This window comes from Chelmon rostratus, chromosome 18 (assembly GCF_017976325.1).
Source record: "Chelmon rostratus isolate fCheRos1 chromosome 18, fCheRos1.pri, whole genome shotgun sequence".
Lineage (NCBI taxonomy): Eukaryota > Metazoa > Chordata > Actinopteri > Chaetodontiformes > Chaetodontidae > Chelmon > Chelmon rostratus.
The window spans coordinates 19,247,191-19,458,896 of NC_055675.1; the positions used below are offsets into that span (position 1 = coordinate 19,247,191).

Consider the following 211,706-nt stretch of genomic DNA (forward strand, 5'->3'; position numbering starts at 1 on the left):
CAATGCAGCGCTAATAAAATGCCTCATTTAGATGATGCCTGTGTCTCTCCTCTTGTTCTAAAGTTGAGAAAAAATGACATTTTTAAAATTGAAGGAAAAGGAAATCATTTTCATCCTGTTCAGAAAAAAATATTGACATGCACGCTCCCCTGGGGTTGTTTCTCATATTTTTAGCTACTGTCAAAAATTATTACTTTAGATTTCGGTGTTGTGTTTTGGGTAGATGAGCTTCCAGTGAGGGTCCCTGGAGAAAAAGTTTGAATCCCACTGCGCCGGCTCTTTGGCTGCTGGCTGCTGAGCGAATGGAAACACAGTCAGACGTTCCCACCAGAGAAAAAGTGCTGTTTACAGACTGTTTTAAAGCAATTCTAGTTTTACTAAGCGATACACAGCGGAGCGTGACAGCAAAGATGGCAGAGAGCGGAGATGGCATAAACAAAAAGATCCAAGTGGATGTGAACCAACAGCATCATGTAGCTGACAAGCACCCTTAGATCAGTTATTCAGTCCAACAAGTCCTCATACTGAAACGACAAAGTCTATCACTTGTCAGCGCATTTGAAAAACACAAGCGCACCAAAAGTGACACTTTGTGATCTGCTGCACCTGTGGTTAAGTTAAGGTAAAGTTTAGCCAACTTAAAGCACTCGGTTAAGGTTAAGGAGACATCACCCTCATCATTAATAGAAACAGTGACTGTTAGGAGACAGGACACAAGTATAAATGAAGGAATCTGTCTGTGCGTCCTTCGATTTTCTCAACACCCGTTCATCTGATCGACTTCCCACGCGGCAGGCGTGTCGCTGAGGACGCGAGGATGTGCACAGTCCAGTGTGAAGAAGACTGGATGAGCGATTCTCGAACAACGTAAAAAGACGCGCGATTTAAATAGCAAGTAGTGATTCAGAGGTGTCACTCTCTCAAAGGTGCTGCTAACAGCTAACTGCTAATTTGAGCTTTAGTGTTAATGTGTTGTTAGCCCTACGCTGTGGTTAACTTCATGTTATTGAGCTAATGCTACCTAGCTACCTTCAGTGCATCATGTTAGCTTATCCTTTGTAACTCCTTGGAAACCAGCAATAACCTAGGGCATCTGGCTCGCTTCAGCATGAATTCATGTATTTTCTCAACAGCAATGATGCAGCAGGGCTTTTCTTCCACAATGTTAGTCTATCATTCAACTTTTTAACTGCGCTTTTTAACATTTTTTAAGGATTTTGTAAGGATTGTACATTTAGCGTTTCATGTGTGCAGAATGTCTTTGTTCTAAATTTAGTGTTTTTTAATTTGTGGTGTATTGTAAAATTATTGTGACGCCTACTAACACAAATTCTACATTTAAGTTTGCCATACATCGTTGGATAGCGAAAGTTCATGTGATTATACAATCAATACCAACAACAAACAAACCACTGATTATAAATTGAGGCAACTCAACGCTGAAGTCTCAGTAACTGTGCAGATGATTGGTGTGTTGTTAGCCAATGAAATTCTGAAAACGAGGCTTTAGTGGGTAACTTACAGCCAAATCGAGAGTTTAGTATCAATAGGGATATTTCACAGGATTTAAAATGATAAATATAGCAAATGACCTCAATATAGATGTACAGCTATAAATACAGAAGGCCTAAATATAGATTTCCTGAATATACATAAATGTAGATAAATAGTCCAGATAAATGCAGTAAAAGGCCTATTTATGGGAGAATGCATACCATTAGAAAAACATACCTAAAATATTCATTTTCTCTTGCATTGTTATCAGTTTCTATTGAATTTGGGGGAGGGTAAGGGATCATGCTGTGGTTCCATTGTGTTTTCCAGCTAATAAGGCCCAGATATTGTCATCTGCAGGGATCTATTGGTTAAAAAAAAAAAAAAAAAAAAAAGAATCAGACAGAAATGAAAACTTTCTACTTCAGTGTGTTCAAACTTCTATTATTCACTGCAGCACAGTGATTCTGACTGCTGGGGATAAAACTTCAGAGTGCTACATTTCAAAAGAGACCAAAACCATGCCTGTACTCCAAATGGTTCAAGAGCAGCTTTCAATTTACTTTGACTATGTCTTGGATGAGCTTTTTTTATGGCAAACTGTTGTAATAAAGTTGTTACAGAAGTGGTTTGAGATGTTTCTTTGGATGTTTGGACCACCATTTGACTACTGTTGCGGCTCTATGCCGACTGCAGCTGCTTTCCTGCCCCCAAACTTAGGAGGGGTTCTTATCAAGGTGAAAAGTGTTTGATCTTTAAAACATAGTATTCTGCCTAAGAAAAACATGGCATTATTGTTAGAGTTAAGATAATGTTTTAGCCATCTGGCAATTTAAAAAACCTTCTGAGTCTCTTTAATGGTTTACTTTTACAGAAAATACATTATTTTACTTGCACAGAATGCATCGTCTCTGTGTGTCAGATGTCTCTTTCATGACTTCTTTCGGTGTGAAAAGGGAAATAAAAATATATCCGGACTCTTTGTATTTCGCAGTGTGTGAGGAGAAATCCTGCAGCGCTAATGGACAGACGAGAAACTTTCCTACTGCCTCCTGCTAAAGCTGGTTTTAGGTTACTCATAAAAGTCAATACACACACACCCCCACCCAGACTGGGTGTGATGGACAGCTCTGACCTGAATGTGCACATGGCTCCTTACCCTCAAGCTACAAGCGAGCGTGCACACTGCTGTGCACAGTGATATACATATATTCTTGCGTGTATGCATTCATATGCCAAATGACAAACATGAACATTTCCATCTGTGTGTGCATGTATGTATATACTGTGCATATATGTATACATGTATGTACACATGTATCTATGCATACATGCATGTAATGAATATTTATTCATCTGTACAAAAGGTTTTGACACCTGGGGTCGTTGCATTTACAGCTCTGACTACACTCTGCAGGGGCTGTCTGTTACTGTTTGCAGTTTTCGCCGCTTCCTCTTGGTCGCATGCTGCTTACGCTGTGGCCTGGTCGCTACCTTTTTATAAAGTCCCGACCTCACCTGCATGCTGTTATCGGCCCGGGGGCTACATACCTTCTCTAACAAAGGTTGCAGGCCAGAAACATCTCGAACACGGCAAAATAAGACGAAAATACAGGCAGGTGTCTGCAGATAAATACACCACCACACAGTTCTAGGGGGTCAAAAGTGATGCTTGAGAGGGATAAGTTTTGTATGAGTCTATACATTGATTTTTGGAAAATCCTGCATGGTGCAGTTTTAAAGGAAAGGGCTTCTAAATACTTCTAATTGTCGACAAATCCTGCGAAAAGACCAAAATAAGGTGTTACTCCATGTCCAATTACTGTCTAACTTCCCTAATCTCTCGGTAGCATGATTGATTTTTAAAAAATTCATTTTTAAAACAGCTGGGAACTGTAGTTTTTAGCAAACATCACTCAAACTGGAGGAAATAGTGCATTTGTTGGGGAATATTTCCAGCATGCACATTTTGGTATTTACAGCAGCAGAGCAAGTGCAGTGTGCATGTGTGTGTGCTAACATGTCACCCAGTGCAACAGTGTGGCTCATTGATCGATGGCACCAGAGATAAGCTGTTATAAGGCTTTGGCTGCTTTCACTGACGGTCTTAGTCTTTTCATAGGCAATAAGAAAAACGTACATCATCATCAGATCCATCCTGTATTCACGTTTATCCATACTGCGTATGGCCAAACTGTGTCAGGAGTGAGGGTTGTTGTGCAGTTAGAGCTTTGTTTCTCTCAGATCTTCCCTAAAATGAGCCACAGGCGAGTCAAAGTGAGTGTGAACAAGAGGGATACCAGACGCTTCCAGCACCGAGCCTCAACTCGCCCGCCGGAGCCAACAGTGGGCGAATATTCATCCCTGCTCACGAAATCATTCTGACTTCGGCGTGGTGGATCCGAGGGGTTGTTCTTATGACCTGCAGGGCTTCAGAGGAACTACAGTGGCTTGTTTGGATCATGTGCGCTGCAGGGATGAGGAAGTATATATATATTTTAAACGTGTTCTTTCCAGTGGAGAGAATATCGGCTCTGTCCTTGATGACTTCATGGTTTAACTTCAAGTTGTTGAGGAAAATGCCTCAATTTTTTATTTTTTAAATTAGCACTTTTATTACCACATACAAGTTTAGGGGATTAGAAGGGGAACAGATGCAAACATTCACTCCGTGTGTCCCTGTTATTTTAGGGAAAAAAAACTGAGAAAATTACTGCCTCATTATCCTGAAATCACTTTTTAATTTGAATGAATTGACTTAGGCACAAAAATATTACATACTATGTTGCGACTGTGTCATGCAAAGTAGTGATAAAGTGTAATAAAGCAGACGTGCCCTATTTCTAACTTTTACAAAACAGTTTAGTGTAGTTCTGCAAGCTCACACACACACACAAACACACACTCTGATAGCAAAGGCGGAGCAGAGAGTAGCAAAGCAGAAAGCGAGAGGAGGGCTCACCATCTTCTCCGTTAAGCCTGGCTGACTAATTCTTGCTGCTAATTTGCGTTTGGTTAATTAACTAATTACTGAGGATGTCTGAGGGCGAGGCTGTCTGTCAGCCTGTATCAGTAATTATTTTCATCGTTTTAATTAGACTCACACACTCCTAGACTCTGTTTCTTTATACACACACACACACACACACACACACACACACACACACACACACACACAGTGCACAGCCTGGCAACACTATGGAAACACTTTAACGTCCATATCTGCAGATTTTTAAGATACAGGTTCGAGATGATCTGCATTTACGACTCAGTGTGATCATTTATGGAGAAAGGGGAGGGATTTTTACTGATCTGCTGATGGGATATTATTATTTCTCTCTCATTGAGAAGCATTTTAGGTTTATGCTACTGACATAGTTGCCTGTTTGAGTTTATTTCAGGGTTAAAGGAATAATTCAACATTTGGGGATGCAAGTCAGTTCTCTTTCTTGCAGGAAGTTAGATGAGAAGATTGATAAAACAACTCTCATATGTGCCCATTCAATATGAAGCCAGAAGCTGGTTAGCTTAGCATAAAGACTGGAAACGGGGGGAAACAGCTAGCCTGTCTGATGGTAAGAAAATCCACCTGCAACCTCTGAGGCTCACAAAATCAGACATTTCTCGTTTGTTTAATCTGTACAAAAAGTGACAATTTATAGAGTTAACGGGGGGCTACGTGATTTCCTGGACTCTTCACTGGTTGCCTGGCAACCTCACAGGGACACTAAGACTCCAGGAAGTAATTGCATCCTGAAAATAGAAAACAGTCCAGCACATAACTCCCCCATAACACCACAAGTCGCTGGCTGCAGCATCATGTTTAACAGCACAAACGGAGCGTGGTGCAATCAAACAAACACATTTTCCAAAATGTCAAATTATTCCTTTAAATTGTTGGTTAAGGAGCTACTTAACCATCAAAAATTATTTCTTTAGTCAACAACAGCAAAACTCTGCACAGCAATACTTTGACAGAGGATTTTATAACTCTTAATATATCAAGTTATCATTTTATTCTCCATTTAAAGGATTGTAAGATTAAAAGAATTATACCGTCACATTAGAGCATTTTAATCTAACAGGAATCTGCTTGCACATATTTGACTGGCTAAAGCAGTTCTAAATGACTTCGCACTGACTGATGAGTTGGGCCAGGTTCAACCCTAGGTTTCTTATGGGAGCCTTCTGCAGGACTCATGCACTGCAGTGGCCTCGGTGAAATGGATGAGGAGGCTGCATTTTTTTATTTTTAGTGGCAGTGTCAGTCTGAACACAGCCTAAGGAGGATTTCAGTTTCCCATGATGGTCTAAATGCTTTTTCAGCAGCTTGTCCTCCAGTCTGCACGAGAAAATAGGATGTCAGTGACTACGTTTACATGCACAAAGCATTCTGGGTTTTGCCCTTATTCTAAAAAAAGACAATATTCCTGCTAAGCTGTTGACATGGCTAATAAAAATGAATATCCCACTAATATTCCTGCTCACTTGCAGCCGTGCATGCTCTGATTAACATAATGAAACACGTCATTATTTGTTTCGATATTTGCACTTAATCAAAAGCCTGTTGATATCCAGGTCCAGAAATGTGGGCTTTTCTGCTGGTTAGTTGAGCTGACCATAAACAGGAGGGTAAAAAACCCAACTAGCTGTGCTGTATGCATGTATACAATCCAAATAATATCAGCACTTCCCACATGTCTCCATCAGAAAACTCCATCCAAGCAGAATATGCTGTTTACATGACCTGTATCAAATTCAGAATAACAGTGGAAAATTAGTGTGCATGTCAGTGCCAGAAACCATGGGGGAAACACAGCACAGGGTTTCCTCAAATCAATTAACAATCAGTGAAAAGTGAAGCAGGGCTTGATGTGAATGTGCAGCGATCTATCACAGGTGGAACATGTATTAAACATAGATAATTTCTAACTGTGCAGCAATGGAAGATCAATGCAATATCAATGCAATGAAAATCCTGCAGAAGAAAAATCCTTTTCTCTTTGCTTTGCTGCTGAAATCAAAGTGCGTCTTGTTTTTTCATCTTACTGTCGTTCAGATGTTTCGTGGCCAGAATAAGATGCCTCATCAGCGCTCTGCCAGGTCAGACCCTGGCAGGGAGGGGGGCGCTCGTAAATAGTGAGCAGATCTCTGGCAGAGCGGCCGCACAGCAGATTTCATCCCAAGAAGCCAACTTTAGTAAACAGGCAGAACTAATGAGGACACTGAACGCACACACACACACAGACATCCACACCCACACACACACACACACACACATACACACACAACTCAGTGTCTGAGCATTTGGAGGCCCCGAGGCCCCGAGGCCAGAGCAGCCCAGATACCTGATGGGAGCAGGGACATCAAAGCTGCAGGATTAGAGAGAGGAGAGAGGAGAGAGCGCCGCAGGGAGGAAATGCTAACTTATTATCCGCTTCCCAGCTAATCCTGTTATCTACAGAATATAGCTGTGTTTAACCCCCCAACACACCTCCCTCTGACAACACACACACATACGGTGTACACACACAGAATTCAGTGTTCGGGGGTTCAACAGCCTCCCAAAGTACCCCCTGGTTCCACACCGAACCCCCCCAAAACCATCTGGATGTGCATCTTGGTTTAAGATAATGTAGATGTAGTTGAACCTTCACCACTTGCTCAAGTCCCAGTCCTCCCCCTAACGCCTTCCCTAGTTCGGCTCATAACTCGGACCTGAAGTCCACTTCAGTTTTTGTGGGCTTTCGGGTGATGTAATGCAGCCTCTGGCAGACATACTGGAGGTCCACAGATCCTGGTTGCCCCAGGCTGAGCGAGGCACCAAAGCTGAATATGATTTAGTTCCCCCAATCCATTTTCATTTGTGCACCTTCACTCGCAAATACAGAATTGTCCTTTAAAGCACACACGAGTGAGTGAATGTGTTTTGCTGAAAAAAGTCACTTTCTAGCTAAAATGCTGCTCTACAAATTTAGCTCAAACTACTGTAAACAACCCATAATTAAAGCAAAACACTGCTTCGCTTTTCTGATCCAATGAAAATGAGAAATAGAAGAAAAGTAATCTGGATTAAGATCAGAAATGCTCATGTTTTTTAAACAGCTGTATGTTAGACAAACACTAAAAGCTGCAAATGTGCATATTATATGTTTAGGTTTTCAGCTTTGATCAACATGTGATTTATACTTCCTGAAAGTATAAAGTATATAAAATATAAAGGCATTGATAAAACAGAAATGGTTCATTAGTAAAGCGTTTTAGGCTCCTCTAGAGTACAAGTAATGCTGCGGTTAATGCTACCGACTAGTCGTTCCCATCAGTTAGCCTGCTGGCTAGTTAGCCATCGTTTGTATGCAGGATTAACTGAACTGAGTCACCTTAAACTAAGATTTCAGATCTGCAAAAATGGTCAAATACCTGTTAAATAATTAAAAAAAAACTTTAGCTTTTGCTTTTTATTGGGCTACAACTAGCTTTCACTTATCAGCTATTCAATGCCATGAGCTCTATGTCCAATATTATGCTGCCTTCAAATGTTCTTTATAAGCTCGGCCATTTGAGTTCAGCTGCAAAAATGACTTGTTGCACAGTCAGCTGTCTCTATGCAGAGATAAAAAATCCCAACACAATGTACCTGCTTATTATTTGGTTTGAAAAATGAAAACGCACAGAGCTACTCTGCATTGCAGTAACTGAATGTAGAGGACAAATATAAGTTAGTTTAATATGTAAATGATATAATCTAATAATAATCTAAATTGATGAAACTATTAGTCCAGAAGAGTACACCTGTTTGACAGCAGGCTCTCCTCACTCTAAATATCACGTATGTGCAAACAGTCTGTGCTATAGAGTCACTTTATACTGCTGCAATCACATCTTACTTTTGAGTAATAGGCAACCAATTCGTTAAATGTGTGACAGCATGTAGGCAGCATATGAACCACTAATTCCCCCGGATTAAGCTGCAGTATAATGTGGTATGACAGATGATTAGCAGGAAAGTAAACAAACTTGCGATTAAAGATCTTTAATGGCCTTGACGTAAAACCAAGATGAAATAATTACATAAGGGAACGTCTTTTAATGCTATAACATGGCTGCATGAAGCTATAATGCTCCTGCACATTCATTTACCGCAGGTACGAGAGTTTACTTCTAGCCATAATTAGCTCATTGTCCTCTCTGACCATAACACCTGTAAAATAAAGACAGGGAGAAAAAGAGAGAGAGGGGGAGAAGTTGAAAGAGAAAATTCCTTGCAGATAATGTTTATGTGAACAGGAAGAATATGGCGCGCTAATACATGTAGATGAAGTGAAATTGTCATTAGGCTAATCAGCACTAAACTAATTGGGAGTCATGGACCCTCCTATCTGCTAATTCTAACCCTAAACCCCAGCCCATATCTGCAAGCAAATGGAGGAAGAGAGAGAGGAGGAAAAGTGGAGGGAAAGAGCTGAAAATGCAAGTGAGGTAAAGAGAGGAAGAGAGAGATGAAGCCTAATTAAGAGTGCTGGGATTTATGCAAATGAGACGGTGCTGATATGGTAATCAGAGCCTGCAGGGCCGTAACAGGCTGTGCACTGTGTGTGTGTGTGTGTGTGTGTGTGTGTGTGTGTGTGTGTGTGTATCTAAGAAGCTGACAGCTGGCTGTGAGGAAGGTCAGAGCCAATCAGGCTCTTACTCTAATGCACACTGCCCTCTGGCCACTCTACCATCTCTCTCTCTCTCTCTCTCTCATGCGCTCGCTCTCTGTTTCTCAGTGTCTCTCTACCCTTCGCTGTTATCCTAACCCCTTTCCACTCGTTCTCTCTCTCTCTCTTTTTCTTTACATTTCACTGGTTGTGTGTCATGATGCATCTCGACACCGCACACAAACTCAAACCTACACACAACTGTTTTCACACATTTACTGATAATTGGACTTCAATACAACATTTGTCACGTCCATCCCACCTTATCCTAAATGATAAATTCCCATATGCATGTTAATGGTTGCTGGTTGTCGTCATCATTCCTCCTGTCCACACTGGCTGTGATTGGATCCCTGCAGCAGTCTGATTGAGACAAACCATCATTCAACGTTTCTTTGAATAAAATCCCCTTGTTGTGTTTCACAGACTGCAGCTGTCGCTCAAAAACATGAAGTTTGAACAAATTCTAACAAGTCGTAATCAGTTCAAATGAATTTGTACACAACCCACACCTTGTCGTGCACATGTAGGGTTTTCCATTCACAGCCTCCGCTGCTTGAGCTCGAGCATCATCACTGTAAGGCAGCAGCGTTTTACAAACTCAGCAAACACAAAATTTCTTGCACACTCTACTCCTCAGGTTTGGTGATTAGTCGTTCAGCACAGATTCCTGGTTTTCTGCGCTTTGTGTTATTTGTGTCAGCAAAGAGCTGTAGGGCAACAGGGCATGCAATTTGCCAATGGTCAGCGCACACCCGCTGGAGAACAAGGATCAGGCTGCACACTACACTGCTAATCTGAACAAATAATTACAGATCGAGCATTTAATTTTTAGCATGAAACATCAGTTTTCATACGTGGATAAATCTTAATTACTCAGTGTTCGCTAAACAGAACCACAGCCAATGATCGACCCGACGCCAGACTGCTGAATCAATGCAAGCATCCCTGATTTGTTCACTGATGGTGTTAATTGTCAATAATGGCCATTTCCACCTGTTGTTAACAGTCGACCAGAGTGATGAAGACGGAGCATCATCTTCCTACTAAGCTAGCTGGTTAGCTACATCCGTGAGAAATAGCAACGGAAAAATAGCCACAAAAATGCTATCAAATCACATTTGATTTGATGCATTTATGGAAGTTCAAGATGAGTGAACAAAAATATTCTTACATTTTAGAGGAAGACAATGTAACGAGATAGAAATTAACAATTGAAACAAGGTTTGAAAGACAGGATTAGAACCTGGAGAACGTATTTTTCAATCAAGTTTATCTTTAACTGCTCCTTAAAGCTGCTGCTGACACCACAAAACAAAACACAATGTCAGACTGAATCAATGCTTCTGTATTTGTTCTGAACATCAGGCTACCTGAGACACAGGTAAGGCCGTCTCACCACAGAACAGGTGAGTCAATTAACAGAAGAACCTCATCAAGTGCTGTGACTTTAAAGCTGCTCCCTCCCTCATCAGTCAGCGTCTTCATATGTCAGTGACAGCTCTCTGGACCTCACAAGTGGAATGAAACACAGAGCGTCTTGATAATATTCACACACACACACACACACACACACACACACACACACACACACACACACACACACACACACACACACACACACACACACACACACACACACACACACACACACACACACACACACACACACACACACACAGAGAACCCAGGGCCATGTGGCCATATCAACACATCTGAGTGTAATCCAGTTAACAGAGTATCCCAAATGACTAAATTAATCAGAGAAACAGTATCTGGCTCATCTCTCTGTACTGCTTTGATGTGTGCACACACAAAACACACACACACACGTATACACACATGGACACACATATCGAGGAGGAATTATTGTGGAACATTTGGTCTAACTGAGAAATTACTTTACCTGCTCTGATAATAAGGCCTCAAACCCACGGAGGGGCCTGTGAGATCCTATCATTATAGCGGCCACCCCGGGGGCATTCAAACACACACACACATACACAAACACACACACACCTCTGTTGTATACATGAGAGTGAGAGAGATCAAAAAGATGCATTGATTCACGACTCCAGATAGAGAACACAATAGCACAAAAAAAGATCATTACTGTGGTTCTGCTGCTGCTGTGAAGTACAAGTATTCACCAGTGACATCAGTGTTAATTGACGATTTTGCTTTGTAGATACAGTAGAGGTTATTGTGCTGTTAACACAGCTCGCGCTTCCTTATCATCTCTCCTCCAGATGCTACAGCTGCCAACAGCACAACAAAAGGGGGTCTTGACTCTGAGGCTGAAAAATGTGCCATTTCAGGTGTATAATAGCTAATAATTTGACATTTTAGCACTAAAATCTATAGTTTGAAGAATTTGAAACAGCATCAATCAAGGTGTTTCTGAGTAAAGGTTTTGACGGAAGTTTGGTCTCCGTTCTTTTAATATTTTCCTAATTGATTTTCAAAATAATGGTGCAATCAAAATATGACCAGAGGTGGTTTTGGTTTATTCCTTCATAATAATTTATTGTTCCACCTGGTCTTGCTGTGGCTGCCGTTGCTCTGAAGATTACCAACATGGCAGCATCTTTGGGTTTGATTGAGAGACGTGAACATACAAGGAGGATATTCATGAAGGCTGTTCTTTCACTCAGACGTCAACACAATCATCCTCAATCATCAGACATCCGACACCTGATCTGACATGTGCGTCACTTACTAGATCCTTAAACTGCAAAGATATGACAGCTGGTCTGAAAATGCGGAATTTCTCCTCAACTATCCACCAAAACAGTTTCTGGTGATTTCTGAGGAAAGAAAGACGACATTTATTTCCAAAATCACGCATTTTATAAGACTTAAGATGTTTTAATTTGTTGCTTGGGAGGTTCGGTGGTTCCATGCACCATGCCAAGTCATTTTCTACTGGTGCAAAAAGTGAGTTTGTGACACGAGGTGTGGCTTTGCAAAGATAGTGCTGCAGGTTAGATTAACAATGATAATAATAATGAATCAGCACTCGAGCAAAATCCAAAAAACATGGGTTCTTCACCTCTTGTACGAAGTTTAAGCAGATTTTCTTAGACCAGTCAAGACGAGGAGAGAAGATGAGACACAAATGATACTTGAAAATTATATGAAAGATAGAAATAATTTGATTTGTTTGAAAAGGAGAATCTCAGTTTCTCACACGCTTCGAATGTTGCTTTTAGAGGTGTTTCCCATCTGGCCAGGAAACATTTCAGGCATCTACAGCATGACTGTGTAGCGTCATTAGCATGTAGCCACGATCCGGCATCTCTGGACCATTTTTGGTGGTTTTTCTGCGTTGATTAAAAAGGAGCATGTTAGCAGAACCTGGTGGCTTTGAGCTAAAGCAATGCTCACGAGCAGAACCCCTCCATTAAAATAATGAAAGCAATAAAGGCAACAACAACAACAACAACAACAATAATAAAACCTTTGGAAAACATTTCATAAACCATCAGCAGCCAATTAGAGGAGCCAGCACAGGCTGTGCAGTGCTTTGTGTGTGTGTGTGTGTGTGTGTGTGTGTTGGGTATTAGAGCGTTACAGCGCCCAGCCCGGCTGTGCCCTGCAGGCCCGACCTTCTAATCATTATCTGTCTGTCTTATTACGCTCCAAACCGGGCCACTCTTAAATAAAATATGCAAAGGTTTCTTAAATGATGACCCGAGGCTGCGCGCGCCGCCGCTGCTCTACATGCTGTTAATCTGAGAAATGCAAATTCCCTTCATCTCGCACTCGCCTTTATTAACTTTTTTGAATTTAAAATTCCACGAACAATGAGTTCTGTCAGCTTCTGAAATGATATTTTCTCTCCTCTTTTTATGTGCGCACGGAAGCGAGTTTAGAGCATGAAATTACCAGGGGAAATATGAGCGGTTTCATCTCTCCCGCACAATTTAATTGGCTGCTTTGCAATTATTAGTTTTTGCTGCTAAAGTTTTTTTTTTTTTTTACTTTACTGTTACTGTTTCCTTAAAGTGGAAGCTCACAACAGTGTTTTATTTTTCCATGTGTACGAGTGTCTGTGTGTGTGTGTGTGTGTGTGTGTGTCTGCAATTCCTCCGCCAACCATTAGCCTGCCGCTCTGATTGGATGGCTGATTCCATGTGATTTTCACACTGATTTGACATTCAGATTTTCAAATTCAGAGATGGGAGAGAAGCAGGAAGTAGAAATCTCAGACATGAGAATGGGCGGGTACAGCAGATAGACAGATAGGATGCTTTACAGCATCTGTGTTTTGTCCTAAATTCAACTAAAACACATTTTGGCGTTCTCGACCTGCACATTTCACACACAGGAGGATGTCCAATTCTCTACTTTTTCATCATGCACCTCTTTTCTCCTTCCTGCTCTGCATCCATATTTTTCCTCTTTCTCTGTAACATTACTCGCCCTGCTTCCATCCCTCTGTCATTCAGCCCTCCTCCTCCTCCTCCCCGCGTCTCTTTCCTCCTCTCGGAGGATCAAACACAGCTCCAGGTGAGCGGGTATTTCTGGATTCACCTCTTCAGACTGTCAGAGCGACGTCTTGATCTGTTCATCACTGGAGTTTCGTGTTTACGAGGACAAGTGAGGGTAGATCATTTTACAAAGAGGGAAAATGAAAAAACTGACCTACGTTTAATATGTGAATTATAGCTCTTGTGTCGGGAGCTAAGGCAGAAGCAGCGTGATGCTAAAGCACTTTTTGGCTAAGTTGTGGTGAACAGATGAGTCAACAAAGTGAGATTTTGACGCTTCGGTTTGTTTCCTGCCCGACCGCCTCTTTCCTAACAGTAACTTTTACTCCTAAATCAAACCTTGAACCTGCATTAACTGATTTTTTGGCCACTTGGGGGCAGCGCAACAAGCTGTAAATGCAACAGTTTTATGCAATAGTTCAGTGTATTCGAAATATAATTGAATTATAGAAAAGTCTTTACAAGTACACTTTTTGTGCTTAATTTAAAACCTGTTTGACATATACTTTCAAAAAGTGTACTTCTAACTTGATGTCATGAAGTTTTACTTTTACATTTTTACTATTACTATACTACTTAAATTTCAATGTAAAAAGTGGACTTTATTGTAACTGTACCTAAGTGTACCTTTAAAAAGTGTACTTAATTACAAATACTTTTTAAAGTAATAAAGTATACTTATTTTCTACTTCTTTGTAACACACTATTAGCATGCTTAATTAAAGTGTGCTTTAATTTCACTTCATTTTAAGTATATTTAAGTATATTTACAACTCATTGGTGATGTAATACAATTGTTCTGCAAGTGTTTTGAATTTATAAAAAGTTGTGCCAATTTAGCAACTATTTACACTTCAAGTATAGTCAAGTATTACTCAAGTGGTACTCAAGGACTACTTGAGTACACTTAAGTACTTGAACGCAACAAAAACAGTATTCATGTTTCTGCCCACTGGATGGTTTTCAGTCTCTTTTAGCTCTGTTTTGGTCTCCTCCAGCTACGGAGGGAAACATCTGAATCATTAGCTGTTAATGTTCAGCAGCTAGTTGCTAACTTAGCTTTTTCACTGGAAACAACTGTCCTTTCTGTTGGAAATGAGGCAGACTATGAGGTAGATTATGAGATAGCTAGATAGATAGATAGTATCTGTAGCTGTTTTGGAAGGCAGCGATAAATGATGTTGCTTCATTTGGAGGATTTTGGAGGATAAAATATGAGATAATAACATCAATTAGCAGAAGGGAACAGCAACGGTCCCATTGTTTTCCACGTTCAAGAACAAACAACTGCCTCAGCTTTTCAAAACTTGCGAAACCTGTTGACAAGCATAGAAACATTATATAAACTGAACCTTTGCTCCTGCACTTTATTTTTTTGTGTCCACAAAACATGACTGTTTCACATTAATTGTACTTTTTTCTCTCTCTTCTGGTCGCTTCCCTCCTGCTTGGCGGCAGAGAGTAATGGACGAGGTTATGAGTGTGTGGAGGCTTCAATTGCTCCGGAGGAATAATGACTCTGAACTAATGTTGATTAGAAAGAAAGAGGACGCAAACATAACGAGGGCTTGCGCTTCATTCCCCTTAATCACCCTCCTTATTTACCTCTCAGCCGGAGTGCTCAATCTCAGCTCAGCTTCGAGGAGGAAGCCGGGATGTGATCAGGAACACAGAAATCCACAAATATGGAAATATATAAAGTTTACGGTGCTGTGTTGAATTTTTAAGAAAGAAAACGTGTACCCTTTTTTTTTTTTTCATCAGTTTCTGGGGTTAACTTTTGGTGGAAATCAGGGTTTTGTCATAGCTTCACTTTAAAGGTCTGGTTGCATCCAAAGGGTGCAAACAGGAAAAAATTTGCTGTCACACCAGATTCACATTTTAAATCAGCTGTACTGCCAGTAGAAATATTTTTTAAAAGATCAATGCATTGCTTGTTGAATATGTTTTTATAATCTTCAGTCTCCATATTTATGCTTAAACTGTGTTTTCATGGGAAAAACACAGAGTCTGACTGTTCTGCTCATCATCTTGATGTTTATGGTAGTTACAATATTTAAAGGGGCACTCCACCAGTTTTCACTTCCATGACGTTGGCTGATGCCTGAGTGACAGATTTTAATAAGCATGGTGTAATTTAAAGCAGCAGAGGCTAAGATATCCTGACTTTTTGTCTGTTTATGAGTGAAGAAAAAGAAAACACTGGATCCTACACTGCCCAAAATGCAATTCATAATTTTGTCGATTTTGTAACACAGCGATGTCCAGGCTGAGGCGATCCTGACATTTATGTTCTCAGATTTTAGAAACCTCCACAAGAGCCACATATGACATCCCATATGAAGCTACAGGCAGGGGATGATTAGCTTAGCTTAGCATAAAGACTGGAAGCGGAGGCAAACAGCTAGCCTGGCTCCTTCCATGCACAGACGTAAGAGTCGTCTAATTCTCAGAAAGAAAGCAAATAAGTGCATTTATGAAAATGTCATGTACATGCAAGTGTCCAGCCCACACACACTTTATCAAACTTCATCAACATAATTTCTTACATTACATTGCAAACAAGGAGCTTTGTCTGCGGCTCTGCAAGTAAAATCAGCCCCACAAAAGGTTTGTTTCCTAAAACACAGCTCAAGTTTCTTATCGTGAAGAAGAACTCATCTAAAATGTGATTTTACTAAAAGTGAAACCCTTGATCACATTTTAATAAGCAACAAAACATGAAACAGACTTTCCGATGTAATTTAGGTGAAACTGAAGCCAAACTAAATCTCTCAAGGCAGACGAGTAAACCTGCACGTTTGAAAAGATAATGGTTACACCTGCATGTAACAGACCTTTGACCTATAGAAAAAGGACGTTTCTGTGGTCTAATCCTCTTAGCAGCATACTACATGTTTAGTCTGCAGTACATAAAGCATCACATACACTGTACTGCAGGATACGCAGACGATTATTACACTATCAGGAGCTTTTTTAATACACTTCCTCTAACTTCAAAGAGTTGTGTGTCTTGTGGTGTGAATACCGCCTCATACATCGCTTTGTTTGCTTCACCTCATTACGATCTTGACATTCTGGCTCTGAAATTGATTAAGAAAATGAATATGAGAGATTTGTTTGCTAAGAAAACCTGGAATTTGCATCTCGAAGTAAAAAAAAAAAAAGGAGCCGAAAGGTTGATTGTGTTTGATTTGAATTCTAGCAAATCACAAACCCGGAGTCGGACTCAACCTTCAGCAACAAACTAAAACGGCAGCGATCGCGCCACCTGAAGATGATGAACAGAGGAAGATGATGAAAATGGTTTGAACTTGAGCTCAGAGGGCTGTTCGGTTCAGTCTCATTCCATGTTCCCAAACGACGTGTACACAAAGCCCACACCTCGTCTGCACCCAGCTGTAATTTCACTCCACCGACATTGTTTCATTTTCACCGTAACACCCTGCACCCCCACAGTTACAGCATTGCTCCACTCTCATCAAACTCTTCCTATTGTCCTTGGCACACAACTCCTGTACTTCAAAGTACTTTTACCACCACCCTCCTCCTCCTCCTCCGTTTCCCCCACAATCCATTTTGTTTTGCTGCCAGTGTTCAGTAAAAGAACACTCTGGCTGCTCTCAGACATGCGGAAGATGCTGACGCTAATTCATCGCAGCAACACACAGCGATGCTCGTTTCTTTGTTTTCATATATGGCAGAAGAATATAGAAACAATAAGATGAGCGTGATAATTCCACATTTTAGACGTCGCAGCGGTGTTGCAACATCTGCAGTGTCGCCGCCATGGAAACAAATTAATGGCTGTGTGTTTGTGATGGATTGTTGTGATGCTGGGTGCAGGAGCAATTGATTAGGCCCGCCGGATCATTGCCAGAAGCGCGGTGCATTGTGGGTGATGGAGAGGAGGTGTTGGGATGCGTAGTGACACCTGCACACACATGCAAACAAACATTCCCCCCCGCACACACACACAGATTTATCTATCCTGTGATATTGTTGGTATTGAATAATTCAATGATTTTATCTGCCCCAAACACAACAAATGACTTAATTATGCTAATCTGAACCAGAAACTTACAGAGATGCGTGTGTGTGTGTGTGTGTGTGTCAGCGGGATTGACAGGAGCCTACGGGCTGCAGCACCGAAACGCTGATCTGGAATTTCACATCCTTATCCCGAAAGCCTGAGGACACACACACACACACACACAAAAATGCAATAAGTGTGTATTGTGTGTGTGCCCAAAAAGCCACCGGGCAATTAGCACTACCCCACCTGGAGTCTTTTGATTTGCATACCAAGTCAGACGGAATTCATATCAGTGTGCAGCAAGTGTGACACACACTCACGCAAACACACATATATACATACAGAAGAGTACGCACAAGTAAAAACACCCTCACACGCACACACGGGGAGTGTGTAAAGTGAACACAAAGCAGTTGAAGGTGTGTCGCTGGCTCCTTAATGAGGTTATAATTCAGCATGATGGACTGTGTGTCCGCAGTGTACACACACACACACACACCCTGAATTTGATACGGGTTGTGTAAACAGCATGTTCTGTTTGGATGTTCTGAAATAGGTCTTATTCCACATGCAGCATTATCTGATCAGGACACGAGGGATATACAATATTCAGGTTTTAGCAGCATTCTTTGGACACATGCATTAAGATGTTCTCTACCCACAGCCTCCTGCCTGTTTACGGTCAGTTTGCAAACAGCTTGCAAGACTGAGGCAGAGATGCACACACAGAAGAAGAGCCCACATTTCTCGTTTGCAGGAGAAACTTCTAAAAAAAATGTTATAAAAGACCTGAATATCAACAGGTTTATGAATATATGCAAATATTGCTGACCTTTCCAAGCAGGTGGTTGAAGGAATGAAAGAGGGAGGCTGTATTTGTTAATCAGAGCATGTAAACAGGAACATTAGTGTTCATTTTCATCAGCCATGTAAACAGTTAAGTTGGATTATTTTCAGAATAAGGGGGAAAAAGCTTCAAATTTTGACTTGTCCATCCAGAACTCCAGCCAGGTGGAAAAAGTGACCTTCATAGGGCTCTAAAACACTCTGGAAACAAATGATTTTAGGTTTAGCTCTACAAGATGCACCTGCCTATGAAACAGCAGAGACGATCTGTGCTTATACCCAACTGTTTCACCTTTACCGGGGAAGTTTTGTCCAAACGTGAAGTCTCCAAGGTTCAAAATGCAATCAATTACTTTTTATAACAAAAGCATATTAAGAGAGTTGCGCAGTCTTGCGAGAGTTGCATACTCTCTTACAGATATCTGTCAAAATACAGGGAATTCTATAAGTGGACTAATATTTAATTAGCAGGATAATAGAGTGAGCACATGGTACGGGGAGTGTCATGTCATCTAGGATTCATTATTCCCACTTTTAATTTTTCCAAAAAAATAAAAAGAAAACTGTGTTTGTGTAAAAATCCACCTGAAAGTGTGCATCTCGAACAGTTTGCAGTTCAACCATGTGTTTTATGACTTCGCTTTTGCATTTTCTCATCATTTCTCCCACTTTATTTTACAAAATGACATTTCCTCTAAACTAGGACGTCCTCTTGCAACAGCAAACACAACATGAGTGTGTGGGGACATTAAATCTGCGTACAAACCAGTTCTGACGAATCTGCCTTTCACACCTCTCAAATACAAACTGAAATTCTTGTTTCTTTAATTGTCATATTTAGTCATGAGATCTGGCATGTTTCGTCTTCCTCTACACATCTGAAAGTTGCACCCTGACAATAAAAAACAAGCCGGTGTGCTCTCCGCCTGTTCGTATTGTTCTCCTGTCAAAGATCCAGCATTCCCTCAGTCCGGCAGCGCAGCCCAGACAGAAACAGCACATTTGATGGAGGCCATGAACAGTTTTATGGAAAACAGCTGTGTTGAATCTGTTCCAGCTCTTTTTTTTTTTCTTCTCCCTCCTTCCACCTCATGAATGAAATTTCCCATGCTGCACTGCTCCAGGCTCTGGCACATCTCGGAGGTAGAGCGCTCTCTCTTTGTCTCTTCCTTTAATGCCTTCAAACACCTTCTTGCCATTCGTCAATTACTGACACACATTTTGGCAACAAACACACCATTAATTGAAACATTTAATTAGCATTAAAACCAGCAGTAATTAACACCTTTTCTCCAGCGCTCTCTGAGCCCGGCTCAAATTCTATTAAGGCTTTAAGCGGCTCACTATTTCCCTGCTCTGCTCTGACTTTTTGTAGCATCCACAGATGAGTGTGTGTGGGTGTGTGCTGATGTGTGTGCACACTCAAGGCCCCCAGGTAAGGAGCCTCCGTGAGGAGTCGAGCACCAAGGCCAGGCCTGCTGGGTGCCCACGGGAGAAGAAGAAAGGCGGTTGAGGAGGGAGGCGAAGACGGAGAGGAAAAAAAATGAGGGAGGAGGTCAAGATGGAAAGGGAGGGGAGCGCTTGAAAGAGGGAGAAATAAGGTGGGAGGCAAAGGAAAGGCATGAATGAGGGAGGGGGGGCGAGGGAGGAGAGAAGGAGCGACAGAAGGATTAAAAGGAGGAGGAGGACTAGTGAGCGAGTGAAGAGGAGGAGGCGGCGTGTGAAAAGACCGCAAGAAATAATGCAGACTGTTTGACCACATACACACCACGAGGATTAAACAACACTCTTGTGTGCGTGTGGCTGTGTGTTTTACATACAGTACGTGTTTGCACATACTTGTGTGTGTGTGTGTGTGTGTGTGTTTGTGTGTGTGAGGCCTACTTGGAGCCGAAGCAGGGGCCTGGATTAGTTGCGTTTGCCAGGGCTGGAGGGCAGGATTAGCAGGCCGGGCTGCTGTCTGACGCCGCTCTGCCACCACTAATGGCATTATTAATAGGCAGCTAAAAAATTCATTAAAAAATCTATTAAAAATAAATGTGTTTTACATAAGACTTTGCCCCAGGTAGAAGGGAGGCAGGGGGTGAGGCGGGCGCGGGAGGGGGAGACGAGGGGAAAGACAGAATGGACGATTGTTAGTTTTGAGGTCAGCTGAATATCACAGTTCAGGCGGTGGAGAGAGGAGCAGCGAGGAGTAAACACGCCGACGCTCGTCTGACTGGAAACACGTTGGATAATGAGGCTAAACCAACAGGGCCGACGTCGACAGGGCTGACGAGCCTCAAAGCGCCTGTTAAACACACGCCGTCTGTCTTCCTGTCAAACACCGACAACACGGATTGCAAAAAGACGTGAGAAGAGAGAGTTTGTGTGTCCAGAAATCTATAATCTATAGAAATAAATGCATCTCTTTCTCATAGGAGCATGAAAACAACCAGAATTCATCCTCACGTTTCCTCATCATTTACAACCACGTATTTATATTAGTGTAGTTAGTAATAACCGTCCTCACACAGTGATGCTACAGCCATGATCTCTGCACTCTGCAGCAGAGCAGACAGGAAAAGCAAACACTTGACTTATTTAATCACAAACCCTAAAAATTATAATTACATGCTGCTAATCTACAACAGCAAACACATTCTCAAAGTGTTTACTTCCTCTAGATTTAACCAAACCGGCTCATGTTGCAGCAAAATTGGGCTAAATTCCACATGCATACAAACTCCAATGCAAAAAAAAAGTGAGAAAAAGAATTATTGGCCTGCCGAGTTCACATTCACACACTGCGTTATTATCTGTATCAAAGTATTTAAACTGATTAGCCTCTTCAAATGAGTGAAACGGTCGGGGATTATTATCTGTGAGGGAGAGGGAGAGAGGATGAGGAGGAGGAGGTTAAAGGTGAGGAGGTTCTGCTTTGTGTGCGCCCTCAGGACGTTTCACCACATCAGATTAACAATAGCTGCATCCATCCACACACACACACATTTATATATATATAAAAGAGTGGGCGTAGGGGCCCGTCAACACATCGCAGCTGCTCGCATCTTTGCATTACACGTTTCTTCAGCAATTTATTTCCTTTGCGATCACAACAAGCTGTGAGTGTAAGAAGAACAGAGAAATCTCCTCTTGCAGGAGGCTGAACAGTCATTATTATGCGTTTCATGTTTTTTTCTCCCTGCAATTGTGCAATTTTCATCACTCTTCATTGATTTGATGTTGATATGAGAGCCTGTACCGACCTTGACAACCCTTGAAATATGCATGTGTTGCACATTTTCTTTTTAGGATAGCCAGGGCTACTTGAAAACGAAGAAACATGGAAGTAGCACCGTGCTACAGAGTGCATAGTTCAACTAATAAGTGGAATCTTCGAGGTTTTTGGTGCAACTGACAGCAGCTACACACTTACAATATCAACAGAACCAGACATGTATCTGCACATTGGATTAAAGCTCCTAAAACTTTAGTGAAGCGAAAATAAATGGAAATGTTCCTGTTCTACGTGGTTTTCATCAGGAAAACGTTAGAGAATGCAACATAATCCTGCAGACGCATCATAAAAAAGACTAAAAACAGTTATAGAAACCACAAAAATAATACAATTAAAAGAAGAAAAGCAACATAGCATAGCATGACAACACTGCACAACATTCAACAGACCCCCCAGACCACAAGCAATGATCAAGGGAGGCAAAAAAAAAAAAAAAAAAAAATCTAAGCTTTTTTTCCCAAGACAATTTAAGTTTTGAAAGCTTTGATTGGTTTTGTGGATTTTTTCTTCATTGAATCTATCATAATGCAACCGGACTAAATAAAGGATGGGATGCACACAACTGGGTTTCTGCAAGCGCAAGAACAAACCTTTGGACAAAGTAGCCATTGCACAACTTTTAAGCTTGTGTTCCCTCTGGTCAAGTGTCAACACCTAAAATACGGAACAATTTAGATACGAGAGCATCATAAACAATGAATAACTATGGCAATGATCACTGCAAAAGCAATGATGAACTCCTCTGAACAGCCTCTTCAAGAGAGCAGCGCACAACCAAACTTTCAGAAAGTGGTGTAAGCTTTAAAGGACCAGTGTGGAGGATTTAGTGGCTTCTAGCAGTGAGGTTGCAAACAGCTGAACACCCCTCGCCTGACCCTCCCGACAGTGGACGCTAAAAACATGAAAGGCGCTCTGTAGAGCCAGTGTTTGGTTTGTCCATTTCAGGTAATTAAACTATTAGTACTATATTCTGCCATTTCTGCCAATAGATCCCCCTAAATCTTACACACTGGACCTTTGAGAAAACAGTGAGGGGAACACCAGCGTTATGGAGGCTTAACATGAAAGTCTGCAGCTCTCCAGCATCTAGCCTGAATCCAGACCTCTGAATCACCGTCCATACATTAAATTTAGATATTCAAAAGGGCAAAATAACCTTCCATTCCAAACAGACACACAAAAGCGTCAGACTCAGTAATCAAGCGAAAACTAAGCAGCAATTAAGTCTCATTATCAGGATAACAGCATCATTATATGAAGTCAGAGCCTAAATATCTCTGATGTTAGTTCAGAAGTTCTGAAGCTGCATTTTTACTGAACCCCGATGTAAAATTTAAAGATTTCGTGCTTCTTTGGGCTACAATTGAACTTGGCCTCCTGCCCCCACATCATCCATCAAATGCTTGTTGGGTAGATATGAGGTGATTAAGAATATGTCAGCAAAGGGAATCTGAATCAGAGCCGGAAAAAAGTAAAACGCAACTTACCGAATTTGGGCGAGGAAGGGCAGAAAGTAAAAGGCAGGAAAGAGCACCTCCCGCTGTGCCGAGAAAAAGACAGCAGAAAGTCAGCAACATTCACACTCAAAGCAAACATCAAACATCATCAAACACACAGAATGAGGCACTTTGATCTCCCTGGCTCCACAGGAAGCCAGCATCTTTAGAAAATCCTCCAAATGTAAATTAATTTACTACAGAAAGAGATCCTGAGGCGCTGGTGTGCAACCGAACAGCAGACATCAGAGGGTTAAAACCCAAACTCTGCAGCTCAGCCCACAGAGACAGTTTAGCCCTGGTGAGTTTCTCTCAACTCCGAGCCATGCATGTAGTTCCCCCGCCAACAGCCCAAACTAACACGCATGACAGAATTTTACATTACTCCCGAGTCGATTACCGAACACACGGGGAATCTGTCTGTGTTGGCATCTCGGCTCATCGTTACTGGCATTGTAAAAATCTGTTTTTCCTCAGCAGGCCTCGTTTCCAGCAGGGGTCTTTTTCTGAGCGCTGAATGCCGGATGAGAATTTAGGATGTGTGAGCAAACAGAGGACTTTTTCTGCAGGCTTTTAGCTGACACGTGGTTGCACACTGATGGAGATTCTTATCCATCTAATGGTGTTACTGTTTTGTAATGCTGGTGCAACAAAAGACCTGTTTGCACGGGACTAGTATTACTGCGTCAGTGTCTGTTGATGTGTAAATATATAATGTACATACATATATAGATATAGATATATATATACACACACATACATATATACACACAGATATACAGTACATATATACTCACATATATATACATATTTATGTGTGTGTACTGTATATATATGTACATATGTGTGTAGATATGTATATACGCACATATATACTGTATATACATAAATATGCATATACACACACATACATATATGTGCAGCTATATACACATGTATAGACAGATGCATATATACACACATATAAACATACACACATCTGCAGCTCATTTTGATTAACAGATGCTTCATGGCTGACAACCTCCTCTGTCATCACTCATTTTTATCAATATGCTGATCTCACAGCGCAGATGTCGACTGCTGTTCAACATATTGGGAGCTGCAGTCACATTTCATACTTGTTCAGTTGTATAACAGAAAACAGATGTTTTTTGTTTTTTGTTTTTTTTTTTAAATACAACCCGTAAAATGACTGAGATGCACTGAGGATTTTTGCAGCCATGAAAGAGTCCAACATGGCAGCATGAACATGAATGAGCAGTTGGGCCTGTACCTCGAGCAGACATGCTAAAGACTGAGCACTCTGCTAACCAACCAACATTAAACTTGTATACATTGACTTTTTGCCTGTTAGCAAACATTTGCTAATTGACACATCCAGCAGACACTGAGCAACATAGATAGATAGATATACTTTATTTATCCCAAGCTGGGAAATTGCAGTAACATTAGCATGAATCATGTTGTTGGCCACCTAATGAACATCATACATTCTTTTTAGCTATGTGTTGGCCTCCACTCTTTAATATCTGGCTTGTTAGCCACTGAGCTCCACTAGCTAGCAGCTTATCCTGCAGTTTGGCACTGAAGCCTCCCCCTGCTGTAAACATTAATGTGTAATGTTGCTATGCTAAGCACTGCTATCATATTAGCAACATAGATCGTTCTCACTTTGTTACTCACCTGTTGTCTTGTGGTCAAGCAAAAGGGTTTGCATTGGATGCTGTGTGTTATATATACTTCCTGGTTCCACCATGTTTGAAGTGCAGTGGGGGAAGTTTTGAGACCAAAATGTATTCTCTTGAAGTTGGTGGTTACTTCGATGTTTGGTTGTGTAATTAGTTGATTATTTGTATCAAAATTGTTTTAATTGCAAATGTTACAAATGCGCAAAATTGTCTTTTTCTCTGTCTGTACATGGTGACCACCCCCACTAGTGGTTTAGTCCACTTAAGTGTGTAGTGTGTAGGGTGTCCTTTAATAGCTGTTCTGTCATCAGAGGAAGGAAATTAATTAAGAGTTGGTTTTCTTTCAAACTGAATTCCAACTTGGAAGATAAAATTTTAATTGTTTGTACTCTCGTGGCCTTTAAACAAAAAATAAGAATAAAAAAGAGCTAATCTTTGCTTGGGGCTCCTCAGCACAGGTCAACATGACACACAGCGGAGCGGAGAAGAAATCCACCTGAAGTCAGTGGAACCACCTCTGGGTCTCCTGTCTAAATACATAACATAGATAGATGACATGTTTTTAAAAGAAATAAATCTTGTCTATACTAAAGTTGCAGTATTTCACCAATGACTGCAACATGTTGTTTTGATGTCAAGATGTGATTTTGTGACAAACTAAGCAGAAATATGAGGATGAGCACAGAACATTTTATTTGAGGACTGAGCTTCCTGCACAGGGAGAAATGATACTGTCATTGCTTTTTATTTGAGTTTGGGGGGGGGGGGTTGCCTGTGTGTATGTGTGCGTGCACGCACCTGGAAGGGTGACATGTGGTAGAAAAACCGAGGAAATGTGTGTGTAAACTGCTGAATCATGGTTAAGGCCTCTGCTTTTTTCCCCCAAAGGGTGATGATAAGAAGAGGCTTGGGTGTCTCAGCTTCCTGTCGTATGCTGTATGGAGACTGGATTCTGTTGCTTAGACCAGATAATGCACGACCCTGTTTTCTTGAGTGTATCTAGTCTATTGGAAGCGTTTTCATCAAGTAAAACCTATACAACCGCAATTTCAGATTGCTGGACTGGTTTGGCCACACTTGGGATGATCAAAATCTGTTATACAATTCAGGAACATAGTGCTATAAAAAAAATGGGTGAAAAAAGAAGAGAGATCAGAGTTTCAGACAAAACAGCATCACTTCACGGCACATCACCTCCAGCAGGATCCCACCTGAGATCAGCTCGGCATGCTGTCTAAACATCTGTCCTTCAGGTCGCGGTCACGCGTGAGCTTATCCTCTGCTGACTGACATGCTTGTCTTTGGCCTGTCAGTGTAGAATAGCTGGTAAATGTGAGAGCAGGACTCTGTCACTCTCCCTCCTATACCTCTCCTTCACACCGAGAGACACGTCGCGGCGCCTCGGTCCCTCCAACCTGCCTCGAGGTCCTATAATCTTTTTACAATGTGTTGAAACAGAGCAATAAATCTGTTAGCTTACAATCTAATTTCCCTGGCCTTTTCCAGAAATCCTCATAAACTTTTGGCGCCCCCATTAACGGCCCTATTGAATCAGAGCGCTTAATCTGCTTCCAGGTGAGGGGTCAGAAAATGAATGCTTTGAGATCCATCACGCTGACGGGAGCAGAGAAAACTGGGCGAGGGAGAGCGCTGGGGAAAAGGGCAGCATCTCTTCCTCATAGGTCAATAGCAGCCAAGAGAGTCAGTCATTCACTTTTTCCCTGAGCTCCGCTCTCATTTTCCATTTAATATGGACATCCAATTAATGTGAGCACGTCTGGGGCGGCCCGGATTCCCGTGAATTATGGCCCATCATCCCCCCAGTTATGGCTCGGGCAAGAGAGAGGAGGACGGAGGAGAGGAGAGAGGAGAGGAAAGGAGAAGAAACCAAAGAGGAGATAAAAAGGAAGGAGGTAAAGAGAAGAAATGAGGACGAGTGAGGAGAGAAGAAAAAAGAGGAAAGGAGAAGAAACAAAGAGAGAAGAAAAAGAGAAGAAACAAGGACAGGTGAGAGGAGAAAAAAGACGAGCGAGAAAAGGAAAGGAAACAAGGACAGGAGTAAAAGAGAAGAAAGTGCAAAAGGTGAGTAGGGAAGAAAAGAGAGGAGAGGAGAGGAGAGGAAATTAAAGGAGAAGAGTAAAAGGAAGAAGGAGAAGAGACAAAATGAGGCTGAGTGACGAGAGAAGAAAAAAGAGAAAAGCAAAGGAAAGGAAACAAGGAGAGAAGAGAAAGGATGGACAAAAAGAGAAGACATGAGGATGAGTGTGGAGAAAAGAAAAGAAAAGAAAAGGGAAAAGAAAGGAAACAAAGAGAGGAGTGAGGAATAAGGAGAGGGGGAGAGGAGAAATAGGGAGATAAGAATAGAGGAAATGGAAAGGAAAGAGAACAAGGAAAGGAAATGAGTAGGGAAGAAGGATGAGGAGAAAGATACACAAGGGGGAGATGAATGAGGAGAAGGCATGATAAGGAAAGTAAGTTAGAGGCAAAGGAGACCAGAAGAGGAGAAGAGGAATGAGGAAAGAAATAATGAAAGAAAATCAAATGAAAAGAGGAGAGGGGAGGAAACCAGGAGAAATACCAAGAGTAGAGGAGAAACAAGAGAAGAGAGGAAAAGAGAGCAATGAAGAAATGATAAAAAAGGAAACAAAGAGAGGCAAGGAATAAGGAGAGGAGGAAATTAAAAAAAACAATGAAGGGAAATGAGGAGAGAAAAGTGCAAAATTAAATGGAAGCAAACAAGGAATGAAGAAGAGGAAAAATTGAAAGAGAAGAAAGTAAGGAGAACAAGAAGAGGAGAAAAAAGGAAAGGAGACCAGAAGTAAATGAGGAATGAGGAGAGAAAGAAGACAAGAAGAGGAGAGAGGAGGACAAGGAAATGACAAAAAACAGGAGAGAACAGGGCCAAGAAAAAGAAAGGACATGAAGAAATGAGGAGAGGAGAGACGAGAGCCTTTCCAGAATTAGAGATAACTGATTGGTTGTTGGGGCAGCAATGGCTTCTTCTGATTGGCTGCTAGGAGGAAGAGCCAGATTAGATTCCAGAGTGGAGCGACGGACACCTGAGCTGTGTGTGCGTGAGTGTGTGTGTGTGTGCGTGTGTGTGTGCGTGTGTGTATTTGTGTGTGTGTGTGTTTGTGTGTGTGTGTCCAAACAGCATTACACCAGGGCCTGTGATATTAAACCTGGACAGCAGCACCTTATTGTCGCAGCAACAGGGATTTGTCATTGTACCTCATTATCCAATTAACACCATGTGGGCCCGCGGCCAAACATACACACACACACACACACACACACACACACACACATGCACTGGACCTTCCTGTGTGTGTGTTTGTGTGTGTGTGTTAATATATGGGTTTCAACAAAGTTAAAATAGGAAATGTTGGAGGAAACTTTTAGCTCTGTTGCCAGCTACTGATGCATTAAATACACTGAACTACTAAAAAGATCATTAGAAGGATTGTTAATTATCTTAAAGCTAGTTTGTTGTTATTATAAGACCTTAATCTGCTTGCCAGCTTCACAATGGGACTGAATCCTCTAGTTTATTTCTTTCTTAATCTACCTCACCAAGCATTTAAAATACTTCCACCTTTAAAAGCCCCTGCAGAGTTAAGGTTGCTGAGTAAAGCCTGGATTCATGTTGCAGATTTGAAAGGACTGCACAGGTTCAAAACACCCAAACATGCATTGATACTGATGAATATGCAACATCTGGTTACACTTTCAAAATAAAGCTTGCTGAGAATTCCTTCAGGTGACGCAGCTTCCTCGAAACAATCAGCACTGACTGTTGGTTCCACTCTGGAATCAAAGTTTTGATCTCTTGAGTTGCATGTTTGGTTCCTCACTTTATCCGAACCTCCAGCCCAGATGGATTTTGTTGCCCTTTATACTACATTTGTCCATCACTTCCATCATTATCGCCCCCTGCTGGTGCTGCACGTGTAGGCGAGGCAAACCGTCACACTGGCACGCTCCTCTGGTGAATCAGTGAGTCTACTGCACACTTGAAGAAGAAGAAGACGCCCGTAGAAATATATTTGGACACTGACTGTGTCTTTCTGTTGGAAAAGCACAGTGATCACAGCTTCACACTTTCTATTAATTAAGCTCAACATTTACACCTGCAGTTGTGGTCACACTTATTGCTATTTTGTGAATTCCATTAGCTGTTCTTGCAGGGTCCCCTCCAGAAAAAAAAAAATCAAGACGTGATGCGTTCTCTGATAGGCTGGAATAAAACCGGGTAATTAACTCCATCACCTACTGTAGAGAAATTAAACTTTCATTAACAAGTCATCTAAACATTAAACCGACAAAGTATCAGGCAGTTTTTCTGTCCGCGTTAAACATTTGCTGAAATATGGCAATAACAGTCTATGGAATTGGGGCACTTAGCCACAAATGGGAAAACGATAACTGTTGAGAACATATAAAGCAGATACAGGAGACAGGATGTTATGCAGCAGGATTGCTTTAAGAAGTTTTAATGGACCTCACCCCATTTGTCTCAGTTGGGATCAGTATTACTGACATTCTTCATGCAGAAAGGAAGTAGAAGCTCTTTATAACCATCTGCAAGCCATCAGGAACGATTTGATATCCAAACTTTAAGCTGGTGAAACAAGAGCAATACTTAATTTCACTGTTGAGGTTTAAGCACCTAGATTTATTTGAGATGGACACTTTCATGGCTTATTTATGCATTTCTTCACTTTAGTCGAGAATTATTTCCCAGAATTGTAAAGAGATCCAGTTGAACTGGTATTACAGGTGTGAGAGGAGCTGACAGAGTGCTCAGCTGATTGTTTTCCAGCTCGATCAGAAGCCGGCAAACACAATTTCAGACAGTAAAAACACGCAGCCCGTCCTCGCAGCGGCTTGGCACGCAGGGCTCAAAGTGGACAGATTGAAACATTAAGTGGAGAGCAGAGAATGAATGAAAAGAAAACAAACTAATAAAGAGCATATCAAAACACGGGTCATCCCGGCATTTCCCCAGATTTGGAAACGTTTCAAACTAGATGAAAAAAATGTGCATTTCATTAAATGCTAATATCTGAGAGGAGCTCTGCAGACTCTCTCTCTCTGATTGCGTCTCTGCTCACCAATGGATCTCTGCCTGATTTTGGAGGAAAACACCGGAGTTATTGCAAAGATACAAAAAGTATTCCGGCACAGAGCCCTCTAAATCCTGATGTCAGATGTTTTATTATTAAAACTCTGAGACATTCAGTCCACTGTTTGCAGTCCTCAGAGGCTCAAAGACTGAGAGGACAAGCGAGTCGGGACAGACTGGAGTCATTCATAATGCCAGATACAGCAGACACACATCTTAACTGATCGCCCAACACCAGGGGATATAAACACCCGACAGACTTTTATGAAAAGACAATCACAAATAAAACTTGTGTCTCTTGAAGTACGTCACATTCTGAAACTCCTTGTCTTTATTTGCTGGTGCGCAGCACAGAGGCAGACAGGAAATAAGGGAAGAGAGCGGGATGAGCTCCCCGCCTTTCCGGACATTGCTGCAATGTGGTATGCATCTTACATCACTGCTGCCTTACACATCATTTTAAAGACCGCCGAATATCAAGCTGCAAAAATTCCAGAAGGCTGGATGTTATTATCCGACTGTTGGAAAGTAGCAGCAGCAGTAAGAGTACTGCAAATGCGATATTATATTACAGCCACTGCTGTCTGTGTAGAAAGTAGAAAATGAGCTGGTCCTACTGGCACATATGTGTGGCTAAAGCATGACGCATTATTCCCATAAAACTTCATTGTTGTCCAAAAACACATGAATGAGCCACGCTGTTGCACTGGAACTCTCTACATGACTTCCCAGGTTTGTGATGAACTAGCGATCCAGTGGCGGCTGGGATCGGTCTCCTAAAAGACGAGCAGGTGTAGCTGATACAGAGGTGCATTCACATTGTTTAAAAGATATCTGAGCTTCTATTTTAAGCTGCTTGCAGCCGAGCTCTCGTAGCTGCAGTCCCTGCAGTGAAGGAGGTGAAAGCAGCGTTGTGCCGACCTAAAGGTTGAGAGAAAACCGGATGTGTCTTTAAGAGAGCCACATGCAACCAGCTGCTCATGAGTTGAGAACCACGGCGTAAAACCCTCCACACTTAAGTGATTTCATAGTTGCCTTTTACTGAAGTTGTGTCATGTTCGTTGCATCAAAAGGTTAATAAAAGGTGGGCCAGCTTGCCTGGGTCCAGACCTTTGAGTCTGCCTGCTCCACCGAGCTGATTCGTCTGGCATCGTGACATGAAGCGGCGGCTTCTTGTCTGAAAAGGATGGCAACCCAATGGGCGTCACGGGGGACTAATGATTAGGCAATCAGCACCAGAACCGAGGAGGAGTAATAACAACAATGGCGACCGCTACAGATAAGACAGAAGCTGCTATCAAGGCTGTAGGCCCAGCATCGGAGTTTGTTTTTTACTTCACTCTGCTCCATCTTTAAAACGCGGCATGTTTTAATGGCTGTGCATCAGCGTGGACTTAAAATAACATTATAATCAATTGGTCTCTGGTGATTGGTTATGGAAAAACCAAATCACCACCCACCGAAATCACTACGTTATGAGCTATGTCAGTTAGCATCATGAAAAATCAATACTTTGAATACATTTAAAGTTCTGTTGTTACTTTAGAAAAGGTCATTAGAAAGGAAAAGATAAAGAATCAATAAATCACAGCCATTTACTCCAAAAAATAACACTAAAAGTTACTTTTCCTGCGCATGAGGATTGCATAAGTCTTCTGGCCTTGGAGGAAACTGGATGGGACTACAGTTTTGTGTGTGTGTGTTGTCAGTGTGTGTCTGCACTGCATCGTAGCTGTGTTTTTAAAGGCCTAATGTTTCCTGACATCTCACAGTTAAAGTATCATAGAGGCAGAATGATCGCCCCTGGCTAGCGGGAAAGAGACTGCCTGGGGCCTTTCGCTCTGGGCAAGAGTGTGTGTGTGTGTGTGTGTGTGTGTGTGTGAGTGTGTGTGTGGTGAAACAGCCTTTCAACGTGCAATATTCTCTGTGTCATCAGCTTAAACAGCTAAACAGGGTGTTCACGGGAGAAAGGGGGAGGAAGACGGGGGGAGGGAGAGTAAAAAAAAAAAAGAAAAGAGACGGAGATGGAGGGAGAAAGCTCTCACGGCCAACACGAACAGCCTGGCTCCGCGCCGGACTCCTCTTTTAATGAAGGGGGAAATGAAGACGAGGGATGAAGGAGGAAGAAGAAAGAGGAGGAAAATCCTCGCGTTAAGTCGACTCCTGTTATCTCGCTCTGCTTCCCTGCTGGTCCCCTCTCACACTCTGGCTTTCTTTGAGTGTGTGTGTGTGTGTGTGTGTGTCGTCGATCTCCATTAGCAGCAAGAGAGCGGTGGTGTTAAAACCTGTTTGTTGTCGTTCCCGCAATAATCAAGCGGGTTTCTAATATTCAGCGCTAAATTATTCAAGTGTTTAAGGCTCAGAAGTTTGAGCAAATTGCTCCTTTTTTTCCTGCATTTCCTCTTGTTTTAAGTGCATGAGGCAGAGTAGTAACGATGTGCACCGCCGGGCCTCAAACTAACCACTGCAGGCCTGGACTTGAGGTTTGATCTCCTCTTATTAGCACACCCATACTCCCCCTTTAGTGTTCTTTAAGGGCTAAGATCTCCAGCTCCTATAAACAGGCAATTAACAGCAGCACTGAGCTCCACTGCTGTTATTCTGCAGATAATCACAGTGCAATCAGTGCTAAAAAGTCAGGTGCTTTAATATTCTTAATGTCAATGTAGGTAAAAGCTGACAGTGTGGCTAATAGAAACACAAAGCAATACCTTACAGATGTATTATTAGGACACAGCTGCAGTGGGTTTTTGGCCCGTAGCTGCCAGCGTGCAGGAGAAAGTGAGAGAGGAAGGGAGGGTCAGGGTACAGTAGTGTATAATGGTGTCTAGTGTGAGTCCACACAACAGATGAAGTCATTTCACACTCGTCTGTGAATGAAATGAGAGCCCGGCGATAGCATCTCCCCTCGCGCCCGCTCTCTGCCAGCAGAGCTTTTGATCTTCCCGAGCGGCGCTGAAATGATCTTCTGTCCGAGTTTTTTACAGCGAATCAGTGCCGGACAATTCTCTCCCTCTGTCCCCATTTTCTGTCTCGTTCTGAAAAGCCGCTGAGCCAAGAGTTCAAAGCTGGAGCCCAGATGAGATGAGCACCACTCGCAAGGAATTACATTAGTGCCTGACTGTCCCATATGCTGGCACGCAATACATCAGAAAGAGAATATTTTCATGTCTTGAAGATGACCATATGGTGCTGTAAAGAGCTGAGACTGACTGTAACACCTAAATTCCTGCAGCGTTAACCTGCATCCTCGCCGAATGGATTATGATCTGTTTCCTCTGCGCACACAGCAACCACAGAAACAGAGAAGGTTTAATAGCAACGGATGAAGTTCAGTCTGTACGTCTGAATTTAATTCTTCTAAAGCACCATGTCCAAGGTATCCTGGAAGCAATTCATCAAGTAATTTGGAGTCAAGAGTGGCCAGATTTTAGTAGAATTAGCTAAAATTGAGGTGTGTTCATGCAGAATGCAAAGAAAATTTTGGCCTCTCTGTGTTTGCACGGCTGGAGTTTCAAACAGCCAACTGTTGTACCAACTGTGCAGACGTTAGCTTAAGCTAGCTAGCACTGTGCATCAGTGAGTGTGTGTGTGTGTGTGTGTGTGAGATACCTCAAACTCTTAATACACCTTGCTTTATCTCAAGAATAATCTTAAACTTTTATTAGCTGGAGGAAGCAGAAGCAAGCTGCGAACACCAAGTCCAACATTCACTCGTTCAGCTCCGCTCCACCAGCTCCTGAGTGAAATATCTGGCTGTTCAACAGCTAAATGCTCCACTGTGTCCACCAGCTAGCTGCTAACTGTCTGTCTGCTGTTTGCGTCAGAGATTTATGGCTTTTCTTTTGTCACAAAACAGCAACAATGAGCGTAAAACAGTGTTAAACTCTGTAGATCTGAGAGGAACTGCAGAGTCCCATCAAATATCTCTGTGGGTTCATCGCATTGTTATAGAAATATTGATTATCACTGCTTTAAATGAAAAAATCTGGTTCATTAAAACTAGATTTAAATGTCATAGTTGTGGTCGTCATTTCTATTTGTTGGTAAGATAAAACGACGCAGCTAAAAAAAAGTTTGACCAGGCAAGAAAACGGCTCAACCAGATTATCATTAACTCTTTATTTGGTCAACGTAAACACATATAAACTGCGATGGATGTTTGCAGACACAGTTCGGTCTATAACCACCTCTGTTTGCTCTTGTTAAGAAGTTTGGTTGGCCTGCAGGTGTGTTTACAACCTGTACGATCACCTGACTGTTTGCGTTTCTTGCACCTGTTGGACTCTTTTTTAGCCATGCTCCCCCAGTCTCAGATCTGTGATTGCAGCGATGGCCAAAACTAAAAAAAAAATATCAGAATACGAACCAGAATTTCTCAGAAAACGTAGGGGTTAGCGAGTCAAAGTAAAGTTTTAACGAGAAGGAGGCGAAAGGAGGAGCTGACGTCTTTTAAAAAGCACAAAAGAAGTACGAGCGTGTCACAACAGATTCACCCCCTCACACTGGCTACGCACACACACACACACACACACACACTTCCTGTGTTCATGTGGAGCGAAAGCAACATGCAGGGAGGGAGAGTTGAGCCATGAATCATGACTATTATCATTAGGTTAAGCACCAACCAACCCCAAAGGCAGTGAAAGCCTCTGTGGAGAAACTGCACTCTAAATGAGCCTGATTATTATTATTGTCCTCCAAATGAGAGTGATTAGTATTGATGTCTAAATGAGCGCTGAGGTTATTATTGCCCTGATTATTATTATTATTGTGGCAGCATTATGAGAAGCGGGCAGCCTCGCTCATCTTCGCTTCATTCACTTTTAATTCCACAGGCTGCCTCTTTTACAGGCGGCAGCGCCACACGGCCGCTGTGACACACACACGCACACGTACACACATGCATGCAAATCTAATAGAAACCTACAGAACCGTTACACACACCTGCACACACTGGTTTGTAGGCGGAAAGTTGCATTCATGGGTACGAACACGCACATACACGTAGACTCCCGTGCATAAAGACAAGCACATTCACATACAGAGACACACACTTTTGTGCATGCATATACACACACGTGCGCCAAAATACAGGCACGAACACATTAACCTGGAGGAAGTTTGCACGTGGCGAAGCGGCGATGTCTGATGGAGCAGATGGAGGCGATTCCCCGCCTTCCCTGAAACAGAATAATAAATAAATCATCATCACATCTGGACAGATAACAGATCTGAGGAACGTCGTATGTTAATTAAGCTAACATGATCGACGTGAGGGGCCCGTCATCCGCACCGTGTTGTTTTTGGAGCTAATCGTTGCTGCTAATCGGTGAGTAAACTATGGTCTGTTTCAAGTTTACTGATATAAAAACATTAAAAAAGATGTTGGAAAGATTAGAAAAATCTAATTCTAGCCAGTTTTTCTGACTAATGATTAATTTTAAATGGTAAATTTAGAATTATGCCTGTCTGTGTGCACACATGTGTGCGATGTGTGTGCGTACGTTGGTGTCAGGACGGCTGTCAGATCACTTCGCTGATTGGCCAGTGTGACAGGCATCAAAAAGCGCCGTGGGAGGAGAAAGGCGGAGGCGGGCTGCCCAGCTGTCAATCACTGCCAGTCACAAGTCCAGCTCAGCCAACAAAGCATCACCTGGGCCCACACACACACACACACACACACACACACACACACGGACAGACACACACATACACACTTTTTAAGCCCACATGTACAAAGATAAGCCATAAATCTCCATGCATACATCCCAAAACACACGACGCATGAAAAAGCCACCTTCCACTGCTTTGCACACACATTCGCTGACTCCATATCATTCTCACACACACACACACACGGTCGTCAGTCTTAACACAGACACGGGCATTCAGTTTGACAGAGTAATTATGACGTCCCACTCTGAGGGAGCCCTGGGCTGAAAGGTGAGAGTTATCGATCCCACACAGGAGGAAATTTATCAATGTCCAAACGCTCAGCTCTGACAGGAACCCAATCCACTTAGAGCGCAATGTTCAAACTGCTCAGGTGCTGCTCAGAAAACACACCTCTGCTCAGATCAGAGGAGCGGCCGGGATGAAGGCCGGGCGGTGGGTTGGAGGGGAGCCTCAGACCGCCAGAGACTGTCAAACAAGAGGTGCAGTCAACAAGTCCGGCAAATGAGTGAACAGAATGCGCTGCTGGTCCTCTAGAACCCCTGTGAAGAGAGGTGCTTAGTGAGGGAGCTTTGTCGTCATGGTTACAAAAATAAACACAAAGGTTAAGGTTATGAAATGATGGTGATGATGATATGCTTAAATATAACTATTTCATGTGTTGGTGGGAGACTCATCCGTCCACCGCGACCTCCGCCACCACGTCACCTGACTTCCTCCTTCGCTCCCATCATGATTACAGCAGCTGCTCGAGTGTGTAACTCAAACCACGTGTCAGCTTCTGCTACTGTCAGCGCGGGATTACTACCACTGAAGAAGAACCGCCGCCTCATCTGGTCTCGTTTTTGCTGGATTTCTCCTCGTATGATGGTTGAATTCTAAAATAGCAGCTTTTAGTTTGACAGAGAATCCTTTGATCTTTGATTTGGAGAAGCAGAAACACCAAAACCATTATCATGAATGTTTCACACACTGATGCTGGCTAAAGTGGGCAGCCATGTGATCAGAATTTGGGCAAAAGCAGCCACATCAGTACTCATCTGCCACAAGCTGCCATGAACTGTCACTGTCTGCCTCAGACACACAAAATACCCACATGCTGCAACCATTTCCTGCCTTTTTTGTGCACATGCCTCCTGATGATCGCCTCCTCAAGCTATGAAAAATCACCGCCGTATAACCCCCCAACCCTAACTTCAGCCTTACTCAACATTAAACTGTTAAAAAATTAATAAGCATAGAAAAACGTATGATGGATTTGAATGAGTGACTTCAGTGCTGGGTGAGAGTACTGGTTCATGTATGTTAGCTGGGTGTTCACGCATCATTTTTTGCCCATTCAAACTGCAGGTTGTGAGTCAGAAGGGCTCCATATTGTGCAGAAACACACTAAACCTGTACCGGCCTGCTAGGAGCTGCAGCATTTGGGCAATAATTCAATTAGGAATGAAAACACAAATCAAAATGTGTCGCGGCCACACTCAGAAAACACAAAATGCATCACAATTATCAGCTTTGTCCCATTCGTACACTCCAGGTCCCACTCAGTTTAAAAACTATGCCTATAATAACTAGAATTTATGTAAGGGTTTTGGATTGTCAGACTGCTCCTGTTATAAATTTAGCGTATGATCCGTCAAACTCAGCTTACCGAGTCGAACTGTGTCAGACTTCGCGATCAGTCCCTTGCGTTTCTGCTCAAAAGGGTGAATTTTTACCATTAAGTTTAGATGAACTATGTTAATTTGCTGAATTTAAAACCATGTATTTCCTTTGTGTGTGTGTGTGTGTGTGTGTTGCCCAGAGTCTGAGCTCTGGCTCTGCTGCAAACTGAAAGCTCGTGTCAAAATATTTAGACTGCTCTCAGAAGCTCTCTGCACTCGTGTTGGTTGGAGTCCGTAACATTTGCCTTTGACTGACAGATCAGGGCTTTAGAGTGTGGCTCACCGCAGCTGGAGAAGCAAAGATTTTCATATCAAGCTTGTAACAGGGTGGGAGTCTTGCAGCGGGATCACTCCCTCCTGTTTCAGTTAAAGATGGCACCAGGCAGGGGTTAAATAACAAATCTCAGCCCAGGCTGCAAATTAAATGTTTGCACTGTATTGCAATGTGTTATTTCTGCAGTAGGTGTCAAAGTGATGTTCAGAGTAGCGGTACATGTGTATGAGATGATAAGGGGATGGTGGTTGCGTGACAGCCTGCATCCTCCAGTAGCAGAGAGAGTGCGGGAGCAGAGGGGTCGTTCAGTTGAATGTGTTGGTCTAGCCTGCCTCCTCACTGATCTTTTATCTGGCTGAGGTCTGTGTAAGTTAGAATCCACGGCCTCGGCCACGGCTGTGTGTTGATGAATCCACGATGCCGTCTGTGGTGCTGAAGCAGCAGACGGGTTTCTCTCAGTCTCGCCCTTCTGTCAGTTCCACCTTGCATCCACAACATCCTCTGAACTCTATACTATAAATGCTCAATTCGATATGGCATCGGAGCCTGTACACGTCGCTCAGATATTACCCGCTGCATTACATTTAAAGCCGTATTCACTCATCATGGTAACATGGCAACAAAAAGACAATTAAAAAACATTAAAAAAAATTGAATTATTATAGAATACGCAGCTATGGTTAAGACATCCTGCAACAGTGTCCTTCAGGAGGTGCACATGGGTGTGTGTGTGTTGCTCCCGTTAAAAATGAACAAACCACCAACTGTGTAGAACTTAATGCAGAAAACTTCCTTATATTAAAGCCAGTTCCTCAAACTGAGGGCCTGCAATGTCGATTCATCTTCATCTTTGCCTACAAAGGGATTAAAACGTGCTGTGATAGCATTATTTATTTGTGCGATGTATTTAATATGACACTCCAAGCTTTAAGCCAGTCGAGGTCTGAACATGGAGGGTCTGAACAGTACAGACTAGACGTTTTAAACTGCAGAGGTTGCAGCTAAGACACATGGGTGGCGATGTCATGGATTAGGGAGCAATAGTTAGCTTTACTGTAAACATGCACTGCATTTTCTGAATGCTGACACATTTCTGATTGCTGCTAAAGCTCATGTGATGTGATTGAACTGCTTCTGTGTGTTAGAATTAAGATAGCAAAGCTCAGGGACACCTCATCGGGTTCTTGCATGCGACAAAATAACTTTATTGATGTGATTACAGTAATTAACACCATTAAATGAGCGCCGTGAAGCAGAATGAGCGTTCGTTTGAACGTTCTGTGCTGAAGGTGAGTGCTGGTGGAAAGGATTTCACCGCAGCGCTCCAGGAAATACTCAAATTTATCATGACAATAAGCTTAAAAGCGTTTCCACCTTTAATGCTGTCTGCATCAGGAAGTAGCCCCTCTGTTTTAGTGATAATTGTCACTGAATTCTAGAATAACCATGATGCACTGAGTGATGCGACCCAGGTGTTTTTATTTCCTATGCTTCAGTACATGCATGCAGATAAGAGATGCTTTTTTTTTCACGCCACCATCAGAAAGCATTCAAAATGGGCTATTTGTTTCCTCGAAACCATTTTTAGCAATTTTCTGCATCATAAAGAAACAGATCGTTCCCTCCATTTATAGCAGTTTGGTCAATATTCCTGTCAGAAGGCCCTCATAATGAGATAGTCACGAGAAAGGCCCGTCGACTGAAACGTCAGCGAAAAAGTGCAGTGAGAAATAAATTAGGGACGTCTGTGTGCGCAAAGCCTCTTTTTAAAGTTTACTGTAAGTCCTCTGCACCACCAGAGAAACCACACACACTGCGCTCTGCATGTGTGTGTTATTTGTCTTCCCACTCATCAACTCCACCATCATACTAACCGAGCACCTGTGGACATCCGCCTGCAGCCTCAGGTGATGTCCACGCCCTCATTTTTCTCAGACAATGAGTGGAATCATTTCCCCTCGCGCAGACCTCTCCATCATTATTGACACAGAATTATTGATCGGGACCTCGGCCGGCAAATTACAACCTATTAGTCAAACTCTTTCCCCCAGTTTTGAAAAGACCAAAGGTTGATAGAGTGAGATCACGCAGAAGGTTTATGCTGCCGACTGGTTTTCTGTACATCCCGGACGTCCCCGTCTTCATCCTGTTGAGGACGTTTATTAGGTGAATGCAGATTGAACAGCAGGCAAACACACACTCACCCGGCCCATTCCTCAAGGTGCTGCGGCCACCCAATCAAAATTAGCCGAAGGAAGCCGGGGTTCCAGGTGAAATCTACAACACTGAAGTTAGAGAGCACGCCAGCTGCCTCACTTAATTTTTTTTCTTTCTCCTCTTTTTTTTTTTTTTTTTTTGATGTTTTGCCCAAGGCCTATCCTACTAAAGAGAAGTAATTTGGCTTATCTTATCCCAGAGACCTAGCAGCTGCTTTTTATTCTTTTTTTGTGAGGTCTTTTTTCTCATTTAGTCCAACAAAGATTGTCCTCATAGATTGACCTTCTCTGTGCCTGCAGGCCGTTGCCCTCATGCCAGTAACTAGATAACACACTCTATCAGAGATTTGAGAAAATCATTGGGAAAGCAGTGGGGCTGATAGTGGCATCAATCCTAACCTGACACCAGGCTGGGTCAACCATTTATCTCTCCACACCGCCTCTGGTCACAACAGCGGCCATCTTGCTCTGCTACATCCTTCTTTAATAACCTTGGCCGCGTCTCTTTGCAGACTGAGAGGATAAGACGCCGCAGCACTCCTGGCGCCTCGCCTGACCGCCGCTGCATTGTTTGCATTTTAGCCGTGGAAATCACATCCACACACGTCCGTTGTGCGTTTTTCAGATCGTCGAGATTCTCCGCAGAAGCGAACATGCGACGCGATGTGTCTAACAAGAGGGCCAAAGCTCACAAACTCGTTAGCGTGGGAGTTAATGGTGACTCCACTGTCATTAATTCCCCATGGTGTTTGACTTAAATGCTTCTATATTGGTGGAGTGGGAGATTCCCAGAGGCCTCCTAGCGCTGAGATCATTGTTTTTCACTTACTAACAATGAACTTATGATCAGAGCGCTGCAAGGCTTTTAGAGAATGCCCTGCAGGATCATTACAGACCCTGTGTGTGTGTGTGTGTGTGTGTGTGTGTTCGATGCCAATGAGGCCAGCAGAGCAGCAGTGTGTCCGAGGCTCATCTCGGTGCTCTGTGGCGCAGCCGGGATGAGAGTGGAGGTTAAATGGGGCGTCATCAATCTCAATGAAGTGCAATTATTTTCTCACTTATTAATCATTGCAGGCTAATAGCTAGTGGCAATGCTGGGCCCGCCATTTGTCAAACTTAGCAGATTTCTGTAATTTTGTTTCCCCGTTTCCCTCTAATGTTTGTGTAGACTTTGGCAGATATCTATGGAGGGCTGCAATAAGTCTGTGCCTCCAAGTATCTATCTCCTACCTGCACGGCAGAACTAACTGAACTTCTCGCTGTTTCTCCATGTGAGTGATTCTCCCCATTTCAGAGCTGAGTGACTATTTCATGGTCTGTGGCAGAGCAGAATGGAAAGCTTTATTTGCAGGGTGCAGCATGGACGGCCTATTGATGGTTAACTACACTCGAGCCCTAACAAACTTCACCCATGACTCCGTACTGTAGGTTGTTTGTGTGCACTTCAACCATAAGATGTGCATGCATTTACATTTCGATTACACGTTGTATACGTTCGGGGGGGAAGAAAAAGTAAATGTCTTCCAGGCTGAGCAACGCAAAGCAGCTGCGCTGCTCTTTGGCTTTTGACATTTATCAGAAAGGTCATTATGTGCACTTTTATCTAAGAAAATCCAGTTGGAACGGTGCCTAATCAGGTCATGATTAAAGAGCGACTCACTGCCAGCATTTCATTGCCCTCCCTGCTTGAAAGCTTCAAATCTGCTGCACCTCTGACTGCACCTACAGCGTACTGACCCCACCTGGGAGCACCACCTGTTTCATCGCTCTTTAAAGCAACACCAATCAATATTTTTATAATAGCGACGGACGCCTGTGTGTAATGTGAAAGAGGTCGTTCATAGTGAAGAACCCACAGAGAATGAGCTCCTCTCAGCCCTGCAGAGCCTTTTAGCGTCTTTCAGCTCATTGTTTTGGATAAACAGAACACAGCTTTACTGTTTTGGTTCACTCTCATCGGGGCTCGTTTTTAGCAGCAGAGGATACCCATCCAAACTCCAAAACAACACTAGGCTCATATTGAATTTATTTAGAACATTTAGTCTTACTATTCACTTTCTGGAAATGCAGGCACTGAAAGTTTATTGTAATTAATAAACATTTAACAGTATGGCAAAATGCACCTATCGAAGGCAGCCATAATCACCTGAAGAATCCACATTTAGCAGCTAAACAGCTTCACATTTTCCTCAGGAGTTGGTAGAGGCCAAAACAGAGCTAAAAAAGCAAGGTGAATATTGCATTCACCAGGTGGCCTGAAAAACTCATCCAACTTAATGCTAATGATGCAGATAAATGATGTGTTTACACCTTGTTTCACTTCCCCTGAGTGACCAGAAAAATGTATTAATACAGCTTTAAAAAAAAAAAAAAAAAAAAGTCCATCTCCAACTAAATAATGAACCAGTGCGGAAAACTGCAGTTCCCCCAATGGCCACTGGAGGCTGGCTCCAAAAGCGAGTCAATCCCCATAGAAAATGGCCAAATTTACAGCAGAAATTAACATGTTTACATCCTGGTACAAAATCGGTTTTGGTCTATATAGCTAATTTCCTCCTTTGGTGACAACTGTACGGGGATATATTTTTATATAACTCAATTATATAAATAAATTATATAAGACTTTCATACAAGCAACCAGGCTTCATTTGTTACGCCTCAACTCCACCTCTTTGCCCATTTTTGCATTAGTTGGGGGTTTAATAGAAGTTAAAGAAAAGGTTAATGAACGAAAAATGTTTAATTTAATGTTTAATGTAATGAGCGTCACTGACACTGTGTGTAGTAAGTTTGTAGTAGTAAAGTTTCTCTTCCAAAGTACTTATGTTGATAAAGTAACACCATGTAACTCAAGTTGCTCATCTCAGTGCTGCCTCCAGATTTTGGTAGTTAAGGGTCTTGAAAACCAGTTTTACTTAGGTCTTACCATGAGAGATGGAGTTTGTCATGAATTTCTACCTACGTCAGACCAGTTTCAGTTATTTCACAGATCAGATCGGTGTATTTGTGTTTTTGTCTGGGCTCTTCTCACTGGGTTGGAGCGGGCGTGTCTCTGTTAGAAACAGGTGATGTCACTTTTTTTCTTGCACCAATCAGAATTTGTTATCATGTGAACAGAATGGAAGCAGCTGCTGACTCGTAAATGTTTTTCCCCATTCTGTGTTCCTGTTTTATTTTTTTCCTTTAAAGCCCCCACTGCCGGTGTTACTTCCTGTTTTTCAGGAAGTAACACTTTCTTTCTCAAACACAGAATGGGGATGTGGTTAAGAATCTGATGTAGTATGTTACCATGGTAACCAGATCCAGCACACATGTCAAGGTCAACATCTTTAGCATGCAAATCAATAGCATGGATATTAGCATGGATAGCAATAGCGATCCATGAGCTAACTGAGTAGCACGGTTGTTGCTAAAGTAATCGCTAACTGATGCTAACTGTAGCTGCCATTAGCCAGTTAGCTCAGTTAGCCATGCAGCTAGCAGTCCATTTAGCTGACCGTGACTACATACAATCATACAGGGAGACCATGCAAACTCCACACAGCCAAGACTCCAACATTCATTCATTCATTCATTCATTGAGGATTTGGATATAGCAAACAAAAATAAGCACCTTTTAATTCAAGCATAGGTCACTGCAAGCACCTTGTTTGGACATTCTGTAACACCCTGAATATGAAAAACTCTGGATCACAGCTTCAGGAGAAACTCTGCCCGCCGGCAGCCAGAAACTTTCTGAGGCCCTGCTGCAGGATGTGGAGGCTCAGCAGCTCAGCAGCTCTGCAGCTCTGCGTGCCAGATGTATCAAGCAGAGGCAAGACCACTGTTAGTGTTTATAGTGGTTATACTCCTGTTGTCATTCTGCTGTTTCTATGTCTTAATTGTGTCTTATTAATGCAATAAAGTCAGTCAGCAGTAGGTGCAGATGTCAGATAGACGTCTGTGTGTGAACGAGAAAGAGCAAATATGAAAGATGTGAATAAAAAGTAGATTTTCATATAAAAATGCAAATGTTCAGTTTATTCAATAATATGTAATTTGACTCACAACAGTGTAACCTCAGCATTCACAGCACTTGATTTGAGTGCCAATAAGAGACACAGCGATGCATAAATAGTTTGGGCGTGATTATCTGTAATTTGCCCACAGCTAAATGATGGAGAGCAGACAGATGTGTTTAAAGGCAGTGAAATAACACAGCCCGCTGGATGTGTTTGGTTTGGCAGCCTTGTCACTGAGAGCTGCTGGAGGAGAGCACTGTTGAGTGGAAATGAATGGGTGAATCTGTGGTCAATGTGGGACATCTAGTGGCAAGAAAGGGACAAGACAGTCATTATTGAATCTGTTGGTTGGCTCATCAGTCTCTTTACCCTTTTTTTAACTATGTTTTCTCTGGAGATAAAAATAACTCTGAATCACTCAGCTGTTTTAAGTCCAGTCTAACTGCTGCCACCAATCAGCTTCAGACCAGCAGAGAGCTCAGAGCTCTGAAAGCAGTTCATGTAACACCAAAGCTGCCAAACTTGAACTTAAATTATCTCAGTTTTTCTGGAAAGGTGAGTAAACATTTGTCAACCAAAGCAGCAAAGACAGAAAAGCAACTGTCAGCCTCCAATATCAGATTTTTTGTCAGCATCACCAACTGTATTTCCCTGCAGCGTGCTCATGTTAAACCCTGTTTTAAGCTTAATATCATCCTTTGCATACAGTAGCTGTATTTTGCAGCAGCTATAGTCAGCATTTTGAACTACTCCCATGCAACCACCAGGTTTTTAAAGAATTCTTCACTGTCAGAGTCTCTATTTGGAACAATATTTTTGGCTTCTGGTTTGCACAGGTGAGCACATGAATGCTGCTTTAATGTGGAAATTTAACTCAAACAATGAGCCTTTTAGCTTTTTTGGTATATTTTTTTGATTGCACAAATATTTCCTTGCTGTTAATCTGTTTTTAGTGTCTTTTTTTATCTAACTTTTTTATATTTTACTTTCTAATTGCTATTATGCAAATAAATGAACAACTAAGTGCAAACTTCATGTGGTCTAAAAAACTTTTTTTTTTAAATTGTGCATGAGTCCTTTTTTATCCTTAAGAGGAAACTAGTTGCAGATTCTTTTATATCAGGTGTAACTTGTGGGTTTATATTGAACTAATATGTAAAGATGTTTTTAAAACAAGACAAAGACACACGAAAGCACAGATGAGATGAGATCTATCTATCTATCTATCTATCTATCTATCTAAAATAATCAGCATTTACAAACAAAGACTACATTTTGGACACATTGATTGATTGATTAATCTAAATCTAATCCCAACCTTTAATAGAAAACACATGAGGCTTGTGTATAAACACGGGATTGTCAGTATGGTGCTCTTTAAAGAAATACTACCTCAAAAAGTGCTTTTTAAAATCCACCCACTGACTCCAGATCTGTTAGATCTAATTAGTCATGGTTTAGCTAATCTGATGAAAAGGGATGAAAGCTGGGAAAAAGAGCTGAAGTTAAGACAAAACAACTGTGACATGTTTCAGGCTCTTGAATCCAAAACCAGAATCAACAGTCTCATCTCACAGAAAAACAAGAAGAAGAAGAAAAGGATTCAGTATAATTAATGTGCACAAGAAGAGAAAATGCTGCTCACATATGGTGTGGAAGCTATAATCATCTTTGTCTTACCTTAAATGTGATGTTTGCTAACAGAAAAGAAAATATTTTTATTCTGATGCAGTGTACTGACTTGTAATATCAAGTCTTCACCACAAGAGGTCCTCCTTTGACAGGAAAGAGAGGGACAACCAGGTTACAACAGGTGACAAACGGTTCATATAAAAGGCAGCAGCTTATTTATGAATTCATTCATTGATTTTTAATTGAAATTAACTGTAATTTGTCAAAGGGAATAAAAAACAGAGTTTGCCACAGAGAAACTTTTCACAAATGAATGATCTCATAAACAATTAGTTTGCTAGTTAGATTAATGTTCAATAAATGCCAGTACTTTCATTTTCTGAAAGTGTTGATCGCATCAGCTGATTCGCTGGTGACCACCGGTTCCTAATGTCTGCCACTGGGAAATATTTTGCTGATGAGCGTCGTTTTCAGCGAACTGCTCCTTTTTCCCGAAGTACACAACTCCACATATGGCCACCGTGTCTCCGCCCAGCTCCACCAGGCTCCCGCTGTTGTCTCTCCGCCCAGTGCTCGAGTGTGGACTGGAAGATAACAGTGGAAACTGGGCAGGGTCCACCCGCACTTGAAAGCCGCCTCGCTGCGTGCGCAGTGCGCTTTCTCCTGTGAGCGCTGACGAGCCGCCGCGCTGCGCCGCGCCGCGCCGCTCCGACGCTTTCCTGCGCGTAACTTCGACACCGTGTGACATTCCTGGCTCCTGTGGGCGTTGCTGCGCTCATTCCGGCGGCGTTGCTTAACTTTGGGAAGTGCATGGATCTGTTGTGAGAGCCGAAGAGGAATGCGCGGATTCGGTGGCTCCTGCACTTGTGTTTCTTTCCTGCTCGGAACATTGTCGTGACTTGAGCCGACCTGCGGTGTCCGCCAGCGTTATCGGGCGTTTGTCTCCAGTAAACATGCAGCATGAGGTGTAGTTGCGCCTCTGCCGCTGACAGACTCTTCACCTGTGTTGATACGGAGCGCGGTTGCACGTCGTTGCCTGTGCAGAGGCTCTATGGGTAACCGCCGTGCGTAACGCTGGCTCTCCATGGAGGACTGGTGGAGACGCCGCTCATCGCAACCCACACTTTAAGGCAGTGAGTGACACTTGAAACGAGATGAGTCAAGACCAGGACGCGATATCCTTACCGGTGCCTTGCTTCGGTGCTTGTCCCGGCAGGGAGAACCTCGGCGGTGAAAGCACAAGCGGCAGCGGCGGTGGAGGCGGAGGTGGCGGCGGCTCGGGTATCCCCGCAGCCGGGACTCTCTGGCAGGACTCGGTGGTCAGCGGCGGGGGGTTCAGCCCGACCCCCGGGAGCTGCCCGATGGACGGCGGGGGCTTGCTCTCCACCGGGAAGTCGTCCAAAAGCAGGCCGGTGACGGTGGCCTATGTGGTGAACGGAGAGGCGAGCCAGCAGAACAACGCGGAGAGCATGGCCCTGCAGTGCCTGAAGGACGCCTGCGATACGGTGGGCAGCAAGCTGGAGACCGTGAACTTTGGTAAACTGGACTTTGGGGAGACCACGGTGCTGGACAGCTTCTACAATGCAGGTGAGTCAAGTGAGGGAAGCGGCATCCTGAAATCGAACCCAAAAAACTTCCTCCATCAGGTGAAACCCAGCTGACTGACAGCCTCTAAATATTCAGTGACAACTCATTCTAGACTTGATCAGTCCTGAACTTAAACGCTGCCTGTTGAGAGTTTTAGCTCAATCATCTAAATGCACTGAATAGGATTTAACTCAATCTTTGCTCTCCATTATAGTGATTAAACTGTAAGATCAATAGGTCTAAGTGAGAGTCAGCCACCCCTGGTGATGGCACGGCACAGGAATGCTTGCCTCTCCTCCAAACCAGTGTCCGGGGTAAAAGGTCGCGGCCTTGCTGCCACCTCTCTTGGACGCTGTCTGCCAGCAGCACAGGTTGCTGTGAGCTCCCCAAACACAACACACAGCTCTGCATGTCAGGGCTTGAGGCCGCAGCCCTCACGTCCCAGTTGTTTCCACACTGCACTGAACAAAGCTGGAAGCCATTGAGCAAGAAAGCATCATTGGGGTTGTTCAAATTGCTGCGCAAATGTGGGGGTGATTGTAATACCTCGCATAGTTTCCCTCTTCCATTGTGCGCCTCCAGTCCTGTGCCGGAGTGTCATGGGTTGCACCATGAGGCTGGACTTTCCACTGGAATCTACGAGCAGAGAAACAACCTTAAACCCTCTCGCTGGCTGAAAGCACTTGTGTGTAGTAGTTGGCTCCTAATCTCTCTGGAAATGTTCAGTTGTGTAATAAACACTGAAAACTATTTGGAGAGCAGGCCTGTCAGGGTGGTGTGGTCAAATAAAAAGCAGCTGTAATGCACCAGGCAGGCCAGGAACAACAGCCAGTGTTTGCATTTCACTCAGATATTTGGGATCAGGATATGTTCAGCAGATAATGCAGGAATGAAACCACATAGCCCACATGCCGATGGCTGCTACTAAGAACCGCAAAGCCTTATAAAGAACAGCACCTGTGCAAAATATCAGCATGTATGGTGATGATGATGGGGCATGCATCAGACTCCAGGCGGCTGCTGTAGTAGCAGAACTACAACCGTATTTGCACGGTGATAAGACACAACAAAGATTTACCTCAGAGGACTTTCATCCAGAGGACAGACATGAATGACAGTGTGAAACCTTTCAGACTAACAGCTGCACAAAGTGTGGCTTTTGTGATGTGGAGGTCAATGATGGCTGAGAATCCAGGTTGTAATCTGATAAATTTAGTTAAAAGTGAAACTATTGTTTCTGCAGCATTTCAACGACCTGCTTTTTCACTGAAATACAACCATCTGTTGAAACAATAGTCGTGTAAGTCAGCCTTTACAAAGGGCTTATAAAATGTAATTAATCTCTCATTAATCAAGGCCAATATATACTTTGCTAATGCTTTACACATCAGTCACGAGCCACTGATAAGAAGAACTTTGGGGTTGCCAGGTCGTACACACTCTGGGGGAAGACGACAAACACCCGCCACAACCTGGCAACCCAAAGGCTCTTCTTATCAATCTAGTTGAAATGTTAGATGTAACCTGGATGTCTAAAAAAGTTTTCAACTTTTCAGGAGCAACAAAAGCCTGGGAAAGTTAAAAAACACCTGTTTGGATCATTCCACAGGTGAACAGGTTGATTGGTAACAGGTGATCGTATCATGATTGGGTATGAACGGAGCATCCTGGAAAGGCTCAGTCGTTCACAAGCGAGGATGGAGCGAGGTTCACCACTTTGTGAACACATGATTGGATAAAGGAGATTAATAGCAGTCCAAGCCCAGTTTTCACCTCGATGCCTTAACATCTTTTAATCTCCAAATAACTAAACCAGTGTTTACCGGGACGTAGCGCTAATGATTTTTTATTAACCAGGAAACGACCTCACTGTGGTCAAAAGCACAGTCCAGGCCAAGACAGAAGCAGCGGATGACGAGAAGCTGAGAAACTGATTGAGTTAAATCGATAGGCGATTGATATTGAAGTGCTCCACATCAGACATTAGAGCCCTTCATAATAAGAGCGTGCCAGTGGGAGCAGACAGTTGTATATCGGTTTGTTTCTTGTCATAACATAATGTTGTTAGTTGTGCAAACACATTTTTTTTTTTCCTCATTTGGTCGTCATCCTCTGAACTACTGTGGAATTTTCTCATAATTCACATGGGAGGGCAGAGGCATTTTCCCAGAAACACTCTGCTGCTCTATCTGTTCAAACACACACTGCTTCATCCTCTTCCTGCAGCAGAGATGAAGGCCAGACAACAAAAACGTTTAAACAATGAGCTCAGAGCCAGACTGAAAGTTTGTGGCTCCCTGTTAATGTGGAAAGATGATTCCCCAGATTCCGACACAACTGCGAGCTGTCCTCAGACGTCCTCCTCACATGACAGTGTGGACAAAGGGGACGTTTGGCTGGGAGATGGCAGAGGCTGATGGTCCGGCCTCTGGGCCGCCATACTCAGGAAATGTTTGGAAAAAATGTAGATGCTTTTGCCAACAGTAATGAGCGACTATATCTTATTATCAGGGGTTTTGTTCCGTGCAGCCCAGCTATTGTTCCTGTGGATAAACTCTGTGCAGTGGAACTTCAACTAACCAGTATTTTCATTATTAGTCAATGTGTTATTTATTTTTTACTCTTGATCTTTATTGATAAATGTCCATCAGAAGTTCCAGAGCCCAGCAGGATGTCTTCTAATGGCGCTTTTTTGTCCCGACAACAGTCAAAAACACAAAGATATTCAATTTAAATTGATATGAAACAAGCAAAAGCAATACATTCTCGTATTTGAGAAGCTGGAAATTGGGAATCTTTGGCATGTTTAACAGTGTGAAGGCCTCTATATGCTGCTGCAGGTTAATAAATGTGTGGATCGAATGCTGTCGTGGATGCAATCTGTGTCCAATGACAGTTTTGAGTCACGTCAGACTGAGCGATGAACGTCTGAGGGAAAAAAAAAACACAGAATATAAGCAGTGATGGCCAGAAACTCGTCCGTCTGCAGCGAAGCAGAAAACAAGCTTTGGCCTGTTACAGTGTGGACTCAGCGAGTCATATTCCAGTTGGCTGGTTGTGCTCGTGGGTCACAGCGGCAGTCATGTGACAATTTGCTTCTAAATTTTTATCTTTGGTTGCTTTTTCTCTAAATTATCTATTGGATCTTGGACTGATGACCAAAGAATACACTGTGTTACCTTCACCTGCATGTGAAGGAAGCATTACATGGCTGGACTCTAAATTAAGATGAGTTTTGTGTGTGTGGCTATGACGAGGTTGCTTCCACTGGTCTCAAAGAGAAGTTTTTTTTCTTCTGGGTCAAAAAAAAAGCAGCAGCTCAGATCGATTCATTTGCAAGCGTCTGTCACACTGGCTGCTGGTTCACTCCTCCATCTGGCCTGACTCGCTGCAAGTCATCCTTTTAATTTATCGAAACCCAGACTGCAAAATCCCAGAGCTGAAGCAGAGTGCTGAGTGCACACGTTCGCTTACTGAGCAAAGTGCACGATGGTTCGGTGTGATTTTAAAGGGGGTCAGGCTGCTTCTGTGCTGCTGACCCCGCACCATTGTTGAACTGCGGAGGGAGAATGAGTTCCTGTGTTGGCTGGATTCTGGATTTCTGGGTCTGCGTCCAGCAGTTGTAAATGGCGGCTGAAGATACAGAGAAATGATGATGGTGATGTAATGTAATGGCGCCAGTCCCAGAATCCAAATAATTAAAACCATCCAAACAAATGTAAATGCTGTCGCAGGTAGCTGAGGATGTTTCAATTTGTCTTACTTAAAACAACAGCCACGCTGTGCATTGAAGGCATTTGCTCAGCGTCTTTGCTGTTGCTTGCCTAGATTTAGAAAAACGGTTATTTAATTGGCCCATCTGGTACTTGAGACAATGAGTCAGGAGGATTCAGTGCTTAGAGTCGTCCCTCCTCCCTTGATCACCTTGATAGGGGAGCAAGCAAAACGAGCTTGATTGATGGACATGTGACTCGGAGTGCACAGCGGCAATTAAGTACTAACAGTAAAGTGGGCTTGCTCCATATGTTTCAAATGACATTACCTCTTAAGTGCCAAGCTAGCTGCTCCAAGCCGCCGCTAATGCAACTTTTGTGTCTGTTGAATTAAAAAGCAGCAGCTCAGAAGTTATGGTGCCTGCACCCCCTGTTTCAAAGCACCTCTGTCAGTGTTAAATATGCAGCGGCTAATATTAGATTTATCAGGGATCAATTGTACAGACTTGTGCTGTTGGGTCATAGCCTTGGTATGCAGAGCTTTATCTCTCCAGTTGATCATTACACTGCATTACTGTGCAATTTACAGAGAGAACAATGGCTTTTTAAACAATTCCTGAGCGCTGAAAGCAGCTTTGCCTCAGCCGCTCGCCGCTCTGCCAGCAACACAGATGCAACTGTGGCAAATTGTTTTCAGGCCGTCCACTTGTGTTTTTACCTTGGTGTTATATCGAGACGGCCGAGGGAGGCACACTGTTGATCTCTGAAGCCGTCGCGAGCTGGAGCGCTGTTGAAAGCAGGTTAGCCGCTACAACGCTAAGTAAACACATTTTCTCACAGGTAGGTTATATCTGCATTGCCTGCAGAGGCCCTTAGCTGTTCAAACATTACATTTATATCATTACAAAGGCAAAAGAGGAGTGTTTTCTGCTGAACACTTTACTCTGTAGGTGCCTGAGCAAGGCCAGAGCTGAAACTAAAGGCTATTTTCATCACCTATTAATTATCAATCATTTATTCGATTAGTCAGTTAATGTTTTAATCTATAAAGTGTTCATGTTATAAATTACCCTTAAATAACAAGTGGCGGAGCGAAATTCATCACAAAATGTCACAAAATAGGCAGCGCTACTCACAGGGCTAGCTGGTCAACTCCTGTAGCCGGCAAGCTAATAGCAAACAAGCTAGCAAGCCAGGAGCATGCTAGCAAGCACTCGTCCAGCCCAAAGTGTTTAGATGAGTTAAGCATAGTTTAGCTTAGCATTGAGTCCCCATGGCATTTTCTTCTCAGGGTTGTTCACTTTTTTATTTAAGGATTATTGAATAGGGGAAAAAAGCTTTCCGTGGTAGCTAGCTTGCTAACTGTCAGTTAACTACTGCAGCTTGGTCACATAAGGCCTGTCTGTAAACCATGGCTATTTTGTGGGGCAGTTCATACTCAGACAGTTAATCTTGATGAGAAATGGGCCTTTATTGGGAAAAAAACATGGTTTACTTTGATGTCCTGCGAAAGTATGCAAATGTTAAAAGTTGCTGACTTTAGCAGTTTCTTTATGAGGCGTTATTTGATGTTTTTTTATTGATCTTTAATGGTGTGGCCTCAGTTTGAAGTATTTTAGTAAGTAAAAAAAACACCTTAACAATAAACCCAAACAGGCCGCAGATGTAGTCCTTGCTCAGCAGGTGAGGCCCCACTAACGTTCAGTGTCAACGGTGCCGGGCGTCAGCTGACAGCCTCTTGCTGAGAGCGTCTCTGGATTCACCAGCATAAGACTGTGCACTCAGCTTCCCGACTCTGAAATCCCATCAGCTGGCACTCCGCTAAGTTGTTTATCCTCCCTCCTGTTTACTCTGCGTGCTTGGCTGCTCGTCAGCGGTTGGAGAGCACAAGGTCAGGAGGAATTAGCCCACAGGTCGCTCGCTGGCGTCCGGGGAAAAGTGGCTTCACCTCGGTGGGCGAGGTAGGCAGAAACACAATGTCAGTGAGGAAAACACATGCTGATATTTCTCAACAGGAAGTGTAGTGCAGACTCTGAATCGGAAGCTACCAGCTAACTGTCACATTACTGCAGATTTTTTTTTCTTCTTTGCATGTTTTGCAGACTGATTTGTGCCCTGCATGCAGCATTACAACATCAAACGGTGGTAAAGACGGTGTTCATCGTACACACTGAACATGTTGTAAGTGCAGTATTCTGCTGGATAAACCCCGGGGTAAATGTCATAAGTGCTCCATAGAAAATGGCAGGAGGTGGAGACGCGGCGTATCAAAGCTCCCTGTCAGGTCTTATCAGGAGTTCATTTGAGGTGAAAGGCACCCGGAGAGGGTAGACAGCGTCTTTAGAAAACAGTGGAGGGTTAGAGAGAATGACTCATATATCATAATGATAAGGCGCTGGTATGCAGTCACTGGCGCTACCAACCCCAAAAGATCAATAGGATTATTGTTGTATGGGCACTCCGCTGAGAAAAGGATAATGGGAGCTGCACAAGATGAGCAAAATTTAAGGACAATCCTTTTGATTTACAGTGGGAATGATGAAATATCAGAGCTGAAAAACAAACTCTGAGGATGCATTTGTGGCGCAATCATAAAAACTATTGTTGGAGAAGCAGGAATAACAGTTTCTCTACCAGCTGACCTTTGTAAAGTACAAAAAAAAAACCCTCTTTCTCACGTAGACCTCTTAATAAATTGATGTTGTTATCTCCACCAGCATAAAAACGCATGCGCTCTCCCGCATCTAATGACGGAGGTGTGTTTCTCATCGCTCTCTACAGTAATCTTCTCACGTATGCAGCTTTAGGCCTGTTTGATTCAGTGTTTTCATTCTACACATGCACCTCTAAAGGTCACGGAGTGAATTGGATGCAAAACTGTGTGTTTGATGAAAGTAAACGAGGGTGGTTGTGGGAAGGTGAGAAACCTTTTTTACGTGGGGGCAGAAAAATAGTTTAATTTTACTAGGCCTATGTAAAATACAAGCCATTGGGTGTTTGTGAAGGTGCGCTGAAAGTTTAGAGTTCCTTCCTTTGCTCTTCTCAAACTTGCACCACTGTTATGCCACACATTTAGGGTATTTGCAGCTTTTTACAACAGATTGATCGCCAGTAGATGAGTTTGCCTTTCTGCTTTTTTTTTTTGCGGTGTTGCATTGATTATGTCGACCCACCGAGAAAAAAGCCAGATGTCAGTCACCTTTTTGCCCAGGGTGAAAGACGCTGTGGTTACTGTAGGCTGCCAACACCCCTCTGCACATTACACTAACTCTCTAACAAATTATGTAAACTCAGGTTATTTCAGGTTTCTGCAAGTCATGTGGTTATTCACTGTGATTAAGTTATCTGTACGTGTAAACACACCGACACTCTGGAAAATCCGCCCCTGAATGTACCAACACGACTAAGACAGGGCCCCATACGAACTAACATACTGCTGAGTTTGCTAAAATAGCATGTGAGATTTTTTTTGTATGTCCTTAACCTTAGTATGAACTAAATAGTACGTGGGCTTCATGCTATTTCTGGTGAATCAATGATGCCGCTTCATAGAAAATTAAGGGGCAACCCATCCAATAGTTGTTTAGACTTTTCAGTTAGAACCACAAATCTCAACCTCATGGTGGCGCTAGAGAAAAAATCACTTAAGTCATTATGATTCATTATGTTGGAACTTTGAATGTGTGGGAAGAAAAATAATGGCAAGTCATCTAATAGAGATATTATGGATGGATCAATCCATCGTCTTCCCTGGAGCCATGCTGGTAGCAAAACTAAAAATCTGAAGGCCAAATGATCCTTCAGAACGCCAGCAAGCAGTTTCACAAGCTGACGTCTGACACAGTTTGCAGTAGTTTTGGGAATATGGGCCAACAGTATGGAGATTTTTATCAACCGTGCTGGCATGTGAAGTTTCTGCTGTTTCAGGTGGAAAAGTCTCATCTGTTCCACTTTCAGGATGTTCAGGTGGATTTTTCAACTACCTCCTGTTCAGTGCAGCTTTATTTCACTGCAGCATGATGCAAATAAGCACAACTGCTCCTCAATCCTATCATGTGAGGTAACTGAGATGAGGTGGGGACATTGTTTACTTGGCATATACACAAATCCCCCTTGTTTCACTGAATTCTTTTTCGGCGAAAAAGAAAGCAGGAAGTAAATCAGGCAGGCAAGTCGGGGCGACTTGCACGGCAGCAGGGGTTTCTCCCTGTGTGTTTGTCAGCCGTGGATGAATTCACATTTTGTTCTCAGCCCCCCCCCTCGGGGGCTGTGCCGCCCCGGTTTGTAAAATCTCTTGTGTGAGAAGGCGACTAAGTAGAGCAGAGGTAAAAAAGGTCAGTCGGCCAGGGGAACGGCGCAACTGGTTGGTCTCATTTCCTGCATCATGGCGCATTAATGTCTGAGCTGGGCAGGGCACCTAAACTACAGAATAACCATTGTCTAGTATTTCCCACAGGACCCTCTGGGAGTAGGGATGTATTTGTAGGCAGAAATGCTCAGTTGAAAGACTTGCATGGTGCTTTTCTTCCATTCCCAGGCTTGTTTTTTTTGGGAGAATGTCACCACTGGCTGTTTACACTTTGTGTGGCTTTTTGGCCTCTCATGTAGCTGAAACTGATTTGGAATTCATTATAGATGTTTGGGCCGCTTCTAGAGACAGTTTCCACGCTGCCTTTCGGCCGACAGCGACGCATGTGCATGAGGATGTGTATTTTGTGCATTTTGTTTGTTCTCCTCTCATCAGTTTGCTGAAAGTGTGGTGAAGGAGCAGTTGGCACGTTCAAGGAGCAAATAAAACAATCCAAACGGCAACAGTAAACGCGTCATCCTGCATGATTAATGGCGTCTCCCAGAGGGGCGAACATGCACCACCTTGTTTTTACTCTGAGCTGTTGCACCGCTAGTTTCTGTGATCTTAAAAAGTTTGCAAAAATCTGATAACCTGTGTCTGACATGCTTTGAACAAAACCTGCTTCCCAAAGAACTCAATAAAAAATTGCAGTATGATTAGATTTTCATCTTGGAGCACCAAGACCCTGCAGAGCCGTTCTAAGTGTCAAAATCACAAGTCTTTTAAAGAGGACGCTGAAGGCAGGTCATGAGCAAACTGAGGTCAGGCTGCAATGCTGTTGCTTGTGGTATTTTAGCAGGTCAAAGCTTGACTTGAAATATGAAAGGAAAAAGATTTAAGTCAACTCTCAAATTCTTATTTTTGTGACAAACTTAAAGAAACCCTGGGGTTTTTTTAAATATTTTGATTAATAGGGCTCTATTTTGTTTGCATCTCATGCTCTACTAGCAGATATTTATGTGTGCATTGATATATGTAGATATATAGACAGATATAGATTATTAATTAAGTAGTAGTAGTCAATGGCAACTGCTTAAAGAACAAAATTCTCTGATGGCAGTGGTAGTAACGGGCCAAGACGAGGCAGGAAGGAAACTAGTCCAAAATACACGCATAGAAACAATGAAAGCATAAAAACGTCTTTGACAGAAATGCATTCAACGCGTTTGCAACGCTTCAAGGACGCGGAACGGCGGATGTAAACATAGCTGTGTTTGTTTACTAGAAAAATCCACAGGGCGCTTTCGAGTCTGTCTTGAGTCCAAGTCTGGAGCAGCTCTGTCATCCTGCACGTCGCTTCAACCTGACAGCAGAAAAACATCATCTGTGGCACGAGTACAGGAGGTGTTCACCAGGAGGAACACAACAACCCCCCGCTGCCTGGGCAATTTGGGCATTGCACTCTCCAAGGTTCCTTTTCGAAGGGGGAGGAAAAAGAGGGGGGGAAACGACTTCCGGTGGAGCTCAGAGACTGTGATTTCACTGTGACTCTGTCCTCTGTGTGGGACGAGCTCCGGGGAAATGCTCTCTGCACTCCCTCCCTCTCCATCAGCGATAAGGGGGCAAACCTCAGCAGCAGCACACTGAGGGATTCACTCGAATCTCTTACAGCCTTGCTGAGTCGCCATGGTTACTACATCTTATGCTTAGCTGTTATGTAATTGATTGTAACGAGTGCTTTATTTACGTGCTGTACCTGTCCTGTTCCTGCCGCCTGAGAGTCAAGCACAATAAAGCTGCAGGACTTCACAGCTGGCCCCCGAGTGACCAGTGTAAACAGTGCCGTCGCAGAGTAATTGCAGCGCTTTTAGCATTCCAGTGCGATGCCATTTGCACAAACATGAAGTGTTATTAGGCCAAAACAGGGCGCATACCTACACATGCAAACATTTTATCTTTCCCTTAACCTGCAAGGGAAAATACATTATATGAAGTATGCCGTGGCCCTGTAAGAATGGTAGAGTAGTAGTACTGAAAAAAAAAAAATATTAGCACACAAGATGCAGCTGCTTTGTTGATAAATATGCAACCTGTTGTAATTTTTTGGACAAACATTCAAGTTGTGCTGTCAATGCTAATTCAATTTTTAAATGCAACATTTTCACCTAAATAATAAGGCGCCAGTAGAAAATGTGCTAACATTGAATTGAACACCTGCTATGGGCATGTCCAGCGTAAATCTGAAAGTAGATATGTGGATAACAGAGCAAGTAAAGTGATTTGGAAACCTCAAAAACCAGCTGGAGGATCTCTGCACCACCACAAAGACACCTCTCACCACCTGTTGGACCAGTCTCAGGTGTTGCTGCTGTGTTTAAAAAGTCCCATTTCTCCAATGCATCTGACAATCACCCAGTCAAAATAAGCATAGTTTGCATTCAGTGATACTTGTAGTATTATACAATTTTGGATTTACTATGTTGCCCTTGTCTCTAATGTAGCGCTGAAATGATTTGTCAATTAACCAATTATTGGATCAACAGAAAAGTACTCCGCAACAATCACGATTATGATTGTGACAATTGATTGTTCCTGTCTTTTATCCAGCTAAAATGCTAAATATTTGGTGTTTTCAGCTTCTCAAATGTGAGGATTTGCTGCTTTTTTTTCTATGTTTTTATATCTTTGTAAATTATTTTAGCTTTATTTCGTTTCACTGCTCTCCTAAAGGTTCACTCATTTGACCACTTCCCACAGTCTTCATGGTGGGACACCTGAGCAATTTCCAGTCTCTGAAGTATCTGTTTTATATCGTGAGGAGCACATTTTGCTCTTTCCTTAAATTCCATTGACTTAAAGTTAACGAAATTAATTGGAAAAATACAGATTTTGCATCATAACTTGCTAAATTCAGGGTTCCATTACCAACTTTACATTACTAGTGGAGTTTTCCACTGTATCTCTGCAGCGAATGGAGTTTGGATCATGTGTCATCACCCAACATATAAGATGAAGCTGACGGAAGCTGTGTGGTGAGGTTGAAAGCCCTTGAGAAGAAGACATCAAGTGATCTTTGAGTTTAGAATATTTAATCACAGATACGCGTTGACAAGGTCAGGAATGAGCCCCCATTCTGGCGTCTACAAATTGATCAATAATGAATATTATTTAGCCGCATTTCCGAACACCGTATCGAGCTTTAAGGATGTATACAGTCTCAGTGTTGTTTATAGCTCAAGGCTGTCGGCGCTGACTGTTTACGTTCCTCAACAGCCCACACTCATTAAAATAGATTTCTTTGTGAACAAATGTATGCTCTCCGTTTGGCTCCGAGCACAGGAGACAAAGACGAAAGACACTTTGAGTTGCTGAAACGATCCATATCCACTCGAACAGCCCCCAGTGCTGCGATTGTGATATGGAGCAGTCCCATCCCCACCTTCTCCACGCTTAGTGTAACCGACGGAGGCACTCAGGGGGAGGGCTGAGGAGGATCTATACCGGAGACGCCAGAACAATTCCCCGTGAATTCATGCAGCTCTTCGCCTTCTTCCCCGCCCTCCCCCTCCGAGGCGCTGCTGGGCTCGGGGAACCTGCAGCAGGCCGAGCACTGCTGAAAGCCAAATAGCGTGCGAGAGTGTTGAAGTACTTTTCCTCCTCTGCTTTGAGCAGTAGGCGAGGGAATCAATTTAGGTTTGGTCAACAGTTGCAGGTCCTGCCGTAGGAGGTGTAGCAGGATTATCAGGGCATCACTATGCATGCCTTGGACCAGTTTGAAGCACCGCTCCCTGGTGTGAATAGCACTGGGTTTACGTCTGGTTTTGGGTGAGAGCAGTGACAGCAACAGCAGCTGAGGTGAGCACATGTGATCAGGTGGCAGGGCCTGCTGAAAACGGTGACTGGATGACTCAAGTTACTCTGCTCCTGCCTTTACGCAGCCTTCTGTCAACACTATGTTGGCAGGTCTGCTGTTACATTGGCACGCGCTCAGTTGTGCTGTTGCATCGGTAAGCAATCACGACATCTGAACGCTCTCCAGAAACGTTCAGATGCTCCGCTGCCGAAGCCTGCAGGAATCACAGTCCACTGTTTGTGTGCTTTTCCCACTTCTGTGCTGTTTGTTTCCGTGAATTTGAGATTATTATCCGTAATATGGCAAGACGCCTATCATGACACAACTGGCAGAGCGCAAAACACATTTTGGATGTAGCCTGTCATTACTGGAGGAGTGTGACATTTTGTTATGGTGTATTCACAACATGTCTACAGTGCTTTGAAGTGGGAAGCGTTTCCTCCTTTGGTTTGTTCAGTCAAATGCTTGTTAGCGTGCAGTGCAGTTCATTGTTACAGTGATACAGTGTTTGTTCTATTAGAGATACGTACATGTAATGCGGGCTTATTGATTCATCAGTTGATTAATCATTTTATCGACAAAATACGGGGAAATAGTGAAAAATGCTCACCACGCATTTCTTTGTTTTGTTAGATCAGCAGTGCAGAAATGCTAAAATATTGAGTTTACACGGTTCAGTGAAAGGGCACAATGGTGCTTTGATGCATGCAAGCATGCTCACAATTGCAATGCCAGCATGCTTGTATTTAGCAGGTTTACTATACATGCTAACAGCAGCTAGTTGTTAATCGTGCTGTGGACGGAGTGCGTCTGGTTGATTTATGATTTGAAATCTTCTGCTGGGTGACATAGATTAGACTTTTAACAAGAGAGAGAGCGGTGCACTGTCAGTTCATGAGCTTGTCTCAACAGAACCCGTCTGTGCTTTCAAGGCATTACAGACAGGTCTGGGCCTGCGTGAAATGCCGTGTTGTGATTGGTCCACACCTCACAGCCAATAGTATCCAAATAAATCCTGTTTTACTTTTCAAGAAAGGGAAACCTTTTTTAGTCTTCGTTGTGGATTTAATGTTAATTTTAGCAATTAAAAATAAACGTTAAGATATTCTCCCAGTTCCTTATTATGGGCCAGTTGTGCAGTTGTACAGTGACTCTCTACATTGGGCACAGATAAGATAAGAACTGCTACAAGTCTATAAAGTCACAAATCTGTCTTAAAGTGGGAAAGGAAATTAAGGATGAAAGTGTTTCTGTATGGCTGCCGCTGCATTCAGCTGGTCGGTCTGGTTTTCTAATGTTACTGTTCAGTGCATGTGCATCCAGATATATACTCCACACTGACGACATCGCAGTCGAGTGTTGTCAACTCTCAGGGGCTTTGTTGTGAGCACAAAGCACTTATGAGAAATGATTGCTCCTCTCGACCCCCCCGACAGAACGAGACTCGCTCGTGTCTCGCCCTTACGTGCACAGAGTCGGCTGCTCTCCTCATTCATCACCCGTAGTAGCCTCGTCCTGTGACAGCAAACAGCTCAGATGTAGTCCCGTGAAGCAGGTGAGGTTTGCAAGCCGAGCGGTGCAAAACTACCCCACCCAAGTCATCGCTGCGTCTTAAAAACACGATTGTCAGAAAATACAGCTGTTTGTAACACTGTTGCCTTTTAATGGCCTGTCTGCATTAAAAGTCTGGTTGAGATGCAATATTTATGGGGTCTCCTTCCGGCAGAGAAATGAGACAAGCTAATCTTTTATTCATCAGCCAACCTGCGCTGTCTGGATGCAGACAATTAGTTGCACCTTATGTGCATAGAGTAAGAGAAGCGAAGAAGCTAAGCAGCCTTTTATTCCATGTTTGTTCCAAATAGTTAAAGTCTGCAGTAGCATGCAAAGTGTTTTTCATCTTAATGTCCAGCAAACTTCAATGAAAAGTGCACTAATCTTTTCCAGTGCGAGCCAGTCAGCATTGGTTTGGACTTTTAATGGCGCAGCAGATGAGTAGATATCAAATGCGTCACAGATATGGAAGTAACAAGTGGTTGTTAAGAAGAGGTCAGCGAGGGTGGATTAAGGTGTACTTTCGCTCTCCGCCGTATACGTCAGAAAGTGAAACCTAGCTTGCCCTCAGTCTCAGACCAGGCATCCTGATGTGAAGTTACCGGCTGCTCATCCAGAGAACAAAACCCTCTTGATATTTCGCATCGCTGCACAGAGCCGCGGAGCTCAAAATCCCTCATATCCTGTCCTCTGCCCACTTGGCTGTGATGAAAATGCGTGGCTGTTTTTTTTCAAAGCTCGTGTTTGGAGGAAGGGGTCGATGATGAGAACCTCTGAGGCCGACAACAAGTGTCTGCTTCCTGCTTGGATTTGCATGTGCTGATGATGAGTGCGAGGAGCTGCGTGGCCCCTCATCACTGACAAAAGCTCTCCAGCGGCGCAGCCAGCCAGCCGCTGATCGGCCTCTCTCTGCAGCATTGTGTTGGCATGCGGCCATGAAGCCACTGAATTAGCGTGACGTCAGCTGTGCGTTCAGATTGTGAGCGTTCGCATGGCTGCTTTGAGTAATTTGTTCTGTAATTTGTTGTGATGGTTGGTGGTACAAGCTTTGATTGCATCAACTGTATCTGGTGATCGGCTGCTTTTACACAGAACGTATTTTTCACTGTTTTTGGTGTTGCATTCCATTGACGTTAAATAGCTTTGATGAGTTCGTGGCGCTATCAGAGCTGCTTTTAAAGCTGTAAACACAAAAGTGACACATTTTCCCGTTATGGTTTTATTTATTATGGAGTGAATCAACACAGTTAAGCTGCAGGCCAAAAAACCAAAACAATGAGACCCTAAAATGCAGCATGGAGCTGAAATGTCAACGTTTTCTGTGGACCGCTTTCACATCATGCGCAGTCATTTCATCCAGTTTGAACACAAAAGTATTGATTAGTGCAGCTTTAAGTATTTTGGGGGAAGTCCAAGCCAAGTCTCGAGTCTTAATGAGTAAACTGCAGGTGAGGACGTGATTCAGAATATCATATAGCGACCATGTTATGTGAACAGCTCCTTTCAGTGTGAAGGCAGAGTCATTAATTATACAACCTTCATTCCAAAGCGGTTTGGACGCTGTGTAAAGCATAAATAAAAAAAAAATCTATGCTAATCTCGCCTGCCATTGTCTTAATTTGTATTATTTTATTCTGGAATTTTTTATTATTTTAAGCCGGTCAAAACTCAGATCTCATTTTTGTGATTTAAGTCAGTCTTAAATAGAGACTTTTTTCCCTCAGTGTCTCTTTTTCTGTATGTTTTCCTTACCTGAATTGAGGATCTAATGATAGAATGTGGGATTTTTAGATAAATAAAACGTATTGGACTTGAGCTCCGAGCATTAAGTGCAGTAAAAAATCCTATTATAGCCATTCTTTTAGACGTCTGTTGGTCAATTTTGCGCTCTTCATGCTTCTTTGTTGCTCTCCTAATGTATTTTTTCACTGTTTGCTCTATCTGTTGAGTGCAAAATAAACCATAAACTGGCAACACCTGATAATAACATGATTCTCCCGTTCAAACCCACCCGAGACCACCACGCAGAGGCACAGCTGCGCCACCAGCATGTGGTCAGAATAGAGCAACCAGTGGTCTGACATGCTTTCAGTGCCTGCATTGCCCCATTGCCTCAAGATGACTGAATATTTTTGTGCTTTCCTCCAGCACTAGCCCACCGACTCTGATGGGCCCTAGCCATTAGGGGTGAAGGCTGCGGTGGGCTGCTGTTAAGCTCATGTGGTGTGTTTGTTGACACAGAGAGGTGGATAGTTGGAAACAGATGAGAAAAGCAGGGTGGGGCGTTATCTCTGCGACTCCCTGAGCTCCTCTGTCATTACTGGAGCGCGGCCACCGGCCTCATTTGTTTCTGTTGTTATCAGTGGTGCGAGGCGTGTACTGCCCCACCTCATGCCTCCATAACACTTAATCTACACCTTTATGAACGTGTTTCCTGCTACGCACCCGCCATAACGGGCTTCAAATGCGAGAGCTGGGGGATTACAGGCTGTTGGCTCGGCAGCACACCTGAATGAGCTCTTTGGTTCCGCAGCAGTCTGTTATGCTCCTATAAGCTCCTGGTTCAATGCTGGGAACTCTCCTCCCCTTCGCCAGAAGCCGTAGTCCCTGCTGGCTTGAGTGACACTTGGCAATATTTACTCCTATTGACCTATTGATCCAGATCATGTGCTCGAGTCCAGCTGGAGTCCGCGTGTTTTGTATTCGTCGGTAGTGTTGAAAAGCTGGCTCAAACCGCCGCCGTCCATGGAAATGTCCTGTTTTTCAGGAGTGCACCTCTGAATCAGCTCCACTTGTCTCTCTGACACTAGAATCTATAGCTAACAACAGACTCATCAGACAGCTACAGCTGCTGTGAACATCACCTCTAACAACACAAGCACACAAACGTGATTGTGATTGATTATCCGCCCATTAACCTTTGACCTCAGCGCTGTGTCTCTGAACAATAAAGAACAATAAAGACCAATCCATGTTTGCTTTACTGAAAGTCCATCTTTGATACGATGCATGATGCCTGATCATTTACAGAAAACCGAGTAGAAGACAACAACAATTACACTTTAATTACCTTCCAGAGCTTAGAGTGGTGTCTTATAATGTCTTCTGATGACTCTCTTTATCAGTTTTAGCATAAAAATGGTCACATTTAAAAGGCCAGACTGTTTATAATATGGCCAAAAGTATGTGGACGTGTCAGCATTCTTAAGCTCTTGGGCTGTTTTTAGTTGAACTCATGGGAAATCTACAGCACACAATGAGAGTACTTCCATCTTTTTTGGGGCGGGTCTTTCCTGTTGCAACATAGCAGGACCCTCTGGCACAAAGAGGTCCAAGAAGTTTGGTTTGGGAGAACTTGAGTAGCCTGCAGACCCCGGGCCAATCCTCCTGTCTTTCAGTGCTTAAAATCCACTTCAGTTTCCTTGCTTGCCATGTGCTGTATCTGTGTCACTGTTGGTCTTCAAATAAACGTGATGTTTTAAAGAATTACACAGTATATAAACATAAAGAGCCTGATGGGATACAAATCACTGACTCTGCAAAGCATCGCTGTTGCTCTTCATTCAGAGGGCTGACGCCTAACACCTGTACCTCTCGCCATCAGACATAGCTGTTGTGGAGATGACAGACGCCTTCCGCCAGCCCTCGCTCTTCTACCACCTGGGAGTCAGAGAGAGCTTCAGCATGGCCAACAACATCATCCTGTACTGCGACACTAACTCCGACTCCCTCCAGTCTCTGCAGGTAAGCCGCGATGAGCGCAAAACCGGGACAGCCCCGCCCTCGTTGCTTTGACGCACGAACCGAACAATCACCTTGGCTATATTTAGGAGGAGGCGGTGAATTGACAGAAATGTAATTTGGTGGCAGCGGCACAGAAGCGTGTCAGTAATTTGATGGGAGGGAATGCCTTTATGAAGCTGTTTGAGACAGGAAGTCAACAGCGGCCTCGTTTCGTTGTGGATAAGCAAAATCATTAGTGTTTAATGTAATTGTGTTATTCAATCAGTGATTTTTAAAGTGGTAATCCATCCTACATCTTTCTGTCCAGTCCTGTTTTTTCATTTGTATGTAATGTTTTATTTGTTTTTATTAAATTTAAGTGTCTTTAGGCGACACTTTTTAACCTCCTCCAAAGAGGTTTAAATTTCAGCCTACAGTTGATTTTATGTCCATAGTTGACTGTATTTTTTATTTTATTTTGTGCCTATTTGTTCCTTTTTTCTTTTTTCTACCTCTCCTTTTTATTCTTGCTGTTGTAAGAAGTAAATTTTCCCGGTGTGGGATCAGTAAAGTCTTATCTTATCTTAAAATATCTGTCACAATAACGGATTTCCATAAAGTCTGCTGAGAAGTTGAACTACTTCATTTATACTCATAGTTTGATGCAAATTCAGATGGAAGTAATCATATGTATTATTTATTAGATAGCGACAGCATAGATACGGTCAAAGACGGGGGAGTGAAAGAACTGTGTGACATGATCAAAGGTCCTCCATCAGCATCAAACCAGGGATGCTGCTCGACCACCAGGACATTTTCCACTAGTAATAATAGATTTTGTGCGTACTTTAGTTGAGGCATGCTTTTTAGTTCTTGTGTTTTGCTAATGCTGACTAGCTAACGGCTAACTGCCGACATATTTCCCCCAGGAAAGAGCTTCTAGACAATGCGATGAAGTTCATACTGTTAACTAAATGTTGAATCAGTACTGCACTGTGAGTCGTCGTAGGACAGCAGTGAGTCTTCTAGCTGCTGTGTAGCAGACCAGACGTAGCTCAGGCGGGCGGAGGCTTAACACATTTAAAACCTCCTGCTGTAGGCGACTTGTAGCAGAGGAACACTGGAGCCTTTATGGTGGGTTGTTTGCACAGTGGGAGGATTTTTATGGCGGCTGGGATCCTCAGGCAGCAGCCACGCTGTATGGTCAACATATAGCACCGTGCAGCCAGCCTGGAGGGTTTATTGTAGCACTCTCTCCTCTGTTATTTCTGCCTTTTAAGCTCTAAAAATACTTTAAGATGCCATTCTTTCCTGCTCGAATGTAAGCTGGTACCTAATAAGAGTTTTCCCTTCCTGTGGTCTGTCGTGGTGCCCGCCCGCCGGGCTCTGCAGTCGGCCTCGTTCTGCCTGAAAAGACCACTTCTCTCCGGTGGTTTCCTCCGATCGCTATCAGGCTGCTAAATTCATTCAAAGGGCTCTGTTTTAATGTCAGGGGCTTTCTTCAAATACTGATACTCCTTTTAAAAAACACACCAGGACCTTAAAGGGGTCTTTGTGTACCTGGTGTGCCCATGCCGGTCATGCTTCTTTTCACAACAGATATATATTTATTTTCCTCTCTTTTCTTTTTTTTTTTTTTTGAAGAATAAAACAAGTCTGTGCAAGCAAGTACACATGGACGTAGTTTTGTCATGAATGAAATGAACCTTGAGAGAAAAGTTCAACCTACTTTCACAGCTCTGCACACCTACAGTTATTAATCACTGCGTGAAGTGGGGGTGATTGTGTTTCGTAAAGTTACAGAGATTATCATCCAAACCGCCACCGCACTCCGCGAAAAGGGGCTTCAGACGCTGTCATCAGCAATTCAAGAAGCGCTGGATGTGAAGCATACTGAGGCCTTAAGCTGCTTTGTGTACAGAGGAAGTGAAGCTAACCCTAACCCAGACAGTAGAGTTTTTGTGCTTTTCTGACTTGAAATGACTCTAAAATGTTTCTGTCACAGGTTTTAAATGCGTAGATGATTAAATAAAGTCAAATTCTACACTTTTTATAACAGAAACGTGTCTCTTTCTTGCCTAATGTAAGTCATCCTCTGTGGAGCTTTCATTGTAAACAAAGCCTTAAGGTTGAACATTGCATTTCCTTCCTCATGAAATATTTGCAGCTTATGTTCTTCTTCTTTTACTTTATCGGAGCATTTCTACTTCTACTATCTATAAGACGGATTACTGCCACCAGCTGTTGATAGTTGCTGATAAAATATTACTGTCTAAGATATGATGTATTGACTTTCATTTTATTTTTTAGATTTTTATTCAGTCACACAGCGTCCAAAGCAAAATTGCTCTGAGGAGAAAGTGTTCTTGTTAAATCTCTAACTGTATTTTTCTCTTCTCGTCTTCCAGGAGATAATTTTTCAGAAGAACACTGTAAGTACACAAAGCAATGTTTTTTTTTTTCCCCTCGCATTTGCCTTTCACACATTACTCACCCATTGCTCACACATCACACATATTATGTGCTGCAAAGAATATGCTTTTTTACAGCGTGCGGAGAGCGCAGTGTCTAACACCTTATGTTTCTCTTCGTGGTGCTACAAAGGTCGTGCAGCCCGCTTTTGTTGAGACGCTGTGATGAATGCTTCACAGACATGCAAAATAAAAAACATCTTCTCTGCCATTATCAAGATGCTTTCCTCGGATGATGTTGCTGTTTGATGGGCGACAGTGACTGCACGAGCATGAGCTGCAAAGACGCGAGCATTTTGAAAATTTGACTTGCAAAAGGTGCAGCATTCAAATAAGGTGCTGCCCTAAAGCCAAGGAAATCCTGTCTTTTACTGACTCACACCTTGCTTTAGTCCCTAATATAATCTGCAGTTGATTGAGACTTAAACACATGATTTGCTATATGTCATTTTTAGTGAAGTCCCTGCACATATGTACAGTGTTTTTAGTTGGAAATGTGCATTGTTGATTTGTGGCAGTGTCTCAGATTGTGTGCTGCAGAGAAGAAAGCCAGTAGTGTTGTCATTATTTACCACCTATGAGTCCTGTTATAGCAGCAGATAGTGTAGTGGGCTCCTAAATGACTACTGCTGCTGCATCAGTGTAAGGATGTTTTTAACATACTGTTTTTCTTTCTGTTTTTGGCAGTTGCATTAATAAAATGTCAGAAAATGGAGAAAAATACATATCAGAGTTTCCCAGAGCCCGTGGTGGTGCCGGTTGGCCAGCCAGTAAGCCAAATCTCAAAATAATTCAATGAAACAGAGAAAAGCAGCATTTATTCTAATTTGAAAAGCTGGAATTAACAAATGTTTTTCTTGAATTTCTTCAAAATTGTTGCTGGTTAATTTTCTGTTAACTCAGCTCAACTCCGCACTAGAACAAAGTGTGATTAAGGCACAAGAGGAAGGAGGAGTCCATGTTCAGGAGTGAGGTGAGAGGCTTAGCTCTCCTAAGTGGCTTTTCAGAGTGGAAGGAAGAGGACCTGTGCTGCATGAAACGTACCGATCTCTGACTCTGACTCTGTGAGGAGAGAGATTATCACTCACAGTATGAGAGCGTTAAATGCACTCAACGTCTTCCTTTTCTCGCCTTCTTGCTTCATTTAGGCCACTTAACTGCCCTCCGTGCAGGTCAAAGTGCACTTAAAAGTGCAATATCTGCACAGTTTTTGATCAGTTTATTACATTTTCCATACATTTGAATGTGTTGTTGCTGTTTTCTCTGCATGTGCATTTTCATTCCCATTCCCATGGAAGCACTCTACCTTTTCATCTTAAAATGCATTTTGAACATCACTTTGTTCATATATATAAGATAAGATAAGATAGACAAGATAAGATAGACTTTATTAATCTCCAGCTGGGGAAATTTGGGTATTACAGGCAGCAGGTAATGGTAGATCAATGGCAACTGAAATAGAGAAATACTAAATAAAAGCTGACTATGTATATGTACATTTTTATATAAGAGAAAAAAATAAAGGGAAATATATATAAAAAAATATACATTGCCACAAGGAACTATAAGAAAAATTACCATAAAAATATACTGCCAAGAATTCACAGACACAAATTGCACATAGCACATTCATATAGATGTAAACTGGACACAAGGAAGCTTGCAGCCGATGGCAAACATCCTCAGTGGTGACATCAGGACCTGCCTTCTGCAAGTCAGCACACAAGCCAGAGCATTTAGCCTGCTGTCACTCAAACTTAATAATTAAGCCTTAGAATTAGAGCCCTCAGATTAGGTATAGACACTGTTTATTTAGAAATTAGAGAGCAGGCAAGGACAGAAACGATCAAAATAGCTAAGTCATGCTAACCCTTCCCCAGCTCAGTCACTGTTGCTCAGCCTGTCAAGCTCTCCACTCTCACAAGACACATGTGCAGTTTCCAGTATTTCTAGATTTACCGCTTCGAGTTATTGAAACAGTAGGTCCTTAATTACACACAGAAGTAAGCAAAAGCAGGGATCATAGACTTTGTTGGATGACAGTTGTCACGTGACTTGTTTTAAACAAGAACCCTGTCAAAAGGTCTTAAATATTCATATGATGGCTTCACGCATGATGTGATGCTAAAAGACCCCAAACCAGATGAGCAAGAACAACAGCAACCAACATTACGCTCACCTGTTGGCTCCCGTGGAGTCAGGTGTTTCAGTCCAGAACAGGAATTCCTCTTACGTAACCTGTAATCCCACAACATATGTGGGATGTCTTCGCTTGCCTTCGCTCGTTAGTTGTTTGTTCAACTTTTGCTCTTGCGCAAGAAGAAAAGACCACGTGGAGAAATCCAAAGGCTGACAGCCACAGCTGCTCCGCCTGCACTCAGGTGCCCTTTAACCGCAGACCCCTCCGTGCTGATGCAGTTCATTTCTGCCGTCAGAACAAATGCTTTAAAATACAGTTCGGTGCAGCAGTGTCCGATTATCCTCTGCTGTTACAAAAGCATGTGCTGTTAATTGTTAAGTGCGTTTAACTACCCACCATGAAAGTGGAAAGCCGGGTAATTGGCCTCTGTTGGTGTATTACCAATTACTGTAATTGCGTGCATCTTGCTTTGTCTGTGTTGGTGCAAAGTCATTGACTGTAGCTACCTACTGGCATGGTTTCGGATCTGCCGCTCACAGAGCTTAAAGGCAGAATGTGTAGGATTTTCCTAAAAACAGTGTATAGACTCATGACAAAACATGATCTCAATCATCACTTATGACCCACGAGAAGTGTGTGGAAATGACTGCAGAGATCCTGCAGGTATTTTCTTATTTTGCTGTGTTCAGGCGTTTCTGGGCATCAGCCTTTAGGCAGGCGGTGTGTAGCCAATCAGGGTGGCGGGTCCTTCTGGCTTTGATGACCCACGCAGGGGGGGCCAACAAATCCAGCCCATTCTACCTTTAAAGCCTGGGTGGAGGAGGCCATGGGTGGTGATTACTTCCTCAATGACTGGTTGAGCAGTCATATAAACTAAGCACTGCCATCAAGTTGTGGTCAGCTGTGTGTCTGTGTGAAGGTGAGTGGTTGGGCATGCAGCTCCAATACTGTCCTGCTATAACTGCAAATGGACAGATGGACCAAACCAGATGAGTCACTTACCGAATATCTGAGTCATTTTCAGCCACATTCACCAGACCCCCCCCCCCAGCCAGTGCTGTCACATGTAACGTGTCACCTGTGAGCGCCCAGCGGAGGTCAGCTGGGGCTGCAGTCGCTCTGAAACATGCATCACCCTGTGAAAACAAACCTGTCATGTGACCCCCGTGACAGCATGAATCACACAAAGGCAGAGGAGCTAAATATAGCGTTTTTTTTTTGTAACCTGTCTGGTTACACCTAGCATGAACAGGGGTCACAGGTTTATTTTTGAAATGCATGCACCGCCGCTGCAGCAGGCGGTGATGTCATGACCCGCTGCTGCAGGGGAGGAAGTAGTGATACGCGGATGGCTTTCCTCGCTTCGACACCGCACCTTCCTTTCACTTCCTTTTTCTCTCTGGGCAGTGTGTTTTCTCAAAGAGGCCGCAGAAAAGCTGGAACCACGATAGAATATTAAAAGCTGTCAGGATGCAGCTGGGTAACAGCCCAACCGCCTTCAGACGCTCTCATGTTCTGTTCCACCACACATCTGACGTTCTGGGAATAGCTCTCTCCTTGAAAAGACCTCGGCTGCTTCTTGAGGATGCCAGTGGTGGATTTCCTGCCTCTCTCTGTCTCTTTCTCTCTGTGCCGTCTGTAAAACACCACACGCACGTGTTTCCTTTGTTTATTCGGCGGTGACAGGCCACCGCAACAGGAGCATCACAACCGCTGGCTGCCGGAGATTAATGCGAAGTTAAAACAAATACAGAATACAGAAATCTACATCCAGACGAAACACAGATGTCTAGAATTAGAGCTAAGTAAATAACGGAGAGCGCTAACAGCGGCTAAGAATAAAGCAGTCACTCCTGAATGGTACAGCTGCGGCATATAACAGGGCCGAGCTTTGCACGGGGTGAGCAGCGAGACTACTGCTTGATTTTCAAGAGCAAAAGGCTGCATGAACAAGTGGAATCTGCAAGTGCGCCTCTGTTTAGTGTTTGTGGTTGCAAGAAAGCAGCTCCTAATGGGACTCTCACCATGAATGCACATCTCTCCTCGTGGCTGCGGCCTGTTTAGACTGGTTCAGTGAAGACAACGCCGCATAAAAACACTATTGTCTGCGTAGGGAGATCAGAGCCTAAGCCTCATGTCATTACCTGAAAGCGCCTCAATGAGGGGAAACAGCTCAGACTTCCTCCAGGCTAATCTGCTTCCTCTCTAACTGTATGTTTTACTATACAGTGTCTATAAAATACATCAACAGTGTTTGTTACTTACATTTAAGTTATTTGTTTAATGACGGTTTGTACTTACTGTACTGTATAAGGATATCTTTAACTGCTTATGGTACTTTATATTCTGATTTAGGTTATGAAGACATGTGATAGCTCGGTATCGGCAAAACTAGAATAGAATCGAGCCAAAGATGCTCTATAACAAAGATGATGCATTAAAAGCTGCACCAGTGCACTTCCTGTCTCCTCAGCGGGAAATGTTACCCCTAAATTCCACCCGGCGAGTGACGTCCGTGTTCCGTCCACGACACGCCTCATAGAGCTGATAGCGTGCGGTTCCAGCGCGCATGTTCCATCTCCGTTTATCTGCTCCGTGGAGGATTCGCACGGAGTTTGTTTTTGACGGCTGACACGTCAATCAGCACAGACCAGATGGAGCCAGACAGGAAGTCAGACACCCAGTCACACATCAACGATAATTACAACAATTAAAACAGACAAAAACAGACACTGTTTAACTACAAAATACACAAACACAATATCAAGGAGAAATCAGATCAAACCAGCAAAATCAGGCAGGTGTGGTTAGCAGCCAGGTAGAGGGCGGAACAAAAACGCATCGCAGAGACATGCCTGGTGGAATCTCGGGATCATGTAGATGGATGTCAAAACAAACACGAGATAAATTCAATGTTTGCGCCTTATTTTGCAGCTTCTTTTTATCTGCTGTCTTAATATGAGTAATGTTGCTTTCAAGCTTTTCAAGCAGGGATGTCTGTGTTACCGGATCTCGCAAGAGTGTGTTGCTAAGACGGAAAAATCCTATTTTTAGTGCCAGACTGTTCAGCAGGTATGTGGCTTATGAAAAAATGTCCAATATTTAGTTTGGTGACTATGGGACAAAAAAATCCAAAAAAGATTTTGATGGAAGGGGCGGGGCAGTGGTGAAACCCACGTGACACAGATACAGGAAATGACTAACCATCTCTGAGAGAGCTGCATGTAAGTAACGTAATAAAGAGACAGTATTTCATAAGTTCTTTACTGTTTTATTGCATTAACGTTTGTAAATGCACCTGTTTTAAAACAGAAATAACAAGGATATAGAAATAGAACAAAGGATACACATAACATGTAGCTGCAACCTGCCGTGTTTTAACATTTGGACTCCAAGAGGTCTGAATCGGTGTCTGTTTAGACTTCAGCACATGCATTGAACAGTAGTTTGCAAAAGCATCTCACCACAAGGTCAATTCCAAAACATTTGTGGAGCTTTCGATCATATCACACAGTCTTCCTCAGCAGATGGAGTCACTCAGTCCTCATAGAACTGTCCTTTTGTTTGCATTTCATTTTCTTGTCCATGTTGGAAAAGAGTGAAAGTTCACACTCGGCCTTAGAAATAGTAGCTGACACAACAGTTTCACCACAAGGTTTATTTACTGGCTATTCTGGAGCTTTTGACAGTAACAAGCAATCTTCTTCAGCAGATGGAGTTCGAGCGGAGAGGAGTAGGAGGTCAGGGATGAACTCTGAATCTAATCTAAAACTAAAGTGCTCAGAAAATGTGAAATTTACAAAGGAGGGGAGCCAGATGGACCTTGTGTTCAGACTGTTTTGTCAACTAAATTGAAATTTTGAAGCACTACAAAAATAAAGATGTGAAGATTCAAATGCAGATATCATCAAAAGCTACTGAATGTAATTTTGTCCACTTTGAGCCACATTTAATCTAATTCCCAAGTCTTTTGGATCTTCTAAACGATACGCCCACGTTTGGCTGAAATATTGCTTATGCCTCTTTCACACCAAACCCACAGTGTCGTGCAAAAAGAGTCCTCCGATGCTTAAATATATTGGCTCTTTTCCAAAACTGTGTCTCCTGTCTCAACAGACATGCTCGGCCAACTACACCTTCATCCCGTACATGGTGACGCCCCACAACAAGGTGTACTGCTGCGAGAGCAGCCTGATGAAGGGCCTCACCGAGCTGATGCAGCCCAGCTTCGAGATGCTGCTGGGGCCCATCTGCATGCCGCTGCTCGACCGCTTCATCCAGCTGCTCAAAGTGTCGCAGGCCAATTCCCAGTAAGTAGGCCTGAGAGGAAGGGCCGACGGTGGGCGGCCCGGATCAAAAACTAGACGGTGCTGTGCATTTTTCATTGAATTTCCCAATGTGCATTTTTCATTTAGTCCATTTTCTATGTAGCATATACCATATGCTGCACTTCATCTGTTTTTTTATGCCTTTCATTAATTATAATTTGAATGAATGTTTTATGAATCGTAATTAGATCCCCCTACACACATGCTAATCATGCTATTCATCGTCGCAGCAAATGCATTGCACATAAGCAGGCATGCTAAACAATATAAACATCCTGTTTTTGAGGTCAGCGCTGCTCTTCAAAGGCAGAGACCATGTAACTACAGAAGCACAGCATATATAACATGCATAAAATTAGCATGTCTGGCCTGATAAGAACCTGCATAAAAAATGCAAAGGCTGCACACAACCTTTGGATAATCTTCAAGGGAAAACAAAGTATCCACAAACAAAATGTTTATGTATCTCTGTTTGCTAATATTAATATTCCTGGTAACAATATATCAACTAATAACAAATTAATCTGCAATTTAATCCATTTAGATATGTGATTTAAGGGTAGCTTCATCGCACCCAATCACATAAATGCCTTCAATCAAAAGCTAAGAAGGCACTTTATGCTGCTCCTCTGCAAAGCTAGCGCTAGTTAGCGTCATCAAGAGTTTAGCTAGCTGGGTTTTATCTGACATGGTTGATAATGCCTCATTTATTCATGTAGAATAACACACTGAATTATGTTGGTTCATCAAAGTGGATATTTTAATATTTCATGGATCACAGCCAGCAACAAAAAAACACAGTAAGTAAATTTAAGCTAGCTGTAGCTTTCTTTAGCTAAGGCTAGCCATGGCTACATCTGCCTTGCTTTAGCTAGCTGTTTAGGTTTCGCTCTCTGTCACAGTTTTAGATGCTGTTTTTAAGGAAATCATAACATTGTATGGTATAAATGATTCACACATGGTTAAAAAAATGCCAAACAGTCAGATCTCTTTCTGAATTGTGGCTCTGTGGGGCTGAATAGCGTTAAAAGGTTATTTCCCGTCGCGAAAATGTTAATGATTTGAGCACGGGGAAGCAAGAGAAAAGAGCTATTTAAAGCTATTCCTGCTAACAAGAAGTTCCCCTGAAGGCAGTGACACATGTGAAATACCCAGAGTGTTTCATTATATGTCCGCAAACAATGGCTATGTGGGATAACATTGTTCAGTTGGTTGTTTTATCATTTACATGCTGGCTTAGCTGGATGGTGGTTCATGAAGCGGGCGCACGGCAGATGAGGAAGCCGTTATAGTGTGATTTCTTCAAGTTCCCAGGGAGCAAAATTTAGCTCACAGGTGTTCATGCACGAGCCGCGCTGTGACCCTTTGTTTTAATATCCCACTCGGTCTATTTTTACTTGCTGTAATTATTTTCACGTGGTGCAATCCTCAACTTTGACTTGCGTGGTGATCCACATTAAAAAAATAAGTAAATTAAAAATAAAAAAAAAAGATCAGCAGCCTCAGCTGCTGGGGTAATATTTCAGGCTTTCCTGCCAACAGGCGATGCAGCAGCCAGTTGAACAGTGACTCAGGTTTTACTGGCAGGAAGGAAAAACGTGCACTTTGATGAAGCTTTTGTTATAACCGGTGAGCACAGCACAGAGTTTTCAGCTCAGCCATCGCTGCTATCTGACTAGAATACATTCTGTACATTGTGTGAAGGGCTACTATTTATAGTCGCTATTTATAATGAGCTACCAAGTAGAGATGAGTGTATCCTTCCTTGTGAGGTCTGTGCTATGAGCTGACACTGTTTTTTTGTGTAATAATAGTGTCACAGGCTAACATTGGCATTTTAAATGAGAACAACATATCAGTCAGTGTCACTGTCGCCTTGTTCCATTATAAGGGAGGTTTAGTTCTAGTCAGCTTGGAGCAGATTTATGATGTGACCAGAGCATATGTGCTGAGTTATTATTTGGTATTTAGGCTTTTACTCTGTCACTCCCTGCAAGGACGCACCGAGTGCAGCGACGATCATCTGCTGCAGATGAGCTTTTGGCTGTTTTGGTGCTGATGCAAAAACCGCACTTTCCCCATTACTTTATTTTGAAGAAATGCATCATGTGAACAGAGTAAGTACTAACAGTTTGCAGCAAATGATCAGCAGTGCAGTTTTTCTGCCGATACAATACTTTGTTCAATAGAAGTTTAATCAGCCAAGTCACATGGAACAGATTTGTTATGTGAATGAGTGAGTCCATGTAATTATTTGGCATTTAGGCTTTAGTTTCATCACTCGCAGCGAGGACACGCCAAGTTCAGAACTGAAGAGAATGGGGAGGTACAATTATCTGCAGCCGGTGTTCATCAGCACTTTTATCTTTTAAAATTTTTTAATACTAACACTAAGTTTTAGTACCAATACCAAAGCTAGGCTGTTTTCAATAGTTTGTTTTAAGGAATATTGGAATGTTTTTCTACTAAACGTTTTTCTGTTTGCTGTTCTAGCACAGAGTACCAATAAAATATAATATGCGTTTTGCAAAATCATCATTAAAATTAGAAACTGTAACCAAGTGATAAAGCCAGCACTCAAGAGCTCTGCAGGAAATCTAATATGTGGAGCATGTGGAGTTGTGAATGGAGACCCAAAAAATGCCCTTTTGCAAGATTGCATCAAAACATTCAGTAAACGGTTATATTTGAAGTGTGTTAAAGTTATCAGAAGAGAATATTCAAGTGCTGTCAGTTCATTGTGTTAATCGTACGCTTTCCCCCACAAAATCAATCGAAAGTTATCTGCAGTTTGTTTCCTGTCAGTCACAATAATAATCTATAAAACAGAACAGGAAATAGAGTTATATTAGATGCAGTTATTGTTTCAAATCCCAATTACTGGAAGTGCATATCAATATTTAAACAGCATCCTTCTCAACTCATTTAAGACAAGTGGAAAATAGCTTATTCTCACTAGAGAATGATTGGAAATGAATTTGAACTCCAGTCATGTCAGAATTGCCCCTCAAGGAGATTCTAAACTAGCTAGAACGATTTGACGTGAACAGTGTTAATTGGATTTTGTTATGGAAGTTACAAAAATAATAAAGGTTTGCGAGAATCATCACCTTTTGCCTTCTTGAATGTAAAAACATGTTTTGAGTCTGAGGAAGACTGACAACAACAAGCTGCACCAACTGTGAATAATACAGTTAATGTCTTATTTACCTTTAATCTCTCTCTTGTATGTTTTCTTGTCTCACAGCCAGTATTTCCGCGAGACGATCCTGAATGAGATCCGTAGGGCTCGGGAGTTGTACACTGGCATGGAGCTGGCCGCCGAGCTGAGCCGCATCCAGCAGCGGCTGGACAACGTGGAGTGCCTTTCGGTGGACATCGTCATCAACCTGCTGCTCACATACAGGGACATCCAGGTGAGCCTGCTCTGTGCAGCGTCTCCAAACTTCAACATGTTGTTATTTGTCGGGCTAAGTGTCCTCCCTCAGGCTAATTGAATAAATCAGATAATTGGTGGAGTAAACTGGTAGTTGCTGGTAAGATGCCGATGATAATGTTGGTGCTGCTGTGTCTGTAAATCCACAATGAGGCTTCCTGTTGTTTTACTGAAGACAGTAAGCACATTGGAAATGGATTTTACTCATTTCGACATGTGCATCTGCCAGAAACATGCAAGTTTTAATCAATTTACTGCGATAAAAGCTCCCTCTTATTGTTCTGTGCCATAAAGCAACGTGCATTTGTGCTGCGACCAGCCAGCCACAGGGACTGTTAATCCTCTTTATGAAATTCAAGTCTAGATGTGCTTCATAGAGAGGGGGTTTGACAGCAGCATGGACGTGTGATTGAAAGGTTGCAAGTCCAAACCCTTACAAATAAAACAGAAGAAAACACGCACACCCATTAAAATACAAGAATGTGGACACAGTTCACATAATGAAGCTAAATAAAGGGCTGTGTCATGTACTTTGCAGCCTAGCTTTTAAGATATTGTATACCACAATAGCCAAGTTTCTTCATCGCCATTAAAAGTAATAAGAAAACACTTTCCACTGATTCCGAGGGTGCTGCATCCCAGACGGCCTTCTTCTTCACTGCGTCATTATAAATTGCTCTTAAAGTAATCCCAGCAGTCCTTGTCGTTGCTGTTCTTGGTGTGGACAGCCTTTAACAAATATTTTCTTCATCGATTAATGTGGTAATTATTTTCGTTTCACAATGGAAAGAAAACATTCCAACAGAACCCAAGGTGACTCTTTATTTGTGCCACTAACTTTCCAAAACCCAAAAGTATTCAATTTGCAATGATGCACAATTGAGCAAAAGCAGTAAATCATCACATTGAAGCTGTAACCAGTGAAAGTTTGAGTTTTTGGTTTTGAAAAATGACTAAAACTGACTTAAAACCATTGATGGATTTTTAGTTAGTTTATGTCTTTATCAGACTTATGGAAGTCGACAGTAACATCTCAAAATGACAAAAACTTGTTCAATATGCATGAAAGAAAATCACTGAACCAATCAGGATGCACCTCTGACCTCCAGGTCCAAACTGCGTCATAGCCCTGATGTCACACCCTGAGAACATGATGAAGGACGTGCAAAAGCTTTCAGCACGACGTCCGGAAAAGTTTCTCGGATAAACTACGAGGGTATATCAGACATTCAGCCCCTCTTAAGTTCAAACAAATTGCCAACTAAGCGCAGATGACCTGTGTGAGCTGCTCATGCCCCTGACCTTGACAGAGGAAGCTACTGTACGAACCTACTGTAAGTTAGAGAGAGGTCACCGCCTCGGGGTCAATCTGACGGCGTCACCTCTTCACGAGTGCAGTTTTTTTTTTTTTTCAAACGGAGGCCAAGAGACCGCCCGCAGAGAGCTTTAGGCGAAGCTTTTGGTCTGCTCGTCTTAAATCTGCCGCTCTTTCCTCTCTTTAGTCTCAGCATTGCGATGGCACTCGCCGTCCAGATCCTCCCACTCACCACAGGCAGCGCCGGGCCTCATGAATGATTCATTAGAACAACAAGCATTGAGGACATGCTGATTTATTCAACATGCTTTGGGTATAGAGACTACGTAGGCAAGTAGGAGCAACAAAAATGTGATGAAGGGGCCACTCAATTATTGAAGTGCTTTTGGTGCTAAACAGACAGTTGAGTCTCAGACAGACTGAATGAAAGGCATCAGAAACTCTCCCTCCGGCCTCAGAGCCGCTCAGCACCTTGATGAGTTGTTTGGAGGACGCTGGTGCAGATAGAATTGACAGCAGTCCGACAACGCTTAGCGATGACGGGGCTGAATTTGCGAGAGGAGCTCATCCGTGTGTTGCTTGCTTATCGTCTAGGATTACGAGTCCATCGTGAAGCTGGTGGAGACCCTGGAGAAGCTTCCGACCTTTGACCCCATGGCTCATCCACATGTGAAGTTCCACTACGGCTTTGCACTGAATCGGTAAGATGGAGGCACCTCCAGTTCGACAGTTTTGATTTAAAATGTTGACAAGGAGATGTTGATTTGTGCGTAAGTACAAAAAAGTCAAAGCAAACTATGAGGAAATTGATAAGCATACTAAGGTGACATCAGATCTTATGGATTGTTAGCTTTGAGCTACAGCGCATCAAGTGGTAACATCTCTGTTTAATATTGTACACAGTCGTGTCTGCTTGATGTTGCACGGGACGCCTTCAAACAAAGATCAGTCAGCAGTCGGAAGCATCGTTCTAAGTTCGTACGCAGGGCGTGTTAACCTGCAGGTAACCACAGGAGCAGGGCTTTTGCTTTCTGCTGCGTTTCCCGTTGACAGATGTTACTGAAACTGACCTGACTGTGAGTTTAACAAACCTCCAGAAGATAAACTCGCCTCAGCACCGCCTGCCTTTAAATGAAAGTGAAAACACATACCGCCTCTGACTGAAACTTCCAGCTGCACTTTTGTGCGTTTAGCATTTAGCAGTTTGAGTTGCATTTGTGCTTGAAATTATCTCTGCAAGAAGACTTAGTTTGAAGTATAGGTTATGATTTCAATTCAGTCCCTTTATAAAAGACCTCAGCATAAGGACAATGATGCACTCTGAGGTGCTCATGGTCTTTTAGTTTACACATTTGTCAAACATCAAGGTGATAATTGATTTTTGTCTTCTCTTTCTGAGTTGCTGTATCCTTGAATCTGTTGGTTCTTGAAAGGGTTTCATAAGCAGTAGTCATGGGATAAGTTACACTGCTCTGAAGCAGCAGTGATATCAGCAGCTTGTGTGCAGCTCCTCTGCTCAGGAAAAAGACGCATGTAAAACACAGAGAGGTTTTGACTGCCTGTTTCTCACCAGCTGCTTTTCTTGTTAACTTCCTGCGGTTGTCGTGGTGCAACTGCCTCGAACAGCAATAAAGTGTGCCGTTCTTTTAATTGGGCAGAGATTGGAAAATGTTTCTGCAGGGTGCCAGGACGCCTGTGTGTTTGCTGTTAGCGTCTGGCCCATTACCAGGTTGTGATATTGTGTTTGCGGTCTCGAGGCAGCGCGCCGACACGTCTTGTGAGACAAACTCATATGAGAAGTGTTAATGGCAGAAGACACCTCCTCCGTCGTGAGCTTCACACGAGTCGCTATAATTACAACACGTAGCCGTTACATGTGATGGTCATGTGATGTGCTGTTGTTGTCATCCTAATTTTGCACACCTCTGATGTCTCTGATTCACCTGATGCTGCAGGTTTTTGATCACACATGATTGCATAAGTGGCACTGGTTGTCTTGAACCCAAATTAAAGCTGCATTTTGATTGAAATTCACACAAAAATGCAAGTGATAATATTGTGTTAACATTTCTTTCATATCCTGGGTCTTGGTGAACAGCAGGAGTGGGTACTATGATGATATAAACTGTGAGGTTATATACATTCATCTAATGTCAAGGATTGCACCTGTAGTCCGTGGTATGAAAATTGATGGTTATCATACCATGTACATTTGCTTATCTACAGCACTGAATTCTACTGTGTTAGTGTTATTTGAAAAAAAATTAAATTATACCATTTTATTATTTAAAAATATTGAGTATTATTGTATATGTCCTTTTTTTTATAATAGGACATAACATATCAAGAAAAAAGTCTGTTTTCATTCCTTTAAGTAGTATTGTATACTGTGATAACATACAAACTGATATGTTCTGAGATGGTACTCTCAAACCATCACAACCCCACAGATGCCTCTCCATACCATTCACACCATGGTAACTACTGCATATCCTCTCATATTTCTGTGCGTGTTGCAAATTCTTTTTGTCCGTGTTAGATTTTAGCATCATTTTTGCTTCAGTGTGATGAAGTGGCAGGAATTTAATTCACTAACTTAGACAAAACCGGTCCCATTTGGTTATTTTGTTTCCAGGAAGTGCACTATATCCTCATATATATCAATATGCATTATAACGTCCTCCATGAAGCCTCTCTCCACCTTCGACCCGCTTCGATGCCCTAGTACCGACCTCCGTTGCCATGGTGAAAAATAATGGCTTTATCTAAGGGAATTCTTTCCTTGTTGCCCTCTCCTAGTAGATAGTGTAACAATCCCCACGAGTCTAACAGCTGTCTTTTCCATCCTGAAATAAATAAAACATAATTTCAATTGACCAGTGATGTAAGTATATTGAATACAAAATGAGTGATATTATATTGTAGCCTTTAAAAAGCGAGACCTGTCGAGTGACGGTTGTAGGTTGCATGAGGCTGCACAGTGGGGTGATAAAGTAGAAAAGTCTTTCTATTCTGAGTTTGAACCTGAATGAATGTGGAGCTGTATAAATCATTACTTTGATTCTTTGCACTGAGCTTTTACATAGCAGCGTGCAGCTCCTCTCCAATCCCTGAGACTATCAATATTCGACACTTGATGATTGGTCTGAAGTAGGCGCTCTGCTTCTAAATGAATCTGCCAGGTAGAAGTGCGTGGACTAATTGGCTTCAGCCTCTTGTCTGCAGCAGCGCAGAGTCGGACGTGTGAGCGTTGAACGCAGCTCGAGGGCCCTGTTGCGCCGGGTTCGCTGCTGGGAGCCTGACAGGAGGGAGGGAGGAATCTCCTCCATCCAAACACCAAACAGCTTCTCCGGAGAGAGGGAGGGAAATATAGAGATGAATGAGGAGAGAGCAGGCCTCGTGTCCCTGAGCGCTCTTCCCTCTGGACAGTCTCCATGGTGTTAGCTGTCAGCTGATATGTTTTATTTAACCTTCACGGTCTGGAGAGGAACCGAGTTATGTTTATCCACCACACGTTGTGTCTGTGTGAGACTTTTACTTCACAACACAACTTGTTTCTGTCTGTGTTTTGACAGATTCAGTAACTCAAGAACAAAAATTACCATAGAGTCGAGCCTCTGAAACACTTTGCTGCATAAATCACCATAATAATGAGGAAACAGCTTTTTCCTGAAGATATTAAATACCTTTGTTGATATTAATTCTCCGTATGTTATGTAACAAGTATGACAAGTATATACAAATGTGACAATTATCTTAATTAGCGGTCTCTTTTTCCTAGCTGATTAATGTATTATGGCAATTAATAATATATAGTGGCTACTAATGAGGGCAAATTATGCAGCTCAAGTGGCTCCTGTTTGATTTCTGACTTCACTTTATCGCTGTAGTGCTTCTGCACTGCAGCTGAGAGGTCACCTGTTGTTTCAATAATGTGGATTTTCTCTTGATAATATTCCAGTTTGTTTTATTGTCAATCTCAGTGCATAAGATTTGTGCAACAAGTCCTCTAAATTAAACGGCAGAATGCGGTTGAAGCATCTGGACTGTGGGTTGGCCGTGTCAACGGCACCAAAACCTGCAGCATCCAAAATAACATTTGATTTTACATTTACATTTAAATCAACACCTCTCTAAACCAGATTCATCAGAAGGGGAAATTATGGCCTCCATTAAGGGAGGACGTAATGCAGAGCTGTTGTATAAGTGTACCTAATAAACTGACAACTGAGGTTCTAATTGATTAAATGTGTGAATCAGACCAGTGATTTATTCGAAACTGCTCTGAAAATTGGCAGTTTTTTGGTTTTTGGTTCATTGTCCAACCCTGATTGCTCATGCTGGCAACCCAGCTGCACTGATGTTTTATTTCTAATGAAGAAAAAGCATTAAACACATTAAACACACTTTTCTGTTCGGATGATCAGAACAGGAAATGTAAAAGCTTTCACGAGCAGACTTCCATGCGATTCAGTTAATTAACACCCGGAGAGGCTGCAGTTCATTGCGAGACTCCTTCCTCCTTCGTCTCACTGTGTTTTTTTGTTTTTTTTTTGAATGGCTGACCCATTATACTGTAAAGCCTCTATTGTTTCCTCACAGTTTAGTCATAACTGAAGCTTCAGCACCTGAATGATCCACTGCAGTACAAGTTGGAAGTTAACTGTGCTAAATAAGTGTAAGTGTTGATTCTTCAAATGAACACAGTGACCTCAGTAGTTTAAGTTGGGTTCCTGATGCCCCCCTTTGTGCCAGGTATCACTGTCCCACAACAATTGCTATGCAGCTGTTCCCTAGCTACAAACACAAACACATACAAACAAACACGTAGTTACTGTATGTGCTCACACAAGCACGTACGCCATGCTGCTTGTTTTGATTCACTTTGTTAAAACCAGAGATTATTTTATGCACCCAAGAGTATCTGCAGATTCTACTGTACAGTATATCCACTTTTATCTAATACAAGTTGCATTGTGTGTGTTTGGGTGTAGGAGGAACCTGCCAGGCGACAGACAGAAGGCTCTGGACATAATGCTGCCCCTGGTGGAGGGCGAGGAGCAGGTAGCCTCGGACATGTACTGCCTGGTGGGACGGATCTACAAGGACATGTTCCTGGAGTCCCACTTCACTGACACGCAGAGCAGAGACAGCGGCACACAATGGTGAGACAGCCGGGCAGGATGTCGGCGTACGTGCATGTGTGACATTTCTGCTCAGTCAAACAGCTGGTTCCTCCAAACACTGAGTCGCATATACAGTAAATATTGTGAGAAGAGATGTTTCAAAGGCCAGATACATGAGAGAGGCCTTTAAGGTGACTCTCTGGATCCCAACACTGTGGAGCCGTGAGCCAGACAGTCATCTATTTTTTAACAGATGTTGTAGGACAAGTAAAACTATTTGTCTTTCAAGGAAACAGGCAAGCCACAAGTGTGCAAACGACAACTCACTACATACAACAGTGACATGCAAAAGGGGATTTGAGGTCGCAAGACTTGTTCCGCCTTAAAGCTAGCTTGCAAAAGCATGAGAAAAGCATGCAGAGGTGGTGGAATCTAACTGTGTACGTTTACTCAAACTTCACGAGAGTATTTCCATTTAATGCAGCTGAACACTTCTCCTGCACCAAATCCCAGAGGCAAATATTGGACTTTTTATACTCCACTACATTTGTATAACAGCTTTAGTTACTAGTTACTTTTCAGATTGCAATTTTTCGTACCCGTCCTGGATGATCGGTTCCTTTATGGCTTGAGAAAAACGTTCCTCCTTCCTAAGCTAAATAAACTCTTTAAAAAGCCTCCTGGATCAGCTGGATCATGCATCGTCACACTGCTGAAAACAGGCTGTTTTTCGAACCTCATGAAACTTTTGGAGATGCGTGGTTTCCACAGGACAGCAACACCACAAACATATGAAGATCTTATAGAATCTGATGCATTGCGGCTGATTAAACTAGCCAACAGTCAATAAAGTAGTTAAAATTAGCCAAACCTTAAACATCTACAGCAGGAAAATGCAAAACACACATTAATGCAGCAGAAACATCCAATAAACCTCATATTTAAGCAAAGTTTTGAATGCAGTACTTTTACTTGTAGTAGAGTATTTTCACAGTGTGGTATTAGTTCTTCTATTTAAGTTACCACTGGAGTTTCCTGTCCCGTCAGCTGAAAATAGAAGACGAAACCACAATGATTCAAGAGTGAAAATGCCAGTTAAGCCTCAACGTGTGTGAAGGTTGAATGTTAGAAAACATTTTCTGAAAGGAACAACATAGTCAGGTGGTTCAAGTCGAAAAATTGATAAGTAATAAGTTAAGTTTTGTTCAATAATTATTGGAATTTTCTCGTTATTGATTTTTTAACTTAATGTCAAATGAAAACAAGAATACACAAACAAGGAAGGTGCAGGGATGACACGTGTGCTTCAAAGATCAGCGTAGGATCGGCGATGTGAGGTGCTAACAGATAACGATCATTACAGGGTCCGTTTTGGGGGTTTAACACTAGTGGGGCTGTAATTCAAAGGTCTGCTGTGTTTTCTTAGATTTGTCAAGGGAACCAAAAAGCACCTGAGCTGCTCTGATTTAAGATGAAGAATGTTTCAGTTCAGGAAAATGAAGCTGCTTTCTAGTCGTGTTACAAAGGCTGTAGGCCGGCTGTTGCATTTTAGATTTAATCCTGGATACGTATGTGTCATGTCTCAAAATGCGTTTAGTCCGGATCTAAACCTCGTAAAGGCCTTTGGATGATGAAGCTGGATGTTCCCTGCGTGAGCGTGCTGCCGAACAACCTGCAGGATCCGCCTGATGCTCATGAGTCAGCACAGAGTGAGACAAACGTGGAGGTTTTCCAGCAGCTTGTTGAATGCAGCCCTTGAATCCGGGAATTATGGCGGTTCTGAGGCGAATCAGGGAATTACTTGGTACCTGCCGTCTCGTTGTGAGCGTGGTTGTCGTGCGCATATAGGGGCTAACAATAGCTGACGGAAGTTAATAACAGAGCCATAATAACAACACGCGGCTGCTGATTGCCTTCATCTGGAATTGCTCTTAAGACCTCGGCCTCGTCGATTGAATATGCTGCTTCCATTATCGAGCTCCCATCTTGCGATTATTTTCAGTTCCATGTCACAACTTGGCAGCGGCCCCTAATAACATTCACACCCTTCCCTCAGCACAACAGATTGCTCATTAAATAAATGAAATTTCTTGTTTTGCGAGGGTACTCACAGTTGCGGTTTGCCGTTCTGTGGTCCCAACTCAATATGGCTGTAATTGTTTTTTTCTAACTTGAAGTGTCTCAGGAAGCCGGGGGAGCCCTGCGAAGCCATCCGTTATCGCCGAGGTGCTTGCGACTTGGAATGGAATGACGCATTTGTTGGAAGAAAAGTGTTTATTGGCGTCGCCTTTTCTTCTTCTCTCAGGTTTAAAAAGGGGTTTGAGTCAGAGCCAACACTACACTCTGGTATCAACTACGCTGTTCTGCTCCTGGCAGCCGGACACCAGTTTGACACATCTTTTGAGCTCCGCAAAGTGGGTGAGTGCACGCTCGATTTGATATCCGTCCGCGCTCTGATAGATAGTCATGTCTACCCAAGGCACAAAGTGGAGTATCTTACCAAATGTAAAGCAAGTATTTGAGGATTTGCATGACTTTTAACATCTTTCAGCTCATTGTTTTGGTTCAACGGATCACAGCCTCGCCGCTCATCAAGCTTGTTTGCAGCAGCAGTTTCCAGCAAAGAAAAAAAAACCTGCCTAGCTACTAAATTATAATTATATTAGTGAGAATGTTGCTCTGTGTTGCAAGTTTCCTAACCGTATCATCATTAACAGGCCAAAGGAAATATCTGGCCTTTTAGCAGCTAAGAGCTCCACAGTGTTCACTAGCCAGGTGCTAGCTGTGTGTGTGTGCCGTTTGGTGCTGGGAAAGGTAGCATAGAATTGGTTTTTAGAGATTTTCACTGAAATCGGCTGTTTGCTGCATCTGAAACGATGCTGTGAGAGCAGTGAGAGTAAACAATGAGCTGAAAGAAGCTGGAACTGCAGCATTTGGTTATAATGCTCTGTGGATTCATCACTACAAGCAAACTTTGCCACATTACACATCGTCATTTGATCCACTGTAGAATAAAAATACTGATTATTGCTGCTTCATTAAAGAAAAATCAGATTATATATGTAAAGATCAAAATTTCCTCCTGTTTTGTGTGCTGTTAGGCCCTTGTGTCAAATCATCTGCTTTCTCCCTGAAATCTGAGGCTCAGAGAAGCTCAGGAATGTGGGAAGCAGAGCAAGCAATCCTGGGAATCGGCCTGCAGCTCCCGAAATTAGCCCCACCCACCGTCCCTGTAGACCCCCACTTATCCCTGCGACCCCCACCTGCCTCTCCAACCGGCTGGTTGCTGCAGCAGGACGTGTAGCAGCAGCTTCCCTCAGCAGAAGCCAGGAGCATTTATCACAATTACCTTTAAACTCTTGGCAAATCATAACGCTAGACCTCTCGGCTGCACATTGTGACACTTTTTTTTTTTTCGCCCCTTCTTGCTGTAATCTCTCCACAGTTGTCTTCTCTGCTTAAAATCTCAGTTTGAAAGGGAGAACGTTCACTCTGTTGTTTTTCAGGAGTGAAGCTGAGCAGCCTGCTGGGGAAAAAAGGCAGCCTGGACAAGCTGCAGAGCTACTGGGATGTGGGCTTCTTCCTGGGCGCCAGCATCCTGGCCTGCGACAACACCAGGGTCATCCAGGCCTCTGAAAAACTCTTCAAACTCAAAGCCCCCATCTGGTGAGAACAAGGATGAGCCGCTCTCAGACGAAAAAACAGGTTTTTAGACGGCAACCATCGCCAACTGTGTGCTCTGCTTTCCCTTGAAACCTCAGCGGCCATCTGTGGCCATTGTGCAAGCATTTGGTGTGTTTTGTATCGGAGAGCAGAAAATATCGCAAGGAACTGACTTTGCTCGTTCCAGCAGCACCTCTGTCTTTATGTGGATTTGATGAATGCGTTAATGTTGAAAAAATGAAAAATGTGTTAGAATGCAAATCATTTCCTCCGTGGACAGAAGTGCTTTTCCTCAACAGGAGACACGACTGCAAACAGGCAGTTTGACATTAAATGGAGAGGACTGTCTGATAATACCATGCAAACCAAAACTTTAACCTAACCTGCATGCATGGAGGTACATAATAGCAAAACAGGACAATAAGGCCCAAATTATCCTTTAACGATTAACATACAGCATATAAAAATGACTTACTCTTATATAATCCTTTTGCATTGGAGGAACAAAGTCTTTACTATCTGCAATACATAATTTGAGACTTTAAATCCATTCCTCAACATTTTATTAGGCTGCTTCAGATGTGCAACATGTGGAGGAGTACAGTAAAGTATCTGCCTTAAAATGGCTTAGATGGAAGTTTACAGTCTCCCCTCCATCGTTCCTGCTCACCAAACACACAAACCTCTGCTTGTTTTCTGTTAGCGATTCCAAAGAAGAACAACCCCAAAGTCATGACTAGCCGTAATCTAATAATTGACGATCTGCTATCTGTTTGCTGTACCTTTCCTCCTCGGCGCCCTCAAGCCAAACGTCCTGTCAGCATGTGACATGAATCATCATGTAGCTTGGCAGGCTGACATTAACATTAACATTATCTACAGTCAGGCTACAGTTTGGCTTTTGGATTTTCAGATCCTTTGGAAACACGTGAAGACTCACTGTTTCTCGTTTTGCAGCTTTGCAGCTGAAAACAGGAGTCTTTGGCGTTATTTGTAAAATAGGGAAATTAGCTGCCTGAGTCCGTGTTTCTGAGACTGTCATTGGTCCGCTGCAGTTCTGAGGCAGTGATGCTCAGTCATGGTGTTTGCTGCTTATTTCGCTCATGATGTATCTCATATTGTACATAAAAGTTTCATAAAAGTTGAAAAGTTTTCAATAAAGGTTTTGATTATGTCCATTTTCAGGTCACAGTGTATAAACTGTCTTCCTCTGTTCCCTCTGGTTGGTTTCAGGTATCTGCGCTCGCTGGTGGAGACCATCTTGATCTACCAGCAGTTTAACAAACCCGGCGTGGAGCAGCCAGCACCCAAACAGGAGCTGGTGGACTTCTGGATGGACTTTCTGGTGGAGGCCACCAAGAAAGACGTGTCCTCTGTCCGATTCCCAGTAAGTGACTCCAGCAAAGAAACCAGTTAACCCCAAATGAGGCGGCTCGGGGTCACTGTGTCAGGCTTGATATTTTGAAATAGAAGAAAACGATTATGCATGTTCAGCAAAGAAAAATTTGTTTGTCTCTTCTCCAGGTGTTGATATTAGAGCCCACCAAAGTGTACCAGCCTTCATATTTGTCCATAAACAAAGACGTGGACGACAACACAGTCTCTATCTGGCACGTTGCTCCTGATGACAAGGTGGGTGTCCGTCGTTTGTATGATCCAGCAGCTTTGACTCTTCTGCTGTTTGTTCACGTCCTCTGAATTCTGTCATTTGCTCTGCAGTCTATGGACTATGGACACTCAAACCCATTGCAGCTTGGTTCCCAGTGCCAAGTATGGAAAGCTGGCTTTCTCCATGTTAGCATGTTAGCATACGTTATTATCAGCTCAACATCAGAAGTGAGAGATGATGGAAATGAAATTAGTAAACATGCTCAGCTTCCTTAATAGGAAGTGAAGCTGGTGGGTGATCTTCAAACCACGTCCACAGAAATGGCTTGTTTCTGATTGGCTGGCCATGAATTCAGATGAAATCAAACACTGGTACACCTCATACGTCCGTGTTGCAAGTAACCATAGCAACAACGCAGATGCCTCACTTTATGTAAATGATTAAGCTATTGATTAGATCAAAGATGCTCATCATGTTTGTAAACAGAAGTGAGCCGATGGATGATGGTGATCAGTTTTCCTGTTCTCTTATCTTTGGTTAGATGCTACGCTGTGATAATGGACTCTTGTTTCCTGTTGTGAGGATCTTTTTGCGTCTGCATTATTGATTGTTTTCTCATATTGTTGTACGTTATTGCTTACCTCCACAGCAGCACGTAAATAAAAGTGGTTGCTCACTAGTAATTGATCCTAGTAAACCTGCAACACTTCATATTTTCATCTAATTCAGGTGCTTTAGCCAACGCAGCTTAGCCACTAATGTCTTTTTGTTACTGTACGGTCAATCTGCACATGTCGGGTGTTGTATTGCTGTCAGATCAGTCTGCTATAATCAGTCAGTGTGGTGTGATCCCAGGAGCTGATATTTGATTTGATCTGTCCTGCAGCACAAGGGGATTCATGAGTGGAACTTCAGCGCCACGTCAGTACGAGGTGTCAGGTCAGTGTCTGCTGTCTTTACATGACCCACTCATATTACAGCCGGGCGATGTGACAGTGACCTCACACCTGTCTCCAGAGGGAGTTTGGTTTAAATTTATCATCCGACGGTGGGTTGTTTAGCTGCACAGTGTCTCTAAAAGTTACCAGAGGAATATATTGAATGTTTTCTGCCATTTGAGAGCGATGTCGCAACTCTTTTAAACCAGCCCTGCCATTATTTTTGTGCCGTTTTCATCTCTCACCATGCTCTAAAACCCCTCTCACACTGGACAAAAGACCCACTAGCCTCTGGCTTTTGTCTTCAATGGGAAAGGGTACATTCAGCTGTAATCACAGGTATTTATTGGCCTCCATGCTGCTTTCCACTTCCAACATGGTCCTGATGTCAAAAGTGACCCCTTAGAAGATAAAAACACAAACACAAACTCATCCTCTGGCAGTGGGAAAGGAGTCAATCGCCCCATTTTAGCGGGCTATAAGTATCTAATGAAGATTCAAATCTCTTCTTTATTAGCTGGAAAGAAGGCAGCATAATCTGTGTTTTGACAGTAAAGGATAGAAACCACGCTCACACATCTCCGAGGCTGTATGTGGGCCTAGCGGTGCTTGAAATGCTAGCATACTGATATTTAACATGCATAATGTGCACCATGTTGTAGTTTAGGGTATTAGCATGCTAGGATTCGCTAATTAGCACCAAACACAAAGTACAGATGAGGCTGAGATGAGGCTTTCAAGTGTTTGGTCATAAATCAAATATATTGCACAAAGTAAACATTTTACTTTACCTTTAATTTTAAAGTTGTTGCAATGAATCCTCTGGGAGCCATGAATGTCTGTACTAAATTTGACGGCAAATCCACCTGACACTTATTGAAACTTGACTTCTTCAGTGTCGAACTAATGTTTGTAATGTGTGTTATTTCAGTGCACTTTGTCTGCGGCCATCCAGTTCATGTTAATTCTTCTGCACAGCTCTTGCTAGAAGAACTATTCCAAGACATCAGTGTAAACATGTTTAAGAAATATGCCAATATTTCAAATGAAAAAGCTCAAGACAAATGCAAAATATAACAAAAAAATAAAAAGTCAAGCATGAGCCAGACAAAGATTTGCTGCTAACTGGACTCACAGGAGGGCCTGTATGTGTGCAGAGGTATTTAAGCATGCACAAAGTATTTTATTAAATCCATACAGTGTGCAGTTGTAAACAACGTAAGAGCATGTGATGTTTAGACATGCACTCCACTCCACTCCAGCTCTCTCTGAGTGCTCCATGAACGCCACAGACAATCCTCATGATGTCTTCTCTGCGCCTCCTTCTCCTCGGCCCTCAGAGGAATTCAGTGTCAGATCAGGGAGAAGTGGAAGGCTGTGCTCGCATGTTGCTAGGGAACGACTCATTCTGTGTGCCCACTCAGCCTGCAGACAGCCAGCAGGACACAATAGCAGCTAGGCGAGCAACAATACGACCACACATACAGTCGCTTGGTTGTCTGGCCCAGCAGCTCTGGCCTTGGCACGCTGGCGTAGTATTGGACAAGCGCTCATCCCAGCGGATAAACATTTCTGTTTAGTTGCTGAATCGAAGCTTTTTTCCACATTCAGTGCAGGAATCTAGCATCGTTTCATCTGACAACTTTTGTTTGTTCCAGATGCAGAATTTATCTGGAAACACAGTGTAACTGGTGAAGCTCAGAGCATTACATATTTACAGTGCAGATCAGAGAGGTGTGCTTGTATTGTTATTGCATCTGCGTGTACATCCATCGGTGACAAACAGTCTTTTATTTCGCTCCAGAGATTTGGTGGCTGATGTCATGGGTCCAGTGAAAGGCTTCATTCACTCTCTGAGTCGTATCTGCTCTCATGGGATTGTTGCGCAGCTAACTGTGAACTGTTTCTCCTCAGCATCTCCAAGTTTGACGAGCGCAGCGCCTTCCTCTACGTCCTTCACAATGCAGAGGACTTCCAGATCTATTTCTGTACGGAGATGCACTGCAAAAGGTCTGCTCTCGTTCTGTCTGCTTTCGTTTGGCTTCATGAATCTCTTAGTAGAATGAATCCTGTTAACATGAGAAAGTTTCGCTTAATGTGATGATAAGTATTTAATGACCACATATATACATAATATACATTTCAAAGTAACAGGTTTTCTTGAGCCAGTAATCAAAAATGTTTGATTCTTTAAAATCAGCGACAAAAACTGCCATCAACTTATTAACTGTGGCAGTACATCTTAGGGATATAAACCTATAGAAGAAGTCCTGTGGCTCTACAATGGTGCTTTGAGCTAAATGCTAACACTCTCATGCTAACACTCATAATTAATAACGCAAGCATGTAAATCAGTTTTCACAGTACCACTTTCTAGTAATGCTGTCTCTATGAAGTCTTTTAACTAATGGCTTTGTTAATTAGTATGAAAATAAAGATTTAGTAAAGAAGTCATTCCAGTTTGACTTTTTAAAAATATTTATTATTTTAATTTGTCAATTAAACAATTTCAAACCCGCAGAACTTTATTCTAAATTCTAGTGAAGATCCCATTAATCCCATCAAACTAAGAGAATACTTTATATATGATGCTATCGGTGTAGAATAAGCTTTTAAGGTAATTAGGGGGAAATTAAGGAAAACATTCCTTGTAAAAGGGTGAATAAAGCAATTAGGTACAACCTTTATGAAGAGTGCCTTCTGAGAAAGTGGTACCGATATCACATTACAGTATTTTCTTTTGTCAGCTTCTGTCTCTAAATAAACGAATGGCCATAAAGATATGAATCTCAAAAGCAAATGAATGACTGAATTCTTTGAATGTTGACATTTGTATAGCACAGAAATATTAAACTTTGAAAATCATTCATCTGAATTTATGCGCTCTTTGAAATTTTTAGCAGTCAGTTTCAAAAACTTTATTCCATATATTCAATTCAGATCTATAAATGCCAGTTCCCACACATACACACACACACGCACACACACGCCGGTAGCAATTTCAGTTCAAAATGTTGCTCAAGAGCACTTTGACGAAGTCGGGACCACTGACTCTATCATTAATGGACAGAAAAAGAAATGCAAACGTCTTTTTTATTCCTTATTCCTTAAGACTCAGCCGTCATTTGAAACAACATCAGGTTTCTCTGATATATTTTTGTTTATAAATATTTATATCAGTCTCAGTTGTAAACTCGGTGAGTTTATCTCTCCTCTGGTTGTACCCACCCCTGCAGTAGTTCAGACGCTCTTGTCAGCTCTGTACCCATGTGGGAAGTTTCGCACTTTCCCGTCACCACGAACACACCTTGTTTCATTTCGGCACCATCGTGTTCCTCAGTGCGGCACTGAGTGTTCAGACTTGTGACTCTCACATCAGAGGCTCCCGAGCACTTCCAGTTCCATTATGTGGAGTGTGAGAGCCAGTGAGTCATGCCTGCTGCTGTTATGAAGCGGCTCTCCTTTAATACAGAGAGAAAGGAGTGACAGTGGGGAGGGAGGGGTGAGAAAAGGTGAGGAAGAAGTAGACGAAAGGCGGTGGGAAGACGAAGGGACTCGCTCCGATTGCGTTTGTGCATATGCGTTCCTGGCATGTGAGCACGCAGTCGTGGCGCACCTGCAGGCACGCCATGTGTGACGGCGCGACGAGGCCACGTGCTCATTCACAGCTTGTGTGCAGCAGCAGTTGTAAAGGTCATTGCTTGTGTGGGAGGTGTGCATGTAAACATACTGTAACCCCATTCTGGATATGACCACCGGCTAATACTAACACTCACAATATGTGCTTGATGTATTTCATGTGCAAATTCTGCATGTTAAGTAGCTCTAATGTGATTCACTCTGGATAAAACAAACATTTAAGCCAAATACACGAACCATGAGGGTTTTTTTTGGTATAATTTCTTTACCTGCCCCTTCTTTTAATGGAGGAACATATCACAGACACAAAGAAATTCACATTCTTGTGCTCTAGAAGAAAGTGCATTAATGATATACTAGTAGTATAATAAACTTTATTGATACAGCACCTTTCAAAGCAAATGCGTTTTACATGGATAAGACTGAAACATTCACTAAAATCAGGAAAATAAAAGTACAGGAAATATGTTTGCAGATTTGAGCTCAATAGCTAGAAGTCAGCCTTTGATGTGTGTTTTTTTAATTTCTCTTCCTTGGTTTCCATTGGTTTGTACAAAGTTAATCTGCAGGAACTTGCCTCGTGTTGTGCAATCCATGTCAATGCTGCATTATTGTTGAGTGGTAATGCAGTTTAACCGCACGTTGATTTGAAAAGTCTGTGTTGCATCACTTCACAGTGGTTTGTTGATTTAAGATCCCTCATTATAATTCACTATGTGAATATTTAAGACCATAACAGATTTTATTGTTGTTTTGCCTCCATATTGGTAGTAGGAATCAAAGCCTTATATCCAAAAAAAACAGGAGCACGCTACACTTTTCATCCAGTATGGATATAACCACAGGGTCAAACATGCTAATAGCCCAAAATCAGGACTTATTGTTTTATTACAAATCAAATGTCCACAAACAAACGGATTCTGCTGCATATATCTAATCTCTCTCGTAAAGCTGTGTGGAGATGCTGTGTTTTCGACTAATGTGGCTTTTTCTTTGGCAGATTCTGCGATCTGGTCAACAGCATAACAGAGGAGGCCTGGAAGGGTCCAGAGGAGGGAGACTGTGACACCGATGCCTTAGAGGTGAGAGGACTGAAGACCAGATTCGCCCACACGTTTTCAATGCAAGCAACTATTGTGTATAACCACTTGTTTCTGTGCATTGTTTTGCTACATCCTGTGATGCCTCTGGGGTGCACTTGAGAGAAAAATGTACCACAAAACCATCTTTTAGCAGTTTACTAGCCTGGGATGAGATCTTATTGGTGCCGGCAATCTGATGTAATGCTTCGCTTTTTGTAACGTAACGTTTTCTGTTTTAGCACGTATGATCTCTGGATTTCCATCCAGCTTTTCTGATTCAGTTCATCACAGTTTGCATTATGATAACTGGATGGAAACCCAGCTGCAAACCCAGAGAAAATGAACGGTGACCCGCTGAGATAAGGCCTGGATTTAGCTTGTGCGCTTTGTGTGCTTCGACAGTACAGAACAGACACCTGCTGCTGCATTCACCTGTCTTCCCGGCGGAGCCTCGGGAAAAGAAAAGCTAATTACCCAAAAACGCTGCCGCACCCTTTTGAGCGTGACACAGATCAAATGTCTAACAGGTTTCTGTCAGGAGCCAGTTTTATATCTGTCAGCCCGAATTCACCATTTGCTCGTCCCCAGCCGTAACTTTCTCTTTACAACACAACACACACGTCCTGAAAACAAAGGTCTTAGCTTGTTTCCTGTAAACATGAATCACATGATCAGAAAGAAAAGCAGCTGAGCCTTTCTTTCTGAGGCTCCAGCAGGGTCAAAGAAGCCGTGTAACAGCTTTAAAGTAATCTGATTACAAAGAAAAAAGTATTTGTTAAAGTTAATTAACAAATCAACAATCAAATGAGTTTGTTTGAATAAAAAAAAGAAGAGAAACAAAACAACCGGAGGGAAATTCAGAAACTGGATTCTGTAACAATAATCTTACGAAGGCTGTTGAAGTTTAGAATAATGAACAAGAGTCAGGATTACTTTGTTTGGATTTGCAAATTGGAGATTACTTTAAAACTGATTTTAAGATGTAAGCAAATGAAGGAATAACCATGCAAGTGATTATTTTGTGTACACACTTAACGTTTTGCCACTGGGTCTTCATTAAGGTTAACAGTTGCAATGAATATTTGGTAATAAAATAAAAGTGCTCATGTATTAAGTCCAGTGACACGGTGATTAGAACAAATCAGGCTCTTTATCGTGACTGATTTATCATTAAATCTACATCAGCATCCTTTTATCACTGTTAAAACGAGTGTCGTGTGCTTGTTGTCTCCACAGTACGACTACGAGTACGATGAGCACGGAGAGAGGGTGGTTCTGGGAAAAGGCACATTTGGAGTGGTGTACGCTGGCCGAGACCTCAGCAACCAGGTCCGGCTGGCCATCAAAGAAATACCAGAGAGAGACAGCAGGTGAGCATCTGCCCAGATGTTTGGTGGGAAAAGGTCACCATGTCCTCTATTATTGCTCACTCTGAGGGTTTCACACTGCCGTTACCACAGGAGAAGCATTTCTGTAAGGACCCTGTGAAATTCCTGTGATCACATGCATGCACAGCTGCAGCATTTCTTTCCTCACAAGCTGCGAGTCTGTCTGTTCGGAAGCCTTTGCGAGGAGATTTGATATATTTATGAGTGTAAACCTTCATCTAACATCACCAACATGCCACACCAAAGGACATCGTGGGTATCTTTGAGGTCTAATGCTGGACTACAGATTACATGAATTTTGTAATGGCCTGTCATGCAGCATCAGGAACGTCCCACGAGGAAAAGTCTAGCATGTCAGAATTTTTATGTCTCCGCATGTGACATCAGGTGCTCTCTCCAGAGCGCAGTCAGGTAATAAACATGGCGAGGAGGATGCTGAGGCTGCTGCTGTCAGGCGGAAATACAGAAGAGAAGTTTGCTGCCCATACTGTCCTCTCCGTGCCGCCCAGGAGTGCATCCACAGCCATCCACTATCATCACACATAACGCTTCTGTCGCCTCCCCGATGACCTCTGAACTCGGGCGTAATCATGAAACAAGACGTGCTTGGTCGGGTCATACGTGTAGTCTATGCCAGTCACCCAACCGAGACACAGCAAGCGTTTATGGCGCTGTGATGATCAAATCTGACACTGTGACCATGGTTTTGTTTCCCTTCTCATAAAGTACCCAGCTGTTGAATTGCATGAAACCTGCAGCTTGTATATGTTTTGCATCGCTCTCGTGCTGCAGTGTGTGCAGGTGTGTCCAACAAAACAGGGAACCGCTCGTAAAACCTCCACAAAACCTCCACAGCTTCCCTGAGGGTTAAATGTGAATCATCATGGTCCCCAGAGCATGGATCCCTAATACATTTGCTGACTCAGTGACAAAATGTCATATGTGCTTGGTTCAGCACACTCATGATCAGAAGACGTTACACTCTTTTGATTTGAAGCGAGCTGCCCTCCAGTCCATGCAAATCTGGTTATTATCCTGTGCATGCATGAATGTAAACAGGTGTCTGAGCTGTTAATGCCTCATCCTCTGTTGAGCATCATTAAGAAAAGTGCCGCTTCCCCCCGACTGAGAGCGTGAAGCACAGATCAGCAGAGTCCCTGCTGGTTGCTGGCGTTGTGGACTGGTATCCACTCGAGTGACTGGTTGGTGGAGAGCTGCAAGGGCAAACTCCCACCCTCCGCCTTAAACTCCCACCACTGCTCCTGCTTGAAGCGCCTGTTTCCTGGTAGCTCCACAGTTAATCTATTAATCCAGAATTGCAGGACTCTCTTTGCAGATGAGATGATTGCGCTGCCACACTTTGTTCCTCTAATCACATCAGCCAGTCAGCAGGCCGCTCGGCCACGAAGAATGTGGAGAATTCGGATAAATAATTCAGAAGTGGATTGAAATCTCAACACAGTCAGAGAAAGAGAGAGAGTGTGATTCATGCAGAGAGCTGAGTGCGAGGAGAAATCGCTGGGAGGCATGTTATGAAGATTCAGGCCGGCTGCTTTTCTGGTTTATTCTTTTGGCGTCTGTGTTCATCCTGTTTACTGTCATGTCACCTGAAGGAAAAGACAAAGTGACACAAGACTCCATAACTCTCTCTTTCCTGTAGAACACACACTCAGACCATCAGTCAGTTTATTGTCAGGATTTTCTGATTTATTTTTATTTTCATCTAAGTTGAAAAAGTTGTAAATCAACAGAAAAGTAAGACTTAGATTTATTTGTCATTTTAATAATCAGAATCATCATAAAAACATTTACCTAGATGGGAAGACTTCTATGATAGTGGCCTGAGACTTTGGGTTTCTGACTGTGGCTGGAAGACGTCACTGTGGGCTGATGTTTGATGATGATGATCGTTTCATCAAAAAAATGATCTGTAGGTTGATCGAGAATGAAAATAATCATTAGTTGCAACCATAATCTTGGTTTTGTTCTTTATTTGAATTTGATATTTTGTTTCACAGTTTTAACTCAAGTTTTCTGTGTTGTTCTTTTGGTTGTTAATACTTAGTTTTTAAGCTTTATTGTGATAGTAATGCAGTTTAAGGTTATGTACAGCGAGTATAACAACAATAAGAAATTATTATATATGTAGAGCAAATGTTGAATCAGGAAATCTAAAATTTGAGAATGGAATTTGTTTCAGTACATATTCGACAAAAATTGTGACCTCTAATCTTCTTACAAATGAATAATTTAATAACGGGAGGCTTTTAGAATCTCACAAATGAGGAGATAAAGTGCAAAAATCTGTGTCTGTAGAGACGATAAAACGAGAAAGAGAGAGAGTGCTGTCTGTCTTTAAGTGTTCAGTAAGTTCTCCGGTATTCAGCCGTCTTTCAGTGTTGCATCAGCAGTTCTCATGTCGTGCTTTTTTACGTACAGGTACTCTCAGCCGCTCCACGAGGAGATCGCTCTGCACAAACACTTAAAGCACAAGAACATCGTCCAGTACCTGGGCTCCATCAGCGAGAACGGCTTCATAAAGATCTTCATGGAGCAGGTGCCTGGAGGTGAGGCCTGCTGCTGCTGTTCAGTTCTTCTAATGAGGAATTAATCCCTCAAGTGGATGGTGTCATTTAACTTTACTCTGATACTCTGCTGATGGCTGTTGTTCTTCTTCTGCCTCGTGGTGTCCAGGGAGTCTGTCTGCACTGCTCAGGTCCAAGTGGGGTCCTCTGAAAAACAACGAGTCCACCATCGGCTTCTACACCCGGCAGATCCTGGAGGGGCTCAAATACCTGCACGACAACCAGATAGCACACAGAGACATCAAGGTGACTGAAGAGAAGTTACTGTGCAACTCGTTTTTTTTTTTTTTTATTATCTCTGGCTCATTTCCAGAAAGGCTTCATTAAGAGAAGAATTAGTTCAGCTTAAGCCTTTTAGAGTTCATTATCGTTTGGAGGAGGATGCCGAACCAGGCTTGCAGTTATTGCCACAATACAGCGCTGACTCTCAAATCTCATTCATGAAAATGTTTACACAGACTGTCACAACTGCTCTGCTGTCTGGGAAGTGTTTTTACAGGAGAAAATCCTCAGGTGCACATTTGCATTTGCAAATATTTGCATTTTGTTGTATTAGAGAGAAGAAGCGTGAGAGCGAGAGCTACGGCGGCTGAACAGACACAGAAACTAGTCCACCACCTACAGAAACCTAAACCCTGTCAACAGCAAATGCAGGGGGAATGATGTCAGTACTGGCCGGTGGCCACGCGGTTTGATTGACAGGTGGTATGTGGGAGGTGCACCGCAAAAATGTCAATTTAAGAGAAGCTACAGAGTGCACTGCAGACTAGAGGCAAATTTGCAGCTTATTTCACTACAAGTAAACGCTGTCTGCTTTAATTTAAGATGGAAAACATGTGCACAGGATGTGCAGGAGAATAAAGGAATATAAGAAAACATCAGAAAAGAGAAAATGCAGCCGCATTAGTGGTTTCCAGCCGCATATTGACGAACCCTGCAGACAAACCTGTTTAGACAGACGCACAGTCAGTAATGTAAAGAATTTAAAGTGAGAAACAAGATAAATTATTGAAAGACTGCATCATTTCACTTGTAAAAGTTTGAGTTGAGTCCTGGTCTGTTTGGTTTCACTCAGTCGTCCCAGCTGCTCATCTTTGGCTACGACAGCAATCCTGACTTCTCTTTTTCTCCTGTAAAATCTCCCTGTTTTATCTCAGCTATGACAAACCAGCACTGATAACACTTCCAACACACGCTGCCATTAGGGTCAGCCTCCTCTTCCTCCCTGCGTCCTCCTGAGTTAACAACACGGTCATATAAGCGTCATTAGTGGCGCATGAATGTTAATCACCTTGCTTTGGCCGGGATGTCGCCCTCCTCCTCCCACGCAGCGTGTTGTAACCTGCTGTTTGTCACTTTTAAGGATTTGAAAGCAGCTCACATTATCTCAGGACCGGCATGAGTGGGGAATTTCAGCGAGGAAATGGGCGCGTGCTGCTCTCACGGATGTCTTTTCAATCCGCAGGGTGATAACGTTCTCATCAACACCTACAGCGGCGTCCTGAAGATATCAGATTTTGGCACGTCCAAGAGGTTGGCTGGGATCAACCCCTGCACCGAGACGTTCACAGGTACGCTCTGACCTGATGACTGACTGATTAGCCCCGCTTCCTGTGCACACAGACCCTCAGAAATGCTTAAGATGTCTGTCAAATTCCTGGAAATCCCCATTTTCATGAAACAACAAGGGACTTAGCTGAGTAGTGTCTTTTGTTGCACCGTTTCACAGCTGGAATCCACTTCCTTAGCCAGCAGGTGATATCACTGAGAACAGCTGGTTGCTATTCCACGCTTGGTTTAGCACCAAAGTTTAAAGTCTGCGGTCAGATCTGCAGGTTCGTGCCCGTGTGATGTCAGCACCGCACCGGCCAATTGCAGCTCAGTTTGACCTCTTGGATTAGACCATCTGGCAGCTGATTGGGACTTACCCTGAGTGGTGGAGCTCTTTCAGGAAACCGGCCTGCTCCTTTTATAGCGCAGCCCTGCTATAAATGTGTCCCTGCCTGTTTTTAGCTCAGTACACGAGCTTCTAAAAGCAGCGAACAGTGCTCAGCGGGCTATTATTAGAACAAGAGTCCTTTCAATGGAGAGCAGAGATTTTACTTTGGACTGAGCTGTGATTAATTGACAGCACAGAGAGGGTCTTTGTGTAAGCCCTGATAAAGCTCTCCTAATCTGATTGGTCATTTTGTAAGAATTGTGTCATCATCTCAGGAGAGAGGGAACTTAATATAATGCTATTTTTGGCCTTTACATCAGTTTCTTTCATACTCTAATGATGTCTTGAACGTTTTGTGACCTTGAACATTTATTCAACTGTGGTTAAAGAATATTCTTCATACATTTATAGACATGCCATAGTGCTTGTTCATCTGCAGTGCTTTTTTTCTCTTTAGTTTAAATAGAAAAAGAGCAATTGTGCATTTGCTTTGCCTGAAGCAGAAGGCAGGTGTGATGCATGTTTGTTTCTGCTATTGATGCACGTAGACTGCATGTAATTAAGAGTAATAAGAGTTTACTTTTCCTGCGCATTTTTGACAGTCAATAATTGACTTAATTATTTATTCATTTACTTAGTTATTAGGTGTGAAAGAGGAAAAGACCTCACACCTTAAAGCAGTAATGAAGTTTGAAGCTGCAGCCAGTCTTAGCTTAGCATAAAGACTGGAAATGGGGGAAACAGCTAATGTGGCTAATTGCATCGTGAAAGAACAGTCAGGCGTTTTGGGAAATTGACAGAGAATTGGATGAGAAGTTCAATGCCACTCTAATATCAGTCAGGAAGCCATTATCTTAGCTTAGCATAAAGGCTGGAAACGTGGGAAACAGCTAATGTGGCTGACTGCAGATTGCATTGTGAAAGGACAGTCAGATACTTTTAGGAAATGCACTTTCTTGCAGAGAGTTGGATGAGAAGGTCGATACCACTCACATATCAGTCAGGAAGCCATTAGCTCAGCTTAACTTAAGGCTGGAAACAGTTTGCTTGGCTGTGCTCATAGGTATCAAATTTTGTATAACAACACCTTTGAAGCTCACTAATCAACACCAATCTGTTTGTATAACCCGTACAAAGACTGAAATATAAAAACGACAATTGCACAAGGGGTTATGGTCCCAACTATCTCCTGGTTTGAAGCAGCTGACTAGTAGAGACTCCTGGATGTTATTGGTCTCAGCCAAGAAATAGTCCAGCTCACATGTCGTTCCTACACTTTGATTATTGCACGAATAAAACAAACAAGGTATAACATTTTAGAAAGCTTTAGGCGTTGTCAGGTGGATTTTGTTACCTTTGGACGGAGCCTGGCTAACTGTCAACACAAGGAGAAAAAGCACAAATTAGTGTATTTTCCAAATGTTGAACTGCTCCTTTAAGGACAAACTTAACTGACGCAAGATCTGAAATTGTCTACAATAAACTGATAAAATGAATCCAGATCAAAATATATGATATCTTGGCAGCTGGATGACAGTGAAGTTACTTTAATGTTATTATACCCACAGAAGGAATCCCAGCTCAAACACTTAGACCCTGCTAAGCATATACACTTTTACTGAAAATGTTTCTGTATTTATGTGTTTGTCCAGGCACACTACAGTACATGGCTCCTGAAATCATAGACAAGGGTCCTCGAGGATACGGCAAGCCAGCGGACATCTGGTCTCTGGGCTGCACCATCATAGAGATGGCAACTGGGAAACCACCTTTCTATGAACTGGGAGAACCGCAGGCTGCTATGTTCAAGGTGAGAGACACCAGCAGCTAGAAATCCCATCACCCGACCGGGTGACGTGTTTAATTTTAGCAAACGGGTTGTAGAAGGCAGGTGAACATCTGCTCCTGTGGTGGCGTCTTCCGTAAAGTGTTGATCAGCAGTGCCAATGAACAGCTGCAGCTCTGCCGTGTCAGCACTGAGGACGTGGTCAGCTTTAATGTGCGAGAGCTTTTTTAATTACACCCCTGATATACATGGTATTTTATAAATAAAACATAAACTATAAACATATATCATCATGTTTTTATGATGTTAAAGTTCACCACCAGCTTCCTCTTCTTATCTCTGATTTGTGCACCTGCTCCACAAGCCACAACTTTCTGTCTGTCTATCTATTTTTTTCTTCGTTTTTATATGTAAATGTCTCATATAAAAATATTTTTTGTTTCTTTTTTCCTTTCTTTGTAAACCCCTTATGACAATCCAATCCAACTGTCGAGAAGCTAACATTAGCATCAGATAAAACAGTATATAATAATATTCAGTTGCTATATTCGCTCGCTGACTAGCTAGAACAAGCCAGTAATCTTTTTTAAAAAATAAAATAAAACACTCCTAATTCAAGCTCCACCTGCCAGCTTTTTGCCGGAGTGTGCAGCTGCATCTCATGGCCTTCACCAGCGGTGTGCGTGTGCTCAGTTGTCATTGGGTTGGCTTGGTTGTCGCCGTGTGACCTAAATATGAAACTTCATGTGGTAACAGAAGGAGTTTTTAGGGGTATAAAGAAGAGAGACAAGACTCAAGAAAAGATTGACAGATTGTTACTTGTTTGCAAAAAACACCAAATAGACTAGACCTAAATAGACCACCAGGCTAAAGACTAGACCTCCACGATGGGTCCAGACATGATTATTGTTAGTAATGTAAGGACAATAAGCTTTTGTCTGCCCTCAAACCTGCCGTACATGCAAACTGCTGGCAGGTGCAGTGAGCTGTGCACGTCTTCTTCTATCAGCCTGGACCTTTCAAAACCTTTATTAGTGCTCACAGTATGCTTTCAGAAGATGCATCAGAAAGACTCCATCAAGTGAAACTGTCTGCAAGTGCGGTATGTGCACTTAACATTTCCTCTTTTTATGGAAACAAAACCGATGCCTCAGCCGTTTTGAACCTGCTTTGTGTTACCACCTGCGTGCTGTAATGTGATCCAGCCCAGTAGAAACTCCAAATATTGTCTATGCGTGAACATTTGTTTGAACACAAACAAACATGTGCAGCTCACTGGGAGGAACCAGCACAGACTTTTTTCCCCCAGTCTCTATGTGCACGTGTCTTTGTTTGAAAGCTGAAATTTACACTGCCTGTTTTCTTTCGGTCGGACATTTAAGTGCTCCACACCAGTGAAATATTGTTCTTGGGCATGTGTGGCCCATTAAAGACAGTAAAGATGTTTGGGGGTTGTCTGGAAAGCATTACAGCACTCCTGTCAAAGCTGTGAACCGTGGAATTTTCCATAACATGGAATTTAATTAAAGGGCTGTGAATTCAAGGGGCCGTGTGTTACTCTGCTGAACACACCTTCAAGAGAGCAAAACATAAAAGCAGAAAGCGGGATCCCCTCACATTTCCTGGTTAAAGATAACAGAATTCATGGAACGGCATGTGCAGTCACGTCATGTTTATCTCATGTTGTGTCTGCCAGAGTTTTCCCAAATAGTAAAACACTCCTCATATAGTCTTCACTCATCCCTGTGGAATGTCTCAAGGGACGAGCATCTCCCTGTTGATTTTAACTCACATTCCTCCTCAAATTCTTATTGTCATGCGAGTCTCGTGCTTGGACTTTGAGCATTACTGCTCTCTGCCCCGAGCTGCAGTCGAACCTGAAGCAGTCTCACAGCTCACCGAGTAAACACTCGCCTTAATTCGTCTCCTCGCAGTGAATGATTTACCTCAGAGAGCCTCTTTTAAGTTATAATTTAAAATTCTTTAGAATTTTCCTGTCTGACGTGAATGTGTGTCCTTCGTCTGCAGGTGGGCATGTTTAAGATCCACCCAGAGATCCCAGAGTCCATGTCGCTGGAGGCCAAAGCCTTTATCCTGCGCTGCTTTGAGCCCGACCCGGACCGGCGTGCCACCGCCCTCGACCTGCTCACCGACGAGTTCCTCACCGTCACCAGCCGCAAGAAGAAGAGCAAGAGTAGCTTCACAGGTGGGCTCAGCTACTTTATTTGTCATTTGGGTCTCCGTTAGCTTCCATAAAGTTGCAGCTAGGTCCACGTAAGGTGTCAGAAATAAAAAATATGCTGCAGTTTAGAATTAGTCCAAATCAAACACAAACATCAGGAAATAAGTGAAAAGAATAGTCCGGCTGAGTTTGCTTTCTTGCAGAGGGTTAGATGTCCCATATCTGTGCGGTGAATACAGTATGAAGCTGCAGCCAGGAGACGGTTAGCTTAGCTTAGCACAAAGAAACAGCTGGGCTCAGCTAGCTTGGCTCAAAAGTAAATCCACCTTCTTACACCTCTAAAACTCGCTAATTCACACATTTTCTTTTATTTGTTGGCTTTGTACACAACAACACGACACTTTCAAATCAACAGCTGGTGCTTTTACAAGGAGCTTATGTGCCGGACTGTTTATTGGCATATGAGCAGGGACTTCCTGGAGTTTTCCTTGCTGCTCCTGCTCCTAGAAACAGCAGTGGTGGACCTTTTCACAGAGCCAGGCTAGCTGTTTCCCCCTGTTTCCAGTCTTTATGCTAAGCTAAGCTAACAGCCTCATGGCTTTAGCTTCATATTTAACAAACAGACATAAGTGCGGTATGAATCTTCTCATCTAACTCTCAGCAGGAAATTGAAGCATATTTCCCCAAATACACTAAACGTTCTAAAATAAAACCAAAAAACAAGAAAAACTGCTGCAGGGTGGCGAGAAGTACTGCAACTGACCACTTTATGGGAAAGCTGCTGCATCTACAGATTGAGAAATAGTTTGGTGATCAGCCAGTCACATTGAAGCTGAGGTGGACTTTGACAGCTGATAGTTACTTTCGTCATTCGGAGTCTAAATATATAGTTTGGCGTGTGTTCCACGTGTCCTCAGATGTGTAGTACCCAAACAGTGTCTGCTGATAAGTGTCACCTGCCATACCTGCTCAGTGTGAAGGCATTCACCCTGAACCTGAACACACCTTTAATCTTCCTCGTCTGGATTCCACGATAATCTCAGTTCTCATTGGGTTTCCACTCTGCAGCGCCAAGGTAGCACGTGCCCTGGCGCCGGGACAAAAGATTAGAAACAGGCTTCACTTACAATCGGTGCTTGGATCAAGAATATGGATGTATGTCAGTGAAGAGATAATAAGAGATCATCAGTGATAGAGCCCATTTTCGTTGTCACATGCTTTTTATTGATTTGGTGCTTAATACAATGGAGATGTTAAGAGAGAGAATATGCGTGTGTGTGGGTGAGAGTGGGGTGTTTGTTAAAGTAAAAACTTGCTGTGTAATGTGTTGCATAATAACGCTGACGTTCGCACAATGAAAAATCAATAAAGAAAAAAAAAAAAAAGCTTGTGGCTCTCCACATACTTGGAAATGTTGTTCTGCCAGACTTACAGAGAAATCAGCCTCTGTTTTGTTCTGATTAACTGCTGACACATACTTTCTGTTTTTTCCCCCCACAGCTCTGTCACCGGGGTCAGGTGAGGCGTTTTACTCTATACACTTACTCTTCTTCTTTCAGACATATTTACCACTGCAGGAGCTACTTCATATCTGTGTGTCAGTTCCCTGAAACATCTGCCTGCTCTGCTGAACAGTATCTAGGCTACAGTTTTCATTTTCTTTTTCTGCCAGTGGCTACCTGCCTCGCACGACTCTGCCCTTTCCAGGAACTCAAAATAGACATCGTACAACATGACTTCTTTCCAAATGCTTCAATGTCTTTATAATCGCTGTTTCGTAATTTCTACACAATGGCTGTAATTTGCTGCCAGATACATCAGACAGAGCTCCTCTCCCTAAACATGATGGTAGATATTATCTCATTTTCCTTTGTGTGCCTTCTCTGAAAAGGAAGCCAGTTTTTCCATCTGCGTGTTTACGGATTTTACCCTCTGGTGCAGAAAACGTTCTCCCTCTGTGCTGCACGAATGACGCAACATGCACGAGCAGAGGTTTTCATTTCCCCCGTCCGTTGTGTCCTTCAGAGTACCTTCGCAGCATCTCCCTGCCGGTGCCGGTGGTGGTGGAGGACACCAGCAGCAGCAGCGAGTATGGCTCCGTCTCCCCTGACAACGACCTCAACACCAACCCCTTCATCTTCAAGCCCAGCGTCAAGTGCTACAGCGAGAGGGATGTCAAGGGGCCCAGGTCCCTCTTCCTCAGGTAAAGATAAGTGGGGCCAGGCATGTCCTCAATGGGGTCATGGAGGCCTTTTATTAATAATCTGTCATTTTGATTCACTTCAGATTTGCATAATGTTAGCTTATGATGGTAGTGCTGATAAATACGAAGCTGTCTATAAAAATCTGCAGCTGAGTTTATTCTAATGCAAACACTGTTTTAGTGCCACACGGGGATGTAAATCATTGGTGAGCTTGTGACCCCTTAAAACAAAACAATATCTACTTATAGCCCCTCATCTATCTTCATTTGTTTATGTCGCTCATTGATAACCAGTTCATCCAAAGTAATTTTTCCACGGTTTTCTATGAATAGTCCTGAAGAAGTTGAATTAGCTGCTGATTTACAAGAAAAAACATTGAGGAAAGTCTGAAAAAATAAGCAGAACTTTTTAATCTTTCGATCCTTTGTGGGGGTCCTGACCTCCAAATGTTCTGCAGTCTGACAGGAGTGAAGTTTTGCAGGATGCACTGGATGAATCTAAGTTTGGGGAATATTTTGGTATGGAAATGATAAAGAGTCTGTTGTAGACGTTGGTATCAGCTGTCAAAAGAACAACACTGGATGGGACAATTTTTATATATATGCACCATTTTGCATAACTGTAGCTTGACTGCACGTGTGTGCTGCCACATCGACTGTGTCTCTCGAACACCTCAGATGAATTTCTCCTCAGGGGACAAAGGCTGATCTAAATCTGAAAACTATCGTAGAAACAAATAATAAAGTAGGGTGGAACGTCATGTTTGCTGCAGCCAAATCGGTGACATCAAAGCAAAAAATTTAAGTTTACATTGACTTTTACATATATTCTGAGCTTTACACCCATGTTTGTGTACAAGCTTTGTTGTGGGAGCTGCATTGGAATTAGAAGATGAAAATAACGCCGTTCTGACCTTAATCCTAAATTTCTTTTCTACTCAGCATTCCAGTGGAGAACTTTGAGGACCACAGCGCACCTCCATCGCCCGATGAGAAGGATTCAGGCTTCTTCATGCTTAGGAAGGACAGCGAGAGACGAGCCACCCTGCACCACATCCTGACCGAGGACCGGGACAAGGTGGTGGCCAACCTGATGGAGGCCCTCACACAGGTTGGTTCTGGAAGACACCACCAGTCAGATAAATCAAGAAAGATGCTTAAAAAAAAAAACAACCTCATACCTCATGTGCACCTCAACCTTCGCTGTCATTGCTCTACCCCATCGTACCTTCGCCCTCTCGCCTCCAGGGCTCCGAGGAAATGAAGCTGAAGCCTCAGCACATCTCCACCCTTGTGGTCAGCCTGGCCGACTTTGTTCGCATGGCGGACAGGAAAATCATCGCCAGCACGCTCTCTCAACTCAAGCTGGAGCTGGACTTTGACAGCAGCGCCATCAGTCAGCTGCAGGTCGTGCTGTTTGGCTTCCAGGATGCTGTGAGTGTCAAACACAAAAACACCAAAAAACATTACAGAACCAGATAGGAAGAAGGAAATCAATGCAGTGACTCTCAGACACACTTCAGCTCTTTATTTGAGGCTTCATTCCTCTCCTGCACCTGTAACATGTGTGCCTGGTTATCATCCATCCTCTATTTGTAGAGGTGTAGGAAGAGGTGCTCCTAGCCTCTGCATAGACCATGGGCTCTGAACACTTCAGTATAATTGTTGTCATTTTACATGAGCCGCAGACGGCAGCAGCAGCAGGCTGCCATGTTGCTGCTCCCCCTGCACAGAGATCAGACAGATAACTGTGAAATACTTGTAACCTTTAAGTGAGGCGATTAAAGGGGAATGTGTCAGGAGTAATTGCACATTCTGTACAAAGGCTGAGCTGCTCTCCCCCTCACAAATGCAGTTATGCAGATGAAATGACTCAAGAGCAAGTGGTTGTTTTCATATTTGTAAGGGGTGTTGCGTAATCCTGCAAGAACATGAAGCCCTGATGCCTCCTGTTGGTCATCAGGGCAAACAGTTTATGGTAGAGGAAGAAAAGTCCTGCATGTTTTGGTTTGTAGAGCATGAATTCAACTGCACTAAGATGGCAGCAAACATAATGTAATGCCTTAAAGGTTCATTTGTGGAGTTTTGGTTACACCCAACAAACATGGAGTGTGCATGTAAAAAAACTCCAATCATATGAAACCTATTCAGCGTGAAAACAACGTAAAAGAGTGTTTCTGACTATGAGCGTCTTCACATCTGCAGGTGAACAAAGTGCTGCGAAACCACAACATCAAGCCTCACTGGATGTTCGCTCTGGACAACATCATCCGCAAAGCTGTGCAGACGGCCATCACGATCCTGGTGCCAGGTAACATCATCAGGCTCTCGAGCAGATCACCCCTAAACAGGTTACCGCTGGTCCCTCGGGGCGGCGCCGACTGCCTGATGAACACAGGAGTTTGCCCTGGAAGCTACAGATTTTTGTTCACTGACAGATACTTGGCAGACTGTGGATGTTCAGTGATGACAAAGCACCAAAATCAATCGACAACATGTGCACAACTACTACCTGTGTTGAGGAGGCTCGCTCAATTTCTGTAGCTCAAAAGTAAGAAGAGGAGGACTAGTAGCAGAGCTAAAGCTCAACTGATGTGCAGCTGAGTCTGACAGTTTGTATATTTCACAGGATCACTTGATGAAGGAGTTTTACTCCAACGCTAACGCTGCATCTCAGCACCAAAAATCAGCTGTTAGATTGAGTCAAAATTATGTTTTGGGGCCACAAAGCTAACATGGTTAGCATTCATGCTTCATTTCATGTGGCTTATTTGAAATGTAGCAAAAGCCCAACGAAGCCCCAGAGGACTCACAGCCAAGTATTGTGCTTCTGTAGCTTGCATCAGCTGTACAAAATATCACTACAGAACATATTCTGACTATATGAAGTAATATCGTGTGCGAGGTTCAGAGCAGTCAGCATGGGTTTTTATTAAAAGCTGATAACAATGAAATTCCACAATGCAGGATGAAAAACCTCTAGAACGGCATTTAAATGATGGCTCAAACCTGTTCGCTGACACCCATGATGGCATTAATTAAGGCTGCAACTAATCATTCTTTTTTGTCGCTTCATTTTCAGATGCATCCTTCAATCTTTTAGCCCAATATTTTAATCGCTTGTTTTGTCCAACCAGCAGCCCCGAACCCCTTAAAAATGAATTCATGATATTAAACAGAGAAAAGCGGCAACTGCTATTATTAAAGGATATTTATTCACACTCACTGATCTCAATGTTTACATAATCAAACTGCATCCTCTCAGTGCGATTGATTGATTGATTGATCATGACGTCGTCTGTTTGCGTTCAGAGCTGAGGCCTCACTTCAGCCTGGCGTCAGAAAGCGACCCGGCCGAGCAGGAGGACGTGGACGACGACGCGGAGCCGGAGAGGAACTCCACCCACCAGAGCCGGGCGCCTCCCGTCGCCGCTCACGACGACACCGTGGCCACCTCGGGGGTCAGCACGCTCAGCTCCACCGTCTCACACGAGTCCCATAATGCACAGCGCTCTGTGAGCATGGAGCTCGGCAGGATGAAGCTGGAGACCAACAGGTAGCCATGAATATTTACTGTGACTGGATACGTTACAGCCGCGTGGGATCTCCTCACTTAGCAGCTAGAAAGCTTCCATTTGTACATTCGTGTTTAATTAGTCATGTTATTACTTATTCACCGCTTTCTGTTGATGAGATAAAAATAAATCTTCTTCCATCCGACTTGTTTGACTGCAGGCTGCTGGAGCAGCTGCTGGAGAAGGAGAGAGAGTATCAGGCCATCCTGCATCAAGTGCTGGAGGAGAGAGAGCAGGAGATCAGACTACTGAGGCTGCGATCTGAGCCCGCAGGTCTCCACCTTCATCTAATTCACCTTTCCACACTGACTGCGTGCAACACCAGCACCGCCTCTGCTGCTAGCACCCACCCACTCTGCCTTTACGCTGTCCGGCCAGCTGTGGCTCACTTCCCATCCACAGCTGATCTGTAATGAATTAATCATAGGGTAGCTAACAGTGCAGAGGTTGCATCAGACTCACTACAATCAGGCAAGCAGCAACATGACCTGAACAAAGCTTTCCCAGCATCTGCCAGAGGTGCAGATTGGTTCACTGTTCATTCTGTTTTGCTGATCTGAGATTCCAGTATGAAAACACCCACATGACGCACAATGTGCATCATGTCTTGCTGATGTGGTGATACTGACTTTCTAAATGGACAAACATTTTCCAGCACCTTCCAAAGTGCCATACGCATGCCAACGTTTTGTCGTGCTTGTGTTGCAAAGTTAAGCCCAGTTATTGGATTTTGAGCCCCATGCCGAGCCAGGATCAATCAAAATCTGAAAGCAGCTGATATTCAGTTTATATTACAGAACTTGCAGGACGTTTTTGCAGTTATGTTAATTTGCCTGTTTAAAAATATAACACAACACGTCTGAGGCAGAAAATTTTTAATTCTCAGTGTTTTCAGAATATTTACAAACCAATGATCCATCGATTAACGGAGAAAATAGCCAGCAGATGAATCCGTAATGAAAATGATCTTTAATTGCAGATGGATTCAAAATTGTTCAAACAGTAAAATCCTGCTTTTTATATGAATGCATGAGTCAGAATAATTTAATAATAGAATATAGTAGAGCAACAGTCACGGGAGTCATTTTTCTACATTGAGAACCTTTACATTTAACACTTTAAGTATATTTTCCTGATTGTACTACATACTTTCACTACAGTAACTTTCAGTGTTAGTCTTTTAGAATAACAGTGTTTGTACAGTGTGGTATTAGTACTTTGGAATACTTCCTCCACCACTGCTTATATTTTGATTACTTTGCTGCCGCAGCACACTGTTTTTGAAGGAGTGTCAAACTTCACTGTATTCTCTGGCAGATGTCCCCACATCACCAGATGGTCCAGAGGGACAGAGGAGACCCTCCGAGAGTCATGAAGACCCAGATCTGACCAGCTGGCTGAGGCTTTACGGTGCCGACCAGGACTCCATAGACAGAGTGAGTCCCTGCTGTAGCTGAGCCGGGCCTTGTTTCCTAACCAAAGCGGCGAGTCCTCATTTCATGTGTTCTGTTTCTATAGATACTGAATGAAGAGTACACGCTGAACGACATCCTCCACGATGTAACGAGAGACGACCTGAAGAGTTTAAGACTGAGGTAGTAAACCTTTTTTTTTGTCTGCTAACGGTTTCACTTCCGTATTCAGCATTTAGTCATGAACACACATGCTGACTCTCACACTGCAGCTCCCCAATACCAGAAACACAGAAGTGAGGCTGTCACAGATCTCTTTGTTGCATAATGGAGTTTGTATTGATGTGTTTTCCTGTTCTTGCTTTAGGTTTGCACACAGCAGCTTTGCACTTAAACGGCTCTCAGTGGCAGCAAGAGCTAAAATTTCACTTTGTTTCTCAGAAGTGCTATAAGGCGGCGTCAATAAACAAAAGTGTAACTTCCTTTGTCGAACTTAGCAAGCGGTGTGAAACTGTGCTCATGGGTTCTGAAACTGCTTTCAGCTGTGGTTGATTGATCAAGCTGTCCACATCACATCCGTAAACAGCTGCCTACTACTAATTTATTATTTAATTTACTATTAATTTCTCCCATTTGTGTCAGCGTATGAGCTCATATTTTATCATTTTCAGGCAAGAGTGAAACACTTCAAAAACCTTTAGCTATACAAACTCTTTCACTGTTTCTGTAGCGTTTGTACAGTTCTGCCTTTGGCGCCCCCAAGTGTTAGTATTAGAAAAAGACATGGTGGCAGACCACAACACAAATCTATGATATGTTCTTCGGGGTATCCACAGGTCCTCAAAAGTCTGAAAAAGCACTGAATACAAAGTAAAACTAAGCAAATATTAAAAAGTCGTACATTTTCTCTCTTGCCTGCTTTAGACTGTCATGTTAGTTATAAAATGACTTTGCATGTGGTTGATATTAAATACATATAAACTACAACACTGTTTCCAAAAACAATGGGACACTAATCATCAGCTCATGTGTCAATTTTAGCAAAAACTTAAATTAATTGTAAATTTCTCTTTGGAGATTAATAAAGTATCTATCTATCTATCTAGCAAAAACTTAATATATTAATTCAACCATCCAGTTTCTACCAAATATCAGGATCCACTTCACATTAATTTAATGAATTATGTCATTAGCATTTCTAGTCATATACTGCTGAAAAGTACTGAAAAAAACTGAAACATGAATAATTCTATTCCATATGGTAGTTTTCCATCATTCTTTTGACTGTAAATCGCATTAAATTGCATTCTATGTCTTATTAAAAGGTCTTTAAGAGTCTTAACTTTCACTTTGTAAACCCTCCATAAACCTTGTTTTTCTGTATTTTGTGAGAACTTTGCTTCATGCAACATTAATTGACAGATAATGATGTTGCACACATACATGTATAAGAAGTGCTTTGAGAAACAATGGAGAAATGTATTAGAAAATGTTATTATAGACAGCACAGAATATTGAAATCTGAGTTATTGGACATACAGTGTCATTTCTGTTACATTACTATTGTTTATTGTGTCTTCTCTCTTTGTGCTGTCAGAGGCGGGATCCTGTGTAAACTATGGAAGGCCATCACAGACTACAGGCAGAAGCCAACCTGAGGCCTTAAGTGGCGACGACCACTCAGAGAAGTCAGGACCGTCGTCCCAACAACTCAGTATTCTCCGCTTTACCTCAGTATTTATAAGAGCAAGACTTTTAGGAGAAGACCCTGTGTTTGCCATGTGTGCAGAGCAGCTTTCCACCCACACAAGAAACTCTCTGGCTGGTCATGTCGGGAGTGTTTTGATCATTTTGAAAACAAAAAGGTCACTTTGAAAGCAACAATTACTGAGAAGTGCCACTAGTTTTGCTATGCCTGATGGACATTACACAGCTTTTTGTTACAGGTGCGTTAGAAATGACAATTAGGTGGCGAATTTATTGCTAAAATCTTGAAAGTTGTCAAAAGATTTTTCTCCTGTCTTTACAAGATGTTTACAAAACTGGAGACTGACTTTTCTAATGCAAGCCTGAGATACGAAATACTACATTCAGAATCATCTGTACTAATGTTTTCATCATAGGCATCTTATCACTACTTTATTTAAGTGTATTTTTAATTTAATTGCTATGGTAATCTGAAGGATGTCAGTGCATGCCCTGTTTTTATTTTTATTTTTTATCCATACTGAGACTTATTTAAATTGTTGATGCTTTTTTCACATTTCCTTTTATAATACGAATCTACATTTTTATTTTTCAGAAGCGTGTAAATATTGTGTTATAAAATTATATGTGAATGACATTTATGTACGTAAAAAATGCATTGGTAACATAGCTAAATCTCCATGTGGATTGGACCGAGTCTATGATGAACACATCTGAAAAATGAATTGTATAGTATTGTGTTTTCTATTGTCATAAATCACATGAAATGATATTCATTTAGTAATTAATATTACATCAAATCATTTGCTCTGTTTTTATTGTTGTACACTGACAAAACTGTGCTTATCTTGCTTGTGTAGATATGATCATTCAATCAGATGTTTGTTAATGTTGCAATGAAAAATCTGACATGCAAGCAAATTTCATATGGAAGAGCCTTGACCTTTTTTTTATTTTTAAAACATGATGTCAAAACTGGGGAAAATAATCATGAGCAGTGTGTCCGTTCTGTTTCATATCTAAGATTATTCAAGATTTTTGTGTCATATTGTTAAAATAAAACTTTTCATCTTGAAACTGTGAAAGAAATGTGTTACGAATGTGACTGAATGAGCTGATTTTTTAATTAACAAAAAAGGTTCTTAGGACATGTTCTCAAGTTAGATTTCCATTTTCAATGCACAAATTATTAGTTTTTTCTAGAGTGAAACAGTGACATTATTTTTAGTAAATGCAGAACTTATTGTCAACACTAGAAAGGTTTGCAGTCAGTCACAGCTGGTGTCCTCCCACAGGCTCGATGGAAAATTGGCTCAGCTTAAATACAGTATCAGGTCTGAACATGATACCTGAAAAGGTGTCATGATATGACAAGGTTACGTCCAAAAGTAGCCACAGGATCAAAATAAATGATATAGGAAATATCTAGTGAACAATTTCAGCGTATTTGTACGTCTGTTTTTGTGAAAATTGCTCATTTCTTAAGAAATATTGTTTTAGACCTGCAACGCTTGGCTAGCACATAGCCTGAGTTTAACAGTGAACCGACTTTACAGGACAATAAAAGAAAACAATTAGCTTAGAGCTACAACAACAACAAAGTGAACACAAACTATTTAAAAGCCGGACTGATTAAAAAATGCTGCCATCGATCAACACGTCCAGTGTGTGGCACGCCTGTAGACCGGGTTGGTTTGAGAGACAGAGAGAGAGATGCGGCTCCAGGTGAGCTAGCTTCCCACCCGCCATATTTATCCATCACTGTGACGTCACTGGCCTCTGCCCAGCAGCCCAACGGTTTGGTCGCGCGACCGTCTCCCCCCCTCACCATGACAACGGCAGATTTTTTAGCATCGTCAGAGGACAAACGGTCACCTCCCTCGCTCGTGATTTGGACGAATATTATGTGAAACAGCGCGGTTTTTTAGCATTAGTGGATAAACTCCATGCGGGGAAGGCCGTCTTTGAGTGCGGACCCTCATGCGGAGGAGACCAGCCGGAGGTAGAGGGAGTCGCCGTCGAACTGCGTGAACAACATGGCTCTTCCTCAGCATCTCCGGCTGCTGCTGCTGGCTTGTGTTGCGCTGCTGGCCGCCGTCCAACGTGTCGACGCTCGGTCCTCGCCGATATCGGACTTGAAATCCAAAATCTCGGGCGTGGAGGAGCTGTTGGAGGAGTTCCGCAAACAGCTCCAGCAGGACCAGGCGTACAAGGTAGCCGATGTGATTGACTCCTGTGTGGGCGACTTCAGCGCCATGGGGGAGCGCATCATCCGCACCAAGGCCTCCATCGAGCACGGGGCCACCTTCCTGCTGGCCCCGGACAGGGTGTACACCTGGAAGGACTGCGTGCACGCCTGCTGCTCCCAGCCTCACTGCACCGTGGCGGTGGTCCAGGAGGACCCGCGGCAGCCCGGGGAGAGTCTCAGCTGCTACCTGTTCAACTGCACCTACAGGAGTCAAAATGTCTGCTCCTTCGCACCGCACCAAGGCTTCACCACATACAGCCGGAGCGCCAACACGACGCAGGGACACCTCCCTGCTCAGGCCAGCGCCTTAGCCAGGAGGCCCGGGGAGGCACATCCCGATGAGGACGATACACAAGGTGGGAGATCACACTGATCACAGGCTTCACATCAACCTCAATATAAAACACGTGATTGATCCTTAAACACATGGACAGCCTCTGAACAGTCAGCTGTTCTCTAGTTAAAGCTTAATTAAACAGTGCTTTTGCATTAGTGCTTACCCAGGTGTTACCCAGGGGTTCATGATCTGAAGCTTAAATCAATCAATAAAAATAAAAGTTCTCAACTAAAACACTGCTGATCGAATTAAAACGCAACTGAAGAAGGATAATGTTCAACACAATGCAGAGGTTTTGCTATTTTTTTCACTTAATTATCATGCAGATTATGTAGATCGTAGGAAAATAAGTGGAGATAAAGAAGCACAACCGGGAAATACAAAGATAATACATGTAATGACTCATGTTGGTTATTTAATTATTCATTAGCATGTTTTTCTTCTAATGCAGGAAACCAAAAGCGGTGTTACTCGTAGGTATTTATAGAGCAGGAATGAGGAGGGTATGGTCTAAGACCCTAAATGTGAGTTCTGCTTCTTTTTCCTGAAGGTTTGAGCAAAGGTTGGCAGATAAAACTTCAGTTGGCTGAAGAGTCTTTATCGTGATCCTCTGTAGTCCAGAGCCAGAGTGGAGGATCAGTTCCTTTTAACCACAGGAAGCAGTTTTCAGCCCCCTGACTGCAGTCTCAGTTTACGTTTTTGAAAAAGATCCCCAAGTTAGATGGATGTTAAACAAAGTTTTATAAAAGCTTCCCCAGCTTGTTTCACCACGAGCAGCTGCTGCTTATCTGGATGAAGCAGGCCGGGTGGGTTAATGATTTGCCTTTTACGTTCCAGCCGTGCAAAGTGACACTGAGAGCAGCAGCAGATGTTTTCACAACAATAGTCGTATTCTCTGCTTATTTACAAGTGATTCCATCAAAGCAAGAACAGCGGACATTGTAGTGCAGCTAAAGAAATGCTGAAATATTAAATACAGAGCTCAACTAACTAGATTCAACAGAAAATGTAAATCTGTTTTGATAGTTGAGTAATAATTTGAACACAGTCTCAAGTAAAAATACCAAATATTCTCTTGTTTTAGCTTCTCCAAAGTGCAGATTTGGTGCTTTTCTAGTTTTGTATCATTCTAAAACCGAACACCTTTGATTTTAGACCTTAATGGAAAAAAATAATCAGAAGCATTAATTGATGATGAAAGAAAAATAAATGCAATCTCATATTCAAATGCCACATCCCTACGAAACAGAAGATATCTCTATTTGTCACTATCTCACTGCAACACAGTCATAAGAATATATTTAATGTTATAACCGACAGTAGAATAAAACAAGAATCAATGTGTTAAAAGCGAGTCTTTTTGATTCTGCAGACGTGGACGAGCCTCCTCGCAGCGATGCCGGACAGGATGTGGTGATCCAGCTGCCCACAGACTGGGCGGTCCTGGATGGACGGGACAGCGTGGACGACCATGGGATCAGCCACTATGAGTGGACTCTGGTTAGGGGGGACATAGCCATCAGCATGAAGGTCAGTGTTTACTCCGTGCAGTCTGTTCGGGGGGACGCTCTCAGCCGAGCCGCCTTGCAGTAAAATGACTGTTTGCAGTTTTAATTTGAGGGTGAAAGCCTGAAAACAAACACTGGAGGAAACGGAGCGAGTGAAGAAAATATACAGGAATGGCTCTATTGTTGTCTCCTTTGAATTTACATCGTGGTAGTTACTAATGGCCCTCACAGACACCAGTGTCAGATTGCTCGTCTGTATTAGTTCAGTCAACAGAGCTCCATAATACCTCCTTGTACCAACACAGATAAGAGTTTATTACATTCAAACCTGCCCCAAGGACAGCTGCAATGCTGGAGCCCGCCCACTGTTCACAGCCTCAGAGGCAACATGTGGAGCTTCTCGTACAAAACGTCCCCGTTTTATAGAAATACTCACACTTTAATCTGTGGTCAGTTTCCACCAAAAGTAATAAGGACGTTGTTTTTTGGTTGTTTGTTTTCAGATGATATCAGTTTGTCCCCTGTGGACGATTTTAATCATCCCTTTAGCACCACGAGTAGGTCTGAACAAATAAGAGAAATATCAGCGAAATCACAGTTTGCTCAAGTGAAATATCCAAATCATAGAAGCTGCAGTTTTTTTGATTTAGGTAAAATGTGTCATGTTGAGTGTTATAATGAAGTTCTGTAGTGCTGCAGAGATGTCCTGGCCCACAAATTCACCTGATGTAAGAAAACATGTTTGTTTGATGCAAACACTTGACTTTAATATTTCTTTCAGTGAAAATGAAAACTGTGATGCAAAAAAAAGATCATTCCCTCTAATCATGAATCAAATCGCAATTATAATGTCTGTCTTCGTCTTTGTTTTTACTATATTGTGCAGTCTGCACCAGTTTTGCATCAATGTGATTAAGTGCTTTGATTTTTCAGAAATGTACTTTGCTGGATCAGTCAAAAAAAGATGTTCTTTGCTCATTATTTTATCCATTAACAATTTCTCAATTGATTTTCCATAAAATACATATTATGATGTACAGAAAAGCGATGAAAGAGGATTTAATCTGTATTTCAAATGTACAATTTTTATTTTTTATATGTATTTTTTGTGTATTGAACCCCCTCGGCCACAGGGGCACCCAGTAAATCTAATGTGTTTCTGCACAAAGAGCAAAAAAAAACAAAACAGTGTCTCCATGACTGCATGCCAGAAGGGGCTCCAATAGGGCAAATAGCTTTTCTTTTTTTTATTTGGGTGATTTGACAGAAGCAGATTTTGTAGCCCACCACTAACTTCTGTTGCTTGTTTTTTTTTTTTGTTTTTTGTATTTGTCTGTGTTGAAGGCGACTCATCCAGGGCTGCTGAAGATAAGTGGTCTCCAGGAGGGCGTCTACACCTTCCAGATGACGGTCACCGACACAGCCGGCCAGAAGAGCTCTGACAACGTCTCCGTCACTGTGCTGGCACCGAAACACCAAGCAGAGTGTAATGGTTTCACTTAAACCCACATTAATACATATGCTGTGCTGGCCTTGCTGTTTTCAATTGATTAAAAGCTGCGTTTTGTGGTTACAGTGTGTACAGGTCACTGTTCAAACTACCAGTTCAAGTGTGATGACGGCTGCTGTATTGACATCACCTACGGCTGCGATGGGAAGCAACACTGTCCAGACCGCTCTGATGAGGACTACTGCCCAAACTGTAAGAGCCTGTTGTTTCCCTCGCTCTTTCATCGCCTCAGGTAAAAGAATGCCAGAAGGAAGAAAAACCTCTCCACCTTTCCCTCTTTTTTCTGTGGCGTCTTTAGTCGACAACAGCAGGAAGTCAGTGACCCACCCTGCTGATCTGTCGAGGCCTCATCGGCCTGCGGACCAGACAGAGGAGGCTGGGGACGCCTCCGTGCTCCAGACTGGACCCAGAAAGACCGTAGAGAGCATCGTCCCACCTCAGGACAGGAACAAAGCCACTGCTCCACAAGGTCCCAGCCAACAGGAGGCTCCAGTCAGTCAAGGTAAGATCGTGCTTTATTCACACTCTGTTTGGACAGACGAGAAACAAGACACCAGAAAATGTTGCTCTGCAGTGTGCTGATACAAAATTAGACCAGTGCTTCCAAACATGTGATTGGATGGGAATCTACAGGTTTTTCTATTTCTTCAGCAGTACCTATTAAAATGTTAGCCTAACAGGACGGTCCTCCATCACTGTGTCATTAGTGCAGTATCCATTTATGAAGAGACAGAGAGGGTTTTCAGTGTGTATCTGGACATAGAAGCAGATGGAGCCCCTGTAGGCAGCCATTGAGTCATAGCACTGAGCTCAAAATGCTGGCAGGGCCACCGGGCCACTCTGCATTCCCTGGGAAAGCAGCTCGTTGCCTGCTGGAACAAAGCGCCTCTGTCCCCTCCGCCATCTGATCCCTGAATCAAGCTGAGACTGACCAGAAGGGCCTCTTCTCCCATTGGTCTCTCACCGCAGGTACGACGTGGGCGAGGCGCAGTCTCAGGAGTCTTTTCTTCATGTCATGAATGCTCAGTCTCAAGTCGAAATGCTTGGCTGACTGAGATGTTACCTCATTGTTCAGGAGCAAGAGGAGAAGACACATGGAATGGCATCAGAAATACTTTGCTCTCTGTTGGTTGAGAGAGTTGTTGTTGATGGGAACACACTGACTCTCCTCAGGCTGCAACTTCCCTTTCCTACTGTGGGATCAATAAAGTTCATCCCCTTCAATCTACACTGATTGATTTTTTTTTGGCCACTTAGAGGCAACAAGCTGTAAACACAACACGGACGTATTATCACCTTATAAAGTTGATATGGTGACATTAGCATTCATGATGAGGCGTGTTCAACATTCACTCTCTGTTACCTTTGTTCTGAACCCCACCAACACCTGAGGAAGAAATGTCTGTCTGTGTAGGTACTAAATGTCTGGGTGCAGCACAGCGGGTTTACTGGCACAAAGAGCTGCCTGGATACAAAGCCGAGAGCAGTGAGAGTGACTAAAACAGAAAGGCTGTGAGCTGAAAGAAGCTAGAATGTTCCGTAGTACTGAGGAGAACTGCAGAGGTTAGAATTCTCTTTGGGTTCTTCTATCTAATCATTATGCTCGTTATGGATCTGCCTCTTACTTTCATGATTAAGTGATTAGTCAAATGTGAATAAAGCTCATCGCAAAGTGACATCTTCAGTCTTTTGTTCAAACAATAGTCCAAAACCCAAAGATGGGTGTATGTCCATCTAAGAGTCTGGAACCAGTAATCGTTTGACATTTTGGCTTGAAAAATGACTGAAACGATTCATCAGTCTTCAAAACAGTTAGCAATTAATTTTCTTTTTATCGACTAATCCATTAATCAACTAATCATTGCAGCTCTATTATTAAGCACACCTTTTATCTGAAAAATGGAAGAACGGCCGTCACATTTTTCCAGAGCTCAACAGACGTCCTCGATGTTTGTCCTCAAAAACACAAATCTGGTTAGTTATTCCTCACATATGGTTATGTGCCTGCTTGACATTTAGGAACTGTTCATCAGAATCTTTGCAGGCCAATTTTCTCTCATTCAACTAATCATTTCAGCTCTGCACTCCACGTAAGACAATCTCAATATGTGTCGTAGCAAATTATCAAAAGTGAACAAGAAGCTGATTGTTCCTCTGACTGTTTCTCTGCAGACCCGTGTGCTGCAGCTCCAGTGGTCGGACCCTGTAAAGGCACCTTCCCACGCTGGTACTACGACCAAAATGCAGGAGAATGCAAACACTTCCTGTATGGCGGTTGCCAGGGCAACCATAACAACTTCCTCCAGGAATCTGACTGCGTCAGTGAATGTATACAAAAAAGTGAGAATCTGCTTCTCAACCTTTACTTTTTGAAGATGATTTTGTAACCATGACAACATAAAACAACTTTTAATTTTCCTATTTGTGAAAAAATTTTCTAGGTCCGGTTTTCAAACCAGCAACTGTGGCTCCTCCAACCACCAAACAGACTGAGATAGGTAAAGCCAGTAAACTTCACTGACATACCAGTAGCGTTAACTGCTGAGTGTTTCCAAATCTAAATTGTGTTCGTAATTTTGTTGAAGCTGCCCCTAAAGTCTCCCAGAGCCAATCACAGAGTGATGTCCCCATCTCCAAACCATTTCCAGTAATGGGAGGACATCCAGTGCCAGAGTCAGGTGAGACCCAACATGAGCGTTTTGGTTTCTGTCATTGTGTCTTAGCTCGTATGTCTACTTCTTGTTCCTTTTTACGCATCATGTGTCTGCGTCCTCCTGCAGGTGCAATCCTTCCTCTGGCTCTCGGCCTCATCATCACCGCTCTGCTGCTGCTCATGATCGGCTGTCGTCTCAGACTTGTCCGTCACAAGCTGAAGAAAGCCCGACCCCTCACCACAGAGGAGTCGGATTACCTCATCAACGGCATGTACCTGTAGCCAATCAGCCGGGGGCAGCGAATACGTGAGTGCCGAGATGTGAGAACGTGGGCGTGCTCACCAGAGCCTGAACCAGGACCTTTTGAATTTTCACTCTGTATTTCTTGCAGCCCGGTGTCTCCAGTTTGTCCTCACTTTCGGGTTGGAAACGTCCAAACTCTCTGCTGTCGTGAACGTTTCGGATTGCCCACACTGAACCCCTCTGACTGGTAAATCTGCTGCTCATAGATGCTGCCTTGCGTGACACATACTCAGATGCTTGTGAACTCATATTTATGTTGTCCTGAGAAAATCTGATTGTGAGAGTCAACACTCCTAGTTCGATACTGATATACAGCTGTCTGTATTCTCCCTGTGACCTCTGGGATGCATTTTTTTTATCCCCTTCCTTTAATTCTTAAAACACTGGTTACTTTGATATCAAACATTTTTACCTGACTAGTGCTGCACAAAAATATGCTGTATTTCTGTCACTGGGTGACACTAATGTGCCATATTTGTGCTGCACACTTCAACTACATCAACTCACCTGAGTACAAATAACACATTCCTCACGTTCAGAGTCATATTAAGCCATAGCAAATTGTATAGTTCAGATCTGATTCCTGTCTAAGGTTTGTTGCATATTTTTCTTTACTGAGCAAACTTGTGTGGACTCTGTGCTGTATGTCTGCAGATGTATTCCTTCAAAGTGCTGTATTTCATGTGAGATATTAAAGTTTATTATATATTAAAAGTGGTGTGATGAGGTGTGTAATTTACATTCCACAGCACATAGCATTGAATATAATTACCGTTCAGGGCGGTGGGGTCAGTCACTCTTAGTTTCATACATTCAATCATATTTTTTAGAGCCACTGTCTTAAATTTGACTGTTTATAGACAAAGAAAAGTTCAAGCAAAATATATGTCCTCATCGGAACTAAATTCAAGGCAATGGTGCATTAATAACATTCTATGGGAAAATAGAGTTTACAGAAGGTTAATGTAAAAATCATCTAAAATAATCTGAACTAATCTTAGGTGGCTTCTCACAAGTTTCTCAGTGGGTTTGGGTCATGCTTCAACAATCAGGACCTTAGTATTTCTAAAATCCTCGTCAAAGATACAGATTTAAAAGATTTTGTGGCCTGCACACAAAGATTCAATAAGAAAAGGCAGACAAAAACATAAGCATCTCTTTATTTTCATATGCCGTTCCAGAAACTGTGAAAGCCAAACGTCATCCATCGCCCAAAATAAACTGTGCTTTTTGATTTCAAGAAAACAGACATTCATTTGCTTTATATTGTTGGTGTTTATTTTGGCAAAGCAGTGACTATCCCATTTAGTATCAGTCACCAGAAGAGCCTGCACAAACTGTTAATGGAAAACCAGCAGCAGAAAGCAACACGTCACCAGGTGGAAAGCACAGCCCTGTATGTGCATGTGTGTCGGTGTTAGTAGTGCTCCGCTCTCCTGGAGTATATTCAGTATGATCAATGCATTGCTTATTCTATGTGAGGAATGACCTAAGAGTGCTGCACACCAAACAGGATGTGTGGGTTACATCAGCCATTGTGTTGCCAGTGTGTGTGTGTTTGTGTGTGTTCCTAATACTGCTCGCAGGGGAAAAAAAGCTCATGTTAGCAGAGAAGTCTACAGTTCGATGATCCACACACACACACACACACACACACTGTAGCTAGGTGAATTATCTAAAAGTTTCAGGCTTTCCTCGTCGCTGTCCGGCGTTCCTCTTACATTCAGCGTTGATGCTGCTGAAATGTAATACAGTAAAAATGGCTGACTGCAATTCAAATGATGAAACCAGAAAAACAAAAAACAAAAAAAACAAACCTATAATCCAGCAGTTTCAAAGGAAAACACAACCAAAAAGATGCAGGCCTGAAAAGAAAAACAAAAAGCTCTCTCCAACATTTCTGTGCTGAGCTTCAAGCAGTCTTTCTTCCCAGCTCCTCTGGGCTGTCATCAGTGTGATACTCCAGTCCGTCGTTAGACTTAAACAAAAAGAGCACGTTTTGTTATGCTTTGAACAAAATGTCACGGGCTGTTTGACCCCATCCAAGTTTTCTCCAGGTTCAAACTTAAAGGTGGATTATGGACTGCCTTCCTCTTCAGAGTTCATCCCTGCGAGGAGCAGAAGTCAAACGTCAGCAGGGGCAGAAGCAGACGCAAAAACCGTCCTCCAGTCATGCAAATGCAAATTCAAGAGTTAGGATCACATGCACACACAGTAAAATCCAAACAGTTACTGCTTTTTTCTACATCTCACAGAGTAGAAGACCAAACAGAAGATTCGGGGAGTTTTAAGCATCCAAATTGGCAAAGAAATCATGCTCCTAAAAACTAAGCATTCGCCTGCACACTGCTGCTACTTCAGCTTCGTTCATGTTTGAGTTCCAAAACTATGACTTCAGATTTCATTAGTCAGGCAGGTTTTATTGAACCAATTTGGAACTATGGGGTTAAAAAAAGATGAAAGGAACGTGCAGCTATAGTTGGTATGGTATGGAAGAAGCAAAAAATGTCAACAAGCAGCAAAATGCAGCCCCTTGTGATCCATTGCCTGCTCCAAGCCACACCATTTCACCTTTGCCACTGTGAGAAGGAGAGAGGGGGAGGAAGGGGAGAAGGAAGTCACTTCCACCTGGACCACTGCTTGTCTTTGTCTGTTAAAGGCACATAAATCACCCCCATCAAGGCCTTCATTTTGGTGCTGCCGTCCTCCATTTTGTCGTACTGCTCCAGCATCTGGTTTCCTCCCGCCGGGCCGACGGGCAGAATCAGCCGGCCGCCGGGCTTCAACTGGTCCAGGAGCTGGGAGAGAAACAAGGCGTGTGTGGTGAGTCCAGAAAAAAAAAGACATTCCAGGATTGCTATTTTAAACCAGTGTAACTACATTAGTTTTCTCTGTAAGCGTTTGTGTTCATCCCTTGGTTGGAAGTGAAGTGCCATAATGTGACCTCGATCATCAGCTCTTAAGTATTCAGAGAAACTCACAGCTTGGGGGACAATCGGTGCTGCTGCACCAACATGGATGGCATCGTAAGGCGCTTCCTCAGGGTGGCCCATTCGCCCGTCTCCCACTGAAACACACACATTCTGTTTCTCCGTATTGTCGCTTTACTGCTGTTATTTCTGTCTGCTCTGTATACACAACACTGACCGCAGTCATCACTGCTCTGCTAGACGCTCTTCTTTATGTCTTTATCTGGCGCTACTGATTAATCTCATGATTTCAATTAGCTGGTTTATTATTTAGTCTCAGAAATGTCACAAACAGACAAATTCCCTTCGCAAGTTACAAAAGCCCAAAGATATAAAGCTGGCCGATATTATTTTCACTCAGCGCTCTGATGCTGTATCAGTAACATGACAGTATTTTGAGGATGGCATCTAGTTTCTTTAGCGGAGTGCATTTACACTTGTGGAAATATTTCAATCTAAAAGTGATGTCTTAAAATAGCTCGCTCTGATATGAGCCAAAAATCCAAAGCAGCTCCTACGTTACCGTTTGACATCCAACAGGCTGTGTTTTGTAAAAAGAGTCAATAAGCAGTGATTTGAGCCCCTGCTTTTCTGATCATTTCCCAAAAAGGCAGTTAATAGAAGAACATTCCTGTTACCTTTCATCAGCGACATCTTACCTATTAGCTTGATTCTGCCCGATGTTATAAAACTGGGGTCATCTTTCTTCACATTGGTTATAGAATCGTCTACCAGCTCTTTGATGTGATCAATTCCTATAACTTTCCCTTTAGGACCTACCTGTAAAGCACAGAGGGAGGAATGGCGCTCAGCTCATACAAAAACATCCCAGCATGCAACAGGCTTTATCTCATTTCATGCCGATTGGCTGACAAGCTAATTAATCAATCAGAATTCCACCAAAGAGAAATTGTATGTGTTTACCCGTCATGTGTGGCTCACCATTCGTGCGAAGCAAGTGGACAGGATTCCACTGCCGGAGCCCACGTCCAGAGCTTTGGCTCCCTCATACAGCTGGTCATGTAGCAGCTCCAGGGCGTAGGCGTGCTGGGTGGAGGGGACGTCAACAAGGAAACCGCATTACAACCCATCGCTCGGCATTCATGCTGCATCAGACACTGACTGTGACAAGGTAAATCCCACCCGGCCAGCTGGCCAACATCACTGCTTCGTCTGTCTGCATCACAGAGTTATCAGTTCTCATCATTTTTCCATTTGTTGACACTTCTGACAGCTGCTTAGCATAGCATAAAAGATTTGACAAAGCTAACAGCCAACAATCAACACGGATACAGAAAATTGCTTAGCTTTGGTTAGCTGCCATTGTGATGCACTAAAAGCATTTGATGAGGTCTAATTTGGAATAAAAAGGGAAGGACATTTTTTCTTCTTCTCTTTGAGATCTACTGAATGACTGAATAGGGGCAGGCTTTACAAAACAAAACAGTTGTGATTCACAGGGTGCAGAAATGTCTGAGAGTCTTTAAAGTCCTACCATGTGTGGAGCACTGATGGTTGCTTGAAAGCCTTTTGGTTCAAAGAGAGGCACAGGTTTAGTTAGTTCATCCCTCTGACATCACACTGTGCTTCAGATTGTGCAGCGATGCGTGAATGATCACATGAGCAGACGTACCTATTGACTGTGGCGAGTCCATGTATGGATTACACCTAGAGAAATGGGCTCGGTCTGTGGCCAGCATGACTTCATAGACCTTGTCGGACTTAATAATGCCATTTTCTGAGGATGCAAAAGAGTTTGTGTCACTGTGCATTACAGAAACAGGAACAAGTACAAACACCAGGCAGGAATATATTACATAATGGTGCAGCAGATGCAAATAGAAATACATAAATGAAAAATAACACACAGACAAAGAAAGAGTGAATTCAAGGACATATTAGCCATTACACAACCAATTACTTCAATAACTAATTTAGTTTGAGTTGTGAAAAATGCACTGAGCAGTGTGAGACTTTGTCAACCACCAGAGTTTCTATCTATTTCTTTATAACTTTTGGTCTACTAGATCACTGTGGCCAACTTTCCAAACCAATGACTAGGACTACTTTATGGCGACTTTATCAGGGACTAGCAAATCAGTGACTACTCTGTAGTACTCTGTACTGCTACATCAGCTGTTATGACACAAGTTTAAGACAATCGGTATCACCACATTTCAGCCCATATGGCTCAAGGACAATTTGCAATCGGTATTGGTGGCAAAAAAATCTGGGTCATGGAATCCCTTGTTATGAACTTCTTTTCAAAAGACAAAAATACAAAATTATTGGTTATCTTATTGATATCATGCATCATGAGATGCATGTAATGATTGGTTATAGGATCAGCTCAAAAAAATCCACTTCTCTGTGCCTATTTTTATATGATTTTGTTTCACTGTGTTGTGCACCTTAATATGTCAGGTATCTAATTCACTGGATTACCATAAACAGATATTCCTGTCTGGTTATTTCATCCATTAATACCCATTATTCAATTGACTTTCAAGAATCTTTCCGATGTTCACATCACATATCGCATATAAAGCATATAGGACAGGCATGTCAAACTCATTCCATAAAGGGCCGTGTGGCTGCAGGTATTTGTTCCAACCAGGGAGGAGCACACCAGGCCAACCAATCAACATCAAGGGATCACTTAGTTATCAGCTGAAGACTGAGATCAGCTGATTAATTGATTCCAGCCAGGTGTGCTCCTCCTTGGTTGGAACGAAAACCTGCAGCCACACGGCCCTTTATGGAATGAGTTTGACATGCCTGATATAGGATTTTATCCTTATCACCCAACACTATGGTAACGGTACATATAAACCAGAAAAAAAAAACAGTATGAGTCTATATTAAGTATGCAGGGAGTAAGCAGTGGGAAACACTGAGACACAGAGGAATTAAAAATTTAAAAATTTATGAAGAAAGAAAATTAAGTTGCAAATAACCACATGCCCAGAATGAAAAACAGAGCAAAAATGCAGGAAGAAATGAAGCCAGCAGCACACAGACAGGAGGTGCCATCGGTGTGTCATTGACATGAACTGGATGACATGTGGTCAGGCAGAGTCAAAGTTGAAAGACGTGTAGTGGAGGACAGTAAAAAAGCTCCCCAAACAAGTGTCAGTGTCTTAGAATAATCCCTCGTAGCAGGTTCCTGTAGCAGCTGGGGCCAAAAGTAGGAAAAGCCAACGACAGCCGGCACCGCTCTCATTACGACTCCACTCACCCTCAGAGCTACGTGCTGCTTTAGGATACATTACAAAAACACACACAAGCTGCCAGATGGACACCTAGAAGAGATTTCTGAAAATAAAATAACCCGTACTGACAGATTTCAAGATGCCTATTCATAATGATTCCCAGAATTCAAGATTATTTTTGCGAGACCCAGGATAAGCAAATAATTTTTATGTTGTTTCTAGGCTATAAACCCACTTAGCATACATTTTGGAGTCACATTTAATTTTCCTCCAACACATAAGTGAATGCTGGACTTACTCATAATTCATGAGGGAGTCAAGGTTTAAAACGAATGCACTGGGTGCACTGTTGCTGCCTGTACTGACCAGTCCTGAGCACTGGTCAGGAGGACACAAACAATGAAAAAAAAGTCATGAATTAGCATGCATCCTGAGTGTGACCTGCTTAAATCCAGCTTATGCAAACTGAGGGTTAAATTTAAGCCATTCGTGTGTCTAAATAGGTCAGTGTCCAGTAAAGAGTTCAATAAAGAGGAGCAGAAAATCAAAGTAATGACCACTTCAAGGCCAAATAGAAAAAAAATATTTTACGTAACACCTATCATAGAAGCCAATGAAAGGTTTATACAGTGAAATCAGTTTTTATATTCATGATAGAGAAACGCATTTGCATAATTGGCAAAAATCATTAGCGGATGTGCCTGAATTTGAATAAAAAGCCTTTTGGTGAAATTAATTTACTTTTTCTTCTGAATGTTCATCATTTACAGAACTTTGCATACTAAGGGGCTGGTTTTAACCTCCTTATGCACCTAATCAGCCTTTAATTTCACCATACACTAACCCCATGTAAGGTCAATACATAATCAGAGTTCCTTTAAGAAAAATACCCACAGAATAATATAGAAATTTGGATTCAGCTTATATTTAAAAGCAAATGGAGCATGACTGGCCACCCAAACCATGCAGCTTTTGACAAAACGCTTGCAGCTGAACTATCTGTTGCAATGCTATGCTGAACTGCTCAGAATATAAATAGCCCTGGTAGATACTTTATATTGAAAGGCTTGCACGTTCAAGTCTGCAGGTATCATCGCACTGAATATCATTTTGCTGCCTGGAAGCGAGAGGCATTGCATGTCAGCTTGTGTGGCCACCTTGTAGTGGCTCTCAACCACTGAGTTTCCCTCTTAACCACACAATGCACTACCATCTGATTGCAGAATACACCATGTGGCGTTGATGGCACCGATCATAGCGGAATTAGCATCAGATAGCAGCCGTCTAGCAGGGTGGTAACGTTACACTGAGTCACTGCTCTTTTTTCAGCCAATATCGTTTGACTGGCGCTGTGTCGCCGAAAGCTGACATTTTCAATCATCCACTAACAAAGGAACTGTAGAAACTAGCCTCACATTTCCAGCTGTCAGTGTCACTCACGTAAAAGTAAAGTGAATGGCACAGAGATAGCCATCAATGAATGTGGGCAGGGCACTTAGCAGCGCTGCTATTGCTAACCGCTAGCTACAACGTCCCAAATGACGCACATAGAGCTAGCAGGCTAAATTCACCTAACACAAGACTGACGCTGCACATATAATCTGTGACTATACACAAGACAGTAGTAATTTCTGTCTTTATTGTTAATTCATTTTTCGCAACGACTGAGGCATGCATCTGTTCCACGGCGCAAACGTGGTTTGGGAAAGGGGGTGGAGAGAGGTAACGCTAGGTCAACAACAACACATAGCTTAGCAACCACCTAGCTACCGCTCCGTGTTAACCTCATCCTCCAAACTAAACCGTTTTCGGGCGACCTCCCTGTGAAGGCGTCGGTGCTGCCGCCGTACAAAGCACTCTGACTTACTGCGGAGATTGTTGACAAGCTCTGCGTGGCTGGCTCCTCCGGATTTCCAGGCCATTATTAAACAGACTTTGCGGAGTAAGTAGACAGCAGCTGTCAGTGCCGCGCCTGCGCCAACTGTTTTGCCGATGAAGCTGACAACCTCCAGAGCAGACGGCGGAGCGGCGGATACGTCACCAGACATCCAAAATGATTTTACTGCAGGGAGGCCTTTCTAACACATACCCTCATACGGAATAGTGTCATTTTGCAAAATAATTAATATTTTCGGATGTAAGCCCCTGTCAGTTTTAACTGCACTGGGAAAAGCCACATTGCTCATTCAGTGCATAATCAGATTTGCCGCAGTAACATAGACGGTGGCCGCTATGTGGTGTGCGACACTTGAAAAGTCGGCTGATGCGATGGTTTGACCTTACTGGGCCACCGTAGCTACGTACGAAGTAACAGGCGCGTACACTGTGGTGTTGCCTATAAATGCTAAGCTAATACCAAAAATCGTTTCATTAATTTAAACAGCGTCAGGCTGCTTTTGTTTCAATGGAGAGCATCAATGCTAAGTACGTGTCCCACAAAGTCAGTAAAACCCGATGGCGACCAGTATCTTATTCGTCTTTGCAGCAACCAGACATCTTTGCGACTGGCTCGTGGGATAACGAGGTTGGCAAGTAGTTAACGTTGGTGTTTATATTAATGACTGCCAAATTTCATAGGAAAATCTCAGAATTTTATACGGTTTTGCTTATTGGCGTACTCATGTTGTGTAATTGTCAACACATTGAATAATACATGTTATAATCGTAAGGTGTCCCTTCGGCATGTAACCAGTGCATGGACAAGTAGTAGTTTGCTGAAGGGAAGTCGTGTTAATCGGTACTCGTTATTATTAATGTCAAAAGACTGGTCCAGTTAAGTCAGCTAAAGTCTAACAATGAGAGAGACTAATGACTGACTGGTGATCAGAGACATTTGGCAATCACGACAAGTTGTTAACTGTCAGTTAGGTCTGCTTGTCTTCTTGTCTTTACTTCACATTCTGATGATTAAAAAAGAGTTCACATTGGACTTAAATAACCCCAATGTGTGGCTATTACAGGACAACAAGATTTCCTTTTGGTCCATTGGGAATAGTGGAGCTTCTGGCATCGATGATGGATTTGAAGGAGACCCACAGCTTTTGTGTGAACACAAGCATGATGGAGATGTTCTGGATCTTCAGGTGAGACTCATGGGGATCCAGACCAATGTAGCAGCCTGTAATTGGTACTTCTGTAAAGAATAAACTTTCTTCAGCTCTGCAGTTAATGTGAAATTGACACTTGCTAACATTTAATTTAGAAATGCACAGATTCAAATTTATCTCTGCTGATACCAGTTATTATATGTCAACCTCAGTATTTAAAATCTGCATACCTCACTGCATGAAACTGGGATCCTTTTTTAAGTCAGGTAACATGAGGCCAGAGATTGCAGTGGCAAAAATAAGGGGAATTAATGTTATGACACTTGACGAAGAAACTGTGCTCAATGTGGATTGATCAGGTGCATCTCTAATTTAACGAGACTGTGTTTTGCAAAGAGAATTTTTTATTATAATGTATAAAATGATAAAGGAATTTGTCCCATTGTATTTGTTGCAGAGAACTTGAATGTGCAGTACTTTAAATTGGTGTATCAGGATAGCGGGATCTTCAATCAAGCGCAGTCTTGTAGTTCTTTGTAATACCAGTTTGTGTCCTTATAATTTTATCTTTGTCCTTTTTTTAAACAGTTTTTGGACCAAGACAAAATTGTGACAGCCTCGTCAACTGGAGCAGTCACTATCTTCCGCCACCATCAAAACAATCAGGTACACACAGGCCGAGCTTTGTCTTTTAGATTCGCAAGTTTCACATACAGTGAGCTCGTCCACATCCAGTCAATGTAGGAAGACGTCCATAATGAGCCTGCACCATCGGGACAGATTACAGCCATTCACAAATTAAAATATGCTTGAAATATAAACACTGATGCATCTTTAAAATCCCTCCTGTGCAAGATGAGAATATGTTGCCAAAACCATGGATAAAATCTGTGAGTTAGAGAAACATTTCACCTGCCTTTGATCCCTGATCTTAGCTGAGAAGTAGATTTACCTAATTTGCCCCTTGCCTTGTATTTCTGAGGCCATTTGCATGAAGTAAAAGACTTATAGATAACTTCAATTTGCATCATGGTCTAAAGTCACATCATCAGACTAGGAGTACAATTTAAGGAAATTAATGTTGGACAAACATCTTAACTAGGCATATACATGTGGTTTAGTAAATATGCTGACATCCTCCATCTGCAGACAATATCAGTTTCTCAACGCTGGGCAAGAGCGCATCGTTACCCTTGTGACAACGCTCCCTGCACTGGTGTTGTGTGCAGCAGCCCCGAGATCGTCACAGTTGGTGAAGATGGCAGGATCATCCTCTTCAGAGCCGACCAGGAGGGAGTGATTCGAGTCATAGGTGAGACTAAGATTAAGCTGCTGTAACCACACCATTATGTCACATTAAAGTACACCCAGGATTACAGTTTTAGCATATGATAGCATCCTCAAGTACTGTAGAGTGAGTTGAAGGGTATAACGTGACTAACACTTGTTTTTGTCCTTTATTGGGCCGTTTAACCACTGCCAGAAAATGCGGACAGCAGCACGATTCATGCTGTGACTTACCTGAGGACAACAGAGATTTTGACGGTGAACTCTATCGGCCAACTCAAGCTGTGGGATTTCAGACAACAGAGCAACTCACCATCCCAGATTCTCTCACTGTAAGATCTCTTCAGTTCAAACCAATCACATTCCTAAACATTTATTTTTCCCTTTCCCTTCCCTTTCCTGTGTGCATTTTGTATGTGGGTGATTGTAAGTAATTTGAATATGATGTTTCCTTTTCAGGTCAGGCAATAGAGTCCCTCTGCACTGTGTCGAAAGACATCCGAACCAACAGCACATTGTGGCCACAGGAGGGCAGGACGGCATGCTCTGTGTGTGGGATGTGAGACAAGGCAACACACCCTTCTCACTCATGGAGGCGCACTCTGCTGAAAGTAAGAATTTTTGGGGGTTCATTTTAAGGAAGTCATATGTGGAAATATTTATATCTCATTTAAATGGCTTTTGCTTTGTTTTATATAAGTTTTTCTTTGGTTTTCCGCACAGTGTGGGAAGTCCACTTCCACCCAACCAACCCAGATCATCTGTTCACATGCTCAGAGGACGGTTCACTGCTGCACTGGGAGACTTCCTCACATTCAGACATGCCCTCCTTCTTACAAGGCAAGTCAAATTATTCTGTCTGTTATTCAGTTCAGCCAGCAGGGAGATAACAAACACTATTTCCCAAAGAAAAAACTTGTAGCTGCTTCCAAGAAACTGCATTTTACTGCAAAAAAGGATGGAATGAAAAAGCAGTTTGTGCCATAATGATAAAGCCTTGGCCCAGATTTTACCATCATACTCCTATGATGCTCACCAGCTATGTGATTATGTTTAGAATGTGTGACGTTTAGAATTAGAATTGATATAAAATACAAAAATCATTAAGTCGCTGTTGTATTATGACTGGTCATTTTTAATGAAGATGGGTTAAAAGGTTGGATTTTCTTAACAATATGTGTTTTGCCTGTTTAAAGGACTTTAATTTGTTTTTAATTCAGTGGCTGAATGTAACTAAGTACATTTATTGAAGTACTGTATTTGAGTATAATTTTGAGGTACTTTACTTACTTAACTACAATCATAGGAAAGAAACCGCAGCTTCAATATTAATCATAGGATATTTATATATTTCATCTATTAGTCATACAACCCCATGTGTTTGCTTTTGGTTGTCAGAGCGACCATGAAAACACTGAGTCAGCAAGTGTGATGCAAATTACCGAAGGCTAAAAAGCCGGCATGTCAACATGCTAATGAAACTATACACTAACATACTGATAGTACAGTAATCATAACAGTCTTGTGAAATATTAATAGAGATAGTTTTGTTATTGTTTTCCAGGTGGCAGGAACAGCAGTATGATATCTCGCAGTGCGATGGCCCCAGCTGGAGGGAACCAGTCTCTCATCAGCGCCTGGCTCAGCGGAGACTCCAGTAAAGGCCGTCTGGAGACGACTCACATGCTGCCCAGCCAGACGCTGTCTGTCAACAGCTTGGATGTACTTGGACAATGTCTCGTCTGTGGGACTGATGGAGAGGCCATTTTTGTTAACAGGCAGGTCCCAGTTTAAAAGAGTTGTTAGTGCACAGTATGTGGGTGAAGACCTGTTTATCTACTGCCAGTTGTCTCTTTTGATCATCATCTTTGTTCCAAATGTATGCTTGTGACATTTTGGCTTTGCTTTTGTACTTGTCATGTTACGTTGCAGGAACACTCTATTTGCACATTACTTGTGCACTTGCAGCGATGGATCATAGACAAAGCTGAGTATTTCAACTCAGCAGTATTTGGTATGGATGTCATTTGAAACTGGTTTGAGATAAATAAAGAAAAAGCATTTACACAAATGTCTTCTGAGTCCATTGATGGTTCTTTGAAATAGAAATCAAAGGTACATTATGAATAGTTAGCTACATTGTATCTGTTTCTTTCCTATCAATCTGAGAAATGCTGTATAGTTATATTTGGTTGAAGTGACAAGTGCAGAATTTGAGCTTCAGTGAATATCAACACTCTTTGTCCAGAATGACTTGCTCCACCTTTAAACTTTCAAACGAAATAAATGAAATTAATCTTTAGCAGTTCAGACCAGGGCTGTTCATGAGCAACAGGTGAATAAATGGTCCAGAGGTGAAGAGAAGGATGATGGGGAAAGGTTAAAAAAAAAAATAATAAACCAACTTTGATTTAATAACTCCCCCAGTAGTACTTCCGTTTTTGTTTTTTGTTTGTTTTTGTTTATTTTTACATAAAAATATATAATGAGAGTTTTATTGTGTGCAGTATTGGCGGTGAGTGTGAGTTCTGAGGAACATCTTTAAATATATCCATTCTCTTCTACGTGCTTGTGTTTTTAACTGACTTATTTAGTATGGCAGCTAACTACCATGTGTTATACGGTATGGTTATTTGTGGAAGTGCACATTTCTTATGTTTTATTTATGACTGATTCTTTTATGTGATACGAACAAGATGCATATTTTAGGGTGACTATTTTTATAACAATTTTAATTCACACGCCGGGTCAAAATATTGGAATTTCTAAAAAATATATGGGTTTTTGTCTGCAGGATTGAAATGGTCCTTGAAACTCTTTTTCTCCTTTTATTATGAAACTTACAACAACCGGAAGTGTGTTGCACTTCTTCCGTGTCTAACTTGTTGCTGTTGTACTTGTCATTCAGACATCCCAGGAATTCAACACGATTAGGGAAAAGTCAGCGCGGCACGGCAAGGACATTTTAAGTTAAAATCAAGTACTTGTCACCCAGGGAGGTCAAGGAAATATCGTTTGTTGTCAGAATAGGAAAGGTGTCGAGGAACGTGCCAGCTACAGACACTGGTAAGTTGTCAGGCACGGCTAACGGCTAACTAACTGTTGTCAGTTGTGTTCCGAGCTAGCAGCTAATTCGCAACCTGTTGTTGAATTAGCTTAGCAGCAAATGGATGCCTTTAATACAGGCCGCGGGGAAAGTGCTGCGCCGTTTGACTTTATGTAAAGTGAAGTTGTGATAACTCCAGTTTGCAGCTCATGGGTCGCTCCGTATCGGAGAATTTTAGGCGAATGTGGAAAACAACTATAATTTTGCCACACTTCACGCAAGAGAATTAGCGTTTATGCAGCGCTCTGTTAGCCCGAGCTGCTAACGACGCTAGCAAGTGGACGGTTTCTTGTGTTGTGAGGGGCTACTTTTTCTTCTGAGGCAAGATTTTCTACTTTAAGGCTTTGAACAACGTGTTCATTTTAAAGGGAAATGGTAAAGCTCTGGAATTAAGCTTTTTTTTTCATCAAGCGTGCCAATTTCACTCCCAAAATTGAGTTACCCATAATGATGTTCACATTGCTCATGTTTATGTGCTAGTATCTGCTAAGAATCACTTTCTACATATCATTTGTCCAACATGACATGGATTTCTGCTCATCTCATTGTTTTGTCCGTTTCTGTCAGCAGCATGCAGATGTGAGGGCAGACATCAGAGACCCCTGTTATCCTTTGCTGCAAACCTGGACTGCGTGACATCTTCTTGATCCCCTTTATTGTCATCATACATGCTCTTACATGAAGAGAGGGGAGAAACCCGAAGGATACAGACAGATAAGACCCAAAACGTTTCCTACCAGTAACTACAGCGGCAACAGCCAACAAATGCTGCAGGAAATACGGAACAGTCTGCGCAACTTGTCCAAACCCTCTGACCCACCTAAAGTGGACATTGGTGGAGCTGGAAAAATGCTTCCAGAGGACCCAAGGCAACAGGGGCGCTGCAGCAACCCCAAAAACCCACACCATAAGGCCTTGCAGGAGATCCGCAAATCCTTGATGCCTTTTGCCAATGAGCTCAGTACTTCAGGCTCTGAGGTGAACAAACACATGTCACTGGAACCTCCGTTTGTTATGTTTGAGGAGGTGAGATGAGTGTTATCGTGTTGTGCCCGAGACAGGTTGTTGTGGAGGAATTTTATTCTAAATATAACCCTGTAACAGAGAATAATCGCACAGTGCAGTTTGTTTATGAAGAATTATTCAAAAAATGAAAAGTATGTAAAGTGGAATGACGAGCTTGTACAGGTGACAATACAAAAGCAGTTTCTCAGTTGGCAGCTACCACTTGTTTTGAGCCAGTGCGTTCAGTCCAGGTCTGTAGTGGCACGGTATGCAGTGCAGTGATTTTCAGTTGTAATAAGTAGTTGTAAAATTTGAACTGTGGGGGGAAAAAAGCTACCCGTCATTTATCAATTAGCTGATTGTGAGAGGCATTTTTTTATTAAGTTACTTTTTAAGCAAAACCTCTCAAACATTTGTGACATTTTTAGACTGAACGATACAGTAATCAAGAAAATACTGTGCAGATCAAGTGATAATGCAAATAATTGTTAGTTGCACCTTTTAGCCCATTTATGTGACTTTTGCAGGCTGTAAAAATGCGAGAACTGTTAAGAAAAACAATCAGTCCTATATTAAATTTATTTGTGGCTCATTTGCTTAAAAACCCAACTCTAAATGTTAATAAATGTTTTTTCTTGTGCCTTTAAAACAGAGCAACAGTCGCAGTGTGGGGGCAGACTACATGGGTAAGGTGAGCTACCAGGACTCGATGAGAGAACAGATGGCTGTTGCCAACTCCAACACTACAGGTCTTAAAGCCCCAGGTATGCAACTGTCCACTGGGACTAAACGCTAGGTTTCTTCTTTTATTTTCCATCCAGGCGTGTTCATTCAGCCTTGGTATTGTTAAAAGTATTTAGGACATTTGCTGAAAGAGATGACAAAACATGCTGACAAAAGGAGACTGAGTCACTGCATCATGTAATGGAAGATGTTGACTCGAAATTATGTTTTTGGTTTTCATTCATAATGTGAGTAGTGGTACATTCAAAGAATATGATGTGTTGGCAACCATTGTTAGCATCACCAGACGTTTTCGAGTTTTGACAGCTAGTCTCAACCCGAGTTAAACAGAACAAAAACAAAACACAATATAAGGAATATTGACGTTGAGTGTATCTTACAATGAGGAACGTCATACAGCTACAGTCTTTATAATTTTAGCTTTCATTCCTATTGCATTTATTAACATTGTGCACATCATGTGTAGCAAGATAGCAAGACAGCACACCATTCCAATGTTAAATATGTTCAATATGCATGCAAATGTGTCAATTTTAGATATTTTACACAGTAGAACAACTGTGTAGCCTTCATCACTTCACCATGGTCGTATTTTTGTGTCTATAGGAGCTTCTCATATCCAGCAGGCTGTACTGAGGAGGCCAAGCTGGAAAGGTTCTAAGGAGTCCTTGGCTCCTCGACATGGTCCTATCATGGTGGATGGAATTATGTACCGCTCAGACAGCCCTGGACCACCTCCTGCTTTCCCACAGGGTCACCCTGCTAACAGCCAGAGAGTCAATCCTCCACTGCCACCTCAGGTGCGCAGTGTCACACCTCCACCAAACCGTGGTGCCATGCCTCCTGCACCATCCTGGGACAGCAACCCATCAATCAAGCGCTACTCAGGCAACATGGATTACCTTGTGCCTCGCATCTCTCCGGTACCTCAGGGTGCTTGGCCTGATGGGTACCAAGCTACAGCACCTCAGAATCAGCGTGGGATCAGCCCAGTGCCAATGGGCCACCAGCCCATCATAATGCAAAGCTCTGGAGGAAATAAGTTCACCTTCCCCTCCAGCTGGTCTCAGAGTGGCTCCCCTCAATCAGACTACATGGCGGGGGGCAGCAGACAGCCTCCTCCCCCGTACCCAGTCAACCAGAGCAGTCGGCACAGTCCCACTGACCAGATGCAGGCAGGAGGACCTGCATCGTCTCCTTCATACGTAAACGGTGGAAACATCCCTCAGTCCATGATGGTTTCCAACCGGAACAGTCACAACCTTGACATGTACAACATAGGTCCTCCTCAGTCCTGGTCCCAGGCTCCTCTGGCGCCCAACCAGTCCCAGTCTTCCTCTGGCAACAGCAGCAACCAGGATCTGTCCCCATCCTGGCAGCATAACATGCCGGTCCGCTCTAATTCCTTCAACAACCACCAGCTGAACGGCAGACCAGCCCACCCGGCCAGCTCCCAGCCGTCTGCCACCACAGTCACTGCCATCACCCAGGCTCCCATCCTGCAACCAGTCAAAAGCATGCGTGTCCAGAAACCTGAGTTACACACGGCTGTCGCGCCCACACACCCTCCATGGATGCAGCAGGCTCCACCACCTCCAGCTGCACCCGCTTACCAAGAACCTCCAGCCCCTGTACCTCAGATCCCTGTTGTAGCAGAAGTTCCAAGCTACCAGGGCCCCCCTCCGCCATATCCTAAGCATCTTCTCCAGCAGCAGGCTGCACCCTGCCCCCCTGCCTATGACCCAGGTGCCAATAAGCTTGGCACAGGCAGAGAGGAGACCACCGAAGAGGAGAGCAGCGGTGGTGATGGCACCCGAGACAAGATGACAGAAACTCCAGAAATGACCACAGCGACAGAGAAGGAGAAGAAGCAAATCACGACATCCCCTGTTCCTGTCCGCCGGAACAAGAGAGACGAAGAGCGGCGAGGGGAGTCTGGAAGAGTCGCACTGTACTCCCCCCAGGCCTTCAAGTTCTTCATGGAGCAACATGTGGAGAATATCCTAAAGAACCATCAGCAGAGGATTCGGAGGAGGAAGCAACTGGAAAGTGAGATGCAAAGGGTGAGAACTTCAACAACCATAGTCTCGTAACTTTCTTAATGAATTGACTGGAGTTACACATGAACCTATTTCACTTTTGCTATTTAAAAGAATACCTGTCGCTCTTTTCAGACTTTTTCCATACTATCTTGTCATCATTGTATCATCTGTCTTTGAGATGTGTCTTTTTCTTAGCTGTCCTCTCTCTTCCTTTCTCTCCTTGCTGTCACTAACAGCCGATCTAAAAAGGTAAAGGTATCGCTGCTGTCCTGTGAGACAAAATAATCCACAAACATCAGTTATTCAAGTAAGCTTGTGTTGAGAGACTAGTCTTTTGTATTTTAAATGTCCTACATGCAGCATGTTGTGGCTGAAGGAAATGCATGCCACTCCATGGCCTCCGTCTTACTGATCATGGCACTGCTCGAGCATTTTTGGTCTGAACTGAAGTGATGATTAATGCATGAGGAAAATACAGCAATTTTGCATTTACAGATAATTTTAAAAGCATTTTGCATTGGTTGCCTTCATTATCTTCAGTTGATTCCCTTTAATCCCAGTTAATATCTAACCAGGTATACTTGTGTGTTTTTTGCTGCATTATGTGTGCTATTAAATCACTTTGACTCTGTCCTGTGCTCAGGTGGGTTTGTCTTCAGAAGCTCAGGAGCAGATGCGTATGATGCTCTGCCAGAAGGAGTCCAACTACATCCGCCTGAAGCGGGCCAAAATGGATAAATCCATGTTCAAACGAATCAAGACCCTCGGCATCGGAGCCTTCGGTGAGGTGTGCTTGGCCAGAAAAGAGGACACGGGGGCGCTGTACGCCATGAAAACACTCCGTAAGAAGGATGTGCTACTGAGAAACCAGGTGGCCCACGTCAAGGCGGAGAGGGACATCCTGGCTGAGGCTGACAACGAGTGGGTTGTACGGCTCTACTACTCTTTCCAGGACAAGGACAACCTATACTTTGTCATGGAGTACATCCCCGGAGGGGACATGATGAGTCTTCTCATCCGGCTCGGCATCTTCAAAGAAGAGCTCGCCCAGTTCTACATCGCTGAACTCACCTGTGCTGTGGAGAGCGTCCACAAGATGGGCTTCATCCACCGAGACATCAAGCCCGATAACATCCTCATAGACCGAGACGGACACATAAAGCTGACCGACTTCGGCCTTTGCACCGGCTTTCGCTGGACACACGACTCCAAGTATTACCAGAGTGGTGGGTCTCACTTTTTTCATAACCAGCAGATCATCCAAAATCTCAAATTCACCCTCTAATCTACATTACATACCACAGATTAGCCTGAATTTAAATGATGGAGCTAAATCAAATCATCTGGCATGTGCTTATTTCAGCATATTTTATGTTAGAGCTGCAACGATTAATCGTTCAGTTGTCAACTATTAAATTAATCGGCAACTATTTCATGAAAAACAATGATTCCGGCTTGTTTAATGTGGATATTTCTGGTTTCTTCAGTCCTCTATGACAGTGAACTGAATATCTTTGGATTGTGGACAAAACGAACAAACAAGTCATTGTTCCATCAAGAACATAATCCACAGAAAAGTGGATTGTTAGCAGTATAAAATGTGAGAAAATGGTTAAAAAGATGCACATCACAAAAGCCTAAAAAAGTTGATGATTCAAATTACTTGTTTAGCCCTAAAACCCAAAGTATGAAGTAAACTATCACAGAAGAGTAAGAAAACCAACATCCATTCACATCTGAGTACAACGTCAGTAGAGAGTGAGGTAATAATGGTATAAGTGTCAAGTAGGTTTTAAGTCTAAAGGTGTGTCCTGAAGTGATAAAGGCCACATTCAAAAAGTTTGATCAGGTAGTTTACGAATCATTTTAATGCAGAGAGGTTTGTTTGACTGCGGCCAGTTTCAGTCCAAAGAAATTGCTTTCAGAAATCCAGATTTCTGGAAACCTCCACCACACACAGAGAGAAGCTGCAGGCGGTGGATGTTAAACGTACACCTGCTGTTCTCATTCAGGTGCCTGCAGAAATCCACAGCTGGTCGGTCGGTGTCATGAGCAAAGTGATCAGTGCTGTATTGTCTCTTCCCAGGTGACCACGTGAGGCAGGACAGCATGGACTTCAGTAAGGAATGGGAAGATCCAGCCAACTGCCGCTGTACAGACCGCCTGAAGCCTCTGGAGAGGAGAAAGGCCCGGCAGCACCAGCGCTGTTTGGCACATTCGCTGGTGGGGACGCCCAACTACATCGCGCCAGAAGTGCTGCTCCGAACAGGTACCACAGCTAAATCACTTTCAGATTATAATGTCAAATGTCACTGTGACCACACAGAACACATTTCTGGATTCTCAATTCTAACTGCTGATGATCACAACATTTCACACAAATGTGTCAGAGGATAAAATGATGAGGTGATGACATGCGATGATGAATGTAGATCTGTGCTGCCGGGTTGAAGATGTGCATGAAGCGTCCATGCAGCAGCATCTATGTTTGAAGCTCATTGGTTGTGCTGATATTGAGCTTTGTGTGATTGTCGTTGCACCATGTGATGAAGCTCTCCATCAGTCCTCTGTGCTCCTCTGGACAAAGAGTCTCTAAGCGAAGAAAGCAGGTTTCTCACTGAAAGTTATTCGCTGGAATCAGACATGTCAATATAGCGAGAACTTCCATTTAGCTAGAAAATACACTTAATTCTTTTTATTGAAGTCCTTCAGTAAGTCTTCACTACATGTATGAGGGTGTAAACTCCAGCTTGACTGGTCGGTGGAGGCAAACAACCATGAGGCGGTGACTCTAGTTATCTGAGGAATGGAAGTGAAAGCAGAAACACTGAATCTTATAATGTCAGTGACAAACTGTATTTAACGTGGATCTTTCATCGTAATATTTCGATCCAGAGTATTGCGTCAGTGCATTAAATGTCAATCACTGTCTCTCAGAGCCCAAGTTAACGTCTTCAGATCACTTTTGTTGACCAGCAGCCAAAAAACACAAAGACATTTGAATTAGTATTTTATAAAGAAGCTAAGAAAAGAGAAGGCGTGTTTGCTTTAAAAATGACTGAAGAAATAATGAAAATAATAGCAGGTATTTGTCTGTCTCTCATCACTCAGTTCATTGGCTTATTGTTACAGCTCTCGCAGGGGGATCAGCTACAGCTGTAGGGGTCTGTAACAAAATAAAAGGATCTGAGCAACAAAAGCTGCCACACTTCTTAACTGATCACAAAATCGACGATTATCTGTCAAAGCCTCCGAAGAGAAGCTGTGCAGTGTGATTGATGTCTCTGTTCTCCTCCAGGATACACCCAGCTCTGTGATTGGTGGAGTGTTGGTGTGATCCTGTATGAAATGGTTGTCGGACAGCCTCCCTTCTTAGCGACCACACCCCTGGAGACACAGCTGAAGGTATGTGAAGCACCTGCAGTGAAATGTTGTGCATCTGCAGTCTCCATTGTTTCTCAGTGTTGTTTCTGCTGTTGACACCAGGTGATAAACTGGAAGAGCATGCTGCACATTCCGCCGTCGGCTAAGCTCAGCCCCGAGGCGTCGGACCTCATCGTTAAACTGTGCCGGGGCCCAGAGGACCGCCTCGGCAAGAACGGCGCCGACGAAATCAAGGCTCACCCTTTCTTCAAGACCATCGACTTCTCCAGCGACCAGCGGCAGCAGGTGGCGCCCTACATCCCCACCATCGCTCACTCCACGGACACCTCCAACTTCGACCCCGTGGACCCGGATAAGCTGTGGAGCAGCGACAGCGACGGCGAGGACAACCTCAACGACACCCTCAACCTCTGGTTCCGCAACGGCAAGCACCCCGAACACGCCTTCTACGAGTTCACCTTCCGCCGCTTCTTCGACGACAACGGCCACCCGTACAGCTGCCCCAAACCCATCGAATATGAGGGCTACAACGGGGATGAGGCGGACTCAGAGGGCCCGGTGCAGGAGGCAGGAGGCAGCTCAGCAACTCAGGGCCGAGACCTGGTCTACGTGTAGCTTCTGAGGCCAGTTGAGCTGCTTGTACATAGCGAGTTTGTGAAGTGTGTGTGCGTGTGTGTGTGTGTGTGTGTGTGAAGGGGATTGCACCGGTGCAGCATTGAAGTCCTTGAACACAGGAAGGTATGTTTTTAGGAGCAGTCGGAACGCTCTGCAGCACGCGCTCACATTAACAAACTTTGATTACGAAACCAGACGTTCACACAGGAATAGTTCACCATTTTTGGAAATTACTTTCATTCACTTTGTTGCAGAAAAATTAGGCGAAGAGATCGAGAGACTGTTTTCATTTTCTATAGTAAATATGAAGCTACTGTTTGCTCCAGCTTCATATTTACCTTCCAGATATGAGAGGGGCATCAACTTCCTTCCTTGCCTGGAAATCTTCACAGGAACAGAAAGCAGAAAAGAAATCAGAGTGCTCTGTTCACGACTTATCGCAAATCCCCTTAAAGCCTTAATTTATTTAATAAATCGTAACTGGTGATGCTAGTGTAGATGCTGTTTGAGTGTGGGAATTCTTGTTGGAATTACATTTATTGGTAAAAATCGTCTTAATTTATATTTTAATGTTGCAATGGGGATTTAGTGTTGTGATTCATAGAAATTTGCAGGGATAAATTGCTCTAATTATTCATTGCTGTGCCTTTTTTTTAATCTTTTTTGTTACCTTTCACCAAATATAAAGAGGGTTAATAATCAGACTGGCATTTTAAAATGAGAGTAGCAGTAGCTGATTGAACTACAGTAGGCTTGTGTTGTTTTATTTTTCTAATTTATACCTAAAGTGTATTTATAAATTAAGTTGTATACAGTTGATGTAAATATTTTTCTCTTCCCTGTCAGCTGATTTTGTTTCTTAGGGCAGGCCCTCATCAGTGTCCACCGCTGCTGCCTTCTGTCAACATGTCGAGTGCTTTTCTGTCTCTCTTACACCCAAAATAACACTAATTCACTCTGGATGGATTTTAATTCTTTTTGTGTAACTAAACTGTCATTCAGACTTCATGCCCGTCGCTCAACCAAAGCACTAAATAGGTGGGTGTCGACATTTCTTCTGCAACAGCCCACATTTAGAAAATAACGATCACAAGACGGTGAAATTAGTTTTTTGTGGCGTTCCTGCACCATCAGCCAGCTTTTAGGCACCCGACCACTTCATACTATAGTTCTCCACATTGTGTCCGAGGAGCTGGGAGAGACTTGAAAGCTTAAAACCCAGCTGCTTCAAAATAATTCTCTTATTTCGCATCTTTGAGAAACACCACAGCGGCCGCTGTGCTGATTGAAAAGAGAAACTGGATTGACGGACTGACGGTGGAGAGAACCGCTCTTCATCGCGTATCATGATGATTCTGTAACCCGCTGTACTTTTCTTCGTGTTTAGGAAAAGATCTCTGAATGTAGTTCTGGACTTCGTGGTGACCACTGGCACTCTGCACTGGTTTTGTGTTTTCATTGTAAGTGAGAGAATTTTATTTTTGTGTACGTTGGGAGGTTGGGTACAGGGAAGAGGGTGATAAATAAAGAATGTAAAGAACAAAATGTTTTACATGCACACCAACTGTGTTGTATTGTTATTAGTATCATCGATTAGTAACAGATTACTGGACGGGTGATTTAGATCAGGGCTGCAGCTAGCATTTATTTTTATTACCAATTGACAGTGATATTTATAAAATATCACAATTAACTGAAGCCCAGGGTGACAACTTTAAATGTTTTGTTCAAACAACAGTCCAAACTCAGATACTCAGTTTACTATCATGCATTAACTATTGTGATTACAGTATTGTTTTACTAGTTGTTGTTGCAAAAATCTATTTGGAAACCCATCAAAAATGTTGTTTTGCTAGTTTTGTGCCACACAACTACAATTCATCACACTAATTGAATCTTGTAATTGCTCCAGGAAGTGCTGATATATCAGCATGGTTAGAAGCTTTGGTCTTTAATGATCTTTGATGCAGAGATGCCATGGTGTAACAGGGAAATGTCTAAACTTAATAAACCTTTCAGTACACTGCGAAAAGGTACATTTGCATTAAATGGATACAATAGAAGGTTTAAGGAGTTTTCAAGTAAACAAGCGGTATTGGTTAAAGGACTTTCTGTTTTGTCTTGCAGAAAAGAAAATACATTAAACTTTGGTGATCTGCAGTTAAAGTTTCCATACAGATAAAAGCTTGTGCTCAACATGAGACTATGTGAACAGGAAATAATGGCCTAATATGGTCAGGTTTTGACAGCAGGCTTGGTCAGGCAGATTTAAGAAGCATGCTGGTGTGATGATTTTAAGGGTGCAGCCACCAGAGGGCACCAGACAAAGACTAGTTACCATCATTTAAAAGGCAGCAGAGATGTAATTTCAACCAATAGCAACTTTCCAGCTGTCTGCCTAAAATAAGAGGAAAGATATTAGATCAGTATGAAAATTTCACGCGTTCAGTTTTACTCAAACACAAGACAATTAGATGTTTAATCTGAAATTATTCATTCCATTTCCACCGTATTCATACGTTTTTCCTCATATTCCACCACAACACTGACAATGCACTGACACTGAATTTTGAGTCCAGCACCAAAATTAGGGAGAAATTAAAACTAACTTGGCTCACAGAGGCTATGAATAGATTTTACAGTTGAAAATTCTGAGCTCTTATCGTTTTTCCCTGCCAGACCAACCAAACAAAAAGACAATTTAGTCCAATTAGCAGGCTTGACGAGCACAGGCGTAAATCATGATTGACATTAATGGTGACTGCATTCCACTGCTGTGGTTTACTCAGACACCTACATGGAGCCCATCATTAGTGTTATTAACAGCACCTGTGCTTTTCAAACTGTGCTGTGGAGAAGGCCTCTTCACTGGACAGTCGCGTTAAAAAAAATAAAGAATCAGCAAAGATTAACTTTGACCTGAAAATCTGCAGGAACATCTGACATATTCTTTAATGACGTAAGTAATATTCCTCTCACTGACTTATGAGAGAAGAACTAAGAAATAGAGGCTCCACCATCTTCACCACTGAAAGATATTATTTTAAGCTTTTCTCGGCTACTGAACCCCCTCTTCAGGTCATAAACTCTTCAAATCCTGCCTGTTAAATCCAGTAAATGTGACGCTGACGGAAAAAGAGAAATCTGAGGAGACATGAAACATACTGCACATCATTGAGGACAAACAAGTTAACTTAAACAAGCTTATTTTTAATGGATCTGCAAAACTGTTTGAATTTCCAAAGAGAACTTCTGTACCTCCCGCCCACAGTTACCCAGTGGCAAACGTTACACAACGTTACAGAAACGCTTCCAACCCAAAGAAATCCGCATGCAGGAGCAAAAAAAACAAACAAAAAAAAAGGGAAAAGTAAAATAAATCATACAGATAAAAATAAAACATCAATAAACAGGACATATTGTATAATGCCGTTCTCTTGGCTGGAGGAGAAATTCAAACGCTTCTGCTTCAGTTCGGCTTCCTCGCATCGGGAGCCTGAACCAACAGAATATTTTACTGTAATTCCATTGGGTGGATGTGGCTCCGCCCACCACACAGCCCCGCCCCTGTCTTCCATATAAGGCACAGGACAAAATAAACCCCCACATACAAAAGGAGCTAGCCACGCCTCTGTCACTTGGTAACAAATTGTAAATGACCAAATACGGTTAGACAACAGAAACCTCACTAAGTGTACAAAATGTTAATCCTACATTTGTCTTTTTGTTGGATTTTCTTTTATTTTGATTTCCTCTGACTGAAGGTGAGTGCTGTGGGTGGGTGGGGAGGGGTGGGGTGGAGTTAAGGGTGGGTGAGGGTGTCCAACCAGGTGAGCTCAGGCAAAGGAAATATTAAAAATATGAGCTTGTCTTTTCACTTTTTTTTTTTTTTTTTTTACAACTTTTAAAACAAATGACAAGAAACGTGACTGGATTTCTCTTTTTATCAGAAATAAAAATGATCATCAGATGGAGAGTGGAAGAATATGATTGGGTGGGGGTGGGGGAGGGCGGGGTATTAGACGAGTGAAGTGGTTTACTGTTTTATTCTGATAGAGACAGACAGAGAGTGTCAGTGTGCAAGAAAACTCATGAGACAGGTTAGAGAGCGAGAGAGTTAGAGTTAGCAGTTAGAGAGAGAGAGAGAGAGAGAGTGTGTGTGTGTGTGTGTGTGTCAGTGTGTGTATGTGTGTCGGTGTGCGTTAGTGTGAGTGAAACAGAGAAGTTGTTCAACTGCAGCACTTGCTCTTCCATCCTGTGACTCCACTTCCACTGCTGATGTCGACGTTTTCACTGTTGGGCTCTTTTACAGGCGTCTGTGGCAGAAAAACACACGCGCGCACACAAAGAGAGAGAAAGAAAGAAATACATCTTATTAAATGCACGAGAATCATTGTAGTGGACACAGCCCTTAAAGATGGCGTCCATCGCGTGTACGCTACTTCCTGCTAACGATCCCACAATGCAATGTGTCATATTTGATGCAAAACTGCCGGCTGTGTGACTACACCTGTCAGCGATGACAAAATGACGGCGAGTCATGATCTTTCTGCTGACTAGGAGTTTCTTATGCAGAGAACGAGCGAACGAGGCACAGCATCAACAATCCGTTCTGTCTCGAGGTCTGCTGAAGCTCTGTATGACCAAAGCTTAAACAATAATCGAGGGCGGTCCCCTGAAGACCGATGGTTTCAACCATCAGTGAGAAGCCCCTCGAGTTCGATGTTTTAACGTCACAGATGTAGGCCAAAGGCATTAAACACAAGACTTTACATGCAGGCTGTTACAGGAGTTTAGTGTGGGTGGGTGGGCACGCTGGTCGTGAATAATACATTTATTATTAATTCATATTCAAACACCTACAGCTAAAGAGGCAGGAACCACAAGCACATCCAAATATCAAGTATTTGGCAAAACTGGTGATTCAGAGGGGACTCCATTGACTTGTTAGCTATGTTGTAGGACCACACTGACTATCTTCAGGGATGGTAAGGAAATTTACTTTTTAACATTTAGAAGGCTACAAACGCTGACAAGGAGGAAGCTTTGGCCCCTTCACCTGATTGACAAGCTCTGTTGTTTAAGGTAATAACACCAGCAGTGACTCCACCACCTGTCAGCACATATTTAGCCATGTGAAGTCGGCAGAACTCTGACATACAGTATACTAAAAAATACTAATAAATTACACTAATAATTCACATTTAAATTCATGCACTTGTTCCTGTAATTCTATAAAAGACAATAATTAATTCATAATATAATTCCATCAACCGGTGAATTCATTTCATGTACAAACACTTTTAGACATTATTATTGAACACACGCACACACTTTAACACTATAGGTCAGATGGTGTTGAAAGCACGCACGCACCTTTCTCAGGATGTCTTCTGCTAACGTGAGGAAAGCCTTCTCGATGTTGATGTTGGCCTTAGCGCTCGTCTCGAAAAACCTAATGCCATGCTCCCTCGCAATCTGCAGGGGAGAAGGCAGAGTTAGAGCGATGAAGAAGCTCCAGTCCAAAAATAAAGTGGCTGATCCTCTGTGCAGAACAGAGATCAGGTATCACAGGTCTTACCAACTCCAGCACACACACACACACATATATATATATACACACACACTTCATTCTAGTCAGCTAGGTGTGTGTATGAGTAAGCAGATCTGTATCTGATGTTGCTAAATCTGCAGACAGACCAGTCACTGCTAGTTTGCTTTGGTACAATGAGCCAGAGCTCGTACAGGCCCTGCACACCCACACAGATGTTTTCCACTTGTTCTGACTGATTGGGCGCCACACTGGAGATTTCATATCCAAACACCAAACCCTGTACGCTAATAAAGGACACGCAAGGAGAGTGACGTCACCGGATACAGGAGTCACCACGGTTGCTCCCTCAAAGCTATCAGTGCATTCATGTGAGAGGAAAATAACAATCCTGCTTAAAGTACTTAAAAATGTTGTGAAAGAAAGAAAGAAGAGAGGAGACTGTCAAAGAATAAAGAGAAGAAAGTGATGACTGCAATCTGACACAGTTTGAGTCCTGGTGCTGTAACCAGGTTATGTAGAGACCCCAATTTGTGTCAGATATATTGCATTGTTGAGTAAACATATACCTTACACTGGCAATCTGGAGCAAAGTATTATTAGTGTGTAGGAGCTCAAGCTTGAGTTGCAACCATAACTCAGCATCACAAATAGTGGCCTTGATATTTCTACTAGATGTCAGTCTTTACTCAAACAGAGTCTGAGGTGAGCAATGCTGACTGTTTATTAAAAAGGGAAATATATCTCCTCAGTGATATGGACATGTTGTGCTTTTGTGAATCCACAGATCAAGCCAGCTCTGTAAGCAGCCCGGCAAGTGGTGCAGTTGATTTATTGTTCCTGTACCACTGTTGCTGCACAAGTCAGCCCATTCAAAACATATTATACTGCTCTTAACTGCCTATACACAACCTGAATTATGCCTTGGTCTGCAAAGATCGTGTCCAGAAATTAAGCCATCCCTTTCTTTTCAGCCATATTTCAGTGTCATCAGTTAAACCCATTTATCTATTTTGCATACTCATAAAAAATGCAGGACTTTGTTTGACTAAAGCAACTATAAACCCCCAAGAGAACATATAAGATTTTCTGAAGCAAGCTGATTTATCATGTCTCTGTTATCTGCTCTTCAGCAAATCAGACATAATCACACAGTTATTTAGCGAGGTCGAAACACAGGGACTGAACATTAGTGCAGCTAAAGATGTGACCACAAAGCAGGTCTGGAATTTGTCTGGAGGCTCAGATATAATGCAAGCCTTATATTCATTAAGTAAACAAACATTTGCAGCAAGACAGCCAATTCTGAAATGAGGCTTTTCACACATTTTAGCTCAAATTTCAATGTAAAGTGTGTTTTTGGTTGAGCTTAAGGGCACCTTAACTGGAACTGTTAAAACAGTAAAGAGGCTCACATTTCTCAGCCCTGATCCTCGTTTACATTTGACTACAAAGTCCAGTTACTCTCTAACCTTTCACACTGTAGCCGCTACTTTAGAGAGAAATCTTCAGCGTATAAAACTCTACCTGCAATATGGGCTGCTACCAAACCTAATGTTTTGCTACTAAAATATTTTAGTTTGGACATCCACATATAACATTAAAGGATTCTCTTTTATTTTCTATTCATGTTAGATGGTTTATGTCTCAAGAAAGTGCTGTTTGAGTAGTTGCTGTCACTAGTCTGAGTTGTTATAGTAGGCATAAGCCTTTGTGGCATGCAAAGACAAGCAGCAGCTTACAGCAAAGTTCTATAAGGAGGCAGTGTTTTTGTGGATGGTGCAAGCTGGCATTTCACAAGTAAGTTCAAGAAGCTTCTGGACTATGTTCGCCAGTTCTAATGCTGAGTTTAAACCCACTCTCCAAACACTGTGTTTAACAAACATCATAGCAGCTGTTCTATTTTCCTGCTACTTCATGTTCTGACTGTCAGTGTTGAAACAGCGTTGTCTGGTAAATGTCGTGTCAGGCTGTCAAAGTAAAACTGAAATGTGATGACCTGCAGGGGACTTAATGAACAGAAGATGTTTAGATTCAGGTCTATGAACAGAACGAATGGCAGAAACAAATCAGCCAATCAGCACGCAGGGCCTTGATGACAGGCGGCTGCTTATAGCTACAGTGGACTGCACCATCTCACCTGCTCCCCCTTGGCTTTTGGTACGACCCTCTTGTCCTCCATGTCACACTTGTTGCCTAGCAGCATCCTCTCGACGTCCTCATTTGCATGCTGAAAAAAATAAAAATGAGAGAGGATGTTATTAGATGACTTTTTCTTATCAGCAACATTCAACTTAGCTTCATCTCCGATTTCATGCACACGACACCGGCATGTTTGCTTTGAACTAATCACAAGTGGAGAAGATCTCACAAGCCAACCAATCGATCAACCCCAATGACACACACACACGCACGCACGCACGCACGCACGCACGCACGCACGCACGCACGCACGCAGGTCATATATTAACATTTCGAAGCTCCTATTGGCCCCTTTGGGCAGAGAGACAAAGTGAGTGAGTGAGCAAGTCAGTAACTTTTTAATTCTGTAGGGGAACATGGCTTCGCATCTAGGAATTATTGCATCTGTCTATCTGAGATGTGCAAGAAGTGCTTAGAAACTAGTGTGACAACCGTTCTTCCCCCTCAGTCATGTCCGTGGTCCCCAAACTATGACTCAGGACACCCTGAAAGGGTCTCAAGATGATTAAAAGCACAGAAAAAAAACGCAAAGAATATTTATGTTACACACATACATAGACAAGACTTTAGATTGACATTTTCAGACTTTAAAACTTGTAATTGTCCGGTAATTTTTAGGGATGCAACTAAAATATTTTAACTAGCGATCTATCTCACAATTACTCTTAACAACAAATCCTTTGGTTTATAAAATGTCAGACAATAGTGAAAACTGCCCCATCAATCTAGAATGACATAGAACAAAAACAGAAAGAAAAAGAGGAAACAAGAGTAATTATTTTTATTATTCGTTAATCTACCGATTTCTCACTTAATTGATTGTATATTCTATAAAATATCAGAAAATAGTGAAACATTTCCCACATTTAAAGCGTCTTCAAATGTCCCGTTTCTTCCAGCCAACAATCCAAAAACCCAAAGATGCTCAGTTTATTCTTCTGTATGACAAAGAGCAACATCAAATCCTCACATTGGAGAAGCTGGAACCAGGAAATGTTTGCCCTTTTTTATTAAAAAATGACAATTACTCGACTATTAAAATAGTTGCCAATGAAATTTGTATTGATTGAGTACTTGTTGAATGGTTGAAGGCGTCACAAGCCATAAAACATGCAAACTTGCACAATAGGTTGTGAGTAGGTGTCCGTTTGTTCTGAGGGGTTATGAACCAAAACAAGAAACCACTGATTTTCATTGCCCCCACACTATTCTCTAAGGGGCAGAAATCTCCATCCCATTAGCTCTTCTGGAGTCAACAACAAGCTTTCAAACACAGAAGTGCAACATGAGTAAGGCGCAGTTCTTAGTTAGCAGGAAATGCATTGTGTTTCCTTTCCCTGACCGGGCTCGAAGCTTAACAGCAAAGGGTGAGAAAAATTGCAAGAAATGCCCGGCGGTCTCACCCAATCCGCTTCATTCAGTGCGCAACACCTTTATACCAATCATGTGTCATAATATAATAGCGTATCGTTGCTTCCAGGAATAATAAAGACTGATAATGCGAGCTATTGATTGTAACTGTGACAGTAATTCATCTGATGTGTTTGATCTGGCATGGCTTCCACAAGATTACTCCCATAATAAAATAACCACTACTGAGATAAACAGTAAGATAGTACTCACAAATCTCCGGCACTGTCACTTTTCTCCAAATCCACAATTTAATCCGACTTTCAAGTTTGAGGTCACGATTCAACTCGATTCAAACTTTTTTTCCCAGCACTGACTGCTATGCCACTGTTAGACTGTCGAGTCTTGATTTGTAAACATCCGCAGACTGTGAGTTTAAAATTTTCAAATTTTTCTTTACAAAGACAAGCAACATGAAATCAAGTGTGACATAACTGCCTTTTTTGGAGAATGCCCCACAAAAAAGGCCACGGACTGACTCAAAAGAAGAGTCACTAGATGGCAGACGTGTTCTTGATTTTTCCACCTGCAAAAAGCCACCAGCCTCCTCTTGAACGAAGGTGGCCTTGTGGGTAACCTAAACCTAACAGGTGACGCAGACTAGCAGGTTTGTTGTGAGTTGCCAGCATGTTGCCGCAGTCACAGAAAGTGTATGGTATAGGGGGAAGTTAAGTTGCTTTAGTCAGCCGTTATGTGGCCAGTTGAGCATGACAGCAACTGACAGGCAGTGGATTGTGTTGGCTGTCACAGAGAAGAAATGATAAGTCCATGTTAATAACTGTTATTACGGCATCCTCATATATTCTTTACAACAGAACTGTGTGAAACACTGCTTACCTCTGATAAATGTTCCCAATGGAAACACTAAGCTAGCTTCTACACAACCGCATTGACGTATCCTACTCTGGCAGTTAAGTTATTTTTTCAATGTGGAATCCAAATAGTGAGCCCGCTATATAAATATATATATAAGACAATAGACTGTGCAAGGAAAAGAAACACCAAGCACCAGCATAGGAAAAACAATATAGATGGACGCTAAAACAGAGGCTCAATTATCCGCAGAGATCCATCTCCCTCTAACAGGGGTGAGCTCAGCAGCAGGATGAACCATGACCAGTGTTACAGACAGCTTTTCTCACTATCATTCTGAAACATCAGGCCTGGTGGAGACTGATGTCACTAAATGCTTAAATGTACATTAGGCTACACTTCCCTGCCCTTATGGCCTGATATCCATTACGACAAAACAAGGATGGAGACACTGGTCCTCACAGATCCGGTTAAATCCTCTTTCATCAACTCATATTGCACACAGACATTTACTGATCTCGTACAGAGCTCCGATGTTGTGTAACCTTTTTTTTGAAGTAATAGTTAATGCTGTTTATATAGACAAAACAAAGACCACTAATTTTGAGAGTGAAGCGATGAGTTATGGTGTTCTTGTACTGAAGGAGTTTGACTACAGCTGGATACACTTCATGGAAAAGAGGATCATTTGTGGACAATATAAAACAATACGGTAATATTACAATATACAATTCGTACTAACTGCTCTGCATAGAATAATTTGGTATTAGTAGATATATGATGAGTAATGGTATGAAGCTTCTAAAGAACTAAAATTGTTTACATAATGGTTTATTTTATCTGACAAATCACAAATTACTGTCACTGGTTAATCAGCTGTCAAACCTTTTGAGTGCATTAGCTGCTATTCCAAACACATCTACTCCTTCCCGATGACAGTAAAACTGAAAGCTTGAAACAGCAGACGTGCCTTTGTTTTCGTCTGTTTCTGAGCTCCTGCTTTTACCAATATTCAAGAGACAAAACAGTACAAGCCCTGGTTCTTCTACAATGAACCAGATGCACACAGACATCTGGCTCATCTGATGTCTTTTAGTCACAGCCTCCTGCTACACAGCTCACTGCACACAGATCAGCCAGCTAGTTGGCTACATTCCCTTAAAGTATTTAAGCCACTGTCATTATGCCAAAGTTATCACAATAGAAAAAGGAGTGCCAATATTAAACTCCCCAAATCGCAAGAAAGATCCTGATAACATCTCTGATAAGACGTTACACAGCCACATAAATCCACATGATATTGGCTCGAGTATGGAGTGTGTGTGTGTGTGTGTGTGTGTGTGTGTGTGTGTGTGTGTGTGTGTGTGTTTTACCTCGTCAATGTTGCGCAGCCATTTGCTGATGTTTTCAAAGCTCTTGGCATTAGTGATGTCGTAGACCAGCATGATGCCCATGGCGCCTCTGTAGTAGGAGGTGGTGATGGTGTGGAACCGTTCCTGGCCTGCTGTGTCCCTACACACACACAAACACACATGCACACTTTATTTATTTCTATTCATTACTTTCTTGTATTATATCCCAATGACTCAACTTCACAAGATGCTGAGACTTCTCACCTTCCATGACTGCAAATCACAACACATACCAGCAACAAATGTTGAAACATTTTGTTTGAGGCAGAAAAGCAAATCACAGTATTATTATATAATATTATTAAGAGTACATTTACATTAGCTGTGTTTTTTTTATCTGTACATAGCTGTTTACTCAATGGTGAAATCTGAATTCATTATTTATGCTAGTTACAGGCCATTACAAGGTGTCCCAAGATCTGTGAGTCATTGTAATGCAATTCTTTTAATCACCAAAATAGGCTGATAAAAGTCTTAAAATGTTTAATGGCCCATTAGCACAATTCTGACTCTAAATTACAGTACTTGCCTGGAAAGCCTTACAATTCAACATGAACCTGCTAAACACACACAATAAAATCCACTGCTAGCTAACTGTGTCCCTCACACGTCTGCATCACAACTATGACATTTTCCTATCTGGTGGAACACAGCCAGCATCCATCTGTCAGGGCTGATATAGAAAACGAAAAAGGCCAGACGCATCAGACTCACATGAGCAAATCAAACCTATGCTTACAATAGTTGTGTCACTGTGACGTTCACAGCAATAGCTGGCTGTGCAAGAGTTTATTGAATCTGGTGGTAATGACCACATATCTGGGGGCTCAGGCTATGTAGTGAGGATCAAATCCAGACATAATGTGCTTGGACAGGAAGAGGAGAGTATCTGATACAGACAGAAATACATATAGCCATGGAAGAGGTTTAATGGACAGTATCAGGCCAAACGTGATTATTATATCAAAACCATGACTAAATGCAAACAAAACCATTATAAGGGTGACATTAGCTGGTAAATTCTTCTGTTTTATTGTGTAGGTTTTGCTAAACATGTCCCCATTATATATTGTTTATCGTCATAAACCATGATCGTTCAACACTCTGAGTGTGGTCATTCACTGTCGAGAAATGTATTTAACTTATTTTTTGAGCAAATGTGCCAAAACATTGCTGGTTCCAGGCTCTCAAATATAGTATTGAACAGCTGTCTGGAAAAAAAACAAAGACAACACATCCAGCTACACCAAATAATGAATCAATTTAATCCACTAGTATTTGGGAGCTTAATAGATATTTGCAGAAGAAAATGTTAAAAATCAAGTCATTTCAGTTCTGGAAAATCAGCTGCTGTGGACAACAATGAAAACCCCACAGCAGACTTCCTGATGGACTGATGACCATTTCCTGTTCTTGCATATTTCTGGGCTTGAGGGAGGTATGTCAAACAGATGGTTCACGATGATGTAACAAGGCACAAACCGGAGAGGCTGAACTGAAAGATGATTCTAACAATGTCTGTGTAACATAAAAAGCAACATCTCAAGTCAGTCCATTGACTCACCAGATCTGTAGTTTGATCTTCTTTCCTTGTAATTCAACAGTTTTGATCTTGAAGTCTATTCCTGAAAAGAAAGACAACAAATCAGCATTCATATCTCTCAAAAATATATGAATAACTTGCATGTGGAGTGCTGACAATGAGAGACAGATAAATAAAGAAATGAAGGCTTACAAACAGAGACTTTGGCACTGATGGAAACACAGAGAAACAGAAACCCAGTGAGAGAAACAGCAAGGTCAACAAAGGAGAATCAGAAACAGCCAAAGAAAGACATTTAGGAGGAGAGGGAAATAGAGAGTGAGTGACAAGTGCTTCCATCAGAGAGACAATAACATTATCTCTTCCTGATTCTGCAGTGTCATGCCCAGACCTTGAGCCTATCAGCAGACAGCTGTGGGATCAGCAGCTGGCAAACAATGGGGACGCACGCACACGCACACACACACGCACACGCACTCGCATGTACGCACACGCACACACAGGTTTTAAGAAGGAAAACTGAGAACGTGTTGACATGCACTGCAATAACCTCCTTACTGTGAATCCTGCGTTTAAACGCAGCTGGTTAGAAACATGATATTGTGCATATTTGAAGTGTATTAGTCATATCTGATGTTGAAGCCTTAAGGGGTTTTTTTTTAATTTTTGGTTGGAGCATTTGGACTGACGGTGCAGAGAGAGGACAGGCTGTGGTGGGAGAGTACAGTTTTTCCTACGTGTCCATTTTTTTAAATGTGGAAACCGACTTATTTCAGTTTCCATTTTGGTTGGACTTTGGATTTAATTAATTTCCGCCATGTTTTCTTTCAGGGCGTCAACAAGTCTTTCTTGGCCAACTGTCTCATATTGTGTCCTACTTGTTATCTTTTTAAACCTTTAAGTTTAACTGCTGAGACCTGTTAACAGTTTTGAGACTACCCTGGTGGTAAACTGACTCACTCCGGATTAGAATTTAAGATTTCTGCTATGGCAAAACTACGATTTACCACCAAACAAAGTAATGATGATTGAGTGATTGTAAAGCATTCAGAAACATTATGAGGTTAGCTGATAAGTGGACCAACCAAAAATTGTGGTTAGTACGGCTAATGAATGCATTGTTTTGGTCATCATCCACAACTGTCAAACATTCTCTGGTTGCAGCTCTAATGTGAGCATTTGCTGCTTTTCTCTGTCTTATTTCAACTCGAACTGAACATCTCGTGTATTAGAGAGTATGAAGATGTCACTCTAGGGTATGGGAAGTTGTGATGTGCATTTATCAGTGATTTTGGACTTTCTCATACTAAACTAGAACTACCACTAACAATCATTTTCATTCCTGATTAATCCATTGATTATTTTCTTGATAAATCGATGCATCTTTTTTTACCTCTAAATCGTCGGGATACTACAAAAAATGACAATCACAATTCCCTGGAGCTATTAGTGACACATTTAAATTATTTGTCTTGTCTGACCAACAGTCCAGAGGTCCAAGATATTCAATTTACTATCATACAGTGCAAAGAAAAGCAGGGTTAGGATTAGGGTTAGAAATCATCACTACTTGCAACCCTAGAAAATTTTGATAGCGACTTTCACCGCCTTTAAGTTGCAACTAAAAGTAAAAAACCCAAGGTGCAAAAGTGAGATGGAGACAAACAATCCTAATGAATTATTGTGTTCACAGCATTTATTATTAGGGTCAGCAAGATTATCATCTTTGTCATAATCATGAAGCCATAGAGGAGGCCAGTTTAAAAAGGAATGACTCATGACTGAAACTTTTTGGCCAAAAAGTTGTGCTTTCCAGTTAAATTGTGAGCTGTCAGCTCAGCTCTGGTCAGAAATTGTGGTTGGTTAAAAAGTCCAAGAAACAGCTGTGCTCTAGGTGGGGCAGGACCATAGAATAATGAAGCAACTGGCTGCCAAGGTGTGACTCACTAAATATTATGCACTCCCCAGAGAGAGGGAGGGAGGGACAGAAAGATATGGTTAGTTAGAAACAAAGAGAGACAAAGGAAGACAGAAGTTCTGCAGATGAGACGCAGTTTAATATGCCTACGTTGATAGTTTACCTCAAAAACATTCAACAGAAACAAGCATGCACCGATTAAATGCCGGGCATAATACAATTCTTGACAACAATTACTAAATGTTGTTTTCTCAAAAATCAAGCTCAGCAGGGATGACTTAATATTTGTCTGTTCCTGGCAAGGAGTAAAAACACTGAGTGAATCTGTGTGTTTTTTCCTGGTGAGGTGCACTGGCAAGTTGTCAAGAAAATATGTGCATTATGCAATCACACGTTTACCCAATCACTGGAAAAATTGGCGCACTTCAGAGTGGAATGACACTTTCCACGAACAGCCAAACGTTGAATTCGGCATCTTAAAACAGAGACTACATGGTTTATGGACGGCTTTCTTTTTAATCCCAGAGCAACCATTCCTTCCACAAGTATGAATTCCACTGTAGCCATCGCCAGTTTCCATGCAAAATTCATGATGTGTTGTGGAAAGAGATTTCAGATCGCAACATCATGCATATTCAGCAGTCTTAATATGCATAACCTCTAATATACAAGGAGGAAGGGCAGAGAGAGATTGGAAATGAGGATGACTGACAGAGGGGGGCTTTCCAGTGGGGGTATTTTGAGAAGCAGCTGTGCATCTGTGTCTCCAAAGGTATGAGTACTGTGTCAGAGGAAGAACACAGTCCTGTTTCAAATGTCCTGCTTCTGCTGTTCTTCCCAAAGTTTTGACTTTACAGTTTAGACATCAGGCTGTAGCTGGTTTATGTTTTGGACCTTCTCTAAAAGTTAAGACAGGAATTTTTGATTGGTAAAATGGATTCTAGTAATTAAACGTCTGTACATTTTGTACAACTGCACTGAAGTGCTATGACGCCTTTGTTGCATCCACTAAACTTACAGTAGTGTATGCCAAAACATTAGCAACCATCACAGCCAACAAAATACTGGGCAAAAAGATAAAACCACTAATCCCATAGCAACAAAAGCAAAAGTAGATCATCACACGTTGAGAGGCTAGTGTTCATAGTTATTAAAGAACTGCAACTGTCCGTTAATAATGTATTCAGAGCCAAAACAATTAATCAATCCATAAAAAAAATGGTGAGCTACTAATCTGGCAACTGATTAATCACTGAAGTCGGTTTTTAAGCACAAGAGAAAAAATGACCTTCATATAGGTTCTCAGTTATGAGTATTTGCTTCTTTCCTTTATCTGCCATAATACCAATAAAATTGGTAATATTGGTAATCTGAAGACGTCACACTGGGCGGGTTTATGAAGGGTATGGTTGCCTATTTTCCGACAACCTACAAACCAAAAGATTAATCAAGGAAATAATCAGCAAAACAATCAATGGTGAAAATAACAATATTAAATATATTATCATATAAAGTGTTATAACCACACAGTAATCTGAATTAAAAATCCTTGAATGCAACACAGAACATGCAGTACGTCAGAAAAGGCTCTGGCTATTTCCAGGAGTAAAACCAAAGGACAGGATCAAAAAATCAATAATTTCACATATTTGCTGTATACTGTTGACAATCAGAGCTCCCTCACAACTACAGTTCTGGATTAAATGATGTGCTGAGAGACTATTCTTAACTTTTTACAACTTTGTTTTGATAACAGATAAAGAACACCAACAAGCTGAGACAGAAGCTTGTGATTGTCTTGCAGTTTTTAAGCCGATGTCTGTCGAAGGGAACCAGTGAAAACTTTTTAGTGAACATCCTGACATGAGTAAACCGATGCTGGTTTCTGACTCCTAATGTCTGTGTCATGCCAGTATCTCTTGTCAGCAAACTGACAACAATGACTGTTGGACAGTTTCAGTTCAAGCACAGTGTTTAGCATCATTTCTGCTATTCTTGATACTTTAAATAACTCGTTCACAAATATATAAGTTGGCCCCATGTTTAACCACATTTTGGAATAAATTAAACAAAAACAGAAAACAGCCTTTGCAGGATCAAGCACATTATCTGTCACGTTAAACTGGTTGTATTGGAGCTTATTCTGTAATTTTGCTTGAGGGTAGACAGAGAATGTTAATTCATCACATTTTTCTAAAGGTGAGGAAAACCTTACACCTGTAGTTGCTGCAAACACTAAAATACTTTACTTACTACCTAACTTGGCAGGGAGCACACCTGCAATGAGCTAGGGTCACTATTGGTCTTTGACTGCTGAAGAACCTGTCAGTCTGCATCTGACCATCATCACAGTCTTCCCTTGAACTGGCAGAGCTTTGATATGGCAGATTTTAAGTCAAATAAAGTATGTTATTTCCATAGTTTTGTTTCTATTGTGACAGCACAGACAATGACTATGATGAGAAACAACACAGAGGAGAAAACAACACTAACACTGTAGGCTGACTGCAGAGACACAACATCAACATAACCACAACCGCATACACGTGACAGCAAGTTTTGCAACAGAGCAATTGTTCATTGCTGTACTTTGACAAATCTAATCTAACCTGGATGCCACTGGGAACACGGTCGCCCATTATGGTTGTGTGTTTTTAGGCAATACAGGAGGAGCTGGCAACACTTACGAAAATCTGGGTTTAAAATTTAAGTTCAATCAAGAGATCAAGGACATAATGTGTGTGCATTGCCAACAGTCAGCTTCATGTGGTTCAGCACAACACTTCTAATGTTACATTATTACTCAGCACTGATCTTAAGCAACAGGAGTAAATGGAGCCTTCACTTGGGCTGTGCAGGGATTTGACATAGTTTGACACTTGACTCATGTGAGCGTGATGTTGGACGCATGCGTAGAGGTCAGAGGGGAAAAAAAAAAAGCTGATGATGGCACCATGATGAATTGTTCATGGTTCTTTTTGGAGCAGTCATGGAAAGTACATTTACTTGAATATAAATCAGAGGTACATCCACCCCACTTCATTTCAGAGGGAATATTGTACTTTTCACTCCACTACTACTGTTATTGACAGTTTTAGCCACTAGTTACATTGTGGATTCAGATTTGACATACAGAACATATGATATTCTCACAAGACATGATCCACTAGTCTAGATAAGACTAAACAATATATATACACTGTAGTTAACATTAAAATTTTGCTTACACATTAATCTAGCAGTAATGACCAGCAACATTGAATACATAACAACCTGAAACAAGACATTTTTATTCATCAGTACTTTCCCTTTTGCAATTTTGAAGACATTTTACGGTACTTCTACTTATTTTTGAAGAAGGGACTTTTCATAGAAACGAAGGATTTTACATTGTGGAATTGCCTCGTTTACTTCGATAAAGTATCTTAATACTTCTTCCATCACTGCTTTTGAGAGGCTTTACTTATGTGGCATCTAACATTTTGCACAAAGATCGAGACATTTCTTACCTTTAAGGTGTAATTTACAACAAGGACAAGCCTTAATAGTTCTTTATGTTTAAACTGAGATGTAAACGCCTCTGTCAGTTATGTGGGGAGAGTTTTTAGTGCTTTTGTAACAGCAGTACGGCCCTGTACTGCTACCCAGTGATAGCATCGTTAGCTCACTAGCCACTGGGTCAAGTGACATGACAGCAATCCCTCTGGCACCTAAACCGGTTATACCTGCCCTTACTGGCAGGCTGAACCATAATATAAATCGTGTTTTGTTATTAAAGTCAAAGACATTTGAAACAGGGGTGGCTGGGGTTTAGCTAAGCGCTCATAAAACTGCACAGCTAGCTTTCCAGCTAACCTGTGCAGGCCTGGAAAGGGGCTAACGTCACCCAGCCAGTGCATGCTGATAGCATACTGGCTAACCAAATATGTCCTGCCTACCATTTCCAGCTGCAGGAGAGTCAGGCGAGTCACCCAGCTGTCAAACTACCTCCGATGTGGGGCCAACTAAATCAGAAACACCTGTAACAACACACCATCCAGTATGTGTGGCCCCAAGTCTTCTTACCTATGGTGGAGATGAAGGTTGTGTTGAAGGCGTCGTCAGAGAAGCGGAACAGCACACAGGTCTTCCCCACGCCCGAGTCTCCGATCAGAAGCAGCTTGAACAGCAAGTCGTACGTCTTCTTCGCCATTGAAAAACAGCTTGTGTTCACCCAGACAGGATACAAAAAAACTGATAACCTAGCACGCCAATGTGAAGTCTAAAGCCAGCTCCTTAGCCAACCTGACCAACTGCCCTGCTTCTCCTGACCGTTAACAGTTAACAATCTGGGATTTGTTGATTAGCCTGGCAAGCTAGTTGGCTAAATACCACCCAAAATAACGTGCCCGTAGACGTGTCCGACAAGTTATATTTCCCAAGCCCGACTGTTTTTCCCCCCTACAGCATGAGAACAGAAAGCAAAAATAGGATCTCCTCCCGTATGATTCCTCTTTTCCACTCTTTCTTTTCTCCCACACAGTCGGGACAAAATGGCTCCTCTCTCTCTACCCCGACTCACTCTTTCTTCAAACTAACGGCGAGCTAATTCAAATTCTCGGCACACCCCGTCATTCCAGAGCCCCGTCACAAGCTCGACCGAGAAGAATTTGAAAAAAGTCTCAAGGCTAAAGTGTGTCAAATTCACTGTCTGCTCGCAGTTATTTTGCTCTTTTCTGGTGAGATTAGAACCGAAATATAGACGACCGCCGTCGCCTTCGAATGGGAGCCACCACGGCGACACCCTAGGCCCCCACAGACACGCCCTTCACCCGCCCCTTCTGTCAAAATCCACGCCTCTTATTGGTCAAAGCTGCTGTCATTTTATTAAGCATCCTAATGTGATTGGCTATCATCGCATGCATCGAGAGGTAAAAGGGCGTATCTCAGATTGACAGAAAGGGCAAATGTTACTGCGTGAGTTACTCGGACATTTAGGCTCCAAGCTCCTTTACTTCAGTGAACGAAATGTATCCAATGAGCCAATATGGCGGCCAGTTTCTCGCGGATCTGTCTGTGCCGGGGTGTGTTTCACTTTTCATGGCAAGCTGGCATTTGATGCGGTGACTATCCCAGCTGTGAGTCAGGCAAAGTGATGTCATGTATAAGTACTTCTGTGCTTGTTACGGGCGTTTCCCACATCCCCTGCTCTGTGAACTGTAAGAGCATTCATCCTCTAAAGTCTTTTAATAACTGTACACACTGAGAGAGTATCTGCATGTACACATCATTACTGTAGCTTCTCTTGACTTGGCTTTCCGCGTGTGTGTGTGTGTTTGTGCGTGTGTATGAGAGAGAGAGTGTGTGTGAAACTCTTTCCTCCTTCCGCCTGTCAGAGTAGTTTGACTCTCAGACACTCCTTAGGAATGTTGAGTATGCCCCGCTTTCTGCTGCCGAGTACAGACTTGCCACAAAGTAAGACAGAAAGACAGAAAGATCAAAAGAAAGAGCAAGAAGAGAAATAAAAATGAGTCAGAGAAAATGACAGAATGAAGAAGACTACAGTGTAATGTTGACCTTATGGTGGCACTAGATGAAAAGTCAGGAGATGAAAGCTCTGTACCAAATTGCATGGTGACCCTGCCAACAGCGGTGGAAGAATCCTTCACTTAAGTAAAAATATCAGTACCGCAGTAAATGCATGCTATGTTACAAGCTAAAATCATGCATCCAACATGTCACTTAAAGTACAACAATATTAACATCAAAGTATACTCAGAAGTACCAAAAGTAAAAGTATTCACCATGCAGGATGGCCCATTTCAGATCAAATATATGTATTACATTAGTGAGTGTTAATTAGTGATGCATTATTGTGTATCACCTTAAAGTTGCAGCTGGTAAAGGTGGAGTTAATTTGAATTACTTAACAGCCAGGTGGCTTAATTGATAGTAATGATAATTATTTAATGTTTAATCAAATAATAATAAGTTGTATCTTCAGATAAATGTAGCATATATCCCACTGAATTTTAGTAGAGGAACATTATAAAGCACCAGGAAATGGAAATACTCAAGTGAAATACAAGTACTAGTGATGTACTTAGTTACTCCCCACTGCTGTCATCCAACAGTTCAAGACGTCGCCATAAAAACCAGTAATGTCAACCTCATGGCAAGGCTGGAGGAGGAGTCGGTGCATCATCAAAGTTAGCAAGATTTATCTTTTGGAGAAACTGTCATACGAGTAGCGTCTGCACACTGGAAACACAGCTCCCTTTAACTTTATAAGAGACGTTTAGACTATTAAAACGTTTATATACTATGTCAAATACTCAAAACTATCAAAAAAATGTTCATAGGACTACTAAGTGGATCCTGTGAATAATCTACCATTTTTATAATCTGGGGACCATGAATGTCTCTATTTAATGACAATCCATCCAGCCTCTGATGAGTCGCTTCAACGAAAGCAGAATGCTCACAGCCACCGAAAAGAGAAAAAAGTTGCAGCCATCTAAACACAAACCAGCCCACACAAAGCCTGAAACAGATGTACGGTTAAAAAGGTGGTGCAGAGCCGACGTTTTCACGGAGCTCACAGATTTCCTTTAGACGGCGCTTTAAGGTGTCATTGGCTTAATGGAGAACATATTTTTTTTGTATCCCTGTTCTGCCTCTTAGACAGTGAAGCAATCTTTGTTAAGCCAATAAATCATGCCTTAACACTAAAATCCTCCCAGATCAGGGTGCATTCCTGTATTCTGCTGCATGGGGCCCCAAGGGTTCGCCTCACACTCTAACACAACAGCCAGCAGCGACCAGTCAGACCTCGACGCTGCTCTGCACAGTTAAGGAGGACGTCTGTCTTCACATAACAGCATCTGTTTGACAAGTAAACCGGATGACCCTGCAGGTTTTCTAAGTTTTTATTTGGGCAATTGTGCCTTTAATCAGCAGTGGACGGCTGTGAGGTGACAGGAAACGAGGGGAGACGGAGAGGGGGAATAGCATGTAAGTGGGAACTGAGCAACAGTACGGGACGGAGTGTGGTATGCATGTTGATCACTGGGTCACCAGGATGTCCCAACCATGTGTTTAGCTTGAAGAATCTGCTGCTTGCCCCGGCAGTTAAAAGTTTCAGCTGCTCAGTTGTGAGGATTTACACGTTTTTCTGTCATAGTGATGATAAACTTCTTCATCTGTTTTATCTGTCCTGCAGTTTTTAGTCAGATTTTGTTTGAAAATTAACTTCAGATTGATGCCCTCTGTACATCACATCTGCTGCACTGCTTTTCTGTCTGCAACAATGTTTATCTGTGTGGTCACTGCCAATTAAACAAATGAATAAAAACCAAATATCTTTCAATGAGAACTTTTTAGGGAACATTGATGAGAAGTCCTCAGAGTTCCCATGTGTTTGAGGTGGATTATTGATATGATCAAAAGCTCCAGAACAGCCACTAAATGGACTTTGTGGTGAGATCGTTTTGTCAACTACTGTTTCCAAGGTCAGCAGAGAAGTTTTGAAGCGTTGGTGTACAAAACATGCAATTCAATGACACAGAGCTTTATGAAATTTTATCTGGAATTTTGATCTATTTTTCTGACATTGAATAGGCCAAACAAATACATGAATCACATGACCACCCAGAACTTCTACCTTGAACTGTAAAGCCCTGCTGACTTACACTTCCCTGAGGCTGACTCATGAAAGGTGATACCGCGGGCGCTCGAGCAGAGGGGATTTTAAGCACGAGTGTGGGTAATTTTCCAGTTCTGCTTCGTGAAACTTCGACAAACGCTGCAGTAGTTTGCAGGCATTAAGTCGGTCCTTTGTCATGTGTTGCTCGTGCAGCCAGAGTGAAAACATCTTGGTGAGGGGGCATTTTAAAGGTTATGAAGTGCTGAATTCCCCCTGTGGTTGAGTCTTTCCCCTCTCTGGTTAGTGAAACCTGCGTCAGCACACACAACACTGAAATTATCATGTTTGAAATGAGATTATATGGAGATGCTGGTTTTAATGGGACTCACACAAAAACACAGAACCCCCCCACACACACACACGCACACACACACACACACATATGACGTCACCTGGAAACCAGTGGTTTAATGTAGAGCTGCAACGATTAATCACCAACTATTTCCATAATTGATAAATTGGTGTGAGTTATGTGTTAAGAAAAAAAGTCTAAATTATCTGATTCCAGCTTCTTAAATGTGAATATCAACATAAAGTTAGTTACTTCACAAATAAAGATTTTTTTCCATATGAAACGTATGAAGAGCTTATGAAATATGACCCAACAGTAGCCTGTATACAAGTACAGCTGAAATGATTAGTTGATTAATAAATTAACCAATTGACAGAAAATTAATCAGCAACTATTTTTAAATTAAGTCATTTTAAAAAACATTTCATGGTTCCAGCCTCAAAAAATGTGAAGATTTGCTGTTTTTCCTTATTACTATTAGTTTAATTTGGTGTTTACAATTTTGATGTTTCAATTATCTTTATTGATACCCGTAGGGAAATTAATTAACTAATTTAACCCATCCTAAGTATTAAGAGCAGCCGGCAGCCACTGAGCAGCACCGGGGATCAGGTCCAGTTCTAAGGCAGTGACAGAAGAATTCACCTGACATCCACGTCTGATGTATCCAGTAATGAAAGTAATCACTAGCTGCAGTACAAAACACAATAGCTCAAAATGAGCTTCACCTGAACCAGCTACAGCAGTAAAATCCTGCTTTCACACGAATACATGAGTCATAATAAGTTTGGTATTAGTAAATGATCTGAAACTTGCTGCTCCACTGCTACAAACAGTCATGTGTGCTCTCATGAATCTCCTGACCTCTTTTGGTGACTTTGACCATTTGCAGGTCATAGTGTATGCCACACTTATATCACCAGGTGGCGCTGTTGTACCGTGGTTAAAAGGTTAAATAAGCCTGGTAATGATTAATTTTGCATTTGGCCCCCTTGTCCTCAATTTGTGCCACTTTGGGAGGCCAGTTGTATAAGAACTGAACGAAGAACGAAATTCAAAGTAGGGAAAGTCACAGCAGTTTTGAGTTCGATGTAAAACTGATTAATGGGCTCTTGTAATGACACACAAGGATCTTCTTGTGCACCATGGACCCAATTTACCTGAACTGCCATTTTAGTTTCAAGACCAACGTCAAATCTTCCACGTATATTGAGATCAAACATCTCCTGAAACTGATGTAAGTCGTGTGAAGTTCTTTTACAGTACACGTTAGATAGAACCCTTTGGAAAAGACACAAAATTTACTGATTTTGATGTCAGACAACCTTAAAACTACTTGAGAGGAAAAAAGGGAGACTGTGTTTAAGGCAACCAACGGTGTAATGTAATGTAAGTACATTTACTCAAGTACTGTAGTGCAATTTTTACTTGTATTCTACTTGAGCATTTTCCATTTTCCATATATTGTGATATATCAGTATTGATAAAGCTACCCAGCAGTTTTTAAAGTATTTACAATTAGCCCCAAATTTGCCAGCTATGCCGTTAAAGCAATGTGCACATTAATGAATCACTAATTGTAATCCAGTTATGCAATATGTATGATTCTGAAATGGGCCACTCTGCGTAACTTTATTGCGAGTAATTTAATTTAATTTAATTTTTATTTTTTTGTACTTTTAGAGTATTTTGATGCTGATACTTTTGTAATTTTACCTAAGTAGGACTTTGAATGCAGGACTTTTGCTTGTAACTGTATTTTTACACTGTAAAAATGCATGTTTACTGAAGTGAAATATTAGAGTACTTCTTTCACCATTGAAAGCAACAATGGTTAACAACATACAGTCTTTAAACAGGTCAGAGAAAATGAATGAATGTAGAGTAATAGATTACTTTACAAACATGAAGTATGTGGTTTTGTGCAGCTCTGAGTAAATGTCTTTACCTGTGGGAACATCAGCAGGCTAAAATGTTTAGAACCATAAAGAGACAATGATATTTATCAAGTGAATAAAGGCGAAAACTCCATTTCCCATGATCCTTTGTTCCGCTCCGCAGTGATGTGGGGTGTGGTGGTTGAATGACTCTGTGTGTGTGTGTGTGTGTGTGTGTGTGTGTGTGTGTGTGTGTGTGTGTTGCGTACAGGAGGGGAGCTCCGTCTCTCCGCACACACCGACAGAGCCGTGAATCCGCCTCGGAGCATCAGTGAGCGGGGGGCAGGAAGATGCGGGCAGTGGTCTGTAGCGGATCCACCGGGCGTACAGAATACGGACGACATGAGCGGGACATCTGAGAGCTGTGACTGTCGGCATTGTTGGATTTTTCTCCACCGAGTGAATCCGGACGTGTAGCGGCACTGCAATGGAGCGTCGATCCAACGCGTGAGAGCTGCTGACCGTCTGTCTATCTGAAAGCTAATTTTACAGACAATAAGGAAAGGAAATCAGCCACTCACACAGTGGCATTTCATTAAATGTGTTGTAGGAATCGGCGTTATTTGTCACTGTACCTATTTTCCTTTATGATATGATCAAGAAGCCATACTGAATTTGTTATTAATGGTTGAAAAATTCACATTCACACAGGAAGCTGATTAAAGGCATCTTAAAGGTTGCCAGACCATTTTGATTCAGATGATATAAATCGTCCGTTTGCTTGACTACAACAAGAAACAGAAAGCAGTCATGTCAAAAAATAAGGGCAGTGAGTCAGTGAAGGTGGTGGTTCGATGCCGTCCTTTGAACCAGAGAGAGGAGTCCAACGGGCCCGCAGGGGGCATCGTGCAGATGGACCTCCGGCTCGGGCAGGTGATCCTCAGAAACCCTCGTGCACCAGCCAGCGAGCCCCAGAAAACGTTCACCTTCGATGCAGTTTATGATGCGAACTCCAAACAGCGAGACCTGTACGATGAGAGTGTGAGACCGCTGATTGATTCGGTGCTCGCAGGGTTCAATGGCACCATATTTGCATACGGGCAGACTGGAACTGGGAAGACGTACACCATGCAGGGGGCGTGGATGGACCCAGAGAAACGGGGGGTGATCCCCAACGCGTTCGACCACATCTTCACACACATCTCCCGCTCGCAGTCTGATAAGCAGTACCTGGTGCGGGCATCCTACCTCGAGATCTATCTGGAAGAAGTTCGGGATCTCCTGGATCCCAAACATGGCAACGCCAGAGCCCTGGAGCTCCGGGAGAGTCCAGAGTCCGGGGTGTATGTGCGTGACCTCACATCGTGTGTCTGCAAGAGCATCAAGGAAATCGAGGAGGTGATGAACATGGGCAACCAGGCGAGGGCGGTTGGGGCGACAGACATGAACGAACACTCGTCCCGGTCCCATGCCCTGTTCCTGATCACGGTGGAGTGCAGCCAGCCTGGACCGGATGGGAGGAAACACATCCGGGTCGGCCGCCTCAACCTGGTGGATCTGGCTGGCAGCGAGCGCCAAGCCAAGACAGGTGTCCAGGGAGAGCGCCTGAAAGAGGCTGCCAAGATCAACCTCTCCTTGTCAGCGCTGGGGAATGTGATCTCTGCGCTGGCCGATGGGCGCAGCAGCCATGTGCCGTACCGGGACTCCAAGCTCACCCGGCTGTTGCAGGACTCATTGGGCGGGAATGCAAAGACTGTCATGGTCGCCACCTTAGGCCCGTCTTCCCAGCACTACGACGAGACCCTCACCACCCTCCGCTACGCCAACCGGGCCAAGAACATCCAGAACCAGCCCAGAGTCAACGAGGATCCCAAGGATGCTCTACTGCGCGAGTTCCAGAGGGAGATCGCTCGCCTCAGGGCCCAGCTCAACCACAGGAAGTGGAGGAGCAAACAGAAGAAGGAGCAGGTGGACGGCGAGGGCTGGGAGAGAGACGGGGATGAAGAGACGGAGGGCGAGGAGGAGGAGGAGGAGGTCGTGGAGAAGGAGGCGGAGGAGTACGTGAAGCTGGAGGAGCAGCGGTTGGAGATGGAGAAGGAGGCCATCAGAGGAGACCAATTCATGTTGGCCGAGGAGAAGCAGAGGCTCCTGGGAGAGAAGGAGAGGATGATGGGAGATCTGAGGAAGGAGCAAGAAGCCACCGAGCAGCTGACCGCCAAGTACAAGGTGAGAGTCATTCATTCATTCATTCATTCATTCACACATAGTCCCCACAATCCAGGAAGTCAGATTAAGGACATGTGGTCTGTGGGATTATCATGTGTGATAATCTGATGATCTGTTAGTAAGGGACATTGTGGACAATAACAGCTTCATATCTAATTACATCTGTGTGTGTGTGTGTGTGTGTGTGTGTGTGTGTGTGTGTGTGTGTTTCTGTGTGTGTGTGTCACAGAGATCACACATACAGTACTACATTATACACAAACTGTCCACCCCTGATGCATCATATCAGGTATTGATATCAGATATTGGTGAAAAATGAACTCTCTCTACATTAAAGCAGTTCTCCAGCAGTTGAGTAATGTCCTTCCCTGAGACATCCCAGCTTTTAAAGCAAGATGACCCTGATGACATTGTATAGTACAGCCATTTGTGCGATAACAGGGTTTCTAGCAAACACAGGGATAGTTTACGACACTATATATATAATTATTATAGCTGCATTTATAGGAAAAAGCTTATTTAATTCCCTTTTTACAGCGTTTTTGTTTTTACAATCTTATTCTCAGAATAACATGAGGCCACATTGTGATGATTATTGGGAATACAAACCAAACCCACTTGTTTCTTTAAGAAAATAATCCCACACTGTTAATTAGCTCTTATGATAATAAATCAAACATTTGGGCAGATAGACCTCATCAGGCATTAACTACGTCTTGTTGCTTTTTTATTAGAAGCAAAAGACGTATCCTGCATGATAATTCCAGTTCTTATTTACAACCTTGCTCGAATATTTGGAAATTATTTCTAGTGTTTCTACAGATTCTTTTTTTATTCTAGTTGTGTGATTATACTGTAGACATTTCACCTGCTTCAGTATCACTAATAATCACTTCCATTGTAACTCCACTACCAGCACCAGTGGTTCCAACTACTGGTGCCATGTGTGTGTTTGTGTCTGCTGCCCTTTCTCCACAGTCTCGTCGGGTGTCTCATATGTCCAGACAGGAACTGGTGACCAGTGTAGCTTAAAATGTCAGTTCTCTCTATGCCCTGTACACACACACCAACACACACAGGCACCAATCAAAGACTGAGTCGGAGCTGAATTAATTGCTTTGCATATCCAGTCAATAAGTCACCCATGCAGAATGACGCGTCTGCTGTCTGTGATTCTGTAGCTACAGCGGGGACCATCAAACATGAGACACTGCCGGGTCAGCTTACCGAGCCCGAGGCCCGAATGTGAGGAAATGAGAGGAGGAAAGAGATATTTTCAGTGTCTGTGTGGGAACAATAGAAGGGCGAGTTAAGGTTGTTGTATCCTCTTTTTTCTATTTGCTGATGTTCTGTGTATTTTTCCCTCAACCTCTACCAGCGTGCCTTTAACATCTCCTGGAGCAGAGGTTGACTCGCATGTGTTCAGCTGTGGGTAATATAGTGGAAGTGTAAAAACTGAGATTTTCCAGTTCAGAAAGGGTTACAGTTATATAGAACACAGCCTGCATTGTGGCTGCACTGCATTCTGGTCTATCGAAGCCGCTGTCAGTCGACAAATTGATCTGTTTGCCTCTTCTATAATGGATATCTTCCATGTGGGGCAAAATGTTTGAGAGCAAACAAAAAGAAATAATAATTCTTGTAATATTGATATTGACGCACAGTTTATCACAGTGTGGCAAATGTATGCAAAAACAACTTTTTAGGTAATATTAAATTACATGTGTAAAAGAAAACCTAATTTAGTTCATTTTTAAACACACTTTGGTTAAATTTATTAACTTGTTTGAAAATGATAACATCATATGACACGATCATATCACAAGGCGATAACACTAAAGTCAATAAACAGTAACATTGAATCATCACATGACCCTACTGCTGTGTATCAGTGCAAATGTGTGACTTCTGATGCACAGAGAGTAGCTGCACTCCGATTATCCCAGTATGACATTGAATTGTCATCATTTGGTCAGTTATCAGTGCAATAAATAAAGCAGTGCTGAAGTGTTTAAGGGGGTATGTGGTATATGAAGGATTCACATGGTGCAGGATGAGCCAAAATAACTGTCCATAGTTGTGTATTTGTGATTTATTTTATGTAATAAATGCACACTGCAGCATACATTCCGAAGAAAAGGTCAAAAATTCCTCAAATTGGCGAAAATATTTGTGCCAACCTGCAGTAAACTCATTTATAAGAGCAGTGTAAGCTCTCTCTAGTTTTTGCCTCATCTTTTTTAGGATGTGGCCCCTTTTCTTGCCCAGTGAAGGTCTGAGTTTTGGGAAAGTCCTGTGAGACAGAGTTAATGTATGCCCTGCTTTCATGTACGTTCCTGTGTGAGGCGTCTCATATTTCTTCCCCTCACGCTGTCCTCCAGAAGCAGCGCTAACACTGCTTAGTGCTAAACCGTGTGTGATCACACAGCACAGTTCAGAGGGTCTTTGCCGCTGTGTGTGTGTGTGTGTTTGATGCTGACAGGGTGGCTGCTGAGTGAGGTCAGTGCAGCGAATCAGCAAAAGCCCTCTGCGCCCCGAGGAGGAAGATGATTAACGGCGAGAAGTATTTCCTGCCTTTGATGCATCAGCGTGTTGGTATTGGCGCATAACTTGTCATGCACAGTTTGTCATGCAAGATGCAGTTTAATTAGTCTGCTCCAAGATGCAAACATTTAAAGTTTAAATATGGTGATTTAATGTATTTTTCTTATTGTCAACAAATATCATGGAAAAGACCCAAACTACGTGTTGTCTCTGTTGTCAGAGCCTGATATCTTATTCCTCTGTGTCATAGAGCTCCATTATTGTCCAAAAACTATGAAAAACACATCAGTGAACCATAACGTTACACATGTTCCTTCATGGTGGGGAACATGGTCACTGTAGTTTATGAGTCAATACCAGTACACCATCCTGCTGCTGTAAATCCTCACTGGAGGAACCAAATGTGTATAAATCCACCACTAAAAATAGTCCCTAACAAACTCACACTTTCCTCAAGTTTGAGTAACGTTTGCTAAAAACTACAGTGCCCAGAAGTTTTAGGTAATTTTAAAGTCTTTTTTTAATGTAAAACTATATATCTGTGACCGATTTTTAAAAATTGACATCACATCATTGGCCTTTGTTGATAGAACAGAATAAATACAAAAACTCTCCTCTTTAAAGTGAAGAAGCCAGATGTTCAGATCACAGGCCAATTTCATTCATTTATGTCTATATAGAGTCAATTCAGGTCAGTATTGTTTCTCCAGTTAAAAAAAGAAATCTCACCTACTACTCTCAGAAACAGTTGTAAAAAATGTGATTCTGTTTATTTTGGTTGTTTTTTGTATCTTCCAGCTTCTTAAACACTTTTAAGCAGACTCCATCAACACTACTCTTATTTAAAAACCTTATAATACTTAACCCAACATATAGATTAGAAATAGAGGATGTAAAGATGGTACAGTATATATGGCTCAAGTCTATATTCAAATTTTTCATCTTTTTAGCTCATAGAAATCCTGGAACAGCAAAATTTCCATGTTAATGAAATAATGTAAGAATTTATCAGTTTGCTTCATGATGATCAAAAGCAATAATTCATCATTAAAGTGCCTTTTTAGCTCCCATGACAGCACTGATGATCAATCAGCCAGTTCTAACAGACCCCAGCTCAGCTTTCCTCGGATTGGCTCAGACTGATATTAACCCACCAATCACAGAACATGACCCGCGGGTTCCATTTTTCTCCCTGCTCTGACGGCCAATGAGAGAGAGGTTGCTAGGCAGAGAGACACTGAGAGAAAGAGAGACTGGAAACGTGGTGAAAATGAGCCCAGAAATAAGCAATTATAGATAACATCAGATTGAAAGGCAATCGAGTCCCTTCTCCCTCTTCCTCTCTCCCTTCCTCCCTCAGAAACATCCACACAGACACACAAACAGCAAGTGTAAGTAGGTCAGGGAGCAGCCTTGTGAAAGTATGCCGGGTCAGCTGGTGTTTCTGCAGGGTGCTGTTGGCTAACTGGCCTTGAAGGTGCGGCGCTCCATCTGTGGATTGTGTTGTCATGTTGGTGCAACTGTTAGGTTAGCTGTTGTCTGCTCTGCTGGAAGCGCCACCAGCTCTCATTTACACGGGCAACTGTAATGATGGACGGACGACTGTTGGCGCTGGTGTGAGAAATCATCCTAATCACCTTCCTGTAGCAACAATAAACCAGACGTGCAAATTGCACACCATGAAAACAGATTAAGAGCTTAAGAATGCATTCAGATATTCAAATAAATATTCAGATATAACATTCAGTTAAGATATCACTGAGCATTTCCTGTTTAGGAATGATTTATCATGATGCTATCACACCAAACCTAGTATTTCTAGTGTGCATAGGAGACATCCCAGTAAGAGCGCCAGTTGCACTTGTGTTTCACAGGTAATAATCCTTGTTCAGTACATTTCAGCAGCATCACAGCATCGCTTTGCAGGTTATGAAACAGTCAGGTATCAGCACAGCCGCTGAGCAGAGCTTCATGCTGAGCAGCTGGTTCTCATAGGGAGGCTGCCTTCCGTCCCTCCAGTGGACTATTCTTAGATCCACTTTTCTGGGTCGCAACTGTAACATGTCCCTACTTCTTACTGTCTCTGCTCCACATCACATATCGCCTTCTGTCTGGCCAGTTTTTAGGCATCTGTAGGTCCTTTAAGAAGACTTCAAATGTCTTAAAGCTATCTGAACTTAAGACCTCCAGACATGCTTTTATTTTGTCACCTACATCGAGGTTTTATTCTGATAGATCACAACTGCTTCGTTCCATCTCACTTTCCTTTAGTTGATCTGTTTCTCCACCTTCTTAACTCAACCTGCCTTGTCTACTACTATTTGTTTAGTAGTGTTCTGCAATTCCTGAGAATGGCTTTTCACAACCTCTCAGAGAGACGGCACAGGAAATAGGTCCATTTCATCTTGAATTAAGAGTCTGACATTACTGTTTGAGAATATCACCACACACTTGGATCAAATTGAATTATAAGTCTTATTTATGGTAACAGGAAAATGATATCGGCACAGACGGCTCTCAAGAGTGTGAATGTAATAAACTGAGACTGAGAATAAAAAAACTCCTCCATGGCAAGCTGCCCAGATACAGACTGTGTGGGAAAACACTGAGCTATTTCTCTCTGGTTCTTTTGTATGAAGCCCAGCATAGATGTTGCATCGTCGGGCTGTAGAGCAAACAGAGGAGGGTAACTTGGCCTGGAGCAAGATGATAATTGAATCTTTCAAATGAAAAACTTGTAATTTTTTTCTTTTTTTCTTTTTTTTTTACTATGAATGCTTCTTCCAGTCTTTGCTGTCTTTCTTTATAAGAGGAAATGGACGTTGACTGTCCATTAATGTCTTTCCTACATCCTGCCAGCTGAAGTTGAGCCAATCAGAACGCACGGTCAACAACAATACCCACTGCCTCATGGGAAATATTGTCAGCGTAGCACAAAAGCTCAGAAGTACACGTAAATGCACACACTGCGCACACATTGTGCTTACATATCGGCTTTCCACAATATACCACAGACATTCATTTAAGCACAAATGTGTTTTACATAAACACGCACACACATACACACACGCACACTCACATGCTTCACGTTATGGATAGAATGACTGCTTCCTGTTTATATAGCTGCCTTCCTGTCTAATTAGAGGAAAAAGTCCGGACAGAGAGAGAGAGAGAGTGTGTGTGTGTGTGATTTCACACGTGTTTGTCTGTATAGGCTAACGAACAGAAAGCGCTCATCGCTGCTCTCCATCTTTCAGCATGGAAGCCTGCATCACTGAAATATTGATGAATCAACTCTGTGTGTGTTCATGCGCGCGCGTGTGTGTGTGTGTGTGTATTCATGATCTGAGCATCCAATCGTGGGCTCAGTGGAGAAAGCAGAGCCACTTCTTTAACAATACACACTCTTCTGTCTCTCATAGAGGGAGAAACAAACACACACAGACAGAATAATATCTATGTAAACATAAAATATTAAATATGTTGATCTTCAAAGGAAGGCAAAGTGAAAATGTCAATTTTGGACGAATGATGTAATATTTTGTTAATGTAACCACTGCAGCCTCATAAAATATACAAAACAATTATGTAAATGTTTGAATAATTAATATGGCCATTTTTTTCCAAGCTGTGTTAAGACTTCTGAGGACAAAATAAGTTAAAATGAACCTTCTTGTTTTAAAAGAGGACAACAGCTGTTAGCATGTTGCTAAGTTTTTTTCAGTCCACAAATTCTTCTTCCTAGTCAAAACCTGCCACCTACACTACCCACAATGCAACTCGACTGTTGACAGGAGGCTTCGGTGTGTTATGCTAGCAGCAGCTAATGTAGCCACTAGCTGCTAGCCTGGGCTACACAGGTCTGGTAAACTAATTTTTTGCTTTTGCTATGGGTTGTAATGTGTCTAATGTGTCAGTGAAGACCCCAGGAAGACCAGTGACCAGCCTGTGGAAGCTAATGAGGTTCCTACAAAGAATAACAAATTTTAAGATGCCCACTGATGATTACCGGCAAAATGTCTCTATGCTTTATTTACTTGTTTGTTTATCACATTAAAAAAACTAGACATCTGTGCATCTGATGGAGAGCAACGAGCAAATCAGATGTCTTACAGACTTTCATTGCCATCACAGCGTAGCTAATCTGACACGTTAACTCAGAGCTCAGTAGACTGTGTGTGGGTGCGTCCCCCAAATTAAACTGTGTAATACAGCCCCCTTTAGACCACATATCATCTTTTTTGACCTGGTCAGCAGGTTGTCAGTTCATGCCTTCTGAAACTGTCATATTCACTTCAGTTTAGGCAACAAAAACTATCATAGACCGTTTATAGGAAACAGAAATTGATTGGCGGTCTCTCATATCACAATGTGACATTTTCTTGATCCATTCAACCACCTGGACCTCCTCTGTTTGTGGACTTTGCAGCTCCGTAACAACATCTCACTATTTCCTCCTGACCGATGCTGCCGTTTTTCTTGTGGGTAGAGACTCAAGCTTCAACAAATGTGGCCTCTAAACCGAATCTGTGCGTTGTGACCAGCTCGCTGAAGGATAAAATCTGCCTCTTGAACCTGATGAATGAGAATAAAAGAGGAAAATGCAGTTTACCCTTTGAGAAAAATAGTACTCTGATGTGCACATTGCTTTGACATATGAGCTAATTTGAATAAACAACGAAATAAGTCATTTTACAAAGGCAGGATGAAAGGATGCTTTTCAGGTTAATCTGGGGTTTCCTGTCTTACACTGGGATCTGCTGGTTCCCTGTCACACACCGGATCTCCCTTGTGTGTTTGTCAAATGCAGGAGATGACTGACAGTGAGTGAATGGTAATAAGATTTTAGGCTTTAAGTTGTGGCTCCTTAAGTGGTTTTTGCATCGACCAGGACTGATGTGAACCAGATTCTCAGAGATGGTCTGACCTTTGTCCCTCTGTTTTTTTCCTACTTGTCTTTCATGCTCAGTGTCTCTTGTCTTTCGACTTCTCCTCCGCTTCTTCTTCTGTCTCTTCCCAGCAAGCTCTCCGTCTCTCCGCTGCACGCGCGAGAGCCGTTGTCGTCACGTTGTATTTATAACCCGGTCGCTCCCAGCAGGCCCCAGCCTCGCTGTGATTGGCTGGCTGATGCGGATGAGCCAACTGAATATGCAACGCATCCCATCCTCTTCACTTTCCCATCAGGAAATCAAATCAGTCACAGCCAAAAGAATTTTTAGCAGCACTTATGGGCAGATTATACATGTGCACAGAAATATGCAGGCTGGCACACACATGCACTCACACGCTCCAGGAAAAGTGTGATGCTTCAGTGTTTTCTTCTGCTGTTTTAATCCATCCTGCAGACTCAGAAACTACAAAATTATGGATCATCTGACTTTGTCGGATACTATACTAATATCCAGGCATTATTATAGAAACAAGTAAGATTGTGAGGGTTTAAGTACACCGCTGTGATCAAAAGGGTGCAATGGATATATGAGACCCCCCTCAAACTGCACAGGAAACAGCTACCGATCTGGAAGAATTTCAGACTCTAAAATCAATCGGTGCGACCAGTTGGAGTTAAAATGGACCTTAATATGTGCCCATTTTAAAGGTTCTCCTTCTAGATTTATCCACAGCGCCCTCTACAGTGTTGGAAAGCAATGGCAACTCCTGCATGACAACGGCGCAAGCATGAACACAATAATTGTTGCAGATAGCGCACACATCCACAGAAAAGACGTATCATCCTCAGAGTTTTTTTTATTTTTGTTTGTTTTGTTCTGATTAATTTGCATTGAATGTCTTATTTTTGATTGAGTTTATTGAGTTGTGTATGGTGAACGCTGGAATAGTCATGTTCAACACGAGTTTATAACAAAAAATGAAGAAAAGGGGCAAGATTTGATAAGTTTATACTTCTTTCTACGCCTGTTTGGACATTAATTATTTATTTATGTTTATTACAAGTTTAATTAATTTTATTGGTTACTTTTGTTTTGTGTTTCTTTCTTATATTTATTTAGCACACACACCTTGTAAGATATAAGATCTACTTTATCGATCAAGCAAACAGAGAGGCAGCCAGGACAGTCCTGCCAAGCAATGAGATGTAGATACAGGAAGGTTTATAATGGCATGTTGAACAAACTGAAGCTTGACTGTGACCTTTAGAAAACATTAGACATCCTGACTGCATCTGTGTGCGTGTGTGTGTGTGTGTGTGCGTGTGTGTGTGTGTATGTGTGTGTGTGTATGAGTGTGTGTGTGTGTGAGAGAGAGAGAGAGAGACTGAAATCTCAGTCTGCAGGGATGCCTGGAAACAGAATAATGAGTCGAATGACAAGCGAGTCGTCACTCATGTGATTGAAGGTCATTTGGACTCCTCACTGAGTCATCCTGCTCCTCCTCCTCCTCCTCTCATGTCTTCTTTTCTTCTTCACCTCTGGTAAATCAGCTCAGATGTGAAAGAGCTTGACCTGAACACTAAGAAGCACTTGGAAGTCTGCCATGGGAACCCATGACACCATGACTGCAGTAAATTTCAGGAGAAGTTCATTTCTCTCTAGACAGAGATGAGATAAAAAGTGCAGCTTACAAAACAGCCTCACCACATGATACTGTTAGTCGCTGTTCTGCAGCTTTCGATCATATTACATGGTCTTCCTCAGCAGAGGGGCTTTGCCCAGTGGTTATGGAAATATAAATGTTAGAGTTTCCATTGTTCTGAACACTTGAAGGACTTCTCCTCTTTGCTGGCTTCAAACAGTCTTTGGAAACAGCAGGTGGTAAAAACAATCTTGCCACAAGCTTCAGCCGTCCACTGTACAGTGATGCTAAAAGTTAAAGATTGATTGAATGGTGGGATGATGGAAAAGGGGTTAAAAAGGCATTTTTTCATTTAATCTCCACTATAAAAGTGACTATGTCTGTGTCACAATTGATGTTCTTGTAAAGGTGAGGCGAGTTAAAAGAACAGGTTTTATGAACTTGCTTCAACGGGCATATATTCTTCAGATAGATTTCGTGGTAATGTGGCATCAACCTCCCGCAGCATAGAGCACCATATGATTTTCACAAGGAATGATAGTTAACAATGCTAGCAAAGTGTTTGTTTCCGTATAACACGTTCGGGAAAAAGGACTCTTAATGCTAGCAAGCATAAAAACAGGCTATCCAGAGGACATGCAATTTAATTGGATGCTGCTGCATTTGTGAACTGATGTACTTGGGGGTTTTGACACAGTTTCATGAACCCAGTGAGACTCACTTTGGATCGTGATGTAGTGTTGTGTTTTTTCTGAAGTTAAAACATGAATATGTATTTTCCTCGCTAGAGAAATGCATGATGTGTGTTGCAAGAGGCTGCTGGAGAAAAACTGTATCAGTGAGTTAAATATAAAGTGTCAAGTTGTCCATTGAAGTCCTTTCATTGCCTGCGTTACAAAAGCCTGAATGTACAGCATTTTCATCCATCTAACAAGCCTTCACGAGACATGTGTGCATGAGAGAGAAAATACCCCCTGACATGAATCGGCCCTTTAATGAAGCTGAAAGAATATGACAAAACACAAAGGGCAGCAACCCAGGCGATCACACACACACACACACACACACACACACACACACACACACACACACAGAACACAAAGACAGCTCAAAACAAAGAAGCTTTCTGTACAAACCTGCAGCAGACGCATCCTCTCTGAAGGACTCCACTGTACTCTCTGCATGAGTTTGAGTGTGTGTTTTTGTGTATGTATTAAAGAATGTATAGGCTGCACACAGTTGACACACACACTGTCTTTTTGTATAAAGTCCTGGGACTGGAATGTGGCCAACACACAATGGCCGTGGCCCCTGCTTGCCCTTTTGGGCCCATTTGTTCTTTCTTTTCCCCTCCGGATTTTTACACTTTCTTCGTCTCCTTTTCTCTTCCTATCCTGTTTCTTGTCTGTCTCTGTCTTCCTGCTTCTCTGTGTTCATTTTATATTTCTGCCCTCAGGACAGAGTACATGTGTGTGATTGTGTGTGTGTGTGTGTGTGTGTGCGTGTGCATGTGTGTTTGATTCACCTTCAACACAGATTGCATCACTGTGGCCCCAGGCCTTTAATCTCCACGGTAACCAAAGACGCTGTGACCAGAGGCATGAAATGATAATGATTCTTCATCAGAGCGAACACACATATTTAAAAAGAGACTATGCGGCTTAGAATTTCCTTTTGAAAGCTAGAAATGATAACTAGAAAGCACTCAGAGCAAACCTCCGAACGGCTAAATAATACTTCATAGAACTACTGTTCTAATCATAAAAACTGTGTAGATATTATTAATATGAATACAAGATGCTAAAAAACAAGAGTGAGAGTCTTCAACCATGCTAGCAGTAAGATGCTAACCTCAGTTTGCTAACATGTTTACACTGACAATGGCAGCATGCTGATGTAATGTTTAGCAACCATGTTCAACATCTACCTTGTTAGCATGCTAAAGTGCAATGTTTATCGACCAGTTCAACATTGTAGTTTAGCGTATTAGCATACTAAACTGTAATGTTAATCTACCAGTTCAATATTGTAGTTTAGCGTGTTAGCATGCTGAACTGTCATGATTACCTACCATGTTCAACATTGTAGTGTGGCGTGTTAGCATACTAAACTGTGATGTTTATCTAACAGGTCAACATTGTAGTTTAGAGTGCTATTCTAGCATGCTAAACTGTAATGTTTATGTACCATGTTCAACATCTTAGTTTAGTGTGTTAGCATGCTAAACTGTCATGTTTGTCCACCATGTTCAATATTGTAGTTTAGCATGCTAGCATGCTAAACTGTAATGTTTATCTACCATGTTCAACATTGTAGTTTAGCGTGTTAGCATGCTAAACTGTCGTGTTTATCTACCATGTTGAACTTCTTAGTTTAGGATGTTAGCATGCTAAACTGTCATGTTTACCTACCATGTTCAACATCGTAGTTTAGCGTGTTAGCATACTAAATTGTCATGTTTATTTATCATGTTCAACTTCTTAGTTTAGTGTGTTAGCATGCTAAACTGTAATGTTTACCTACCATGTTCAACATCTTAGTTTAGCATGTTAGCATACCAAACTGTCATGTTTATCTACCATGTTCAACATCATAGTTTAGCGCGTTAGCATAATAAACTGTTATCTACCATGTTTAACATTGTAGTTAAGTGTCATTTTGCTCTGGTCCACTACTGACTGTGATTCATGTCAGAAGTCTGAAGCACGACAGGGTTTTAGCCGAGCTCAGCTTGTTGTGGCTTGGTGTCATCATGGGGAGGTTAAGCTGCCCGCTTCCAGCTCCGTCTGCCTCATCAGCACAACGTCTGCACTGACTGCAGCTCCAACACTCACAAAGACTTAACTGTTAGAGGTCCAGATGAACGTAGTTTAACCTCCAGAAACTCAATCCTTGTCCTTGAGGCATACGTTTGGACACATTTTCTCCATGATTGTAGCTACAGTACATTTTTTACTGTCAGTTAAAACTTTCATTAATTGCGTTACATTATCATGTCAAATTAAAACTTTATTCTCAACATATTACAACTTAATCTTCTTTCTTTCAATGGAATTGTTACTTTTTTGGTAATATTATACTTTTTTCCTCAAAAGTATGAGTTTTTCTGGTGATTGACAGTTATGCTGTAATACATTTGATAACACCAGAGATGTTTGGATCCTTAATTCCTTTAGACACTGATTTTTATTTTATAGCATCTACAACTTACATAAAGTATGAAGTGTAAATAAACTTGATGTATAGATTTGTGAAAGGGACTGACACTGAGAAACTGTGTCGCTTGACTCTGCAGCAGGACGTGAGGCTTCTTTACAGACACTGCAGCTGCATCAAGGACACAATACAGATTCTTCATTATAAACATCAATATCTTCTTTTGTTTTACTCAGGCGATGGAGAGCAAGCTGCTGGTTGGTGGAAAGAACATCATAGATCACACCAATGAGCAGCAGAAGATGCTGGAGATGAAAAGGCAGGAGATTGCTGACCAGGTAAACCTGTGTGTGTGTGTGTGTGTGTGTGTGTGTGTGTGTTTATAGAAGTAAGGCACAGAATTCATGTTTCCTACATCACAGTAAACTGCATTTTACTGTTAGATTACACTCTTGGAAGATAATAGCTGAAGCATGAATGAATGAGGGGGTTTGTATGTTTTTGTAGTTTTTTAATATTGAGTGTGATATCGGGTATGAATGTTTTAATATATTTTAGCACATTTGTTCCCAACATAATACAGCTGCACAATGCATGCTTTGGCTACAGTGAGCCTTGACATTTCAACCGATGCTTTCAGTCACGTAGCGAGAGGGAGATTCAGCAGCAGATGTTGGCCCAGGACGAGGAGACGCTGGAGCTGAGAGAGACTTTCACTTCTCTGCAGCAGGAGGTGGAGGCCAAGACCAAGAAACTCAAGAAGGTAAATGATGCACAGATACTGCGTCTGCATAGAAAATTCATTCTGAATCATGCAAACACACGCTGCACAAGCAGGAGGCCTGCTGGTTTGTACATACACACACACGTTTATTAACAGAAGGATAAAAACATGTGTTTTTACATGTACACACATATTCAGATTCCTTTTTTGTTCCTAATGTCAGTATATTCCTCTTTACCCCTGTTACCCCTGACCCCTGACCTGGACCCCCCGCCTCGGACACATGCTCCATAAATCTCAGTACCTCAAGGTTTGTCCTGCCGTCCCCTCTCCCTCCCTCCATCACTCTCTATCACTTTCCACGCTAACCTTCTCAGTCTGTTTTCCCTTCCTTGTCAAACTGCTCAGGAGCTCCCAGTCCCAGCAACTCACTCCTGAATCCCTCAGTGCAAACCCTGAAACACACTCCAGACATTTCCAGCCCCTCCCTGCTCGTCTCGCTTCCCAATCCACTGCACGGCCGGCAGGACTAACCCCAGGCAACCCACTGTGTGAGCGTGGATGACAATGTGATTAATGGTCCGGTGTTGATCTTTGCTCTGCTGAAGCGCTAACGCAGCACGCGTGCCATCCACCCTTCTCTCACTGCATGGTGTCGTCTCTCTGGGGAAAAAAAGGAGGATAACGATTGGATGTTTTTACCGTCTCAGTCTGTGGAGCTTTTTGACTTTTAGGGTTTAGGTGGTCAACAAGCTTGTTGAGCTCGTTGCTGCGGAATGTTTTGTAGTTGATAGCTGATAAATGGGAGCATTTGTTAAGCCAGATGTACAGTGTAGTTGTGCGTTAAGGGGTTAATGTGTAGGAGCGTGTATCCTATCTTCAAAAATGTAACTGCCATGAACAGTGATTGGCCAGCTTGGACTGATTTAGTTTTCTCCCACAAGTTTCCAGCGCTGGAGGAGATTGTTGGTATGGAAACGACTTTAAAGGCCCCCTGTGCAGTTAGTAGTATTGCTATGTAGCAATGTGACCGCAGGCGGCGGTCATGCATCAGCAAAGGCAGAGAAGACGAAGACCGCAAGCGAGAAAACACGGATAGAAACAGCGATGGTTTCGTTTTTGTTTTAGGGGGAAGGAAATACATCAACACGATCGATAGGCCTCAAGGATGCACACAATGCAAAACACTGAACACAAACAGACATGTTTGTTTGTTTACAGGAAAACTCCACAGGGCGCCGTTTAAACCTTTGATGGAAAAGCGCAGTAATCTTCTCCTTTTCAGTAACATTCATCTAGCAAAGCCATTGCTGCACCAGAAATAGTCCCCTATTCAGTCATAAACTTTACCCTTTTTAAGGATGTAAACACAGTTATTGTTGGGAATATAAAACCCTGATTCCAAAAATATGAGCGCTGTGGTAAACATAAATAAAACAGAATGTGAGCATTTGCTGATCCTTTTTGACATTAACTCAATTGAAAACAGTACAACAACAATATATTTAATGTCTGACCTCATCAGATTCATTGATTTTTGTAAATATCTGCTTATTCTCAATTTGATGCAGCAACATGCTTCAAACAAGTTGGGACAGGAGCAACAAAAGACTGTGAAAGTTGAGGAACGCTCCAAAAACACCTGTTTGGATCATTCCACAGGTAAACAGGTTGATTGGCAACAGGTGATAGCATCATGATTGGGTGTGAAAGGAGCATCCTGGAAAGGCTCAGTCGCTTACAAGCAAGGATGGAGCGAGGTTCACCACTTTGTGAACACATGATTGCACGAGCTCAGGAACACTCTGTAAAGCTGTTGTCAGTCAACACAGGTCGTTTGAAAATGATTGAATTCTGCAGTTCTTTAAACTTTTTGGAATTGGGGTTGTAATGAAACCACAATATGGGCTGATGTACGATACATGAACTATACATGAAAAGCTATGCTGTAGCGTCCTGTCGTGGGACTGTACGTAGCACTTTGCGTCAGTATAAATCAAGCTTCAGTTGCATAAACCCTTTATTTAGACGACTACAGGAGTCACGTTGTCATAGGCAGTGCCTGGAGAACAGCAACTGCATTGATGTTTTCAGCTGAAAGTTAACTCTGAATTAAGAAGTCTGAACAGGAGGAAAGAGTCAACCAAGACACCTTTAATCCATCAGAGAAATACCCTTGAGTGATCGCATCCTGCCCTTGTGCATTTGATTTTTTTTTACCTTATTTTGAAATGCTGTGTTTGTGTATTAAAGTACACACAGTGTACATGTAATTCCCTTTAAAACATCCAATTGTGACTTCAAGCAGTTTTTAACAATAAACCCAATTTTGAGCATTTTTTATGTCAAAGAATATGGCAGCACATCGCAGAGGTTACTGTGAACTGCAGTGTCCTCTCTCAGGCTAACTACACCAGGGCTAAAGTCAGGATTAGCCTACTTGTTCAAAGCCCGTTCAGTCAAAGAACGAACAGTGTGAAGGCTCAGGAGCACAGGAGGAAAGAGGAGGAATGAGCTGGAGAGGGGTGCTGATGCTGCCGTGCTCCTATTGGCTGCCCAGTTCTCCAGACGCCAGTGGCTCCAGTCTTGTTGCTATGGGCAACCAAGCTGCAGCGAGACGGAGACCAGTTCATGAGCGACATCTCTCCTCCTCACCCCCTCTGTTTGTCTCTCTCTCTCTCTCTCCCCCTCCTCGTAGCTCTATGCCAAACTCCAGTGCATCAAAGCGGAGATCCAGGACGTGAACGACGAGCACGTGAGGAGCCGACAGGAACTGGAACAAACTCAGAACGAGCTCACCAGAGAGCTCAAGTTCAAGTGAGTCAAACAAACATCCAGAAGAGTCAGCAGAGTCAGCAAACATGCCTGGATGGTTCAGCAAGCACATCAGATACGTACAGGCTTCATAGGAGCTTCATTAGTCCAAACTTCATTCTTCAGATAATGAAGGAAATCAAGCGGGAACTTGGCTGGCAAATACAAAACTTCAATATGAAGTCCTGTAAGCATTTTATACATATAGTAGTAAAAGTACTTAAATGAACCAACTAGAATTTTATTCAAGTAACATGATTGCAAACATGAGCTTAATATTTGTTTTCACATTTTTCTCATTAGTTTCTCTGGCACAACTTGCCGATTTTGACTTTTTGGACTGAAAAGTCACAAACAAACGTGAGACAAAGATATGCTTCTTTCATATTTTGAAATCAGGATCTGATTTCCAAAAATTGCTTGTGTCTGTGCATCTAAAGACAATCTGGATACAATGTGGGTTTACCAAAAACAGATCTGGACTGGCAGTGTGAGCAAGGCCTTCGACTTGTCATAGCAGGACAAGCGCAGGTGGAACAATCATCATTAACAATGGCTCCAGTCCAGCAAGTGTTGCATTGTTATCCAGCAATTAACATTATTCCATACACCTGTCTGACAAGTCAAAATGAGTCTTCTACAAGTGTTTCCATCATGTACTGCAGAAAAAATAGGCTTAAAAAAAGAAGCACTACAGGAGGCTGTTAAGACGCAAAACAGGATCAATTTATTTTATGTCCAAACAGCGACAACAATGTGAGAATTCAGACCGTGTGTCACTCTACAGACTTCAGCATAAACCCTTCTGAGCTGTTTGTTCCTGATATGTCCTCAAACTGAACCTTTGCGTTGCTGTTTTTTTTGTGCATGCAGGTATCTGATCATCGAGAACTTCATTCCTCCAGAGGAGAAGAATAAGATCATGAACCGACTGACCTTTGACCCCGAGGAGGATCAGTGGAAGTTCCAGCCTCTCGTTCCTGCTGAAAGGTCAGCGTGGGTTTAAGATGACGGGATGTTCGCATTCGGGCCGTCAGGTGGAAATAATGGACTGGAAATGTGTTAGATTTGAGTCGGGGTTCATGATCTTTTGACCCTCCTGCTCTCTGTGTCACTCGCTCTTCTTCTCTTGTCTCTTTCCTGTCATCCTCCACCGTTATTAAAGCAGAAAAAGAGACTTAAAGGAGAACGCATCTTGTCTGGAGCTTCATGAAGCTGCATCCTGGCATTTTTAACATTGATCTCTAATTGATTTTTTTCTTTTTGTTCCTCATTGATCCTCCTCTCTCCCTCTGTTCAGTAAATCCTCGCAGATGAAGAAAAGGCCGACATCTGCAGTTGGATACAAACGGCCAATCAGCCAGTACGCCAGGGTTGCCATAGCGATGGGAGCTCATTCTAGATACAGGGTAAGTGAGTGTGTGTGTGTGTGTATGGCATTGCAAGAGGATGTCTGTTGAATGGGAAGTTGAGAAGAAACCACTTTAAAGGCTAAACATCTTCAACCAGAGTTTACTTAAAGGAATACTCCACCAAAAATTGATCTTTTGAGCATCAACAAAAACCCCCACAGGTTTGAAAGGCCACAAACTCATAAAACCACCTACCGAGCCCACAGGGAGGGACTTTTTAATTCTCACAACATAGATAGCATTTCCTCAACCTGCGTTTTTTAAGTCCAGTATTCACTCTCTTGTAGCTCAGTTTTGGGCTCCACCTATCTACCTTCTAGCTTTTAAGAACTTTTTGCTGAAAATATGATGTTTCAGAGTGCAGACGGATGCAGACACAGTGGGTAAGGTGATGCTAGGAAGGTTTGTTGAAGGATAGCAGGGTTTTAGGGGAGTGGAGAGGTGGGTGGATGATGGCGTGAGCGTTAGCAGGCGGGCAGGAAGACGAGGGAGAAAAGGAATGGCAGTAAAAAGAAATTAGCTGCAGACTGGGGCGATAATTCACTCTGGGGTTGCCACCACGAGCGTGCCCTTTCACCTTATACATTTATTTGACCCGCTGTTAAAATACAAATGTTAATTAGAGCGGCTTTAAATTCAACGAAAATTTCAACCACATGCTCAGATCATAGTAGTTTCCACATATGGGCTGAGAGTATGTCACCGTTAACGTTTCTGCACATTGTGATGACGAGAACAGGGAACGCCAACAAAAGTGGGACTAAAACCTTTTGTTTTACTTTGCAAAACCTAACGCAGCTAAACATCTGTGTGTATATGTGTGTGTGTGTGCAGGCTGAGAACATCATGTTCCTGGAGCTCGACATGACTCCTCCAAACACCGCCTCACTGGACCGCTCAGCGGAGGCGGAGCCGAACCAAAGTCACTCTCTGGACAACTCGCCCACCAAGGACAGAGGCGTCCGCAAGTCTCGATCCTGGTGAGCCTGAAACAAGAGCCTGACCGGTGCATCAACAGGCTGATATCATCTTCTAGTACTGTACTGTACTTCTAGTACAAACAATTAGTTTGCTGCATTTGTGTCCTTTAATCTTCTTTACTCAGAATTTGTCATCATCTTTGTCACAGAAGTAAAATTTATGGTCCAACTGTGAACTATCCTCCTCCAGTACATCTTCACTGCATCTTCATCACCACATTTGAGAGCTCTTCGCCAGAAAGTGTTACGTATAGGCCCATATTAGCCAATCCTGTTATATGTCATCTAATAAGTAAAATAATGTCAGAGTCAGTACACATCTTGATTATTTAAGAATGAAATTTAAGGCATTAAGAATGTTTGTTTATGTCACATTTATATTATCTCTCGGTGTCAGTGTACCATTTTGCTTGCAGTGTTGATCTACAAATAAGAGTTTGTTTCGTAAACCTGCGTTTGCTGGCCTCTGTCTGACAAGTCTAAATGGTTTAGAGTCAGTGCATCTCCAAATGGGATTATTCAGGATTAGCCACACCCTCGCTAGGCGGTCCTAATCTGGTGGTTTATCTCTCATTTGCTCATCAGTCTGTCATCTCAGTGTTGCCCGATAATCTTATTAACCTGTGTCTAAGATGCATGTAAAGGCAGAGATTACACATCATCCATATTTTAGTTTTAATCTCTGATTTTTTTTTTTTTTTGCAGGTGTCAGACCCCTAAATCCATGGCTTCCTCTTCTTCTAATGTTTCCTTGGCAGCGTGTCACACCGCTACGCCCATGGCAGCACAGTAAAGCTTTAGTGAAGAGGGGGTTTTTTTTATTATTGTTATTTATTTTATTCCTACGCTTCCTCTTCTGCTTTTCCTCTTCCTGTTTTTGGCCAGTGACCCTGGAGAAAGACTTTTCAGTGAGGCCTACAAGCTGGGACACAAACACACCACCTGTGCTGAATCCTGAGAGGTGATTGGCTACATACAGGAGTGTTTAACAAGGAAGTGATCTCCTGGCAGGAAACTAAGTGAACCTCAGAAATACCAGTTCCTCCTGTTCTACGGATGTAAAGACCCAATAGAACCCCTCTTCTTCCTTGCATGTTTGAGACCATGAGCCTCGGATCATCCTCTTAAACAACTGGCTGCAGTGCTGTACTGCCCAGGTGTGTGTGTGTGTGTGTGTGTGTGTGTGGTATCTGTATATACAGGGCTGTATGATTGCCTGTTTGTGTTTCTAATTGCTAACAATACAGATCTGAAAGCTCACAAACTGCTTGAATCGCCTGTAAGATATCAGTGTAAATATTTCATCTCTCTGGGGTTTTTCGGGGGCAGGTTTGGTCTGTTTTCTGTGTAAAAGAGGAGACAGTTGGCTCGGAAGTGAATTCATAGAGACGAGAGTTTGTGTCTTTGTTGGCTGTTGGACTTGAGCACAGTAGAAAATAATGATGTAAGTTATGTTGTCGGTCAGACGAGGTATGCTGAAACCTGAATGATGACCTTTATCGTACGTGTTGTCTCGCATTGTTTCTCCACAGTGTCGTAATTTAAAAACAATGCCTTAAAGTAATCTGAAAGCAGTAGAAACAGTGAGGCATGCCACCAAAATAACTTAACCGGGATTTTTATTCATATCACAGCAATGAGAAACACACACATACATCAAATATTGTTGTGGTGAAATATTGAATTTATTAGATCAGTGTCCAAGGTTTGTTAAACAATTGTAACCATGTTAACGACAATGCAGTATTGATTGTGAAAGTTCTCTATTGGCCATTGAACCAACTCTAGCTCCACTTATTAGCTTTTTTTTTTTTTAAGTCAATCCAATCCAATAAGGAAGAGCATAATATAAAAGCTCAGGAAAAGTTAATTAGTGGACCTTGAGCTAGTGTTGCTAATTCAGCAAACCTAATTTACCAGCTAACACACAGATGGAAAAAACTCAATGATTTACTGATCTGAAGACTTAAAAAAAACTTCATTATGGTTTAAACACAGCCAGCTGTTTTATTGTCACCTGTCAGGACACTTCGTCATACGTTTTCCACTCGAACAGGAAGTTCTCTTTGTGGCCTCAGATTGAGATTCAGCATTGTGAAAGTGCTCACAGAGGACCAGACCCTGGTGTCTGGTCTCAGATTGGGAAGCAGCTGAACAGCAGATAAACAATCAAGAAACACCTCTTCACACAAAACACGGTGGGCCTATAGTAAAGCAGGTGTTGAATATACTGCAGGTCTGTGTGCGGCAACATGCACATGTGTTGACTGCTGAAGTTGAAGTTCACCTCACTGGCTTGTTAAGTCTGCAGTCAGGTGTGTGCAGTTTAGTGTCACTGGGTTCTTTACTTGCCTGAGGTGAAGAGGAGCAGACAGCGGTGGTCAGGCTGACTAATTATCACTGTATTATTGATGTCAGAGATCCAGTTGCGGCTGAGCCCCCTGCCAGGTGTAAGACAGCACAGAGCAGCCCTTTACCACCGATGTGGTGGGTTTTTTAACCAGTTTTTACAATACTTGACACATGACATTGTCCTCCATTGTGTGCATAATATATCATGATCTGAACATGAAACTGATAACCCTGATAGTCACTGAAATTCACAGAGTCATGGATCATTTTAATGGTATTCAACAGTTATGGCAACTTGCCCATTCTAGTATTGCAAATAGTGTTTTTATTATGGAAGAGTCTGATAATTATTTTAATCCATTAAGTCATCATTTTTATCTAGAAAATATTAAAGAATTGTAAAAAATGTCAATCACATGTTCCTAGAGCCAAAGGTTGCATCATAAGATTGCTGATAGTCTGGATGAATACTCAATTCTGATTGGTTGCAGGGTGTCCATTAATTCCTAATAATGGACAGCGGTTCTACCTATATGTTCACCATTCTAAATTAATGTGCAGCCTTTATCTAAGATAAGTTACCATAGCAACAAGGGCACAATCAAAGCCAATGGACAATTTATTTACAACACATTAATAAGACGACATCTAATTATAACAATGAGTGATTTCAACATTTCTTTGATCCTGTTCAGAGAATAAAATGACTCTGATGAGCAGGATACAGCTGAAGAATGAGAAATTGAAATTCAATAACAATAACTTACAATCTGCAGGAAGTACACTGCCCCTCTGAACTTACTGATATGTTCTTGCCTCCCCGTCGTCCATTAATTATTATTAATTGGCCATTATCCTTTATATCAAACACAGAAAAGCAGCAAATCCTCATAATCGAGAAGCCGGAGCCAGAAACTGTTGAAACACTGTGTGTGCTACAAACTACAGTCAGATGCTGTTTTCAGTGAATTTTTCAGTGTTAACCTACTTCCTCCACTGTCTCAACCACTTACAGATGCACACTGAGGGTTTTATGTGTTTAGTCATCAGTATCTGGGTACATAATTGACCCAGTTTGTTATAAAAAAAAATGTGACTTTAAATGCTCCGAGGCTTCATGAAGATGTTCATGTCTGTGCTTTTTGATGGAGGTTAAGAAACATGCAACTATACCTTTAATGAAGTCAAAGACTCACCACCAATGAAAGTGTACTACTGTAAGTTGAGTATCTGTCAATGCAGATGTTGCCACATTCTTTTGGCACATTTATCAGGCCTCATTTCAAGGTGCTTTTCATCAGATTCAGATTCATCAGACATTGAAATATTGATATTCATGCAAAAATGAGAAACAATTGTGTCCATGTTACAGAAAGCAGCTCCTTTAAATGTTTGCTGAATGCTGTTTATTTGCTCTTTGTAATGCACTCAACTCTATTGCCTCAAAATATTCATAAATTATGGTCTAAAAATAGGGCAGACGGTGATGCAAGGATGAACGTGATTGGGTTAAATCATTTAGGAACAAAATTATGGAAAACAAGCAGTTGATACCAGTCTACGTTGCCTCTAAACATTTCTCATGTGTGAACATTTTGTCATCTTAGCAGGTAAAATTATCCGTGTACGTTTCCCATCTGTGTCAGGACTGTAAAATATTGTATAAATGTGTGTGTGAGGGCTGTGGGGGGAGGGGGCGGAGGGAAGATGCCAATAGAAGAGGGGGGGGGTGGACGGGCGGATGCAGGGATCCAAAGACAATCAGGAAGTGAGGAAAGAGTGTGGAGGAGGTGGATACTGAGCCTGTTTCCATGGTAACCTGCCTGTAAAGGGTGATGGGATGGGGATGAGGGAGGGGGGGTGGGGGGTCTTGTGTATCCATATGTATGTAACATGGAGAGCCAGCCATGCTGAACTCATGTCTGCCTGACAAAAAAAAAAAAAAAAATCTAATAAAGACACTATCACAGGCGCCTGCTGGTCGATCAATCATGTTTAAATACCTCTAATCAATAGTTTAAGATTTATTTCGGGTTATTGAGTGTGTGTGCACTCAGTCTATGCATGTGTGAGATCGCCATCAGGAGCAATAATATCTCATTTTATTTAATCGTATTAAGGTTCCCAAGAGAAGAAGCTTTTCTTCCTGCGCTGCACATCACATGCAACATTTATGATACAGCCCAGAAAAACACACCAGCTAACAGCCAGGCAGAAAATCAGAGAATGCTCCAAAACACACAAATCCATGTAGTACATTATAAAGGTAGGCCAAAAGACCAAGGAGCTGTAGAGTCCAGCAGGTAAATATCCTATAAGACTGTTTAATACTCACAAATATGATTTATTTTACGAGGCCTGAGCTGCAACTAATTATTGTTCTCATCATTGATTAGTCAAGCTTTCAGTCACACTAGCAGTGTGAGTCCAGGGGTGGTGACGTGAGGCTCACATTTGTAGTTTTCAGTGAAATATCTTGACGAGCATTGCCATGAAATTTGGTGGCAACGCCTCAAAAACCCCTAAAGATGAATTCTAATAGGTTTGTGGATGTTTCCTCAACGGGTCAAATTTTTAATTGGTCCAACACTTTGATTTATGACCAAATGCCTGCAAATCTATTGACATTCCCATCAGCCTCAGCTCTGCTTTGTGCTTACTGCTAATTAGCAATGTTACCATGCTAACACAGTGAGACGGTGAACATGATAAACATTATATATGCTAAACATCAGCATGTTGACATTGTCATTGTAAGCATGTTAGCACGCTGAAGCTACCATGTGGCTCAAAGCACCGCTGTGCCGAGAGTCCAAATAGCTTGTTTTGTCCAGTCAGCAGTCAAAAACCTACGTTAATCAATTTCCAATAATATGAAACAGAGGAAAGCAGCAAATCCTCTCATGTGAGAGGCTGAAAGCAGCTGAACATACACTGATGAATCATATATCAACTCAATTGCTAATCAATAAATCAACTAAATGTTTCTTGAGAAGCTTTAGCCTCCACATATGGGCCTCGTGTGACGGAACAGTCCAAACATGCGCACAACAAAAAGGTGAAATCTCACAAATGCAAAGGCAGGCAAGTTATTACTGCTACTCACTCCTCAGGTTTAAAGCCAATATATGTAGAATCTGTATGAGACTGTGGACCGTCAGTCAGGATTCAGGTATTTTACCTGTCAGTCTGACATAAACATCCTACAGGTTTTCAATGCGCACACTCAAGTCTGTGATTTATAAGCGTTCACACGCAGACGTGTCGATAAATTCTCTCCTGCAGTCTGAGTCTTATCAGCAGCTGACCTGCAGGTGCAACACAGGTCTCTTCATCACTCATCTTCACCCCACGCCTGTCGACATTTAGTATTTTCTGACCAGAGAGCTCCTTGATTAGGACAGTATGAGCCCGTCTCCCAGTTAACATCAAATGATGTTGATGAATAACCATGGATTGAACTGTTTTAATGTTTACCTGTGCGATTAGGAAATAGTAAAATCAATCACATACAGAGTCCAAAAACACCTCAATGACACTGAACTGAACACTGCTGTTGTTATTGGCTTTGTTCCCTGTTTAACCCCCCTCAGCACTGATCAGACCTATTTATCCAGTTCACCTAATCATCCATCAGTTTGATGCTTATTCCCAGTTCCACCTTAATGAATCCTGGATTATCAAGGTTCTAGCTTCCCTGTGTGGCTGTGCAACTAAATGCTGCATTGCTGCACACTCATCCCAGCTGGGGGAAGTGTGGCTGGTAGCATTTTAGAGGTAGACATTGTGTGGAAAGGCAGCATTGAGCGCCACAGTCTATGGTTTGTAACTGGGTGGATGCTGCCCTCTGCTGTAGGAGGAGCATTATGCAGCTCCTGTACCAGCTCAAAGGAATATTACTCATTTATTTAAAATACTGCCCATATGTTGGCAGTGAGGTATTCACCAAAATCTCCAAAGAACTGAAATTAACCTTTTCTTTGATCAGTCACTTAAATTAAATCTTTGCTTTAGATTTTTTTGTGTTCATGATTGCAAAGCAGTGACACGACGTTGGACAGAAGAGAGGATGTGCCAATAAGCTGCTCACGTAAACAAACTTTAAATAAATGCATCAATTTCATGTCACAGTTGTTGCCTCTAATTGTGCAGATTTATGTCTGTGCTTGTTGTGGGTATGAGAGGAAACACATTATCCATATGTTGTACCTGATAACAACCAATCTGTTTACATTTGGTGCTGTTAATTTGTTTTAGTTTGCCCTCTTTTTTCCCTCTTTCTACATTAACTCAGCCTGCCATGAACTGGGGCAGAAGAAATTGATTTAGGCCATGCAGAGTGAAAACAGGGTAGTCTGCCACGAACCTACAGACACAGCCGTGGCGTCAGATGAAATACTGTCACTGTAAATTTAATGCAGACTTTACATGCTAAATTATAAATTAATGCAAGTCTGCTGGTCCAACAAAACGTTGGCGACTGTGCGTTAAAAACTGGGTTTCATTCTGGATAAACTTAAAGCCGGTGACAAATTGAATGAAAACCCTAAATAAAGCAGTGAAACATAAACGCTGAATGGTTTCAGTATGAAAATGATGCGATGGCCTTCACACCCTTCACATCTGTTAGTCAGCACTCTGTAGCACCATCAATGAATGCTGTTCAGCTTAGAGCCAGGTTCTTACACTGACGATTGACCAGCTGCTGTTTTACCAGACTAGATCTTCTCGAGCTCATTCATCCATCAGTTTTCCAAGCCTGCGTTTAATGCTCAGGGTCGTGGCAGGCTGGAACTTCTCCCAGCATGCACTGGAGGAGAAGTCAGTCTGCTACAGCCAAATGTAGGAGACTGTAGGGTTATTCTGCAGCTCCCCCTGCTGGTGTAATGATAGACACACAGTGGTGCCCAAACACAAAGTCAACAAAACCCTTAAAAAATCAGAAGCAGACACACATTTTGATTCAATATAAGTTTTTATCTTTCTGTTTCTGAGAATTTTGATTTTCACATTAGAAATACAAGAACAGTGTTGATGTGATTACTCCTGCAGAGGAACATGGTAGCTTCACATAATCGGTATATATTGATATAATGTACATTGATCTCATTGTTTCAGTACATCAGTTAAGAATATATAGTTGCAGCATATAAAGTCATTTATTTCTAGAAAAGATCTCATTCTGAAGCAAGAATTAATACTTAAAAATTTCAAAGTATTATATTATCTGCAATTGTACTAGATTTAGAGGCTATTATAATGTTTAAAGCATTTTGCATCTTTATTTTACTGCTGTGTGACCTGAGCAGAGTAATTTAACAGAGGGACATTATAGAAACCAGAAGGAAATTCACATCTGAGCTCATCAACAGGACTCAGGAACGTTACGTTGGTGTTGCTCAGCCAAGTCAGGAAGCTCTTCAGGTTTGGGTCGCAGTGAAATCTGTTCATATTTAGGTCGAGGGAGCTCAGAGAGTGAAAGGCGGCGGGGTCAGGGGAGGCTATGAAGTTGTTGGAGAGGTGGAGTACTTTGAGACTTTTGGGTAGTACATCAGGCGGGAGGTAAGTCAACGTGTTGGATGAGAGGTCCATGTCCACTACTGAGGTGAGACCCTTGAAAACATCCGGAGGAAGCGACTGCAGCGCGTTGAAGCTCAAGTTGAGACCAACCACTTGTCCAAGATGGTCAAACAGACTCAGGCATCTCCCCTGAGACCACATAGACTGCAGGGAGCTGCTGTGAAGATCCAGGACTGTTAAGTTACTCGGGCCAGTTGCAGAAACCTGTCTACTGAGTGTGCACCACCTGATTGTGTTTCCTCCATAGAAGAGAACATGGAGGCGTTTCAGTTCAGTCCAGAAGGTGTGAAGATCATCCAGGTTTGTTAATCTGTTGTCCTCGATGTTCAGATGTGTAATGTTTGTGGCAAACCGTACGAGACTGCTCACCGACGAGGCCGTCAACTTATTGTCATTCAGCAGGAGTACACTGAGGCTGGGTAGAGATGCAGGGAAGCCTAGATTCCGCAAAGAGTTTCCTGTCAGTTTTAATGCTTTCAAGTTGGGAAGTCCTCTAAATGAGCGATAGCCCAGTGCACCAATGTGATTGTAAGACAAGTCTAACACTTGCAGGTTTGTCAGAGAAGCAAAAGTGTTAGAATAGATTTCCCCAAGCAGGTTATTTGACAAGTTCAGCATTTTTAAATGTCCCTGAAGACCTTGAAAAGCATTTCTGTGTATCCGATTCACTCTGTTTTGGGAAATGTCAATGACTGTGACCTCTTTCAGTCGACTAAAAACCCCCTCTTGCAATGCAAATATCCTGTTTTTAGACAGATCCAATACGAGGAGCGAACTGTTCTTCAGGCCTTCAAACGTGCTGCGGTCTGGATCAGGGAGATTACTGAATGAAAATCCTTTACCCATGTGTCCTGACATTTTGAGATGGGAGATCTTTGTCCCTTCAATGGCTCTGAAAAACTGCTTGGATTTACCCGCACTAAACCCGCTGTTGGACAGGTCAAGGGTATGAAAAGACATTCCTCTGAAAGGGTTCCCACATACCTGCCAGTCAAAACCTTCACTTAACATGGCCGTAAAGTAAACAGAGTCCAAGTTCAGAACCTCAAAGTGCTTCCCCTGGAAACCAGCCAGATCAGGCTCACATATTTTGTCAATTTTGTTCAGCTTGAGATTCAGATCTTTCAAATTGGTCATGTTTGCAAAGAAAAGTGAAGGCTGGAGCCTGTTTATCTGGTTACCAAAGAGGTCAAGAGTCTCTAAGGAGGACAGTGGTTCCAGGTAGTTCTCCTTCAGTATGGATTCCTGAAGCGAACAGTGATCCAGGTGGAGATTTCGCAAACTGGACAGTCCCACGAAAGCCTCTGGCTCCAGCTGAAGGCCGGCGTTGAAGCCGAGCACCAGCCTCCTCAGGCGTCCTTGTCTGCTGAAGGCGTTGCTCCTGATTACAAGCGGCACATACTGTTGTCCGAGGTCCAGCTCCAGCAGCGACTCCAGGCCTGACAGGGAGGTGGAGTTGATCTCACCAATGTGGTTCATGCCCAGGTACAGGTGGGTGATGTGGGGAGGAAGAGAAGGAACCCAGCGGAGTTTGCAGGAGAAACAGCTGGCTACAGAACCCATTATGAGGCATGATGGAAAACAACCTGGCACCTGCAAGTGGAAATTTTAAAATGTATGTGGATTTTTTTCATTCTAAAGTCGGGCAATGATCAGTTACCGCTTAAGTCCAGTGTGCAGGATTTATGGGGATTTATTGGCAGAAATGAACCATAATATTCAGTGATGTTTTCATTAGTGTATAATCATGTGAAAATAAGAATCCTTGAGTTTCCATTAGCTTAGAATGAGCTCTTTTTATGTACAGGGGGAGCTGGTCCTCTAATACAGAGGCTGCCATGTTGCACCGCCATGTTTCTATGGTAACCCAGAACAGACAAAACAAAAACACTGACGGTAGAAAGTGCCTTTTTGATTATGAGCCAGCGTGGGTTCTCCTACACACTTGGAAAAGGAAGGAGTAAAGTGAGGGGAATTCAGTTGGTTGCAATATGATACCTCACCACTAGATGCCACTAAAGCCTACACACTGGTCCTTAAATGTTGAAATTTTGTTTTTTTTGTGTTGCACATGATCCTCTTTTTAGCTCAACGTAATGTTTGCTAATTTAGGCAACTTAAAAAAAATAACAAAAGCCTGTTGCACTTTTAATTTCAACATGTGCTGCAGAACTATGATGGGATAACCACCAGATGACAAAGGAATTAACAAAAAGGTAAACCTTTAAAGAACTACATCAGACGATCGATGAATTCATCTTTTTTTTTTAAATTCTGACTTTTTTTACTGGTCTGTAACTGTACTGACACAAATCAAACATTTTTTTTGTAATGTTTCATTCTTCTTGTGTGTTTTTCTAATGCATTTCTTTGCTTTTTAAAACAATGTTTTGAAAAAATAAACACAGAACGCCAAGAAGAAGTTGTGTGTTTTCATACATTGCTAATCCCTAATGAAACATTTCTAAATTCAGACTAATTATCAAATGATTTTTCATTATTTGATTGTGGATAATTACTGTTTTGAGAGCTTGTAAAAACATTCTGTTACACCAAAGACAATTCATTCTTCCTCTTTTGTATTATATATTGGATTATATACCAAGTCCACTTACTATAACTCACATAACATATGATATCTCCCTGTTGAGATAAGTTGCATTTTCTAATGGAAGACTTAATAGCTTTTATCTACTGTAGTCTGTTACTCGTTGTCCAAAACAGTGTAATCAGTATTTATATATCGCAGAAAATGACCATTTATCATTATTCTTTCTCTTTTGATGTAACTGTGTCCTTTTGGATGTAATCCTATATATAAAAAATATATCTTCTTTTAGAAATGATCTTCTCTGCTGCCTTTCTCCCCTAAAGAGACTTTCAGCATTACCAAAAACTGTAAATCCTTTGAAGTTCATTTTATGTTTAACCGGTCTTACACAAAGAAACTCATTTTGTCTTCATTTTAGGCTCATTTCCATGTACAGAGTTGCAGTATTAACAGTGCCATATTAATTCACATGTCTATTATGCTGTATTTTTATCTACCTGTAGGAAAACGCAGATGACAACCACCAGCGCCCGCATCTTCACGCTGCTTGCCAGAAGAAATTCAGCTCTTAACATCAGGATCCAGTCTTTGCTTTGTTAACGTCAGAGCTCTGTTCTGCAGAGTTTCCTACCTGTGTTTTTATATCTGAGCGCTTGCGTCACTGTTGTTCGACCCTGCTGCGTAAATATGAAGCAGAGTGGGGTTTCCCTTTTTTTGCCAGATTTTCATAAGATGGGAAGTACACTTGCATGCATTTTCTGATTAGGACGGCACATTGTTTTGCACAACTGGCTGTTTTTCAAAAATGTGGGTTTGTGTTGTGTAAGCTTGACCTTTTTTCCCAACATTGTATCTGAGATTGAACAGATGCTTTAAAACGTCAATTTTATGCATTTCAGAGGAGAGTTTTGCCTATCAGATATTTTTCCTTGCTAGCAGGAGGGTAGTTAAAGAAATATCCACCCAATTTACCATAAATGCCTGCCCCTATTAGCCTTCAGAAACCTCAGTTTCTCTCAAACCCTACCAGTTACAACATTCAGATAAAAAAAAAATGTATATGTTGCAGACATGGACTCAATTTCTTTACTGCAGTTTTGTTACTGTTGTTGTATTGACATTTCTAAGTGTATGCTGTGCTAAAAATGTACTAAAGTTAAGATGGTAATGTATGACGATATTACAGAAAATGTCACAAATTGTTATTGTGGTTATACGTTTTGACATGAAACAAGTATATTAATATGTTACTAGATACTCCTCTGACTTTATGAAGCGTCACTACAGTATGTACTTGCATTACTGTCTGCTGTTACATATAAGATGTTCAGCATTTTAAACCGTAAAGACCCCAAATCTTGTCACATTCATGCTAGTGATGAAACGACATGTGTAAATCAGTTACATCAATGCACTGAACATATTTGTACACAGGTGGATTTGAGTGGGAACTGTTTAGTCACAGCATGTGTTGGAAAACTTGTGGTCTGATTTTATGCAACCATCAACAAACAATTTCAATGAGTTGCATTTTTCTTCTGACAATTTCCATTAAAGTCTTTTCCTCTTTCTGATATCAAGACCTTGTAAGTTCTGTTGTTAGATGTTGAATAATTCTCCCTTCCTGCTGTAGATACTCAAATACACAGTGCTGGAATTAACTATTGTACTTTATGTACTTTACTTAAATATACATATGCTACTTTGAACTTCAACACAAATACATTTCAGATATATTGTACTTTTTCCACAACATTTGTCTGAAAACTTTATTTCCTTGTTACTTTACAGATTGTGAGTTTATATATATGATATATGAACAAATGGTATATAGATTAAAGTACCCAACAGTGTGTAATGTAGAAAACGATGGTTTCACCTCAACCAGCTGTGATGTGATTAAAATACTGCTTGAGTAAATGCATCAGTAATAAAAGTCCAATGATACGCCTCTCTGACCAACAAGTACTCTTACTTTTGATGCTTCAAGTACATTTTGCTGATAACACTTTTGTTTTTATACTTAAAATAAAATACTGAATGCATGACTTTTACTTAACCTCATATTTTCAAGGAGTAAAAGAGAGTAAAAAGTACTTCTTTTACCACTGCAGTTACAGTAGACTAGTGTGGTACATACATGTACTTCACTGTGAGGAGTTCAAGTTTGTCACCAGTTCTGTCCAGCTGCATAAACACTCAATATGGGCTTCAGATTATAAGAGTCAAATAATAATTTCTAATATTAGAGCCAGACAATGAAATGAAGAAGTGTTTACACTGCAGTGAGGGAAGGAGGGGGGGTATTACATAACAGTACATGATGTGGACTGATCTTGAGCACTCGAAATTATTCTGAGTAATTACCTTTAAATTTCAGTCAACTAACTAATCTCTGAATTGGTTAGCCTGCATAAAATGGTTGATGTTACATTTTCATTGTGCTCTGCAGAGTGCAGGGGTGTGCACGGTGCATACGTGTAGTTTAATCACACAGGGACGGTGAATTTCACAACCTCTGGAGAATGGAGGTTCGTCAAATACAATACAGAGAGGAAGAGAGGCTGAGGTTGACTGATACTGTGGCAATGATGTTACAGCTACTTATAGGAAGGAATAAAAAGAGATATGCAACTATTACTTATGTACCTTCACTCAAGTTACATAAGTACAATTTTGTGGTGCTTTTACTTAAATATTTAAATTTTCTGCCATTTTACTACATGTCAAAGGCAAATATTTTAGTTTTTACTTCCCCACACTTATATTTTTAAATTAAGTTGATGCATGACAACAGCCCAGGAGCCAAAAAAGCCACATATTCACTGTATGTCACTTGCTTTTTTTTTGGTAATTTCATTAATAACATATAAACCACCAAAGTACAATCTCCACCAGGCAGACCCTGCAGTATTAGCTGATCTTGTCTTGCAGAGAGACACTTTATTTTGGAATATATACTGCGCTCACACAATAAAATGGCATTTAACCAGCTTCCACATACAAAACTAACTTTGTCACATACATCATTAAACAGATACAGTGTGTGTACTGAAATGCTGCAATTTAAATTATTAACCAAATATTTTACAATAAATAAATGCATGATCCTACATTGTATGATCACAATAGAGCTGAACATTGAACTTTGAGTTGAGGCTAAAGTTAAATTAAAGTAAATTAAAAATAAACAAGGATAGGGATTAAAAACAAGCAGTAAGTACAATACTTATATATTAAATGTTGTGTGGATGAAACCTGCAGTAGCACAAAATAATATTAGAAATATTAGTCAAGTTCAAGTATGTCAAAACTCATAATAAGTTTAGCTACCTGGTTACTTTCCACCACTGGACACACTGTTGTAAACTAATCTAGCAGTACTAGTAGTTGAGTAGTTTAATACTAGTAGTTTGATGCCTTCCCCTGAGGCTAAGCTAGCATAAAAATAGCATAAGAGGTAGCATTTCTGGGGTGTACCCGCTTTATGGATGCGGTTTCTCAGACGTTTAACAGCAGTTAACGGTTGGAAGCTGTTACGGCTAAAGCAGCTGACAAAGTTACCGCTTATCCCTCCTGTGTGACACATATTTAAGCCCAAAAAGGGAGTTAGTTACCGTAGCGAACTAAAATTGTACTGTTAGCCGTCAAGTGGGTGTTGAGTTGGTTTTGTGTCAGCAGCGTACACCGCTCGCTGTCACAGGGGAGGGGGCAGGACGGGACCGACGAGAGGAGTGACTTTCTTTCAAAAATAGTACACTTCATCACAGCAGCAACCGGTTCAGCGGCAGCGGCGGGCGGGTACGGAGGGTGTGAAACATGGCTCACAACGGATATAAATAACGGGACCGGGACGATATTATTAAAACCAAAGAGGAGGCCGAAAAAACGCGGCGTAAAGAGGAAGCGAACACTTGAAGAGAGAGTAAACTGGGTCACAGCTAGCTAAAGTCAGTGCCACACGTTTCAGTGTTGATGTTGGTATTTGGCCACGAATACCTGCCGAAAAGAGTCCCGGTGAGTATACCCCGTTTCACGTAGTCCGTAATAGGACATAGCGAGCAGGGTCACAAAGACAAAAAGTTTAGGTTTTGGTTGAAATAAGTGGCTTTCACTGTTAAAAAAACTCCTGCGAGTTTGGAGAGTTTAGGAACACATTCATTCGGGGGAACAAGGTGAACAGGGAGTTAAACTTTTCTGCAATATGGCCGCTCAGATGTCACGCAGCTTCCCAGAAGTAACGTTCGGCACAACTAAAATGAGCCTTTGACTCAAGTCTTTGACATTCACGGCAGCTCACCGCACCGTTGAAATATCGTACTTATATTAAATGTCTGTTGCGGTGTCCGTTTCTGTGTCGGGCGCTGTAGTAGCCCTAAGTCATGCCCACTTTTCAAATCAAAACTACTATTGGTGTTTGACCTGTACGTAGTAATTCTGGTCTCCTCTGTGGGAGGAGGAACGATTTTCCATTCAAAAATGTGGCAATTTTACGTTGTCTCTTCATCGCCAAGCGTGCAGACTTTGTGGAGTAAAACTTATGACTTTTTGGTAGTTGTTAGTGTCCACTGTGAAATTCGGCACATCGTATGTGAAGTGGCTCTGATTGAGGCTTAGTGGCATCTGTATGTACAATTTAAATGCAACAAGCTGAATGGAGACAGATGTAAGACTTTTGTAAAAGGAATGCCAATGTTGGGGCTAATGAATCACTAATCTGGCTGCCTGGGTGAAATGAAATGATCCATTAAATCATAATATGCTTTAATGACTCATCAGCAGTGTAATGGATCATTCCATCTGACCTGTGGGGTCAGCTGAAATGATTTATCACACCCCAGCCAGCCAAAAGGTGTTATCAGAGACGGCTTTGCAGAGTATGAGAGCCCCAACCCCCACCCAATACACCCCAAAATGTATTTAGAGCATATATAAAGTGCAGATAATAAAATCGGGATAAGCTCTGCCTGCCGTCCACATAAGACTAAGCTGCTGTGGAAGAAGATTTCTGGAGGAAATTTGAATTCCTGATCCAACAAACTGTAAAATCCAGGGCTGCACACATATGCATGTCAGGGTGCATGCACTTTTAAGTTTATTCACTGCATCAGTATGACAGAGGAGGAAAAGAGGATGCAGCTCAACATTTTTTGTGTTTATTCACCATTTTAATAAGATGCCAAAGCAACAATATCATTAGAGAGATTATATTTGTTTTTTAACATCAATATTTTTGATAAATATATTTTTGAGAGTTTAAAAATAGTTTCTTAATGACATTCAACATCCTTTTCATATCACTACTTTACTTTCTATATACTGATATATCCATGATTGGCTTATATTGGACTCTGTTGTACTTTATATGACTGGTTTATTGTCAGGCTGTAGTTCATAAATGCTCTTGCTCATAAAACACTTTAATTCTTTGTGTTTTTCTACCGCCCACTGAATATTTCATTCGTAAAGGTTGAGTAGTCAAAATTATACTTTGGTTTTGTGACTATAAACCAAAGAAACAGATTTCATATTAGATTCTGCTGTCTGCACCCCAATTAAAAAATTGAAAATGCAGATGTTTTCTCTTCAAGCAACTGTTAACAATAAAAAAGTGTGACGACCGTCAGCCAAGCAGCTCTGTTTTTACTTCTTTGTTTAACCAGCAGCTAATGATCAAACAGTCAAATAATGGTCCAGTTTATTAACTAGCAGTGCAATTATAGGTTCTGACAGAAACATATGGTTGGTATAAAAATCCAAAACCCAGACCAAAAACAGTGAGTCTATTTTCAAGTGTCTGTCAGGCCAGGTTGCAGACTTTTCCAAACTGTTGCTCCCTGTGGAGGAAACTAAAGAGAGGGGGATGACACTAATTGATGGGCTGTGTCCCAAACTGCCACCTGAGGGTCTTTACTTTTCCATGGTAGATGCATATTTTATACTTTGATTGGGCAGTGGGTGATTTGTTACATATTTCACAGGGCAAAAGAAGAATTAACTGTCCCAGTTTTCTTGGCACCCACCACCCAGCACTGATTTGGGGTCTGAGTTTCATTTTTTATCAAGCGTTGTATTTTATTTGATTTACCTACAGAGAATCACTGTGCTTTCTTCACACCAGCCTCTGCTTTGTAACACTTCATCTCAGAGTCTCCATATGGAAAGATTTTAGTTGTTGATTTACAGTAGTGCTGATTGTGTTACTGTCTCCACTGTGGGTGGGGAGATAATAGTGGTGAGGATGAAACCTACGATTAGAAGAGCAGTCATTCCAATCCAGCCTCTAGTTAATGTAATTTCTCAAACGTTAAATTATAGTGAAATTTAAGTATTCCTCATTTTGCACGGAGGAGCTGTTGGATGGCTCTCCAATCCTCTGGGGGACAAGAGCTCTTTACACATGTGAGCTTTACTGTTTGGTATGTTTGATGCCTCTGAGTTAATGCTCAGGTAGCTTGCTCAATAGCAGTAAAATACAGTGCAGTGTAATGACAGTTAGTTAAGCTTGGATAAAAACTACCAGTCTTTGTCACTGATTAATAGTTAGTTTGTATAACAGCTTGTATTGAATTCCTGCAGTGGTTTTCTAAGGTCACAGATATTAGCTCCTCTGTCAGTCTGTTCATAGATCTGCTGTAGAGTTTGGTGACTAATCTGAGGGAATCTAGTACAAATATTTGGATTATTCCTTATTCCTTTATCCAATCATGTGTTCACAAAGTGGTGAACCTCGCTCCATTCTCGCCTGTGAACCACTGAGCCTTTCCAGGATGCTCCTTTCATACCCAATCATGATACTATCACCTGTTACCAATCAACCTGTTTACCTGTGCAATGTTCCAAACAGGTGTTTTAGGAGCGTTCCACAACTTTCCCAGTCTTTAGCTGCTCCGGCCCCAAACATGTTGCTGCAATCAAATTCAGAATACGCAGATATTTACAAAAATCAATGAAGCTGATGAGGTCAAACATAAAATATACGGTCTATACAGTGCTGTTTTCAATTGAGTATATGTCAAAAAGGATCAGTAAATGGCCACATTCAATTTTTTCTATGTCCTGCACAACTTCCCAACTTTTACTGGATTTAGGGTTATGTGGCTGCTATAAAATTGCTTGCTCAGGAGCAAAGAAATAGATAAAAGCTAATTGTTTAGGTCTATGACTGAGACAACGGATTTTTGCAATCATGATTTAAGTTGAATTTTGGAATCTTTGTCCTCCCACCCCTGAAATCTTTCATATAAACTGCAAGCTGGTTGCACATACAGTGAAGTATTTCAGGTATGTCAGGCTTCAGGTTCAATGTCAAATCAAACTTTTCACGCTGTTATGCACTCGGGTTTCTTCAGGACAGTAGACACAACTTTCACTTCCTGTCTCTGTTTTCTCTGTGTTTCTCTTGTACTCTCTTCCTGTGTCTTTCAACATCTGTTTCTCACTTTTTGCATCCTTCCATTCTGACTTCTTAGTGTATCTTGATTCCTCTTTGTCTTTTATCTTCATATCCTCATATCTTTATCTTTCATTCCTGCTGTATTCTTCTCTGTCTCTATGCTTTACTGTTTCTCTCTTCATTCCATCCTCCCCTTTGCAGTTAACATGGCAGCCTTACAGTTCTCAGGGTGTACCAGCCTCACCACCTAAAACCTTAATCTGTTCAGGTTTCAGTTCTAGACTTAAGTCTCCTGTGGTTCCAGGCACAGGTCTAGGGTTTGTTTAAATGTAAACGGATGTGAGAGGGGTGATAATAGGACACACATGCTATGTTCACAAAATTTACCACTGCATCAGGCATTCAGACTGAAAACAGCACTCTGTTACTGTAAAACAATGCAAGGGTGGCGTTGGTGGAGGTGTGTTGCTTCAGGTACTGGTGAGATGATGAAATACAGCCCAGGAAGGTCGGTTTGAGTAATAGATACATGAGTTTGAAAACTTTTCAACTGCCAGATCAATTCAAAGTGGTTTTCACAGTGATGTGATGTGGAGCTTGGTGACTAATCTGTGAGAATCCGGTACAAGTACTTTGCTATTGCTGATACTCCACAAGAAAAATACTGCCATGATTCCAAAAAAGTTGTGTAAAAAACAGAATGCAACCATTTGCAAACAAACTGTGTTTACTGACAACAGTTTTACAAAGTGTTCCTGAGCCCGTGTGGTAACATCCCAGTGATGGACCTCGCTCCATCCTTACTTGTGAATGACTTTCCACGATGCCCCTTTTTATACCCAGATTACATATAAGCATATATTTACAAAAAAAATAGTTTTTTGTGACAATCTCCAGACAAGCTGGAGAAATACTAGTGATCTACCAAGAATGTGTGCTTGCAACATGCTGCATCATGACATTGCATTGCGCTGTGGCAAAACCTGAGTCAGATTCACATTTTTTGGCAGATGAACATGCATTCTTTTGGCAAAGCACAATGTGTAACTTGGCACATATGCCCGCTGTTCAAGTGCATGAATTTGCATTAATTAATTAGCAAATTCTGCATTTTTTCATGCAGTGTTTTTGTCTGTTTGAATACAGTCCTGGAGATCTTAAAGCCAAGTGTTTTTCCAGTTTGGCTTTAGAATCGCTTAAAATCACCAACTTGAGTTCAGTGCTTGAATCAAATCCAATAACGCCAGTCCAGGCTTGGTATTAAGTTTTATTTTAAACAGAAGAGCCCCTCTTGAATTTTGGTGGAATAGGAGCAGGTTCTCTGGGGTTTTGGTACAACTGATTTGGTCTGTAATCATCTCTACAACAGACTCCACCATGCCTCCACCTCAGAATATGCTATAACTTCTGGACCAGTTCTCCAAACACTCTCGGCATGCTAGCTGTCCATCTTAAATGTGTCACCGGAGACGTGTTGCTTCTGTTTTTACCTGCCTGGTGACAACCCCGGGGTCATACTGGGTCAATCGGGGTGTCTCTATGGCAGCACAGGGATCAGAGGTCAGGACTGAAAGACATGAGAAGCAGGGAGAGACTTTTGCTTCGACCTGCTTGTAATCAGTGCAGTTGAAAGTGTTTCTCTGTGGAAAAGAAGTTAAGGTTGTTCTATTTTTAATATCTGATTTTTTTTTACAATCAGAACACAGTCTGCTATTTCAAAATTTGACCACTTTTGCTAAGACATTAAAAAATGAACATCGATTTTTTGCTGAAACGATTCATCATTTGTTAGAAAATTAATGAGTTCATTGTTCAGTTTCAATCAAAAATACTTGAATCCAGCTTCTCAAATGTGATGATTCACTACTTTTCTTTACTTATATATTAGAAATTGAATGGTTTGTTGCAGCCCTATGTCATGCAACGCTTAAATCTCCGTTGATACCCAGAGTATCATTACGGCTCTTACAAATACTGCTCCCCTACTCAGACATATCCATGCATGCTTTCTGCAGCACACAGGAATTAGTTCAGGTTATTAAGGCCTCCAATAATCAACCACTTTAGTGTCAATCAGAGCATAATCATTCTGTCAAACAAGTCTCATCCCAGGGCTGGATTACATTGACGAGACCCAGATCATTTTTTCTGTGAAGAGACTAATTTCATTTCCTCGTCCTGTAGAAACCACAGTGAAAATGCTCCAGCTTTTTATTTAATATCTAGTGACAGTTTATTTGGTCTGCATTACCCCTAAAATGTTTCAGGACATTTGAGACGGAGGCAAACCACCAGTAATGCAGTCAAGTCTTCAAAATGTACAAACTTCCAAGCCTCTCAATTTCCTGAAACCTTAACTTTAAAAAAAAATAATTTAGAAAGTTGCTGCAGAGCTTTTGTCGTGATTTGTGGGTCTGGCCAACCAGCCTCATCTGTTTCGTGTGTTACAGGAAAGGGTCGTTTAGAGGATAAATCAAGCTCATTGGTATTTCAGCAACGCCAGTATCTAATGTTGCAGCATACTGTATATATATCATGCATAACATACACACACACACACACACACACCCTGGTCAGGTCCTGTCAGGGCAGACAGTGAGAATAGCGAGCAGCTGCAAATGGTAATGTGCTCATGTGGCATGCATGGTGCGTGTGTGGTGTGTGGTAAACACCCTCTTACCCCTCTTTAGTACCACCTCGCCTGCCTGACGCCTGTTGCCGTATCGGTGCCATTGCTGGATTGCTTCATTCTGTCCCACAACACTTTAATTTGTGGATTCACCCACAGAACACCGCGGTGAGTCGAGTGTGGGTGTTGATACAGAAGGATTTTTTGGCTATAAAACCCAGCCTGCAGTGTGCATGAATGTTTTAGACTGAGAGCAGCTGATTCCTAAGAACAGGTGTGCATGTGAGAGTGTGAGAGAGTACGGTTCGTGGAGGACGTAGTGTGTGTTTGTTTTTAGGACCATTTGCTTTTTTCAGGTGTTGGGCCTACATAAGTAAAACCACTGTTCTGATGCGATACTGTAGTGTGTGTGTGTGTGTGTGTTGTGTGTGTGTGTGTGTGTGGGGGGGGTTACTACACAGGTGCACTGGTTGGGTGGTCTGCACTGATGCGACGCCAAACACAGCCACACAAACATCCTGTAATGCGTAGAGAGAGAAGTAAATGTTAACGAGACTGAACATAATATTTGTCTCATGCAGTCATGCATGATTACTCGAGTATATGTGCATCAACAGTACTTATGTATAGGACTGCAACTAAAGATTATGATTATATTTTCATTGATTCATCTGTGGATTCTATTTTTGAGTAGTTGATTCATCATTAGGCGAGACAGTGAACCGGGTAGCTCCCCACTGGAAATGCACAAGCCAGCGCATTCATAGTTACAGACCCAAGCCAGGATAAATGGAGAACAAGAAGCAGAAGTAGAAGAAGAAGAAGGAACTAATTTTCTCTGTCCCATTTGATTTTTTTTCTCTAACCACTACCAATATGAAAAACAATACTTTTTTTTTTAATATCTCTGTTTGGGCAAAATAAAGTTGTTTTTTGTAAAAGGTTAAATAAAGGACACATCAGATCAAGATCATGAGCACCATTTGAGGTAACCAGACATCATATTCTTGTCACTGATTTGTCAACATGTCTGGTGATAACGTGCTAGCAAACAGCATGTTTTAACTTTGCTATTGGCTTAGAGTGACATGAATGACATTGTGTCACTGTTTTTTCTTGTGTTTGGTGTTTGTTGCTTCTGTGGCATTTGAATTTTCACATGTAAGGTAATGAAATATTTTCAGTACGCATGTGTCTGATATCGTTCTGTCTGTCTCGCTTGTGACAGAGGCGGCAACTGTCTGCCTCTTGCAGGTTTGTTTTTTATTGACATTCAGGCTGGATGTAGTTTGCATCCAACTTTCTTTGGGTTTTGAGTAAATTCACACCCATTTTAGAAAGCTGTCTGCATGCGGTCAGCTCCGTTAACGCGCAGTTAATGCACAGAAACATAATGCAAATGCAGAAATATTCCATGTTTTGTGCTCATTATATCCACGAGGCTTAAGGTAGACTGCAGTATTTGTGGGACAATATTCTGATCTTCTGTTGTGGGAGGATTGCTGAGAGCTTGTTGAACAGAGCTTAATGACATGTCAGCGTGTGAAAGCATTGCATTTGTTATATTTTGTTTGGGGAGGATTTTGGTGGCACTTGGCAGCTGTTCAGCATTTGCAGTCCTCTCTAATACTTCTCACAGAAACACTTCAAACAAAGGAATGGATGACAATGTTGCAAATGGTCATAACTCATAAACAACTGCTTGGTATTGATCGACTTAACAAGTTGAACGAATCTTAAATGATCCACAAATGTGTAAAGCATTAACATGGATTGACAAGTGTGACTGTAGCATTATTAGAGGGAGCCCTTTGTAATCTAAGGGTCTAGTTTTTTGAACATGGGAGTTTACATAACATAGCAAGACAGATTATAACTGACCAGAAATGAGTTATAATAAAAATGGTTTTTGACAGGTCCAGTGAGTGTGAAGAGATGTTGGAGGCTGTGTGCTCTGCTGGCCGTGTTTAATGTGTGTCTATATTAGAGTGTGTCCTGTGCTGTCTCCAAAGAGCCTCTTACATCATTGTCCACAACCTGAAAAGACTTTTCAAATTGCTTTTCTCTTCTCTGTGTGTCTCTCTGTTAGACGTCCTTTATTGAGGCTCCTCTGTCCTGTGTGACCCCCTGACACAGAGAGGTATGACCACACACACACACACAAGCATACAACACATCCTCTATATGGGGGATGCAGTGGCACTGCGTTTTTACCAAAACTGAAGCATTCAGCTGTGTTTATGTTCAACCCCATCTTGGCAGAAGTATATGTGTGAGACTGAGAGTGTATTCTCCGGGCCAGAGTGTGTATATTCAGAGCAGTGTGTGTTGTTTGTGTGTTTGTTTCCATAAAGCTCAGCAAATGTCAGCTGTAGTAAAACACCATGTTGCATCAGCAGTGTGCATCGCCACCCACACAAGCATAGAAAAACAGCTCACATGCAGTCAGCTGTATGAACCTCGCCACTTCCGTTCCCCTCTCTGTCTGCCTCTCCGCCTCCACACTTTGTTTTCTATAAGATAAGATAAAAAAAAAAAAGCGAAAAGGTGTTCTCTACAGCTGAGCTCCTAAAGAGAAAACCTTAACCTGCAGAGCACGAAAGTCTTCATTTGCTGCAGAGTTTCCGCTGAGTGTGTGTGGGTTTTGTGAACAAAGCTCTTTATGTCATTATCACCTCAGCATAAAATCCAGTTTTACTACCAAGACTGCAATGTAAGCAGTGTGGGGGTGAAGCAATTGTAATGCAAGCAAATGTAATGACTTTGTGCTGTAATAGCAGAAACAATTAGACAGTTGTCAGAGCTGAAGCATGTGTATTTTTAGCCATGCTCGCAGTGTGCAGTGTAAAGTTGGTCCGGCTGTCTGTACGTCGAGACCGAAATATCTCGACAACTGTTGGGGGGATTGGCATGAAATTTGGTGAAGATGTACTTGTTCGTTTTGTGATCCCTTAAATTGAACCTAGCCTTAACCTTAACCTTAACATTAAAGTTCAAAATATTCAAAATAAGTTTGATGAGAAATGGCACAAAGCAGATTTCCTGTAGCTTTAAGTACTTTCCATAAGGTTGCCTTTATCCTTTAACAAGAGGACAGAACAACAAACATCAATGCTTCGGGTTTCCTGATCATCTAAATTCAAGTTATCATGAAGAATGCTGATGAGAGAAGAGATAACTGTCAGTCTGACTCTTGACACAAAACCCATCAACCAAAAAAGGGTAGCAAACTTAGTCTATCAGCCAGTAATAAGAACTGTGATCTTATC

At 42.2% G+C, this 211,706-nt stretch overlaps 9 protein-coding genes across 16 annotated transcripts in view; 6 read left to right on the forward strand and 3 right to left on the reverse strand.

Moving 5' to 3' along the window:
• The first annotated feature begins 46,234 nt into the window (after nt 1-46,234).
• map3k5 (mitogen-activated protein kinase kinase kinase 5) lies at nt 46,235-112,959 on the forward strand. Its single transcript, XM_041958308.1, has 30 exons — nt 46,235-47,208; nt 64,224-64,363; nt 66,751-66,774; nt 73,070-73,263; nt 76,529-76,697; nt 78,627-78,733; nt 83,027-83,197; nt 85,464-85,576; nt 86,665-86,824; nt 88,055-88,208; nt 88,346-88,453; nt 89,317-89,369; nt 91,283-91,378; nt 94,008-94,089; nt 95,326-95,459; nt 97,917-98,044; nt 98,172-98,308; nt 99,528-99,633; nt 101,654-101,811; nt 103,816-103,993; nt 105,470-105,487; nt 105,995-106,172; nt 107,115-107,283; nt 107,421-107,606; nt 108,378-108,483; nt 109,485-109,728; nt 109,908-110,020; nt 111,065-111,183; nt 111,266-111,342; nt 112,757-112,959. Exons 1-30 carry the CDS (start codon nt 46,776-46,778, stop codon nt 112,815-112,817), a joined length of 4,116 nt encoding a protein of 1,371 aa, XP_041814242.1. The 5' UTR covers nt 46,235-46,775; the 3' UTR covers nt 112,818-112,959.
• Nucleotides 112,960-114,678: 1,719 nt separating this feature from the next.
• lrp11 (low density lipoprotein receptor-related protein 11) lies at nt 114,679-122,066 on the forward strand. 2 transcript variants are annotated; one of them, XM_041959004.1, is made up of 10 exons: nt 114,679-115,470; nt 116,824-116,981; nt 118,304-118,445; nt 118,536-118,661; nt 118,768-118,971; nt 120,642-120,809; nt 120,911-120,967; nt 121,055-121,147; nt 121,250-121,429; nt 121,515-122,066. In XM_041959004.1, the coding sequence occupies exons 1-9, from the start codon at nt 114,903-114,905 to the stop codon at nt 121,402-121,404; spliced, it is 1,671 nt and encodes a 556-aa protein (XP_041814938.1). In that variant the 5' UTR covers nt 114,679-114,902; the 3' UTR covers nt 121,405-121,429; nt 121,515-122,066. The 2 variants fall into 2 exon arrangements, with proteins under 2 accessions (XP_041814938.1, XP_041814937.1); XM_041959003.1 differs by having other exon boundaries at nt 121,250-122,066.
• A 502-nt stretch (nt 122,067-122,568) lies between these two features.
• pcmt (protein-L-isoaspartate (D-aspartate) O-methyltransferase) lies at nt 122,569-129,622 on the reverse strand. Of its 2 annotated transcripts, none has more exons than XM_041958255.1 (8): nt 129,475-129,622; nt 126,029-126,133; nt 125,891-125,922; nt 125,338-125,442; nt 125,055-125,175; nt 124,408-124,493; nt 123,998-124,224; nt 122,569-123,534 (listed from the first exon to the last, which is right to left on the reverse strand). In XM_041958255.1, the coding sequence occupies exons 1-7, from the start codon at nt 129,527-129,529 to the stop codon at nt 124,045-124,047; spliced, it is 684 nt and encodes a 227-aa protein (XP_041814189.1). In that variant the 5' UTR covers nt 129,530-129,622; the 3' UTR covers nt 122,569-123,534; nt 123,998-124,044. The 2 variants fall into 2 exon arrangements, with proteins under 2 accessions (XP_041814189.1, XP_041814188.1); XM_041958254.1 differs by having other exon boundaries at nt 124,055-124,224; nt 129,475-129,620.
• A 266-nt stretch (nt 129,623-129,888) lies between these two features.
• nup43 (nucleoporin 43) lies at nt 129,889-134,006 on the forward strand. Its single transcript, XM_041959041.1, has 8 exons — nt 129,889-130,131; nt 130,568-130,690; nt 131,243-131,320; nt 131,804-131,966; nt 132,138-132,273; nt 132,401-132,552; nt 132,665-132,781; nt 133,506-134,006. Exons 1-8 carry the CDS (start codon nt 130,012-130,014, stop codon nt 133,733-133,735), a joined length of 1,119 nt encoding a protein of 372 aa, XP_041814975.1. The 5' UTR covers nt 129,889-130,011; the 3' UTR covers nt 133,736-134,006.
• Nucleotides 134,007-134,830: 824 nt separating this feature from the next.
• lats1 (large tumor suppressor kinase 1) lies at nt 134,831-145,319 on the forward strand. 3 transcript variants are annotated; one of them, XM_041958928.1, is made up of 8 exons: nt 134,831-135,007; nt 135,615-136,073; nt 136,705-136,816; nt 137,403-138,859; nt 139,482-140,064; nt 140,925-141,107; nt 142,137-142,243; nt 142,325-145,319. In XM_041958928.1, the coding sequence occupies exons 2-8, from the start codon at nt 135,726-135,728 to the stop codon at nt 142,835-142,837; spliced, it is 3,303 nt and encodes a 1,100-aa protein (XP_041814862.1). In that variant the 5' UTR covers nt 134,831-135,007; nt 135,615-135,725; the 3' UTR covers nt 142,838-145,319. The 3 variants fall into 3 exon arrangements, with proteins under 3 accessions (XP_041814862.1, XP_041814861.1, XP_041814863.1); XM_041958927.1 differs by having other exon boundaries at nt 135,618-136,073; XM_041958929.1 differs by having other exon boundaries at nt 135,618-136,025.
• A 1,384-nt stretch (nt 145,320-146,703) lies between these two features.
• rab10 (RAB10, member RAS oncogene family) lies at nt 146,704-162,460 on the reverse strand. The gene is made up of 6 exons (XM_041958931.1): nt 161,752-162,460; nt 155,790-155,850; nt 154,187-154,325; nt 150,529-150,618; nt 148,214-148,315; nt 146,704-147,153 (listed from the first exon to the last, which is right to left on the reverse strand). The coding sequence occupies exons 1-6, from the start codon at nt 161,876-161,878 to the stop codon at nt 147,067-147,069; spliced, it is 606 nt and encodes a 201-aa protein (XP_041814865.1). The 5' UTR covers nt 161,879-162,460; the 3' UTR covers nt 146,704-147,066.
• A 5,709-nt stretch (nt 162,461-168,169) lies between these two features.
• LOC121621830 (kinesin-like protein KIF3C) lies at nt 168,170-189,695 on the forward strand. Of its 2 annotated transcripts, XM_041958489.1 has the most exons (9): nt 168,170-169,765; nt 182,236-182,337; nt 182,640-182,762; nt 183,025-183,033; nt 185,422-185,540; nt 186,411-186,527; nt 186,838-186,946; nt 187,784-187,929; nt 188,635-189,695. In XM_041958489.1, the coding sequence occupies exons 1-9, from the start codon at nt 168,350-168,352 to the stop codon at nt 188,720-188,722; spliced, it is 2,229 nt and encodes a 742-aa protein (XP_041814423.1). In that variant the 5' UTR covers nt 168,170-168,349; the 3' UTR covers nt 188,723-189,695. The 2 variants fall into 2 exon arrangements, with proteins under 2 accessions (XP_041814423.1, XP_041814425.1); XM_041958491.1 differs by lacking the exon at nt 183,025-183,033.
• Nucleotides 189,696-195,269: 5,574 nt separating this feature from the next.
• LOC121622147 (toll-like receptor 5) lies at nt 195,270-199,040 on the reverse strand. The gene is made up of 2 exons (XM_041959010.1): nt 198,910-199,040; nt 195,270-197,454 (listed from the first exon to the last, which is right to left on the reverse strand). Exons 1-2 carry the CDS (start codon nt 198,985-198,987, stop codon nt 195,568-195,570), a joined length of 1,965 nt encoding a protein of 654 aa, XP_041814944.1. The 5' UTR covers nt 198,988-199,040; the 3' UTR covers nt 195,270-195,567.
• Nucleotides 199,041-202,194: 3,154 nt separating this feature from the next.
• LOC121622483 (dystrobrevin beta-like) overlaps nt 202,195-211,706 on the forward strand; it is a 32,517-nt gene continuing 23,005 nt past the window's right edge. For all 3 annotated transcript variants that reach the window (XM_041959458.1, XM_041959460.1, XM_041959459.1), the window contains exons 1-2: nt 202,195-202,429; nt 210,527-210,577. The gene's annotated coding sequence lies outside the window, so the exon portion shown is untranslated. The remainder of the gene's footprint in view (nt 202,430-210,526; nt 210,578-211,706) is intronic.

Bases quoted from the DNA above. Each gene is read 5' to 3' on its own strand.
- pcmt (XM_041958254.1), bottom strand. From the start codon at position 129,529: ATGGCCTGGAAATCCGGAGGAGCCAGCCACGCAGAGCTTGTCAACAAT. The intron at 126,134-129,474 runs GTAAGTCAGAGT...TTGCATCCTCAG, and splicing joins GCTTGTCAACAATCTCCGCA to AAAATGGCATTATTAAGTCC. The intron at 125,923-126,028 runs GTACGTCTGCTC...TTGAACCAAAAG, and splicing joins GGACTCGCCACAGTCAATAG to GCTTTCAAGCAACCATCAGT.
- lrp11 (XM_041959003.1), top strand. From the start codon at position 114,903: ATGGCTCTTCCTCAGCATCTCCGGCTGCTGCTGCTGGCTTGTGTTGCG. The intron at 118,972-120,641 runs GTAAGATCGTGC...GTTTCTCTGCAG, and splicing joins GGAGGCTCCAGTCAGTCAAG to ACCCGTGTGCTGCAGCTCCA. The intron at 121,148-121,249 runs GTGAGACCCAAC...GTCCTCCTGCAG, and splicing joins ACATCCAGTGCCAGAGTCAG to GTGCAATCCTTCCTCTGGCT.
- rab10 (XM_041958931.1), bottom strand. From the start codon at position 161,878: ATGGCGAAGAAGACGTACGACTTGCTGTTCAAGCTGCTTCTGATCGGA. The intron at 154,326-155,789 runs GTGAGTCAATGG...GTGTGTGTGTAG, and splicing joins AAGATCAAACTACAGATCTG to GGACACAGCAGGCCAGGAAC. The intron at 150,619-154,186 runs GTAAAACACACA...TATTTTTTTCAG, and splicing joins GGCTGCGCAACATTGACGAG to CATGCAAATGAGGACGTCGA.
- LOC121622147 (XM_041959010.1), bottom strand. From the start codon at position 198,987: ATGTTAAGAGCTGAATTTCTTCTGGCAAGCAGCGTGAAGATGCGGGCG. The intron at 197,455-198,909 runs GTAGATAAAAAT...TTCCACTTGCAG, and splicing joins TCATCTGCGTTTTCCTACAG to GTGCCAGGTTGTTTTCCATC.
- nup43 (XM_041959041.1), top strand. From the start codon at position 130,012: ATGGAGAGCATCAATGCTAAGTACGTGTCCCACAAAGTCAGTAAAACC. The intron at 131,321-131,803 runs GTACACACAGGC...CTCCATCTGCAG, and splicing joins GCCACCATCAAAACAATCAG to ACAATATCAGTTTCTCAACG. The intron at 131,967-132,137 runs GTGAGACTAAGA...AACCACTGCCAG, and splicing joins GGGAGTGATTCGAGTCATAG to AAAATGCGGACAGCAGCACG.
- LOC121621830 (XM_041958489.1), top strand. From the start codon at position 168,350: ATGTCAAAAAATAAGGGCAGTGAGTCAGTGAAGGTGGTGGTTCGATGC. The intron at 185,541-186,410 runs GTGAGTCAAACA...TTGTGCATGCAG, and splicing joins ACCAGAGAGCTCAAGTTCAA to GTATCTGATCATCGAGAACT. The intron at 187,930-188,634 runs GTGAGCCTGAAA...TTTTTTTTGCAG, and splicing joins GTCCGCAAGTCTCGATCCTG to GTGTCAGACCCCTAAATCCA.
- map3k5 (XM_041958308.1), top strand. From the start codon at position 46,776: ATGAGTCAAGACCAGGACGCGATATCCTTACCGGTGCCTTGCTTCGGT. The intron at 47,209-64,223 runs GTGAGTCAAGTG...TCTCGCCATCAG, and splicing joins GGACAGCTTCTACAATGCAG to ACATAGCTGTTGTGGAGATG. The intron at 86,825-88,054 runs GTGAGAACAAGG...GGTTGGTTTCAG, and splicing joins AAACTCAAAGCCCCCATCTG to GTATCTGCGCTCGCTGGTGG.
- lats1 (XM_041958928.1), top strand. From the start codon at position 135,726: ATGAAGAGAGGGGAGAAACCCGAAGGATACAGACAGATAAGACCCAAA. The intron at 136,074-136,704 runs GTGAGATGAGTG...CCTTTAAAACAG, and splicing joins CGTTTGTTATGTTTGAGGAG to AGCAACAGTCGCAGTGTGGG. The intron at 141,108-142,136 runs GTACCACAGCTA...GTTCTCCTCCAG, and splicing joins AGAAGTGCTGCTCCGAACAG to GATACACCCAGCTCTGTGAT.